The sequence below is a fragment of the Muscardinus avellanarius genome (assembly GCF_963383645.1).
Source record: "Muscardinus avellanarius genome assembly, chromosome: 3".
NCBI lineage: Eukaryota > Metazoa > Chordata > Mammalia > Rodentia > Gliridae > Muscardinus > Muscardinus avellanarius.
Genome location: NC_137788.1, coordinates 4,307,038 through 4,514,592, shown reverse-complemented (window position 1 = coordinate 4,514,592; position 207,555 = coordinate 4,307,038). Strand labels below are relative to the sequence as shown.

The 207,555-nt window shown below is 56.5% G+C and overlaps 8 protein-coding genes across 15 annotated transcripts; 5 read left to right on the top strand and 3 right to left on the bottom strand.

Annotated features, from left to right (window-relative positions):
* Positions 1-8,902: 8,902 nt before the first annotated feature.
* On the top strand, positions 8,903-14,115 carry GPR153 (G protein-coupled receptor 153; the record flags this gene model as incomplete). The annotated part of the gene is made up of 5 exons (XM_080691263.1): positions 8,903-9,258; positions 9,897-10,326; positions 12,388-12,580; positions 13,101-13,285; positions 13,579-14,115. The coding sequence occupies 5 exons, from the start codon at positions 8,903-8,905 to the stop codon at positions 14,113-14,115; spliced, it is 1,701 nt and encodes a 566-aa protein (XP_080547389.1).
* A 3,350-nt stretch (positions 14,116-17,465) lies between these two features.
* On the bottom strand, positions 17,466-18,321 carry HES3 (hes family bHLH transcription factor 3; the record flags this gene model as incomplete). Its single annotated transcript, XM_080692181.1, has 3 exons — positions 18,226-18,321; positions 18,063-18,144; positions 17,466-17,836 (listed from the first exon to the last, which is right to left on the bottom strand). The coding sequence occupies exons 1-3, from the start codon at positions 18,304-18,306 to the stop codon at positions 17,466-17,468; spliced, it is 534 nt and encodes a 177-aa protein (XP_080548307.1). The 5' UTR covers positions 18,307-18,321.
* Positions 18,322-29,671: 11,350 nt separating this feature from the next.
* On the top strand, positions 29,672-42,513 carry ICMT (isoprenylcysteine carboxyl methyltransferase; the record flags this gene model as incomplete). The annotated part of the gene is made up of 5 exons (XM_080692174.1): positions 29,672-29,866; positions 31,255-31,343; positions 35,686-35,855; positions 37,521-37,738; positions 42,331-42,513. 5 exons carry the CDS (start codon positions 29,672-29,674, stop codon positions 42,511-42,513), a joined length of 855 nt encoding a protein of 284 aa, XP_080548300.1.
* Positions 42,514-42,763: 250 nt separating this feature from the next.
* On the bottom strand, positions 42,764-57,584 carry RNF207 (ring finger protein 207; the record flags this gene model as incomplete). Its single annotated transcript, XM_080691262.1, is given in 22 exon segments — positions 42,764-42,885; positions 44,595-44,709; positions 46,944-47,073; positions 47,408-47,495; positions 47,498-47,605; positions 47,730-47,931; positions 48,671-48,746; positions 50,334-50,451; positions 50,727-50,778; positions 51,020-51,205; positions 51,291-51,477; positions 52,304-52,398; positions 52,494-52,562; positions 53,417-53,485; positions 53,574-53,646; positions 54,266-54,312; positions 54,669-54,794; positions 54,871-54,946; positions 55,091-55,172; positions 55,248-55,392; positions 56,385-56,517; positions 57,394-57,584. Coding segments are annotated over 22 exon segments (2,490 nt in total).
* An 830-nt stretch (positions 57,585-58,414) lies between these two features.
* LOC308259921 (interleukin-18-like) lies at positions 58,415-60,261 on the top strand (the record flags this gene model as incomplete). Its single annotated transcript, XM_080691261.1, has 3 exons — positions 58,415-58,421; positions 59,159-59,162; positions 59,602-60,261. The coding sequence occupies 3 exons, from the start codon at positions 58,415-58,417 to the stop codon at positions 60,110-60,112; spliced, it is 522 nt and encodes a 173-aa protein (XP_080547387.1). The 3' UTR covers positions 60,113-60,261.
* A 2,469-nt stretch (positions 60,262-62,730) lies between these two features.
* On the top strand, positions 62,731-73,136 carry RPL22 (ribosomal protein L22; the record flags this gene model as incomplete). The annotated part of the gene is made up of 4 exons (XM_080692180.1): positions 62,731-62,742; positions 64,440-64,544; positions 67,873-67,997; positions 72,871-73,136. 4 exons carry the CDS (start codon positions 62,731-62,733, stop codon positions 73,013-73,015), a joined length of 387 nt encoding a protein of 128 aa, XP_080548306.1. The 3' UTR covers positions 73,016-73,136.
* A 9,990-nt stretch (positions 73,137-83,126) lies between these two features.
* Positions 83,127-144,909, top strand: CHD5 (chromodomain helicase DNA binding protein 5; the record flags this gene model as incomplete). Its single annotated transcript, XM_080691260.1, has 44 exons — positions 83,127-83,205; positions 93,554-93,681; positions 101,177-101,356; positions 104,317-104,435; positions 105,105-105,343; positions 106,644-106,768; positions 108,319-108,442; positions 109,144-109,310; positions 109,384-109,605; positions 111,758-111,964; positions 112,163-112,374; positions 114,627-114,758; positions 114,840-114,948; positions 116,998-117,189; positions 117,273-117,473; positions 119,805-119,942; positions 120,021-120,142; positions 120,862-121,035; positions 121,347-121,488; positions 122,567-122,698; positions 124,026-124,143; positions 125,224-125,348; positions 126,144-126,375; positions 126,586-126,696; positions 126,947-127,119; positions 127,804-127,978; positions 128,623-128,715; positions 128,891-128,979; positions 129,233-129,366; positions 129,761-129,905; positions 130,278-130,437; positions 133,612-133,691; positions 133,902-134,034; positions 137,458-137,547; positions 138,048-138,185; positions 138,439-138,547; positions 139,567-139,699; positions 140,463-140,658; positions 141,891-142,054; positions 142,154-142,265; positions 142,420-142,424; positions 143,133-143,188; positions 143,501-143,676; positions 144,689-144,909. The coding sequence occupies 44 exons, from the start codon at positions 83,127-83,129 to the stop codon at positions 144,907-144,909; spliced, it is 6,312 nt and encodes a 2,103-aa protein (XP_080547386.1).
* Positions 144,910-149,916: 5,007 nt separating this feature from the next.
* On the bottom strand, positions 149,917-206,211 carry KCNAB2 (potassium voltage-gated channel subfamily A regulatory beta subunit 2; the record flags this gene model as incomplete). Of its 8 annotated transcripts, XM_080690558.1 has the most annotated exons (16): positions 149,917-150,006; positions 152,095-152,183; positions 152,749-152,869; positions 153,447-153,541; positions 153,613-153,733; positions 155,450-155,535; positions 158,877-158,921; positions 159,650-159,736; positions 160,646-160,689; positions 162,890-162,934; positions 164,624-164,668; positions 167,196-167,275; positions 176,294-176,331; positions 176,981-177,024; positions 204,557-204,595; positions 206,135-206,211. In XM_080690558.1, 16 exons carry the CDS (start codon positions 206,209-206,211, stop codon positions 149,917-149,919), a joined length of 1,146 nt encoding a protein of 381 aa, XP_080546684.1. The 8 variants fall into 8 exon arrangements, with proteins under 8 accessions (XP_080546684.1, XP_080546685.1, XP_080546680.1 ...); XM_080690559.1 differs by lacking the exon at positions 158,877-158,921; XM_080690554.1 differs by lacking the exons at positions 204,557-204,595; positions 206,135-206,211 and adding an exon at positions 194,582-194,799.
* Positions 206,212-207,555: the final 1,344 nt, after the last annotated feature.

The window sequence follows — 207,555 nt, the reverse complement described above, 5'->3', positions numbered from 1 at the left end:
AAAGCTGCTGTTTGGCTGGACTCGGAAGCCTGGGTGGTCTTTTTGTCTGAGGGTCTGCGCTCCCTTGAGGCCTGGGCGCCCATGTGCAGCCCCCGCCCTCGGTTCCCGTGAGCTCCCGCCTTGCTCCTGGGCCCTGAGCCCCGGGGGCAGCAGTACTGGTGGGTGGTGTCTGGCCGCAGAGAATGGCCACCTCCCCACCCTGCTCCCCGGACCTAAGGGGCAGCCAGGGCCTGGGAGAGGTGACGCCCACCGCACGGCACTGCCCAGTGGGAATCCCAGACCCTGCCCCCAGCATCTGTCCTATGTAGGAACCAGCTGAGCCCTGGGCATCCTGCCTCGTGGTGGCCAGAGCTCCTTGCTCCGCTATTTATTTTTTTACTTTTTATTTATTTATTTAGTTAGTTAGTTAGTTTTTGCTGTCCTGGGGATGGAACCCAGGGGCATTCTACCTCCAAGCAACACCCCCAGTCCTACTTTTATTTTGGTGGTACTGGGGTTCCTGAAAGCCCTTCTACCTCCGGGCTACACTCCCAGACCTATTTTATATTTTTGTATTTATTTATTTATTTATTTATTTATTTATTTATTTATTTTTGGTGGTACTGGGGTTCCTGGAAGCCCTTCTACCTCTGGGCTACACTCCCAGACCTATTTTTACATTTTTATTTGGAAACAGGGTCTGCTAAGCCAGTGCCCGCGGCTGGCTTCGAACCTGCGCGATCCTCCTGTCTCTGCCTCCCAAGCGCAGGGATTACAAGCGTACGCCACCACGCCCGGCCTATTTTATATTTTTGAAATATATTATATTATATTTTTGAAACAGGGTCTCTTACGCCAGCGCGGCTGGCTTCGAACCTGCGCAATCCTCCTGTCTCTGCCTCCCAAGCATGGGGATTACAAACGTGCGCCACCACGCCTGGCTTTCTTCTTTATTTTGAAACCAGGTCTCACTGAGTTGCGGAGGGCCTCACTAAGTAGCTGAGGCTGTCCGCGAACCGCGATCCTCCGGTCTCAGCCTCCCGGATGCCGGGATGACAAGCGTGCGCACCACACCCGGCTCCTCCTTTCCCCTCTTGGTGTTTGGGGACCCACGGTGGTGGCGCGTGGAGAGAGCCCCACCACCTGGCTCCTAAACATACTCACCTGCGGAGCCCTGCCCTGGCCCCTCCTGGGAAAAGCCTCCAAGACACCTCCATAGCTGCTAGAAGGAGCCTCCTGTCTGGGGCCCCGGCCCCTGTGCCTGATGTAGGACCCCAGCCACTTGGGCACAGGGATATTAGTATGGTAAGGGTCCACAGGCTCAGTGAGACTCGCTGCAGGGATGTGTATGTGTGTGTCACCATGACAACATGTGCCTTGTGCCAGTGCTTCGATGTGGGGCGTGGGGCTGTGTGTGAACTTACCTGTTTCACTGTGCATACATATGTGGGGGAGGCTGTGCTCGCACACAGGCGTGGGGGAGGCACCCATGTATCAGGGTTTCTGGGTGCATCTGGCCCAGCACCCTCAGGGTGCAGATAAACTGCTACGGCCTCAGCATGAGCAGGGATCCCCCACCCCCACCCACCAAGCACGCATGCACGCGCGCGCACACACCCCAGGTGGCACCTGGGTTTGTCCCTGAAGCCCAAACATCTGTCCCACCGCCTGGAGGAGACTGGCCTGCCAACAGCTGGAGTCTTGCACAAGGCCCAGCCCGCCTCTGGAGAGAACCGGGCTCCAGATGTGCAGAAACACCCGCCAAGAGCTTTGGAATCTGTCTCGGGGCCCCAGTTCCGGCTGACGGGACTGTTTCCTGCCTGGAAGCCAGGAGAAGAAGCTCCAGCCACATGAAGCCGCCCACCCACCCCACCAGCCCCTAAAGGCAGCCTCAACTCTCGGCTCCACCCAGCACCCAGGGTACTGGGGAAGCACTCGCAGTGAGCAGAAAGCCCAGGCCTGGCCAGCCAAAATCTGCAAAGCAGAGCTGGCCACGCCGTCCCTAGCAGTGCTCGGCTCACTGCGGAGGACAGCTCCCCAAGGCCATTACATCCCTCCTAAAGAAGTAGACCCCAAGCCAGCGTGGGGGCCCACGCTTGTAATCCCAGCATTCCGGAACCTGAGACAGGAGGATCATCGTTTGTGGCCAGCCTCAGCTACTTAGGCCCTTTGCAACTCAGTGAGACCCTGTTTCAAAATAAAGAATAAAAAATAGGGCTGGGGGTGTAGCTCGGAGGTAGAATGCCCCTGGGCTCCATCCCCAGTACCGCAGGAAAAAAAGAAAGTGGGCCTCAAGCCCACTTGGTAGTGCACACTTGTCATCCCAATACTTGGGAGGCTGAGACTGGAGGATCGCAGGTTCAAGGCCAGTAGAGGGTAACTTAGCAAGAAGCTGTTTCAAAATAAAAATGATAAAAGGTGCACCCCAGCATCAGGCTCCATAGCCCCGTCCTGCCTTGGACACTCACCCAAGTGGCTTTGGGCAAGCCAGCTACCTAAAGCCGAGTTGCATGGAGCACTTAGCACAGGGTTCCAGGGCAGCAGCCCGAGGCTCATCTGAGGCGGGGCACAGGTACTGGTGGAAGGGGGCCTGGGGCCTGGGAAAGGCTGCCCTCTGCCCGCCAGCAGCAGCATGGCTCCCTGGCTGAATACCCATGATGATGTGAGACAGCCTTAGGGATGCCACTCGAGCATCTGGCCCCCTCCTGTCATCTCAGTACTTGGGAGCCTGACACAGGAGGATTGTAGGTTTGAGGTCAACCTCAGCAATTGAGTGAGGCCCTCAGCGACTTGGTGACACCCTGTTTCAAAACAAAAATAAAAAGAGTGTGAGGGTGCACACTTGTAATCCCAGCACTTGGGAGGCTGAGACAGGAGGATCGTGGTTCATGGACAGCCTCAGCTACTTAGTGAGGCCCTCTGCAACTCAGTGAGACCCTGTTTCAAAATAAAGAATAAAAAATAGGGCTGGGTGTATAGTTTGGAGGTACAATGCCCCTGGGTTCCATCTCAGTACCACACACAAAAAAATAAAAAGGGCTGGGGGTGTAGCTTAGAGGTGGAATGCCCCTAAATTCAATCCCCAGTAACACACACACACGCACGCACACACACACAGGGAAATGTCACATTTGAGTACAGCTGGCCTGTCCACGGAGGGCCCACTGGGGACACAGGGAGAAGCCCCAGGAGGTGGAGAGGGCACGGCCTGGGCGCCCCACTCCCAGCCCGGCATGATGCTCTGGAGCCTTTCTCTGCAACCACCTCACCCTGGTCTCAGGGGAGTGGCCTTTTGGGGACCCAAAAGGAGGGTTTGGTTGGGTGCAGAACTGAGACCTGCTGGAGCTGGTATGCGTGGAGAGAGGCTGGGGGCTGGTGCTTCAGAGCGGTCATTTTGAGCCGCTAGGGGCAGGGTGGCCCGGGCAGCCCCGGAGCGCAGCATCCCTCCTGGCGCAAGTGGGGGTTCTGATCCAGCTGCTGCTCGGGCTGATGGCGCCACGCCGCGCGGGATCCGATAGAGGCCGGCTCTGGGTGCCCTGGCCGTGCCCTGCACGACTGCTCCCCTTAGACGTGGCTTCTCGTCAGGACGGCCCCCCTGAGCCCCCACCCCGCCCGGTTCGGTTCTCGCCGTCCACTTCCGTCCCGCCCCCTCTGGCCCGCGAGTCCCGGCTCGGGCCTGGGCCTGGGTCTTTCCAGGTCAGGAGTGTGCTCTGACCCCGCGGCGGACGGACGGACGGACGGACGCGGCGAGGCGGGCGGCCCCGGGCGGGGGGCGGGCCGCGGGGCGGCGCGCGCGGAGGCATGCGCCCTGGCCCGCCCCCCGCCCCCGGCCCGCAGCCAGCCGGGGGAGCCGCGCGGCGGCGGGGGCGGCGCCGGGGACGAGGAGGGGCGGGGCGGGGCGGCGCTCCGGCCATCGGGGCCGCCAGGATGCCCGCCCGCGGCCCGTCCGCCGCCGGGGGACGCGGGAGCCGCCGCCGGAGCCGCGGGCGCCGGACGCAGGGTGAGCGCCGCAGCCGGGCCGCGGGCCGGGCGGGGAGGGCGCCGGGGGGGCCGGGAGCCCGCGGCCGGGGGCCTTCGGGGCAACTCCCCGCGGCCGGCCCTCGTCCCGCCCCCCCGAGGCCCGGAGCGCCGCGCGGGGGTCGCGGGGGCCCGGGGTGGCCGGTCCAGGGGCCCTGGCCCCTGCCCCTCGCAGCCCGAGGGCTCGGGGCCGCAGCCCGCCCGCACCCCCTCCGCAGGACGCGCCCTCGGGTGGGGCAGGACGGCCCCGGGGTCTGGCGGCGGGGTGCGGGAGCCCCGAGGGCGGGGATGGCGGGCTGCGCGCCCCGCCCTGGGTGGTGGCCGGCCGAGCTCTGCAGGACGGTCGGGTGGCGGCCGGAGCCCCGCGCAGCCTCGGCCGGCCGCGGCCGGTGGAGCCCGAGCCCGGGAATCCTTTCAAGTTCTGGGTTCTCTTGGTTGCGCAATGGAGCCCCGGGGCCGCGCGGCTTCATTGGCCCGGGGCCGTGACGTCACGCCCGGCCCCACCCGCAGACCCCCCAGGAGAGAGGCTTCGGGGCCTGGAGGGGTCCGGGAGGGTCGCACCTGCCCCCTGCCCCGCGCCGGGGAGGGCGCGCGTCGGGTCCTGGCAGGACGAGGGAGGGAGCCGCCTCCTGGGCGCTTGGGACCTTTGAGCCGGCGCGGGGATCTTGCTCTCGGGGGGACTCACCGCTGGGGCTGCAGCGGGGCTCTGGACCCAGTGGCGCTACTTTCTGTGAAGCAGGAACAGAGAGGGTGTGATCAGAGGAACTGGCCATCAGTGTGAAAGCAGAGGGACGTGCTGTTCCTCTGCACCTGGAGACCTGGCCTCCCGGCCCTGGCACACAGCAAGACCAGACTCCCCATCCCAGACCACAGTGCCCAGGAGTGCAGGGCCCCTACCAGCCCTGCACTTCCTGTCCCTTAACCTGGCCTTGGGACTTTGGAGTCCCCAGACTGGGATCTGCCCTGCCAGGATAGGAGGCTCACAGAAAACCCCACCTGCCTCCGGGGACAGCAGCAGCAACACCAATGCCTCTTTCCAGCTGCACATGGCTGTGTACGCCTGTAATCCCAGTATTTAGGAGGCTGGGACAGGAGGATCACACGTTTTGAGGACAGTCTCAGCAACTTAGTGAAACCCTGTTTCAAAGTTAAAAATGGGCTGGGGGTGTAGCCCAGAGGTAGAATGTCCCTGGGCTCAATATTCAGTAGTACCAAAAGAAAAAAGAAAACAAAATCCTTTTCCCACATTTTAGGGTTTGAAAGGCCAAGACTTCGGTGTGGGCAAACATAGCTTGGTTCCTGGCTCAGGGACACGGATGTGGGCAGATGGTTTAACCTCTCTTCTGGACCACTGTTGAAATGGGGATGGCAAAGCCGGGCGTGGTGGCGCACGCCTGCAGTCCCAGTACTTGGGAGGCTGAGACAGGAGCATCGCAGGTTCCAGGACCACCTCAGCAAGGCGTGAGACTCTCATCAACCTGCGAAAACCCTGTTTCCAAATCAATAAGATTGTGCTTGGGGTACAGCTCAAAAGCAGAATGCCCAGCTGGCGTGGTGGCGCACGCTTATAATCCTAGCATTTAGGAGGCTGAGACAGGAGGATGGCGGTTCTGGGACAGCCTCAGCTACTACTTAGTGAGGCCCTTTGCAACTCAGTGAGACCCTGTTTCAAAATAAAGACTAAGCCGGGCGTGGTGGCACACGCTGGTAATCCCAGCATTTGGGAGGCTGAGACCTGAGGATCGAGGTTCATGGAAGGCCTCGGCTACTTAGTGAGGCCCTCCGCAACTCAGTGGTACCCAGTTTCAAAATAAATAATAAAATATAGGGCAGGGGGTGTAGCCCGGAGGGCAAATGCCCCTGGGTTCCATCCCCAGACACACACACACACAAAAAAAAAATAGGGCTGGGGGTGTAGCTGGGAGGTAGAATGCCCCCCCTGAGTTCCACCCTCAGTACTGAAAAAAAAAAGTAGGGTGCGTCTGGGTTCAGTCCCCAGTACCATAGATGGGTCCTCCCTACCCACAGGGAACATTTCCCTGCCCACAGAGATAGCAGAGCCTTTCCCTGCAGCAAGGCACTGTCAAGCTAGACAAAGGGAAGGACTGACACTGAAGATTTCTCAGTGGCAGTATCTTCCTCACCACCCTGCCCCGAGGTCACGGCGGTCAGTGTTTTGGGGCATCTGAGGCAGGGTCTCCCAGCGCTGATAGAAATGGATGCCAGCCTGCCCCGTGCACGCTGAGTCCTGTTTGATAAAGTAGCGGTCGACGGTGTCTGCGGCCTCTGGCCCACGCCATTCGCCACACCCTGCAGACTGGCAGCCATACCCAACGCAAGAAGCAGCTGTGCCATCCAGGTGCTGGCCTGGGTGGATACGGTCTGCCCAGGTCTGAGCCACAGCCACGCCTCACAGCCCAGTGTCTCGCTCGGCCCTTGGCCAGCATTTTCTGAGCGCCTCCTGTGCGCCCGGCCTTGCTCTCCCCTGGCACCTCCCCAGCAAAGCTCGTGACTGCCAGCCCTCCACACTTCATGGTGGGCACTGTCGTGCCTGGGTGCAGATGGGAAATGCATATGCAGAGGTCAGGCAGTAAGCCGGAGCAGGAGGTGGCCCACAGCCCGGTCCAGTCCACCCTTAAGAACCGGGCTGGTGGTGCACACCTGTGATCCCAGTACTTGGGAGGCTGAGACAGGAGGATCCCTACTTCGAACCCAACTCAGCAACTTGAGACCCTGTTTCAAAATCTTTCTTTTTTCCAGTACTGGGGATTAAAACCAAGGGCATTCTACTTCTGAGCTACACCCCAAGCTCTATTTTTTTTTTAAATTTTGAAACAGGGTCTCACTAAGTTGAGGAAGGACTCACTAAATATCTGACGCTGGCCGCAAACCTGCGATCCTCCTGTCTCAGCCTCCCAGACGTTGTGATTACAAGCATGTGCCACCACACCCAGCTAAAATGCTCTTTAAAAGGGCTGAGGGGCCAGGCGTGATAGTGCACGCTTGTAATCTCAGCATTCAGGAAGCTGACAGCTTCAGCTACTTAGGTCCTTTGTAACTCAGGGAGACCATGTTTCAAAATAAAGAATAAAAATAGGGCTGGGGATGTAGCTCGGAGATAGAATGCCCTGGGTTCCTCCCCAGTACACCTGAGGGAAAAGGGGGGGACTGAGGGTGTAGCTCAGAGGTAAAATGCCTCTGGGTTCAATCCCCAGTACAAAAGAAAAGACCCTGATTTTCCCCTTCCTTACCTGTGGCTTCTGTCTCTGGTTGGGGAGGTTTGCTAGACACGGGGAGCCGCCCTGCCTCCCACGCTGGGTCTGGATGGTGACGGGGAGGCATCCTCTAAGCAGCGACCTAATAAATGTTTGGAAGAAGATTCCCTGGCCCAGGAGGCTGCCAAAGGACACTGGTATCCAGACTAGACCCTTCCGCAAGTCAGGGGTCAGGGACAGGCACAACACGAATGGGAGGCATCCCCCAGGGCTCTGGAGCGTCTTGGGAAGGGATCCTCAGACAGACCAAAAGAACCCCCGGGTGGGTGCCTGCCAGCTGGCCAGGACGGCGGTCCTTTCCCTGCCTGGCAGCCAGGTAGCTTGGCTAACACTGCAGTGCCTTCTCCATCCCCAGATGGAGATGCCCGTCCCCGGGGAGCCCCAGGTTGCCTGGTGGTCGGTGCCCAGGAGTGTAACGCTCAGCAGTGCAGCAGATGAGGTGAACCAGGCTCCCGGGTGAGAAGGGCCAAGGGGGCGTAGACGGAGCACACAGTAGGCCTTCACTTAGCTGTGTCTCTCCTCCTGCCACGTGCTCCAGGCTGCAGCCAGTGCTCAGGAAGGAGAGGAAGGGACTTGTCCCCAGCCCTGCAGCAGGGCCGGGCACCTCCCCAGCACACACCTCCTGCCCTGCATACTCTGTCCCGGACTCAAACCTGAAGGCAGTAGGCAGTCCCCCTGCAGAGTCTGGGCTCAGAACCCTCAGGATACCCAGGCTGCCCGGAGCATAACACTGACCACCACCCCGCAGCACCTGCCCAACCCAGGGCACAGCGCTGACCACCACCCTGCTGTACCCACTGTGTGCGAGACCCGGCCCAGGGCACAGCACTGACCACCACCCACAGCACCCACTATGTGCAAGACCCGGCCCAGGGCTTTGGAGATGTGGCGTCTGTCCCCAGTACTGAAAAAAAAAAGTCCCCGAGGTGTCTGCTGGGGAGCCATGGCACAGGACATGCAAGGATGTGGGTACCTTTTCCGTGTGTGTGTGTGTGTGTGTGTGGTACTGAGGATGGAACCCAGGGGCATTCTGCCTCCAAGCTACACAAGCTACATCCCCAGCCCTATTTTTTTTTTTTTTTTTGGTGCTTTTCTATCTCCAGACTATACTCTCAGACCTATTTTGTACTTTATTTGGAAACAGGGTCTCACTAAGTTGCTGAGAGCCTCACTAAGTAGCTGAGGCTGGCTTCGAACCTGTGCGATCCTCCTGTCTCAGTCTCCCAAATGCTGGAATTACAAGTGTGCGCCACCGCGCCCAGCTAGGACTTGGGAACCTTTGATGGCGAGGGCTTGTCCTGGACAGGGTCAAGGGGCAAGAGTGTCCCCAGGCCCAGCCCAGCCTGAGAACACAGATGACCTAGCAGTTGGGCGCCCCTGTGTACCTCCCCTTGGGCGCCTGGGTGGCGAGCAGGAGGCCATGGTTGGGTAATGAGTCGGATGCCCGAGCCAGACAGGCCCTCCCTGTCTCCGCTTCCTTGGCCCAGAGCTCGGGCCGAGGCCGGGGGTGTCTCTGAGTGCTTGTTGCCCCTCCCCCAGCTGCTCCAGGTCCCTGGAGTCCCAGAACCAGCGCAGGTGAGGCCTGGCCCTGAGGAGGATGCCGCGGCCAGCCGCCAGCTCCCGCCTGCACCATGAGTGAGGAGCGGCGGCTGCCGGGCAGCGCGGTGGGCTGGCTGGCGTGCGGAGGCCTCTCCCTGCTGGCCAACGCCTGGGGCATCCTCAGCGTCGGCGCCAAGCGGAAGAAGTGGAAGCCGCTGGACTTCCTGCTGTGCACCCTCGCTGCCACCCACATGCTCAACGTGGCCGTGCCCATCGCCACCTACGCCGTGGTGCAGCTGCGCCGGCAGCGCCCCGACTACGAGTGGAACGAGGGCCTCTGCAAGGTCTTCGTGTCCACCTTCTACACCCTCACCCTGGCCACCTGCTTCTCCGTCACCTCCCTCTCCTACCACCGCATGTGGATGGTCCGCTGGCCCGTCAACTACCGGTGAGCTCAGGGAGTCGCTGTCCTTCGGGAGGGGCTGTGCGACCTGACACCGAGACACAGCTGGCGTACCTGTGTGCACGCGTGAGGGCCCCATGTGGTTGTGTCACACCTGTGCTGGGCTGCTGGGGCCATGCGTGTATAGGTGTGCACAAGTGTCCAGAACTTGTAATCCCTGCCTGTGGGAGGCTGAGATTGGAGGATCCCAGGTTTGTGGACAGCCTCAGCTACTTAATAAGGCCCTTTGCAACTCAGTGAGACCCTGTTTCAAAAGAAAGAATAAAAAAAATAGGGATGGGGGTGTAGCTTGGAGGTAGGGTGCCCCTGGATTCCATCCTCAGTACTGCAAAAAAAAACAACAATTTTTTTTAAAGAATAAAAAATAGGGCTGGGGCTGTCACTCAGAGGTAGAATGTCCCTGGGTTTAATCCCCAGTACCGTAAAAAGAAAGAAGAAAGAGAGAAAGACAGACAGACCCGGAGAGAGGGCTCTGTGAAAGAATGCACAGATCTCCCACGTGAGGGGTCGCCCCAGCACCCTGGTCATGCATGTCTCGTGTATGGGGAGTGGGGGTCAGAGGTGGTCAGGAGCCTCTTCCGGCCCCGTGGTGACATGGCGTTCCTCTGTCTGCCCCGTGCCAGGCTGAGCAATGCCAAGAAGCAGGCGGTGCACACGGTCATGGGCATCTGGATGGTGTCCTTCATACTGTCGGCCCTGCCTGCCGTCGGCTGGCACGACACGAGCCAGCGCTTCTACACCCACGGCTGCCGCTTCATCGTGGCCGAGATCGGCCTGGGCTTCGGTGTCTGCTTCCTGCTGCTGGTGGGCGGCAGCGTGGCCATGGGTGTGGTGTGCACGGCCATTGCCCTCTTCCAGACGCTGGCCGCGCAGGTGGGACGCCCGGCCAACCGCCGCACTTTCACCGTGCCCACCATTGTGGTGGAGGACGCACAGGGCAAGCGCCGCTCCTCCATCGACGGCTCGGAGCCGGCCAAGACCTCGCTGCAGATCACCGGGCTCGTGGCCACCATCGTGGTCATCTATGACTGCCTGATGGGCTTCCCCGTGCTGGTGGGTGAGGGCATGGGTGGGGGACTGGCCAGGGGCGTGGGCTCTGGGAATTCCGTGGGTGAACCCTCGGACCCCAGGCTTTCAGCTGCACCTTATCATCCCCATTGCAGAGATTTGGAAAATGCATTCAGAGAGGTGTAGGACCTGCTGTAAGTCAAGGCAGTCATGGCAGGGCTTGAACGAGGGTCTTTCCATCCACAGCAGAGGAACTTCCTTCCCTACTCGAGGCCCCTCTGGTGTATGGAAGGTGGGGTAGCTCATGGGCTGCCTGTAGGCCAGGGCCCAGCATGGGGCAGGTAGGTCGAAGGGTGCTAGATGGGGACAGGGAAGGCCAGGTCAGCCCGCGAAGGTTTTCTGGAAAGTTAGGCTTGATCTCCAGGGCCGGGGAGGTCAAGGCGAGGGCGGCTTCGAGGGAGGCCTTGGTAACAAGGGCCCAAGGTCCAGCGTGTCTGCCTCGGTCCTCTGCCCCACAGCCGAGCCTTCCTGCCATGGGGCTGGAGTGGGCCGAGGCCAGCTCGGAAGGTCACGGGGCTCCCAAACAGCAGCTCCAGCATGCTGTCTGTAGCGTGTGCTCTTCCGCTCTGTTGCAGGAACTGTCAGATGTCACTCCAGGCTAGGAGGTAGGCTGAGGCCTCTCCAGGGAGAGGAGAAAACAGGGAGCCCTGGGAGGCCACCTGGCTGGATCTGCTGCCCTCTGAATGTCCTATGGGGTCTGATCCCTGGACCCCAGAGTAGGGGCAGGGCTGCGGAGGCTACTGGCCAAGGAGAAGCCAAAGGGGTATGGAGCAGGTGTTGGCAGAAGGTGCAGCAGGCTGGCTGGGCACAGGGGCAGGTGGCTGTAACCCCAGTACTTGGGAGACTGAGGCAGGAGGATTGTAGGTTTGAGGCCTAGTGTGTACAATAACTCACCGAGACCCTGTCTTTGTTTTGTTTAGTTGTTATTTGGTAGTCGGGATTGAACCCAGGGGCTTTGGAGGCGGGGTTTGGGGATGGGACCCGGGGGCATTTGACCTCTGAGCTACACCCCCTGCCCTATTTTTTATTTTTTATTTTGAAACAGGGTCTCACTAAGTTGCAGAGGGCCTCACTAAGTAGCTGAGGCTGTCCGCGAACCGGGGTCCTCTGGTCGCAGCCTCCCAAATACTGGGATTATAGGCATGCACTCCCATGCCCAGCTCCCAGGGTCTTACTACCTCTGAACTACAAGCCATCCTTTCTTTCTTTCTTTCTTTCTTCTTTTCTTTTCTTTCTTTTTTTTTCTTTCTTTTTTTACTTTTTGTTTGGAAACAAGGTCTCACTAGGTTTGCTGAGTTTTTACTGTGTTGCTGAGGCTGTCCTCAAACCTGCTGCCATCCTCCTGTTTCAGCTTCCCAAGCACTGGGATTATAGGCGTGCACCACCACACCTGAGTATCTTCCACTCACCAGCTACTGAGCAGGCTGGGAATGGAATAGCCTCTGCTAGACTTGATTTTTCTCTTGTTTCTGAAGCTGGCAGAATTCCAGACACCACAGATGCAATCTCAGGAGGTCAAGATACTGTTTCAAAATTAATAAAATAGAGGCTAAGTGTGGTGGTGCACATTCGTAATCCCAGCATTTGGGAGGCTGAGATGGGAGGGTCACAGTTTACGAGCAGCCTCAGCTACTTAGTGAGGCCCTCTGCAACTCAGTGAGACCCTGTTTCAAAATAAAGAATAAAAAATAGAGCTGGGGGTGTCGCTCGGAGGTAGAATGCCCCTGGGTTCCATCCCCAGTACCACCCCCCCAAAAAAGTGCAGGCTAGAAGCCTCGTCCCCAAACCTGTTCCTCGTCTGCAAAGGGACCTGTAATCCACGGCCAGCTCTCCCATGGCAGACCCCAGTGCTGTGGATACACTGCACATCGGGTGCAGGGACAGTGGGCAGTGCCCAGTGGGTGGGGACCCCCACCTCCACACTGGCCCTTTCCTCCCAAAAAGTTGTTTATGGCCACCATGTCCTCTGGCTGGTGGGTTATTGGACCACCAAAAGAGGAGCGGGAGGGGAGGGGCTGCCAGTCAGGCCTGGCCCTGTGCCCACAGGTGGTGGGCTTCAGCAGCCTGCGGGCCGACGCCGCAGCGCCGTGGATGGTACTGTGTGTGCTGTGGTGCTCCGTGGCCCAGGCACTGCTGCTGCCCGTCTTCCTCTGGGCCTGTGACCGCTACCGAGCTGACCTCAAAGCCGTCTGGGAGAAGTGCCTGGCCCTCATGGCCAACGATGAGGACTCGGATGATGGTGAGCGCGGCCCCTGGGGGCAGGCTGCATCTGGGTGAGACCTTGGGGTTAGCAGGACAGCTGGCCCAGAGGCTCCGGGTGACACTTACAGGACCCACTCAAGTGCCGGACACTGCCCGTCGCCCCAACCCAAATGGCCCACGGGGCATGTGCCTCTCCTGCTCAGCCGCCCTGGGTTCCGGTCAACCTTGCTAATTGTGGGCACCAGACTGGGTATGTTCCGCTGAGCTTCCGGGCTCGCCCTGACCTTAGGGGTTCCCAGTGAGCTGTCACAGGGATCGTGTGTCCACAACAGCCAGTCCTGCTAGGCCCAGCCTGGCCATGTAAGCACCTTGGGCCTCCTCTGCGGAGTCAGTCCCACTCCATATCCTGGAGGATTAACCTCCCAGACTCAGGTAAAAGGGGCACACATGGGATTCACCCCAGGATCCCAGCCTTTCCCGGCCCTCTGCTGGGGAAGGGGGCGGCAGGACCCCACCCACCAAGTTTCCAGGGCCCGTGCCTCCGTGTGCCCCTGCAGAGACCAGCCTGGAGGGCAGCATCCCCGCAGACTTGGTGTTGGAACGCTCCCTGGACTACGGCTACGGAGGTGACTTTGTGGCCCTGGACAGGATGACCAAGTTCGCGCTCTCTGCTCTGGACGGGGACCTGCCCCCGCTCTGCCCAGTGCGGCCCTCGCAGGAGGACAGGATGCAATACCTGCAGGTAGGGTGGCCGGGGCGGGAGCCGCCACCTCCGGGGATGGCCGGGACGGTCCTAACACGCCTGCTCTGCCTTTCCAATCTGAGCTCATGTCGCGCCCGTGGCGGCTCAGAACTCCCCTCAAGGAGCCTTCTCCCCAACCGACCCAGGCTGCAGACGACACTGAGGCTGAGAGACGGTTCCTTGCGCCAGATCTCACAGCTCCAAACCAGAGCGCCCCGCTCCCCGGCCCGCGCCCCGCGATGCCCGCAGGCGGGGAGGGCAGCGCCCGGCTAAACCCCGCCACGTCCTCGCAGGTCCCGCCGGCGCGGCGCTTCTCCCACGACGACGCGGAGGTGTGGGCGGCCGTGCCACCGCCCGCCCTCCTGCCGCGCTGGGGCTCCGGCGGGGACCTGGCCGCCCCGGCGCACCTGCTGCTGCCCGCCGGGCCCGGCCTGCTGGCCCTCGCCGAGGACGCGCCCCCCGCCCGCCCGCGCCGCCGCTCGGCCGAGAGCCTGCTGCCGCCGCGCCCCGACGGCGGCCCCGGCCCGCGCTCCGCCTCGGCCTCGCCGCTGCCCGCCGCCCTCGCCCTGGCCGCCTGGGGGCGCCCGCCGCGCCCCTTCCCCGCCGCGCCCGCGGCCCCCGACGGCGCGCCGCCCGGCCAGCCCCGCACGCCCCCTGGCGGCGCGCGGTGGAGCCCAGGCCCGCCCCGGGCCCCGCGCGCACCCCCGCACCCCGGCCTGGGCGCGGCCTGGGGCGAGGCGGGCGGCAGCCTCTGCAGCTTCCTGAGCTCGCCCTCCGAGTCCTCGGGCTACGCCACCCTGCACTCGGACTCGCTGGGCTCGGCGTCCTAGGCGCCCCTCGGGGGCGGGAAGGCAGGCGGGCACCGCGGGGGCGCAGCGCCAGAGATGCCACCTGCGCCCCTGCCGCTCCCTGGGGCGAGGGAGCGGGGGTCCCGCGCCCCTGTCTTCCTGCCAGCACTGCCTCGGGGGATGATGGCTGCTGTGGGAGACTGCGCCGGCCCCCATCTCCGGGCAGAACGAGGCTGGGCTTGATGGTGAGTGGCGTCTGCTCATCTGCCGGGCCTTCCTCAGCCCTCCGCAGCTGGACGGGGACAGAGCCACCATCGGAGAGAACGAAGTCCTGGCCTTGGGAGAGCTGCGGCCAGGAGAACTGGAGCACGGGGCCTTCCACTCTGCCCAACAACTGCCAACCTCAAGCCAGGTTGCAGAGGGTCTCTTTAAGCACAGGGGTCTTCAGAGCCCCAAAATAGGCTCTCCAAGCAGGTCTCCCCGTCTCTGGCCTGTCCTGCCTCAGTTTCCCTATCTGCAAGGAACAGGTGACCATGTTATCTCTCAGGGCCGTTTGAAGAAGTCTCGTGGTGGTTCGTGTGCCCTGGCCGCTGAGTGGCCGGGCGTGAGAGGCACACTAGGGCCCTCTGCCCCCCAGCATGTGGCCCCCCCAGGCCTGAGGCCTTCCACTCCCAGCACCCCTTGCACTCCTGAGGACTCACACTCCGCTAAGCACAACACTTTTGCACCAACACCATGGGAGCACAGCCACCTTGATCACCAGTAGCGTCCAAGCTTGTTACTCCACCATAGATGCCTGTACCCACCGCGTCGGCCACCTCTGCGACCCCACCGTGAAGGTGGTGGCCGTACAGCACAAAGGACTAGGGCAAAGGAAAAGAGGGCTGTGACCCCAGTGCCCAGCACCCTCCCCGTGAAACCTGGGCTCCCGGTAAGGATCCTCCCCGCCCGTGGCCGGGCTTCTCCAGACCCCCTGGCCTGGGCTCTGCCACGGGACATGGGCCAGGTCTCCCCAGGAGCACAGAGGCCCCGGCTGGCTGGGACTTTGAGCTGAAGGGACAGCACGGTGACCTGCAGTCACTCCCCGAAGTGGAGGCCTGGAGCCAGGGTCAAGGTCAGCCCCGGCCCTTGTCCTGTCCTTCCCGCCCCTTACATAGCCAGGCCCATCTCCTGACCCTCCAGGAGAGGCCAGTGGGGTGAGGCTGGCAACTGCCCACTGTGGGCTTCAGAGGCCCATGCAGGCCCTGGCTGGGGCTGGGGGTGACATGCAGGGGCCTGCAGTCCAGCCCCAGGCCACGGGAGAGGCCACCTCTCACCAAAGCTGCCGTGCCTTCAAGGACCCATGATTTACGTGGGGGCAGAGGCCACCCGCTAGCCACTGCCCTGCCCCGGTGGCCCACTCACCTTGAGTTTTCACTCTTTCATATCCAATGGCAATACTTGCAGTGGGGACACAGTCCTCCCTCCCCCAATCACTCCAGCCCTGGTTTTTACAAAAAATTAAGGACCCAAGCGGAGAACCCTGGGGCTCTATCCCAGGGTTCAGCCTCCAGGCTGTTTGCTGCAGTTTCTAAGAAGCCCGACCCTGGACTTGCTGGGGAGGAGCTCTGTCTAGCACCACCACCCGGCCCAGAGCCAGGGCTCCGTTTGTAGTTTTTTGACAACAGCATTTCTCTATACAGGACCCAATAAAATCGTCCTTATGATTTGCACCTGGCATTCCAAAGCTGGTTACACGGAGCCTAACTGCACGTAGAACCTAACTGCAGGGCTGGCCAGCGCTCCGCAGTGCCTCTCGCTCTGGAACCTGAATCCCTCCGATAGCTACAGCTCAGACTAGCGCCTTTTCTCCAGGCAAAAGCTAGAGTGGGGCGGACCTCGAGCAGCAGCCGCACGGCGCAGGAAAGGCCCCGGTAGCGCAGCTAGCAATCTTTCCCGGGTAAGGCGCCAGCCAGGGGCTGCCAGTCAGTGTCGTTTCAGAGAAGGGAGCCGGGCAGGGCGGTTGCCCAGGACCTGTTCTGTCCGGTCCCTGCCCCAGAACGCTGCTGGAATTTGGAAACCAACCCCTTTGGGCCTGCGGTGCGAGGCCGCCACCTGGTGGCCAGCGCGGGGATTTGTCCCGACCCCTCTCCCACTCGGCGGAGAGGGAAGCCGAGGCTCCAGAGAGCCGGCTGGGTGGGTTGGGAGCTGGGCCAAGTCGTCGTGAGTCCTTGCCGCGCCTTCTCCCCGCGACTGGAGCACACCGGAAGGGCAGGACCAACCAGCAACCTCCCCCCAATGCTCCTATAGAAATTTTGTATTTGTGGTTCAAAAAGGCGCACCCAAGTTGGAATTATACAAGAAATTAGAACCTTCGCGGCCTCTTTATACCCGCGTCACAGGTTCACCTGGTCTTTATTCCGAATTACAATCTGGTGGGAGAAGGTGCCGGGATCCCAGACCCCACGCCCAGGCGGCCTCTCTCCAGAGGCCTAGGGGGAAGAAACAGCGGCTTGTCTCCCATCGACAAAGTCCAAGCGCAGAAAAGACCTCAGATGCACCTCGAAAAGACACGGCGCGTCGAGTGGCCGTCGAGGGCCTCGGGTTCCCTGGCGGCGTTACAGCTCAGGAGTTCTGAGCTCCACGGGGCTGGGGCTCGGAGTCTGAGCCAGTGTTCTCTGCCGAGTGGAAGGCGTGCAGCCCCCTCGAGAGGGGCCCGGGTGCGTCCTGCAGCCCCCCAGCGGCCGCCACCAAGCCCTAGGGTCCGCCCAGGACGGGCGCGGGGGGGGGCGGGGCGCCTGGGGGCGGGGCTTCCGAGAAGGGGCGGCCTGGGAGAGCGAGTCCCCGGGTGGGCCCTGCGGCGAGCGGAGGGGTGGGGTGGGTGGGAGCCCGGCGGGTCCGGGCTGGGGGTGGGTTGGGAGCCCGTCGTGGGCGGGGCGGGGCGCAGCGCGCTTTGTGCCGGTGGGAACCGGGCGCCGGGGGCCCGCTGAATGGGCCGGGGCGGGGCAGCGATTCTCCTCGCTGCCAGGGGTCTGCTCCGCGCCGCTGCGAAGGCGACCTTCCCACCGTGGCCGGGCCGTGGGGCGGGGGCGGGCGGGGGCCCGGGGGCCCTGGGAAAGGAGCGCGGCCCAGGACAGCGCCTCCCGGCCCGCCAGAGGGCGGGAGGAGACGGCGGGCTCGTCCTCCGTAGGTGGGCTGGACTGGGGGTGGGTCTCGCCTAGACGCGCTCTGCGCCTGGCGCTCGGTGTAGGGTGCCAGGTTCACCGGGGTGCGGCGCCCACCAAGCCGCCCCCGCCCCAGGGCCTGAACGGGGGCACTGAAGTGTCCCTCGGTCACCAGGGGTACGTCGGAAATAGTCACCACGTCGCCAGGCCAGACGGGGCCCCCCCTGAGCCCAGTCCTCTGCCCAGGCCTTACCAGGGCCGCCACACGCGCAGCCCGGGCCCCGCGCTCTCCGCCCGGTGGCGGGACGCTGGCTGCGGCGCCGGGGCGCTGCTGGAGCAGCCGGGGGGACCTCTAGGAGGGCGGGTCCGGGGCGGCGGGGACGGCGAGCCGCTGGCCGTCGGGGCGGGAGCCCAGACCGCAGGCCCGCAGGAGCCGCACAGAGCCGGCGCCTCGGGGCCCGGGCTGGCGCTGTCCCGGGTGCTGCCGCCCGCGCGCTCGGCCACCAGGGGGCAGCGCAGGCCGCCGCCCTCCTCGCCGCGTCGAAGGAGCTGGCTCACGTCGGGGAGGCCGCCGCGGAAGGCCGACGGGTACTCGGCCCCGCTAGGCACGGGCCAGAGCCCTGCAGGGGGCAGCACACCAGAAAAAATGTGGACAGGAGAGGGGGCGGGATGTAAGGCGACCCGAACCACCCGGGGTGCGGACCTGCGCCCACCCGCCGGCCTCTGCTGCCCACCCCCACCCTGCGGCAGAGCCGGGGACCCCTCCTCCCCTAGCTGGCCTCCTCCACCCACCCCTGCTTCCCTGGCTCCAACCCCGAAAAGCCCTCTTCTGGCTCCCCACTCTACCTTGCAACGAGTTCTGAAGGCTTTTCATGTACTTGACGCTCAGCTCCAAGATGTCAGCCTTTTCCAACTTGCGTTTCCTGATCTGTCGGTCAGTAGGAAGGGCTCAGAGAGGGCGGCCCAGGAGGGGCCGAGGCTGGCCACGCCGTGCTCCTCCCCGCCTCACCTGGTGCGAGTAGTGCCTCTCCAGCAGCGACTTGAGTTGCTCCAGGGACACGTTGATGCGCGCGCGCCTCTTCTTCTCCATGAGCGGCTTGGAAATCTGCGGAGCAGAGCGTTTAGAGCCCAGGCTCGCCCCCCGCGCCGCGCCCGCGGGCCGGGGAAGGGCCCACCCGGCGCCTCGGGCCCGCAGACCTTTCGGAAGCCGCCGGCGGGGCCGCCCCTGGCGGAGGGCTCCGTGCCCATATTGCGGTATTGGCCCGCCGGCGCGGGATGCCGGTTCGCCTTTATAGCGACCCTCGTTTACATGTCAATGAAGCCCTCCGAACTCGGAAAAAACCCGAGGGGGAGGGGACCGCAGAGGGAGGGACGGAGGGGAGGTCTCCAGCTCCTCTCTAAGGGCCCCCTCCTATGGCCTAGGCCCCTCCTTCACTCGCTGAGGACCCTCTTCCCCCACTCTCTTGAAAAGTTTAGGATTGCACCCAGAACCTCGAGTATGCCGGGCAAGTGCCCTACCGCAGAGCGACACCCCCGGATGCCTCCTTACTTTTTATATTTATTTATTTGTTTTGCAGGCGTGGTGGTCAATACTTGGGAGGCCGGAGCAAGAGGGTCACAGGTGTGAGGCCAGCCTCAGCAATTTAGGCCCTCAGCGACGGTGAGACAGTTGTTTCAAAATAAAGATTAAAAAGGCTAACTGGGCAGGCGTGGTGGCTCATACTTGTAATCCCAGCATTTGGGAAGCAAAGACCGGAGGATCTGAGTTCGCAGACAGCCTCAGCTACTTAGTGAGGCCCTTTGCAACTCAGTGAGGCCCTGTTTCAAAAAATAAGACTAAAAAATAGGACTGGGGGTATAGCTCAGAGGTAGAATGCCCCTGGATTGTACCAAAAAAAAAAAAAAAAAAAAAGGCTGGGATGTAGCTCAGGGGTAGTTGTTGTTGTTTTGTTTGTGTTTTGCGGTACTGGGGATGGAACCCAGGGGCATTCTTACCTCTGAGCTGCACGCCCAGCCCTATTTTTTTTATTCTTTATTTTGAAACCGGGTCTCACTGAGTTGCAAAGGGCCTCGCTAAGTAGCTGAGGCTGTCCGCAAACCGCGATCCTCCTGTCTCAGCCTCCCGAATGCTGGAATTACAAGCGTGCGCCACCACGCCCAGCTACCAAAAATATTTATTTTCAAATTTTGAAAAAAGGTCAAAGTTGCCCAGACCGGCCTCAAATTTGAGATCATTTTGCTTTTCAGCTCCTCAAGTAGCTGGGATTAAAAGTGTATGCCACCACGCCCAGCTTGTCTTTTCTTTCTCTCTCTTCTCCTACCACCTCCTGAGACTGGGATTCCTCCCAGATCCATCTCCTCTGGGCAGGGTTGGTTGTCCCTGTCTGTAGAGTCAGGACCTCACTCCTGGGTCTACCTAACAAGTCCTGCCTGCCCTGTAAACGTACCCAAGCACTCTGGGGCCGCCCACTGCGGGAGGGAGGCCCGTGGCTGCAGCCGCCCTCTCTCTATGCTAAAGGCCCTCCTCGGGCCTGATGAAGACTTGGAGACCAGGGATGCTCGCGGCGGCGCCTTTCCGCCTGCTTCACGCTCCTGCCACGCCGCGATGCCGCATTAGTCGCCCTCATGTCAGACAATGCAGCAATTTTCTGCCTGCGGCTGCTCAAAGCCGGGCGCAGGCAGGGCCCGCCAGGGCCACGCAGCAACACGTGTCCCATTAAAGCGTGCAGCCCGCCCGCGGGGCCACAGCAGGCTTCCTCCTGGCTGGGGCTGGACGCCGGGAGGGTGGACCCTGTTGGGACCCAATCTAGGGGCTTCCAGCTGGGAGGTGGGGAGGAGGCGCGCCAGGCTGCCCTCCCGCCCCAGCCCTGGGCTCCCAGGCTGGGCAACTCGGGTGGAGGACCCTTCCCCAACAGGGAAGGGAGGGCTGGGATTCCACGCCAGCGGGACTTCTCTGGTGGGCAGTAGAGAAGACCAGGGATGTTTTGGAGACAGTTCTAGCCTGCACCCCTTTCCTTCATTCAGGATATGGCTCAAGACCCCGGGAGCACGGTGGAGCAGGCAGCCCAGGATAGGCTAGCAGGATCCCGCTTTAGCCCCCCATCTGGCCCCCGGGAGGCTGGGTTCTAGTTAGCTCTGACCTTCAGGCAAGTTGCGGCTTCCAACCTCCCTTTATTGGACTCTCCCGTCCTTCGGTTTGTGGCTTAAAAAGGGGGCTTTCCCACGGAGCTCATCCCCCAGGGCGACTTGGGAGGCTGAGGACAAACCTGCAAAACTTGGGCGCTAAGCCAGGCGTGGTGGCGCGCACTTGTAATCCCAGCACTTGGTCGGCTGCCACAGGAGGACCCCGCGGGTTTGAAGCCAGCCTCAGCCTCTGAGTGAGGCTCTCAGCAACTTAGTGGAACCCTGTTTCCAAATAAATTACAAAATAGGGCTGGGAGGGCAGCCCGGAGGTAGAATGCCCCTGGGTTCCACCCCCAGCGATACACACACACACGCACACACACACACACGCACGCACACACACACACACACAGAGTTAAGCACTAACGTCCCGTGGCCGAGGAGGAATGGACAATCGGCCTTTGCAAGGCCTGGGTGTGGGGCGGGGACAGCGGCCTCCAGTGCCCCCAGCCCTCTGGCCCGGGCACTTCCCGCCCGCCCGGGGCGCGGGCCGTAAACGGGCCTGGCGGGTTCCCAGGCTCGGGGGGGAGCGTGGAGAATCGCGCCCGCCCCCCACTTCCAGGCCCAGAGCCCCCCACGTCCAGGCCCAGCTGCGGCCGCAGCAGTTGGGGGGCTCGGGCGGCGCAGGGCCGGGCTGGGCCGGACCGGGTCGGCGGCGCTGCTGGCACGCGCCGGGCGGCTTTGAAGCTTCAGCCCGGGCGGCGCCCCCTCCGCCGGCCCCTGCGCCCCCGGGCGGCGGGCTACAAAGGCGCCGCGGGGCGGGCGGGCACAAAGGGGGCGGCCGAGTGTTAAAGGCTTTGTGCGGCCGCCCCTCGGGCCTCCAGCTGGGGCCTCTGCACCGAGCCGCGCGCCGCCGGCCGGGCCGCGGCAATTTGTCTTCTAATTGCGGTCGGGCTGTAAGCGCCGCCGGGGCTTCGGCCAGCCGAGGCCGCCATAAGGGGCCCGGCGCCCCCGCCGCCCCAGGGCGCAGGGAGGGGCCGCGCACGTGGGCAGCTTGGGAGGCTGACGCCGGAGGATCGCTGGTGCGTGCGCGGCCCAAGCTACCCGGCCCTCTGCAATACAGTAAGACCCTGTTTCAAAAATAAAATAAATAAAAAAATCTGAAAATAGCCGGGCGTGGTGGTTGGTGCACGCTTGTAATCCCCGCGCTTGGGAGGCTGAGACAGGAGGATCGCACGGGTTCGAAGCCAGCCTCAGCTACTTAGTGAGACCCTGTTTCCAAATAAAGTATAAAATGGGTCTGGGAGTGTAGCCCGGAGGTAGGAGGCCCCTGGGCTCCACCCCCAGTACCACACACACACACACACACACACACACACACACACACACACAACCAGGCTGGGGGTGTTGCCCAGCGGGAAAATGCCTCCTGGGTTCCATCTCCAAGACCACAGAAAAGGAAAGAAAAAAGTTAACTCCTTTTAAAACAACCACAGAGCCAGGTGAGGTGCGGAGCACGCTTTTAACCCCAGTGCTTGGGAGGCTGAGACGGGAGGATCACACTGGTTTGAAACCAGCCTCAGCTACTTAGTGAGACCCTATTTCCAAATAAAATATAAAATAGGTCTGGGAGTGTAGACCAGAGATAGAAGGTTCCATCCCCAGTACCACACACACACACACACACACACACACACACACACACACACATCTCCAAAAATAAAACGGGGCTGGGGGTGTACCCCCAACAGAAAATTGCCTCCTGGGTTCAATCCCCAGTGCCCGCCCCCAAAAGTATGCTTTGATTGTGTGACAGAAAACCTGCTATGGGGTCCGGACGGATTCCCAGTCGGTCCTGCTCAGGCCCCCTCCTCCTCCCAGGCACCTCCCCCTCTGCCTCACTCCCCTGTGCAGCATCTGTATTGCACCTCAGTACTGCAAAAAAAAAAAAAAACAACAAAGAATGAAAGAAAGGAGAGAGAGAGAGAGAGAGAGAGAGAGAGAGAGAATATGCAGGAAGGCATGTTGGAAGCTCAGGGTTCTCTTCCCCGGGGGTCTTTGGTGAAGGGTGGGCTACAGGAGGTGTGTGAGGACAATCTGAGTCCTCAGCCCCGAGCACCTGCTGCTGGTCTTGGTCTCATCAACCTTCGGGTCTTCCGGCCGATCGGGGTCCTCAATAGCTGATTGACAGATAAGCTGGAAAGTGTCTTTTTTTTTGGGGGGGGATTGGCATTGGGGATGGAACCCAGGGGCACTCTACCTCCAAGCTACACCCCCAGCCCTATTTTTTTATTCTATATTTTGAAATAGGGTCTCACTGAGTTGCAAAAGGGCCTCACTAAGTAGTAGCTGAGGCTGTCCTTAAACTGCAATCCTCCCATCTCAGCCTCCCAAATGCTGGGATTAAAAGCATATACCACTATGCCCAGCTTCTGAGTTTTTATATCAAAGTTGTATTTTCCTCTTCTCCCCATCTGTCTCCCTTCTACCTGTTTCTTCTGTCTTACATCACTCTCTCAAGCCGGCTGAGGGTCGTGCAGAATCAAGGCCAGGGGCTCTGAGACAGCTTCTTTCCTGTCACCTCCACTTTAGGACCCAATCCCAGCCCCTTCTGGGATAAATTAAAACCCAGTCTTTAGAGGCGGGACATGGTGGTGCACGCTTATAATCCCAGTGTTTGGGAGGCTGAGACAGAAGGATCGTGGTTCACGAACAGCCTCAGCTACTTAGTGAGGCCCTCTGCAACTCAGTGAGACCCTGTTTCAAAATAAAGAATAAAAAATAGAGATGGGGGGTGGGTCTCGGAGGTAGAATGCCCCTGGGTTCCATCCCCAGCACCGCAAAAAAAAGAAAAAAATAGTCTTTACCTCTAGCAAGGTCACTGGAGAGGCTGGCAGATAGGTTTCTAGGGAGCCTTGTCCTAGAGATCCAGGCTAAGGACTCAGATTCCTCCTCACCACTATGTTTGCGAGTCCTGCTCCTGGTCCTCCTACCTACACCCCCAGGGACCCCCAGCAGACTCCAAAGGAGAGAGGAGACAGGAGAGGTGTTTTGGAGGTGGGGAGCCGAGGCAGCAGCTGTTCTCCCGTCCTCTCTGGGAGCGAGCCAGACACAGCACTCCGGCTGCTGGGAAGGTCATGGACCAACTTAGAAACCGGGCTTACGCAAGTCAGGATGTAGGCCACCGACTCCCTTCCATCTTTAGCACTGGGGTCCCCGAGGTGCCAGGAAAGGAGCACAGGTCCAGGAGGAGTTGGAGGAGAAGCCCAGGCCCCTGCTCATCCAAGGAAGAACGCTCCTCTAGAATTCCCCAGGATTCACCAGACCCCTTGTCTCACCCCCACTTGATTTTCTTGACTTTGGCAAAAGAAAGGCCATTGAGTCAGGTGTGGAGAGAAGGTGGAGTGGGGCTTGCACGCCCAAGACATGAGCCTCACCAGACGTCCCACCTCCCGTACCAGGGGAGAGCCCCTGCAGCCCGTGGCCATGGGTGGGAGACCCTTCCTGCACTTCCAGGTATGGATAGATGGATGGATTGTGGCTCTGGGGATGGAACCCAGAGGCATTCTACCTCCGAGCTACACCTCCAGCCCAATTTTATTTTTTTATTTAAAATAAAGTCTCATGCCAGGCATGGTGGTGTACACTTGTAATCCCAGTATTCGGGAGGCTGAGACCAGAGGATCACAGTTTGTGGATAGCCTCAGCTACTTAGTTAGGCCCTCCACAACTTAGTAGACCCTGTTTCAAAAATAAAGAATTAAAAATAGGGCAGGGGTGTAGATCAGAGGTTGAATGCCACTGGTCCATCCAGAACCACAAAAAAAAAAAAAAAAAAAAAAAAAAAAGAGAGAGAGAGAAATAGGGTCTCACTAAGTTGCTGAGACGGGCCGCAATCTTCCTGTCTCAGCCTCCCAAGTACTGGAATTACAGGTGTGTACCACCACACCTGGTTACTTCCAGATGTTTTTTTTTTTTTTTTTTCTGGTTGTTGTTGGAGTTTTTTGTTTGTTTGTTTCGTTGGCTTTTGGTTGTTTTATTCTTTTTTTTTTTTTTTTTTTTTTTTTACAATAATGGGGATCAAACCGAGGGGCATTCTACCTCTGAGCTATACCCCAGCCCTGTTTTTATCCTTTATTTTGAAACAGGGTCTTTGTGGAGGGCCTCACCACATAGCTGAGGTTGGCCATGAACCTTGTCTCAGCCTGCCAAGTACTGGGATTACAAGGGTGCGCCACCACGCCCGGCAATTTCCAGGTATTTATTTATTTATTATTATTATTTTTTTGGTGGTACTGGGGGTGGAACCCAGAGGCTTTCTACCTCCGGGCTATACTCCCAGACCTTTTTTATATTTTATTTGGAAACAGGGTCTCACTAAGTTTCTGAGAGCCTCACTAAGTAGCTGAGGCTGGCTTCGAACCCGTGCGATCCTCCTGTCTCAGCCTCCCAAGCACGGGGATTACAAGCGTGCGCCACCACGCCCAGCTTCCAGGTATTTAAACAGCAGCAACAGGTGAGTTCTTGCAGGCCACCAGCTACTGTGGGTGCAGGTACCTGGAGAGAGAATCTGCTGTTCTTCACAGATGCACTTCAAAGTATCACGGAGGCATACACCTGTAATCCCCGTACTTGGGAGGCTGAGGAAGGAGAATCACAAGTTTGAGAACAGCCTCAGCAACTTGGGCAGACTCTCAGCTCCCTAGCAAGACCGTGTTTCAAAACAAAAACAAAAGAAATAAAATAAAAAGAGCTGGGGGCGGGCGTGGTGGCGCACGCTTGTAATCCCAGCATTTGGGAGGCTGAGACAGGAGAATCACGGTTCGTGGACAGCCTCATTACTTAGTGAGGCCCTGCACAACTTAGTGAGACCCTGTTTCAAAATAAAGAATAAAAAATAGGGCAGGGGGTGTAGTTTGGAGGTCGAATGTCCCTGGATCTCTAACCCAGAGCCTCAAAAAAATAAAATAAAATAAAATAAAATAAAATAAAATAAAGAACAAGCTGGACGTGGTGGAGAATGCTCGTAATCCCAGCATTCAGAACACTGAGACCGGGATCACGGTTCATAGATAGCCTCAGCTACTTAGCGAGGCCCTTCTCAACTCAGTGAGACCCTGTTTCAAAAATAAAAAGACTAAGCCGGGCGTGGTGGTGCATGCTTATAATCCCAGCATTCGGGAGGCTGAGACCAGAGAGGATCACGGTTCGTGGACAGCCTTAGCTACTTAGTGAGGCCCTCTGCAACTTAGTGAAACCCTGTTTCAAAATAAAGAATAATTAAAAAAAAAAAAAAAAACAGGGCAGGAGGTGTAGCTCGGAGGTCAAATGCCCCTGGGTTCCATCCCCAGAGCTGCAAAATAAATAAATAAATAAATAAATAATAAATAAAATAAAAATAGGTCTGAGGGTGTAGGTTGGAGGTACAATGCCCCTGGGTTCCATCCCTAGTACATCAAAAAAAGGAGACTGGGGTTGTAGCTGGGAGGTAGAATGCCACTGGGTTCAATCCCTAGTACCACAAAAAAAAAAAAAAAAAAAAAAAAAAAAAAAGAAAAGAAAGAAAAGAAAAAGAAAAGAGAATGAAGTGATTGCCCCCATGTAATTAACTTCTGGGACACAGCTAAAGCCCTGAGCTGACTCAGCCCATTGTCCCCAGATGGGCTGGAGAGGCTGCGATTGTTTAACTCTCTCTTGCTGTTATGGGACTCAATAGCCAGCAGCCGAGGGCCCTTCCGGGGACAAAGGCCGGGAGTCCAGAGAGTGCATGGTGCTGACCTGGCTGGCGCTCAGGGACAGTGTGCCCAAAGAGACCCTCATTGTCCCTGCCTTTTGCCCCCCCCCCCCAGCCGGCTCTAATCTTTAAATATTTACCCGGTTCCTTTGTCACCTATGACGGGCACGCACTTCAGGCTGATGTGCTGATAAATCACACCTCATTGCGTTGCTTCCAGACTAGAGACAAGGGGCTTTCAAGCCTCCAGCCTGGAACGGCCAGAGGAGCAGAAAGAAAACTGTTTTGAGAAGCAGGGCTGTCTCCTAGGGAGAGCTGTAGCCACGCTGGACAAGCCCCTCCCGGCTGCCCTCCCGGCCTCCACGTGGACGCCGGACAGTGCAGGGCTCACGAATGACTAGGTGCTAAGGAGACCGGCTCTGTCAAGATGGCTGTCCTGGCCCCATCAGAGGGGGAGGGGAAGGAGAGCTCCTGACCTCGTCTTCCTAGTGGTTTCGGGCTTGAGTAACTCAGGGCAGGAGCAAACTTGCATCCCGGGAGGCTCACGTGTGGGGTGAAGAGCTGAGTGTCCACCTCTGTGCGGCAAGACGGCCTGGCCGCACAAGTGCACCTGCTTCCTGCTCGCTCTGGACCACCCTCCCTCCCTTCCTCTCTCTTGCTCAATAAAACAACCCTGTGTGAAGAAACAGAAGCCTACCAGGGTGTGGTAGTGCATGCCTGTGACCCCAGTACTTGGGAGGCTGAGATGGGACGATCACATATTGGAGGCCAGCACACACTAATTTAGTGAGACCATGTTTCAAAATAAAAAATGAAAAGGGCTGGGGGATGTAGCTAAGGGGTAGAATGACCCTGGGTTCAATGCCTAGTACAAAACAGGAAAAAGAAAAAGGAAAAAAGAAACAGAGGTCTAATTTCATCTCAGCCTGTGGTTTAACAGGAACCATCAAGGTGGTCCTTAGAGCTGTCTAAATCAAGAGGGATCCCCACTTGGGCCCAGGGAAGAAAGCCACCTTAGCTTGTGGCAGGAGGCAGGATTGGGAGGGAGTTGGGGAGGGCTGCAGAGGGCCTCTACTGTTTGAGAATGGGCTCTCTTTGTGCTTGCCTGGGAGCCTTAAGAACAAAACACATTCAAATGCTTATTTGCAAGGAAGGCATCATTCTAGTGCTGCCCCCCCCCCGTTTTTATCTATCATCTATCGTGTATGTATAAATATACACATATATGTATGTATGTATGTATGTATACACACACACATTACAGTACTGGGGATTGAACCTAAGGACCTATAAGCTTTATTTATTTACTATTATTATTATATATATTTTTTTGCAGTACCAGGGATGGAACCCAGGGGGATTCTACCTCCAAGCTACACCCCCAGCCCTATTTTTTTCTTCTTTATTTTCAAACAGTCTCACCGAGTTGCAAAGGGCCTCACTAAGTACCTGAGGCTGGCCATGAACCATGATCCTCCTGTGTCAGCTTCCCCAATGCTGGGATTACAAACATGTGCCACGATGCCCAGCTCCCAGCCCTATCTATCTATCTATCTATCTATCTATCTATCTATCTATCATCTATCTATCTATCTACAGTACTGAGGATGGAACCCAAGGAATTCTACCTCCAAGCTACATCCCCAGCTCTATTTTTAAATTCTTTATTTTGACACAGGGTCTCACTGAGTTGCAAAGAGCCTAAGTAGCTGAGGCTGGCCACGAACCACAGTCCGACTGTCTCAACTCCCAAATGCTGGGATTATAATCTTGTGCCACCACGCCTGGCTCAGCCCTTTTTATTTTGAAACAGGATCTTGCTAAATTGCTGAAGCTAGCCTCAAACCTGCAATCCTTTTTCATCCTCCCAAGTACTAAGATTACAAGCATGCACCACCGGGCCCTGCTTCTTTCTTTCTTCATTTTTGCAGGGCTATCATACCCCCTACAACGGGTTTGTGTAGACCGCTTTGGTGGGAAAGCAGCCCTGCACGTGTTGCTGTTTGTATGTCTGTGTGGATCTGTGTGACAGCTCCTCTGGGTAGATGCTTACCCAGGTGTGCAGAGACTTGCCTTAGTTTTAGCCCTCCTTCATCCCTACCCTGTGAGCCCCTGGTCCTGAAAGATTCAACACTTTCTAAAATGCCCCCTTCCAGCTGGGTGTGATGGCACATGCCTGTAATCTAAGTACTTGGGCAGCTGAAATAGGGGAATTGCAGGTTTAAGGCCAGCCTCAGCAATTTAGTGAGACCCTGCTTCCAAATAAAAAATAAAATGGGGCCGGGCAAGGTGGCGCACACTTGCAATCCCAGCATTCGGGAGGCTGAGACAGGAGGACAGCCTCAGCTACTTAGTAATGCCCTTTTCAACTCAGTGAGACCCTGTTTCAAAATAAAGAATAGAAAATAGGGCAGGGGGTGTAGCTCGGAGGTCCAATGCCCTGGGTTCCATCCCTGGGTAGGGATGTAGGGTCTCAGTGGCTGTGATGGTCGCAGGAGTGTTGTGGTCTCACGTTGTTCTGTGCCCCCAGAATGACAACAGCCAGTCCGAGGGGGAAAATCAGGGCCCCAAGAGCTTGGAAAGCAGATGCCAGAGGAGGCCCCCACCCCAGCCCAGTGGCTTTTCCCAGGGGACCGAGCTCCCTCTCTGGAATGAAGGTGCAGTGAGCACCCCCTAGTGGCCCAGAGGGGAGGTCGTGGGTCTGGAGACACCAGAGAAACTGAGGACGAGGATAGGAGCCCCCACTTTAACCCGGCAGTCACACCAATTCCCAGGCCTCTGCTCTGTGGGGCGCTGCAATTTGACAACCCTGGCTTTCTGGCTTTCTTTTCTTTTTTTCTTTTTTTTTTTTGCGGGTCTGGGGTTGGAACCCAGGGGCATTCGACCTCCGAGCTACACCCCCTACCCTATTTTTTATTCTTTATTTTGGAACAGGGTCTCACTGAGTTGCAGAGGGCCTCACTAAGTAGCTGAGGCTGTCCGCGAACTGCGATCCTCTGGTCTCAGTCTCCCGAATGCCGGGATGACAAGCGTGCGCCACCATGCCCGGCTTAACCCTGGGTCATTATTTATTTATTTATTTATTATGCAATACTGGGGATTGAACCCACTGGCATTCTACCTCCGAGCTACGCCCCCAGGCCTACCTTATTTATTTATTTATTTATTTATTTATTTATTTATTTATTTATTATTTATTTATTTTGCGGTCCTGGGGATGGAGCCCAGGGGCATTCTCCCTCCGAGCTACACCCCCAGCCCTTTTTATTTTTTGTTTCGTAACAGGGTCTCGCTAAGCTGCTGAGGCTGGCCTGGAATCCGTCCTCCTCCCGTCTCAGCCTCCCACGGGCTGGGATTACCGGCAAGCGCACGTGTCCGGCTTCCTTTCTTATCCCAAGTTGTTCCTCCGGAGCCGGGGGCGGGGCGCTCCCGCCAAATTCGGGGCCGGCGGCGATCTCGCGAGATCTCGCGAGCGCTCGCGCGGTCCGGGCACGGCCCTGGCGGCGGCGGCGGCGGCGCAGTGCGCAGGCGCGGCCGCGGGTTTCCCCGGCTACAGTGGCGCCGCCGCCCGTCCCGCCGGCTGCCGGCCGCCTGCGCCATGGCGGGCTGCGCGGCGCGGGCTCCGCCGGGCTCCGAGGCGCGGCTCAGCCTGGCCACCTTCCTGCTGGGCGCCTCGGTGCTCGCGCTGCCGCTGCTCACGCGCGCCGGCCTGCAGGGCCGCACCGGGCTGGCGCTCTACGTGGCCGGGCTCAACGCGCTGCTGCTGCTGCTCTACCGGCCGCCGCGCTACCAGGTGCCCGGCGGGCGGCCAGGCCGGGCGGGCGGGCGGAGGGGTCAGTATGGGCGGGGGGCGGGCTGGGCAGGAGGGGCAGGGCTGGGCGAGTTCCGGTCCGGCTGGGTAAGAAGAGGATCAGGATGGGCCGGGGTCTGGGTCGGGCTGGGCAGGAGGGGTCAGGGCTGGGTAAGAAGAGGATCAGGATGGGCCGGGGTCTGGGTCGGGCTGGGCAGGAGGGGTCAGGGCTGGGTAAGAAGAGGGTCAGGATGGGCCGGGGTCCGGGTCGGGCTGGGCAGGAGGGGTCAGGGCTGGGTAAGAAGAGGGTCAGGATGGGCCGGGGTCCGGGTCGGGCTGGGCAGGAGTGGTCAGGGTTTGGCGAGGTACGGGTCGGGTTGGGCATGCGGGGTCAAGGCTGGGCAGGCAGGGGTCAGAGCTGGGCAGGAGGGGTCAGGGCTGGTTGAGTTCCGGGTCCGGCTGGGTAAGAAGAGGGTCAGTATGGGCGGGGGTCCGGGTCGGGCTGGGCAGGCAGGGTCAAGGCTGGGCAGGAGGGGTCAGGGCTGGTTGAGTTCCGGGTCCGGCTGGGTAAGAAGAGGGTCAGTATGGGCGGGGGTCCGGGTCGGGCTGGGCAGGCAGGGTCAAGGCTGGGCAGGAGGGGTCAGGGCTGGTTGAGTTCCGGGTCCGGCTGGGTAAGAAGAGGGTCAGTATGGGCGGGGGTCCGGGTCGGGCTGGGCAGGAGGGGTCAGGGCTGGGCGGAGGTCCCGGTCGTGACCAGAGGGGCCTGGGGCGGAGTGACTGTGCCTTGGACACCTTCCCGAGGTCAGGGGCTGCCTCTCACGGGCCTGCTCCTGGAGCAGAGAGTCAGGTCTCGGGAGGGACCCCGCCTCTCCGGGCTGTGGGTGTCAGATCGTGGTTCGTGCTGCAGATGCACGTGGGGAGGCGAGTGATGAACCCAGGGGTTTTATGTAAGCTGAGGTGTGGAGCCTTACCTGTTGCCTAGGCTGAGGTCAAAGGCCCCGGCTCTGGCAAAGGGCTCCTGCAGAGTAGCCGGTGTTTGAGCCAGTCATTGAGTTGGGAGCATCGCCGGTGAACTAGGTTTAAACACTTTTCCCACAGCCTTGAACAGTAATAACAATAATAACAGTGGCCAAAATTTGTGTATCAGTTACTCTTGGCTGCTTTACCAGAGGAATCCTCACTGAAGCCCTAAAAGGTGGGCCCTAGTGTTACTCCCACGGTGATGGGGAAACCCAGGGCCAGAGAGCTTCAGTCACTTGCCCCAGGCCACACAGTCAGAGGGGAGCAGGTCCAGGATTGGGATGCCCCAGGCTGCCCTGCTTCACTCTCTTAACCTCCAAACCGCGGGGTCTTGAGAACAGCAGGTGACTGTACTTTGGGATTCGTTTCAGATAGCCATCCGGGCTTGTTTCCTCGGCTTCGTGTTTGGCTGCGGCGTGCTGCTAAGCTTCAGCCAGTCTTCATGGAATCATTTCGGCTGGTAAGGAGTGCTTTGGGGATGTCGGTGAAGTGGGGGTCGGGCAGAGCGGAGGGTCAGTAATTGCATCTCCAGTGTCTCATCTCTGGCAGGAGGCTGTTGAGGGTTCTGTGGGAATGGAGCCTCCTGTCTTCCACCTACATTCCCACATTTCAGACCTGTAAACTCCTGCCTGTGGGTTGATACTGTTGCAGACAAACAGGTGTCCCTGGGCCCCTCCTCAGCAAGACCACCAGCCCTCCCTGGAAGGGGATGTGGTCCTCGATGACAGGGGGAGCAGGGCTCCAGCTGGTCTCCCTGGTCTCCAGTTTCGCTCAGGTCACAGCTAACGCGTCCCCTACAGCTGGTGTAGGGTTTTCCCTGCCCCGGGATTTCAGCCCCTTGAGCGAGGACGTCTCTGACCTGGACATGAACCATGGCTTCAAGGTGAAAAGCTTTATCTCAGATATCAGTATGCTGAGCCATCTAATCCTTCTTTGTGGGGATTTTAGTTTTATTGAATTTCAGTTCCAACATATATCACTTCTCTTTTTATTTTTTATTTTTATTTTTTTTGGTGGTACTGGGGTTCCTGGAAACCCTTCTACCTCTGGGCTACACTCCCAGACCTATTTTTTACTTTTTATTTGGAAACAGGGTCTCCTAAGCCAGCACAGCTGGTTTCCACAAGTGTGCGCCACCACGCCCGGCTCATACATCACTTTTTTTTTTTTTTTTTTGGTGGGTCTGGGGATGGAACCCAGGGGCATTTGACCTCTGAGCTATACCCCCTGCCCTATTTTTTATTCTTTATTTTGAAACCGGGTCTCACTGAGTTGCAAGGGCCTCACTAAGTAGCTGAGGCTGTCCGGGAACCTCTATCCTCCTGTCTCAGCCTCCTGAATGCTGGGATTACAAGCGTGCGCCACCACGCCCAGCTGGCCTTTTTTATTTTGAGACAAGATCTCACTAAGTTGCTCAGGCTGGCCTGGAATCTGCATCCCTCCGACCTCAGCCTCTCTGGTTGGTTGGATTACAGGTGCTACTACCCAGCCTGGGGCCCTTTTTTTCTTTTCCTTTTTCTTTGTGTGATACTAGGAACCCAGGGGCATTCTGTCCCTGAGCTACACCCCAGCCTGTTTTATTTTGAAGCAGGGTCTCACTAGGTAGCTAAGGCTGGCTTCTAATCTGTGTTCCTTCTGCCTCAGCTTCCCGAGCACTGAGATTACAAAGGTGTGCCACCACGCCTGGATCCCCTTTTTCTCTTTTAAAATGTGTATTTTAGTGGCGTGTGGTGGCGCACGCTTGTATTCCCAGCGCTTGGGAGGCAGAGACAGGAGGATCGCGCAGGTTCGAAGCCAGCCACACACGCTGGCTTAGGAGACCCTGTTTCCAAATAAAAATGTAAAAGTAGGTCTGGGAGTGTAGCCCGGAGGTAGAAGGGCTTCCAGGAACCCCAGTGCCACCAAAAGATAATAATAAATAAATAAAATGTGTATTCTCGCCGGGCGTGGTGATGCACGCTTATAATCCCAGCATTCGGGAGGCTGAGACCTGGAGGATCGCGTTTTGCAGCCAGCCTCAGCTACTTAGGCCCTTTGCAACTCAGTGAGACCCGGTTTCAAAATAAAGAATAAAAAATAGTGCAGGGGGTATAGCTCGGAGGTAGAATGCCCCTGGGTTCTGTCCCCAGTACCACACACACAAAAAAAAATGTGTATTCTCAGCCAGGCATGGTGACTACCTGTAATCTTGGTACTTGGGAGGCTGAAATAAAAGATTGCAGGTTCAAGGACATCCCAGGCAATTTAGCAAAACCCTGTTTCAAAATAAAGATATAAAATAGGGCTGGGTTATAGCTCAGGTAGAATGTCCCTGGGTTCAATCCCCAGTACTCCACAACACACACAAAAAAAGCCGAGTGGATAGCACATTCCTGTAGTAATCCCCAATACTTGGGAGGCTAAGAAAGGAGGATCACAGGTTTAAAGCCAGCCTCAGCAATTTAGGGAGACTTTTAGTAACCTAGGGAAACCCTGTTTCAAAATAAAAGGGGCCAAGGGTGTATCTCAGAGGTAGAATGCGCCTGTGTTCAATTCCTAGTACCAGACACATGCAGAAAAACCGCATATTGTTGTTCTGTTTATTTGTTTGTGGTGCTAGGTATTAAACCCAGAAGCATTCTACCTCTGAGCTACACCCCTAGCCCTATTTTATTTTGTTTTTTATATTTTTACTTTTATTTTATTTTATTTTTGCGGTCTGGGGCATTTGACCTCCGAGCTACACCCCCTGCCCTATTTTTTATTTTAAAATTTTTGGTAGTACCTGGGGTGGAACCCAGGGGCTTTTTACCTCTAGGCTATACTCCCAGACCTATTTTGTATTTTATTTGGAAACAGGGTCCCACTAAGTTACTGAGAGCCTCACTCAGTAGCTGAGGCTGGCTTCGAACTTGTGCGATCCTCTTGTCTCAGCCTCTTAAGCATGGGGATTACAAGCATGTGCCACCTCACCCGGCTAGTTTTTTTTTCTTTTCTTTCTTTTTTTTTTTTTTTGGTGGTACTGGGGGTGGAACCCAGAGGCTTTCTACCTCTGGGCTATACTCCCAGACCATCTATATATTTGAAACAGGGTCTCACTAAGTTGCTGAGAGCCTCACTAAGTAGCTGAGGCTGGCTTCGAACCTGCGCGATCCTCCTGTCTCAGCCTCCCAAGCGCGGGGATTACAAGCGTGCGCCACCACGCCCGGCTCTTTTCTTTATTTTGAGACAGGATTTTACTAAGTTGCGGAGGGCCTCATTAAGTAGCTGAGGCTGTCTGTGAACCACAATACTCCAGTCTCAGCCTTTCAAATGCTGGGATTGTAAGCATGCTCTACCACACCCAACTTGTACTTATGTTTTTTATTTTTATTTTTTTGCAGTACTGGGTATGGAACCCAGGAGCATTGTACCTCCGAGCTACACCCCCATTCCTATTTTTTAGTCTTTTTTTATTTTTTGAAACAGGGTCTCACTGAGTTGCAGAGGGCCTCACTAAGTAGCTGAGGCTGTCCTTGCACAGTGATCCACTGGTCTCAGCCTCCTGAATGCTGAGATTACAAGCATGCACCACCACGCCCAGCTCTTATTTTTTATTTTGAAACAGAGTCCCACTAAGTTGCTAAGGGCCTCAATAAGTTGCTGAGGCTGGCTTCAAATGTGTGACCCTCCTATTTCAACCTTTCAAGTACTGGGATTTACAGGTGTGCACCACTACCAGCTTGTATTGTCATTTTAAAAGGACTGAAGAGTGTGGCATGATGGCTCACACTTGTAATCCCAGCATTTGAGAGGCTGACACAGGAGGATCGAGGTTTGCGGCCAGCCTCAGCTACTTAGTGAGGCCCTCTGCAACTCAGTGAGACCCTGTTTCAAAATTAAAAGAGTAAAAAATAGGCCTGGGATGTAGTTTGGAGATAGAATGCCCTTGGGTTCCATCCCCAGTACCTCAAAAAAAAAAAAAAAAAAAAGGACTGAAAGCTTCATAATGCCTTACGTATGGAATTCTTTTTGTCTATGATATTTGAAAATATAACTCTGCTTAAAAACTTCCACTTTCAGCCGGCGTAATCCCAGTTCTTGGGAGGCTGAGACAGGAGTATCCGAGTTCTCATCCAGCCTCAGTTACTTAGTGAGACTCTTTGCAACTCATTGAAACCCTGTTTCAAAATAAAGAGTAAGCCTGGAGTGGTGGCACACAGCTTGTAATCCCCACGCTTGGGAGGCAGAGACAGGAGGATCACACTGATTCGAAGCCAGCCTCCCTGACTGGCTTAAGAGACCCTGTTTCCAAATAAAAATATAAAAAATGGTCTGGGAGTGTAGCCCAGAGGTAGAAGGGTTTCCAGGAACCCCAGTACCACGAAGAAAAAAAAAAAAAGAGTAAAAAATAGGGCTGGGGATGTAGTTTGGAGGTAGAATGCCCCTGGGTTCCATCCCCAGTACCAGAGAGAGAGAGAGAGAGGGAGGGAGAGAGAGAGAGAGAGAGAGAGAGAAGGGGGCAGAGAGGGAGGGAGGGCAGGGGTGTAGCTTGGAGGTAGAAATGCCCCTGGCTTCTCTCTCCACTACTGCAAAAAAGAAAAAAATCAGGCTGGGGGTGTAGCTCAGAGGTAGGATGCCCCTGGGTTCCATCCCCAGCACCACTCACACACAAAAAAAACTCCCACTTTCTACAAACCAGAGGGAATAAATTCTGTTTATTCGGGCAGCAGGACCTCATGAAAGAATTAGGGACAGTTCAGCAGAACCAAATCTGTACATTTCTCATGGCTAACGCGGCTGTCCTGCCCCCAATTTACTTCTTTGTTTTTGTTTTTCAATAGGTACGTGTGCTCACTGTCATTGTTCCATTATTCTGAATACTTAGTGACAGCTGTCAATAATCCCAAGAGCCTGTCACTCGACTCCTTTCTCCTGAATCACAGTCTGGAGTACACAGTGGCTGCTCTCTCTTCTTGGATAGAGTTCACACTTGAAAACATCTTTTGGCCAGGTTCGTGTGCCCTACTTTTCCCCCCGGAGGGGAGAGGGTGGCTTCCACGTGGGCCGAGGACCGTGACATTGGTTCACCTTTCAGGTCTAATCTCCCCGGAGCAGTCCTCCCCAGCCTTCTGTCCTCACTAAGCTATTTATAAAGGGCAATCTCCGCTTGAGAATTCTGCTTCTGGATTTTGAATGGGGACATGTTGACCTTTTGCTTTAAACCTTGCGTAATGGTCTGATCCTAACCTCGCAGTCAGGGAAGCTGTAGGTCTTGTTCGTTGGTGACGTGGGAAATTTCACATGAAGGTTTAATGAGCATAAACCTCTGCATCCGGAGCCCACTCTGAAAGTGAACTTCCTCCAGCCGATGGTGCATGTGGCTCGGGATTCAGACAGGAAACCTGGCCCCTTCTCCGCTTCTGAGCTTTGGTCCCCGCGAGAGGACAGGAGCAGGTGGCGGGGGGCGAGAGCCAGAGGCCGTCCTCCCCGGAAGGGAGGAAGGGAGGCTGGCCTCACAGTCGGCTTGTTGGCTCTCTAAAGGGAAGAGATGAACAGGAGCTTGGGCGAGTGTTGTGTTCTTATCGTTCTTTCTTTACTTACTTACCTGGGCAGTACTGGGGATGGACACCAGTGGCTTGTTGCTTAGCTACATTCCCCAGCCACTGTTTATTTGTTTGTTTGTTTGTTTGTTTTTGGTACTAGGGGTTGAATCCAGAGGCATTCTACCTCCAAGCTGGTGAAACAGGGTTGTGCTAAGTTGCCGAGGCAGGTCTGAAACCTGCTAAGTGATCTTTCAGTCTCTGCCTCCCAGGCACTAGGGCTCTGGGTGTGCACAGCCACACCCAGCTCCCGGCCTCTTTAAAAACCTCACTGGCTCTTGCTCGCCTGCCTTGTTAGTGCTTCCGCCTCCTGAGCAGCCAGGATTACAGATATGTGCTACTGTACCCAGCTTATTCTTTTTTTTTGGTATTGAAGATTGAACCTAGGGGCATTCTACCTCTGCGCTACACTCCCAGACCTTTTTATTTATTACTTATTATTTATTATTTTTTGTGTGTGCAGGTCTGGGGATGGAACCCAGGGGCATTCTACCTCCGAGCTACACCCCCTGCCCTGTTTTTTTTTTTTTTTTTTTTTTTTTAGTGGTACTGGGGTTCCTGGAAGCCCTTCTACCTCCCAGCTAGTGGGCTACACTCCCAGATCTATTTTATATTTTTATTTGAAAACAGGGTCTCTTAAGCCAGCGTGGCTGGCTTCGAACCTGCGCGATCCTCCTGTCTCCGCCCACCACGCCCCGCTTTATCCTTTATTTTGAAACAGGGTCTCATTAAGTTGCAGAGGGCCTCACTTAGTAGCTGAGGCTGTCCATGAACCACGATCCTCCAGTTGACCGGATTACCAGTTGACCGGATTACAAACGTGCACCGTGCACCGCCACTCCTGGCTTTTATTTATTTATTTTTTTTAAACAGAACTTCCCCAAGTTGTGGAGGGCCTGGCTTGGTTGCCGAGGCTGTCCTTAAAACTGGAATGCTCTTGTCTCAGCCTCCCAGGTTCCAGGATTACGGCCTGTGCCACCACACCCGGCTCGGAATAAGTCAGTTTTAAACGGTGAAGGGGAACGCTCAGAAGCCCGGTGTCTTCACCCCCTGTTTCCCGATGTCTCTCTCTGCAGAACTGAAGCAGATTACCTGGGTCAGTGCCACGGGGCTGCTGATGGTGGTCTTTGGCGAGTGCCTGAGGAAGGCCGCCATGTTTACAGCTGGCTCCAATTTCAACCACGTGGTACAGAATGAAAAGTCAGACACTCACACCCTGGTGACCAGCGGCGTATATGCTTGGTTCCGGCACCCTTCGTATGTGGGGTGGTTTTACTGGAGTATTGGAACCCAGGTATAGTTTCAGAGATAAGACTGATTTCCTTTCATGCTTTATTTTCTTTTTATGGTACTGGGATTAAATCCATGAGCACTCTACCTACACCCCCGGACCTTTTTATTTATTTTTTAGTTTTGAAACAGGGTCTCACTAAATTGCAGAGGCTGGCCATGAACTTGCAATCTTCCTGTCCCAGCCTCCCAAGTACAGATCTTACAGGCATGCGCCACCACACCTGGCTTAATTTATTTACATTTGAAAAATTGAAACATGATTGGCATACCATAAAATTTACCATTTGAAAACATAATTCAGCCATGTTCAGGGCATTCATAAGGTTGTTGGTTTCCTTTGACATGTGTGGCATGTTTTAAGTGTTAACTAAATAGAAGTCCAGAGGACTAGGGCGTGGGAGGCTGAGCCTGGAGGATCACCAGTCTCAGCAACTTAGCAAGACCCTGTTTCCAAATAATGGGGCATGGTGGCACACACCTGCAATCCCCTAGTACTTGGGAGGCTGAGACAGCAGGGTCACATGTTCAAGGACAGCCTCAGCAAGTAGCGAGACTCATCAACCTAGCAGGACCCAGGTTCAGAATAAAATAGGGCTGGGAATATTGCTCGCAGGTAGGATTTCCCAGCTTCAATCTCCTGTACGACAAAAAATAGGGATGGGGGTGTAGCTGGGAGGCAGAATGCACCTGGGTTCAATCCCCAGTGCTACAAGAAGGAAAAAAGGTCAAACTAATTTAGTCATTAAGGCTTTTATAGTATGCCTACAATCTGGCCGTTACACACCTGCGTGACTCTGGAGCTGTGCGTCTTCCCTGTGCCCCCCTTTCTGACTTAGCTTGGAGCTCCCTGGTGGGCTAAGGGAGCCCTCAGCTACTCGTGTGGCGGCTTAGTGAGTTTTTATCAGAACTAGGCCTTTTCTCTTTGCTTTTGGCATACTAAGGATTGAACCCAGGGGTGCTCTACCACTGGGCCACGTCCCTGGAGAGTGAACCCAGGGGCATTCTACCTCTGAACTATACCCTCGGCCCTTTTCTTTTTTTTCTTCGGTACTGGGGATGGAACCCAGGGGCATATGACCTCCAAGCTACACCCTCTGCCCTATTTTTTATTCTTTATTTTGAAACAGGGTCTCATGAGTTGCAGAGGGCCTCACTAAGTAGCTGAGGCTGTCCGTGAACCGCGATCCTCCCCAGTCTCAGCCTCCCGAGTGCTGGGATGACAAGCGTGCGCCACCACGCCCCGCTCAGTTTTTGTTTTGAAGCAGGGTCTTGCTAGGCTTGCCGAGAGTCTCCCTAATTGCTGAGGCTGGCCTTGAACTTGCAGTCCTCCTGCCTCAGCCTGAGTCCCTGGGATTAGAGAGAGGCGTGGCTCACTGTACCCAGACAGAAATAGGTTTTAAGGAGGCCAAGGTCCTTTGTTAGGTTAATGAAAGCCATGGAGGTTTGCTCTGTCTCAGGACACAGACCAAATTTCTGTTTCTTGATAGCTGTCTCTTAATTCTGTGTTCTTGGTCCTAGAAAAACTTGGCCAGAGAGTGTGACTATCACTTGGGAAATTTACCATCGTTCAGGAAATCCTTTCGGGGCTCCCAGTCATGCGTTGGGGATACGTTGTCCACAGACCTCTGGTGGGACCCCCCCCTGTCCACAGTATAGGGCAGATAGATGGTCATGCAGAATTTTTTGTAAAACTTTGTATTTCTTTTTTTTTCTTCAGTACTGGGGATGGAACCCAGGGGCGTTCTACCTCCGAGCTACACCCCCTGCCCTATTTTTTATTCTTTATTTTGAAACAGGGTCTCACTGAGTTGCAAAGGGCCTCACTAAGTAGCTGAGGCTGGCCGTGAACCGCGATCCTCTGGTCTCAGCCTCCCGAATGCTGGGATGACAAGCATGCACTACCATGCCCAGCTTTTTTTTCAAACCTTTTAGACTGGATATTTTTACATTGTGCCCAGCACACATATATATGTATATAAACAGAATATGTCTTTCCTGGGACAATACTTACCCCTTCCCCCCCCCCCCCCCCGTACTAGGGATTGATTCCGGGGACACTCTTCCTCTGAGCTACACTCCAGCCCTTTTATTTATTTATTTATTTGTTTTTTTGTGATGCTAGAGATTGAACCTAGAGGCATTCTACCTCCAAGCTACACCCCTAGCCCTTTTTATTTTTTGTTTGGAGATGGGGTCTCACTAGGTTGCTGAGAACCATGCTAAGTTCCTGGGGCTGGATTGAACCTGGGGACTGAGTGCGGAGGCTGTGTCCACACTGAGCTGCGTCCGCGCCCTTTTCGTGTTTGATGTTGAGGGAGTGTCCTGCTGCGTTGCTGAGTTGGCTGCCCACCGGGATCCTCTGCCTTAGCTTCCTGAGCAGCGGGGATTGCGGGTGTGTGCCGAGACTGAGGCTGCAGCTCCGGGGCAGCATGCTTCAGTGGCAGTTTTTTTTCCCCTTTCCTTTCATGCTTATTTTTTTATTTTTGGTATTGGGATTGAACCCAGAGACATTCTACCTCTGAGCTGCACCCAGAGTCCTATTTTATTTTTTTATTTTGAAACAGGGTCTCACTAAGTTGCTAAGGGCCTCCCTGTGTTCCTGAGGCTAGCCATGAACTTGTAATCCTCCTGTCTCAGCTTCCCAAGTACTGGGTTACAGGCGTAGGCCACAGGCTCAGCTCTATTTTCTGTCCTTTTCTCTAGTGGTACTGGGGGTTGAACCCAGGGGCATTTACCTCTGAACTATACCCCCAGCCCTGTTTTTATTTTTTGTGGTACTGTGGATTGAACTGAGAGGCACTCTACCTCTGAGCTATACCCCCAGACCTTACTTTGTTTTGTTTTGAAACAGGATTGCACTGGGTTGCTAAGAATCTTGCTAAGTTGCTGAGGCTGGTCTTGAACTTGTGACCCTTTTGTCTCAGCCTCCCAAGTAGTAGGATTACCCATGCGTGTGCCACCACACCGGCTCTGGCTAACTGTTCTAATATGAAAGTAATGGTTTGATTTCTGTTAATGGTGTCCTGGCTCTCAGTATTTTAAGTCTCCAGGGAGAAACCAGCCATGGTGATGCACACCTGTAATCCCAGTACTTGGGAGGCCGAGATGGAAGGATTGCGGGTTCAAAGACAGCCTCAGCAAATACTGAGACTGTCAACAACCTAGTGAGACCTTATTTCAAAACAAAAAATAAAGGGCTGAGAGTAGTAGCTCGAAGGTGGAATGTTCCTGGGTTCAGTCCTTCAAAAAAAAAAAAAATAGTTCTGAGGAGGGTGGAAAGGTCGGGAGCTGGAACCTGCAGCTCCCCAGTCATCAATAGCTAAGACCACCGTGGCAAGCGGGCCCTACTTAAAAAGGGTCTGTTTCTCTACGTTTGAGCTGTAACACCAGAGTTTTGTCAGCAGGGAGCTGGTTAACATGCCTATCTGGACACAGTAGTGTATACCTGTAATTCCAGCTATTCTAGAAGCCGAGGCAGAAGGATCCCAAGTTTGAAGTCAGCCTGGATAACTTAGTGAGATCCTGTCTCAAAAAGATTAAAAAAAAAAAAAAAGCCAGGCTTGGTGGCGCACACTTGTAATCCCCGCGCTTGGGAGACAGAGACAGGAGGATCGCGCAGGTTTGAAGCCAGTCTCTCTGGCTGAAGAGACCCTGTTTTCAAATAAAAATATAAAATAGGTCTGGGAGTGTAGCCTGGAGGTAGAAGGGTTTCCAAGAACCCCAGTACCACCAAAAAAAAAAGATAAGGCCGGGTGTGGTGGTGCCTGCTTGTTAATCCCAGCATTCGGGAGGTAGGGACCGGAGGTTGTGGTTCACCGACAGCCTCAGCTTCTTAGCGAGACCCTTCACAACTCTGTGTGACCCTGTTTCAAAAAAATTTTTAAAAGACTAAAAAATAAAGCTGGGGGTGTAGCTTGGTGGTGCAGTGCCACTGGGTTTCATCCCCAGTGCTGCAAAAAAAAAAAAAAAAGGGAGCTGGGCATAGTGGTACGCACTTGTAATCCCAGTGCTTGGAAGGCTGAGACAGGAGGAATGCGGGTTCTTGGCCAGCCTCAGCTACTTAGTGAGGCCTTTCACAACTTAGTGAGACCCTGTTTCAAAATAGAGAATAAAAAATAGAAGTCGGTGTGGTGGCGCACGCTTATAATCCCAGCATTTGGGAGGCTGAAACCGGAGGATCGCGGTTCGTGGACAGCCTCAGCTACTTAGTGAGGCCCTCCACAACTTAGTGAGACCCTGTTTCAAAATAAAGAGTTTAAAAAAAAAATAGGACAGGGGACGTAGCTCGGAGGTCAAATGCTTCTGGGTTCCATCCCCAGACCCAAATAAATAAATAAATAAATAAATAAGGCGGGGGATATAGCTCAGAGGTAGAATGCCCCTGGGTTCAATCCCCAGTACTGCCGGGGGTGGGAGGATATATATAATATATATAATCAGCTTTGGGGTAGAGCTCTTGCCTCTAGCGTGTGCCAGACTCTGGGTCCAACCCTCAGGACCACACGCGCACAAATTTCCTGGCCCATGGCAAGAACGCCGTGGCCTCGGGAGAGGCGGGGCAGCCACCCAGCCCTCACTGTGCTCCTGTGCCAGGTGATGCTGTGCAATCCCATCTGCGGAGTTGTCTACGCCTTGACAGTGTGGCGCTTCTTCCGAGACCGGACAGAAGAAGAAGAAATCTCACTGATCCACTTTTTTGGAGAGGAATACCTGGAATACAAGAAGAGGGTGCCCACCGGCCTGCCTTTCATACAGGGAGTCAAGGTGGAGCTATGATGGGCGGGGCCGGGCTGGACCGAGCGTCTCTGGCCCCACTTAGCCCAGGACAGACCTGCTTCCAGTCGGCTGCTGCGGGACGGATTCTCTTAATCATTTTATATGTCACTAACTCCTCCTCTGGAATGTCACCCAAGACCAAATGGTCAGAAGGCCTTAGGACCAAAGGACCGCGGAGCAGTCTGTTCTTGTGCTGAATCAAGGTAGGACTTAGACTTAACGATGGACACGAAGCGAATCACAGCAATATTCAACAGTTCCCCTCCCGGAGTGACCCGGTGAGAGCCAGGCCCGCCCAGTGCCCCGGGCCAGAGTGGATCCCGTCCTGAGCGGGCTCCTCAGGAGAGGTGGACGCTGCTCCCAGCAGCGTTTCTGCCGCAGAAAGGGTGGTGGGTGTCGCTGCATATCAGCATTAAAAATACATTGAAACCTTTAATTTAACTGAAGAGCAGAACAGCACAGCTTTCACCTCTTCATTCTGTTTTAAGTGCATGAATGTCTGTATAATTCTAACGCTCCTTCCTTAGAGGACACCTTGGATCGCCATACATTTACTCATACTTACATACCTATTTTTTAATAGCAGTGCAGATTCCAGGGACTCGCTTGGTGTTTATGCTCCAGCTTTTATTCAGCGGCAGGTAAGCACAGCCCGCGCCGCAGGCCAGGGGAGCGAGGCGCGGGCTCTCCTGGAGTCCTGCTCCTGCTCTCCTCCCTCATCAGTGACACGCAGGTCCAGGATGTGTTCCTTTGTTATCCAAGAAGTGCTCACTGCCTGCCCTGCAGACCCCGCCAGGACACGAGGCACTGCCTTCCACTTGCCGTGCCAGAGTGTGTGTTTGTGTCTCCGTGTGAATCTACCAGGCGTTGCTCTGTGTTCTCTCAAAATCACATCCTTCCTAGTGCTGTTTCAAGCACATTTTTTCCAAAGGGGTTCCAGCCCATACAAGTGCAAATTCAGGCAAATTGACTCAAAAATCATCTTCAGTAGAGCAAATCATTACACCCAAGTTTCAGTCAGCATTTCTGATCTGGTTTGGCGAGAGAACTTGGCGGTGTGTCAAGCACAGAAGCGTCAAGGGCTGGCCAGGAACCTCGTCTCGGTTGAGATCCTTCCTACCCAGCACTTTCGCGGTGGCACTGATGCGGCAGGGATGTGAAGGTGTCCCCGCTAGGAGGCCAGGGCGCTGTTGGCCACCCCGTGCTGCGTGGCCTTTGAGGAGGCAGCGGGCCCTTCCGTGCGCAGACCTCCCCATCCCTAGACAGGGTCTGTACCACCTACCTCACAGGGGTGTTGTGAGGACTCAGATCAGTACCGTTGTATAATGTAAGAGCCACACAGAAATGGGCTGATGCTTGGTTAACTGTGCATAGACCTAAAGTGTATGTTCACAAGAGCATTTTATCAGCTCAGAAATATTACTTGTTTCTAGATTTCATGGCTTAATATTTTGTTGTTATATATACCAAAGAGGCTTATGGGTTTGTTGATGACCAGCATGACACTTGCTGGTCAGAGAAGCTTGGCCCTGGGGACCTCGCGAGCTGCTGGCACGGGCGTTCTGACATGGCCACCGCCCGCACCGAGTGCCTCTGAGTGGACCGGGCCTGGCAGGATGTCAGCGCTTACTCGGTGGGGACGTGAGTCACATCGGCTCCTCCACGCACGCCGACTGAAGCAGGCCCCACTTAGCACGACCGACCGCAGACCGTAAGAGAGTTGGTCGGGTTTTGGGCAGCCGGCTCCGGCTCTTGTATGGAAAGTTCTTTCTCACTGTATTTAAGCAGGACTGGACCCAGCGTCCATTCCCCTTGGGGGCTGTGAGGTTGTCGTTTTGATGGATGGAGGGAGAGCAGCTCGTGATGGCCCTTGGCATGTGGGTGGTAAGGCTGGGTGTTGGCATTTGATGTCAGTCTTCATCTGCCAGAGGCCAGAAAGCCAGTCTTCAAGGCGGCCAGGAGCACGGGCGCCTGGATCCTGGGTTTCAGTGAGATATTGCCTTACCGCCGGAGGGTCGACATTACTGCCTTCTGTTCTGGGAAAGCAGTTCCAGGGGTGTGCGTAGTGAGAACATTCCCACCCTCCTCATAATCCCAGGGCAGGACTCTTAGGGTCAAAGATGAGCGACTGTTGGCTCGATCTGCTGCTGCCATCTTGAGAAGCTCCGGGCTTTGAAATGGAGCGTTGCCAGGCCCCTGGCAGGGTTGGCTCACGAGGTAAAGAACTCAGGTCCGCAGGGTAAAGGCCACACCATGAGTTTCTTCACATTAAAAACTGTCAGATTTCTTCTTGTATTGCAAGTTTAAAGGGGAGATTCTTAAGTGGCCCATGGGTACTGCCTAGAAGAGCTACTTTGAATGGCTTGAAAGGAAACATTCCTGAAGCTCTGCGGCTCGGCAAGGTAGTGGTGCGCCTCCTAGCCGCAGAAGCAGCCTGCAGTGTCCCCACGCCCTGGGAACTGCTGCTTGAGCCTAGAGAGTATTTTCTTAATTCCTCCCGGTCATTTGTCACCCGGGGATTGGTGGACAGGGAAACCGTTCTTAACCCGAGCCGTGAGCCCGTTCTTGACCGCACTTTCTCACTGCCTTAGCGAGCTGCGACCCCTGCCCGTTTGCTTTTGTAGTGGTTCTGCAAGGCTAGAAGACCTCAGCCTCTCTGCGATGGGGAGCGTGGCCGGGCTGCTGTGGAAACTTGCCTCCTCCTGCACTCCAGGACCGGCGCCCGGTGGAGGCAGCACGTCCCATCCCAAGGAGAGGGACTTACGGAGTAATTATTCTACTCTTCTTTTTACACACAGAAATGTTTATTTAAATATTTTAAATTGGATTTCTTTCACAGATGCTGATTATTCTTTCCAGTTCTTAAATAAATGAAACGCCTTGATTTCACCTCGGGCAGTAGCTTGATTGTGTGCGATGCAGACGCTTTAGGCAACAGCGCACCTGTGCTGCCCTGCTGGCTCGGACATCGGGACTGCCAGCCTGAGGCCAGGCTGCTCCGCCTCCTTGCTTCCGCTCCGGTTCCTGCCTCTGGCCTGTGTGTGCGGCTGCAGCCCTTCACCTGGGCCGCTGCCACATCCCAGCAGGCCTGGGGCGCACTGGGGTGTGGAGGTCAGTGCTCGGGAGCTGGAGTGTTGGTGTGACTGGCATTTCCTTTACTGGCATGCAGGCCTTCCTAGGGCATCAAGGCCTTTGCTGTTCAAACCACCACATCAAGCCGGGCATGGGGGCGCACGCTTGTCATCCCAGCATTCGGGAGGCTGAGACCAGAGGATCGGGGTTCGCGGACAGCCTCAGCTACTTAGTGAGGCCCTCTGCAACTCAGTGAGACCCTGTTTCAAAATAAAGAATAAAAAACAGGGCAGGGGATGTAGCTCGGAGGTCGAATGCCCCTAGGTTTCATCCCCAGACTCAAAAAAATAAAAAGTTTAAAAAGTGACTATCTGGGCATTGTTATGCCTTCAAAACTAAAATTTTAGGCCAGGTGTGGTGGCACACACCTGTAGTCCCAGTAGTTGGCAGGCTGAGACAGGAATGTTTGAGGACAGCCTCAGCAGTATAGTAAGACTCAGCAACCTAGGGAGACCCTGTTTCAAAATAAAAATAGTAAAGCCAGGTGTGGTGGCACATGCTTATCATCTCGGTACTTGGGAAGCTGAGACAGGAGGACAGCCTTGGGAAGTAGGGAGGCTCGCATCAACTTAGACCCTTTTTCAAAATAAGCCGAGCGTGGTGCCACAGGCCTGTAATCCTAGCATTTGGGAGGCTGAGACAGGAGGATCACAGTTCATGGTTAACCTTAGTTACTTAAGTGAGGCCCTCTGCAATTCAGTGAGACTCTTTCAAAATAAATAATAAAAAATAGGGTCGGGGGCCTAGCTCGGGGTAGAATACCTCTGGGTTCTATCCCCTGACCCACTAAATAAATAAATAAATAAATAAGTAAAATAGGAATGGGGTGTAAGCTCAGAGGTAGAGTGCCCCCAGGTTCAATCCCCAGTACCACAAAAAGAGAAGGGTGTACTTCGGAGGCAGAATGCTCCCCTGGGTTCAATCCCTAGTACCACAAACAAAAAACAAATTTTGGGTCACACAAGTTAATTTTTTTTAAGCATTTATTAAGCTGCTCTTGATAAAAAAAAAAGAATACTATGCAAAGCCGGGCGTGGTGGCGTACACTTGTAATCCCAGCATTCGGGAGGCTGAGACAAGTGCGGTTCACTGACAGCCTCAGCTACTTAGTGAGGCCCTCCACAACTTAGACCCTGTTTCAAAATAAAGAATCAAAAATAGGGCTGGGGGGGTAGATTGGAGGTAGAATGCCCCTGGGTTCCACTCCCAGTACTGAAAAAAAAAAAAAAAAAACTGCAAAAATGGGAAATTACTGGGGAATAAAACCTATACCACAGGCTGCTGCTGCACGGGCTTGCCTGGCCATGGAGGCGCACAGGGACAGGGCCCCCTTGGCCGCAGGGCTGGCTGGCAGCCTTCCTGGCTGCCCGGGCTCTGCCTTTTTGTGAGTTGCTGCTCAGGTGACAGGGCACAACTTTCCGGTGGCACCTGGGCAACAGTGGGGTTGTGAGTCAGGAGAGGCCGGACGCCTCGGAAGCAGGGCAGGTGCGAGGCATGCGTGGCAGGGTCTGGATGGGCCAGCAGGCCCTCACGCCATCGGGGCACAGGCCCAGCCTGCGTGGTCACAGGTGTGCTGTGTGGAGTGGGGGTCCTCGGAGTGAGCTAGCGCACCACGAGAAGTGCCAGGGCTTCATACCCTCTGCGCCCAGGGAAAGGAAGCAGCCTGGCCGTCGCTGGGCCTTACTGTTGATGGAGCATCATCTCTGAAAGAGATGAGCATGATGGGAGCCACCTTTCCTGAACTGTCTCAGCCCCTGCTCACTGGGAAAGCTCGGCTGCCCGGGACGGGCCCCTGGTGCCCTGCCCCGGCTCTGCGCGTGTGGCTACGTCATCTCCGCTCTCCTGCTTGGTCTGAGATGGTCTCTGTTGAGTGCAGGCTCCTCGGGGAGGCCACTCAGAGCCCAGCGGTTTCCTTTGCCTTCAGATGTCTTCTCTCCTCCACGGCGCCTCCTGGTCACTCCTAAAGGGACAGTTGGACACGAGCGGCTCCTCTCGTGCAGTGTGTCCACTCCAGCCAAGGCTCACAAGGTGAACGTCTCTCTGGAAGGCCCCAGAAGACCCTGGGGCTCCTCAAGGAGGCTCACCTTTTTCTGAGTGAGAACCAGGCCCCAGGAGGTGGTTGTTGTCCAAACACAAAATATCTAGTGAAACACTGGCTCCGTCACGCCACGGAGCCATCCCCATCCTCCCTTCTGGGATCTGAGTGACGTGATGGGAGAACTTGAAGCCGTCGGTGGTGTACGTGAGCACAGGCAGCAGCCAGGCCTTGGTGATTGTAGAGCCGCCCTATGCAAGGCCCGTTTATCACCCAGGGAGCCACTCATTTTACAAATAGCAGCGGCTATGCTGAGCCTCAAGAGCAGTAAAGCCTGGGGGCTTACCATTTTTGTTTTTCTTTGGTGTATGTGAGGGGCAGAGTACTGAGGATTGAACCCAGGGGCATTCTAACCTCTGAGCCACATCCCCAGCCCTATTTTTAATTATTTATTTTTATTTTTTTGTGGTGCTGGGGATGAAATCCAGGGGCCTTCTACTTCCAGGATACACTCCCAGACCTATTTTATATTTTATTTGGAAACAGGGTCTCACTAAGTTGCTGAGAGCCTCACTAAGTAGCTGAGGCTGGCTTCGAGCCTGCGCGATCCTCCTGTCTCAGCCTCCCAAGCACGGGGATTACAAGCGTACGCCACCACGCCTGGCTTATTCTTTATTTTGAAACATGGTCTCACTAAGTTGCGGAAGGCCTCACTAAGTAGCTGAGGCTGGCCACGAACCTGTGGTCCTCCTGTCTCAGCCTCCCAAATGCTGGTATTACAAGCGTGCGCCACCACGCCCGGTTCCCCAGTCCTATTTTATATTTTTGATACAGGGTCTTGCTAGGTTGCTGAGTCTCACTACTTGCTGAGGCTGGCCTCGAGCTGGGATTACAGGTGTGCGCCACCAAGGCCGGCCTTTCCTGGTCCTGGTCCTTGCCCTGAGGTGTAACTCGCCGCCCCTTGGCTTGGAAGGGCTTGCTTTACCTGGCCAGGAGCTCGGGGCGCCTGCCGTCATCGTACGCACTTGGCAGATTCTCTGACTGTTCATCTACCGGCGCCTGAAACCTGGGGAGAGAGAGCCGACCTGAAGGGAGCAGCTCTGCCCACTGGGGGCCTTGAGCCACGCTGCAGGGAAGTCAAACTGAAGTAGACAACGTAGGGCCCCGCCGTGGGGTAAGGATGTCCCAGGCAGAGGCCCACAAGTCCACTGAGACCAGGGTGTGTACAGGCTGCCACAGCAGAGCGCATCCTTAGAAGCCAAGAGATCACCCTTCCCATGCAAGAATGTCAATCTAGATTTTTTTTTGGGGGGGGCAGTACTCAGGATGGAACTCAGGGGCATCTACATCCAAGCTATATACCCCCAGCCTTTTTTTGTGTGTGTGTGTGGGTCTGGGGATGGAACCCAGGGGCAATCAACCTCTGAACTACACCCCTTGCCCTTTTTTTTTTTTTTTTTGAAACAGGGTCTCAAGCCAGGCGTGGTGGTGCACACTTGTAATCCCAGCATTTGGGAGGCTGAGACCGGAGGATCGCAGTTCGCGGACAGCCTCAGCTACTTAGTGAGGCCCTCCGCAACTTAGTGAGACCCTGTTTCAAAATAAAGAATAAAAAATAGGGCAGGACGTGTGGCTCGGAGGTCGAATGCCTCTGGGTTCTATCCCCAGACCTGCAAAAAAACAAAAAAGAAAGAAGGAAGGAAGGAAGGAAGGAAGGAAGGAAGGAAGGAAAGAAAGAAAGAAAGGGTCTCACTAAGTCGCAGAAGGTCTCACTAAGTAGCTGAGGCTGTCCGCGAACCGCGATCCTCCAGTCTCAGCCTCCCGAATGCTGGGATTACAAGCGTGCACCACCATGCTCAACTATTTTATTTTTAAAGAAAATTTGTTTGATAGGGTCTCACTGAGTTGCAGAGGGCCTCACTAAGTAGCTGAGGCTGTCCTCGAACCGCGATCCTCCTGTGTCTCCTAGATGCTGGGATTACAAGCATGAGCCACCATACCCGGCTCATTCTACTATATTTTGAAGCAGGGTCTCACTAAATTATGGAGGGTCTTGCCTTGATAAATTGCTCAACTGGCTGCAAACCTACAATTCTGTCTCAGCCCCCCATGTACTGGGATTACAAGTACGCACCACCGTACCCAGATATATATATAATTTTTTTTTTTGGCAGGTCTGAGAATGGAACCCAGGGGCATTCAACCTCTGAGCTACACCCCCCATCTTATTTTTTAGTCTTTATTTTAAGACAGGGTCTCACTCATTTGCAGAGGCCAGCCTTTCTTTCTCACTAAGTAGCTGAGGCTCTCGGTAAACCATGATCCTCTGGTCTCAGCCTCCCAAATGCTGGGATTATAAGCATGCGCCACCATGCCCGGCTCAGCTATCTATTTTTATTTTGAAACAGGGTCTCACTAAGTTGCTTGAAACGGGCCCGGAGCTTGTGATCCTCCTGTCTCAGCCTCCCAAGTGCTGGGACTGTAGGCATGGGCCACTGCGTCTGGCTCCCGTGAACACTATTTTGCAGATGTCCGGCGCCTGCCTGTCCAGAGCCCTTATGACCTGGCCTCCCCTTCCTGTCTTTCTGAATGAATGGCCCCTTTCCCACACACCTGAAGCGTCTTGGTGGCCCGGGAACACCCTCGGCCTCACCTGGGCTCCAGCCGCTCCTTCACCTTGGCGATGGAGCGGACGTAAGGCGTGATCTGCTTGGTGATGGTGGTCAGATAGGCGTTCTCCTGCTTCAGCTGGACAAGGTCATGCAGCTGGGCTGTGGGCCCAAGGCCAGAGTGTTGGGTCCTGTTGGCATCAGACTGGCAAGTCTGGCGCCGTCTACAGATCCCAGCTGTGTGAGGGTGGGGCGTTGGGCGGGGACTTTCTAGCTGAGTCCTGGCCTCAGGTGATCACTCGGGTCACTGAGCAGGTGGGAGGCCAAGCCGGGCTGTAAGGGAGCGGCATGTGTGCCTGGTTAGTGGTGGGCTGACTTCCTGCCCTGCCAGCATGTGGGTTAGCTCCAGCACAGGGGCTCAGCGAGCTGCCTGGGACCTTCATAAATCTCCTGCTCCTTAGCCACTCGCTGGAAGGACTCCTCCCAAATCTGAAAGAGAAAAGTCGGGCCTTCAGCGTGGCCGGGAGTAGGAATCTCCACCGGTGCCGTTTCTAGGATATAGCTGCTCAGAGTCACATTCTCTGGGCCCGTCATTCCTGCAGCAGAACCCAGGTTCCAGATCCTGCACACGGGGGCCTCCTGGGGCCCCCTGCCAGGCCCCTTCTCCCTTCCGGTCATTGCCCGCCGCCGTGTGCCCCCCAGCAGGCGGGGCTGAGTCTGGGAGGGCTACCTCCTGGAAGACGGCGCGCATAGTCTCCATGGAGGCGTGCTCCAAGGCGATCCGCGAGTCCAGCTGCAGCGACCTGTGCAGGATGTCGCCCATGATCTCCGCCTTGATGAGCGAGTGGTGCTTGGTGAGGTCGCGGTGCAGCTCCTGCACCTGGTCCTTCAGGTTCTGCACCTCCCCCTGCAGGTCCTGCACGCGGAGGCCACAGGAAGGGGTCACTGCCCGGGTCGCACGGCGCACCTTGCGTCCAGGGGCCCCTGGCAGGAGGCCTCACCCGGTAGCAGTCTTCAAAGTGGCGGCAGTGCTCCGTGAAGGGCGTGTCCTCACCCTCAGCCAGCAGCACCTTGGTGCTGATGAACCGGTGCAACGTGGGCTTTGGGACCGGTGACCCTGACACCTTCCCCACCGGGGAGGGGCAGCTGGGCCCCATCAGCACCTTGGGGCCTGGGCCCCCGGCCAGCCTGGGGAGAGAGCCAGTGTGGACGCAGGGGCGGGGGCCAGGCAGGCCTTCCCCTCCCCCAGCCTCCCAGGGCAGCCCCCTTGGGTGCTCAGGGCACCAAGCTACAGCACAGGACCACTGGGCTCTAAAAGGCCAGATGCAAAGCCACCCGGGGAAACCTATATCACATTCATGTTTTGGGTGGCTTGGTTGGGACAGGGTCTTGCCAAGTTGCCCAGGCTGGCCTGGAATATATGATCCTGTCTCAGCCTCCCAAGTATTGGGATTACAGGCATGTGGGCACAATGATGGTTCTTAAAGGTCCTCTGGCCACAGTGGCAATTTTTTATCTTATTTATTTATTTATTTACTTATTTGCAGCACTGGGGAACCCAGGGGCATTCAACCTCTGAACTACACCCCCTACCCTATTTTTTATTCTTTATTTTCTAACAGGATCTCACTAAGTAGCTGAGGCTGTCCACAAACTGTGATCCTCTGGTCTCAGCCTCCCGCATACTGGGATTAAAAGTGTGCACCACCATGCCTGGATCCTAGTCCTATTTTTTTTTTTTTTAGTCCCAGGAAACCCCAGCCCAGGTGGTGGGGCAGCCCCGAGTCTCCCTCCCCCACCCCTGGTGGGGTTTCTTTCTGGTTTCCTCCGGTTTTCCATTTGGGGTGTTTCCAAGGGCCGCTCCCTCCAGGTGGGCGATTATGCCCAGACACCATTAGCACAGAGCCGAGCAAGCTGGGGACAGAGCTGGACTTTCCCAGGCATCCCAGCCCAAGGCGCCCGGGTTGGGGATGCCCTGGCCACCCGCTCCCTCGCCCCCTGGGCTGCGGCTCACGTGTTGGCGCCACCCGTGGCGGTCCCTGCTCGGCGTGGCCCCAGCAGCAGGGGCTCCAGGCAGCGTGCAAACTCTGCGCGGTGGTCGCAGGCGATCTGGGTGGCGGGACAGGGTCGTGAGTCCCACGAGACGGCCTTCTCCACTGCCCCTGGGGTCCCCCGCCCCGGGGCCTAGCAGGGATCGAGCGCACCTTACTGCTCTGCGCGGGCCTCAGGCGATGGGGCCGGGTGACGATGCCCTGTAGCCTTTCCATCAGCTCCTGGGGGGCCGGGAGGTGACAGCCGGAAGGTGGCAGCCGGCAAGCAGGAAGAGGGTGGGGTCGGGAGGCCCTGAGCAAGTCTCTCTCTGGCATTTTGTGGTGTCTCCTAGGCCCCAGGCCTCCCCTGGGACTGGCCCAGGCAGTCCCCCAAATCCATAGGAAAGAAGGTAGTGGGGCTCAGGCAGGTGACAGCCCCTTCCAGGCTTCACTGTTCGTTTTATTATTTATTTTCCGGTACTGGGGATGGAACCCAGGGGCATTTTACCTCCGAGCAACACCCCCAGCCCTATTTTTTATTCTTTATTTTGAAACAGGGGCCCGCTGAGTTGCAAAGGACCTCACTAAGTAATAGCTGAGGCTGGCTGCAAATCAGGATCCTCCTGTCTCAGCCTCCCAAAAGCTGGGATTACAAGTGTGCACCACCACACCTGGCTTCATTGTTTGTTTTATATTTATTTATTTATTTCTTTATTTATTTATTTATTTTTGTGGTACTGGGGGTGGAAACCAGGGGCTTTTCTACCTCCGGGCTATACTCCCAGACTCATTTTATACTTTATTTGGAAACAGGGTCTCACTAAGTTTGCTGAGAGCCTCACTAAGTAACAGGCTGGCTTAGAACCTGTGCGATCCTCCTGTCTCAGCCTCCCGAGTGCTGGGATTACAAGTGTGCGCCACCACACCCGGCTCATCACTGTTTGTTTTAAAGGGGCTCACCAGGCCCCCCAGAGAGTTTGTAGATGTGGGGTGGGGGAGGGGAGAGCAAGCCATTTCCCTGGTCCAGCCTACAGGTGACGGGATGCAGGGCTGGCTCCTGGCGGGGAGGGGGCACTGTAGGATATGGGGACACTCACGTAGCCCAGGTCCAGGAACTCGGCCTTGCTGGCCAAGCTGAGGAAGGAAGAGCAGATGACCAGGTGGACCTGCCGGAGAGATGGCGCTCGGTGCCTGGCCAAGGCAGGGGGCACTCTGGGCCACAGCGTCCAGCCCCGCACCCCCTACTTCCCTTACCTGCAGGGTGGGCAGCAGGGTGGCCAAGTGGGAGAGCTGCTCCTTGAAGGCCTTGTCCTTCTCTTCATATTGGCTGGGGGAGGGGCGCACTGTCCTGTCTCCAAGGGGACGGCTGACTGCCCCACCTCTAGTGTCTCTGGGTACCCAGTCCTCTCTTCCTTACCAGCCCTGTCGGTTCTTCCCTATTACCCCTCCAGCTTTTCTTCTCTCTCTCTCTCTCTCTCTCTCTCTCTCTCTTTCTTTCTTTTTTTTGGTACTGGGGATGGGACCCAGGGGCATTCTACCTCCAAGCAACACACCCAGCCTTATTTTATTTTGAAACAGGGGCTCACTGAGTTGCAGTGGGCCTCACTAAGTAGCTGAGGCTGTTGTGAACCACGGTCCTCCAGTCTCAGCCTCCGGAGTGCTGGGATCACAGGAGTTGTGCTTCACTGAGCCAGGCATCAGATTCTATTCTTTCATTTTGAAACAGTTTCTCACTAAATTGCTGAGGCCAGCTACAAACCTGAGATCATCCTGTCTCAGCCTCCCAAATACTGGGATTACAAGTGTGCTCCACCACACCCACTACCCCTGCTGTCTTTGGCTGCCAGACACCTGGCTGTCTTGCCCACCAGGTGGGACAAACCTGCCTAGACCCAGGCTGCAGGCTGGGTGCATGGAGGCTGAAGGACAGGGGCTGCCCCACTCACCTCTGAACAGCCTGCAGCAGCAGGGCTCTCCTCTCTGCCAGTTTGTCCTGGGGAGAGAGCCCACCTTGAGCAGGCACACTGAGCCCTGCCATCCCCCAGCTCGCTGCCCTGGGGCACACGCCCAGGAAGCATCCAGCCTGCTGGCCCTGCCACGTGTGGCCAGAGGCCTTCCTCCCTCAACCTGCTGCCTGGGCACCCTCATCTTAAATGTCCACCTCCTGGGTACAGTCTTCCTAGATCACCCTCTCCTGCCAGCTGCAGCCCAGGGCGCCTGGCACCCCTCCAGAGCTCTCCTAGGGAGGCAGTCACAAGGGACCCCCAGACCTCTGTGCCTGCGCTGTGGGGGCCTGCTGGGGGCCGGGGAGTTTGCACAGCCTGCTGACTTGTGCAAATACCCACACACCTGCATGCTGCCGAAGAGGGCGTGGATGGCGGCCTCCTCCTCCGCAGCGCTGCGCCCCACCTCCTCCACCATGGCCTGCAGCAGCGCGATGGCCTCCCGGGTGGCCTTCTGCAGGGCCTTCACGGCCTAGGACAGGGTGGCCTCAGCCGGGCCCGGTTCCTACGCCTCCATCCCTGCTCCCGGGCACCGATCCCGCGCTCACCAGCACCGCCTGCTCCAGCCGCTCGCAGCCCTGGACATAGGCGGACTCCAGGTCCACGCAGTGAGCCCGGCTCTCCCTGCAGGAGGCAGCGAATGAGCCGCGCGGGGGGGGGGGGGGGGGAGGCTCCTCTACGCACCCCTGCGAATGAGCCGCGCCAGGGGCCCCCCTCCTCTACGCACCCCTGCGAATGAGCCGCGCCGGCCCCCCACCTTCTACGCACCCCTGCATGTCGCGGAAGCAGCGGATGCACAGCAGAGCCTTCTTCTCGGTGGAGAACATGATGTAGGGCTCGTCGTGCAGCCCTGCGGGCGGGCGGGGCGGGCTGAGAGCGGCCCCCCCCCCGCGCGCCTCCCGGCCCCCAGCCCTCCCCCACTCACTGCACTTGTGGGTCCCGTCGCGGCTGCGCTGCCCCAGGGCCACGATGTCGTGGCGGGCGAACACGCGCGCCCGGTGCGTCTCTTCCCGGCAGCGCGCGCACAGGGGCTGCTCGCACGTGTTGCAGAAGTACGTGGTCTCGGCGTCCTGCGGACGGAGCCGGCTCAGGCCAGTGCCCGAGCGGCCGAGAAGAGCCCCGGCCCCTGCTGTGCACGCCCGCCTCCCCGCCCGCGCCGGCCAATGCAGCCCTGGCTTGAAATCCCGACCAGCAGCTGCCCTCTACTGTCCTCGGCTTGCAGACAGGCCAGGCTCTGAGCTGGGTGAGAGGCAGAGGGGCGAGAGGCCTCGAGGGGCAGCCCACCGGAGGGGTGGGGCTGGCGGGGGGACGAGACAGGAGGATCGCACAGGTTCAAGGCCAGCCTCAGCTACTTGGTGAGGCTCTCAGCAACGCAGACCCTGTTTCCAAAATAAAGTATAAAATAGGGCTGGGAGTATAGTCCGGAGGTAGAAAGGCCTCTGGGTTCAGTTACTCAGCTACTTAGGGAGGCCCTTTGCCCCAGGGAGACCCACTTTCAAAATAAAGAATAAAAAATAGGGCTGGGGTGTGGCTCGGAGGTAGAATGCACCTGGGTTCAATTTCCAGTACCGGAAAAAAGAAAAGAAAGGAAGAAGAAGAAGAAGAAGAAGAAGAAGAAGAAGAAGAAGAAGAAGAAGAAGAAGAAGAAGAAGAAGAAGAAGAAGAATGATGAACCCGGGTCTTGCTAGGCTGTAAGAGTCTCCCCGTGTCGCTGAAACTGGTCTTGTACCCGTACTGCCAAGCACCGCCATTCCAGTCGTGGCCCCCGCGCCGCTCCGGCTTCAATTTTAAGACTCCCCTGGAACCTTGTCGAGCTTCTCACGCTCCCAGACTGGGGGGGGGGCAGGACAGCAATGCCCCTCCCCAAGGCATCCTGTGTTCGTGTTCTCTGAAGCTTCGGCTGCTTGCAAGCGCTTAGGGGGCGGGGGGGTCCTAGCCCCTGAACTGGCCACCCTTCCGTTCCATCTCAGGCCTCCGCTCTGACTGGGGGGGCCCCCCCAGGCAGAGTGCCGCCTCGCGCTCCACCCGGCTCTTCCCTCCGGGCCCGGGCCGCGCTCCTTGCCTGCTCGCGGCACTCGGCGTCGCAGTTGGCACACTGCACGGCCTCGGCGCCCGCGCCCGCGCTGGCCACCAGGAACTGCAGCAGCCGGTCCGCGGGCGGGAGCCCGCTCGGGCCCTTCACCGCCGTCGGGTGCCTGTGGAGAGGCTGCAGCCACGGTCTGGCCCTCACCCCTCGCATTCCAGGCGGGAGCTAAAAACAGCCGGGAGCTGGGGCGCTGCAGGCGCCGGCTGCCAAAAATACCGGGCCGCGGCCGCCCGGCCTGGCCCACCGTGCCCGCGGGGCGGCTGCGGGACCAGGCGGCTGGTGCCCCGCATCACAGGCACCCCCTCAAGGTACCCGGCAAACTTAGGGACACCTCCTAGGAACCTGAACCAACTTCAACTTTTTTTTTTGGGGGGGGGGGGTCTGGGGATGGAACCCGGGGGCATTCGACCTCTGAGCTATACCCCCTGCCCTGTTTTTTTATTCTTTACTTTGAAACAAGGCCTCACTAAGTAGCTGAGGCTGTCTTCAGTCTCAGCCTCCCGAATGCTGGGATTACAAGCCTGCGCCACCACGCCGGGCCAAACATTGTATCTTACTGGTTCTGGGGATTGGAATCAAGGACATTCTCCATCAAGCTACACCCCTCCACACTCTCTGTCTGAAACAGGACCTCGCCAAGATGCCGACTTTGAACCCCAGATTCTCCGGTTCTAGCTTCTCCAATACTGGGATTAGAGACCCATTCCGCTGCAGCCAGCAGAGCCAACGTCCATCTCCTGGGCCTGGGACTTCTGGGGACCCCACAAGAGTGTCTGGGAGCCTTCTGACCCCTTCCATCCCTGCCCTTACCCAGGACTTTTTGCGGGAAGCCTCGGGCTAGAAACAGCTGGATCCCCCCCCCCGCCCCCCCAGCCACGGTTAACCTGACCTCTGAGATGGGCGGGGGCCAGGGGCAGCCTCCCCCCGCTCGCTGCTCCGGCGCCCGGGGCCCCCTCCTGGGTGTCTGCGGGTTGGGGGCACTCACTGGCACAGAGGGCAGGGCAGGCGGCCGTCCACGGCCCGGCCCCGCAGGCAGCTGGCGCACACGTCGTGGAAGCAGTCCAGCAGGCACGGGCGCTCGTACTGCGCGTGGCACAGCGGGCACACGAGCGGGTGGCCGCTGGCGGAGTCCAGGGCGCCCGGGCCCTCCAGGGGCGCGAAGATCGCCCCCGACATCTGCGGGGGCCGCGCGGGGCCGCAGCGGCGGCGCTCGGGTGCGGGCCGGCCCTCCGCGCCCCGCTCCCACCCGCCCGCTGGACCCGGCCGACGCCCAGCCTTTGGGCTGCGGGGCCGGGCGCAGCGAGCGCGGCCAGCAGGGGCTGGCCGGGAGCGTGTCCCCCGCTGTCCCCGGAAGGTCAGGCTGGGGAGCGCCCGCCCCGCCCCCACCCCGGCAATTCTCCGCCCGCGTCCTTCGGGAGCCGCCGGCGACGCCCCTGGCGCGCGGTGCTCGCGTCCACCTCCCCGGGCGGGTCCGCGAGGAGGGGGCCCCGCGAGGGTCCGCGGCTCGGCCGGACCCCGCCCGCGAGGACCGAGCTCAGAGCCCAGGGGGCCGCCCCAGCGGGGAAGAGGACGCCGGGGGTGCGGCCGGGCCCAAAGCCGCATCCCCCGACGGCCAGTCGGGGGCGCCCGAGAGCGGCGGGCGCTGCTCGAATAAAAACTAGGGGAGGGGGTGTAGCTCAGCGGTAGAATGCCCCTCGGCTCCATCCCCAGACCTGCAAAAGAAAAAAATAAAATAAAATAAAAGGGAGCCAGTCGTGGCGGTGCACACGTGTAATCCCAGCCCTTGGGAGGCTGAGACAGCAGGATCGCAGGTCTGTGGCCAGCCTCGGTTACTCAGTCAGGCCCTCCGTCATTTAGTGGGACCTTGTTTCAAAGTAAAAAAATAAAATATCAGGCTGGGGGTTACCCTGGAGGCAGAATGCCCCTGGGTTCCATCCTCAGTACTGCAAATAAAATAAAATAAAATAAAATAAAATAAAATAAAAAGAAGTTAAAAATAGAGCTGGATGTGTGGTAGCATATCAGGGCTCCCAAGGCTGAGACAGGAAGATTGTAGGTTTGAGGCTAGCCTCAGCAACTTAGTGAGAGTCTATTTCAAAATAAAATTAAATGAATAAATAAAAAGGGCGGGGGGGCCGGGTGTGGTGTCGAACGCTTGTAATCCCAGCATTCAGGTGGCACAGAGACGGGAGGATTGTGGTTCTCAGCCAGCCTCTGCTACGACTTAGTGAGGCCCTTTGCAACTCAGCGAGACCCTGTTTCAAAATAAAGAATAAGCCGGGCGTGGTGGTGCACACTTGTAATCCCCGCGCTTGGGAGGCTGAGAGCCTCACTAAGTAGCTGAGGCTGTCCTCGCGATCCTCCTATCTCAGCCTCCCAAATGCTGGGATTACAAATGTGCACCCCCATACCCAGCCCCTATTTTATTTTTTATATTATTAATTATTATTATTATTATTATTATTATTATTATTATTGTACTGGGGGTGGAACCAGGGGTTTTCTACCTTTGGGCTACACTCCCAGACCTATTTTCTCTTTTACTTGGAAACAGGGTCTCACTAAGTTGCTGAGAGCCTCACTCAGTAGCTAAGGCTGGCTTCGAACCTGCGGGATCCTCCTGTCTCAGCCTCCCAAGCGTGGGGATTACAAGTGTGCGCCACCACGCCCGGCTCTTATTTTTCATTTTGAAACATGATCTCACTAAGTTGCTGAGGGTGACTTTGAACAGTTGACTACCCATCCTGCAGGCGGGTGATTTTTGGTTTGGCAATCTCTTTGTTCTGAGGATTGAACCCAGGGACAGTTTACCTCTATGAGCTACACACAAGCTCGTTTTTATTCATTCATTTATTTATTTTCTTTGAGGGGGAAGACTAGGGATTGAACCTGGGAGCATACTACCTCTGAACTACAATCTCAGCCCTTTGTATTTATTTTTTATTTTTTACTTTTTATTTTTTGTTTTGCGGGTCTGGGGATGGAAACCAGGGGCATTCTACCTCCAAGCTACACCCCCTGCCCTATTTTTTATTCTTTATTTTGAAACCGGTCTCACTGAGTTGCAGAGGGCCTCACTAAGTAGCTGAGGCTGTCTGCAAACCACGATCCTCCCGTCTCAGCCTCTTGAATGCTGGGATTACAAGTGTGCGCCACCATGCCTGGCACAGATTTTTAAATTTTGTTTCGGCAGACAGCATCAGCTACTACTTAAAAACCTGGAATCAGACTACTTTGGCAAGATTATTTCCAGCATCTCAATTATACGAAATTTGAAGGATCAAGTTCTCTTCATTAACAGAGGAAAGCAACCTGTGTTTGAGGATATGCCTGATTCAGATTGTACAGATAATGCACCCCAGACCAGATTTATAATATATCTGTATAAAGACGGTGATGCCAGAGGAATGGCTATAGCCATCTCTGTGAAGTGTGAGAAACTTTTTACTCTCTCCTGTGAGAACAAAGTTATTTCCTTTAAGGAAATCAGTCCTCCTAAGGAGATCATAGAAACAAAAAGTGACATCATATTCTTTCAGAGAAGCGTTCCAGGACATGAGGATAAGATGCAATTTGAGTCTTCATTGTATGAAGGATACTTTCTAGCTTGTATAAAAGAGAAAGACCAGTACAAACTTATTTTGAAAAAAAGCGGTGAAAATGGGGATAACTCTGTAATGTTCACTGTTCAAAATCAAGACTAAATATTAAAATTCCACAATTAAAAAAAAATTTTGTTTCTTTTTCTTTTTCTTTCTTTTTTTTTTTTTTTTTTTGATGGTACTGGGGGTGGAACCCAGAGGTTTTCTACCTCCGGGCTATACTCCCAGATCCATTTTATATTTTATTTGGAAACAGGGTCTCACTAAGTTGCTGAGAGCGTCACTAAGTACTTGAAGCTGGCTTTGAACCTGTGTGATCCTCCTGTCTCAGCCTCCCAAGCGCAGGGATTACAAGTGTGCGCCACCACGCCCGGCTGATTTTTTTATTTTGAATCAGGGTCTTGCTAAGTTGCCGACAACCTTCCTAAATTGTTGAGGCCAACTTTGAACCTGCAACCCTCTGTCTCAGTCTCCCAAGAGAGATTACCGGCATGCACCACCACTCCTGGCTTTTTTTTCCTTGTTGAAACAGGGTCTTGCTAGGTTGCTGAACGCCTCATTGCCTTGTGGAGGCCATCCTTGAAACTGCGATCCTCCTGTCTCGGCCTCACAAGGACTGGGGTTGCCGGTGTGTGCCACCATACTGCTGGCTCCCTTTTATTCTTTTTTTTGGTGGTATTGGGGGTGAAACCCAGGAGCTTTCTACCTCCGGGCTATACTCCCAGACCTATTTTATACTTTATTTGGAAACAGGGTCTCACTAAGTTGCTGAGGCTGGCTTCGAACCCGTGCGATCCTCCTGTCTCAGCCTCCCAAGCGCGGGGATTACAAGCGTGCGCCACCATGCCCGGCTCCCTTTTATTCTTTTATTTTGAAACAGAGTCTCCCTAAATTGCTGCATCTGGCCTCAAACCTGAGACCCTCCTGTCTCATCTTCCCAAATAGTGGGATTACTGGCTTGGGCCACTCCAGCCCATTTACTGAATGTTAGTAATAATACGCATTGGCACAAGTGTAATGATTTTTCTTCCTCTGAGTGATACTGTTGTATTAGAAATATATGTCAGAAATGTTGTGAGTATATGTAAGATCTGGAGGTAGTGTAGGAACAGATGGATTAGCTGGATAGGCAAGAGGGACTGGGGCAGAGGAAGGGGATAACTGCCAGGCGTGGTGGCGCACGCTAGTAATCCCCGCGCTTGGGAGGCAGAGACAGGAGGACGCGCAGGTTCGAAGCGCGCGCTGGCTTAGGAGACCCTGTTTCCAAATAAAAATGTAAAAATAGGTCTGGGAGTGTAGCCCGGAGGTAGAAGGGCTTTCAGGAACCCCAGTACCACACAAACAAACAAACAAAAAGATGGGGAGAACTGGGCATAACCAACGGGAAGACGAGATAAGGGCCAGTAATGGACCCACGCCTACAGGAACAGCTGGAAAACGAAATAACAATGGACCCACACCCACAGGACTAAGAATTGGAAGGCCAGATAATGGACAAAGTAGTGGACCCGCATCCACAGGATGGAACGAGATAACCTCGAGTCAGGGTACAACTGGCCTGGCCAGCGGCCCCAGGGTGGCTCTGACCCTCTGTGAGGCTGGCAGGGCCAGGGCACTCCCTGGTAGCTGTCTGACCATTCCTCTAGAGGACGGCGGGCTCAGCCCCGTCCGACTCCCCGGACCTCGAGCACCTGCGCCTCGGCCATCCGCCAGGGCTGTAAGCCATCCTGGACCCAGGTTACCCGCGGGGACCCGTCTTGCCCCAGGTAACCGAATGCCAAATGGCTAGTGGCTTAGTTAGAGAAGGCTGGGAGTGTTACGAGCACTGAGTGGATTAATAAACCGAGCATTCGTGAAAGACATCCAGTGTGGCCACGGTGTCCGGACGACGCACAGCGGCTGCCTTTTCCCCGTGAGTAGACATGCCGGCGAGGGTACAGGCTGACGTCTGCTTGGATAGGACTTCCTCGGCTGGAAACTGCACCAGAAGACTGCGTCCGCGCAGAGCGCACATCGCCAAGCACGCGTTCTTATCGGACGGGGCCAGGCCAGGGCAGACCATATATAAGCCCCAGCCTGGAGCCGCTGGGCGAGGCTCCGAGCTCCGCGGTGCGGGCGGCGAGGCCGAATGGCTGGCGGGGGTCCCTGGTGGCCGCTCGAGACGACGGCCCGACGCTCAGGGGCAGAGCTCTCCCATCGGGAGGGATGCAGTGATGGAAGCCGGCGCCTGGGACCTAAGACGTGACCACGACCCCGCCGCCGCGGCGATCGGTGAGCGACCTGGGACCCCGAGTTCCCTGCAGGTGGCCCCACGGAGGCCCAGGACTCGACCCCCCCCCCACAATTTAAGCAGCAGACCGTGGCCTCGTGCTTGTCCGTGTTTCTGTTGCGAGTCCATCACAACAGTGAATTTATTATTGTTTTTCTTTCCAAGACTTTCAAAGGCCGACTTAACCCCCTTCCTTATCCTTGGACTCGTCCAGCCCGGCTCCCCCCCTCCGGTCATTCGCCGTGGGACGGGCCGCCCCGCCCCTTCCGCTCGCTCGCTTTGCATGCAGGCCAAAGCAATCGAGCCCCGATCGCACCCAGCCTGGCGAGAGGCGGCGATCGAGGGGCGGGCCGGGGCCGTTAGTGCTGCCTGGGCCCTGCGTGCCCTGCGCGCTGCGGGCTCTTTGCGTCTGCGTCGTGCGTCCACCTCCCTTTCTGCCTCGGCTGCCGCCATGGCACCTGTGGTTAGTATGGCTCCGCGTGAGGCCTGGGCTCGGGGAGAGGCACGTGGGCCTCGCCGCGCCGCCTCCCGCCCGGGCTCGCGGGGGACGGCAGTCTGCAGCGTCCGGCCGGGGCGAACTGGCAGGCGGGGCGGCGCGGCGCCCGCACGTTGTGGGCGGAGGAGGCCGCGGTCTGCGGCCCGTGCGGGCTGCCCGGGAGCGCCCGGGGGCGGCGGCTCGGGCTCGGGACCCCGGAGGCTGCGGGCCGGGCCGGCCTCCGACCCCTGGCCTGGCCGCCTGGGCGAGGGGCGGGAAGGGTCCGGAGACCTGCCGCCCTCCGGAGCCGCGCAGTCGGAAGCCCGTGCCCGGGGCTGGAAATGGACCGCGGAAGGGTGGCCGACTTGAGAGAGAAGGCCCGGGCCTGCGGGGCCCTCCAGCGTCCCCCGAGGAAATTAAGTTTAGCAGCGCGCAGCTCTGCAGATCCTCCTGGCTAGGGCGAAGGCCGCCGTATTTCCATTTTCTTTGGGCAGGCTGGGGCCGGGCCCTGCGGGAACCCCCTGCCTGTAGATAGCCCTCTTTACAGCTTGCTTGTAGACAATGGTCTTAGATTCTGCTTTATTCTTTTCTTTAGACCTCCCTGATTTATATTTTCGTTTCTCCATCTTTCTGGCTCGGTGCGCTTTCAGGTGCTTATGTGTATGTGGGTGTTTTTGTATTTAAACCTCGATGGAGGGAGAGATCAAGCGCATGGCGGGTAGGTCTGCTTGCTGGTCCTTAAGTCTCCGGGACCAGATTTTCAAGCAGTCCTCTTATTACTGGGAAGAAACATTGTAAGAATCCTTTTTGTGGTAGCTGAGAATTTTAGCTACCTGATAAAAGTTGGAGTTGTTTCAATCATGAAGGGAGGGAAGGTGTTCTTGGAAAGGTCTATTTAGATTCTGCAGAGCTTTTAAAAGTGGAAATACAGGCAACTGGGTTGTACAGATGGATTTTTAGTGGCATCAAGATTTTACAGAAGAATATTAACGTAAGTTCGCTTGCAGGAGTAAAGCAGAAACCTCATAGGATGTTTTGCCTGGTGGCTTGGAAGTGTTAATTCATAGATTAAACCCATTAAGAGGCCAGAAATTTTTTGATGGTAGTGTCCTAGTGAGATCTTAAGTTTTAGTTTTAACCTTGTCCCAGCTGGAGTAGACAAGCTGCCAGGGCACTGAACAGTTCCTTCCGCTGTTTCTGAGAAGGTGGAGGAGGGAAGATTGGGAGAGGAGCTCTAAGGAGGAGCATCACAGACTGGAAACAGGGACAAGGGTTGCTCTTCCCATTAAAATTGCACTAGGTATACAGGGCATTTGTATGCAGCTGTGCTCTAATTGTGGAGCAAAATAAAGGTGTATTTCTTGAAACTGCTTGGAAATTTTAGGGCAAGCTAAAGACGATGTTCATTTTGTTTTTGTGGTTTCTTGCTTGTAAAGGTTGGGAGACTGGAAAGGTTAAGTGGGGCAAGAGGTCAAGGGTTGCTGGGGTGATTTCCTGGATGAGGCCCTGATCTGATCCCCTGGCAGGCTCCTAGTCTAGGAGAGCAGCCTCTTGCGTGACCCCCTGCCACCACTGGGCAGGACTTAACCCTTGGTGCTTTTACTAGGGGATCCCACGCTGTGGATTTTGCATTTGGGCCTTTTGTTGGGCTGAGATTCATCGCTGTTATTTGTCTACCTCCTTAGAAAAAGCTTGTGGCGAAGGGGGGCAAAAAAAAGAAGCAGGTTCTGAAGTTCACTCTTGACTGCACCCACCCTGTAGAAGATGGAATCATGGATGCTGCCAATTTCGTAAGTCCTGGCCTGTTGCCCCTCTGGTCCCAGGAAGTAATGAGCCTTTTGAGATACTGTTGAGAAGAGCCGCTAGGGTGCATTTCTGTGTTGAGAGCCTTGTAGGCAGCTCCACCATTTATGGCTCTTTCACCTTTGAGAAACATGTGGGCAAGTTACACATTTGTTTCCAAGTCTCTTGTATGCATCTGTTTGATGAGTGAGACTTAGAATAAACAGGATGGACTGTAGCACACAGGTAGGAGTGTTCCTCCTCCCTCCCTAGTTCCTAGGGAGGATTGGCTTTAAAATGAGCCCTTGGGAAATGGTGTGGTGGCACATTTTTAGTTCTCCCTGTACTCAGGAAGCTGAGACTGGAGAATTGCAGGTTTGAGGACAGCTTCAGCAACTTAGTGAGACCCTATTTCAAAGTAAAAAAGGAAAATGGGGCCTGGAGATGTAACTCAGAAGAATAATACCCCTAGGTTCAATTCCCAGCAACATGCACAGCTACCATGGGGGCTCCAATGGGACGGGCACTTAGTAGGTTTAATCACAGATGTGGGTCTTACCCTCTCCTCTGCTGGAGGGCTTGTCCTGGGCCTCCCTGCACCTGGGGGTCTTCAGGTAGATGGCAGCAGCCTCTGAGGTTTCCTGACCTTCAGTGTATTTATTTGTGTATGTATGTCTTTATTTATTGGTGCTGGGATTGAACCCAAGGACATTTGACCTCCAAGCTATACTTCCTGCCTTTTTTTTTTTTAACTGGGTCTCACTAAGTTGTCAAAGCTGACCTTGGACCTGCTATCTTCCCATCTGGAATTTTAGCTGGGTGTGCCACCACTCCTGATGTTTGTTTGTTTGTTTGTTTGTTTGTTTATTGGTACTGGACATGGAACCCAGAGGTTTTCTACCTTTGGGCTACACTCCCAGACCTATTTTCTATTTTATTTGGAAACAGTCTCACTAAGTTGCTGAGGGCCTAAGTAGCTGAGGCTGGCTTCGAACCAGTGCGATCCTCCTGTCTCAGCCTCCCAAGCACTGGGATTACAAGCGTGCGCCACCATGCCCAGCTAGCTTGCAGTTTTTTTTGGCAGGGGGGTCCTGGAAACCCTTCTACCTCCGGGCTACACTCCCAGACCTGTTTTATAGTTTTTATTTGGAAATAGGGTCTTTTAAGCCAGTGAGGCTGGCTTACAAACGTGCGTCACCACACCTGGCTAGTTTTTTATTTTTTTGTGGGTCTGGGATGGAACCCAGGGGCATTTGACCTCCGAGCTACACCCCCTGCCCTATTTTTTATTCTTTATTTTGAAACCGGGTCTCACTGAGTTGCAGAGGGTCTCACTAAGTAGCTGAGGCTGTCTTTGAACCATGATCCTCCAGGTCTCAGCCTCCCGAAAGCTGGGATTACAAGTGTGCGCCACCACGCCCGGCTTTCTTGCAGTTTTTAAAAAGAGAATTATAGAAGGCTTTTTTCTTTGTTTAATTAAGTGGGGTGCTGGGGACAGAACCCAGGGCCTCATTCATACTAAACAAGTGCTACCAGCTGGGTGAGGTGGCATATGCCTGTAATTGCAGTACTTGGGAGGCCTCAGCAATTTAGACTTTGTTTTTAAAAAAAAATTTGGAGATGGGTGTGGTGGTGCACAATTGTAATTTTAATAATTGGGAGGCTGAGACAGGATCACAGGTTCATGGCCAGCCTCAGCAACTTAGTGAGGCCCTCATCAAGTTAGCAAGACCCTGTTTCAAAGTAAAAAGAATAAAATAGGGCAGGGGGTTGTAGCTTAGAAGTTGAATGTCCCTGAGTTCAATCCCTAGTATTGAACTCAACAAAAAGCAAAAAAAAAAAAAAAATTAGGTCTGGGTCTATCTTAGAGCCCCCTGGGTTTGATCCTCAGTACCAAAACAAACAAAAACAAGTGTTTTACCACTGAGTAACAACCTCAGTTTTTAGAGTATAGGAGTTTCAACCGGAAAGAGGGACTTCATCTAATTTCTTGCTACAGCAAGAAAACAAAATTGCAAAGGTGTTTTTGGACCAAGGCTCCTGAACCCCGGGGCTCTGCAGAGAGGCTCTCTGGCCGCCTTAGTGCCGGCCCCTTCTGCTATGCCTTGCACATGGCCCAGGTCTAGAGTGGTTTGGGCCACTGTATGTCTTCTCCTGTTTTTTTTTTTTTTTTTTTTTGTGTGTGTGTGTGTGTGTGTGTGTGTGGTACTAGGGGTGGAACCCAGAGGCTTTCTGCCTTCGGGCTATACTCCCAGACCTTTTTTATATTTTATTTGGAAACAGGGTCTCACTAAGTTGCTGAGAGCCTCACTAAGTAGCTGAGGCTGGCTTCGAACCCTTGTGATCCTCCTATCTCAGCCTCCCAAGCGCAGGGATTACAAGGGTGCACCACCACGCCTGGCCTTTCTGTTGGTTTTGAGACTTTTTTTTTTTTGTAAAACTTTGGCCTTGAAGCCTGGTGTGGTAGCACACGCTGAGACCCTTTGCAACTCAGACCCTGTTTCAAAATACAGAATAAAAAAATAGGGCGCTGGGCGTGGTGGCGCACACTTGTAACCCGAGCTTGGGAGGCAGAGACAGGAGGATTGCCCATTCGAAGCCAGCCTCTTTGGCTTAAGAGACCCTGTTTCCAAATTAAAAAAAATATAAAAATAAGTCTGGGAGCGTAGCCTGGAGGTAGAAGGGTTTCTAGGAACCCCACTACCACCAAAAAAAAATAGGGCTGGTGTAGCTTGGAGGTAGAATGCCCCTCCCTGGGTTCCATCTCCAGTATCGCAAAAAGAAAACTTTGGTCTTGGGGTTCTTGTCTGCTCTGTAACCTTGACCCAAGAGCAGGTGTCCTGCTCAGTCTTCCATGTGAAGACTGACTTGATCTTTATGCGAGCCGTCACGTACAGTCATGCCAGGGTGTGTTCAGAGTACGTAAATACAGGTGAAGGGTGCCATTTTCTACTTGTTCTTCCTGGATTTAAGACTTTATCAATAGCTCAAGATTTGCTGTAAGCTGAGCATAGTGGCACACACCAGTCATCCCAGTACTTGGGAGGCTGAGACAGGAGGGCCTCAAATAGTGAGATGCCGAGCGTGTAGCTCAGGACGCTCCTGGGTTCATCGCCCAGGCACTCACGCGGGCGTTGCTGTAACTCTTTCAAAGACAGTGTTTAAAGATAGGTATGTGGGGCCTTGGGAGGTGGCTCAGTGGTAGAGCTTTGCCATGTGTGAGGCGCTGGGTCCAGTCCCCAGGGCCAAGAAGAAGGGCCGTTATGTGGGAGAACCGATGTGAGATACTGCTGTCCTCGTCTCTTTGCTAATTGGCCAATGCGATGCTCTCTCCAGGAGCAGTTTCTCCAGGAGCGAATCAAAGTGAACGGGAAAGCCGGGAATCTTGGTGGCGGGGTCGTGACCATCGAGAGGAGCAAGAGCAAGATCACCGTGACGTCCGAGGTGCCTTTCTCCAAAAGGTATGGGGGAGAGGAGGTGCGGCCCCAGTGCCGGACCTGCCACCCGTGCTGCTTCTGCTCCTCACCGAGGGGTGCCCGAGCCAGGCGGGAGCGCGTGTGTCAGCATGGTGGCCGGAAGACTCAGCCTGTACTCATTTTAGACTTTGTTTCACAGGCTCAAATATTTTGAGCAGTAGAGGTGTTTAGATTTGCTTATATTATATTCCTGTGTGTGTTATTAGGCATTGAACCCAGGAGCATTCTGCCTGAGCCCACCCTTTTATTTATTTTATTTTATCTTATTTATTTTTTGCTTTGAAATAGGGTTTTGCTCTGTTGCTAAGAGTCTCCCGAGATTGCTGAACCCTTCCTTGAACCTGCCATTCTCCTGTTTCACCCTCCCTAATGATAAAAACAGCAGGCATCTACCACCTTTCCTAAGATTATATTCTTAGAAATGAAGGTCTTGACCAATGGCCCACGCTTGTAATCCTAGTACTTGGGAGGCTGAGACAGGAGGATCTACAACTTCGAACCTGTTTCAAAATAAAAAGTAAAAATAGGGCTGGGGGTGTATGTAGCTCAGGCAGAATGCCCCTGAGTTTAATCCCCAGTACTATAAAAATGGAAAAGAAAAAAAAGAAGTGAAGATCTTAAGCTGGGTGTCATGCCGCATGCTTGTAATCCCAGTGCTTGGGAGGTTGAGACAGGAGGATCCAGGTTCGCAGCCAGCCTCAGCTTAGTGAGGCTCTCCGCAACTTAGACCCTGTTTCAAAATAAAGTATGAAAAATTGGGCTAGGGGTGTAGCTTAGAGGAGAGTGCCCTGGGTTCTGTCCCCAGCACTGCAAAAAAAAGGAATGATGGTCTTCCTTCCTCAGTTTCTTTTTTTCTTTTTTTAAGGTACTGGGGATGGAACCCAGGGGCATTCTACCTCTCAGCTACACCCCCCAGTCCTGTTTTTAATTTTTTTTTGAAGATTTAAAGTTTATTAAAAAGATTGAAATACAGATTCAGCTACACCTCCCAGCCCTGTTTTTAATTTTTTTTGAAGATTTAAAGAAGTTTATTAAAAAGATAGAAATACAGAAAATAGTTATGGCATGAGTGGGGGGAGGGTGGCCCAGGCCATCTGACTACTCCCCCTTAAGTTTTTATTTTGAAACAGGGTCTCACTGAGTTGCAGAGGGCCTCACTAAGTAGCTGAGGCTGTCCATGAACCAGGATCCTCTTGTCTCAGCCTCCCGAATGCTGGGATTACAAGTGTGCGCCACCACGCTCGGCTCCCTCTGTTTCTATATTTCAGTGAAGACCTTTCACTTTGTGTGGGGTTGCTGGGGATTGAACCTCGGGGGTGTTGAACATCTGAGCTACACGCCCAGCCCTGCTTGTGTAGTTTTTTGAAACAGTCTAAGTAAGTTGCTGAGGCTGTCTTCGAACCCTGGTCCTTCTGTTTCAGTTTCCCAAGTACTGAGGTCGTAAACATGCGACACCATACCCAGTTTGGGGCTTTCTTTCTTTCTTTTTTTTGGGGGGGATACTACTTGGGATTGAACCCAGGGGCATTCTACCTCCGAGCTGTACCCCTGGCCCTATGTTTTAGTCTTTTTATATTTGAAAAGAATCTCACTGAATTGCAGAGGGCTAAGTAGAGAGGCTGTCCCTGAACCTGGTCCTCTGGTCTCCGCCTCCCAGATGCTGGGATTACAAGCGTGCGCCATCACACCCGGCCTTTTTATTTTTATTTTTATTTTTATTGTGGTACTGGGGGTGGAACCCAGAGGGTTTCTACCTCCGGGCTATACTCCCAGACCTATCCTCCTGTCTCAGGGATTACAAGTGTGTGCCACCACGCCCTGCTGGAGCTTTCATTTTTAATTCCATTTTTATGCCTTTGCATTGGACGAGGTCTCTGAAGCTCTGTTTGAATGGAAGCTGATCTAGTTGATTTCTGTGGACCTGTCTTTCTTTTCAAGGGGAGAACAACAAAGCTCTTTTGTCCCTGCTGGACACTGGAAGATACAGATCAGAGTCACTGTAGGAGCTGGGTGTGGCAGCTCACACCTGCAGTCCCAGTGCTTCGGAGCCTGACAGGGTTGTGGGTATAGCCCCAGAGGTAGAGTGTGCCTGGCTTCAATCTCCACTACCACCCAAAGAAATCTTTTTTTAGTTTTCACAAACCTTATGTACTTTACCCTATGGAGGAGAGAAGGAAATTAATCTAATATGGCTTCTTTTACTTTTGATGCTGGGCATGGAACCCAGGATTCTAAAAATAGGGCATAGAATGCCCTATTTTTATTCTTTTTTTTTTTTTTTTTCCTTTTTTCTTCTTCTGGGGTTTCTGGGGTTTCTGAAAGCCCTTCTACCTCCAGGCTACACTCCCAGACCTAATTTATGTTTTTATTTGGAAATAGGGTCTCTTAAGCCAGAGCGCCTGGCTCCGAACCTGCACAATCCTCCTGTCTCCGCCTCCCAAGCGCGGGATTACAAGCGTGCGCCACCATGCCCGGCTTTATTCTTTATTTTGAAACGGCTCTGAGGTGCTGGGGCCAGGCTAAATTGCTGAGGCTCATCTGGGCATGGAGGCTCATAGCTGTAATCCCTGTGCTTGAGGCTGAGACAGGAGTATCTCAGGTTTGAGATCAACCTCAGCTGCTTAGTGAGACTTTCAGTAGCCTTTGAGACCTTTTAAAGGGGCTGGTGTAGCTCAGAGGTAGAATGCCCTGGGATACTGTCTCAGTCTCCCAAGTACTGAGATTCCAGGCATGTGCCACCATGCCCCCTGGCTTTTCCTTTAAGCCAGGTGTGGCGACCTAACCCTGTAATCCCAGTACTTAGGAGACTGAGACAGGAGGATCACAGGTTCAAGGACAGCCTCTGCAAGTGAGATCCTTTTTCACATAAAAATAAAGTAGGACTGAGGGTATATCTTGTAGGTAGAATGCCCCTCCCCTGGGTTCAATCCCCAGCGCTATAAAATAATAATTATTATTTTGTTTTCCTGAAATGTTCTAGGGTGTCCCCTAATCTAGAGTTGTGGTTTTGTTTTTCTTAGAGAGACATAGAGGTTTATTTAGAAATGTAGGGAACTGACATTCAAGGGAGAATGTGGCCTCTGCAAAAGTGAGGATCCCTTGGGAGTACGGGGCGCTTTTTTTACCCCCCTGTCATACTGAGGATTGAACCCAGGGGTCTTTTGTTTTTTTTTTTGGGTGGTGGTACTAGGGATGAGATACAGGGGCTTTCTACCTCTGGGCTACACTCCCAGACCTATTTTATACCTTATTTGGAAATAGTCTCACTATGTTGCTGAGAGCCTCACTAAGTAGCTGCGGCTGGCTTCGAACCTGTGAGACCCTCCTGTGTCAGTCTCCCAACAAGCACTGGGATTACAAGTGTGCGCCACCATGACCAGTGCCCTTTTTTTGAAATGGTCTTACTAAGTAGGTGAAGGTGGCTATGAACCTGTGATCCTCCTGTCTTGTCCTCTTAGTACTGGAATTACAGGTATGCCCACTGTATGGTTAAGGCTTTTTTTTTTTAAATAGTGGACTTATGTGAGAGTTGGGTGAAGCTTTTTCCCAAAAAAAATTCTATTATGAAAAATTTCTAACTACTTGAAATTTGAATTAAGCCCTTCATCTGAGCATGTTATGGTAGAATACTTTTAGGTGACCAGCTCGCCCACTTGTACGTAGGGAAGTGGGTGGCAAGGGTGGGCTTGCTGGCTCGTCTCCGCTTGGGTCCTTCCCAGGGGCCAGGGTGGCTTCACGTAGGCTTCGCAGCAGTCTGAGGAGATGGTGAGTATCTTAAGGCCATTTCTAGTGGAGGAATGGTGAGCTGAGGTGAATTTGCCCGGCAGAATCCTGTGGGTCCAGTTCCTCTTGACTTATGTCTCTGGGAAGTTGCAGAGTGGCTGACTCAGCATCTAGGGAACAGACAGCCAGAGCAGAAGCAGTCGCGTGTTTGTGTGATCTTCAGGTAGTTGGGATACTGGAAGCAAAAGCCAGTCGTGGCCAGGCGCCATTGCCCAAGCCTGTAACTCCACTTCTTGGCAGGCTGAGGTGGTAGATGCAAGGCTGGCCAGTCTCAGCAACTTAGACCCTGTTTCAAAGTAAAGAAAAAATAAAAAGGAATAGAAGTACAGCTTAGAGGTTGAATTCCCTGGGTTCAGTCCCAGTACCAAAAAAGAATAAGAAGGGCCAGCTACTGCCTTTACGTAGAGGGCATTTTCCAGTGATGGACCGTCTCATAGAGTCTAAGGCGGCAGCACCCAGGCAGACAGTTGATAAGAGTGCGCAGGGTGAGGGTGGGGCTCGGTGGTGACGTCCTCTCTAGCATGCTAGAGACCCTGGGTTCATCCCTGCAGACACAGCATCCCCAGAAACACCCCTTGAAGCTGTGTGCTCTGGCTACAGTCGGGAGGGTGGCTGGAAGTCGGCATGAGCAACACAGCAGGATCTGTCTCAGAAAACCTGAGCCGTCTGTGGCGCGGGCGTTGGCAGGGAGGCACCGTCCCCTTGAGGTTGACTGGTGCATCGTGGAAGCGGCGGCCTTAAGCGGCCTCGACGCCCCGTGCCACCTGAAGGCCTGCTGTCCTTGGAGCCCATGGAAGCAGCCTAAGGACAGGTATCGACTGCCCAGCAGAGCTCAGCTCACTGCCGTGGCGCCTTTGCCGTGATCGCGACAGTCTTGGCGGTGTTGGCTGCTCAGGCTTCGCTGTTCTCGTTACTACCGTCATTTTAGGTGGCGCGGGGCTAATGCGAGTAGAGCCTTGGCTGGGAAGACATCTTGAGTTGTAATGGTCTGGAGTGTGATTTTGCAGAAGTTAGAATGTCTCAGTGCGCGCAGGCCGTCTGTCCAGTGTGGTTCCTAAGTGTCCTTTCTCTGCAGGTATTTGAAGTATCTCACCAAAAAATATTTGAAGAAGAATAACCTACGTGATTGGTTGCGAGTAGTTGCTAACAGCAAAGAAAGTTATGAATTACGTTACTTCCAGATTAACCAGGATGAAGAAGAAGAGGAAGATGAGGATTAAAACTCATATATCTGGAATATTTTGTATAAGTTCTTGAATAAAACTTGGGAACTAAACCGGTGGCGTATCCTTGTATCTGTGCGGTGTGGATTGGACGGAAACACGGGCTTCCCTGGCTGCCACACGCTCAGTTTTAGACGTTCCTTTTTTCTCTCTTGAAAATTTCGGTTCTCACATTAGTAATATCAAAAGTAGAGAGAGGCCTACCTAGAGGGAGCTAACAGGCACCGCCATTGAGCAGAATAGTTTTGTTTTTAAAGGTGTGGCCGTACCTGGTGGTTTTCTCTCAGATTCAGGAATACAACCTGGGGCTCTTCATTCACTGCTGAACTGGTGATTTTTTTTTCTTTTTTTTTCTTTTTTTTTTTTTTTTTTTTTTTTTGTGGTACTGGATGGAGGTGGAACCCAGAAGCTTTCTACCTCTGGGCTATACTCCCAGACCTATTTTATACTTTATTTGGAAACAGGGTCTCACTGAGTTGCTGAGAGCCTCACTCAGTAGCTGAGGCTGGCTTCGAGCCCGCGCGATCCTCCTGTCTCAGCCTCCCAAGCGCAGGGATTACCACCATGCCCGGCTAAACAGGTGATTTCTTTCTGATGTGGTCTTGTGGGGAAATGGCAGCGTCAATCAAAAGCTGGCTTCTAGGGTCTTTGTCTTTATTTTTAAACTACAAGTGATTCTTGAGGCTTAGTTATATATGCTAGGCCTTTTACTTCCTGTGAACGCAAACGTGATCCTTCAGCATTGCTGCATTCAAGTCCCAGCTTTTGAATTCAGTATGTGCAAAAGTGAGTTTGTAAATACACTGCTTTTCCATTCTTTGCCGCAAACCTCCCTCTGGCCTCCAGCAGAGGGAGCTGCAGACCAGGCTTCCAGATGTGTTCCTGCCGCGGGAGGCCGCCCAGGGCCTGGAGCCAGACAAGTGCTTGGGAGGTTCTTGCCGAGCATTTGAGTTTCCCAGGAGGTAGTGGCTTCCCTGCCACTTGATGCCACGAGTGGACTGCGTGTCACAAGTCCTAACAGCCAGGTGTGGTGACACGCACCTGCAATCCCCGTACTTGGGAGGCCGAGATTGGACTGCAAGGTACACGACAGCCTCAGCTAGTAGTGAGGCACCAACCCAGTGAGACCCTGTTTCAGAATTAAAATAGGGCTGGGGTGTGGCTTGCAGGTGAGTTGCCTCTGGGTTCAGTCCCCAGTACCACAAAGCTCTAAGGGTATAGATGTGCTGTGACTCCTAAGAGCTCTGGCCGCCTAGGCGAGGCCCTGCTCCGTCTCCACCACACATGCACATCTGTAGAGAACCAGGCTTCACGCTGGGGTTGGTGCCAGTGTTGCAGAGGCTGGAGCCCAGCCTTGGTGCTGACTTTGAACAAGCCCCTGATGCCTTTGAAGCCCTGAAATCCAAACACTAGTGCACGAATGTCTGCCTTGTTTTATAATTATGTTATATCAAATTCATGTTTTTAAAGAGCTTTCCTTAAAGCTGATCACACCTGAGATGAATGTGCGCTCCGTGAATTGCGGAGCTGGAAGTGAAATGCTGAGGCCCCACTGAGGCTTCAGTGTAACATTTGGTGCCTGGATTGAATTTAACGCGTGAGGCTTTGCAATTTCACCTGTGGCAAGGTCTCTCAATTCCTATTTCTATGCAAATTTCACGAGGCAGGATCGTCTGCATTCCTTCCCTGCCCTCACCCCACAGAGGGCAGGGTTTCTTTCAGACCTAACCAGGCATCCGTTGCTTTTCTGTGTCCCTTAACCATGATCATTCACCTTAAATTTGTGACGTGGATTTGCAAATTTTACCTGTTTGTTGCATTGATGTTTTCATGTAATTTTTAGTTGGGCTGAAATTAGCATGTACTTTTAAAAAAAAAAAACTGGTCCCAGACCTTAGAACATGTAATAAAATTGAAACACTTGTTTTTCTATGCCTTTGAACTCTGTAATTGAGTTTTGATCACATTTTATATTAAAGTGGCTAGCACATGGCTACTATTATGTGCAAGGCTTTTTTCTTCTAAGAGCGGATGTTAATTTGTTAAATGTCCCTGGTTGAGTGCTGTGCAGAGTTACCTGGGCCTTTACTAGGTGTGGAGGAAAGTGTCTTGACCAGTTTATTAGCCCATCAGTACCATCTTGCCTCAGACTCTGGCCACGGCTATGAGTGTGCTCTCCAAAGAGCGTCCCAGATCTGGAGCCTGGAGAGAAGTCTCGGAAACAAGCTTTCTCATGGGGGGATGTGCAGTGAGAGCCTGAGTTGCATTACGCCCTGGGCGGCTGGGCCCAGGGCGCCCCAGACCCTTCCATTTTCCTTTGTATCTGGCCTTGAGCCTACCTGCCTGATCTAGAAACGCCAGTGTGTAGGGACATCAAGGTCCTAGGGTCTTCAGCTGTAAAGTTTGCCCAGGTCACAAAATCGAACTTTGGTATGAGCTTTAAGCCTGCCATCTCCGGTTGCTGCCAAGGCCCTCCCCTTGTGTGTGTGGGTGCAGCCAAGCCGAGCCGTCCTCAAGTGCTTGCAAGGATGGGATCCTTTGTAAAGGTCTTCAGAAGCCCCCGCGGTCCCCTCTGACTTCAGGGGGAAAGCGTGTTTCTGAGCATAGGATGTGTGGTCTTAAGAGCCAAGTGTCGACACACGGAGCTGACGTTTGCTGAGCCCTGCCTCTGCGCTGCAGAGGTGTCGAGCGATGGGACGTACGGGAGTTTAACCATGGCCACTACCTGTAAGGCAGTTGCTTTCCGGGGATGCCCAGACAGCGTCCCAGACTTCAGCCTTTTAGGTGTGTCGGCAGGTGGGAAGGACCTCGGCGTGGGGATGCTGTCCCTCTGTTAGTGTCTGGTGGTTTTGGACATCTGCTTCCCTTTGTTTGCTAGTGACTTGACCTCCAAGCCGGGTGTGCTGGTGCATGCCTGTGATCTCAGTACTTGGGAGGTTGAGATAGGAGGATCACAGGTTCGTGGCCAGCCTCAGCAACTTGTGAGGCCCTCCACAAATAAGGAATAAAATAGGGCTGGGAGTGTAGCTCAGAGGTAGGATGCCCCTGAGTTCGATCCCTAGAACTGCGCACGTGTATGTACACACACACACACACACACACACACACACAAACCTTCCCAGATTTGGTAAGTGTTGTGAGTAGGGAGGCAGGACGAACCTAGGATGTGAAACTTAAAAGAAGCCTCAGGGCTGGCAGTGCCAAGGAGACAGACCCTCCTTCAGTACCCTTGGATAGTGCTGGTTGGGTCAGAAGCTGCAGGCCAGCTGGGCATTGCCTGTTTTTCCAGTGTTTGTGAGGCTGAGATGGGAGGATTGCAGGCTCAAAGCTAGCCTCAGCTACTTAGTAAGGCCCTCAGCAATTTGTCAAGACCCTGTTTCCAAATTAAAAAAAAAAAAAAAAAAATGGAGCTGGGCGTGGTAATCCCAGCATTTGGGAGGCTGCTATCTCTTGCGGACAGCCTCAGCCACTCAGGCCCTTTGCATCTCAGTGGAACCCTGTTGCAAAATAAATTAAAACTAGGGCTGGGTAGCCAGGCGTGGTGGTGCACGCTTGTAATCCCAGCACTTGGGAGGCTGAGACAGGAGGATCACAGGTTCAAAGCCAGCCTCAGCTACTTAGGCTCTCAGCAACTTAGTGAGACCCTGTTTCCAAAATAAAGTATAAAATAGGGCTGGGAATATAACCTGGAGGTAGAGAAACCCCTGGGTCCCACTCCCAGTACCACCAAAAACAAACACACACACACACACACACACACACACACACACACACACACACACATTAGGGCTGGGGGTGTAGCTGGGTGGGGGGTAAAATTCCCCTGTGTTCCATCCCCAATACTGGGAAAAAAAAATTGGAGCCTGGAGGGGTGGCCCACAGTGTAGCCGTAGTACTTGGGAGGCTGAGACATGATGCCCACAGGTTTGTGGCCAGCCTCCGCAAAGTAGTGAATCCTGCAACTTACTGAGGCCCTGTTTCCAAATAAAGAATAAAATGGAGCTGGGGTGTAGCTCAGGGTGAAATGCCCCTTTTTCAATCCCAGCACTACAAACACGGGAATGCCCATATGTCTCTGAAGGACCTCCACTATGGAGGAGGTCTGGCTGGGTCATGATAACCTGCGTTGGGGATAAACTGGGGTGCTTCTCTGATGGGCGAGGGCGTGAGGGCTTTGCCCTCCCAGCAGGCAGGTTGTGCTGAAAGCTCTAGGTGACCTACAATGGTGCTTGTCTTTAGCAACGAAACCCCACTAGTTCCTAATCTCCCCACTTTCCTGATTTTGCACTGGATTTGAGAACCACATTTAATTCTTTCTTGTTCCTGGGGAGTCAGCCCAGGGCAGTCACCTCTGACATCCACCCCCGCCCTTTTTTAAAATTTGAAACATGGCCTTTCTAAGCTGTTGAGGGTTTCACTAAGTGGCCTAGGCTGGCCTCACATCTGATCCTCCTGTTTCAACCTCCCCAAGTTCTGGAATAATGGGCATGTGCCATCGCCCCAGATTCACGTTCTAAGCTACTTTAGACCAAGCTGGCATTTCAGTCTAAGGCTTCGCTGACCTGCCAGTGAGTTAGCTACTTAATGCCTATCAGGTTCAAGGCTAACACTTTTTTTTTTTGTTTTTTTTTTTGCAGTACTGGGGATGGAATCCCCTGGGGGGAATTCTACCTCTGAGCTATACCCCAGCCCTATTTTTTTTTTTTTTTTTTTTTTTGGTAGCTCAGCTACTTAGTGAGGCCTATTTTTTATTCTTTTTTTTTTTTTTTGTGGGTCTGGGGATGGAACCCAGGGGCATTCGACCTCTGAGCTACACCCCTTGCCCTATTTTTTATTCTTTCTTTTGAAACAGGGTCTCACTAAGTTGCAGAGGGCCTCACTAAGTAGCTGAGGCTGTCCACAAACCGTGATTCTCTGGTCTCAGCCTCCCGAATGCTGGGATTACAAGTGTGCACCACCATGCTGGGCTATTCTTTATTTTGGAACAAGATCTCACTAAATTGCAAAGGGCCTTACTAAGTAGCTGAGGCTGGTTGGGAACCTGCAATCCTTCTGTCTCAGTTTCCCAAATACTGGGGTTACAAGTGTGCACCACCATGCTGGGCTATTCTTTATTTTGGAACAAGATCTCACTAAATTGCAAAGGGCCTTACTAAGTAGCTGAGGCTGGTTGGGAACCTGCAATCCTTCTGTCTCAGTTTCCCAAATACTGGGGTTACAAGTGTGTGCCACCATGCCCAGCATTTTTTTTTTTTTTTTTTTTGCGGTGCTTGGGATTGAACCCAGGGCCCTGTGCATTGCCTGGCAAGCACTCTACTACAGAGCTATGTCCTCAGCCCCCCAAACTTCCCTTTCTGAGAAGCTCCAATCTCCTCCCAGACCCCTAAGGGGTTTGTGCAAGGTCAGAAAAACCCTTCAAGTGGGAGCCTGGTCTTGGTGCTGCTGAGGGATGCAGGCCCGCCCATCTATGGGACCCTGCCGTCCTAATGGCGCACTCTCCCCAGGAGCAGGAGGCTGGATCCCGCAGAAGCCTAGGGTGGTGACGCGTTCATCACGCAGCCTGGGTGCGGAGACCGGTCCCTGCAGGAACCGTGGAGGTCTTGTGTGCCGTGTGACCACTTTACGTGGCCCAGGATTGGAGACCTAGTGCTGACGGTGATTAGCTACTTTAACTCTATTCTTGGAAAAAGAAATTTCCCTTGACACTTCTGCAGCCAATATATTTTAAAAATATTTTGATTTTTTGAATCATCACAGGTGTAATTACAAACCGTGTGATCAGCAAACACCAGATTCTTGTCTCCTGAAACTATAACCCTAACAATAGGCTGTTCTCATAACTGCGGAATGTCTTGAATGTTCAGCCTTTTAGGGATGGCTGTGTGTGTGTGTGTGTGTGTGTGTGTGTGTGTGTGTGTGTTACTGGGAATGGAACTCGGGAGCTTTTCTACCTCCGAGCTACACTTCCAGACTTATTTTATATTTTATTTGGAAACGGGATCTCACTAAGTAGCTGAGGCTGGCTTCAAACCTGAGTGGTCCTCCTGTCTCAGCCTCCCAAATGCTGGGATTACAAGTAGGTGCCACCACGCCCGGTTTAGGGATGGCTTTTATTTTATATTTTTGTGGTGCTGGGGTTCCTGGAAGCCCTACCACCTCCGGGCTACGCTCCCAGATCTATTTTTTTTATATTTTTATTTGGAAATAGGGTCTCTTAAGCCAGCTCAGCTGGCTTCCTCCTGTCTCCGCCTCCCAAGTGCGGGGATTAGAAGCGTGTGCACCACCACGTCCGGCTAGGGATGGCTTTTTTTTTTTTTTTGGCGGTACTGGGGTTCCTGGAAGCCCTTCTACCTCCGGGCTACACTCTCAGACCTATTTTCATTTTTTTGTTTGGAAACAGGGTCTCTTAAGCCAGCGTGGCTGGCTTCGAACCAGCGCGATCCTCCTGTCTCCGCCTCCCTAGCCGGGGGATTACAAGTGTGCGCCACCATGCCCAGCTAGGGATGGCTTTTAACATAAAGCATTTGCAGGTCCCTTGTCATGAAAATACACATCGACTAGTTTAGAGCACTCCTTTAAAAACGACGGGGGTGTGTAGTCAGAGCCCCTCTGGTGTCTTCCAGCGGTGCTGTCTGGCTCAGCCCTTGGCTAGGAGCTGCCGCAGCTGAGCTGCGGGCTGGGGAAGATGAGGCGGGGAGGGCATCTTGAGTGCCGAGCATCTCAGCTCTAATTTGTTGCAAATTAAGCAGTTGGAGCTTTTCCTTCTTGAACGATGTCTTGACTTTCTCAGCCTCGCCTTGGGAACTGGAGCCAAGGTTAATGGTGTGTGCGTGCACACACACACGTGCGTGCACATATGTGGGGGCTTTCTGGTTCTGAGAAATCTAAATTGCAGTTCTCTGCAGAGGGTCAGGGGAACTTTGAAAGGGTCTAATGCCCGTCATTAGGCAGGTGTTGGGGGCTGGCAATGGAGGTAGCCATGTTTGCTGGAGTGTAGGGCTATTTGCCTGGATGATTATCAGTCAGGAAGACCAGTGGTCTGTAAGAAGTCAGGAAGTCCTCCAGGGAAGATGTAGGCCCTGCAAGATGCTGGTCCCAGATCTCTGTCTACAGAGTAATTAAAGATGATCTGAGCTGGGCATGGTGGTGCACGCTTGTAATCTCAGTACTTAGGAGGCTGGGACAGAAGGTTCGTAGGTTCAAAGCCAGCCTCAGCTACTTAGTGAGACTGTCCGCAACCTAGTGAGACCTTGTTTCCAAATAAAAATTAAAAAATAGGTCTGGGAGTGTATCCCGGAGGTAGAAAGCCCCTGGGTTCCATCCGTAATACCAAAAAAAAAAAAAAAAAAAAAAAAGATCTGAGCTGGGCATGGTGGTGCACGCTTGTAATCCCAGTACTTGGGAGGCTGAGACAGGAGGTCCCCAGGTTCCGAGCCAGCCTCAGCAGCTTAGTGAGGCCCTCAGCAACTTAGTGAGACTCTTTCCAAATAAAATATAAAATAGGTTTAGAGGTATAGCTCAGAGGTAGAAGGCCCCCTGGGTTCCATCCCCAGTAACACACACACACACACACACACACACACACACACACACACACACACACAGTAGCCAGGCGTGGTGGCACACACTTGTAATCCCAGCATTTGGGAGGCTGAGACAGGAGGATCGTGGTTCGAGGACAGCCTCAGCTACTTAGTGAGGCTCTTTGCAACTCAGTGAGACCCTGTTTCAAAATAAAGAATAAAAAATAGGACAAGGTAGAATGCTCCTGGGTTCCATACCCACACGGTAAAAAAAAAAAAAAAAAAAAAAAAAAAAGATGTTCTGATACAGCTGAGCACGGTGGCACATGCCTGTGACCCTGTGCTTGGGAGGCTGAGACCGGGATCACAGTTCAAGGCCGAGCTCAGCAATTTAGCAAGATCCTGTGTCAACATAAGAAAGGTGTGGTGGTGTACATCTATAACCCCAATACTTGGGAGGCTGAGACAGGAGAATCACAGGTTTGAGGATAACCTCAGCGATTCAGTGAGATCTTTCAAAAAAAATGAATGAATGAATACATAAATAAAGGGATGGAGTTATAACTCAGAGGTAGAACCCCCCTGGGTTCAGTCCCCAATACAAAATAATAAAGTAGAAGACCTGAGAAATGAGAGGATTCCCCGCACCCTACACTCCATCCCTGAAGGCTGGCTAGACCTGCCAGTTTGCCCAGGAATGAATGAAGAAGAGAGTCCGCTTGGGATTGGCCGCAGTCATTTGGGCGGCAGGAGGGGAGAGCTTTGCTGACATCTTCCGACCCTTCCTGGGCTGGCCATCACCTCCTGGCCAGCGGGTTGGGTTCTGGTGACTTTCCCAAGAGGTCCTGTGCAGGGGGTGGCTGCGGAGGGGTGTGGGGACCTTCAGCCAAGCAGACGTGATTTGCATAGTTCTCCAAAGGTGCCAGGCCCGGGACTGCCCTACTGGCCATGGCTCTGGGCACTGGCCGCTGCCTGCCTGGATGGGGCAGGTGCTGGGCCAAGACCGGAGGGTGTGTGCCAGAGGTCCCTCCTTCCCTGCTAGCGGGCAGCGGAGCAGTCCTCAGCTGGCCCCCAGGGGCCTGGCCACAGGCAGTGACCTCCCCTCCCTGGTCCCTCTGGGATGAGGGGGCCGGTGACCCTGCAGCCACTGAAACTTACGCACATTCCTAAAGTAGCTTTAAGATTTGCTGCAGCAGCCGCGCTTGCTTAAAAGTCCAGCCTTGTTCCCCAGGGCCGGGCCTCCATCTTCACCTCTAACCACCAGAGCCTGCCGGGGAGCGACAGGAGCTGCTTCCGAGTGCGAGTTCTGGTGGCCGCCACCCGGGCCGGGCGTGTGGAGCCCTGAGCAGGGCTGCCAGCAGGGGCGGGCAGAGACCCTCCTGGGCTTCTAGAGGAGTCAGGACCTGTCTCCAGACTGCCCCCCTCCCCAAATGCGGGTCACATTTTTCTTCTAATCCTCATTAGAAAGGGGCTTAGAAGCCGGCCAAGGCCGAACGTAGAGTGGGTGGGGACCTGCGTGGCCACTGGGGAGCTTTTCGCTCGCTGCCTGAGCCCCGGCCGCGCCCTTGGGCTCCTGGGCCTGGCGCCTCCCCGGGGCCGTGTCTCCCCCTCGCCCGCACCTGGGGGTCCTGGGCCTGGCGCCTCCCCGGGGCCGTGTCTCCCCCTCGCCCGCACCTGGGGGTCCTGGGCCTGGCGCCTCCCCGGGGCCGTGTCTCCCCCTCGCCCGCACCTGGGGGGTCCTGGGCCTGGCGCCTCCCCGGGGCCGTGTCTCCCCCTCGCCCGCACCTGGGGGTCCTGGGCCTGGCGCCTCCCCGGGGCCGTGTCTCCCCCTCGCCCGCACCTGGGGGTCCTGGGCCTGGCGCCTCCCCGGGGCCGTGTCTCCCCCTAGCCCGCACCTGGGGGTCCTGGGCCTGGCGCCTCCCCGGGGCCGTGTCTCCCCCTCGCCCGCACCTGGGGGTCCTGGGCCTGGCGCCTCCCCGAGGCCGTGTCTCCCCCTCGCCCGCACCTGGGGGGCCCTGGGCGGGGCGCCTCCCGAGGCCGTTGTCTCCCCCTCGCCCGCACCTGGGGGGTCCTGGGCGGGGCGCCTCCCCGGGGCCGTGTCTCCCCCTCGCCCGCGCCCTGGGGTCCAGGCCCCGCTCCGCCCCGCCGTCGGGTCGGGGGCGCCTCGACGGCTCCCCCTGCCGGAGCGCCCCGTCCCCTGCGCTCGGCCCGCGGCTCGGGACTAGTCCCCAACTTGTTCCGTGCTGTTAACTAGTCCCGCTGCCGGAGCGATGGGATGGGGTTGCCACAGCAACCAGACTGGACGTCACAATCCGGGCATGTGTGCCGCCCCCCCGCCGCGCCGTGCCGCGGGCGCTGCCGCCGCCACCCTCGGCGGGCTGCGGGACTCGGGCTGCGGGCTCGGCGGTGCGGGCGGCGAGGGCGGCCGGAGCGAGGGGCGACACGGGGGCGGGGGGCCGGCGGCCGCCATCTTCTCGCCGAGGCCGCCTCGCCCGCCGCGCGCGCCCGCCCGGCAGCGCGGGGGTTAAGGCTGGCACCGCGCCCGGCGGCGGGGGGGCGCCCACCTCCCCTCCCCCGCGCCGGGCATGCGGGGCCCGCTGGGCGCCGAGGAGGAGCTGCCGCGGCTCTTCGCCGACGCGATGGAGAACGAGGACGAGATGTCAGGTGAGCGGGCGGGGGGCGCGGGCGGGGGGCGCGATGGCCCCGCCGCGGAGCCCAGGCCGCCCCGCTCGCTCCGGCCGCGCGTCGGGCACCTGCAGGCGACCCCGCCGGCCCCGCCGCCCTGCCCGCGTCCAGCACCGCGCGCACGCACTTGTGCGCGGCCCTCCGGACTTGCCGGCGGGGCGGGGGGCGGCGTGAATCCCCCCCCGGGATGGGAGCGTCTGCACCCGGTAACCCGACTCCCGCTCCGCAGCAGAGGCAGGAGCGGCTCCAGGCCGCCGGGGAGCGTGCACGGTGGCCACGCCCCCCGCCCCGCAGTCCCCGCTCGGCTCAGGTGTCTGCCGGGGTCCTGGGGCCGGGGGAGCCTGGCCCTGACCTCACCTAAGAGTCAGGCCAAGTCAGCAACCGGGGGGGCTGGGCCAGGGCAGCGGGGGTGGGGAGGGGTCGCCTGGACAATGCCAGTTCCATTCCCAGGTCGGTAGACTCAACTCCTTCGCCTAGGGGACACTGAGGCCCGCACATGCCAGGAGACCCACCTGCGGCCGATTTCTCCCCGGGAGCTGGGCTCCTCACGGAGACTCCCTATGGGTTTGGGGTGTGGCCCTTTGTGGCACCGACCCGGGGAGTGGGCAGCCACGCTTATAAGCACAGGCCCATTTCTGGACCCTCAGATGGAGTCCCCGGTCCCCAGCCCTGCCTCATCTCTGACTCTCCCCGAGTGTTGGGGTACAGAGCTTGGGGAGGGGAGGAGGCAGGGGTGCCCCCAGGCTGGTGGGCACCCAGCGCACTGCTGGGGTGAGAGGGTTTGGATGCGTTTTCTCCAGGGCAGGGGGGAGGTTGTGCCCAGGGCCTGTGTTGGACCCACTTCCTAGGCTGCCCAGCAGAGGAGACGCCCTGCCCTCTTGCTCCCCTGACCTGGGGATTCGGGCCCCACCCATCTTGAGTGCCAGACTCCTGCGTGCCCCGGTTCCCAGGGCGAGCCTCTATCCCCTCCGGCTGGTGCTTTCCTGCCGGTCCTCACCGACCCCCTCTCCCAAAGCCAGGGTCACCGTGGACACATGGACAGCTTGGACCCCTGGCTGGCCCGTATTTTCCACCAGGGCAACCGCGTGGGCCTCCTGGGCCATGCTGGTCCATTCGCCCTTGGGCCTTGGTGGTGACCTCTGACTCCCTGGCTCATGGCTTTCTCCCGGCCATTTAGGCCTCGGCTCTGCTGCCACCCTGGGAGACCCTCCTCCATCCCTGCGCATGTGAGGCCCCATCGCAGACCCTCTCAGACCCACTTTTATTTTTACTGCAATTATGCAGATTGAACCCAGGGGCATTCTACCTCTGAGCTACACCCCCAGCCCTACTTTTTTATTTTTTTTGGCTGTACTGGGGATGGAAACCAGGGGCATTCTACCTATGAGCTATACCTACAGCCCTATTTTTTATTCTTTATTTTGAAACAAGGTCTCACTGAGTTGCAAAGGGCTTCATTGAGTAGCTGAAGCTGACCGGGAACTGCGATCCTCCTGTCTCAGCCTCCCAAATTCTAGGATTACATGCGTGTGCTACCACACCTGGCTCACATTAATTAATTAATTAATTAATTAGCGGTACTGTGAATTGAACCCAGGGGCATTCTACCTCTGAGCTACACCCCACCCCTTTTAAAAATTTTTTATTTGGAAGCAGGGTCTTACTAAGTTGCAGACGCTCTCACTAAGTAGCTGAGGCTGGCTGCAAACCCTTGGAGCTCCTGTCTCAGCCTCCCAAGTACTGGGAAGAGAAGCATGTACCACCACGCCCGGCTCAGACCCACTTTAATGCTTTATCTTCTTGGCAGCACTTTTTGTTCTCTGGAATATTATTGTCTGTCCATTTCTGTGCCAGAGGGCTCCCCTTTGAGTGGAATTCCCTCGACCACCTGCCATGTTCAGCGCCCGGAGCCAAGGGTGCCCGAGAGGTGGTTGTGGTCTCAGTGGCCGAGGGCAGAGGGACGGAACGGTGGTCGCAGCCCAAGCCTCGTGTCTTTTCTGCAGTGCTGGCCCACCTGCCCTCTTGCTCTGTCGGGGCAGAACCCCTGAGACTGCTGCTTTCAAAACATTTCAGTTGGAGACTGGAGGAGCTCGTATAGCGGGAGCTGTCAAACTAACTTTTAAATCCACTGCGGTAGTCTAGTTAATTGTCAAACCTTTTTATTTTCCCCCCTGTACTCTGCTGTCTCCCATCTTCCCTAGTTGTGGTGGGAGTGGCCCTTGCTGGCTCAGCAGGATTCTTGCTCCCACCCACCCTCAGTCAGCTCTCTGGCTTTGTGGCCGGTGGGTGAGTCTGCTCCCAGGAGGAAGGTGGGGTGGGTACCCACCTCTGTGGCTCAGGGACCAGCAGTTGCCAAATTCTTTGGGGAATGTGGAGGGCCCAAGTGAGAGCTACAGAACTGGACGGAGGCCAGCCCCTGGAAATGGTAAGACAGGAGGACTGCAAGTTTGAGTCTGGACAATTTAGTGAGAAACTGTCTCAAGAAAAAACAAAAACAAACAAACAAAAAAAAAACAGGAGGAGCTGGGTGTGGTGGCGCACACTTGTAATCCCAGTACTTGGGAGGCTGAGACAGTAGGATTGAGGTTCAGGACAGCCTCAGCAACTTAGTGAGGCCCTTTGCAACCTAGTGAGGCCCTGTTTCAAAATAAAGAATAAAAAATAGGGCTGGGAGTGTAGTTTAGAGGTAGAATGCCCTGGGTTCCATCCCCAGTAATGCAAAACAAAACAAAACAAACTAAAACATAGGGCTGGGGTGTAGCTCGAAGGCACAGTGCTCCTGGGTTCCATCCCCAGTACCACACACACACACACACACACACACACACACACACACACACACGAATTAAAAAAATAGGGCTAGGGGTGTAGCTTGGAGGTAGAGTACTCCTGGGTTCAATCTGCGGTACTGCAAGAAAAAAAATGGTGGAGGGATGTGGGCTGAGAATTTAGCGCAGAGGCAGAATGCTCTTGGGGTCAATCTCCAGTAATGTGCTTGCATGTGTGTGTGCACGCCCCACACCACACACGGGTGCGTGTGCACGCAAGCTGTATGGAGAAGGCCCGGACTCTGCTCGCTAGCTGAGGGCTGTGGGCAAGCTCATCTTGGCGTCCCCACTCTAGAATGGGACTTGGCGCTCGCCACCTCACAGAGGGCCATTGTGAGGACTCATGAGACGGCGCGTGCGGAGCGCTGATGTCACAGTGCCCGGCACGTAATAGGCGCCTGATAAACGGGGCTTGGTATGATTAGCCCAGCGCAGGGGGCAGCCGTCCTGCCCTCTCAAGGAGATGCTTTTGAGACTTGCACGCTCATCCCGTAAGCTGTGGGGAGTGGGAACCTGGGCAGGAGGAGGGGCTGGAGGGATGCGGAGAGGTGCCGGCCCCTGAGGTTTTCCTCTGGAGCCGTGGCTCTGAGCCCCCACAGGGCCACTGTGGGCTGGTGAGATTCCTGCTCAGTTGGTCTAGCTCCTTTGCAGTTCCAGCCGAGCTGCCGAGCCCAGGTTGTCCTCTGGCCAGGCAGGGACCCCTCTGACCCCCGGGCCACCGGGCAGCCTGTGTCCTCTGCCCACAGGACTGGAACTGCCTGCATGAACACCTTAGGCTCCTCCGCCTCAGGGCCCAGGAGAGAGTGGCTGTCGTGATTCCAAGGCCTCTCCGCCCCTTCGCCTTGCCTGCTTTCTTAGCTTGCCCTTCTCGAGAAGTGTGTGTGTGTGTGTGTGTGTGTGTGTGTGTGTGTGTGTGTGTGTGTTCCGGGCAGCCCGATTGCATTGCTCTTTTGGGGAGGAGAGAGGCAAGGGGACTGGCACGCTTGGCCCGGTCCCTTGCTTAGTGGTGGTTGATGGAATGATTCTCGTTCCAAGCTGATGAAGGACCAAGATGCACCTGTCATTTCATCATTTTGTTTAGTTATCCACCCAGCTGTCCATCTCCATCCATGTGTCTGCGTGCCCAACCCAGCCGCTACCTCTTCACCTGTAAAACCAGCCAGCTGACCTTTTACTCTCCACCCACCCATCCGCCCACCACTCATACATTCTTTCATCCATCAACCACCTCTCCACCCAGCATCCACCTATGAATCACCCAGCCAGCATCGAACTACCAATCATCCATCCATCCACCATCCATCCATCCATCCATCCACCATCCATCCATCCGTCCATCCATCCAACATCCATCCAGCATCACCCAGTCAGCATCTACCAATCATCTGTCCATCTACCATCCTTCCATCCATCCATCCTTCCATCCATCCATCCATCCATCCTTCCATCCATCCATCCTTCCATCCATCCATCCATCCTTCCATCTATCCAGCATCCACCTACGAATCAGCCAGCCAGCCAGCATGTATCTACCAATCCATCCATCCACCATTCCATTCATACATTCGTCCATCCATCTATCCATCCACCTATCCATCCAGCATCTACCTATGAATTATTGATCCAGCCAGCCAACATCTACCTACCAATCATCCCTGCATCCATCTTCCATCCATTCACCATTCATACCTTCATTACCCATCTACCCATCCACCTATCCATCTACAATCCATCCGTCCATCCGTCCACCACCCATTCCTTCATCCATCCATCCGTTTACCCACCAGCTGTCCACCTGCCATTCACCATCCATCTCTCCCTCCCTCACTGCATCCATCCACGTAAACATCCACATAACAGATTTCCTGCGTGTCTTCCGAGTGAGGTGCTGAGTGAGGTATCTAACTTTCTGGGCTCTTGCAGAGGACACCTTGAGGCTCCCGGCCTCATGTCCATAGCTGTGTCCAGCCTCTCTCACTCCGTCCCCTTTGTCTCCATCCACTCAGTCTCTTGCTCCTCTTCCCGTTTTGCTTTCCCGCCTCCAGACCCACCCCCAGCCCTCTTTCTTGGCTGCCATCATGTCCTGAGCCAGCCTCCCCTGCGGCCCTGGGCCCCATCACGGTGGGGAGAAGCCTGGCCTACTCTCCGCTCCTTCCGTCCCTCTCAGCACAGGCACTTTCTTTTGATGAGACGCCAATGAGGTGATGTCTGGGTTTTGTTAAATGTCATAAATAAATTATTAATCACTTCTTGGGCGGGAGTGCAGCTCTGTCCCCACCCCAACAGCACAGGACCTGTGTCACGGGGGAAAGTCCAAGAAAGAACTAATGGGGATTTTAGTCTCCTTGGCCAGAACTGCTGGCCCTTTAGTGCCCAGAGACTCCCCCACCCCACGCCGCCACTCCCCTCCTGCGCTCGCCTGTGTTGCTGGGCTCCTGGGGATCTGCTTTTGGTGTCTAATTCTTTCATTGCCTGGGAGAAAGGCTGCGGTCTTAGGCCTATTTTATTTATTTATTTATTTATTTATTTATTTATTTACTTATTTATTTTTTGTGGGTCTGGGGATGAAACCCAGAGGCATTTGACCTCCGAGCTATACCCCCTGCCCAATTTTTTATTCTTTATTTTGAAACAGGGTCTCACTGAGTTGCAGAGGGCCTCACTAAGTAGCTGAGGCTGTCCGCGAACCACGATCCTCTGGTCTCAGCCTCTCAAATGTTGGGATTACAAGCGTGCGCCACCTCGCCCGGCTATTAGGCCCATTTTAGAGATGGGAACCAAAGCTGGGAAGGGGTTGTGGTTTGAAGTCCAAATGGTGCCCCGCCCCTCCCTCCTCCTGGCCACCAGGGAGTCTTGTTCCCTTCTTGGAGCTGGGCTGGGGCTGGGGAACAGCATCCCTGTCCCCAAGCCCTGAGGGAACGTGGTGCTGAGCCGATTCCATCACTGTCAGACCGGCAGGCCCAGACCCTGGCTACGGAGCGCTCCTCCCAGCTCCTGGCTCGGCCTCCAAGTCCTTCCACCATCCGGAATGACATGACTTCCCTCCACAAACAGGGGCTTTTCTTTCTTCACATCAGCGCGTGTTTGCAGAGCTCCCTGGCAGCTTCCTTGGCTCTGCCCTCCGCCTCGCCAGAGGAGGCCTGGGCTGGAGCCCTGCAGGGCTTTCCCGGGGTGTGTGTGAGCCCCATCTCTCTGAGGGGCCCTGCCACCTTGCAGACCCCTCAGCGTCCCCAGGGTGCAGCCCCGAGCTTGGCACACCAGACATGCTGTTGAAATGCCGGCTTCTGGGAGGAGCCCCTGCCTGGGGAGAGGGGTCAGGGGACTCAAGGAGGCTCCGGTGCGGCTCTCCCACCTGCCAGCAGCCATGGCGCTGAGATGTGGGCAGGTGATGAGATCCTCCGAGCCGAGCCTTCCGTGTCTGCAAAGCGGGGTGGTGGTTCTTCCCTGGCAGGGAAGTGGGCACTAGTTAATTGCTGCTAGGTGCTTCCAGCTTGGTGCCAGTGGTGTGCAGATGTGGGGCTGCTATATAGTACCATTGCCTTGTGCTACCTGGGAAGGGCTTGCAGGGCCGAGCCAGGGTGTGTAGGGAGCTATCCAGGGGCTGGGCCGAGCTCAGGAAGAGCTGCAGAAGGCCCTGTTTTCACACACACACACACACACACACACACACACACACACACACACACACAGAGCACAGGGGCATTCTACCTCTAAGTTACACTCCCAGTCCTCTTTTGTTTTGAAGCAGGGTCTCACTACTTGCTGAGGCTGTCCTTGAACCTTCAATCCTCCCATCTCAGCCTCCCACGTACCAGGACCAGTATTACGGGCATTCACCACCACGCCCGCCCGGCTCACCCTGCTAGGTAGACTCCATCCTCTGTGCTCCTTGTCTCCGAAGCAGCCTCCCTGCCCCTCCCCAGGCTTGGGCAGCTCAGAGGGTGGGTGACAACCAGGCTAATGGTCCTAATTATAGCTGGGTGGATCGATGGAAGCTCGGGCCCTAGAGGGCAGGGCTGGTGCAGGAGGCCCGGCCAGGAGGGCTAAGGAGATGGGGCGGGTAGCCCCCAGGGCCCAGGAGATAGCCAGAGGAGGAGTCCAGGGCCAGGCCGTTGGATCCCCCTGACCATAGTCTGTTTGTCCCGCCTTTCAGAACCCTCTGCACCTCTGCTCAGTCCCTGCCAGCTGGGGGCAGGGCCGGAGCTGGGCGGGGTCTCAGGGCCTGAGAGGGGCCGAGTGGGTGGGGAGGGCTGGGGCTGTCTCAGAGTGGCAGAAGCCAGGTGGGGACAGAAAGGGCCTGTCAGAGGTGGGGCGTGCAGCGCCAGTCCCCATCCTGTGTGCCAGCTCTGGAACCTTCCTGGAGGGGGATTTTTATCAGGCATGGAGCTGGGCTGTGAGGTCTTCTGAGGGGTGTGACCGTGGGGGAGGGGTCTGGGGCCAGGTGTGCCCATTGGGGTGAGGTCACACCAGGGAAGACCACAGGCTTCCTTTAGAGCCTCCGTGGCCACCTGTGCGCCCCTCTGTCTGTCCTGCTGGTCAGGCAGGGACTGTGTGCTGGGCTGGGCTTCCCAAGGTCCATGTGCGAGGGACCGCCCTGCTGGGTGGGGGCAGGGGACAGCCTGGAGGAGGCAGGAGGGAGAGCCCCCCCTCCGAGATTGCATCAGCCTGCAGCCGTTACATAACCAGTGTTGAACACGGCGAGGGGGTGGGGTGGCTCTGCCCAGGCGGTCTCCCGTGGAGGGGAAGCCGGCAGGTGTGGGTGGCGGCCCCTCGGCCACCCTGGCCCGGGCAGGCTTCCTGCCAGCCCCATGCCTCCACTCCCAGGACCACCCTAGGGGGCCCCGTGCACATTTTCAGCTGGTTTAAAAAATCCTGGCCCTGGCACATCCAAGGCAAAGGAAAAGGATGAGGTCAGCTCCGGCAGCCCCTGGCCTCAGCCTGGCTGCGCTGGGGGTCTGGCCCCTGTCAGTCCAACTTCGGGGTGGCCCCTGTGCCCTGCAGCTGCACCCTCTACATGGGTTCCTCCTCAGCAGCTGCTCTCTGTGCTGGTCAGGACTTTCTTCCCTGGCCCTCCTGGGATGCCCTGTACTCAGAACTCACTCTCATCACCTCTGCTGAGCCACCTCCCTACGCCCTGCCTGGAACCTGTCTCCATCTCTGTGTCTGCCTAGCTGGTTTGTGTGTGTGTGTGTGTGTGTGTGTGTGTGTGTGTGTGTGTGATTCTGGAGAGTGGAATCTAGGGGCTTTTTGCCTCCATGTTACATTCCCAGACCTATTTTCTATTTTAATTGGAAACAGGGTCTCACTAAGTTGCTGAGAGCCTCACAAATTAGCTGAGGCTGGCTTCGAACCTGTGCATCCTCCTGTCTCAGCCTCCCAAGCGCTGGGATTACAAGCGTGAGTCACCACGCTCGGCTTGCCTAGCTGTTTTGCAGTGATCTTATGTTTTAAGCACCCTGGGCTCCTGGGGGCTGTGCTAACAGAGTAGGACTTGCCCCCTGGCTGGGGCAGCCCCACCATGCCCTGGTGGGGGCGTGGCATGTGTCTACCGTCTGCCCTACAGGGCGCAGAAATAGCGGGTCAGCAGCGCCCTCTGAGCCCGGCGTGTGGCTGAAGCTGCGCCACTCTTGGGTCATCAGGACCATGGGTGCCTTCCTGCCCTCCCTTGGGAGGGAATGGGGATGCAAGGGTCCCAGGCAAGCGGCCCAGTGACCTGGGTAGAGCTGCCTCTGTCTGTCCCCACAGTGGGTGGTGCACAGCCTGCTAGTAGGTTGAACAATTACTTTCTGTTTTCTTTTCTTTTCTATCTTTTCTCTCCCTTTCTTTCCTTCTTTCTTTCTTTCTTTCTTTCCTCTTCTTTTTTTGTTTTGCAGTACTGGGGATGGAACCCAGGGGCATTCTACCTCTGAGCAACACCCCCAGCCCTATTTTTTATTCTTTTTTTTTTTTTTTTGCGGTACTGGGAATAAAAAACCAGGGGCATTGTATCTCCGAGCTACACCCCCAACCCTATTTTTTATTTTTATTTTTAAAATTTATACTCCCAGCTCGTAGGTTGGACAATTATGATGGTAGCAAAAGCTTCCCAGGAAGCCAGGCGTGGTGGCGCACGCTTGTAATCCCAGCATTCGGGAGGCTGAGACAGGAGGATCGGTTAGCAGCCTCAGCTACTACTTAGTGAGGGCTTTTGCAACTCAGTGAGACCCTGTTTCAAAATAAAGAATCAAAAATGGACTGGAGGTGTAAGCTCAGAGGTAGAATGGCCCTGGCTTCCATCCCCAGTACCGCCAAAAAAAAAAAAAAAAAAAAAAAGCTTCCCAGGGGTTCTCTCTTGCTGAGCAACCCCCGGGCAGCCTCAGAACCTCTTGCCCTCCTCAGGGTGCCAGGGGCGGGGTCATGTGAGGACCCTGAGCCTCATGACTGTTGGATCTCCTCTTTGCCCCCTCTTCCCCAGCTGTTCACCACAGTGGGGTTGAGGAGGAGCTGGCTGGTGGCATGAGTCCGGGGGCTCTGTTGTGGTTCTTCTTCCAGAATCGCCCTTTGTCCCCTCGTGGGGCTGCGTCTCTACTCTGGGTGATTTGTGTATTGGTGCTGGGTCCCCCAGGAAGACCTGCTTCTCCTACACTTTGGGTCACATTTTTTGAGGTACTGGGGATGGAGCCCAGGGGCATTCTACTTCTGAGCTACACCCTCAGCCCTATTTTTTGTTTTTTCCGGTACTGGGGATGATACCCAGGGGCATTCTACCTCTGAGCTATATACCCAGCCCTATTTTTTTTTTTTATTCTTTATTTTGAAACAGGGTCTCGCTGAGTTGCAGAGGGCCTCACTAAGTAGCTGAGGCTGTCCGCAAACTGCAATTCTCCTGTTTCAGCCTCCCGAATGCTGGGATTACCCGTGTGTGTACCTCTGGCTCCCCAGCTCTATTTTTTATTTATTTATTTTTGGTGGTACTGAGGTTCCTGGAAACCCTTCTACCTCTGGGCTACACTCCCAGAAACCTATTTTGTTTATATTTTTGTTTGGAAACAGGATCTCTTAAGCCAGCGAGCCTGGCTTCGAACCTGTGCGATCCTCCTGTCTCCGCCTCCCAAGCGCGGGGATTACAAGCGTGCGCCACCACGCCCGGCTATACTTTATTTTGAAACAGGGTCTCACTAAGTTGTGGAGGGCCTCACTAAGTAGCTGAGGCTGGCCGCCAGCCAAATCCTCCTGTCTCAGCCTCCCAAGTACTGGGATTACAAGCGTGCGCCACCGTGCACCACTCCACCCGACTGTAATTGTTCTCTTTTGCTCGTGGATTCTGGCTCCTTTACTGACTGTCCTTCCGGCTGAGGGGAAGGAAAGGCCTCTCGGGGGTGGCCTGATGCCCTCTGTGGGAGCTGGCACTCCCCGGTGGCCGTGACCTGGCCTGGGGGTGCCAGTGGGGCAGGGTCTGTCCCTGGGGCTCCGGCCCCAGCCAAGTGGAAGGTAACCGCTCCCTCATCCAATTCTTCCAGAAGAGGAAGATGGTGGCCTTGAAGGCTTTGACGACTTTTTCCCTGTGGAGACCGTGAGCCTTCCCAAGAAGAAGAAATCCAAGAAGCTCAAGGAGAGCAAGTCCAAAGGGAAGCGGAAGAAGAAGGAGGTGAGGGCCGGGCGGAGGGCCGGGAGGGCCGGGCGGAGGGCCGGGCGCAGGGCCGGGCGCAGGGCCGGGCGGAGGGCCGGGCGGAGGGCCGGGCGGAGGGCCGGGCGGAGGGCCGGGCGCAGAGCTGTTTGTCGGGAAACGCCGATCCCAGTCTTCCGAGGGAGTGCTGTGTGCACCGGCCTTTCTGGGGCTAAAGCACACATCCGGCTTCCTAAGAGAACGTGGGAGGTCGTTTCTCCTTCTGTCCCTGCCGTCCTGCACGGGACACCACGACATCGGCCTTTGCTGCCCACCTGCCGTCAAGGCCTCCCTAGCCCTTGGCACGGCCGTGGGCTGCGCGCTCCCCGGGATGGGCCTCTGCCCCTCTCAGCAAAGCCTTTTGGGGGTAAAGAGAGGCAGAGGCGCGGGGGAGGCCTGCGAGGGCCGGGCCGCCTGTCCTGCCATGCGCGCGCCTGGGCCCTGGTGCCCCCGCGGGTCTGGTTCAGGGGAGGAGGGACCTAGGATCGACCTCAGAAATCAGTGGGGCGGGGGAGACAGCGATTGCCCTGGCAGATGGGGAGCCTGAGGCATGGTCCTCAAGGCCCGGCCCACTTGGAATCGGACCCGGGATGTTCCTGCTTTCTCACCACGCGCGGTGAGGCTTTAGGGGGTCATCTCGAGCCCTCCCAGGCAACCCCACGTAGGCAGGGTGGTAGTGTGCACCTCCCTTTCCAGAGGAGGGGGTGGGGACTTGGGGGTGGCCTCCCCCAGGGACTGGCAGAGGCTGTGCTGGGATCTGCCAGGCATGGTCCTCTCCTGGCCTGGCCGTCCCCAGGGGCCCCGCTGCTGGTGCGCTGTCCAGCTTCCCTGCCCAGGGAGACCTGCCTGGGCCACCGGGGGGGGGGCGCTGCTGAAGGGCCTGGGTGGGGGGTAGGAATGTCTTGGAGCCTGGACAGAGCTGGGAGGGAGGAGGCTGCTCCCCCAACCCCTTCCTCTCCCCCGCACCTCCTCTTCCCCTGAGGGGCCCTGGGTCCCCGTCCCTGGGCCTTCCACACCTGCTACCCTCCTCTCTGCCCACCCTCTGGCATGATGTCCAGGATGGGTGAGCGTCTGTCCCCTCCCGGGACCCTGCGGCACTTTCTCCGGGGCTGTAGGCTGCTGTGGAGCGAGGGGACGGCCCAGGGCAGGGGAGCCCCAGAGGGGAGATGGGGTGCAGCGGCTCCTGACGCACGCACAGACTGTGCTTCAAGTCTGGCGTCTTCGGAGGGGTCATGAAGGGGTGAAACTCCCTGTCCCCGTTATCCAGATGGGGACGTGGAGGCAGGAGGAAGGCGGGGAGGACCCCGTTCTTGGAGGCTCCCCTACTGAAGGAGATGCGGGGAACCAGCTCCTTCCACTTGGGAGTCGCCACTCCCTCCGGTACCTGCCTCTGTCTCTGCCTCTGGCCCTGCGGTCTGTCCTTGAACCCGGCAAGGAGGAGATGGTTCTGAACTGTAAGGCCCTGGGACACCTGCCCAGACTTTGTGACTGAGCTGTGAAACCTTCCCATTGCTCCCAAGCTCTTTGGGCCTCGGCTCCCAGTTTTTTCTTGGTGTCTTTTTTTCTCTTTCTTTTTGTGGACTAGGGATTGAACCCCGGGACAGTCTATCTCCCAGCTATACCCCGGCCTTTTTAAAATTTTGATTTGGAACAGGGTCTCGATAGGTTGCTGACAGTCTCACTACATTGATGAGACTGGCCTTGAACCTGTGATCCTCCTATTTCTGCCTCCTAAATATTGGATTTACAGGCATGTGCCTCTCTCTTTATTTAAATTTTTTTTTTGTGTGTGTGGTGCTGAGGATGGAACCCAGGGGCATTCTACCTCTGAGAGACACCCTCAGCCCTATTTTATTCTTTATTTTGAAAAAGGGTCTCACTGAGTTGCAAAGAGCCTCACTAAGTAGCCAAGCCTGTCCATGAATTGCGATCCTCCAGTCACAGCCTCCCAAATGCTGGGATTACAAGTGTGTGCAACCATGCCCGGCTTCTCCTCCTCCTCTTCTTCTTCTTCTTCTTCTTCTTCTTCTTCTTCTTCTTCTTCTTCTTCTTCTTCTTCTTCTTCTTCTTCGGTTATGATGATTGAGCCCAAGGGCATTCTACCTCTGAGCTATATCTCAGCCCTTTTTATTTTGAAACAGAGATCGTTATATTTAAGGGCTCACTAAGTTAATACACACGGGTGTCAAACCATCGATCCTCCTGTTTCAGCCTCCCAAGTGCTGGGGTTGCAAGTGAGCACCGCCCCGCCTGGCTCCCTCTAACAGTTCCATGGGCACTGGCTGGGAGGCTGGGACAGGAGGCAGCATCACCCGGCTCTCTGGTCCAGGCCTTGGGCTGGGTCTGCAGATCCGGTCCCCAGATCCAGCAGGGATACAGTGGACACCTTGGGAGCTCTGGCTCCAGACGGCGCCCAGCTCTTTTCTCCTTCTGGACACAGGGTTCACCCGTGGCCAGAAGGAGGCCAGAAGTGGGCAGTGTCTGGCCAGAGGCCCGGGGCAGGAGGGTGCAGGCGCTGGGTGACCTCCAGGCCTGGGAGTCTCTGCCTCTCTCTCCTCAGGGCCACAGTCTCCCTATTTGCTCAAAGGCCTGGGTCTTTCCTCTCCCCTCTGAGACCTGTTTTTGTTTTGTCTCCGGACGCCTCTCTGGCTCTTGTCTGCCTGTCTCTTCTCTCCCTCTGGCCTGTGCTGGATCTCAGCCTTATTAATCTCTTGCTGTTTCTTGCTCCATCCCCTTGACTTCTCTCTCCCCCTCCCTTTCTCTCTCTTCCCATTTCCTCTTCCCCTTCCCCCCCCCTTTCCCCTCTAGCATCCCCTCCATCCCTTCTTTCCCCTCCCTCTCTACTGAGATGCCATGCCACTTCTTACAGGGTGGAGGGCTGGGATGGACAGCAAGTGCCCAGATGCCGGGCCCCCTGAGGTGGCTTTTGGGCCGGGGCTGCCCCTTCCTCTGCCTTCCTGAGAGCCTGGCTTTGACCGGCTGCTGGGTCAGCAGGGACCTGGAGCATCCTGCCGTACCCTAAAACGAGGATCCCAGGTCCTGTCTGCCGGGCAGGCCCTGGGCCCCAGATCATGGGCAGGGGAATTTCACCCCTTGAATTCACCCGCTTTTCCCCATCTCCAACCAGATGGCCCCAAGATGAGGTGCTGGGGTGGATGGGGTCCCAAGCAGCAGTTTGGGTGGGGGGAAGGCAGCAAGTCCTGGCTTCTAATTTACATGAAATAACCAGGCTGCAGCCGGAACCTGAGCATATGTAGATGAAGCTCCTTGTCAGACCCAGAGCGCAGGAGGGAGAAATGATTTCAACCTGTGCCGTAGCGGTTGCCATAGCAACCAATTATTCAGTGCTAAATTATAACTGTTTATAACACTCGTGAATGGGAAGGCTCATATTTCATTCTTCCCTTTTCCCTCTCTATCTTGAAGGACCCCAAATTGAGAATGACCAAGCCTCCCAGTTTTTCCTTTGAGCATAAATGCTGCTGCTGCTGCTGCTTTTTTTTTCTTTTTTTCCGGGGGTGGGGGGAGATTCGGAGCGTGCTCTGGTTGTAGAGGGAGACGGGAGGCCTCCATCCAGAAGCATCTGCGGAGCTGGGAAGGAGGAAGGGCGGCAGGGGCTGCCCGCTCGGGGTCCCCAGAGCTGTGGCCCGAGCGGGGCCCGCAGCAGAGGGCCTCTGCCTCCTCAGGTGCACAGCCTGGGTGTGGTGTCTCGGGGGCTTTGCAGGTGGACTCCAAGTCCTCCAAGATGCTTCTTCCAGCCTGCGGTGGCGGGGCATCTCTGACTGTCACGTCCGGGGCTCCTGCGCGAGAGGACATGCCAAGGTCAAAGGCCCCGCTGTCATCCTGATTTTCACAGTCTGCAGATGCTCCGGGCGCTCAGGGCCGATGGCTCGAGAGCGGTATTAGGGAGTTATTGGTCGGGGCCTGGGTCTGGTCTCCTCCCCTACCGGGGTTCCTCCTCTCCCACATCGTGCTCATTTCAAGCCATGGAAAGGTCCTTCCGCGGGGTCTCTGCTTGCCGAGTGAGGGTCTGCCCAGGGTCGCTCCTCTGCAAACCATTTCAGGGCTGCTGTGACCCCTCCCCCTTTTCTCTGCAAAGCAAGCTTTTGGGGTGCGGGTTGCAGACGTGTCAGGACAGCTGGGTGCTGAGTTCTTTTGAGGGTAGGGATGTGTTTTGGACCGCACCCTCAGCCAGCCTCTGGAGCGGGGAGCAGGGCTCAGGGGAGATCCAGGTGCCGGTGGGGGTGGCTGGGGCCATGTAGGCTTCATGTGGTGGAGGTAGGAGGCCGGGCAGAGAGGCTGAGGGTAGGGAAGGGGGTCTGGGGACTTGGGGGACCAGAGCCTTCTTCCATGGGTCTTTCCCCGCTGCTAAAAGAGAGGTTGACGTCTCGCCTTAGCCGCAGGTGGGTGACTGTGGCGGAGGACACAGTGGCTCTGGCTCAGTCCCTGCCCTCCTGCTCGCTCAGTGGACACTGGCCAGCCTCCTGTCAGGCCCGGCTATTGGCCCGCAGCCAGGCCTGCTCCCCCGAGGGTGCCCCCGCCGCTGCTCCTGCCAGACAGCGCAATCTGCCGGCGCCTTCCCCTCCCCCGTGCCTCTCCCTGCCAGGCCCTGTGTTCCGAGATGTGCTGGCCACTCCTGGCCTCTCTTACGCTCTGGGACATGGCAGGGCTCGATTCGCATCAGTTGCTTGGACCAGCCGCCCCAGGGCTGTCGCCACGGCAGCCCCTCCTCCTCCCAGTCAGGATGCCTGTCTAGTGTTACTGTGGCCCTGCTGCGGACTTGCCCGGCGCGGTGGCCCTCGCTCAGTTCTGGACTGGGTGTGTGTGGGGGGCTGGTTTGTGCCATCCTGCTCAGTCTGACTGTATCTTTGGCTTCCAGGCGGAGTTGGGATGGTTGTGGGTCATCTGGGACTTTCTGGGCACTGCCAGGGAGAAGGTGCCTCTGGGTGTGGCCATGGGGTGCCGGGGCTGCAGGGCATGGGTGGCTGTGTAGACTTTTGTGGCCTGGCTGAGTTCCCTGCCCGGGGCAGGGTGGCGAGGCCTGGCCCTGGAGACCCCTCCTGTGCTGCTCCTGTGTCTGAGCATGGCTTCTCTGTGCTCAGCTGTTTCCCAGGTCGGAATGGCCCAGGGCTTGACTTAGGTGGTTGGCTTGGCCCCTCTTAGCAGCCTTGGTGGCACCCCCACTGCATAGATGAAGATGCTGACGTCCAGGTTGCTGTGATGACTTGCCCAAGTCCCAAGCTAGCAAGGAGCAGGCTTTCTACAGCTCCAGGACCCACCTTCAGGCCCTCAGTATCATCCCTGGGGCCTCTGGCTCCATCTCTGGGGCCCCCAGGCCAGGCAAGTTCTTCCCCTTGGGCCCGGCCCAAGGTCGCTGTCCACGGTGCTGAACCAACCAACCTCTCACCCCTCTCTCCCTCCCTCCCTCCCCTCCCCCTCTCCCTCCCCCTTTCCCTCTCCCTCTCCTCTCTCTTTCTTCTCTTTTTCTCTTCTCCCCCTTCCTTACCTCTGCTGGGGCAAGGGCTGGGGTGGAGTGTGCTTCTCGGGTCTCTTGAAGGGTGAGCTCTCGAAGTTGGCTGAACTCTAACACTCTTGGGAAAAATGGAAGTCTCTGTCTGACCTCAGCTCCTCCAAGGATCGTGGCAGAGCCCGAGAGCCATGGTCCCAGGGCTCTGCCTCACCGTCAGTCCTGGGAACAGGATCCCGCCCCTCCTGGGCTCAGGCAGCAGCCAGGGCTAGGAGCAGCTTCCCTGGCCCAGCAGAGCTAAGTCAGTTTTCCGAGAAGCGTCAAGTCCCAGAAAGGCAAGGAGGCCCAGCTTCTGCCAACCGCTGGCATTGCTGACTTGGGGACTAATGGATGTGAGAGGCTTGGGAGCAGGCAGCCTGGCGGGGAGAGCTGAGCCTTGCGGGCGGGGTCCTTCCCGGCTGGGTCTCAGGCAGCGCGCAGTGCCTGTGCACCTCAACTACCTAACGGGAAGTGTCTGTCCGAGCCTGTCTCTGGCAAGAGGGTCATGGGCTCTTCACAGTGTGGCCTGGAAGGGCAGACACCTCTCCTCCTCCTCCTCCTCTGCCTCCTTCCCTCCTCTGTTCCCCCTACTGGCCTCTCATTCCTCCCTCTTCCCCGTGGCTGTTTTTGTAGTTCATTTCCTACTTCTCCATTTCGCCATCTCTTCCGGCCTTTCTTTGCTTACCTTAAAACAGTTCATCTCCATCACAAGAGCGACAAGCCCGCAGGCAGGCCTCTCACACAGACCCGGCTGCCTGGGCTGGGAAGGGCCGCTTGCTTTTCTCAAGTCAGGAGAAAAGTGCTTTCTGGGAGGGGATGTTTGCAGCACTGGCACATTCTACTTCTGAGTTACATCTCCAGCTTTTTTCTTTTTTTCTGTACTGGGGATGGAACCCAGGGGCATTCTATCTCCAAGCGACACTATCCAGCCCTACTTTTTAAAAAATTTTTTTTATTGGCAGCCCTACTTTTTTATTCTTTATTTTGAAACATGGTCTCACTGAGTTGCAGAGGGCCTCACTAAGTAGCTGAGGCTGTCCACGAACCGTGATCCTCTTGTCTCAGCCTCCTGAATGCTGGGATTACAAGCGTGCGCCACCACGCCTGGCTCCAGCCCTATTTTTTATTCTTTATTTTGAAACCGGGCCTCACTAATTTGCAGAGGGTCTCACTAAGTAGCTGAGGCTGGCCATGAACCTGTGATCCTCCTGTCTCATCCTCCCAAGTACTATGGTTATAAGCGTGCGCCACCATGCCCGACTGGGATGATACCTTTCTGGTGAGGAGGCTTTGGCTGTAAATACCCTTATCTCCATATACATGGGCCATTTTCTGCCTGTCTCAACAGGAAACTAAATCAAGGAAGCCAGGCTTAGGAGTTGCCTAAATTACCTTGTTTCATCTTGAGGGCAGCGGCCAGCTTTGGGGTGGTGGGGACGGGGGCTGTGCCATGGCAGCCTTTGGAGGGCCGGCCTGGGGATGAGACTGGGATGCTCTCTGTGTTCATTACAGTCTCACTTGATCAGCGTGGTTTCGTGGGGTGCACACAGAAGCAGAGCTTTGGGGCGCCACACCAGGAGCTTTTACGTGGGCCTTTTTCGTGTGCTTTGGTGCTGGGCTCTGGGCATCGCATCCTCTACCATAAGCTCCCGGGTCCCCATGCCGCTGAGTGACACTAGCCGCCATTCCGAAGTCCACAGAGAGAGCCGAAGCTGCCCAAGGGCCACCCGAGCAGCCGCGCTTAGCTTGTCTGGGGAGCTTGGTTGTATGGGGCCTCTGTCATTCACGGAGGAGGAGACACCCCACTTGTGCCAGCTCGGGTGGCCCCTCTGGCTGGCCCTGGGGGCCGGGCTGTGGGCAGTGGGCAGCAATGGTGGGTGGCATGGGCCGGTCGACTTAGCCGGCTCGCTGTCAGGGCCATACTGCTGCCCAGGTTCTCTGATGCCCGCCCTGTTCCTCTTGCCTTTCCAGGGAAGCAATGACGAGTTATCAGAAAATGAAGAGGACCTGGAAGAGAAGTCAGAGAGCGAAGGCAGTGACTACTCCCCTAACAAGAAGAAGAAGAAGAAAGTCAAGGACAAGAAGGAGAAAAAGGCCAAGCGGAAAAAGAAGGAGGAGGACGAGGATGACAATGACGACGGCTGCTTGAAGGTAATCTGGGGCCGGTGGTGCACGCCTGTGAGCCCAGGGCTCGGGAGGCTGAGACTGGAGGCCCACAGGTGGGAGGGCAGCCTCAGCAACTTAATGAGACCCTCAATAACGTAGCGAGACCCTGTTTCAGGATAAAATGTGCCAGGGGTACCGGGGGTATAGCTGGGAGGGAGAATGCCCCTAGGTTTGATACCCTGTACCAAAAAAAAAAAAGAAAAAAGAAAAAAAGTTCCACCAAGATCAAGATGAGGGGGTCTGTGTGCTTTCATAGAAGACACCCCAGTTAAGCCGGGCGTGGTGGCGCACGCTTGTCATCCCAGCATTCGGGAGGCTGAGACAGAAGGATCGCGGTTGGAGGACAGCCTCTGCTACTTAGTGAGGCCCTTTGCAACTCAGTGAGACCCTGTTTCAAAATAAAGAATAAAAAAATAGGGCTGGGGGTACGGATCGGAGGTAGAATGCTCCTGGGTTCCATCCCCAGTACTGCCAAAAAAAAAAATAAATAAAACACCCAGTTCTTTGCCCTTGACCCTGGGAACATGTCAGAGGCTTTTCCCAACCAATGAGCACAGGGGCCACAAGGTGTGTGTGTGTGTGTGTGTGTGTGTGTGTGTGTGTGTGTGTGCGCGCACGTGTGCATGCACATGTCTGCACACGTGGTAGTTTATGAGAAACACCATAGCCAGGAGCCTTGGAGACCTGTTTGAAATAACTGCAGATAAAACTCAGGAGTTTACGGCGGAGGCGACGCTGTGCCTTGCTGGCGTGCGGCCGGCCCGTGCGGGCGTGCAGCTCTTTCTGGGGAGGCTGATAGCGCGAGCACAAGTTCAGTGTCAGGCACCTCTTGCTCGGAGCAACCCAGGAACTAAAACAAGAGTGTTTGCTGCAGGTAGCAGCAGCTGGGCAGCTCCCGCAGGGCGGGCGAGCAGCCTTGTAATCCCAGTGTGGCCCCCTAACCCGGAAGAGCGGCTGCAGAGACGGGCCTGGCCCTCCCCGGGACAAGCATCGCCCCATGAGGGCTGGAAATGACGTGACCGGCCAAGGCCCGGGGTCTCAGGGCCCCTGCCGCGGGGGCTGGGCAGGGCCTGGAGGCCTGGGGAGGACGTTGCTCTCTGAGTGCCATGGTGTGGAGACGATTCTCATCTTTACTAGTATTTATGAGTGTGGATGCCTGGAGGCGTGTGGGAGGCCTGTGGGTGTTCTGACACCAGTGGCTGGGTGTGCTGTGAGGCGTCTGTGACTGGGAGCGGGTGAGGGGCTGGCGATTTGAACGGTTAAGTGCCAGCTGCGCCAGCGTGGCCCACTTGCCGGTTCCTGGGCCCGTGCCGCTCTCCTGGGGCTGGGCTTCGGGGCCCAGGAATCTTCAGGAGTGGCTGGTGTGTGTGGAGGCAGTTTTGCTGCGGGAGGGCCCCCAGGGGAACATCTCTGGGCTGGTCCAGAGCCAGGCGCCTGAGCTTTCCCGCTGTGCTGGGCAGGCAGGCTGGCTCTCGGCTTCCAGGAGTCCTTGGGGCCCTGGCAGACCGGGTCCTTCCACTGCAGGAAAAGCCCAGCTCCCGGGGGCACAGGCAGCAAAGGGTGAATGGGATCAGGGCCCCGAGCATCGGGAGGCCAGGGGGCTTCTGGGTATGGCTGTTCCTTGCCCCTCTGTCTGCCTCTGTGGGGACAGCAGAGTGCCTGGCTCAGGCGAAGCGCTCTCAAGGTTGAGAAGGGGCGCAGAGCCGTTTGGGGCTGCTCGGCCCTCAGAGGCACAGCAGGAAGTCTGCGTCCAGGTGTTCCCCCGTGGGACTGGCGTGTGTCACAGGAGCGCTCGGCCAGGGACCACTGGCCCAGGAGGGTGTGTGTGGCATTGTTAATGGGCCTGGGGGCCTCAGGCTGCTCAGGCTGCCTGGACCAAGTTTGGTGTGGTCAGAGGAGGAAGGGATTCAGGGTAGCTTCCAGCAGTTGCTAACACATTTGACCCGTTCCTGTCCTGAATGCCTGTGCTAAGTGCTGCTGTATCCCCATTCCACAGATGGGGAAACCGAGGCAGAGGAGGTAAAGTAGCTGGTCTGCCCTTCACAGCTGGTGTGTGGCAGCGCCAGGGTTAGAACCAGCCCAAGCCCAGAGCCGGCACCTCCCTGCCTGATCCCGGCCTCCCTGGGGCTGCGTGGCCATCTGGTGGTCTGACCCCTGCGCTGGGTCTTTTAAGAACTTGCTGGGTGTCCCTGGGATGTCTCACTCCTTTCTGGCCTCTGCCCGCCAAGGGGCTCTCTTGGTGTGCCTTCCTGTCATGGGAACCCGGCAGTGGCCTGTCCTTTTGGGGGTCACACATGACGGTAGCAGGGGTACTGGGGAGGCCTCAGTTCTCTCCAGCAAAGCTAGCCCCTTAGCTAGGGACTCTTCCCTCCCCACACCCACCTGCAGGCCCCGTGCTGCCACAGTTACTGGAACGCATTCCTCCCATGGAGCAAGAGCCAGCCCTCCTGCCCCGGGGTCCTGCGGCCAAAGGAGCCGGGGTTGGCCTTGGCCTTGGGCTGTCTCCTGCAGCTATGTTCCTCCCCTATTTTTGGGTACTGGGGATGGAACCCAGTGGCCTTCTACCTCCGAGTAATGCCCCCAGCCCTATTTTTTATTTTGAAACAGGGTCTCACTGAGTTGCAAAGGGCCTCGCTAAGTAGCTGAGGCTGGCCATGAACCTCATCCTCCTGTCTCAGCCTCCCGAATGCTGGGATTACAAGTGTGCGCCACCACGCCCGGCCGAGTTCCCTGTTCGGAGGCCCTGGGATATAGGAGCTTCCCTGACGTCTGTGAACTTGTGTCTGGAGGTGCCTGTGATCAGGGCTGTCAGGGCTGGATTGCTTTAGGGCATCCCTGCGGTGGGTGAGAACTGCTCTAAGTTAAGGTTCACCCCCATTCCCAGGCCTCCTAGGGGGAGTGGGTACAGGGAGGAAGGGCCCCATCTCTGATCCCTGTCTCCCTAGGAACCCAAGTCTTCGGGGCAGCTCATGGCCGAGTGGGGCCTGGACGACGTGGACTACCTGTTCTCGGAGGAGGACTACCACACTCTGACCAACTACAAGGCCTTTAGCCAGTTCCTCCGGTGGGCAGGGGTTCAGGCTGCGGGGGCTGCAGTTGGGCTGGCACTCCCCCTGGAATACCACATCAGGGGAGGGGGACAGCGAGCGGAGCCCCAGGCTTGTGGTGGGGGAGGGGCGGGATCCCTTCAATTTAACCGATGGCTGCCTCTCCTTGCTGGTGCTGTCCTGGGTCCTGGGGTCTCTTCTCCAAGGGAAGGCCTCCTCCAGGCCTATCTCTCATCCCTCAGGTCTTGCAGGGTGGTAGGCCAATTCAAAAGACCCCCACTGTAAGGCGGGCGTGGGGGCGCACGCTTGTAATCCCAGCATTCGGGAGGCTGAGACAGGGGGATCGCGGTTCTTGGACAGCCTCCGCTACTTAGTGAGGCCCTTTGTAACTTCAGTGAGACCCTGTCTCAGAGAATAAAAAGTAGGGCTGGAATGTAGCTCGGAGGTAGAATGCCCCTGGGTTCCATCCCCAGTACTGCACCAAAGAGAAAAAAAAAAAAAAGAAAAAAAGAAAGAAAGAGAAAGAGAAAGAAAAAGAAAAAAAGGAAAGTGTTTGGGGCAGCTCCTGTCTCAGCTGTGCCCTGCTCCCCCCCTTCCCAGCTTACACCTTGGGGGTGTGGGAGGAGGGTGTCCAGTGGGGTCTGGGGGCCTCTGCCCTCACCGCCCAGGCCGCCTCCCCCGCCCAGGCCGCTCATCGCCAAGAAGAACCCGAAGATCCCCATGTCCAAGATGATGACGGTCCTGGGCGCCAAGTGGCGGGAATTCAGCGCCAACAATCCCTTCAAGGGCAGCTCGGCAGCAGCGGCCGCGGCTGCAGTGGCTGCGGCTGTGGAGACCGTCACCATCGCCCCTCCGCTGGCCATCAGCCCCCAGCAGGTGCCCCAGCCTGTGCCCATCCGCAAGGCCAAGACCAAAGAGGGCAAGGGTAAGGCTCGGGGGGCACCAAGCACTGGCAGAGCCCTCCAGACCTGATGGGAGCCGCCGCGGGCAGGCGTGGGCAGCCAGGGTGCCTGGGTGCTTCCCATCACCGACGGGCACCGTCGACGTTCTTTCTTGGGCACAGTGTGCCATCTAAGCTTCTGTCCTGCCTACCTTTGGGGTGGTGTGGCCAGGTTAGGGAGGTTCACACCTGGCCAGAGCAACAGTCCCCCTGTTCTGGGCCCCCAGGAATTGGGAGCAGGAGTGGGTGTGGCCAGGGCCGGTTGTCAGGGAGTCCGGGAAGGAGGCTGAGCCTGACTCACTTGTGGACCCGAGGAGGGCAGCAGGGCCCTCTGGGACTTGAGGCCCTGGGAGGGAGCAACCTGGGGGAGGGCCCTGGCTTCTTGGGGGCTGGGGTCATTGCTCTTCCCAGGGGTCTCCCCGGCGGGTTCGCAGCAGCTCGGCCTCTGGGTGCTGATTTAGGTTTTATGTGGGGTTTGTGGGACAGTGCTGGGGTGCTGATGGGCATGTGGCGTGGGTCAGACCCCGCACCCTGTCCTGTCCCGTCCTGGTCACCAGGACCTCGGGAGGGGCCTGGCCTGCCCCCCACCTGCCCGGCCACCTCACTCTCATTTCCCTCGCGTTCCGGCCGCTGAGCTATTGATTCCTGGAGCTGCCCATTCAGAGCTTGAAAAATTGAAATAGATTTTCTGTGGCTTGGCCGCGGGCGCAGCGGGGCACCCAGCTCATGGCCCTGTGGGTGGTGTGGCCAGAGGAAAGTCTGGGCCAGGCTGCCTCTGCGGGGTGTGAACCTACGACCAGCCCCACCCGCCTCCCTGCTTATCCCTGCCCTGGGGCAGCCTTGGGGATCCTACTCCCAGGTGGCTAGTTGCCCGTGGCTGGCGGCTGGCTCCGTACACACGGCCTCACGCCTGCTGGCCTTCCTCAGGGCGACTGCAAGTTGGGTGGCTGTGGGTGGTGTCCCCTGCCTCGGCCTGGGGCGGCTGGTAGCTGGGAAAGGGCTTTGACCTAGGGCTGTCTCTTTGGGGACCTGGCTATGATGTCCTGCCCGAGGCCTGGCTTTCTCCGGTCGTCGGCTCCTTTCCGGGGGCGGGGGCGGCATGGGGGATCTCAAGGTGGCCGGCGTGGCCGAGGGGGCTGGCCGGGCAGACGGGCTCAGTGGGTCTCTGCCTTCCCCTTTCCCTGCCATGTGACCTGAGCAAGGCCCACCTCCGGCCCTCAGTGGCCGCGAGGGAAGGGGCAGTGTGGAGGTGATGGGAGTGGACAGCCGTGACCCTTGTCCTCAGGCCCCGGAGTGCGGAAGAAGATGAAAGCCTCCAAAGACGGCAAGAAGAAGGGCAAGGGCAAGAGGGCGGCCGGGCTCAAGTTCCGCTTCGGAGGGGTCGGCAGCAAGAGGAAGAAGGGCTCCTCGGTGAGTGTGTGTGTGCGCGCGCGTGCGCACGGTGGAGAGGGGCCTGAGTGTGTGCACACGGTGGGGAGGGGCCTGAGCGTGCACACGGTGGGGAGGGGCCTGAGTGTGCGCACAGTGGGGAGGGGCCTGAGTGTGTGCACACGGTGGGGAGGGGCCTGAGTGTGCACACAGTGGGGAGGGGCCTGAGTGTGTGTGCACATAGTGAGGAGGGGCCTGAGTGTGTGTGCACATGTTGGGGAGGGGCCTGAGTGTGTGTGTGTGTGTGTGTGTGCACGCTGGGGGAGGGACATGGTGACCCAGGCAAGCGGCCGCCAGTTCATTCTCCCAAACCAGCTGCAGCAGGCCTGCCGAGCTGCTCCTCAGCCCAGGTTCCCGGAGTCCACGGCTGTGACTCCATGAAGCACACTGGCCCTCAGAGCCCAGAGAGCCCTGGCCACCTGGTGTGTTGGGAGGGTAGTGCCCAGGGAAGTGGACCAGCCTGGCAAAGCCCCGGTTTCTGTCCCCTCCCCCAGAGCCAGCTCTGGATCCAGGTTCAGAACCTAAACCCAAGCCAGAGGTGGTGGGTGGCGCACGCTTGTAATCCCAGTACTTGGGAGGCTGAGTCAGGGGGATCGCAGGATCGCAGCCAGCCTCAGCTACTTTAGAGAGACCATCTGCAACTTAGTGAGACCCTCCCTGTTTCAAAAATAAAATAGGAGCCGAGTGTGGTGGTGCATGCTTGTAATCCCAGCATTCAGGAGGATCATAGTTCGTGGACAGCCTCAGCTACTTAGGCCATTTGCAACTTAGTGAGACCCTGTTTCAAAAATAAAAAGACTAAAAAATAGGGCTTAGGATGTAGCTTGGAGGTACAATGCCCCTGGGTCCCATTCCCAGTACTGCAAAAAATAAAAATAGGTTTGGGGGGTGTAATTCAGAAGCAGAATGCCCTGGGATTAATTGAAATACCCCTCCCTCCCCCACACACCAGCCTTGAGCCCTCCCTTCTCTGTGCAGTGGGGGCATCCTCCTGCCTCACCCCCATGGGGCGGCCTTTCCCTCCCACCCCAGCCCTGCAGTGGGGCTCAGGGAAGCTGGAAGCCTTTCTCAAGTGCCTGTCTTGAGTTTGTCTGCTCTGAAGGCAGCGTGAAGAGTTAGGCGCCCACCAGACAGGCGGCCCAGCTCTGCTCGGCTAGCACACAGCCGATCCGCTCCTCGATGGCGAGGTCTGCGCTTAGCGCACGCGGTCCGCAGCATGTCCACTCTGAGCACGGCCAGCCCTGGCGCAGTGACCTGCCGTGGGTGCGGCTGGGGCCTCTGGGGAGGTGCTGGGGGCGGGTCCTGGGGTTGCCCCTGGAGGAATGCGTAGGATGGTGTTGTGATGGAGGGCAGGGCCTGGGGAGCAATATAGACGTGGGACCGCGGCGTCTAAGCTGAGAGGGCTCGGAGCGCAGGCCCGGCTGTGGCATGAGGTTGCCGTGTGGGTCACGCCATGGTGGGCTCCAGGAGCCGCATCTGGGGATGAGCCCGGGATGGGGGCAGCCCTGGCTCACTGGCCTCTCTTCCTGCAGAGCGAGGAGGATGAGCGGGAGGAGTCGGACCTGGACAGCGCCAGCATCCACAGCTCCTCTGTGCGCTCGGAGTGCTCCGCGGCCCTGGGCAAGAAGAGCAAGAGGAGGCGGAAGAAAAAGAGGAGTAGGGCTCCCTGTCGGGTGGGGTTGCAGAGCCCCCCTGGGGGGCAGGGGAAGGTATCTCCATGCCTCGGCCGCCTCTGGCCTCAGCCAGGCGGCTGCTCGGCTTCCTCCACCACTCTGGTCTCTACTACCAAAAGGATGTCTGTCCCACTGAGGAAGAAACAGTTATCTTGGGTGCAAGCCACCCCAGGGCCTTTGCACTGGCAGGGTGGGAGGAACTGGAGAAGAAAGTACTTCCTAAGCTCCTCCACAATCCACCCATTCAGCCATCCACCAGCACCCATCTTTCCCCTCACCTTCCAGTCCCATCCCTACCCCAGCTTCCTCCCTTCTGTCCTTTTATTCTTCAATCTGTCCATTATTCTTTCTGTCCCTCCACTCACCCTCCCACCTTCCCCTTTATGTTTCTCCATTCTTTTATTACCTTTATTTCCCCCAAATTTTTCAATTAATAGGTCCATTCACTCACCTACCCATCCATCCATCCATCCGTCCATCCATCCATCCATCCATCTTTCCACCCACCCACTCATCCACCAACCAGTCCATCTACCCCTCACTCATCTGCCCCATCCATCCTCCCCTCCCCCTCATTTATCAAACTCCTGTTAAGCACCTACTGTGTGCCTCTCTGGCCCGGGCGGTGGCTAGGCTGCGCATGGCAGCGGGGACGTCCCTCCATCCCTGCCTCTCCCCACCCAGTGGACGACGGCGATGGCTACGAGACGGACCACCAGGACTACTGCGAGGTGTGCCAGCAGGGCGGGGAGATCATCCTGTGCGACACCTGCCCGCGGGCCTACCACCTGGTGTGCCTGGACCCCGAGCTGGAGAGGGCCCCGGAGGGCAGGTGGAGCTGCCCGCACTGCGTAAGCGCCCACCCCCGGCAGAGGGGAGGGAGAGCGGGCCTGGCAGGGGGCCTCACCTGGCCGCCGCCTGCAGGAGAAGGAGGGCATCCAGTGGGAGCCGAAGGACGAAGACGAGGAAGAGGAGGAGGGCGGCTGCGAGGAGGAGGAGGACGACCACATGGAGTTCTGCCGCGTGTGCAAGGACGGCGGGGAGCTGCTGTGCTGCGACGCCTGCCCCTCCTCCTACCACCTGCACTGCCTCAACCCGCCGCTGCCCGAGATCCCAAACGGTGAATGGCTCTGCCCGCGCTGTACTGTGAGTGTTACGCCGCCGCGCCCGCCGTGCCCGCCCGCCCCGCCCCGCCAGGCCCCGCCCCCGCCAGGCCCCGCCCACCTCCAGGCCCCGCCCCGCCAGCCGAGCAGCCTGCCTGTCAAAGCCTCAGCCTGCCCCTGCGGGTCCAGGCCACGCCCACCAGCAGCCCACCCTCCAGGATGCCGGAGGCCCCGCCCACTTCCCACCCGGCCCGCTCGGCTTCGCCGTCCCCTTCCCACTGCTGCCGCAGCGCCGTTTACTGAGCATTTACTTGGCGCCAAGTGTTTGGCACCATCGCATCCCGTTAGCTGCCCTGAGCGTTCAAGTTTTGGTTATCCCCGGTTTTTAGATGGGAAAACTGAGGTTCCAGGAAGTAAAGTGACTTGCCTAGGGCCGCACAGCCGCAGAACCTTGCGCTCAGACCCTGCTCTCTAGAGCCACCCCTGGAGCCCAGTACTTGGGAGGCTGCGACTTGACGATCACAGGTTCGAGGACAGCCTCAGCAAGTAGTGAGACTCTCTGCAACCTAGCGAGACCCTGTCTCAAAATAAAAACAAAATAGGGCTAGGAGTGTAGCACGGAGGTCTAATGCCCCTGGGTTCAATCCCCAGTGTCGCCCCCCCCCCAAGGGCAGCCGGACCTGGCTCCTATCCCAAGGCTGGAGTCGTGGGAGGGTAGGGGTGTCCAGGAGCTGGAGTGCTGGTTTCTGCAGGAGCTGGGAGTGCCCCCTCCACACTACACGCTCTGAGCGCCCTCCTGCCTCCCCCGGTGCTGGAGCCCCCTGCCCTCCGGTCCTGGCCTGGGCTGAGGCCAGCCCCTGGCCATCGTGTGCACCGGGCCTGTGTGTACCTGTACATGCGTGTGCATGTGTGTTCGTGTCTGTGGAGGGGCCGGGGAGGCCCCCGTGGCAGGGGCAGTGTTCTTTGCTTTCCTGCAGAACCCCCTGGGATGGGGGAGGCTACGCTTAGCTTCTCCCAGGTCCGTCCCTGTGAGTGGGGATGGAGGTGGGTCAGGGTGGGGGCCTGTGACCTAGGAAGGAAGGGTCCCCCACCTACCGGAGTGAATGGAGGAGGCTCTCGGCCGCCTGCCCACCTCTCCGAGTCCCTCTCTGCCCCTTATCTGCTGCTCTCACTGGGCCCAAGCGAGCTTGGCATCTATCCAGAGCACCGTCAGGTTTGATTCACACCCGCAGCAGTCCTGGGAGGTGGAGGAAGGGGTGGCCCATTTTACAGGTGAGAAGGCAGACTCAGGCAGCCGCTGTACAAAGCTACGCGGACAAGCCGGGCGTGGTGGCGCACGCTTGTAATCCCCGCGCTTGGGAGGCTAAGACAGGAGGATCACACGGGTTCGAAGCCAGCCTCAGCTACTCAGTGAGGCTCTCAGCAACTTAGTGAGACCCTGTTTCCAAATAAAGTATAAAATAGGTCTGGGAGTATAGCCCGGAGGTAGAAAGCTTCTGGGTTCCACCCCCAGTACCACCAAAAAAAAAAAAAAAAAGCAACGTGGACAGGCGGTGGCGAGTGGGCTCTGTCCTTCCTGAACTGTGGCCCCTCCCCGGTCCAGCAGTGGCTCTGCTCGGAGCCTCTCGGGGTGGCGTGCGTGCATTTAGGGCTGTAGCAACTCTCACCTCTACCAGCCAGTAGCTCTCCAGGGCCTGGGTATCTACCTGCCAGCCAGCTCAGATGCACCATGCCCGAGTGGGCTGAGGGAGGACAGAGCTGCGGAGCCCGTCAGCGCCGGGCAGGGCTCACGCCACAGAGGCTCGTGGCTCAGGACAGGCTGTGCCATGCTCTGCGGGGTCTGAGCAGGGAATGAAGCCGCTGGAGGACCCACAGAGGAGGGGTCTGGAGTCTTGGGGTCTGCTCCCCCTCTGCCGTCCCTCACTCCCGCTGGCCTCTGTGTGCCGCAGCCACCCACCCTGACTCGGGGTTGCAGGTGTGGGTGAAGTGCAGAGGGCCCCCGCGGACCCACAGGCCCCTGTCGTCCATCTCCCGCGTGCACAGCGTACGCTGGCTCCCGAGGACGGGGGCTGGACACCGCGGAGTCCCCACGGGGCTGCTCTCTCTGGGGGACTGTTGACAGCGTGTGGTGATGGCGCCTCAGGGTGGAGCCTGGTGGCTAAGCCCTGAACCCGGGGATCCTCCTCTGTCCACAGTGTCCCCCGCTGAAGGGCAAAGTCCAGCGGATCCTGCACTGGAGGTGGACGGAGCCCCCGGCCCCCTTCATGGTGGGGCTGCCGGGACCGGATGTGGAGCCAGGCATGCCCCCGCCCAAGCCCCTGGAGGGCATCCCGGAGAGGGAGTTCTTCGTCAAGTGGGCCGGGCTCTCTTACTGGCACTGCTCCTGGGTCAAGGAGCTGCAGGTGAGGCACCCGGCAGGTGTCTGTGTGGGCCCCCTGGGCCCTCCTCCCTTGGCCCAAGTTGCTGGCGCGATGTTCAGCCCCCACCCAGGGAAGGGCCTTGCTGGGAGGAGGGTAGGTCTGCCTGGGCCGGGCTGGAGGTTGGCTTCGGGGCTCAGCTCATCTCCCCCACCCCGTGACATCTGCGCCCTCTGGGAGCAGCTGGAGCTGTACCACACGGTGATGTACCGCAACTACCAAAGAAAAAACGACATGGACGAGCCGCCGCCCTTTGATTATGGCTCTGGCGACGAGGACGGCAAGAGCGAGAAGAGGAAGAACAAGGACCCCCTGTACGCCAAGATGGAGGAGCGCTTCTACCGCTACGGCATCAAGCCCGAGTGGATGATGATCCACCGCATCCTGAACCACAGGTGAGTGCCGGGTGGACAGCCGCGGGGCGTGGTGGGGCGCCGGGCCCTGGGGGCTGCTGCTCAGGGCGTGTGGGGGTGCAGGGGGTGGGGGAGAGGCCTAGGACTCCCTGCTGACTGTCATGTGGAAGGCTTGTCACTGCCCGGCCGCACAGATGCATAGCGTGCATGCTGGAGGGAGGGTGGTGGCAGCCGCATGGGTTAGGAAGGAGCTTGGCCGCAACCAGTGGTCTTTCCAGACCCTGGGGAGCGGCCCTTGAGCGCTCCCAGGCTGCACTGCGCCAGCGCTTGGCACCTGCAGGAGAGTCGGGGACTACAGCAGGGCAGGGTGTGGGGTGTGCACATTTCCCCCGTGTTTATGAGAGCAGCCCAACACCAGTGAGTGCTAACCACCCCAGGAGGCAAATTCAAGAGTAGGGCAGCAGCCGGGCGTGGTGGGGCACGCTTGTAATCCCAGCCTCCGGGAGGCTGAGACAGGAGGATCAAAGTTCACAGCCAACCTCAGCTACTTAGTGAAGCCCTTTGCAACTCAGTGAGACCTTGTTTCCAAATAAAGAATAAAAATAGGGCAGGGGGTGTAGCTCGAAGGTAGAATGTCCCTGGGTTCCATCCCCAGAACCGCAAGGGTAGGCACAGCAAAGCTGTCCTTGGTCAAAGCCCGTGGCTGAGGGGCTGAGGTGGTGGAGCCGGGCTTTGGGTCCCGCGCTTTCTGCCACCGTTCTGAACCTGAACTCCCCCCACCCCAGCAACTTTATTGAGCCATCTGGAGATGAGTGAGGCCCTTCTCAACTTAGTGAGACCCTGTTTCAAAATAAGGAATGAAAACATGGCTGGGGGGACTCCGGGGTAGAACACCCTGGGTTCAATCCCCACTGTCGCAAAACAAAACAACAACTTCATGCTAAAAGCACAAGGGCCAATTTTTCTCTGTCGTCCAGAGTGGGCCAGACGACTGCCCTAAACTTGTTCTCTAGAGTCCTTTAAGAATGAATTATTTACTAAAATAATAATTAAAAAAAAAAAAACCCAGCTGGGTGTGGTGGCCCATGCTTGTAATCCCAGCATTCAGGAGGCTGAGACCTGGAGGATCGCGGTTCACGGACAGCCTCGGCTACTTAGTGAGGCCCTCTGCAACTCAGTGAGACCCGGTTTCAAAATAAAGAATAAAAAATAGGGCAGGGGGTGTAGCTCGGAGGTTGAATGCCCCTGGGTTCTATCCCCAGACCCCCAGACCCCCCCACAAAAAACCCCACTAGTTTCCATGGTGATTGGGGATTGGTGTTGCCCAGGCCAGCTGCAGCCACTGCTCCCCGATCTGTTTCCCTTGCCCTTTGGGGATGGACGGGTGAGCGTTCCTGCAGGCCTGCCCTGTAGCCAGAATCGAGCTGTGTGCTGCTGAGCTCGCTATCAGGTCTCTGTGTCCCCGGGAGCCTTTGGCAGCGGGCATTCCAACTGCGGGGACTGCATCTTTACCTACGTTGAAGAGATGGGTCCGCTACCCAGGATGAGCACTGCTCAAGTCTGTTGGGTTTTTTTTTCTTGCAGTACTGGGGATGGAACCCAGGGGCATTCTACCTCCGAGCTACACCCCCAGCACTATTTTTTATTCTTTATTTTGAAACAGGGTCTCGCTGAGTTGCAAAGGGCCTCACTAAGTGGCTGAGGCTGTCTTCCGACTGCAATCCTCCTGTCTCAGCCTCCCAAGTACTGGGATGACAAGCGTGCGCCACCCACCACGCCCCGCTCTGTTGAACTTTTGAAGTTAGAAAGCCAGGGCCCTGGGCAGGGGAGAGAACTATTCAACACAGAGATTCGGAATTCCCCTGTCCAACCCACTGGGCCTCACCCGTGCAGCAGAGGCAGGGACCGAGGCTGGGCACTGCTCCTCTCTGCCACTCGGCCACCCCGCATGGACCTTTATCTCCTCCCTTGCTGTGTGGCCCTGCACCTCTCTGGAGCCGCTGACCCAGCACCCTCCTCGCGGCTGGTGCAGGATTTATACTTTATTTGGAAACAGGGTCTCACTGAGTTGCTGAGAGCCTCTCTAAGTAGCTGAGGCCGGCTTCGAACCCGTGCGATCCTCCTGTCTCAGCCTCCCGAGCGCGGGGATTACAAACATGCGCCACCACGCCCGGCTAGGATCCCAGGGTCTGCGTCACGTGCCTGCTGCACCCCAAATCAGACCTCTGCTGCGGCCACCACTGCCCAGAGTGGCCCGCCCCTCCCTCCCCCACCGCCCGCTCCCTGTGTTACAGCTTCGACAAAAAGGGGGACGTCCACTACCTGATCAAGTGGAGGGACCTGCCCTATGACCAGTGCACCTGGGAGATGGACGACATCGACATCCCCTACTATGACAACCTGAAGCAGGCCTACTGGGGCCACAGGTGGGCGGGATCCGGCGCCTTGCGGGGAGGGCCCTCTTGGCCGCTGCTTGCTCACCGGTGCCCCCCTGCCCTCACCCCCAGGGAGCTGATGCTGGGGGAGGATGCCAGGATGCCGAAGCGGCTGATCAAGAAGGCCAAGAAGCCGAAAGATGACAAACAGGAGAAGCCTCCAGACACGCCCATCGTGGACGTGAGTGGGGCGGGACTGTGGTCGAGGGCACGAGGCCCAGGACGCTTCCCGGTCCCTCCGGCCTGTGTGCTTAGAGTCCACGAGCCACACTAGGTCGGGGCCCACGCAGGGTGGAACTCACACTAATGACACACTGTTCTTACCTGCAAGGAGACCCCGAGTCACTTAGCAAAGCTCCCTGGGGTGTCTGCCAGTGCCTGGCCCTGCAGTGGCACTGGGGGGACATGACTTAAAGGGCCACAGCTCTGTTGCAAGAAGCGCATCTTACCGCTGGGCGTGGTGGCGCACACTTGTAATCCCAGGGTTTGAGAGGCTGAGACAGGAGGATCGCAGTTCGTGGACAGCCTCAGCTACTTAGTGAGGCCCTCTGCAACTCTGAGACTCTGTTTCAAAATAAAGAATAAAAAATAGGGCTTCAAAAATAAAGAATAGCCGGGCGTGGTGGCGCACGCTTGTAATCCCAGCATTAAGGAGGCCGAGACCTGAGGATCGTGGTTCGTGAACAGCCTCAGCTACTTAGTGAAGCCCTTTGCAACTCAGTGAGATTCGGTTTCAAAATAAAGAAGAAAAAATAGGAGCCGGGCGTGGTGGCGCAAGCTTGTAATCACCGCGCTTGGGGGGCTGAGACAGGAAGATCACATGGGTTCGAAGCCAGCCTCAGCTACTTAGTGAGGCTCTCAGCAACTTAGTGAGACCCTGTTTCCAAATAAAATATAAAATAAGTCTGGGAGTATAGCCCGGAGGTAGAAAGCCTCTGGGTTCCACCCCCAGTGCCGCCAAAAAAAAAAAAAAAAAAAAAAAAGTGCATTTTAGCTGGTTGTAGTGGCCCATGCCTGTAATCCCAGTATTTGGGAGGCTGAGACAGGTGGATCACAGGCTTGAGGCCAGCCTTGGCAACTTAGTAACCCTCAGAAATTTAGGGAGACTCTGTTTCAAAATAAAAAATATGTGTACACTTGTAATAACCGTGGTAGTGCACACTACTGGGAGAGAACAATCACAGATTTTCAGCCAGCCTCAGCTACTTAGTGTGGTCCTTGGCAACTTAGACCCTGCTTCAAAATAAAGAATAAGCACCGGGCGTGGTGGCGCACGCTTGTAATCCCCGAGCTTGGGAGGTAGAGACAGGATCGCGCAGGTTTGAAGCCAGCCTTGCTGGCTTAAGAGACCCTGTTTCCAAATTTAAAAAAGTATAAAAATAGGTCTGGGAGTGTAGCCCAGAGGCAGAAGGTTTCCAGGAACCCCAGGACCACCCAAAAAATAGATAAATAAATAAATAAAGAAAGAAAGAAAGAAAGAGCTGGGCGTGGTGGCGCACGCTTGTAATCCCAGCATTCGGGAGACTGAGACCGGAAGATCACAGTTCTCAGACAGCCTCAGCTACTTAGTGAGGCCCTCTGCAACTTAGACCCTGTTTCAATTAAAGAATAAAAAGTAGGGCAGGGGGTGTAGCTCGGAGGTCGAATGCCCCTGGGCTCCATCCCCAGACCCGCACACACAAGAAGTATCTTCTCCCAGGACCCATGGCAGGGACAGCCAGGGCATGGGGTGTCAGCGCTAGTGAAGGGGGAATGGGTCCTGTCCGTCGGGAAGGCTTCTTCAGGGCAGTGGCCTGTATCTGCAGGACAGCGGGCACAGGGTCAAGCGGAGACAGCCGTCCTGGCAGGCACCGGGGCCGCCCCAGATACACAATCGTCCTGCCCTTCACCCAACAATGCTGAACAAGCTCCTTGGTGTCCCAGGCACCGTGTGGGACTCGGGGAAGCAGGGACCAGGGCGCTCCTGACATTCTGAGCTCAGAGGCAGAGTTCAGCAGTCGGGAAGTTTCCCTGGTAGAAGTACAGAGCTGTCAGGGAAGGACACTGCAGGAGCCAGGCTGGGAGCCGGGGCCTCCTGGAGGAAGAGGCATCTAGTGGAGACCGGAAGAGCTAGGCAGGCGGGCGGGGGCGGGAGAGCTGCAGGCAGAGGAATCGCACGCACTGTGGAGGCCTGGAGGGTGGACCCTGGTGGCCCAGGTCCGGAGCGCCTGAGCCTCTGCCTCCCCCACAGCCCACGGTCAAGTTCGACAAGCAGCCGTGGTACATCGACTCCACGGGTGGCACACTGCACCCGTACCAGCTGGAGGGCCTCAACTGGCTGCGCTTCTCCTGGGCCCAGGGCACCGACACCATCCTGGCCGACGAGATGGGCCTGGGCAAGACGGTGCAGACCATCGTGTTCCTCTACTCGCTGTACAAGGAGGTGAGTGGTGGCGGGCGGGAGGGCGGGCGGGGGTGGCGCCACCTCCAGGACGACGGCCTCACCGCCTCAGTCTCCCTCCGCAGGGCCACTCCAAGGGGCCGTACCTGGTCAGCGCGCCCCTGTCCACCATCATCAACTGGGAGCGGGAGTTTGAGATGTGGGCGCCTGACTTCTACGTGGTCACCTACACGGGGGACAAGGAGAGCCGCTCCGTGATCCGGGAGAACGAGTTTTCCTTTGAGGATAACGCCATTCGGAGCGGGAAGAAGGTGTTCCGCATGAAGGTGAGGGCCCCTCATCCCTGGGGAGTGGCCGGCCGGCCATGCAGTCTGTGGAGCCCGCACCCCCAGGGTCCCATGGAGGTGAGGCTGGCGGACTGATGAAGGTGTGCTGCGGCGGCAGTCATGGCAGTATCAGCTTCCTGTGGCTGCTGTGACAAACAGCAACCACTGCAGGCGTAACACAGCAGAGACCTCTCCTCTCCCGGTCTGGCGGCCAGCGCCTGGTGAGGAGGTGTTGACTGGACCGTGCTCCCTGTGAAGGCTCTAGGGGAGGACCCAGCCTTCCTGCTTCTTCCAGTTCCGGGGGCTACAGGCATTCCCTGCCTTCCAGCTGCCCTCCTGTCCTCTGCTCTCTGCCTGTCCTTTGGGCTTGCTTCTCATTTTCCTTTAAGGACATCACTAATTCAGCACAAACTTATCATACCCAGCTATATTTGGGGAGACTCTCTTTACAAGAAAGTTCCTAGGTGACCTTGAGTTTTGAGCCCTGGGGGTGGGGTGGGGAACACTCTTCAACCCAGAACACCAGCTGTGTGACCTCCGGGAAGCTCCCGGGCCTCTCAGGGCCTCAAAGCCTTCTCAGAAAAATGGATCTACCAGACCCACCTCACAGAGCTGTCAGGAGGGAGGTCGGGAGTTAGTAAGTGCTGGGCAGGGCCTCTCGACTCCCTTGTGCTGTGAAACCCTAGGGGCTCTTGTCTGAGGGCTGGCTCTGGGAGCAGGGACTGAGAGTCTGCATTTGAAACAGTCACAGCAGATGCGGATGGATTTCTGGTACCCAGACTGCGCCGTGAGAAGAATGCTGGGCTGGGCATCAGGAGGCCCTTAGTAAATATTAGTGCTCATGCCAGCCACCCTGCAGGGGCCTGCGGAGTCGCCCAGGCCTCCAGAGTGTGTTATCTTGGCTTTGTTTGTGGCCTCTGAGCAGCGGGGGCTCCCAGGAGAGGCTCAGAAGCCGCGGAAGGAATGGATGGATCCGTGATCGCAGCGGTGGCTCTGCACACAGATGGGCGAATGGGCCATTCGGTCACTAAAAGAACTTTGCCGGAGCTCACCATGGGGCCTTGCTATGGCTAGGCGCTTCATTCTCCTACTTATTTAATTAAAAAAACTGTGGTAAGCCGGGCGTAGAATGCCCTGGGTTCAACCCTCAGGAACACACACACCAAAAACAAACAAAAAACAAACCAATACACAAAATAAAAAATATAACAGAGCTGGGAGTGTAGCTCAGAGGTAAAATGCCCCCGAATTCAATCCCCAGTGCCACAAACAAAACAAAACAAAAACAAATTCTAATATGGACTTCCCTTTTCCACTTTAACCCTGGCTGCCCTTTATTAGCATGGCAGCATGAGGGAGTGCTCCAGCCTGGGGGCCCGTGAGCATCAAATGCGGAAGATGCTACGTTAGCTCAAGATTAGATTACCCTAGATTAGAGGTAAAGGAGGTGCTAAGCACCGGGTGCACCCCAGATGCCTGACCATAAGCAGCAGCCTGGGACTGGTTCTGTGATCCCTGGGACACCAAGATCTTCAGATGCCCCAAGTCCCTTATGTAACATATAGCCCATGCCCAGCCTTGCACAGTGTCCAATCATGTCTAGATTGTTTACAATCCTAACTTACAATTATACTTATGTTATTATAGCGGTTACACTGTATATATATTTTCAGTACTGGGTATTGAACCCAGAGGCATTCTACCACTGAGCTACACACCCAGCCCTATTTTTTATTTTTTATTCTTTTTTTTTTTTTTTTTTTTTTGCGGGTATGGGATTGGAACCCAGGGGCATTTGACCTCCGAGCTACACCCCCTGCCCTATTTTTTATTCTTTATTTTGAAACCGGGTCTCACTGAGTTGCAGAGGGCCTCACTAAGTAGCTGAGGCTGTCCGTGAACCGCGATCCTCTTTTCTCAGCCTCCCGAATGCTGGGATGACAAGCGTGCGCCACCATGCCTGGCTCTGTTACACTGTATTATTTAGGGAATACCTACAAGGAAAAAAGTCTATATCTATTGAGTACAGTTGCATTTTTCCCCCAGATATGTTCTTTCCAGGGATGGTTGAGTCTGCGGGGTCTGGAACCCGGGGATACAGAGGCCTGCTGTGTTTCTTTTCCAGGGTCTGTAGCACCGCCCTCTCTAGGGCACTGTGCCCTGGGCCTCAGCTGGCCCCTCTCCCAGGTGGCCGGTGTCTCTCCTTCCCAGCCCAGGCTGGCCAGGCTTCAGGGGTCCCGGGTCTTTGTGGTGTTCACATTCCGGACTCTCCTGAGACTTTGGAGGGCTTGGCCCTAGCTGCTTCCTCCCAAACGCTCCTCTCTCCCCCAGAAAGAAGTGCAGATGAAGTTCCACGTGCTGCTCACCTCCTACGAGCTCATCACCATCGACCAGGCCATCCTGGGCTCCATCGAGTGGGCCTGCCTTGTGGTGGACGAGGCCCACCGGCTCAAGAACAACCAGTCCAAGGTAGGTGGTGCCGGCCGTGGCGGGGTCGCCCTGCGCGAGGCTCCCTCCGCGCCTGACGGGCCCCTCGCTCCCTCAAAGTTCTTTAGGGTCCTGAACAGCTACAAGATCGACTACAAGCTGCTGCTGACGGGGACCCCCCTTCAGAACAACCTGGAGGAACTCTTCCATCTCCTCAACTTCCTGACTCCAGAGAGGTTCAAGTGCGTGCCGGGGCCGGCGGGTGGGTGGGGCTGGGGGTGCAGGTGGGGCTGGGGGCTTGCTGGGCCTCGGTGTCCTTGTCAGTCAGGTGGGGCAAGAGTATTGACCCCCTCCAGTGCCCTCATGGGGCTGGAGGGGGTGGCGCTGGGTGCCTCTCAGACACTGCCCATCCTGTGGTTTCTGTGGGTACCTGTCCCTATGCCCCTGGCTCCTCCTTTCCCTCCAGGGACTCAAGTTGGCCATGTTGACCAGCAGTGATGGGAGTCAGAGGCCCAGGGGAGGCTGGGGATGGGGAGGACAATGGAGCCTCACTTCTTCAGCCTCCTCCTCACCCACCCGTCTTCCCGCTCAGAATGGGGGTTCGGGTGAAATCGGCGCCACTTTTGGCATGGGGGGAGGCTGCTCTGAGGGCAGGTTTTGGCTCGGCTAGACCGCATTCCCTTGGGCACCCCTTAGCCTCAGTTTCCCTGCTTGTGATCTGGGCGATAGTCCTGGAGAGCTCACACGGAGGCGGCTTTGCGGACGGGAGGTACCCCGTGTGGCAGAGGGAGGGCTGTGCTGTGTGGCCGACGCAGGCTTAGACCAAGAGGCTGCTCTGGGCAGTGCCAGGCTCCACCAGCCGCTGCACCCAGCTCCCTCGCCTCAATCCCGGTCCCCTCCGCTGAGGCCTGTGCCTGCTCTGGTCTTCCGCTCCTGGCTCTAAGGCCTGTCTTTGTTGCAGCAACCTGGAGGGCTTCCTGGAGGAGTTTGCCGACATCTCCAAGGAGGACCAGATCAAGAAGCTGCATGACCTGCTGGGGCCGCACATGCTCAGGCGGCTGAAGGCGGACGTGTTCAAAAACATGCCGGCCAAGACCGAGCTGATCGTCCGCGTGGAGCTGAGCCAGATGCAGAAGTAAGCACCAGGGGCAGCCTGCCCCGTCCCCGGGGCTGGTCTCCAGGGCTGCCTGAGCCCAGCGGCGCTTCCCAATCGCTGGCCAGGCGATGCCTACCCCGTGACCTTACCTCTTGGGGCTCCTGGGGTCTCTCCGTAAGTGCTGTCTGGCGGCTACGGCTCCAGCCTCCCTGAAGGCCAGAGGGGCCCTCGGGGCTGTCAGGCCCAGGTGCACACGCCCGCTCTGGCGGCTACGGCTCCAGCCTCCCTAAGGCCAGAGGGGCCCTCGGAGCTGTCAGGCCCAGGTGCACACGCCGCTCTCCGCGCCGCAGGAAGTACTACAAGTTCATCCTCACCCGGAACTTCGAGGCGCTCAACTCCAAGGGCGGCGGGAACCAAGTGTCTCTGCTCAACATCATGATGGACCTGAAGAAGTGTTGCAACCACCCCTACCTCTTCCCGGTGGCCGCCGTGGTAGGTTCCTGGAGGCCGTCATGGGGCTTCCTGCAGGCCTCTGTGGCGGGTCCCCGAGACTAGGTCCAAAGGCTCCCGGCCCCTCGGTCTGCCCTGAGAATGAGGACCTGGGTCCCCATCATGCCAGGAGTTTCTGAAACTTCTTCCTGTCCATCCCCCAGCCAGGTCCTCTCTTGGCCCTTCCCTGTGACCCACTAAGGGCACAATGAGCTACCCCAAGACCCCTTCAGCCTCAGCACTGGGCCAGGGCAGGGTTCAGGGCTGGCATGGCTGCCCCCAACCCCCAAGGTCAGATTGTCACCAGCAACCGGGGTGCGTCTGCAGAGCAGCTATGGGTGAGACGCTGGACTCTGGACCCCGACACCCCGCCCCAGCTCTGTGATCTCAGAAAAGCTAATGCTCCTCTCTGAGCCTTGGTGTTTTACTCTGTAAAATGGGGACAGAAACATCAACTACCCAGAGGGGTTTTGGTGAGAGAGAGAACGTGTATGTTGAATGCCCTGGGAGAGAGTTCGGGGCTGGGGTCCACAGAGGACGTCAGCTGCCGCCCGCTGGTGTTGCCGCTTTCTGAGTCCTCTGCAGCTGGTGTTGTCACGTTCTGAGTCCTCTACAGCTCCTCTCCCGACACTGCAGAGCCCAGCGGGGAGTCTGACCTCGGGGTGACTCGGGCTCGGGCAACCCTGGGTCTCTTGTGATTCTCTGGGACTTGCCTTCTGCCTGGTGGGGGTCAGAGGGCTGGCCCCGCCTGGATGGCCCCCTCCAGTGACCACAGCGACCAGGCCGAACGCCTGCTGGGAAGGCTGACTGGACCTTGTCATCTTCTGTTCACGGGTTTCTCGGGTCTCAGGTGCCAGCCAGGGAGCAAGGCCAGGGGCAGAGCTGGCGGGCCTGCACCCTGCGGGCTCGTGGTGCCTGGACCCGTGTATCCCACGCTGTGGAACCTGCTCGGATTTGGGCTTCATGCTCAGCAGAGCAGACAGGCAGTCAGCCCGCGGCGGGGCTGCGGTCCGTCCCGGCAGCCGCTCGGTGCCACGCCAGGGAGGGGAGCGTACCAGGGCTCCACTTCTCCTGTCCACAGGAGGCGCCCGTCTTGCCCAACGGCTCCTACGATGGCAGCTCCCTGGTGAAGTCTTCGGGGAAGCTCATGCTGCTGCAGAAGATGCTCAAGAAACTGCGGGACGAAGGGCACCGCGTGCTCATCTTCTCCCAGGTGGGCCGCTGCCTCCCGCGGAGAGCACCCCCGGGGCTGAGGGTGCAGCTTGCCTTTCCTGTGCACCCCTGGGGCCTGATGTGGCTGGGAGATGGATCCACAATTCCCCCAACACCACTGCCAACCGGAGACATGAGCCTGAGCGGAGGCCTCCGGGGACCAAGTAGAGCGAATTGCATACATGCTAGAAATGTGTGCGGAGAGAGCGTGATGGGGCCAGCCCCCTCCCGTCCAAATTAACTAGCAAACCCAGATTCCCAAGCTCAAGATGGAACCGGATGCTAAGACATTCACAGAATGATAATTAGAGTCCAAATTGAAACAATAATACGTTAGCCTGAAGGACTCGAAGTAACCACGTGTAGGGTCCTCGCAAGTGAAGGGAGTAGCTAACACCCATCAATGATGAAGACTTAATTAGGCAAAAGCAGGAGGTGATGAGACAAGAATAAACAGATAGGCCTGTAGAGGAATTTAGTCATTGAAGTAAAACATCTCATCAGACCGGAGGAACTCCACACTGTAGAAGAGAACGCCGACGCACTGGAATCCAGTACTGAGGGATATTCTAGAAATGTGGCACAGAGAAAGATGAGAAATGACGCAGGGGTTTCAGGAGGTCCCAACGATCTGCTAGGAGCTACAGGATCAAAACTAGAACATGGTGAATCGTAAGATTTGAAGGGTTTGTAGACCTGGAGAAAGACACAGGCCTCAGATCTGAAGTGCGCTGCCGAGCGCCAAGCAGGGTCAGTACCAGTCAACCAGCCCCTAGCACCTGGAGGGAAACCAGGACTTACGAAGGGCAGATGGCCAGACTGTCCTCGGACTTCTCATCACGGCCACAGATACGGAGATGATGGCAAAACCGCCACGTCCTGCGGGGAGGTGTCTGCGGACAGTTTTATACATAGCTAAACTATCTCAAGAAGGGAAGTAGGGTAAGGGGCTCAGAAAGGACTGTCTTTGTGGACATCAGGGAAGATATCACAGGAGATGATGTTTGAATGAGTCTGGTTGGGGACAGCTGGTGGAAGGGGCACCTTGGCCTGCAGAAGTTTGAATGCAGGCTGAGGAGCTGGGGCTCCATTCCAGAAGGTATGAACGGGGAGGCTGCTGCGTGTTTGGGGCTGATGTGGAGGACGCACTGGCTGCCAGCGGGTGAGACTGGAGGCTGTGTTCTCTAGAGTCCCGCCTCAGGCCTATCTGGGTCCCGCTCGTCTCCTGACTTGTGGGCTGATCTCTCCTCACCTGTGCTGGGATCCCACCCATGTTCCTATGGGGCTCCTGGCTCTGTGGCGGCACCTCAGGCATCCCTCCCATGCAGATGACCAAGATGCTGGATCTTCTGGAAGATTTCCTGGAGTACGAGGGATACAAGTATGAGCGGATCGATGGTGGCATCACTGGGGGTCTCCGGCAAGAGGCAATCGACAGATTCAATGGTACCGCACCTCACCCAAGGGTTCTGGCTGGGACCCCATTTCAGTCTCTCTTCTTAGCTGGACCACCCAACCAATATTCCATGAGCCGCACCACAGTGGAGAAGAAAGCAGACCAGTCTTTAGGTCCCAGCGGGTGTCCCCTTAAGTATTTTTGTTTGTTTCTAGTACTTGGCATGGAACCCAGAGCCTCACACATGCCGGGCAAACGCTCTACCTCTGAGCCACACCCTGGACCCCTTGACTTTTTTATTTAGAGACAAAGTCTTGCTAAGTTTCCCTATCTGGCCTTGAACTCATGATTTTCCTGCCTCAGCCTTCAGAATAGCTGGGATTAGCCGAGTGTGGTGGCACATGTTTGTAATCCCAGCATTTGGGAGTCTGAGACAGGAGGATTGGGGTTCGCGGATAGCCTTAGCTACTTAGTGAGGCCCTTTGCAACTCAGTGAGACCGTTTCAAAATAAAAAATAAAAAATAAATTGGGCTGAGGGTGTAGCTCGGAGGTATACTCTCCCTGGGTTCCATCCCCAGTACTGAAAAACAAACAAAACAACAACAACAACAAAAAGAATAGTCTTTAGGATTAATACCTGCTCTGTACTGAGTTAGGAATGGACAGAGATAACGGCAGAAAAATGTCACCATATGAAGAAGTTGGTGCCGAGAGTCTGGCTGACACCCTGGGCCTCTAGACACCAGAGAGGCCCCTGGTCTTATGAGTGCTGGGCAGAGCCCACCATGATGGACCCCAGCTGAGCTCTCCGGGGCCTCCCGGGGGCCCTGCCTGAATTTGCTGGTTGTTTGCAGTTTGGTCTTTCCCCATCCAGGCTTTGAACGTGGGCCTCCTTCTCATTCCGGCTTTCTCTCCCTTGGACCAGGGCTCAGAGTACTGTCCAGAACTACCTGGGCCCAGGTGTGGCCCTCCTCTGAGATGGGGCCACAGTCTTGGTCCAGCTTCTCTGCCAGGAGCCTGTTGCTCTGTAGGCCCATGGCCTCCCTCTGCCCTTGCCCATCTCATCTGTAGCCTGCCCGGGTGCCCTGCTAAGCCACCCACCCCATCTGCCCACCTCCTCTCTTCCCAGCCCCCGGAGCCCAGCAGTTCTGCTTCCTCCTCTCCACCCGGGCGGGTGGCCTGGGCATCAACCTAGCCACGGCCGACACGGTCATCATCTACGACTCGGACTGGAACCCGCACAACGACATCCAGGTGTGTGGCCTTCCTGCCTGCCTACCGGTGCCCTCGCGGCTGGCGCCCCCACTCCGCATCCTCTGGCCCTGCCTCTCCCCTCCCCAGACCTGTGGCCTTCCTCTGCCATGGAGTCCCAGCCCCAGGAGGGGGCCTGAGAAGGGGATGAAGGCAGGATGAGGGAGTCCTGGGACCCAGAGGGTTCCAGCTGTAGCAGAGATAGGAAGCCTGGAGTCGAGCTTGTTGGAAGAAGGAATTATGTGGGAGGGTTCAGGGGCTGTGGGAATAGAGCTACCTGGTGTCCCTCGGTTACCTTATTCTGGGTCAGGGACACGTGCGTTTAACAGTTAACACTGTTGGGGCACATGCAGACCCCTGTCTCAGGCACACGCGTGACTCACGTGAATACACAATGGTCGTGTCACCCAGGGATCTGATGCAAGACTCGAGTATCTCCTTAGACCCGTTTCAGGGCCTCGCTGGTCTGGAAGGGGCTGAACATTCCGGCCCATGGTCCTGCAGTCCCGTTAGTGAGTCACTCATGGGTGCAGCCCCCGCCGCTCCATGGCCCGCTGCTGGAGCTCCGTGGGGCTTGTTAACCCTGCTCACAGGCTGCGCTGACCCTCAGCACCCTGCCCACCCACAGCCACGCCTAGTTCCACCTGTCCAGACACATTTTCATTGCAAACCTACCTGGCCGCCAGGCCCTGGTGAGGCTGGGGGGTCAGGTTCGCCCCTTCCATTCCACGGCCCCCAGCTCTGTGCCTGGAGCCCTCGGTCAAGCCCTGGGTGCTGAGGGGCTGGTCTCTCCCCCAGGCCTTCAGCCGCGCCCACCGCATCGGGCAGAACAAGAAGGTAATGATATACCGCTTCGTGACCCGGGCCTCCGTGGAGGAGCGCATCACGCAGGTGGCCAAGCGCAAGATGATGTTGACCCACCTGGTGGTGCGGCCCGGGCTGGGCTCCAAGTCCGGCTCCATGACCAAGCAGGAGCTGGATGACATCCTCAAGTTCGGCACAGAGGAACTCTTCAAAGACGACGTGGAGGGTGGGGCTCCCGGGGACAGGAGTGTGGTGGGGTTCAGGGTGGCCCTGCGTGAGATGTACGCATCCAGGGTCCCTGCCAGCCCCACTGCGCTCAGCCCCGTCTCCTCTGCCCGGGCCTGTGTCTCCATCTATGGCGGGCCAAGGTGGGGTTTCTGCCCACCGTCCCCGCAGCCTCTGTGCACTACACCAGCACGCCTCCTCTGTCTTCCAGGGATGATGTCCCAGGGCCAGCGGCCTGCAACGCCCATCCCTGATGTGCATTCCTCCAGGGGGGGCGCCCTGGCTGCCAGCACAAAGAAGAAGCATGGTAGCACCCCGCCAGGTAGGGAGCCCGCCGAGCCCTGCCCCGGCTCCTCCTAGGTGCAGGCGCTCCTGGAAAGGGGCTCCCTGCTGCCCACCAGCTCATCCCTGGGGTGTCGCTGGGGGCTGCAGGTGGGGAGGCCCAGAAAGTTTAGAGTCGGGCTTGTCAGGTGCCCCCCAGCCCAGCTTGGAAGCGATGGGAAGGGCCATTGCTGGGGGTTGGCCAAGCTTGAGCCCGGGTAGTCCCCGATGGTGTCCCCGTCTGCCACCAGGCGACAACAAGGACGTGGAAGACAGCAGCGTGATCCACTATGACGATGCGGCCATCTCTAAGCTGCTGGACCGGAACCAGGACGCCACGGACGACACGGAGCTGCAGAACATGAACGAGTACCTCAGCTCCTTCAAGGTGGCGCAGTACGTGGTGCGCGAAGAGGACGGCGTGGTAAGGCCCCCGCCTGCGCGCTGCGCTGTGCCCTCGGGACCCGGGCTCCTCCCGCTCCAGGAGCCCGGTCCTCCGCCCCAAGAGCCTCCGGGCCATGGCCACGCCCCCAGCAGCATGCCCCGCCCTACCACAGCCCCACCCTCTAGCCACTCCTCCCCTGCTGTAGCCCCGCCCCTCAGGCACCACGCCCCGCAGGATGCCGCGCCCCCGGCTAAGATGGTGACCTCCACTCTTGTCCTATACTGCCTTTGTGGACATCAGCCACCATCGGGGCACCAACTTCTCTCCTGCATCGCCACCTGCGCATCTTCCTCATTCTGCAACTCCTAGTTCTCCCCCAAGACCTTCTCTGAGTCTCCCGCGCCCCCTCCTCTTCCCCCTGAGCGCCCAGCCTCTGGTAGACCCTATGTGCTCATTACCCTTGCTTTGAATCCAGAGCCCCTTGAGGGCTGGCTTTGCACAGGCCAGGAGAGACGGGGTGCATTAGTGAGCAGCGGGGCAGCGGGGGCAGGGAGAGGAGGGCAGCAGGGGCGGGCGAGGGGATAGCTCCCGGCAGTATAGGCCTCCCGGGGCTCCTGGAACCCCAGCAGAGCAGGCAGGTGCGGTGCAGGCGGCAGGAGGCTGCCCAGAGGACAGGACGCCTGCCCTGCCAGTGCCCGCCAGCCCCTGCGCCTGTGTCCCCAGGAGGAGGTGGAGCGGGAGGTGATTAAGCAGGAGGAGAACGTGGACCCCGACTACTGGGAGAAGCTGCTGCGGCACCACTACGAACAGCAGCAGGAGGACCTGGCCCGCAACCTGGGCAAGGGCAAGCGCATCCGCAAGCAGGTCAACTACAACGACGCCTCCCAGGAGGACCAGGGTGCGTGCTGCGCCCGCCCGAGACCCCAGGGGCTGTGCAGGAGCCCTGGGAGGTGCAGGGGGTGACTTCTGGGAGGAAGTCGGAGGAAGGGGGGTGTCCAGGTTTGGGGGAGCGAGAGGGAGATCCGGCTGAGCGTTGTGGCACACGTTTGTCATCCCAGTACTGGGGAGGCTGAGACAGGAAGATCCCGTGGGTTCGAAGCGAGCCTCAGCTACTTAGTGAGGCTCTCAGCACCTTAGTGAGACCCTGTTTCCAAATAAAAATATAAAAAATAGGTCTGGAAGTGTAGCCCAGAGGTAGAAGGCACCTGGGTTCCATCCCCAGAACCACACAAACAAAAAAACAAGAAAAACAAGAAAAATAAAAAAGACAGGGATCCGTCCAGTGACTTCCTTGCGGGTGGTGTGCACTGGGCCAACCAGTTTGAGCCTCAGTTTCCCTGTCTGTAGCACTGGGATGGGAGCAGCGTATTTCTTGGTGTATCAGGTAGTGTCCTGGTTACTGAGCAAGGTCGCAGGAAGTACCTGGGGTCATTGTCTACTCAGTGGGGGTGTCGGGCTGGGCCTGGTCCCGGGCATGCAAGGGTTGGGAGGTTGCTTCTGTGCACACGGCCCCTCCACGCCCCTCTGCCCGGTCCCCTGCAGAGTGGCAGGATGAGCTCTCGGATAACCAGTCTGAGTACTCCATCGGCTCCGAGGATGAGGACGAGGACTTTGAGGAGAGGCCTGAAGGGCAGGGTGAGTGTCAGTGCTGGTGGCCTGGGCTGCCCGGGGCTGGGTGTCGGGAGCTGAAGGGGGGTCAGGCCGAGTTGCCTTGGGGCTGCTGTGGGAGGATGTCCGGAGGGGTCCTGCTGGTGGGTGGGCAGGGGGAGCCCCGGGGCCCCCACCTAAGGGTGTGTGGGCTGCTCCCCAGGTGGACGCCGGCAATCCAGGAGGCAGCTGAAGAGTGACAGGGACAAGCCCCTGCCTCCTCTTCTTGCCCGAGTTGGCGGCAACATTGAGGTGGGGCCCGCCTGCACCCCGACTCTCCCAGACCCCTTCCTGCCACCCCTGGGGTATGGAGGAGGGGCTGGGGGCTTGCCCAGGGTCACATACCAAGTACAAGTGAGGCTGGTGTGGATGTTCTGGGTCCTGCGTCGGGTCCCCGAGCACCCAACCACACACATACATCCTTTCTCCCCATCTCTGAACTCTGCACCTGCTCCAACTCTGACCCGGGCTCACACACCTGACACCTGCTGTCTGCCCTGCCCAGGTTCTGGGCTTCAACGCCCGGCAGCGGAAGGCCTTTCTGAACGCCATCATGCGCTGGGGCATGCCCCCCCAGGACGCCTTCAACTCTCACTGGCTGGTGCGAGATCTCCGGGGAAAGAGCGAGAAAGAATTTAGGTAAAGGGGCCCGGTGAGGCGACGCCCCACGAGGCCCTCCAGTCCCCGTGGGGGGGCTCCAGAGGGGCAGGCGCTTCCTACACACAGGGTCAGCCCTTGCCACGCCAAGGGGCATCAGAGAGCTCACCAACTGCTGGCCTTTGGGTGGTGGGCGCAGGGCAGGGTGGATTTGCAGAAGCCCTGGCCTGCCGGGCCCAGCTGCATCAACCACAGCCAGGGGGGTCTGGGTCCTGCAGGGTGAGGGGTCCCCCACTAGGGAGGCTCCCCCTTCCTCTTCCGGGGCCTGGCCCAGCGGTCCTGGTTTAGGTCAGTGGTGGCTGATGTTTCCGGCCAAGAGGTCCCCTGGGGTCCTGCTGGCCCCCCACTCCCTGAGCCCCAGTCCCCCCAACCCCAGAGCCTATGTGTCCCTCTTCATGCGGCACCTGTGTGAGCCTGGGGCGGACGGCGCGGAGACTTTTGCGGACGGCGTGCCCCGGGAAGGCCTTTCCAGACAGCACGTACTCACGCGCATTGGGGTCATGTCACTGGTTAGGAAGAAGGTGGGTGAGTGAGCCCCGACGGGCCCTTCCTGGGGACCACCCGGGACCCTGGCACTGCCTCGGGGGTCCACGCTCAGAGGGCGGGCCCAGCGTCTGGCTTAGGTCACACCGCTGGCTGCCCTGGGTCTGAGCCAGGCTGAGGGACCCCGGGAGCCTTCTTGGGTGAGGGGCCTGGGGGTGGAGGTCACAGGGCAGAGGACATGCATGTGTGGGGTGCAGGGGCACTGGCCTGGGAGGTGGTGGTCAGGAGTATATTCACCATGGCCAGCTTAGGCAGCACCCACCCGGAGCCGCTCCTGGGCCATTGGGGCCGAGCTGCGACCACCCCCGTCCCTGTGACCACCCCCTCCCTGTTTCTCTCTGCTGCCCCAGGTCCAGGAGTTTGAGCACGTCAACGGGAAGTACAGCACCCCGGACTTGGTCCCCGAGGGGCCTGAAGGCAAGAAGCCAGGCGAGGTCGTCTCCTCCGACCCGAACACGCCGGTGCCCGCCAGCCCTGCCCACCTCCCGCCAGCCCCGCTGAGCCTGCCAGGTCTGGGCTCCGGGAGATCAGGGGAGGGAGCCGTGTCATGGCAGGCAGCAAGGCAGGGTAGCCCCGAGACCTCTGTGCACTCCAGAGACCTCTGTGCACTCCACCAAGGACAGCCTCCGCTCCAGGAGCATGTGCCTGCGGAAGGGCCTCTCCCCAGAGGGGTTTGCTTTGCTTTTCTCTCTATCTCTGCACTGAGGATTGAAGCCAGTTGCGTGCCACCATTGAGTTATACCCTCAGCACTGTTTTTTTTTTTTATTTTGAGACAGGATCTTGCCAAGTTGCAAGGCTGGCCTCAAAATTGTGACTTCTAACTCCAGCTCCCTAGTCCCTGGGACGACAGCCCTGCGCCACGCCTGTGCGCCGGCCTGAGACGCTTTTTCCCCCTTTGTGCTGATTGGATCTAGGAGCATTCTACCATTGAGCTACACTCCCACCCCTTTTCTTATTTTATTTTGAAACAGGATTCTGTTGTTGAAGCTGGCCTTGAATTTGTGATCATTCTGTCTCAGCCTCCCAAATACTGGGATTACAGGTGTTATAGCACTATACTCAGCTGTATTTGGTTTTTCTTTTTCTTTTCTTTTTGTGTGTGTGTGTGTGGTGCTAGGGATTAAACCCAGGGCATTCTATCTCCAAGACCTTTTTTTTACTTTTTATTTATTTTATTTTATTTTTTGCAGTACTGGGAATTGAGCCCAGGGCATTCTACCTGAGAGCTACACACTTAGCCCTGATTTATTCCCTCCCTCCCTCCCTCCTTCCCTCCCTCCCTCCCTTCCTTCCTTCCTTCTCTCCTTTCTCTCTTTTTGCAGGACTTGGGATGAAACCCAGGGGCATTCTACCTCTGAGTTACACCCCCAGCCCTATTTTTTTTATTCTTTTTTTTTTTTTTTGGTGGTACTGGGGTTCCTGGAAGCCCTTCTACCTCTGGGCTACACTCTCAGACCTATTTTATGCTTTTTTATTTTTGGAAACAGGGTCTCTTAAGCCAGCGCGGGTGGCTTCAAACCTGCACGATCCTCCTGTCTCCATCTCCCAAGCGCGGGGATTACAAGCGTGCGCCACCACGCCTGGCTATTCTTTATTTTTTGAAACAAGATCTCACTGAGTTGCAAAGGGCCTAGGTAGCTGAGGCTGTCGGTGAATCGCGATCCTCCTGTCTCAGCCTTCCAAATGCTGGGATTACAAGCGTGCACCACCACGCCTGGTTTATTTTTTATTTTCAAAACTTTATTTTTTTTTGGTGGTACTGGGGATGGAACCCTTCTACCTCCGAGCTCCGGGCTACACTCTCAGACCTATTTTATATTTTATTTGGAAACGGTCTCTTAAGCCAGCAAGGCTGGCTTCGAACCTGCGCGATCCTCCTGTCTCCGCCTCCCAAGCGCGGGGATGACAAGCGTGCGCCACCACGCCCGGCTTTCAAAACTTTTATTTGCAAAAACAAAAACAAAAACAAAAACAAAAAACCACAAACTTTTATTTGCCCAACTCGTGAGGTTGCCCAACTCGTGAGAGTGTTGCTAAGGTGCTCAGGCTGTCCTCAGACCTTCCGTCCTCCTGTCTCAACCTCCCAAGTACTGGGATTACAGGTGTGTGTCATCACGCCCAGCTTGGGTTTTCTTTTTAACAACAGCCTTGAGGTTGAACTCTTATGTATGGGTATTACACAATTCGCCCGTCTGCATGTGCTGTGAGCGGCTTCTGTTGTATTCATCGGGCTCTGCAGCCATCGCTGTTTTCAAAGGCAGAAGACTTCATCGCTTCAAAACGAAGCCCTGAGTTGGGCGGGGAGGCACACACCTGTAATCCCAGTACTTGGGGAAGCTGAAACAGGAGGGTTGCAGACCTGAGGCCAGTCTCAACAGCTTAGCTAGAGCCTATTTCAAAAATATAAGTGAAAATTAAAAGGGGCTGGAGGTGTTTCTCAGAGGTAGATTCCCTAATACCAAAATAAATAAATAAAAAGAAAGAAAATTCATCATCAGATACCTCCCGATGCCCTTCCCCCAGCCCTAGGCAGCACTCCCCTGCTTCTGTCCCTCAGGATTTGTCTTGGGACATGTCTCTAAGGGCATTTCCCACCCAGTAGTCATACACGGTCAGCCTCTGGGGTCTGGCTCCTTTCCCTGAGCAACATGTTACAAGATTCATCCACATTGTAAGATGGTTCAGTTACTCACGCTCCCTCGTGGCCAAATAGCATTCCCGTGAATGGGCTGACCGCAGGCTTTTTCTTTTAATCCACAAATCCGCTGATAGACATCTGGGTTTCGTCTGTTTTTTGGCTATGGTAAACAGTGCTGCAGGGAGCATTTGCACGTGGGATTTCGCATGGGCGTGGATTTTCAGATCTCCTGGGTATCTCCCCAAGAGTGGACTGCTGGATCTCGGTGTGGTGGTGCATGCCTGTAATCCTGTACTTGGGAGGCTAAGATTGGAGAATTGCAGGTTTGAGGACAGCCTCAGCAACTTAGCAAGATTCTCAGCAACCTGGCGAGATCTTATTTCAAAACAAGAAAAAAGGGCTAGAGGAGGTAGAATGCCCCTGGGTTTGATCCTCAGTACAGAAAATATGGAATGGATTTATGGATCATAGTGTAACTCTGTTTAAGCTCTTTGGCTGCCAGACTGTTTTTCAAAGCAGCCCTTTCAAAGGTGCCCTTTGGAGGGAGGACACGTTGGGGCTGGCTTCTGACTCTGCCCCGAACTCTGTGTGTGACCTTGGACAGGCTACTTAAACCCCATGAACTTCCATTTTCTCACCCATGGTCTCCAACACCTTGCATGATGCCAGGAAACTCACACTTGTCCAGAGGCACACAGCTAGTCGGCCAGCCTGCAAGCCGAACGGAACCCACACATCCTGGCTCTAATCCAGAGGAACGGTTCCCCTGTGGCCCAGCTGTCCACTCTTGGGTGGACACGCAGAAGTGAAAACCTAGTCACTCTGCTCGCTGCCTCCTTGCAGAGGGATCCCTGCCCTGACGGCCTCTGCGTTGGCCTCATGGGCCTGAGGTCCTACGAGGTCTCAGTCAGAGCCTGCCCTGGGCCCTCTGTGTACTGGGAACCCTGCCCCTCTCTCCCAGAGGTGCTGTCCGGCACCCCATTCAATGCCCTCTGCCTCTTCTTCACCCAAGCCCATCTGTCTCATCTCCTCTTAAATCTTCCAGACAAAATGGAAGCCCAGCTGGGCTACGTGGATGAGAAGGAGCCGGTGGTGCAGAAACCAAAGAGGCCCTTGGAGATCCAGGTACAGAGGTTCCTGCTGTCTGGGCCCGCGGTGAGCGCTGGGTCTGGGGGCTTCCTGGGCCTCTTGGCTCCCAGATTGGCCCTCTAGTCAGGGGGACTGGCTGGGAGCCATGGCCGGAGCTAGGACTGTGGGCGCCAGGTCAGGGCCTGCGCCTGCCTTCCATTCCGATTTGGTCTCAGGCCCTACAGCCCACCGACCTGTCCTTCCTAGGCCCTACCAGCTACTCTAGACAGAGCAGAGGGTGAGGAAAAGCACAAGAGCTCGGACAGCAAGGAGAGGGCCCGCGAGGAACGGCCGGAGGAGATGGAGAAGGCCCAGCCCTCCCCGGAGCAGCTGAGCAAAGGTAGGCTTCAGCACCCTGGGGCGGAGAAGGGCCGCTGGGTGGGTGCTCTTCCTGGCTGAGGGGCAGGCTTGGCTCCCGACTTGCTGGCCGCACGACAGGGGGCAGGGGCTCAGGTATCTACACGGGGGCTTGAACTCTGCCCACCGCACAGAGACCGAGGGTTCCTGGGCTGTGTTTTGGTTGGCGATTTGGTTTGAACACAGGAGCCTTCTTGATAGTAGGGAAGAGATTGTTGTCAGCCTGTCACGTGTGCTTGAAAAGCGTGTCTTCTAGTAGGGGGATGCAAGGTTGTAAACACACACGTTAGCAGCGTACGTGTTGCAGCCTTACCAGTATTCAGTTTGATTAGGTGGGTCACCCCTGGGAGACTTTGTCACTCTCTCCCTGGGATTGCGGAGTCGTTTCCTTCTCCCTGTAACGCCCGATTCCGCTCCTTGGCGTTGGAGGCTGTGCTGTTAGCTCTGTGTTTGTTCAAGTGTTTTTAACTTTTCGGGTGAGCGTGCCCCTCTTCTGTAATAATGAGCATCCTTCCTGGTACATTTTGCTTTAAAGTTTATTTTGTCTGATTTGTGTTAATCTTTTAAAATTATATATGATATACTTTTCTCTCCATATATACATATATATATAGTGTGTATATATATAGTGTGTATATATATATATATATATATATATATATATATAGTATATATATACCTACCTATAGTGTGTGTGTGTGTGTGTGTGTGTGTGTGTTTTACTGGGAATTGAACCCAGAGGCATTCTATCTCTGAGCTATAACCCTAACCATTTTTATTTATTTATTTTTTGTTTTGAAACAGAGTCTCTCTAGGTTGCCGAGGCTGGCCTCAAACCTGTGATCCTCCTGTCTCCGCCTCCCAAGCGCGGGAATTACAAGCGTGTGCCACCATGCCCGGCTTCCTTCTTATATTTTATTATGAGACAGGGTTTTGCTAAGTTGCCCAGGCTGGCCTCGAACTTGGGACCCTCCTGCCTCAGCCTCCTGAGTTGCTGGGTTACGGGCATGTGCCACTATGGCTGGCCTGGTTCTATTTAGCTATTATAAATAATACCAACGTGAACATTTAAGTACACATTTCTGTGTGAACGTAGATTTTCATTTCTTGAGTATGAGGAGGGGAGCGGCTGAGTTGTATGGTGACTGTCTGATGTTGCGGGCGGTGGGGCTCTCCCCTGTGCTGCCCGGGTTCTCCTGCCCCCCGGCGGGGCGAGGGTCTCAGCTCCTCCAGCTCCTCCACGGCCGTCATTATCACCAGTCTTTGACTGTAGCCATGCTGGGGGCTGAGAAGTAGAGTGCTGTCTCATTGTGAGTCTGATTTGCGTTTCCATTGTTCAAAAAGCTGTTAAGTACCATTTCATGGCTTATTTGTACCCTATATGTATAAATATTGAAGAAGTATCTTTTTAGATCCTTTGACCATTTTTATTTAATTATTTTTAATTTTTAATTTTTGCGGTACTGGGGATGGGACCCAGGGGCAATTCTACCTCCGAGCTACACCCCCTGCCCTATTTTTTATTCTTTATTTGGAAACAGGAGCTCACTAAGCTGAGGAGGGCCTCACTAAGTAACAGGTTGGCTGCGAACCTACGATCCTCCTGTCTCAGCTTCCCAAGTACTGGGATTAAAAGTGTGCACCACCACGCCTGGCAATGATTGTGTATTTCACTTCCAGAAGTTCTCTCTAACATTTCCCATTTTTCTTTCTTTCTTTCTTTCTTTCTTTCTTTTTTTTTTTTTTTTGACTTACTCTTTCACTCTTTCCCCATTCCTTCTTTTTTTTTTTTTTTTTTCCAGCACTGGGGATGGAACCCAGCGGCGTTCTACCTCCGGGCTATACCTCCATCCCTATTTTATACTTTATTTACAAACAGGTCTCACTAAGTTGCTGAGGGCCTCACTCAGTAGCTGAGGCTGGCTTCGAACTTACCATCCTCCTGTCTCAGCCTCCCAAGGGCTGGGGTGACAAGCGTGCGCCACCACACCCGACATTCCTTCTGTTTTTAATTTCCCCTCTCCTCCACCATCCCACACGTCCTTGTTTCAGAGTCTCTCTGGCCTTGCTGTAGAATCTCGAGACGCTTTCCACTCCTCATGTGTACGCTGGGATGAGGCGGATGTCCTTGTCTTCTTGTATATGATTGGTTGCATCTCTGGGGAAGGCCCTGTCACCTGGGTGGTACCTTGTGCTCCCCCGTCCTTTATTTCCAGAAGCGCAGGGCCCAGCGGTCCCACTAGTAGACTTGCTGCTCCAGAACCAGTTCCTACGATGCTCTTTCTGGAGGTGCCAGAGTGCAGATCCACGGCCCATGAGTTTGGGCTTCTTCCTGGGGGCCTTCTTCCCCTGGGTCCTATGCTGGAGCAGCCTTCCTCTGTGTGGCCACAGTCGGAGAGGGGGCTTTTCTCATTCACAGAGAGCACCTGGTCACTCAGTGCTGGGGCGTCCTTCTGTTGAGTCCTAGCCCCAGGTCCAACCTCCATTCCTGGCATTCAGGAACCCCTGCCAGGGCCACCAAACACCAGCTTATGTGTCCCTGGTTTTAATTTTCAATTTCTGGCACCTGATGATTTTCTTTTCTTAGCTTTATTCTATTCTTTTGAGATGGAGTCTTGCTATGTTGCCCAGGCTGGCCCCGAACTCCTGGGCTCAAGTGATCCTCCTGCCTCAGCCTCCCTAGTAGCTGGAACTACACGTCACACCACTGTGTCTTGTGTGATTTTCTTTTTCTTTCTTTCTTTCTTTTTTTCCCCAGTACTGGGGATGGAACCCAGGGGCATTCTACCTCCGAGCTACACCCCCAGCCCTATTTTTTTATTCTTTATTTTGAAATAGGGTCTCACTGAGTTGCAAAGGGCCTCGCTAAGTAGTAGCTGAGGCTGTCTGCGAACCGTGATCCTCCTGTCTCAGCGTTCTGAATGCTGGGGTTACAAGTTTACACCGCCATGCCCTGTGTCTGTATGTATACGTGTGTGTGTGTGTGTGTGTGTGTGTGTGTGTGTGTGTGTGTGTGAGAGAGAGAGAGAGAGAGAGAGAGAGAGAGAGAGAGAGAGAGAGAGAGAGAGATGTTGAGGATTGAAGTTCGTGCCAGGCAAGTGCACCATTACTGACATACACCCCTAGTCCCATAAGTACAATGTATTTTGCTCAGTATTTGAGGATGTTTTAAGAGGGGTTTCTGGGTAACAAGGCCCGCCCCATTGACTGGAACTTTCCATCCTCTGGTTATGGGCCCAGTGGCAGGATAGGCGGCCCTGTGAGGAGTGGGGACGGGGAGGCCCCGGCCTCGCCTCCTAGAGGAGCACCCTTGGGTGCACCTCCCGGGCGCAGAGAAGCGTTGTGTATGCTCAGGGTCCCTGTCTTCCTCGATGCCTCCTTACCTATGAGCCTCCTTGCCTTGCAGAGGAAGCGCCTCTGGAGAAGGAGAAAGCCCAGGACAAACTGGAGTTGGGCCTGGGTCACAGCAGAGCGGACGGTGGCGACTTCAGGCCAGGTCTGGGGTTTTCTTTTCTGCACTCTGCCCTGTGCCCGGGCTCTCTCGAGGGTGCTACCTGGTCACCCTGGTCAGCCTCCTGGACACTGTCACCGCGGTGACCCAAGCTGGGGGATGGGATCCAGGATGCTTCTCTCTCCTGCTGGGAACGGACTCCCTCTTCTCCCGACCCTTCCCGGGGCCCCCGCCATCTCGAGGGCGGGGAGCTGGCCATGCAGCCTGGCCGGAAGGATTTGAGGCTCAGCTTTGCCTGCCTGCCAGTTGCCCTCGAGTCAGACCCCTGGGGCAGCTCTGCCGTCTTTGAATTTGAGCTGTCTCTTCACGGTGCTTTGCTGTCCTGTCCCTGGGCGGTCCTGGTGTGGGGAGGGGTCCCAGGGCCTGGAAGCAGCCTCTCTGCTCAGGATAGAGAGGGGGTGCTGCTTTGCTTTGGGCTGAGCAGAAAGAGGCCTCTGTGCAGTGCCTCGGGGATGGAGAATCAGTCTGACCTGTGCCCCCCACAGATGACCCCAAGACCGAGGAGAAGGAGTGCATCGAAACACAGCAGAACGGCGACAGAGAGGAAGACGAGGAGGGAAAGAAGGAGGATAAGAGCGGGAAATTCAAATTCATGTTCAATATCGCGGATGGCGGCTTCACAGGTGTCGGGGCCGGGGTGGGAGGCGGGGAGCGGGCTGTTGGTGGCCCCCACTTGCTGGCTGTGGGTCCCGGGAGTCTGGGCAGATGGCTATTTCATACTAGAGTGTGACTGGTTGGTAAGAGGCCACTCATAACCTTCCTTTGCACCTGGAGCGGTGACCGTCCAGGCCGGGGTGGTGGGCACTTCCCAGGCCAGGCTCCGTGGGAGCCAGGCTGGGGGCACCTTTCGTCCCGTTGACCTTGGTCTCTCCTCAGAGCTGCACACTCTGTGGCAGAATGAGGAACGGGCTGCTGTGTCCTCGGGGAAAATCTACGACATTTGGCACCGGCGCCACGATTACTGGCTGCTGGCTGGCATTGTGACGTATCCTTGGTCGGAGCCGCCCGGCCGGCTCCGGGCTGTCCCTCTCTGGGCGTTAGACGAGCCCGTGGGAGGCTCTGGGGACCCTCCCTTGCCTGGTCCTGGCTCAGTGGCTGCCGGAAGCCCTGGGCGCTCCTGGGCCCGCCCGTCAATCCACGGTGCCTGCATTATCACCTGCCTCTCCTGTATCTGTGTCTGAAATTTCCCCCTCTTTTTTTTTTTTTTTCTTTGCAGTACTGGGAGTGGAACCCAGGGGAATTGTACCTCTGAGTTATACACCCAGCCCTATATTATAGTGTTTTATTTTTATATTTATTTATTTATATTTATTTATATTCTTTATTATTATTATTTTTTGTGGGTCTGGGGATGGAACCCAGGAGCATTCTACCTCTAAGCTACACCCCCAGCCCTATTTTTTATTCTTTATTTTGAAATAGGGTCTCACCGAGTTGCAAAGGGCCTCACTAAGTAGCTGAGGCTGTCCACGAACTGCGATCCTCCTGTCTCAGCCTCCCAAATGCTGGGATTACAAGTGTGCGCCACCACGCCCGGCTTAGTGTTTTTATTTTTGAAACAGGGTCTCACTGAGTTGCAAAGGGCCTCGCTAAGTAGCTGAGGCTGTCCAAGAACGGTGATCCTCTAGTCTCAGACTCCCAAATGCTGGGATTACGAGCATGTGTCACCATGCCCGGCTCTGAAATTTCCTCTTCTTAACTTAGACACAGCCACTGGATTTGGGGTGCATTTAACCCAGTAGGACCCTTGGTCGTGCCTGCAAGGTGCTATTCCCAGGTGGGGTCCCACTCACAGCCCAGAGTGCGGGATTGAGTGTGCCCACCCTGAGCGCTGGGAGGGAGGGCCCGGCCGAGGAAGCCTGTGCCGCACCGCACCGCGCTGCAGCGGGAACCCAGGCACCTGTCGTTACCCACTGAGGCTGGCTTCCTCGTCATCACCAGCCCCTGCCGAGCCCAGGCCGCGCCCCTCCCTGTCCCCAGCTTTGCCCTTAACGGTGGCCCCAGGCACGGCTACGCCCGCTGGCAGGACATCCAGAATGACCCCAGGTACATGATCCTCAACGAGCCCTTCAAGTCTGAGATCCACAAGGGGAACTACCTGGAGATGAAGAACAAGTTCCTGGCCCGCAGGTTCAAGGTCGGTCCTTGGGGGCCGTGGGAGGAAGGGACAGCTTTCACAGGGCGGGGACAAAGGCCCAGAGAGTGGCAGCCCCCTTCCTGGAATTTCCCTCCCCATATATCTAGACCTGCGCAGGTCTGTCCTCAGAAGGGAGACAGTGAGCCCGGCATGGCGATTCATGCTTATACTTGAGAGGCTGAGACAGGAGGATCTCAGGTTCATGGCCAGCCTCAGCAACTTGTGAGGCCCTCCCCAACTTAGCGAGACCCTGTTTCAAAATAAAGAATAAAAAGCCGGGCGTGGTGGCGCACGCTTGTAATCCCAGCATTCGGGAGGCTGAGACAGGAGGATCGCGGTTCACAGACAGCCTCGGCTACTTAGCGAGGCCCTCCGCAACTCAGTGAGACCCAGTTCCAAAATAAAGAATAAAAAATATGGCTTGGGGATGTGGCTCGGAGGTAGAATGCCCCTGGGTTCCATCCCTGGTATTGAAGAAAAGATTAAAAAAAGTACTGGGGGTATAGCTTGGAGGTAGAATGCCCCTGAGTTTGATTCCCAGTTAAAAAAAAAAAAAAAAGAAAAGAAGAAGGAAAGAAAGAAAGAAGCTAACCAATCAGCTAGCAGAGAGATGAGCTCCCTGCCCCGGGGTGATGGAGCTCGGAGGACCCAGCTTGGTGAAAGCTGGGGTAGCCGGTGGGAGGATATCCTCCCCCTTGCCCTCGGCCTGGTGGAGGAGGGCGCCGGCTGCCCAGGACGAGGGCCGACACTCTGCCGCCCCCAGCTGCTGGAGCAGGCGCTGGTCATCGAGGAGCAGCTTAGGAGGGCCGCGTACCTCAACATGACCCAGGACCCCAACCACCCAGCCATGGCCCTCAACGCCCGCCTGGCCGAGGTGGAGTGCCTTGCCGAAAGCCACCAGCACCTGTCCAAGGAGTCCCTGGCGGGGAACAAGCCTGCCAATGCCGTCCTGCACAAGGGTGAGCCGGCCCGCTCCCTGCCCGCCTTCCTCTTGGCTCTAGAGGGTGCTGGGTGGGGTGGGGTTGCCCAGGGGGCCTCACCTCCTGCGTCAGGATGGGACAGTCATGGGTCTAGTTCCTTGTCTTATCTGCAGGGAAACTGAGGCTCCTTCCTTCTCAGGCTGTTTCTTTTTTTTTTTTTTTTGCGGTACTGGGGATGGAACTCAGGAACATTGTACCTCTGAGCTACACCCTCAGCCTTGCTTTTTTTATTTTTGGTCTTTTAAAAATTTTTTTAAATTTTTATTTTTTTGCAATACTGGGGATGGAACCCAGGGGCATTGTACCTCCAATGCTATATACCCTAGCCCAATTTTTTAGTCTTTTATTTTTGAAACAGGGTCTCACTGAGTCGCGAAAGGCCTCGCTGAGTAGCTGAGGCTGTCCTGGAATCGCGATCCTCCGGTCTCAGCCTCCTCAATGCTGGGATTACAAGTGTGTGCCACCACGCCCAGTTTCAGGCTGTTTCTTGAAGGCCTGTGAGCAGGCCCTGGGCTCCGGCGGGCAACAGGAACATGATATTGTTGTAAAGGCTCCTGTTTACTGAGCCTGGTGATGTATCTCTTCAGCGGTCATGAGTTCTCCATCCAAAGCTGAGTCCCCTCGTGCCCCTATTTTCAAGGCAAAGACATGGAAGCCCAGGAAGGTGAAGTGATTTTGCTTCTGGAATTTAGACCTTTGACCCCTTTTTTTTTTTTTTTGTGGTACTGGGGATGGAACCCGGGGACATTCTACCTCGGAGCTGCACCCCTTGCTCTATACCTCTGAAACCCTTGGGTGCCTTTCTGCCCTCAGGGAGCTCCCAGGCTAGTTGTGGGCAGGGGGCAGCTCAGAGCAGAGAGGAAGGAGCCTAGGCCTCAGCCATTCACGAGTGGCTGGGCGCGCAGACCCCATGCGTTGTATGCCCGCTCTGTGGTCCCAGCGGTGGGCCAGGGCGGCTGCCTTCCAGGGCGGCTTCTAGGAGGGAAAGCCGCGGTGGGGCCGGGGTTTCTGGCTCTCTTCTTTGCCAGAAGGGGCTCCTGGGGGAAGTTCTGTGGAAACCCCCTGGAAGGGGCTGTTTGTGGGCCTGGAGGACCTGGTGTGCAGCGCCCCCTGGTGGCGGCCTGGGGCGTACGGTACGGCACCCTTGCAGTTAAGGGCCAGCCCGGCTGGCTGCCCGGCGCTCCTCCATCCCCGGGCCTTCTGCCTTGTAGTCTTGAACCAGCTGGAGGAGCTGCTGAGCGACATGAAGGCGGACGTGACCCGCTTGCCCTCCATGTTGTCCCGCATTCCTCCCGTGGCTGCCCGCCTGCAGATGTCAGAGCGCAGCATCCTGAGCCGCCTGACCAACCGAGCCGGGGACCCCACCATCCAGCAGGTAGGCTCCTGGGCCCGTGTGCCCCTGCGCGCCCAGGCGCCCGCGGTTGGGCCTGGTGGGGTGCAGGACTGCCCCCGTAAAGCTGAGTCCTTCCTCTAGGGTGCTTTCGGCTCCTCCCAGATGTACAGCAATTTTGGGCCCAACTTCCGGGGCCCTGGACCGGGAGGGATTGTCAACTACAACCAGATGCCCCTGGGGCCCTATGTGACCGGTAGGTGCCCGTCGCTTCCGGGCAGCATGCACACAGGTGCCCGCGGGTCTGGCCTGCCCGTGCCGCGGATGCCAGGCGAGCCCGCCCTGTTCTTTCTCTTTGGCAGACATCTAGCGGTCCTCGCGACTCCCCCTGTTGCCGCGCTCATTTCCAGCTGAGGTGAGGCCACCGCCGGCCGCTCTGCCATCCTGCGCCCACCCCGCCCGTCCGTGTGCTCGGTCCCCGTCCCCAAGCCTCGGAGATTTAGTGCCTCCGAGGGCCAGAGAGTTGGCCCTGGCCTGGAGCCCCTCCACCCCAACACCTTTGTCCAGGGGCTGGGCGGGGTGTGTGCTCACCGGCAGGCTGGGCAGGACATGCAGGGGCCAGAGGGTTGGGCCAGGCCCCACGTGTATGAGTGTGCATCTGTGTGCACGTGTGTTCTTGGTGTGAGTCAGGGGCCATTGCTCCAGCCCAGAACTCTGACCTGCTCTCCTCTGTCTTGCTTGCTGCAGGACACCCCAGGGAGTTTTATCTGGTCTCTCCCTGTCCAGGCCTGAGCCGTGGCTGAGGGTTTAGGGGCCAGGAGAGGGCTGTTCCAGAGAAACTGCCAGTTCTCCCTAATCTCCTTTGCCAGGGCCTCCATATCTGCCATCTCCTGTCTGCCCCCCAAGAACTGTTGGCTGAGGGTGGAGGAGATATAAAGGGCTTCTAGGCCGGCTGCCCCGCAGGGTGCTGGGAGTTCTCCAGCCTTCAGGGTGGAGCGCACAGCCTGGCCGTGGCCCGGGGCTGGGAGGTTTTGGGTGGGGAGCCCACAGTGCTCACGGTTGAGTGGTCAGCCACAGCTCCAGGCGCCTCCCGGCTGCGTAGCCCACCGCCCACCTCTTGCAGACACGCTCGCCGGGCTACCGGCCCGACCCCCACGGGAGAGAAAAGCTGCCGCCTTTGTAGGAACTGGTGCCATCTTGGGACAAAAAGGGAAACTGAGTAACGCCATCACATGGAGGACGAGGCCCAGCGCCCAGCGGTGCACCTCAGCGTGGTCCAAGTGTTCTTCCACACAGCGCCACACCCACCGCCACGCCGGACACGCCCCTCACCACCCTTTCCAGACGGCTTCTCAGAAGAGATTTCATTTATCTGTTCATCTTTTGCATTTTCCTATTGAAGACTCCAACGCGTTAGTCTTGATAAAAGTTGGATGACCTATGGAGGATTCTGACCCGTGGCACTCACGTGTCTTTACCACCTGGTTCCAGACCGGAGGGGAAGCTTCCTGGAGGTCCCGGCAGTGCCACCCTTGCAGACCCCTCCCAGCCGGGGAGGATGCGGCGCCCTGTGTCCCGGGAGCCCTCAGTGTGTCCCCTCTCCCGCCCCACCTGCACCTGTGTGACTGCCCTGCTCTGGCCCCTGCCTGCCTGGGACCCCAGCACAGGTGGGTCAGGTAGAGGAATGGCCGCCCCACCGGATGGAGGAGACTCTGGCTGATGCCTGGATCAGGGCAGGGTACACCCAGCTCCTTCCTGCCAGGTCTGGGACCCCTAGGTAGATACTGTCTTCTCGGGGGGTGGGGCCGAGGCACACGTCCCTGGTCTAGCCTGTGTCGAAGGCTCTGGCTTCTTGGCTATCAGCAGAGGGGCAGCAGCCCCAGTGATAACGGGGCAGGATGCAGTGTGTGTGCACGGGGAGGGGGCTGCTGCAGGAAGAAGTTGAGGGCTTCTGTGTGCCAGGGGTATAGTTATGGGCAGTGATATCCATGCCCCAAGAGCAAGCAAGAAGGCTGTGGACACTGGGTGGCCCAGGAGACCTTGGCCCTGCTCTGTGCCCGGGGGCTGCCCACCCACCTCTGGTACAGATGGCCCTGGGTGCAGGTGCAGAGGAACCAGGCTGGATGTGTGCCTGTTCTCCTGTTTCTGGAATGGCCTTGGACAGGGCCCTTGCTGTGCTGGGCAGGGGCCGTGGCTTCCCTTGCTGGGTTCTTGGGAGGTGTGGAGAGAGCTCTGCTGGGAGGCAGGGGGCTGGCCTCAATGGCTCATTTTCCTGCAGGAGTCCTAGGACTGTCTTCTCATGTGTCGCTGTGAGAATCTGGCCCTTGGGAGTGGTAGTGGCCCAACTTGGGCTTGGGGGCAGTGGGAGCCGGCCAGACCTGGGCCCGTTGTATCTGGCAAGCCTGAGGGATTCCAAATCTGGATCTGGGGGCTTCCCTGGGTGGAAGTGCCCAGGGGTACAGAATCCTTTGTGAGGAGGGGCTGAGACCCCCACTCCTTGGGACACACAGTGTCTCTGGGGCGAGAGGGAGGCCAGGGCGGTGGCGGGTCTCAGTGGCTCACATCATGGATATGGCCAGATGCCTGGCCCTCTCTGTAACCTGGATCTTTTCCTGACACCCTCCCCACTGAGGGCTGGACCCCCAAGGTCCCTTTCATCCGGGCATTCCCTTCTTCCAGTCTCGATTCAAATATCCAAGGCCAGCCTGACACTGGCCTTCAGCAGGGCAGAGTGGGGAGGGCCCCGAGAGGACAGGGTGTCAGTGGCACCTGCCTCCCAGGAAGGGCTGCCCTCGCACCAGAGCGGGGGCGCTCCTGGCCGTTACGGTTCGTCTAGCACCGTGTGTACTGTGTCCTTGGGCCAGCACCCCTTCAAAGTCTCTGGCCTCGGGCTGAGATGACCCTCCATGAGCCCACTCCTGACCCCGGGCAGTCTTGCCATCATCCCCAAATGTGCGGCTGGCCCAGCAGTGCCCACTACGCCGGCCATGGTGGACAGTCCTGAGAGGCCTGGGGCCACGTGTCAGGCAGACACGTGTCAGGCAGATGGGGTCTGTCTCCATGGCTGGTCTGTCCCCTGCAATACTCCCTTCCTGGAAGTCTCACTTTGTCCCTCCTGCTCCACTTCCCCCTCCTCCGTCCTCTGCCAGGCTGGGGCAGCACCCATGGCCAGCCTGGCAGAGCCCCTCCTGGCCCTAGGAAGAGCCGTGTTCCCCACGACTAGCTCCCATAAGGCCCCGGGAAAGTGAGCTGCTGTGAACGGGTTTCTGGTTGGCCGGCTTGGGAGAGGAGAGGTTTTCCAGAATGTTCTTGCCCTGGCTCCTCCTCTGTGGAGAAGGTGGGGCAAGGCCCGTCTTTGGCATCTTTTGGAGCTGACTTTGGTTTCGTTGCTGGCAGGGTCAGCAGGGCCCTTGTGCATGAGCTGAAGGCCAGCGGGCGGCCTGCTCTCTGGCTTTTCCGTTCAGTGCGTGTAGGGTTTCTCTTGAACCATCTCTGGCTGAAGGACTCCAAGGGCTGTCAGGTGACACTGGTGTTTGAGCTGGAGAGGCCATGTCTGGGGGTGGAGACACCCTAAAAGCCCCCTTTGGAGGTTCTTTTATTCCTGCACATTGGCTTTTTCCAGAGGCTGACCTCGATTCCCTTGCCCCACATGTCCAAGATTCTCTTGCAAATGGGGCTCCCTTCCCAGAGTGCTCTGGGCACTCCCCCTCCCAGGTCCGGGTCAGCCGGGGCCTGGCCTGGGACATCCTCACTCCTGAGTCTCGGGGGCTGGGCTTTCAAGGGCCTGAGGAGGGTCTGAGGGTGGGCTCGGGGACTGGGAGCCCCGGGGTTGGCAAACGTCGGTTACTTGGCACCGCCAGTGTGGGTGAGCGTGGCGGGCAGGCAGGGCTCGGAGGGGGCTGCGGCTGAGCGTGGACAGCGCCCCCGTGCACCTGCAGGAGCCGCCGCCCTGCCCACTCGTCCGGAGCTTGCAGGTGGCAGTTGTGTTTATGGATTCTCCCCCCTTGATTTTCTGATTTTTTTTAAACAAAGTATTTTTTTAGGTGCGATAACCCAGAAAGGGCCCATTGGGTGTGTGTGTGTGTGTGTGCGTGCGTGTGTGTGTGTATGTGTGTGTGTGTGCGTGCATGGGTGTGTGTTGAACTCTTTATGTAGGGGGTGGTTCTCCAGCAGTATGGCTCCTCCTCCCTGGGCCTGGGGCATCTCACCAGCTGAGGGGCCACCTTGGTACAGTCCCAGGTAGGCAAAGGAGGGGCCTGGCACTTTGGGCAAGGAGGGAGGGTGTCAGCCAGGGGTCCCGGCAGGGGCAGGTGGAGCTCTGGACAGCTCCCCGGGAGCTGACCTGCTCCGCCTTCTCCGTAGGAGGCTGGGCAGAGACTCTAGCCAGCAGTCACCTTTAATTTGTACTCTGTGTATGTTTTGATTTCTGTGTTTTAATAAATCCTTTGGGAAGGGATTGCGTGTTTTTTTTTAAAATAATCTTACTGATTGCCGGGCGTGGTGGCACACACTTGTAATCCTTGAGCTTGGGAGGTGGAGACAGGAGGATTGCGCAGGTTCGAAGCCAGCCGCGCTGGCGTAAGAGACCCTGTTCCAAAAATATAAAATAGGTCTGGGAGTGTAGCCAGGAGGTAGAAGGGCTTCCAGGAACCCCAGTACCACCAAAAAAAAATAATAAATAAATAAAAAATAAAAAAATAACCTTACTGATTTAGAACGGGGCTGGGGGTCGGTTGCGTGGGGAGGGGGCGATGGGGTATCACCCAAAGCCTTATCCCACCTGAGACGTGAAGCTTCCTCAAGGCTCAGGGGCTCACCAAAAATGGGAACCCTGGAAGCAGCAGTGTGATGGGATGCTGTCCCCCTGCCTGCACCTCAAATTCCCTCAGCATGGTGTCCCAGGCCCCAACCCAGCAATCAGCACTGGGCCATCAAGGTGTCCACAGCGAGCTCTATGTTGGGGTGCAGGGGAGGCCCCCCACTCCTTTGGGCCCTTTGGGTCTGCTGACCTTCCCACCCACCCGTGGCTACGGGGTCAGATTTCGGGGCGGCCCCGGTCCGTGGGTCCCTGCAGTTGGTGGTTCTGTCTGCTTCTCTGATGCTGCCCCAGGCCCAGCCCCGACCCCGAGGGGACGCGAGGACAGCAGGCACAGAGATGGAGGGGTTGGATTTTATTTGTCATTCCATAAATACGCGCTGGGTCCCGGTCTGAGTCTCACTGGGAATTGCGGCAGAGCCCGGTGGGCGGGGACGCGGTTAGCTGAGGGACCACGGTCATTAGAAAAGGGGGAGGGGGCATGTTACTTACAGGACTGGAGCGGAGAGAGGGGTGCCCCTGCCATTGCTTTGGCCCTTGGATGACCATGGCTGTGGGATGTAAAGTGGTAGCGGGGCTCCGTGTGTCCCCCAGGAAGACTGATTTCCCCCAGACAGCACTCCTGGCAGGGGCCCCAGCCTGGGCAAGTTGCTGCTAGAAGGCCAGGGTTGGCCCGCAGGCAGCTGGGTTCTAGAGGGGAGACCCCGGGGGCTCTACGCCTGTGCTGTGCCTGAGGACCAGGGGCTGGCTCTGCTAGGCTCGTCTGCCCTGGGTCTTCTATCCCTTCTCTCCTGCCCACCCCCTTCCTCCATTGGGGGACCTGCCCCCAGGAAGCAGAGTCCCACCGTCCTGCAGGGGATGTGGAAGAAAAGCTACAGTGTCACCGGGAGGTGCCAGGGTCCTGAGGCCTCCGCAGGGCCGCGGCTCCCTTCTTTGGTAAACGCAGGGTCAACCAACAGGGGCTCAGCTTTCCTAGGCATGGCTCGAGTGAAGTGGCAGCCCCCCACCGTGGGTGGCACTACACACCGTGGCCCCCCAGCAGTGGGCAGGGTGGTGGACCGGGCCGGCCAGCAAGGGATGAGCCCTCTGGTCCCATGCCAGCCCCAGCTCAGAGGGGAGGGGCAGCAGCCCAGTGGCCTCGGCTGGAGAGACAGGGCCCCCTCCCTACACCCACAGGGCTGCTTCTGGTGGAGCGTGAGGCCAGTCTTGGGGGAGAAGACCCCCCTCCCCAGAGCCTGGACTGTGAACTGGGTAGAAAGAAGCTTCTAGATTCCAAGGTGAGCAGGAGGGTCAGTGGTAGCCACGCGCCCTGCTCCCCTCTCCCTTCCCCGCCTCCTCATGGGTCTTCATGGCTTGCTCACAGCTGGTGTTCCCGGCCATTCCCAGCTGGGACAGGACAGTGGCCCTTCTGGGAATTGCATCCCCTCTAAAGGGTGACTCAGGACAGATGTGCCTGTGCTGGGAGGGCATGGGGCCAGCTAGGGGCCGCCACTGCCCGCCGGGGCAGGAGCCAGCTGACGCGAATGGGTTCTGCAGAGCCCGGCTCCTGCGTAGCCAGCAGAGGCTGGGTGCCCCTTGGGACTAATGGACCACAGGACCGGGTCTCCAGGAGGCATGGCCCCGGGCCCCAGGCTTCCTGCTACTGCCTTTCCTCCAGGCCCCCTGCCTGTCCTGCCTCTTCCCTCTGGCCAGCCTGTCCTAGGCTGGGGCGGGGCGTGTGGGAGGGAATAACCAGCCCTGCGGTCTGGCCAGGGAGAGGGTCCCTGGATCTTTCCCACAGCAAGGGAACCCCAGGGACTTTCTCACTAAAAGGGTCTGAGATGCTCCCTGGCCAGAGTCCAAGCCGCCGCCCTGGTGAGGGCCAGTGGTGCTGGAGAAGGGCTCCTGTGGGCAGAGCAGGGCGCACCTGTGTACACGGGCCCTGCTGCTCCCCCTGCCTATCGCGCACCTGTGTACACGGGCCCTGCTACTTCCCCTGCCTATCGCGCACCTGTGTACACGGGCCCTGCTGCTCCCCCTGCCTATCGCGCACCTGTGTACACGGGCCCTGCTGCTCCCCCTGCCTATTGCGCACCTGTGTACACGGGCCCCGCTGCTCCCCCTGCCTATTGTGCACCTGTGTACACGGGCCCTGCTGCTCCCCCTGCCTATTGCGCACCTGTGTACATGGGCCCCGCTGCTCCCCTGCCTATTGTGCACCTGTGTACACGGGCCCTGCTGCTCCCCCTGCCTACTGCACACCTGTGTACACGGGCCCTGCTGCTCCCCCTGCCTATTGTGCACCTGTGTACACGGGCCCTGCTGCTCCCCCTGCCTACTGCACACCTGTGTACACGGGCCCTGCTGCTCCCCCTGCCTATTGCGCACCTGTGTACATGGGCCCTGCTGCTCCCCTGCCTATTGTGTGCAGGGTTGGGTTTAGAAATCAGACCTTTCAAACTTTTGTGCGTTCCAAACCACAAAGCCAACTCTCCTGGGGTCCCTGCCCCTGCCAGCAAGGGTAGGGGTGGGGGCCGAGGGCCAGCCAGGCAGGCATGGCCTCTGCTGCGGGCCAGCGGGCACCCAGGGTCAGGGTCAGAGGGTGCTGGAGGGATCTGAGGTCAGGCCCAGCACCAAGTACCAGGGGGCCCAGGGGAAGAGGGGGCCGAAGGAGACCCCCAACTGCCAGGGCCTGGCAGGGGGTAGCCCAGGAAGCGCCAGCCCCCTCTTCCTGGGTGGGGGTGCGTGGCAGAGAGGCCAGCCCTGCCTGCCCCGAGGACTTAGCCCGGGCTCCACCTGGCTTGGACTCTTGGGGATCTCCACGGAGGGCCGTGGCTGGGCGGAAACTCGGGTTCTTCTCGGAGGATGGTGGTGGCGTGGGCCTGGTGGGACTGCTCGGATGTCCTTCTTCGTGGATGCCGTCTCCCGGGCACGCGTCCCACCTCCTCAGGCGAAGCAGCGGGCGGCATCTGGCAGAGACCGTTTCCCGGTGATGTCTGGTTGTGGTGTTTTCTCTTGGATGTGAACCCACTCTGGACTTGGCGTGGAAGCAGCGGAAGCGAGCAAACAGACGGGGAGGGAACGGAAGCCGTCCGAGTGGGCGGCGGGCAGCCTAGGACCTGTAGTCCTTTTTGCTGTAGGGTTTATTGCCCAAGATACTATCGACCTCGTGGACAATGGAAGACGACAGTTTTGGAAGGACCTGCAGGCAAGGAGACAGGCTGGTCAGAACCCCGCGAGCCGGGCCGGCCTGTGGGGGAGGCGGGTGACCCTTGCTGGAGTTACGGTGGAATGGCCTGGCTGTGCCCCATCACATCTGGACTCCATCTGAAGCAGACGGAGGCCATGCTGCTTTCATGCTGTGGATGGTTGGGGGCAGGGAAGCGGCATGCCTGGGTCTGATTCTCCCCCTCTGAATTCTAGAAGGCATTGGAACCTTCTGGAAGGCCACCAGTGGAGGAGAGCCCAAATGCCTGCCTTCCATGCCCTCAGCTGCTCTCCCAGCTGTCTCTGCCTCGGGACAGTAACCCAGCCTTCCAGGTGATGAAGTCCCTGGCTGCCAAGGCTCTCATAGGCAGTCTGCAAGCCAGTCCATCGGGCCCCTTCCCAAGCAACGGGGTCTGACCACTGCTCCCATCTCCCGCCCATGCTGGCAGAGGCTTTTAAAAGCTGCACCAGCAGGACGTGGTGGCACATGCTTGTAATCCCCGCACTTGGGAGGCGGAGACAGGAGGATCGCGCAGGTTCGAAGCCAGCCTCGCTGGCTTAAGAGACCCTGTTTCCAAATGAAAAGGTTAAAAAATAGGTCTGGGAGTGTAGCCCATGGGAGTGTATCCTGGAGGTAAAAGGGTTTCCAGGAACCCCAGTACCACCAAAAAAACAAAAAAAAAAAACAAAAAAAAAACAAAAAAACTGCACCAGCCAGGCGTGGCAGTGCATGGTGCATGCTTGTAATCCCCGTGCTTGGGAGGCAGAGACAGGAGGATTGTACAGGGCTTAAGAGACCCTGTTTCCAAATAAAAATATAAAATAGGTCTGGGAGTATAGCCTGAAGGTTTCCAGGAACCCCAGTACCACTAAAAAAAAAAAAAAAAAAGCTGCACTAGCCGGGTGTGGCAGTACACGCTTGTAATCCTAGCATTTGGGAGGCTGAGACAGGAGGATCATGGTTCTCAGACAGCTACTAAGTGAGGCCCTCTGCAACTTAATGAGATCTGGTTTCAAAGAATAAAGAATAAAAAAAAATAGGGCCGAGGGCGTAGCTTGGAGGTAGAATGCCCTTGGGTTCCACCCCCAGTACTGAAAAAAAAAAGTCCATCAGGGCTTCCGTCTCAGTTTACTCCCTGTTGGGGGCAAGTAGCGCCTGGCGAGGCTGCCCCTCTGCCCACTGGCCTCCTTGTGGGGTTGCTTCTGCTGCCTGGAAGGGTCTCTGCACAGCACGGCTTTTTCAACACCTCGATGTATTTTTTTAAGGTACTGCGAATCGAACCCGGGGGCATTCTGCCTCTGAACATGACCAGCCCTTTAGTGTACCGCCACACCCAGCTATCTTCCCTCTGACCCCTTGGCATGGGGACTGAACTCAGGGGCACTCTGCCACTGAGCGACATCTCCAGCAATTTTTATTTTTTATTTTGAGACAGGGTCTCGCTTAATTGCTGAGGTTGGCTTCCAACTTGCGATCTTCCTGCCTCAGTTTCCTGAGTTGCTGGGATTGCAGGCGTACACTGCGGCACCCGGCCTCACCCACACCTCTTTATTTACTTTTATTTATTTATTTTTGCATAACTAGGGATTGAACCCGGCGGCATTCTACCTCCGAGCTACACCCCCAGCCCTAGTTTTTAGTCTTTTTATTTTTGAAACAGGGTCTCACTGAGTTGCAAAGGGCCTCAGCTACTTAGTGAACTGTCCATGAACTGTGATCCTCTGGTCTCAGCCTCCTGAATGATGGGATTACAAGTGTGCGCCACCATGCTGGGCTACTCACACCTCCTTAAAACTTTACTCCAAAACCCCTTTCTTCACAAGGCCCCTGCCCCCTCAACCCTGGGATTGGGGGTGCCCCCAATCCCCCACCACAGCTGACTGCCTTCTAAGCCCATTATGACTCCCTTCCTTCTGGCTTTTGGAGTTTATGGCTGCACCTGTCGGAGCTTCTTGGGAGCGGGGCCTAGGCCCAGATGCAGCCTGCACACCTCTGCAGGTGCTAGGCCTGCTGTTGGCACGTGGGAGACCTGTCCTGGGTGAGGGCTGGCTGCTGAGTGGCGCCGGGCGGGGCCACACTCACCTGGATTGCACCAATGTTCTCCATGAACTGTTCCGCGTTGGAAGCGCCCAGCAGCACAGAGCTGACCCCCTCGTTCCTCAGGCACCAGGCTGCGGGCAGCAAGACCCACGGTGAGGGACCAGCCTCTTGGCCTGGGTGGGGCCAGGGGTGTCCAGGAAGCTCCACCATGCCAGGTGGGTGTTGGGGGAGCCCTGACCCCACTGCCTCCTGGTGGGGAGCTCAGGGATCCCCCACTCTCTGAGACCTATGGCTTGATGATGGGGGTGGGGTGGCCCAGGCTCCAAAGGACCCCTGCCATATTCCCAGGAACACAGACCTTAACCCCACCTCTCAGAGCCCTGTTCCCTATAGCCATCTGGGGGATGCTGTCTAGGGGTCCCTCACCTTTCTCTCCAGGAACCCCAGCCCCACTGTGGCTCTGAGCTCTGTTACTCATGGCCAGCTGGGGCAGGGTGCAGCCCAGGCGCTCAGGGGCCCTGCCATCATCCCATGCCAGAGCCCCTTACCTATGGCTAGCTGGGGCAGGGTGCAGGCCAGGCACTCAGGGCCCTGCCGTCTCCCTGTGCCAGAGCCCCCTTACCTATGGCCAGCTGGGGCAGGGTGCAGGCCAGGCACTCAGGGCCCTGCCATCATCCCATGCCAGAGCCCCCTTACCTATGGCCAGCTGGGGCAGGGTGCAGCCCAGGCGCTCGGCGATGGCCTGGAGCTCCTTCAGCTTGGCCTGCTGGCGCCGGCCCTCCTCGCTCAGGACCTTGTCTTTCAGCCACTGGTAGCCCTGGGGGGTGGGCACAGCTATGGTGAGGGCGGTGGCAGGCAGCCGAGGCTTGTGCTCCTTCCAGAGCCTTCTCCCTGGCCGGTGGCTCTCAGCTCCCTGCCCGGCCTTCCAGTAGGGCACTTGCTGTGGGCCAGACTTAGGCAGGTGGAAGCTGGGACTTGAGCACGCCCTGAAGGGTTAGTGTGCTCTGGGGGAGCCAACTGACCACAGCCAGGTGGACAAGGCCGGGGCTGAGGATGGAGGAAGCTGGGGGAAGACCAGAGAGGCTGGCCCCAGTCCTGAGCTGGGTCTCAGCGATGGTACAGAGACTAGGTGCTGTGAGGGAGGGGAGCCCTTATCGACCTCAGTGGACCCAGCCCCTTGTGTACCTTGAAGCACGGTGGGGGCAGAGGTGGGAGGTGAAGGGCCTCCTCACCTGGGCTGTCCCATGGTGCGGGGGCCTTCTAGACGTGTGTCAGGTGGAAAACCCCTCCCATGCTTGGCAGCTGGGGCAGGGACTGCCCAGGGAGCCTGCCCATTGCCAAGTCCTCTGCCCGAGGCCTTGCAAACGTCCCCCCAACCTTGGGCCACCCCTCACCTTCAGGGAGGCCCTGGAGTAGGGCGGGATGCCGCTGTCGTACTTTCCGGAGACGATGCCACAGGCCAGCGGGGACCAGGTCATGGCGCCCACTCCTGAGGGAGGAGGAGCAGGTGAGGCGGGCGGGCGCGGGCGGGCGGGCAGGTGAGGCAGGGCAGGCACCCACCTATCTTGTGGAACAGCTCGGGCAGCTGTACCTCCACCTTCTCGCGCTGGAACATGTGGTACTCGGCCTGCTCGCAGATGGGCGGGATCAGATTGAACTGCCTGGCTACGGAGTAGGCCTCCTGTGGGTATGAGACGGGGGCTGTGCTGCGGGCGGGGGCTGCCAGGCAGCAGGGAGCGGGCACACAGACATCCCCGGGCATTGGCTGCCGCCCCCACTCCCTGGCTTTCCTGCTGAGGGCCCGGGAGGGTCCTGGGAGTTGGGTCCTGGCTTCAAGTTTGAAAAGTCTTGGGAGAAAGCGCTGTGCTGCAGTGCGACTGGGCTCTGGTACTTATTGGCCTTGGCAAGTGGCTTTCCTCCTTGCCTCAGTTTCCCCATCTGTTGTGAGAGTCCAGCGAGCCAAGGGCATTTGTGGCCCTCACCCGTGATGGTGCCCAGGGCCTGCCAGCTGTGCTGGGACCGTGCTTACCACGGCCGTGACCCTGGGGGCCTGGACCCGGAATGATGGCGGTGGCGGCCAATGCACCACCATGAGGGCCAATGGCCACATCTTCCCAGTGCTGGGACGGAGCTCGGGCATCACTTGTGGGCTCCCCATTCACTGCGATGGGCTGGGTCCTGGCTGAGGCCGCCACATAGACTGAGCAGCCCTGTCCCTCTTTGTAGGACTCAGCTTGTTCATCTGGAAAATGGTGGCCAGGACACACCTCCTGGAGCCCAGTGCCAGCTTCAGGCAGAGGTGGGAAAATGTTCATTAGTGCCACAAACACCAAAGCTGAGTTTTGTTGAACTTGGAATAGGAATCCTGCTGGATTTCTTTCATGATGCAGTAATCTGTGACTCATTAGAGTGAAACTGGAAGTTGGGGATTCTGGGAGGCCGGGGGTCCGATGAGGCTGGGGATCTGGGGGTCTGATGAGGCTGGGGATTCTGGGAGGCCGGGGGTCCAATGAGGCTGGGGATCCTGGGGTTGGGGGCCGGGAATCCTGGGAGCTTGGGCACGGGAAGGTTAAGGCTGGAAGAAGGGCTGAGGGCTGAGGAGGGATGTCAGCCTCAGTGATGACGCAGCTCCCAGGCCCCTGTCCTCACTCTGCCAGAACGGAGGCAGCCTCTCCCTCCTAGGCCTCTCTCCTGGAGAACAGGGCTCCCTGCTGCCCCTTCCTATCTGCTGCCCTGGGCCTGTGATGGTTCTCATAGAGGGAAGGGGCGAAGAGAAACATCATGGCTTATTCAGGTGAATGCCCAGGGTCCCCACCAGCCACACCGCATTCTCAGCGGCCCAGGGCTGAGCCACATGGCCGGGCATCGACTCAGCCTGGACTGTGTGCCTCGAGCATGTGACAACCGCTCTGTGCCTTGATTTACACCTCTGGGGAGCGGGACGGCAGTGGCACTCGGCATTGTGAGGATTAAGTGCAGGTCGGTCCCCACGAGGCTCTGAAATCTGACAGCACCTGGAGCATTGTCTGGGCCCACGCAAGAGGCTAGAGTGCCCCGCTGAGGAGCCGCCGGGCTCCAGACATCTGCCGAGGCCACTTTCCCAGAACATCTGCAGAACAGGCCCACGAGGGGTAGCTAGGTCATGCTAACAGCCTTGTCCTACAGGTGGGGAAACCGAGGCACAGGCAGCACAAGCCTCTGCCCAGGGCCTTGTATGTTGTCATTCAAGCTGAGACCCTTTCCTGCAAGGGCTGCAGGCATACCCACCCCCACCTTAATACGGTATCTTTTCTCAGTAATCGGGACCAAAGACAGAACGTGCCAGAACGTCCAGATGCCCTTCCACGGCAGGGGCCGGCAGCCCGCGCCCACGGACATGCTCCGCGCGCCCCCATACCATGATCTCCATGGAACTCCAGCGTGACGTCCCCCAGTACATGGCCATCCCCTGGTTGATGACGTGGGTCATGGCCCGCACCGTCTCTGTCGGGAGAGAAATGAAGAACGCAGCTGGGGCGGCTGGGGGCTCAGGCCCGGCCCGGGAACTTTCGGCTCATACAGGCAGGGCCGGGAGGAGGGGCAGGGCCGCAGAGACGGCTTGCAAGCAGTGTACTTCCTGGCTCCGGAGTTAGGGGTGTGTGGGGTTGCAGGAAGGGAGGCAAAGGAAATCGCCACCCACAAGTTCCTCCTGAGGACAATTTCTCCAACTGGTTTCAGGTCTCACGATTTATTTGAGAAATGGGTTATGGGTGGATGGTGATGTCTCAGAGGGGAGGGGAAGGGAGCTCAAAGGACATGATTCTAGGCTCTAGAAAGGGGGGGTCTCTAGCTTGGGGAAGAGCTGGGGACCCTAATCACTCAGGGGGACCAGATGAATGGCTTAAGGTCGTAATCGGATTGGCCAAGGCCACAGGGAGCAAACACGCTTTTCTTCCCGGTGTTTCTGGCTGAGAACTAATCCACATTCCTTTTGGAGTCTAGAGGATTATTGGTGGAGGGGAATGATGGTCTCTGCAGGGACAGAGAGTAAGGTTTGGGGACCTGTGTGACCCCAGGATGGGGCGGTGGGGCTGAGCTCCTCATGTGCCCAGGGGAGCCTGGCTTGGGCCATGTCCCAGGCTCTGGAACCAGGCCAGGGGCTCCCACAGCTCGGGATGGCCCCAGGGCAATGGGGGTCCGGGTGCCCCTCCTGTGAGGAGCCCAGGCTTGGGGCGCGATAGGTATCAAACTCTGTGAGCTGTGGGCGTGAACTCCATCCTGGAGACCTGGACTCATGGTATTTTAAGGAGCGGATCGCTGAAAAGCCACACCACCTTCTAAGTAAGAATTTTTTTTTTTTTTTTTTTTTTTTTGTGGTGCTGGGGATTGACCCCAGGGGCATTCTACCTCCGAGCTATGCCCCCTGTCCAATTTTTTATTCTTGACTTAGAAACAGGGTCTCACTAAGTAGCAGAGGGCTTCACTAAGCAGCGGGGGGGGGGAGGGGGGGCTGGCTGCGAACCCGGATCTTCCTGTCTCAGCCTCCCAAGTACTGGAATTACAAGTGTGTGTTGCCACGCCCAGCCAAAAGGGTTTTCAAGATGGAACAATCTGCCAGTCCAAGGTCCCCCTCAGCTGCCTCAGCCTTGTGGGGTGTTGTAGATTTAAAGGGAAAAAAAAATCTTGGCCTCAAGTTTTCCAATTTCAAGGGCCCCTGGGTTTTGGGGCGCGAGGGGCCCACCGCTGGATGTCTCACAGGTTGGATACAGTGCTTGCAAGTTCGACCGCCAGAGGCAGTGCGGGAAACAGAAGAAGTGTTTCTAAAAACAGAGCAATAACATCCCCTGGAAAAGCCCATCTCTCCCCGAGGACCTGGCTCCTCGGATGCTGCCAAGATCAGAAAGCTGAGGTCCCTGGAAATGGCTGGGGGCATGAGAGATGGATGGATGGATGGATGGATGGATGGATGGAAGGAAGGAGAGAGGGAGGGAGGGAGGCAGGGGAAGGAAGGAAGGGAAGGAAGGAGGGGCAGTGCTAGGCTGGTTCCGACAGCTCCGCCTCGGGCCAGCCCTGGGCCCACAGGCTCCTGTCCAGATCAGAGAGGTGCTGCGCTCCTGTCCACCTTTATGGGACACCACTTCCGGCCATCCTGGGGCCCTGAGCACCCTTTGGCAGAGGTCCACCCTGGGTGGAGCCGAGGGCATCCCCAGGGTTGGCACTAGGGTAGCTGAGGCCCCTGGTGGGCCAGCTGGGAAGCCCCCTGCCAGCCCAGCCCTACCTTCTCCTTCCTTGCAGGGGACCATGGCTCCTGGGAATCCTCTCTGCCCTGTCGGGGCAGGAGGTCTGGGAGGAGAGGCTGGACCTCCCTGGGTCCTGCTGGGTGCCTGCTTGAACTGCTGACATATTACAAGTATGGAAGACAGTGGCCAGTTGGGGCTTTCAGAGAGATCCAGACAGCCCTAGGGCACCTTCCCCTTGGAGCCCAGGCTGCGGGCGTGGCTGCCCTTGGTGAGTTTTTTAGAAACACTCTTGGGGTAGTGTCTGTGACCATGCAGCATGACTCCCCAACTTTTTCCAGCCAAGGCCTTGGTCCACATGCCAAAGGGAGGGAAGCCAAGGAGCCCCAATGCCAGCCTCAATCTCCTGCCCTCCTCTGTCCCCCATAGGTCCCTCCGACCACGAAGACCCCAACCAATAAGACGGCACAACCCCCGTGCGGAGGCCCTTTCCATGCGAGGACACCAGGGTTGAGGCTGGCGGATGGGGCAGGAGCCCGCCTGGGACCGGCAGCCTCAGAGGCAGGGGCCTGGCATCGGTCCCTGGCTTCCCCAAGAGTCTAGGCAGAGGTAGGCTGGAGCCCAGACACAGGAGCCGGGCATGCCAGCCATGATGTCAGTGGCCCAGAAACAGGGGCAATTAGGGGCAACTGTCCTTCACCTCAATATTTAATGCTGTTGGACAGAGCAAGGGCACCAAATCCTTCCAGCTGCTGCCAAAACCCAGGGCATCTCTGCCGCAGCACAAATAATACATGGGATGGGTCAGGTGGCAGCGCCAGGTGGCAGGCAGGAGCCCTTCCAGTGGGGAACGCTGCCCAGTTCCCAGGGAGGCCGAGGCCCGTGCGAAGTCCTGGGGCCCTGGGCAGAGGCAGGGCAGAGACCGAGCATGCCCGAGGATGCCCCGGCCTCAGAACCCACTGCTCACATAGGTACTCAAGGAGGAAAGGGAGGCCGGCCATGGAGAGGTCTGGCCACAAGGCGAGAGGGCAAGAGCCCAGGTGGTCCAGCCTGCCCAGGGGACACCAGTATCCCCAGGCACTGTGAAAGGAGCAGCAGCTCTGGGCGGTGGCTTGTGAGCTGGAGTCCTTTGCCTCTGGTGGAGGCCGGAGCTTCGCAAACAAGAGCTGCGGAGAGCCGACATTGGGGGTTGCATGTTCTGGGGTCTCTGATGGGTACGCTCCTTGTGGACACCTGGTGCTTCCCCGACCCTTCCCCGTGCACCATCCAAGGTCAAGTTTCCAGGCGCGGGGGGCGGGGGTTGCAGCATCCTCTGATCAAGGGGGGGGTCCTAGCGGAAGACCGGGGCCACAGCAGTGCAAGCGCAGGGGCCGGGGGCCATGCACGGGAGGAAGGCGGGATGAAGTGGCCGTGTGGATGGGCAGGCGCTCCAACAGCGCTGTTCCTTCACTTGCAAGGGGTCCTCAAAGGGCACTTCCCCCCTATGCATTTTATGGAGAAGTCTGTCATGGGGGACAGAGAGTTGTATAAATAAAATAAATAAACACGCTGTCTCATAAAATGCAGCTCGGACACGGAAGTCAATAGTCGGCTGAGGGTACCGTGTACCTTCTATGATGAATGTCCTTGACTTGGAGGAACTAAGTGGGTCCCCTGGTGATAAAAGAAAGGTTTAAAGAGACCAGAGTTTATAGCTGCGGGAACTGGGGGTACGGGATGGCAGAGGGTGCGGGAGGGAGTCACAAATCATTTTGTGCTGAAAAGTTCTGTTAAAAAGAAAAAAAATTGTATATATATATACACACACACACACACACGTGCGAGGTATATATATTTATGTATATATACACACAAATGAAGAAAAAGAGCTTGAACACAATTTTCTTAATCCCCAAAGCAGCGAAGCCTAAATGAGAAGATGACCCTGGAAGGAAGTGGGGAGATGGAGGGGCGAGAGTGGGGGGGCCTGGAGAAGAGATAAAGACCAAAGAAACCAACACTGCTTTGCAAAGCACCTCACGGTTTTTCTCCTCTCCGTAATTATAGTTTATTCCCCAGAGCAAAAGAGCCCTAAGACCTCCCAGCAGAAAGGATGGGAGAGGACGCAGCAGTTGCTGAGAGTCTGAGGGAACACCCCACCTGCTTTAAAACGCAGCCAGGTGGGGACCCAGAACGGGGAACTCAGCCTGGAGGCCGCAGGCTGCACCTAGGTGGCCGGGAAGGCCTGCTCACGCCCCCATGGGCCTGGCCTCCTCTGACCTGGGTGCCCAGCGGGGCTGTGCCGGTGGCCCCCAAACGCTCAGGTCAGACCCCTGGACAGCTGGCTCTGTCCCTGGGGAACCCGCCTGGGTGCCACCTGCCGGTGTCTGGGGAGTACTTACCTTCCATGGGCGTATTAGGGTCCGGGCGGTTAGCAAACACCACGTCGACATATTCCAACTGCAGCCGCTCCAGGGAGGCTTTCAGACCTGGGGAAGACCAGCAGGGTGGCCAGGGCTGCTAGAGCAGCCTCCAAACGCTTTCAGCCTCCCTGCCTCCACTCAGGGAACAAGAGGCGGAAGAGGAGAAGCCCTGGCACCTGGGAGCTTTTGGGAGGCCAGCAGAGGTTGAGAAGAGTCGCCATAGAAGTGGGGGCACATCCCAAGGGGGGTAGGGGTCCTGCTGTTGGGGAGTGCGGGGTGGGACATTTCACAGGTCAAATGTCCCGTGAATGAGTGCACACAGGCTCCCCTGGGCCTCGTGCTGGGGCCGGCGGGGTCCGTGTTGAAGCTGCTGTGCTAACACACGAGGAGGGACCGTACCTGTCATCTGTCTGACTTGAACCCACACAGCTGATGGGTGAGCTTGTCACCTGGGGCCGGTGGGGCCACGAGGGCCCCTGATTCGGATTCTTAATCAAGGGAGACTATTACCTTGACAAAAATAAATGGTGCGGGGGAGAGGGATGAGGATACCAATCCCATCGCCCTCCCGCTGGTGCTCCCCCAGGGCGCTCCCGCGTGCTAAGCCTGGGCTGCCTACATCGCTTCTGGGTTCCCCTGGGTGCCCAGCAGTGCTCTCCCGAGCCCTGCTGTGACAGAGGCTCGGGCAGGCTGTGGGCCCTGCTCAAGGCCACTCAGCCAGGGGAGGGCCTCGCCTGGACTGAGACCCGGGCCTGTCTGTGCCAGCCCCAGTGCGGCCCTCATTCCACAGAGGCGCCACCCCGGGCCAGCCTGGGATGGAAGGAGCGAGTCATCTTGGAGCTCCTGCCCCCCCCCCCCCCCCCCGGCTGGACCACTGGGGGGGGTGTGTGGGGGGCAAGGGTGCTGTGGTCTTTGCTTTTTCTGGGTGGGAAAACCTCATGGGCTTGGGGCCCCGGGGCCAGAGCCCCTCCTCACCTTCTATTATGTGTTTCCTGGAAAGGCCCCTCTCTGTCTCCGCTCTGAAAAACAGATCAACAGCTGTAGGAGGTTGCAAGCCATTTTGGGGGAAATGTTTATGATAAAATGTTAGTTAAAAAAAGCAGGTCAGCAAAGGCTCTATGCGCTGGACTCCAAGACATGGCTGGTCACAACTGGAGGCCGCAGGGCTGAGCTCCCGGAGGCTCAGTGGGGAGCCTGCCCTGGGGAGGCCTGGGGGAGGGGGAGGGCACAGTGGGGGTGGGGAATGAGAGCTTTGGTTTTCAGTTTTATTCTTTCTGTTTGGCTTGGATTTATTTTTTTGCGGGTCTGAGGATGGAACCCAGGGGCATTCGACCTCTGAACTACACCCCCCGCCCCGTCCTATTTTTTTTTTATTCTTTATTTGAAACAGGGTCTCAAGTTGCGGAGGGTCTCACTAAGTAGCTGAGGCTGTACAAGAACTGCGATCCTCCGGTCTCCGCCTCCAGAATGCTGGGATTACAAGTGTGCGCCACCACGCCCGGCTCAAATTTTTTAAAAATTAAGAATGAAGCATATTTATTTCCTCTGTGATCAAGTTTTTCCAACTCCAGAGAGGTTACACCACGCCCGGCTCAAATTTTTTAAAAATTAAGAATGAAGCATATTTATTTCCTCTGTGATCAAGTTTTTCCAACTCCAGAGAGGTTATAGGGCCGGACACCTGGGAGATGGCGGGGGTAACTGGTGGCTCAGGGAATTTGGGGTGATGTGGACAGTTCACAGCGTTTCTGTGTTTTCCAGGAATTTTAGGGCATCGCCTTTGTAATCAGAGACGGAAAACACACAAAAGGCCCTGTAAGTAAAAATAAAAATCAAACAGGCTTCAGTAAAAGATGACTTGGGCTGGGTGTAGTGGCACACGCCTGTGATCCAGGACTTGGGAGGCTGAGACAGAAGAATCACAGGTTCAAGGCCAGCCTCAGCCACTTCACAAGACTCTCAGCAACTCAGTAATACCCAATTAAAAAGAAAAAGCTGGGTGTGGTGGCACATGCTTGTAATCCCAGGATCTGGGAGGCTGAGACAGGAGGATCGTGGTTCACCAACAGCCTTGGCTATTATTTTGTGAGGCCTTTTGCAACTCAGTGAGACCCTGTTTCAAAATAAAGAATAAAAAAAAAAAATAGGGCTGGGGGTATAGCGTGGAGGTAGAATGCCTCTGGGTTCCAAGTCCAGTACCTCAAAAAAAAAAAAAAAAGATAAAAGAGCTGAGGGTGTAATTTGGAGGTAGAGTACCACTGGGTTTAGCTCCCAGTATTAATAATAATAATAATAATAATAATAATAATAATAATAACAACAACAATAATATAAAATAGGGCTAGGGGTGTAGTTCAGAGGTAGTGTACCCCGGGGTTTAACCCCCAGTAGCAATAATAATAATAATAATAATAATAATGCCGGGCGTGGTGGTGCACGCTTGTAATCCCCGTGCTTGGGAGGCAGAGACAGGAGGATTGCACAGGTTCGAAGCCAGCCTCGTGCACTGGCTTAGGAGACCCTGTTTCCAAATAAAAATGTAAAAATGGGTCTGGGAGTATAGCCCAGAGGTAGGAGGGCTTCCAGGAACCCCAGTACCACCAAAAAAAAAAAAATATATATATATATATATAAAATAGGGCTGGGGTGTAGTTCAGAGGTAGAGTACCCCGGGGTTTAACCCCCAGTAGCAATAATTAATAATAATAATAATATATAAAATAGGGCTGGGGTGTAGTTCAGAGGTAGAGTACCCCGGGGTTTAACCCCCAGTAGCAATAATAACAATTAGTAATAATAATAATAATAATAATAATAATAATAATAATAATAAATGTATAAAATAGGGCTGGGGTGTAGTTCAGAGGTAGAGTGCCCCTGGGTTTAATTCCCAGTAGCAATAATAATAATAATAATAATGATATAAAATAGGGCTGTGTACTTCAATCCTCAGTACCACCACCACCACAGCAAAAGAAGACAAGCTGGACTAAAGCTGCGTTTCTGGGTGTCCCTCCCCGGGGTGGGCAGGTAGCCGTACATGTTAGCCGGCCTGGCCGTCGGGCACAGGGGACAGGAGCCTGCACTGGGCGTGGCAGATCTCCCTTCTTGAGGCTGACTGTCCCCTGCCCCCAGAGCTTCCTAACTCGGGGTTCCCACAGAGAGCACTGCCCAGCTGCTGGACCCCTGGCTGGGAGCCTCGCGTGCCCGTGTACCTACTTTCCACCCCAGAAGATCTTGGTGGTGATGACGAGGCTGGACCGTCTGTGGGACAGAAAGAGGAAGTGGCATTACTGGACCTAGCCCCTGGAGGGTTTGTCTTTACCCCCGCCACCCTCGGGTCTCAGGCAGGGATCCCCTAAAGCCTTCCCACCTGGGGGCTTGGGTATGATAAAACAAGCATTTCCCCATCCTAGATACCCATCCTGTGCCACGCCTGGGGTCTCTGGCCAGCCTTCAGTGCAATGACCACCCTTGGAAGTGAGCTTGGCAGAGGGGGCTGGATAGCAGGAGTCCCCAGTGTGACCGAAGCTGGGAGGAGGGGGGCGGACAGTTGGGCAGGGATCCCTTTCCAAGGCAGGACATAATCCCTGGGGCGGGGTGCTGCTGACCTCCCAGGCCCCTGGCTGTGCTGCCCTCCCTGGTGGGAGCTGTGGAGGCAGGCAGAGCCTCAAAGCTGGAGGCCTCCTCTGAGGCCACTCAGTGCTGGCACGCAGGCCAGAGGGGTGACCAGCCCCCCACCCTGCGTGTGTTCACCCAGAATTTGCTAAAACGTGCGGTTTCCTTGAACTGCCAAGGGAGGTGGAATTGATCTGGGATCAGTCAGACCGAGGGGAAACAGCTGGACAGGGTCGGGGGAGGGTTGTGAGGGACCCGTGCGGATAGGGAGGGGTCTGCCAGGCAAGTGGTCCTGAGACTCTGAGTAGCATGGGGAGGGGGAGGGAGGGCGGGAGGGGAGACCCGGCTTTATTAGTGTTTCTGTTATTTCTGAAAATAAAGCCATGCTGCTGAGGCCCGAGGCCTGCGGAGGCCCCAAGTGTGGCCCAGCGCTCAGCCTGGCCTGACAGAGGATGGGGGGACCTGTCCCAGGAGCCGCCTCTGGGACACGGCCCAGAGGCTCCATCACCTCTGGGGGGGGGGCAGGCCCCGAGGGCAATGGAGCAGCTGGGGACTGGAATGAAGGTCTGCTGCTTTTTGGGTGAGCGTGGCTGACTTCCAGGTTGGGTGGTGACTTCTAGGCTCAAGTCAGCCTGCATGGGAGATCTGACACAGGTGTCTTTCTAGGTGGGGACAGTGGGCTCCAGAATGGCTATTTTCTAGGGTCCTGTGGATTGGGTGACATCTAGCCTCTTTTCTCGACTTCACTTGATACCCAGACTCCTCTGACTCTGAATACTCTGGCCAAAAGGTGGAAGGCCTCTGCACCCCGACCCTCTGCGGTACCCAGGTCACCCTGGCAGCTGTCACTTGTAGCTCTTTTTGCCTCAAGACTTTGTCTGGGGACCGCCTCCCCCCAGTCCCTCCAGGTGGCGGGAAGGAGGTTTGAGGGCAAGGGCTGGGGCAGGCGGCCAGGACAGTCTGCCGCCATTCCACTGTTCCCAGGCAGAGTTGCCTCTACCTTGATTTTGCAGACACTTGGAGCCTTGGCAGACCCTTGAATGTCCATGATGTGAGTATTTGCTCCTGTGGAGGAGCATGGGCTACCACCATTCTGGGTGTCCCTCCCTTCCCAAAAAAAAAAAAACCCAAAACAACAAAAAACCCGGGGTACTTGCAGACCTTGGGCACTCTACTGGTAAACGAGGAAGAACACCCTCTAAGCCCTCATTCTTCCCACCGCGATGGCCGGCCCACCCGGCCAGGGGCCCCAGAGCACATGGCCTCTCCCGTGCCCCTCCCCTTTCCTTCCCCATGTGTGTGCCCTGGGACGGACCGCAGAGAGCGAGTATTTACCTCCACCCTTTCTTTTTAATGATGTTTCCTAGTACCACTTCGGCCCTGCAAAGCAAGAGAGACAGATCTCATCCCTGCAGAAGGAAAATCAACCCCAGTCTCACCGTGACAGCCAGCCGCTGGGTCTCTTCTGTGAAAACACCACTGGGCCCAGAGAGCCAGGCTGAAACAGTGCAGCTGGACTCAGCAGCTGATCCAGAGGGAGGCGAGGCCAGGGCTGCTCAGGCCCCGCGGGAGCAGAAACAGCAGCAGTGCTGTTTCTCCACTAAGGTGGGTCTGTGCCCCTTGTCAAAGCGGCAGCAGCCCTGGCTCTCACAGAGCGGGAGGAAGCCATGTCCAGCTCCCCCAGGCCAGCATCCCCCTCCCCTGGCTGGCTGCAGACCCAGTAGGGAAAATGCCTGGCCACGTTATATTTTTAATGGGTAAATTATTTATCAAGTGCTTCCTCTGCTTTCAGCGGTGGTGGTGGGATTTCCAGTGTGTGTGTGTGTGTGTGTGTGTGTGTGTGTGTCTGTGTGTGTGTGTGCATGCATGCACATGCACCTGTGGGGGGAGAGAAAGAGAGAGAGCGGGCGAGAGCCAACCGCTGTACGTTTTGCTGGTGTCACTCCGGGTCCTGCCTCGGTCTGGGGCCAGCTGGGGTCATGAGTGGGTTGTTCCTGCCTCACTTGGCACAACTGTGCTGGATTAACTTTTAAGAACTTTCTGCTTGTTGCAAAATGTTTCTGAGCAAAAACAACAGACGGAGAATGATCCACACCCCGTGCTACATTCCGGTTATAAAACCGCCTGAGTCATCCGCTCAGAAATAATGGGCTCTAATTTGCAAGCTGCTTAGCATCCATGCCGAGCGCTCCTCGTTTATGGTCGGGCTGCGCAGAGAATTCGCTCAGCCCTGGGCCTTTTCCTTTTATTCCTTGGAGCCGGAATTGTTGGACAAAGGATTGGGAAAGGGAAGAAATGGCGTGGGGCTCGGCTACAGACTGGGATCTAACCAGAGCCTGTTGCTTGGGGTCCTGGCTGTCCACTGTAAATGTAGGAAGATTGGCCTCTGTCCAGGGGGGACATGGAAATCCTGCAGTTCTCTGGGACTAGCCCGAATTAGTGTCAGCACAGAAAGCAGCGTGTGTAGGGAGGTCCTACTCAGGTGGTTCAGGGTCATCACCTGTCCCTAGCCCTTTCCCAGAGCAGTTTCTCTTGGCCCATCCTGGAACACAGTGCTCAGCTTCCCGGGGAGGGTGGCGGCTGGCACAAAGGCGCTGAGGAGGGGTCCCGATGGCTAGTGGAGACATCCAGGGCAGGGGCTCTAGGAGCAATGGGACCCCCACCCCCTGCCCCGTGGAAGCTGCCCCCCAAGCCCTTGGCTTCCAGAAGGCTGTAGGCCTGCCCTGGACTCAGCGTGCTTGGACTGGCATGCCTGGCAGGGACAGAGTGTAGCTGCTGAGAGATGGAGGGTGCTGGGCCCATGCTCAGGAGCTGGAGGAGGCTGCACAGAGCTGCCTCCCACCCACTCTTGTGGGCAGCCAAACCCAGGCTGCAGCCAGGGCAGAGGCTCAGGGCTGGGATGCCTCTGGGCCGGGCCTCTGCACTGGGCTTCTTGACCTCTGACCCCTTCAGCTGAGCTCTTCTCTCTGTCTGGAAAGCACTGCACTTAGTTGGGAAGCTGCCAGTTTGGAGAGGGTAGAGGTGGGGGACTGTGGCACCGGAGAGGGAGGAGGGCTGCTGACGGGGAGGAGAGGAGGCGTAGGGCCCCAGCTGGCAGCTCCACGGGCCTTGGGTCAGGACCGAAGCCAAGCCCAGCTGAGCCCCCTGACATTGGTGCCGAGGGCCCCATCGCGGGCAGCAGGTAACAGTCAGGTGCCGGCCCCGGGGCCGCGGTGCGCAGCCGGCCGGAGCAGCAGCTGGCTCAGCTGATGGGAACTTGGCTGGCCCCAGGCATGAGGGGGCCAGAGGGAGGGCTGGGAAAGAGAGAGAGCGCCAAGGAATGATTTCACAAACAAAAGCTGACTTTTGGAAACCTGATGCAGGGGAGTGGATGATTTGATTACAGCCAGCCTTTAAAGCCGCAGCCAACAGCTCTGGCTGAAGAGGGCTGAGCTTTTACATAATTGAGTAGGAAAGTTCTCTGCCAAGAAGCCAAGCGCTCCCTCCCGCCCTGGGCTGGCGCCGCTCCCTCCAGCTCAGAGAGGCCAGCCTTCCCCGCAGCCTAATTGCATCATTAAGCCATGCAAATGCCAGGCATTTGGCGCTGGCTGCAGGTCACCCTGCAGGTCAAGAGTGCCCGGACAACAGCTTAATCACAGCCCTGGCCCCGCACAGCGTCTTGGCAGCTGTGGGCCTGTGGTCACCTTGGTGCTCAGACACACAGGGAAGTTCAGGAAGCGAACAGCGCCCGAGTGTTCTGGGGCTCTGGCCCCATAAAATACCCCCGGAGGCCATTTAGAGCCTGCCAAAGAAGACAGAGCGGGAGGCTTGCTGGCAGACGCTCTTGGGAAGGAGGGCAGCAGGGACACGGAGCCCTGGCTCCGCCGGGGCCTCTCGCTCCTTCTCTCCCATGTGGAAAGACACGTACTTGCCGGCCGCGTACACTTCGGCCGTGTCGAACAGGTTGATGCCGTTGTCGTAGGCCAGGGTCATTAGCTGCTCTGCCATCTGAAATGAGAAAACGGAGCTGCCGCTGGCCAGCACTGACTTGGTGGCCCAGCTGGAAGGCCCAGCAGCTCTGGAGCACGGAGCTCGGGGTGTGACCCCGAGGACCCCTGGAGCCCGCGGACCCGGGGCCTCACTGGACAGGGTACTCTCTCGGCTCTCCCCCGTCCTCCTCTCCACAGCACAGGAAGGCAGCTCTCAGTTACACACCCTTCCAGAACAAAGAAGGCAAAGCAGATGAAGAAACGGCCTGTGGACCGTGACTTCTTGAGAGCAAGGGACCCATCTAGTGGGGTCATCGCAGGGTGGCGACCCTGTGATGAGTGGAATAGTGTTCCCCCGAAATACACCTGTGCCCAGAAACTCAGCCTGGAAATAGAGTCTTTGTGAGTGCAGTCAGTTAAGATGAGCTCACACTGCTTCAGGCTGGCCCCCAGATCCAGTATGACTGGTATCCTTATAAGAATAGAAGATGTAAAGCCGGGCGTGGTGGCGCACACTTGTAATCCCAGCATTCAGGAGGCAGAGACCGGAGGATCGCAGTTCGTGGACAGCCTCAGCTACTCAGTGAGGCCCTCTGCAACTTAGTGAGACCCTGTTTCAAAAATAAAGAATCAAAAATAGGGCAGGAGGTGTAGCTCGGAGATCAAATGCCCCTGGGTTTCATCCCCAAACCCACAAAAAAAAAAAAAAAAAAAAAGGAACAGAAGATGTAAAGCCAGGCGTGGTGGCACACGCTTGTAATCCTAGCATGTGGGAGGCTGAGACAGGAGGATCGCGGTTTACAGACAGCCTCAGCCACTTAGTGAGGCCCATTGCAACTCAGTGAGACCCTGTTTCAAAATAAAGAATAAAAAATAGGGCTGGGGATGGAGCTCGGAGGTAGAATACCCCTGGGTTCTATCCCCAGTATTGAAAAAAAAAAAAAAAAAAAAGATGTAGCCAGGCACAATGGTACATGGATGCCTATAATCCCAGTGATTGGAATTATAGGAGGAGTGCAAGTAGGCCCTTGAGATAGGAGGAGTGCAAGTAGGCCCTGGCCATCACTTTGTAGCACCCAGCAGAAGCTTGCTAGATCCTGGTGAGAGGAATTAATTTTGTTTAAAGCTCTGGTTGTATACTCAGCTGTCTCTTGTGGAAGGAATCTTTCTCAGCAATTGCATGAAAACTATTGTCTTCTGCAGACAGAGAAACAGAAGTCCTACAGCTACTTCGTGGAGGGCCCGAGAGCCGCGGGGCCATGTCTGTGTCTCCCAAAACCACACACCGCCAACCTTGGTGACGAGTAGCTGCCCAGCCCAACCCTGCTGTCTCTAGACCTCGCTCCTTGGCTGGGATCAAGGGGCCCAGGAGCTCACCCATAAATGACAGGCCTCTGGTATGCAGCAGCGAAGGTGTCCCCTGAACCCTGCTGCCCCTCTGGACAGTGCTGCTGCCCCTCTGAGGGGTCACACTTCTCTAAGCTTAGGTCAGACTGCTGGGGAAGCCTACAGTGGGGTGAATTATTCCTAGTTACTCTCCGCCACTGTAGGACAGAAAGCTGGCCATGGGTGTCTTTGTGAGGCTTAGTTAATGCTGAGCTCAATGCCCCAGAGGCCAGGCAAGTGTGGGGGTAAAGAGAGGGGTACTTGAGGGGCCACGGGGCAGCACCCCTCTTGAAGGAACACCAGGGGGAAGGCCCATGCCCAGTGCTGCCCATAGGAAGGTGGGCTCAATGCCATCAGACCCTCTGATTTTTAAGGGATGCCAGAAATTCAGGATATTTCAGGAGTAGGGGTCAGATCGACTAGTTTTCAAATGTTGGCATTGAGCCCCAGCCATTTCAGAGCCTGTCAGCCAGCCACTGGGTCTGAGTCCAAAAGCCCAGGGGCAGTGTGGCCATTGGCGGGGTTCTCTGGACCCACCTGTGGGGCTGATCTGCTGTCCCCTTTCCATAACTCAAGTGCATGCAATGAATGCATCTTCCATGCTGCCACTTCCTGGGGGCCAATGGCGCCCCCTCTGAGCCTCTGCATCTTGGATGCACAGGCTGAGGAGCCCACACCTCTGCACGCTGTCTGCCCGCGACACCAGGGCATCTCCTGAACCTTCCTGAACACGTTCCACAGCCAGCCCGAGCCAGGCTCCGTTTGCCGTGACCTGATTATTAGGGGACCCGAGAACTCCAGGAGGGCTCTGGAAGGAGGTATTTATTTTGTTAATCTTTTGATTTTTAAAAAGTATGTATTTAAGTCGGGCGTGGGGGCGCATGCTTGTGATCCCAGCATTTGGGAGGCTGAGACCCGAGGATCGCATTTCGCGGACAGCCTCAGCTACTTAGTGAGGCCCTCTGCAACTCAGTGAGACCCGGTTTCAAAATAAAGAGTAAAAAATAGGGCAGGGGGTGTAGTTTGGAGGTCAAATGCCCCTGGGTTCCACCCCCAGACCCGCAAAAAAAAAAAAAAAGAAAGAAAGAAAAAAGAAAGAAAGAAAGATGTATTTCAGAGCTGGGTGTGGGGGCGCACGCTTGTGATCCCAGCATTTGGGAGGCTAAGACTCGAGGATTGCAGTTTGTGGCCAATCACAGCTACTACTTAGTGAGGCCCTTTGCAACTCAGTGAGACCCTGTTTTAAAAAATAAAGAATAAAGCTGGGCGTGGTGGCGCACGCTTGTAATCCCCGCGCTTGGGAGGCAGAGACAGGAGGATCATGTAGGTTCGAAGCCAGCCGCACATGATGGCTTAGGAGGAGACCCTGTTTCCAAATAAAAATGTAAAAATAGGTCTGGGAGTGTAGCCCGGAGGTAGAAGGGCTTCCAGGAACCCCAGTACCACCAAAAAAAAAAAAAAAAGAATAAAAAATAGAGCTGGGGTGTAGCTTGGTGGTAGAATACCCTGGGCTCCATCTCTAGCATTGAAAAGAAAGTATTTCAGACATATGCATATTTGCTTATTGTATTAGCATCTTTTTTTTTGTGGTACTAGGAATTGGACTCGGGCGTTCTACCTCTGAGCTACAACTCCAGCCCTATTCCTTAAATTTGAAGTAGGGTCTCTTTAAGTTGCCGAGGCTGGTCTTGAACCTGCGGCCCTCCTGTCTCAGCCTCCCAAGTCCTGGGAATACAAGCGTGCCGACCTCGCCCGGCTGGTCTTGCATCTTTCTTATAGGAAGTTTGCCGTGCTACAGAGAATTCTGTGCTTGGCTTTCTTCACTTACAGCACCTCCTGGAAACCAGTTTATATCAGCTCACAGGGGTCCCTTTCATTCCTTCCTTTGTTTTTAAAAAAATTAAGACGATTTACGAAAATTCTTTTTAAGTTGTGGCAAAATACAATGACAAGATCTGCCGTCCTCCCCACCTTTGCGTGGACGGCTCAGTGGCATGAATCCGAGCACAGCGCCGCTCCACCTTCCCCGCCAGCTCCACAGCCTCCACACCCGTGCAGCCGAGGCCTGGCCCCACGCGATGCCCCTCCAGCCCCTGGCACTCTCCCTCCCACTTTTTGTCTCTATGAGTGTGACTACTCCACATCCTAGGGTGAAGCGGGGGCACCAACCCTCATTTCACCTGTCCCCGAGCAAAAGGAAAGACAGTACGACTGTAAAGATGACTGAGGGCCCCTGGGTGACTATCGTCCAGGAGGAGGGGGAGGAAGAGGAGGGAGGGAGAGAGGGGGAGGAGGGGAGGAGAGGAAGGGAGAGAGGAGAGGAGGAGGGGGAGGGGAGGAGGAGGAGGGGAGGAGGGGAGAAGAAGAGGAGGGAGAGTGGGGAGGAGGAGGAGGAAAAATAAGGGATTTTTCAGGCAGTGCTATAATAATATTAAAATAATAATGATAATAATAATTATTATTACTATATCTAGTACTATAGATTGAACCCAGGGGCATTCTACCTCCAAGCTACTTTTTTCTCTAGTTCTTTTTTAAAATAATTTTTTTAAAATTTTGAAACAGGGCCTCACCAAGTTGCTGATGTTCTAAGTGGCGGAGTCTGGCCTTGGGCCTGTGATCCTCTTGTCTTGCCTCAGCCTCCCAAGTATTGGGATTACAGGCATGTGCCACCACACCTGGCGTTGTTTTTTTTTTTTTTTTTTTTTTTTTAGGTACTGGGGATGGAACCCAGGGGCATTCTACCTCCGAGCTACACCCCCAGCCCTATTTTTTATTCTTTATTTTGAAACAGGGTCTCACTGAGTTGCAAAGGGCTTCACTAAGTAGCTGAGGCTGGCCACAAACAGCGATTCTCCTGTCTCAGCCTCCCCAGTGCTGGGATTACAAGCGTGCCCACCACGCCCAGCTTTTTTTTTTTTTTTTTTTTTTTTTTACACTGCTGTGACTGGGAGTAATTCTTCTCCAAGGTTTCCTATATTAATACAAGCTTTTCCCTACAGAACCGCAGCGCTGCTGTAGGCACCGTGTATCTTGATTTCTTATGGATCCTGGATCCTAGCTTATTTAACAGAACTTCTTCTTCTTCTTTTTTTTTTAACTATTTGCATCTTTCCACTGTCAGAGTGCCAGAAACTGATGTTGGAAGGAACCTGGGCGACACATAGGCTACCTCCCCGTCATCCCCACTCGGGACAAGGAATCATGCCCACCACTGGACACCCCAGAGCTGGTGCTGACCTTTGAGGCCGAGCCCGGTGTGACTGGCACCTGCTCACATCTGGGCTTCTGTAAGGTGGGAATGTTAACACCTCCCGAGCCCATAAAGCGGTGAGCGAGGTAATAACCATGCAGTTCTCGGCCACCACGCTTAGTGATTCTTTTCTTTTCTTTTCTTTTCTTTTCTTTTCTTTTCTTTTCTTTTCTTTTTTTTTTTTTGCGGTCCTGGGGATGGAACCCAGGGGCATTCTACCTCCGAGCTACACCCCCGGTCCTACTTTTTTTTTTTTTATTCTTTATTTTGAAACAGGGTCTCACTGAGTTGCAAAGGGCCTCACTCAGTAGCTGAGGCTGTCCGAGAACCGCGATCCTCCAGTCTCAGCCTCCCAAATGCTAGGATTACAAGCGTGCCCACCACGCCCGGCCCATGCTTAGTGAATTCTTACTGCCCTGCCTGTCTTGAACCCTTGCTCCTCATGGGAGGAGCAGAATGAGGTCACAGAACAGGAAGGCTCCCTTCCTGACTCCTTGAGATAAGTCACCAAGAATGGGCGATGGGAGCGTGGTTGTTACTCCTGCCCGTGGTGCGGGCCAAAGCTTGCGCTGTGTTGGTGCCGAGCTTCCAGCTGTGTGACAGCCCTGCAAATACTGGTAGACAGGTGCTGTGACCTCGCAGAAGGAGGGACAGCAAGCCTTCTCTGCAAAGGGCCGGAGAGAGGAAATGATTCAGGCTTTGGGGCCAGACGGTCTCTGTTGAAACTACTCAGTTTTGCCCTGGAAGCCAGAAAGCAGCCCTGACAGTTGGCAAACAAGTGAGTGGGACCATGTGCTAATAAAACCTTATTTACAAGCTGGGCGTGGTGGGCACGCTTGTCATCCCAGCATTCGGGAGGCTGAGACTGGAGGATCGCGGTTCGCAGGCAGCCTCAGCTACTTAGTGAGACCTCTGCAACTCAGTGAGACCCGGTTTCAAAATAAAAAATAAAAAATAGGGCAGGGGGTGTAGCTTGGAGGTCAAATGCCCCGGGGTTCCATCCCCAGACCCGCAAAAAAAAAAAAAAAAAAAAAAAAACCCTTATTTACAGCCATATGGGTGTGGTGGCGCGCATTTGGGAGGCTGAGACCAGAGGATCGCTGTTCACGGCCAGCCTTAGCTATTGAGCAAGGCCCTTTGCAACTCAGTGAGACCCTGTTTCGAAAATAAAAAAAAGAACTGCCGGGCGTGGTGGCGCACACTTGTAATCCCCGCACTTGGGAGGTGGAGACAGGAGGATCGCGCAGGTTAGAAGCCAGCCGCGCTGGCTTAAGAGACCCTGTTTCCAAATAAATTATAAAAAATAGGTCTGGGAGTATAGCCCAGAGGTAGAAGGGCTTCCAGGAACCCCAGTACCACCAAAAAAAAAAAAAAAAAAAAAAAAAAAAAAGCTGGGTGTGGTGGCGCACGCTTGTAAAACCAGCATTTGGGAGGCTGAGACAGGAGGATCGTGGTTCTTGGGCAGCCTCTGCTACTACTTAGTGAGGCCCTTTGCAACTCAGTGAGACCCTGTTTCAAAATAAAGAATAATAAATAGGGCTGGGGTATAGCTCAGAGGTAGAATGCCCCTGGATTCCATCCCTAGTACTAGAAAAATAAAATAAAATAAAAAAGACTAAAATTAGGGCTAGGAGTGTAACTTGGAAGTTCCATGTCCCTGGGTTCCATCCCCAGTACTGCAAAAAAAAAAACACCCACCAAACCTGTATTTACACACACACACACACACACACACACACACACACAACTGGCTGAGAAACTCCCAGAGGCGGGAAGTAGTCTGAGAGGTGAGTGGGGGCTGGAGAGTAATTGCTTAAAGGCACAGAGTTTCTGTCTGGGGTAATGACGTTTGGGGCCTGGGTAGGGGTGATAGCCGCACAGCAAAGTGAATGTACTTAACGCCACTGCACTATGCACCCTCAAAAATGGCCAAAATGTAAAATTTTATGTTTTCATGTATTTAATAAAAAATTATAGCCGGGTGTGGTGGTGCACGCTTGAAATCCCAGTACTTGGGAGGCTGAGACAGGAGGATCTCAGGTTCAAGGTCAGCCTCAGCTACTTAGTGAGGCCCTCCACAACTCAGTGAGACCCTGTTTCAAAATAAAAATAAAAAAATAGGGCTGGGTGTGTGTGGCTCAGAGGTAGAATGCCCCTGGGTTCCATCCCTAGTACCAAAAAAAAAAAAAACCCAAAATTTTTTTACAAGCAAGGACACTAACAACACTCCCCAAACAAACAACACTTCTCAGTCCAGGAGGCTTCTCTCCCAGGGGCAGGCTCTGACTAGCAGATAGTGACCCAGAAAATAAAGACCCTGCCTTCCTCATCTGGACCACAGCCGGGGGGTCCCTCACTCCTGACGCATTGATTTTCTTTTTCTTTTTTTCCTTCTGGTGACACTCACCGTAGGATCTGACATAAAGATTTTTCTTGCTCTCTGACGCAGCGATTTCCATCTGTCGCAACCGTCCAGAGCCCTGACTGTCACTTGTCATACCCTCTGCCTTCCCACTTGGTCATCTAGGGATGACCTCCAATGGCTCCATCCATGTCACCGTGTCCCTGATGGAGACGAGGTGGCCAGAGCGGCGCCGATCACTCGTCAGTTTCCCCATCATTTGTCAGTACTCTCCACTGTGACTGATCCGTTGGTAAGAAAGTCACCTAGCGGGATAATTCTCGTCCGTCTGCGAGCACGCCGCACGCCGCGTAGCTGGTGTTGTCTGGGGTGAGTCACGCGCCCCACAGAATTCCTCTATCTCCTGTTTGCATAAGCACACTGAAAGGGGCTCCAGGCCTAAGCAGGCTTCACTCATTTTGAGCAAACCTGCCCAGCCCCACGGCTCTGCTTTCTACTCTGAGCTCTGGGAACCGGTCCGGTGGGCCTGGGCCGGGCCTTCGCCTTAGCAGCGCCTGACTTTACCCTGAGGCCACCTGTGTCCAGAACCTCAGCTCACGGGAGAAAAGGTCCATGTCCAGCTACTGTCAGCAAAAGAAGGAGGAACGGGAGCACACAGTCTACGTATTCAAAGGATGGGAGCCAAGGTCTACTGAGAGCCGAGCAATGGCTGCGAACAGGGATTCAAATCAACTCGCTTTTTTCATGGTACTGGGAATTGAACCTGGGATGAACTTAAGCTAGGCTCCCAGCTTTTTTTTTTTTTTTTTTTTTTGGTACTGGGGATTGAACCCAGAAGCATTCTACCTCTGAGCTATACCCCCAGCCCTTTTTATTTATTTTTTATTTTGAAACAGCGTCTTGCTAAGTTGCTGAGCCTAGCCTTGAACCTACAATCCTCCTCTCTCAGCCTCCCAAGTACTGGGATTACGGACATGTACCACCACACCCAGCTATATAATTTTAATTTTGAAATAGGGTCTTACTAAATTACCATGTGCTGGCCTAACACTTTGCCATCCTCCTGTCTTAGCTTCTCAAGTACAGGGACTACAGACTTGTGGCACCTGCCTGGTTCCAACTCACTACTTTTTTCCCCCCCCTGTGGTGCTGGAGGTGGAGCCCAGAGGCTTTCTACCTTTGGGCTACACTCCCAGACCTATTTTCTATTTTATTTGGAAACAGGGTCTCACTAAGTTGCTGAGAGCCTCATTAAGTAGCTGAGGCTGGCTTTGAACCTGTGCGATCCTCCTGTCTCAGCATCCCAAGTACTGGGATTACAAGTGTGGGCCACCACGCCGGGCCTGCAACTCACTAATTTTTAAATGCAGCCGTTCCCACAGTGAGAAGGGCGAAGGTGGTAAGTGCATCGGGTGCAGGTGCTGCCCAGAGCTCTTGAGTAAGTGCCACCGTTCTCCTTTCTAGATATCCCCAATGTCCAGAAGTGCGCCCTCATCTGGGGATGTGTCTCTCTTCTCCCGAGGAACCTTGTAATGCCGGGCAGCATATGGACAGCTCCTTCTTAATGCTACCCCTGTCTCCCAGTTGTGGCGGGATTAGCCCCAGCAGACCCGTTTGCTAGGGTACTGATGAAGGTCCCTCTCCTCAGCTCCCTCTGCTTGCAGGGAAGCTGCATTCCATATGACTGCGGCAGATGTGAGCAGATGTTTTAGATGCAGGTGGGCGCACTCTGAATGTGCGGCTCAGATCTGTATCTGGCTTTGTAACTTGGAACACGTGCCGTCTCTAAATTCTTAGGGTTAACTGGGGAGCGAACGCCGTGCACTTGGGGACCCTGAGTCCCAGGAGCTAGGCGGTAGCCCAGATGCAGCATCTTGCTTGGCTGCTCTGTCTGGCTCACCTTTCCACCATCCCATGAGCAGGGCATCCTTGACCAACAGTGAGAGGCCGCCGTGCTGGCTTCCAAGACCTAGCCACATGCCTGCGGAGGAGGGAGACCTTGCTGGGTACCTGGGACCCAGGCAGCCCCGTCTTACCTCGTCGGTGATCTGGCCTCCGAAGGTCACCCATGTTCCTAGAAGGAGACACACAAGCCTGGGTTAGAGACCTGCAAGGGTGCCAGGCTCTGCCCTGTGTGGGGACGGCCACAGGCAGCCGCGCTGCCCTGCGGTGAATGTGTCCTCTGTGTGTGTGGACGTCCGGCCTCCAGGGCAGGCGTCCAGGTTGTGGGGACAGCTGCTGTGAACCAGGAGGCCTGGGGCGTTGAGTGCTCATCTGGGGCTGGAACCTGAGGGGCTTGAGCAGGGGACCGGACACCGTAGGGAGCGGAATGAGCAGCCAAGGGTTGGGTGCTTTTGCTGGTGGGAAAGGGAGGGAGGGGATGTGTCCTGCAGTGTGGAGCTGGAGGACCCTTTGTGAAGGCCTTTCTATGAAGCTGAGCCCCGTGCCTAGGCCAGGAGCCTTTCCAATTTCCTTGTGTGTGTGTGTGTGTGTGTGTGTGTGTGTGTGTGCGCGTGCGTGCGTGTGTCCTGGTTCTTTCCTGGTCTCTTCCGCTTAGGCCCCTCTCCTCTGCCCCCTCCCTCTTTCTGCCTGCTCCTGGTTACCACGGCAACTGAACCCTCTGAATCCTGGGCTCTGGGTGTAGCTCCCCCTCCAGAAGGGGTGGGCGGCTGGCCTCCCCTCAGCCCACACATCCTCTGTTGTGAGGGGTCCCTCACACTCACCGAGTCCCAGGCAGGAGACCCGCAGGCCGGACTTGCCCAGGTTCCTGAAAAACAAACATGGGGTGGTCCCTTAGCACCAGGGCAGGTGCCACCAGCGGGCTGCCCACCAGCGCCGGCTCCTGCCACTGCCAGCCCCGGTCCATGGACTCCTCCGCCATGCCACTGTGGCCGTGCTGGGGACCAGGGGACGGGCTGTGGAGCCATAGCAGGGGCCGATGGCGATAGTGCCAGGGCAGGCCTCATTTATGGGTGTGAGTGTTTCGGGCCTGGGATGCAACCTGGGGTCCCCTCCTGAGAAGTTGTCCACATTTGTGACTTTGGGCCACTCTGAGGACAGGGATCAGGGATGTTGGTCCTCCTTCCCTGGGCCACACAGATGGTGGTTTGGGGAGAGAGCTAGCAGGGCCAGCTCCAGCCTCTGTCTCTACCACAGCCTGCCCCACAGAGCCCGGCAGCGCACGTCCTACCCAGGCCAGGCTGCTGGGGCTCTGTCACTGGCCACCGAGGCACCACGGGACAGAGTGTACCCAGAGTCTACAAGAACGGGCCTCGGGCTGACATTAAGATCCTTAGGAGGAGATGGCGGGTGGCAGCCTCTGCCAAGGACAGGTGCGCCCGTTGGTCATGGCGCAGGCTGCCTGGGGATGTGTGTGGCGTTTTTATGGGTGGTCTCAGGTGTCCTGTGCCTGGGGTCGCCTGACAGCTCCCTGTGGCAGGCGCCTTGCTCGGGGGTATCACGACCCCACCCTCACCCCACACGCACACCGTTCAGGTCACATCACATCAAGACCCGTCCCCCCCAGCTGGACAGCTCTGGGCTCACGCTCTCCAGCACGGTGCCACGTGGCTCCTGTAAACAGGAGCCACGGGGCATGAGCTGCACAGATGGCGAAGCTGACAGAGGGTGCCGCGGCCCCCGGTGGCTTTGATCCATCTGGGGCTGGACTCTGCTTCTCCTGTGGATTCTGTTGCTATTAGCACAGGACCAGCCAGGATGCCCCAAGGCGACGGGGCACCAGAGAGCTGGGATTGACACCACAGGCGCAGCCCACCTGCGTCCCTAAGGGGCCCTGCCGAGAGGCCACCCAGCTTCTCCTTTTTTTTTTGAACTGGGGCTTGAACCCAGGGATGTTCTACCTCCAAGATACACCCTCAGCCCTATTATTTTGTTACTGTTGTTTATTTTTATTTTAGTTATTAATTTTTTTTTTTGCAGTACTGGGGATGGAACCCAGGGGCATTCTACCTCCAAGCTACATCCCCAGCCCTATTTTTTATTCTGTATTTTGAAATAGGGTCTCACTGAGTTACAAAGGGCTCAAGTAGCTAAGGCTGTCCCCGAACCATGATCCTCCTGTCTCAGACTCCCTAATGCTGGGATTGTTGTGTTTTATTTCAAAACAGGCTCTTACTAAGTTGCTGAGGGCCTCATTAAATTGCCAAGGCTGGCCTTGAACCTGTAATCCTCCTGTCTCAGTCTCCCATGTACTGGGATTACAGGCAGGCAGCTACCCCACTTTTTTTCTTTGTTTTTGTGGTATTGAGGATTGAACTCAGGGGCATTCTACCTCTGAATTACACCCTCAGCCTTATTTTTTTTGTACTTTATTTTGAAAGAGGGTCTCACTAAGTTGTGGAGGGCCTCACTCAGTAGCTGAGGTTGGCCACAAACCTGCGATCCTCCTGCCTCAGCCTCCCAAGAACTGAGATTACAAGCATGCGCCACCACGCCCGGCTCAGATACTCTACTTCTAACTTTAGTGGAGTCTGTGTCCATCCTCATTTTGTTCCCCTTAAATATAAGCCTCGCCCCCTGGGAGGGCACTGTGGGGCTTGAGCCCGACTCTGGCCAACCCCTCTCTGTCTCAGGTCCACTCTGACCTTCTACTGCCTTAATTTCACCGGTTACAAGAGCCCTGGACTTCACCCACATCACGCGCGGCTGCAGTAGGTGCGTATGAGACCTATAAACAGTTTGAAAATAGGTCCCCATGTCCCCAGTTTGAAGGTAGTTCGAAACAGCCCGGCTTTTTTTCTAAACTTTTCCATTAAGGGCCGGGGAGGGGGTGGCTCAATGGTACTACCCTGGCCTGGCATGCACGAGGCTCTGGGTTTCATTCCCCACACAAAAAGAAGGAAAAGGCTCAAGCTGCCTTCCAATTTAAACTAGTGCAGCTGCTGGCCGATTCCGCCCACAGCGGGAGCTGGGATTTTCCCCAAAAGGAGAATTTGGGAGTGTGCTGGGCGCGGGCTGGGCAGGGCTCCAGCCTCGGGTCTGCCCTTCTGGTGGCAGGGCCTGGGTGTGTCCTGACTGCTCCATGTCCCCCGGTTCCCACCTGCAGCAGCGGCTCACAGGCTGCCTCTCTCCCGGGGATACCAAGAGGATGCAATGAGGGGAGGGTCACTAATTCATACAGCTCATTTCTCCAAGGGGCAGGTGCCCAAGAGACAGCACAGGACACGAGGCGGGTGGTGGTGCTGGTGGAGGAGGAAGGAGAATGGCTTTTATCTTGTACAAAACTGACAACAGAAAGGTCAAATGGGAAGTTGGTCATGGTGAGGCATGCTATAATCCCAGCACTTGAGGGCTGAGACAGGAGGATCGCAGGTTCGAGGATAGCCTCAGCAAGCAGTGAGACTCTCATCAACCTAGTGAGACACTGTTTCAAAATAAAAATACAAAAATTGGACTGGGGGTAGGTAGCTTGAAGATAGAATGCCCCTGGATTCAATCATCAGTACCCCCCCCCCAAAAAAAAAAAAAAGGAAAGGACTGGGGGAATAGTTCAAAGGGAGAGTGAGTGCCCTTGGGTTCAATCATCAGTACCAAATAAATAAATAAAATAAAAAGATCAAATGGGCTTAGTAGTATTTAACTGCATTAAAAAGAGAAATGAGAGGCGGGCGTGGTGGTGCACGCTTGTCATCCCAGCACTCGGGAGGTTGAGACCGGAGGATTGTGGTTCGCGGACAGCCTCAGCTACTTAGTGAGGCCCTCTGCAACTCAGTGAGACCCTGTTTCAAAATAAAGAACAAAAAATGGGGCAGGGGGTATAGCTTGGAGGTCGAATGCCCCTGGGTTCAGTCCCCAGACACACACACACACACACACACACACACACACACACACACAGAAATGAAAGTGAGTATGGGGGCGAATGCCTGTAATCCCAGAACTTGGGAGGCTGAGACAGGAGACCCTTAGTGAGGGTCTGTTGCAAAATAAAAAAATAGAGGGTCTAGCTTAGAGGTAGAATGCCCCTGGGTTCAGTCCCAATACCCCCCTCAAAAAAATCTCCCCCTTATAAATCGGTGAACTTGTCTAACGGTCTAGCTGTGCAGGAGCCGACGCAGAGAGCGTGTCTAGGGCTAGAAAGGAAGGCTCGGCCACACGGCTCGGGCACTCTGCAGTGCCCGTCAACCGACCCGTCAACGCGCTGACTTCCCCGCACCAGTTGGCTGTGTCTGTGCTGGGAAAGGACAAAGCTGCTTCGAAAGGGTGTAGTGACCATGCACAAGGGCTGCCTCGTGGCTCCTGTTTAGGGGTCACAGACCCCCTTGAGAAATGGGTAAAGGCTGCAGACTTCTTCCTTGGAAATAGGCGCAGAAACAAATACCCCCCAGAGCACCGTTGGGGCGTTCAGAGGGCTCTGCACCCCACCGGGGCCTGGCCTAGCTAAACCCAGACACCCAGAAGGGAGGCTGGGCCCCATCTCTGCAAACCCTCCTGCACAGGTGACCATGGGCAGCAATTTCCTGCTGAGACTCAGCCGGAGGCCAGGTTTTTTAGTTTGCAAGAAGTCCTCTTGCAAACGTCCCTTTTTATGGCGTGGGCCTTGGGCTGGGATTCGAACCCAGGTCCTCAATGCCAGAACAGGCTGCACGTTCAGAAGGCCGGAGCAGCTTGAGCAGAAGATGGGTGAAGACGGGACAGGAGGCTGAGCCCACCTGTGCGTGTGACTGAAGAATAAAGTCACCCATTGCCTGCCGTTGGGGGCGGTGCGGCTGAAGCCGTTCCTGCTCCCCAGGTCCGTTTTATCCTGGTTCTTGGTTTGTCAGGCCTGAAGGCCCCCCGATTCCCAGAAAGGACTCTGAGTTTCCCCCCATGCCGGGGTGGGGACCAGAGAGTTTGTCTGTTGAGCCGACTCTCCACCCACTGCCCACAGGAACAATTTAACAAAAGTAGGACACCACACCATGTCACAATTACCCGGATCAACTTGTTCCCTGTTCAGATGATGGTATTAGTTCTGCCATCCGTGGCCCGGCCTCCAGAGGAGGAATGAGAAGGGTCAAGGTCCCCCCGGGCTGCGGCTTTACATCCACAGCTGCTCCGTGGGGCGGGGGACGCCTGGCACACTCGAGCCTGGACAGGGGCTGTCGCCATGCCCACGCGCACCCGGAGACAGGAAAACCATCTCTGCAGGTTGTTTTCCCCCAGTTACAACTTGATGTGATGAGAAAATTGTTGGTCAAAATCTCTGAACCCTAATACTGCTGGTCTTCATTAATTTGCCTCCTGTCTCTCCCAAGATCTGGAAGAACAGCTAATGAGGGCTGAGAGACGGAACTCCGGCCAGAGGAGAGAATCACGGGGCCACGGATTGCCTCCCAGCCCCGAGCCCCGTGACTCCGCAGACTCCGCGGCACTTGCAGACTTCCCTTTGCAAGGCGCTCAGGGCCTTCTGTCTTAGCATCTGCCTGGAGGATGAAGTCTGATCAGGTGAGAGGCAGGCAAGGTGCCCGGATGAGCTGGATTGAGGAGTAAGGGAGACAGGTCCTCCCCCACCCCCCATTAGCAGCTCGCTCGCCTGTCAGGCATAATGTGCCGCACCCAGAGGTATGATCTGCTTCTGGAATCTGCACCCAGATTCCAGGCTCCCTTAGGACAGAAGTGGACCTTTAATTTCCAACTGGAGCTGGCAGTCGTGGGGTGCCAGGGAGTGCTGTTGTTGGTGAAATTTGGGGGTGGGAAGACTAGGGTCTGGGCGAGACCCCCAGGGCAGAATGGCCCCTCCCCTGACTCTGGCCTTGGCCTCCGTCAACTTCAACTGAGCACCTCTTGGGCTCTTGGGCATGAGTGCGGCACCTGGTGCCGGTCACCAAGAACACCTGTGGGCTGTGCTGCCACACTGAGCGGGTGCCTGGAGTGGCCGTGGGGGGCAGCTTCCAGGGAGCTGGTGGGGCACTGGGATTGAGCCTGGCCTCAGGCCCTGCAGCCCCCCTGCTCCTTGGCTGTGGCCGGGGACAGTCACTGTGGGGCAACTCACGAGGCAGTGAACGCTGAGACTGGGTAGAAGGGGGCTCAGCAAGGGCGGATGGGGCCATGGCCGGGGCTCCCGGGCCCATTACAGCCGCTGAGAAGCCACATCATCCTACTTCCCTCCAGCGACAGCACTGAGAAAAGCGCACTGGGCCGGGCCACGTGTGAGGCTGCGTGGCCCTCCGCTGAAGACCCGGGGCCCGCAGCCAGGAAACAGTAGATCGGAACCCGGGCCCTCAGATTGCAAACCCTGCACTGCCCTGTCCTGCTGTCCCTGCCTCTGGCATGCACACCCGTGTATGGAGCCTCACTTCTGTGGACACACATGTGCTTGTACACGCATGTACACACATGTACACGGGTCACCTGGAGCACTTGGGCCATTGGAGATCCACTCCTCAATGACAGTAGGTGGGAGTCATGCTAACAGAGAGCTTTCTATGTGCAAAATAATGTCACTTGTATGAACTTGTTTGCTGGTCCCCAGATCAGCTTAAAAGTCCCATCAGGTAGCGGGGCGTGGTGATGCACGCTTGTAATCCCCATGCTTGGGAGGGGGAGACAGGAGGATCGTGCAGGTTCGAAGCCAGCCTTGCTGGCTTAAGAGACCCTGTTTCCAAATAAAAATATAAAAATAGGTCTGAGAGTGTAGCTCGGAGGTAGAAGGGCTTCCAGGAACCCCAGTACCACCAAAAAAAAAAAAAAAGTCTCTCTCTCTCTCTCTCTCTCTCTCTCTCTCTCTCTCTCTCCTTCCTCATATTGTTTTCCTGACACTGGGGATTGAACCCAGGGGTATTCCACCTTTGAGCGATGTTACCAGTCCTATTTCACTTTTAAATTTTAAAACAAGGTCTCAAGTCAGGCATGGTGGTGCACACTTGTAATCCCAGTGCTTGGGAGGCTGACAGGAGGATTGAATAGGTTTGAAGCCAGCCTCAGGTACTTAGTGAGGCTCTTAGCAACTTATGAGACCCTGTTTCCAAATCAATTATAAAATAGGGGTGGAGTGTAGCCTGGAGGTAGAAAGCACCTGGGTTCCACCCCCCGCAGTACTACACACACACACAAATAAATAAAACAGGTATCACGAAGTGATCACAGGCTGGGCTCCAACTTGCAATCCTCCTGTCTTAGCCTTTGGAGTTCTGGGGTGACAAGTGTGCGCCACTGCTCCCGTCTCGATCCCCACGTATATAAAAAGATATAAACCCCAGCGTTTCTACAGTAGAGAATTCCATTCTGGGTTGTCCTAAGCTCAGAGTATGAGAACGGAAGTCCTTTGCTGAGGGGTTCAGTAAAGAACCCCACACTCCTCAAGACCAGGGAGGGTGGGGTACAAGCTCAGACAGGACTCACCCCGAGTGTGTGGTGGGCTCGGGCGACTGGCTTCCCTTATGTGGGGTCCACCCAAGAGTACTGGAGGAGCTCTCCAGGTTGGCATAGTGCCGGCTGTGAGCCTGCCTATCCTTCCCTACGACGGGAACCCTTATACCATGACTGTTTCAGGTCCCTAAGAAGACGACTGACCCTGGCTCCTGTCTTGGAAAATATCTCCAGGAGGCCTGGGAACCAGAGCACGGGTGGAGGCCTTGCCCCGGGGGTACCTGCTCCAGGCACTAAGGGCCCTGCATGCAGAGTCTCACCCAGGGAGTCAGGAGAGCCAGACCCCAGCAGTGTGCCCCCACCCCGCCCCCAGGGGCCCTTCCTACAAGATTGAAACCCTCTCTTTCCATCCTGGGGCCAAAGCCCCTGGGCTGGGCGAGGGGGACTGAGGGAGGGAGGGAAGTCCGGTCCACATACAGACCTATCCACGTGCGAGCCAAGACAGCACTGGGGGCCTAGCGGGGGGCTGAGCCCAGAAGGAGGGAGACGGGACAGCCTGGGCTGATCCTCATGGGGAAGCTGGGAGTTCAGCTCAGCTGCCCTGCACTCCCTGACCAAACATCCTGTGAGAGGAAGCCAGGAGGCGTAGGGGCCATGGAATTGGCCACAGGTGCTTGATGATTGAAAATCCCCCCCCCCACAAGGAAACAAAGGCAGAAGAAACTTGGGGCTGCTGGAGCTTCACTCTTCTCCACATCCACCAAGTGCCAAGCACCCCCGAGCCTCAGCACAAACCGAGACAGAGGAGGAGGTGCCAGGGGAGGGCCAGCCCCCACCCCACACAGCCATCCACACCTCGTACCTATATTTCATGCCCGGCTGCTTCACGCTGGTGTCGCTGGTGCTCGGGACGCTCTGCACCGACAGCTGTCCCAGGCTCCGGGCCACCATGGCCACGGCGCGGAAGCGGCCGTGGGTGCCAGGGCTGGGGCTGCCGGCCGCCGACCGGCCCAGCCGCTCCTCGGGGCCCCGGGCCTTGAGGTTGTGCTCGGAGCACACGAAAGACACCTGCATGCTGAGGCCGGCTCAGCTCCTGGCCGCCTGGCCCGTCCTGCCCGGCTCAGGACTCATCTGTCCCTCAGGAGCCCTCCTGCCGGGGACAAGACTTTACCCCAGATGGCACGGGAGTAGCGAGGCGTCTTCAGGGGCGAGGGCTTCTGAAGGTATTGAGGACGGAGGAAACGGCGTCTGCGGAGGGCATCGGATTTCCAGACGGTGCTAGAAAGACCTCTTCCGAGGGGGGTCTGAGATGGCAGCAGGGGGGGCCATGTCTGCTGTCCTCTCACATCTCCCAGTCCTGGCCGGTTTTCCTGGTCCTCACGGTCTCTGGCTCAAGTCCCCAGCCGCCTCCAGACGTGCGCGGCAGGGCTGGGCTGCCAGGGACTCTGGCCGATGAGCTGAGCGCGAGCAATCGCCTTCCCCCGACAGCGGGAGGGAGTCAACCCCGCGTCAGCCTGCGGCTCCCGCTCCCGGAGCTCTGGAGTGGTGGCCTGGGGCTGAGCTGGCCACAGAGGCTGCCTTGCTGGGGCGGTAGCGGGCGGCTCAGGGGGTCTCAGGGAGCAGCTGCTCCTCGGGGCTTCCCTGGCTCTGCACACGGGGCTGCTGAAGCTCCCGCAGAGTCCACAAGGAGGTGGCGGGTGCGAGGCGCAGCCACTGGAGGTTCATTATTAATGACGCAGGATGCACAGACGCCTGCCCTGGTGGTCCCCGGAGGCAGGCACTGGCTGCTGGGGCCGAGCTGGGACAGGAGAGGCTGGCTCAGGCAGAGCCTCCCTGGCTCACCCGGGGAGGGGACATCCACCAGGGCTGGGCACAGGGAGAGTCTGGTGACAAATGACACAGATGGCCAAGGACAGAGACCCAGGTTACAGTGACCAAGGCACAGGGACGCCCGGCCTTGGAGCAGTACTTATCGCACCGGTCCGTAAGGATTTCTGGAATGGATGAACGCGCCCCTTCCTCACACACAGATCTCTCTCCTGCCCTGCAGGGTGAGCCCTGGACAAAGCTGCTTTTGGGTTTGCCCCTTTCACTGCCAGGAGGGGCTGCGCACGAGCACAGGAAGGGGCAGGTCACCAGGGTCTAGCTCAGGCTCTGCTGCTAATCCGCTGAACAAGAGGCAGGAGTCTGGCCTTCTCGGGCCACCACTGAAAAACTGAGGGGAGTGGCTGGAGCTCCAACTGAGCCCTGCAGGGACGCCCCACACCTGCCTGCTGTCCACCTTTGCTCCCGACAGGACTCAGAAAAGAATCTATCCCAGGAGGCCCTGCCTTTTGGATACAGAAGAATGAAATGTCGTTCCAGTCCTGGTCTCCCTGCTCGGGAGCTGGCTTCACTGCTTCTCCCAGGATTCACTGCTGTCGAGCGTAAGACGCCAAGCACAGGTCAGGTTGAGTGGCACACATCTGTAATCCCAGCACTCGGGAGGCTGAGACAGGAGGATTACTGATTTGTGCCCAGGTTCAACAACTTAGTGAGACCCTGTTTTTTTTTTTTTTTTTTTTTTTGTGTGTGTGGTACTGGGGTGGAACCCAGGGGCTTTTCTACCCCCAGGGTATACTCCCAGACCTATTTTGTACTTTATTTGAAAACAGGGTCTTACTAAGTTGCTGAGAACCTCACTTAGTAGCTGAGGCTGACTTCGAACCTGTGCGATCCTCCTGTCTCAGCCTCCCAAGCATGGGGATTACAAGTGTGCGCCACCACGCCCGGCTTGAAACTGTTTTAAAATAAAAAAATAAGCCGGGGGTGGTGGCGCACACTTGTAATTCCAGCATTCGGGAGGCTGAGACCGGAGGATCGCTCCCTGACCCATGTGACTGCCCCGGGGAGTCCTCCCGGGAGCCTGGGCCTGATGGACTTGGACCTGGACACAGAGGTCTGGGAAGGCAGAGCTTGTGTCTTTGCCAGGGATGCCCTGGCAGTTTCTGGGTGCCACGCACAGAGGTGAACGGCCTCTTGGGACTCCCTGAAGGCTCAGCTTCACCGTCTTCTTGATGGCTGCTCGCTCTGAGCAGGATTTGGCGGGCAGGGACCCTGTGCTCCAGGCAGGCTGGAGACCTTTCCGAGCCCCTAGGGTGGGGAGGGCGGCCTGCAGCACTGCCCCCACACACTGCTGAGCCCCCTCCCGAGGCTGGACCCCGGGGCTCCGAGACAAGGGGCTCCGGACTCTCGGGATCTCAAGCCTGCCCGAAAGGCCACATATGGCCACGATTCTGCTTTTGGTCTCTTCCCAGTCTCCGTCATCACCTCCCACTCTCCTCCCCAACTTGGGGGCTCTTTATATGGTACAAACAGGGCCAGAGCTTAGAATCCCAGCCTTCCCTAACTATGCAGAGCTTGAACCAAAATGGAACTTGCTCAGGCTAATAGCTCATGGGATCTTTAAATATCTGTCCCCTTCCCTATATAAAAAAGATTCTATTTGTTCATTCCGAGAGCATTTGGGTGCCTTCTGTGTGCCAGGTGTCCGGGCGCCCGCCCTCCTGGCGCTCCCGATCCAGGGAAGGACATTCGGGGAGCCTGAACAAACGCAGAGGCCTGAGCCCTTCCCTGGGCTGCTGAGCCCCGAGGCTGTGACTTCACAAAGGCTTTCCAGTGACGCGGTGACGCGGCACACTGAAATGTCCTCTTCCTTTTCCCCTTAGACATCTCTGTGCACTGGCGGACCACAGGAGCTCACAAGAGCTGGAATCTCACTAATCCCCCAAGGCGGCTCTTAATCAGACGATTAACAACGCGTCAGATGTCTGTCGCCTGTGTCATCGTACCACACCACCAGCAATCCCACCCCTAGGTACATACCCAGAGCACAGAAAACACACACCCGCACAAAGACGTGAAGCCAGATGTCCATAACAGCGCTCTTACCTATGGCCTAAAAGCGCAAACAGCCCAGAGGCTCATCAGCTGATAAATGGATAAACGTGTGGTCTATCCGTACAATGGAATATTATACAGCCATCAGAGGAAATGAGGCTGTCATACATGCTACAGCACAGAGAGACCTGGAAAACCTCATGCCTAGGGAAAGAGCCAAAGACCACGTCACACGACTTCGTTCATACGAAATATCAAGAATAGTAAACCCGCCGGGCGTGGTGGTACACGCTTGTAATCCCGCTACGTGGGAGGCTGAGACAGAAGGCCAGCCTCAGCTACTTAGTGAGGCCCTCCGCAGCTTAGTGAGACTTTGTTTCAAAATAAGGAATAAATAAAAAGCCGGGCGTGGTGGCGCAGGCTTGTAATCCCCGCGCTTGGGAGGCAGAGACAGGAGGATCGCGCAGGTTCGAAGCCAGCCGCGCTGGCGTAAGAGACCCTGTTTCAAAAATATAAAATAGGTCTGGGAGTGTAGCCCGGAGGTAGAAGGGCTTCCAGGAACCCCAGTACCACCAAAAAAAAAAAAAAAAAAAAAAAAAAAGAAGGAATAAAATCGGGCTGTGTGCCACAGTGATTCCATCTCAATAAGGCTGTCCCCCCATGTGGCCCCGAAAGCCTTTGGGCTTTGCTTCTGCTGTTCCTTAGGGATACCCTGCCTGGATCAGACGTTCAACTCACAGACGTCTGTGGCATCGGCTCAGCGTCTTGGTGTGAGGCCAGCCCCAAGCTCAACCCTCCCTTCTCTGAGTGTCCCCAACTCCCTCTCCCCAGAGACCCGAGGAGGTTTGGAATCATTGGCTGGTGGCCACCTTGGTGTCCCAGGGGTGTTCTGCCTTTAAGTTATACCCCACCCTTATTTTACTCTGCAATCTGAAACAAGGTCTCACTAAGTCTCTGAAGGTCTAAGTAGCTGAGGCTGGTCTCAAACAGTGCAAGGTTTCTGTCTCAGCTTCCCAAATACTGGGATTACAAGTGTGTGCCACCACACCCAGTTTGGGAGACTTCTACTTCTCTGGACATTCTGGAATGTATATTTCTTTTATACTCAGGGGAAAAGTACTCAGTTTTCCTTTGAACTATTTAACAATGGGCAATCAATTAGGATAAAATAATGGCTTTAAAAAACACAGAAAAAGAGGAAAGGACCAGGAGCCCTCTGTGTGTGCCCACCCGCGCAGCACCATGGCCGGGTGGACAAGACATTGAATTTGCCAGCCACGACTGCTGGTGTCAGAACTGACTGCGGGCTCCAGCCACGAGCTCTTCCCCAGGGCCCACTTAAGATGCCGGGATGACTTCACCCTGAGAGGGGTTCTCTCCCATGCGTGGAACCCCGGATGCCAGCCTCTTGCTCAACCTGGCTTCCTGAGGCCAAGGGTCACCAGGGATTTGGGCAGCTCCCAGACGAGAGAGAGAGAGAGAGAGAGAGAGAAAAGAAGAAGGAGGAGGAGAGGAGAGGAGAGGAGAGGAGAGAAGAGAAGAGAAGAGAGAAGTGAGGAGAGAGGTCCCGGAGACACCCGGGTTTGGGATATCTGACTTCCCCAACTATGAGAGGGAAGATTCCTGTCGCTCTAGGCTACCCAGTTTGTTACAGCAGTTCTAGAAATATGAGGATTTCTCTCAAGGCAGCCCCCACCTAGTCCGAGACAGGCCCACCCATCATTTTTCTCCCCTCTCTTCAGCCACAGAGCACCCTTCTCCTGTCCTTAACACACACTTGGATTGTCTCCTCCTCCAGGAATCCTCTCCTGGCTGCAGGTGATCTGTGGTCAATGAGAAGCTGGAGTCTGTCCACTGAACCAACTCCATACTTCCTAGAGGGTCTCCCTGGCTCGTGGTAACTGCCCCGGATGTGCGGTCAGTAAGTGCAGGACTCGGGACGCCTGCGCTCTCAGGAAGGTCACATGACCAAAGGCCACAGTCCGGGGCTGCCAGGGCTCCAGCCACCATGTCTGGGCTGCAGAGGAGGCTCAGGCCCAGCTTCCAGGTCGGGGAGGAGCAGGAGTGAGGCGCACTTTGGGAAAATGTTTTGGAAAATGGATTAAGACTGAGACCACTCAACTAAGAGGCTCAGAATGTCTTAGGTGCTGGGCACAGACCAAGGCTTGGCTTTTAGTGGGGTGCAGGGGGGCAAAACCAGGACCTCAGAGATGGTGGGGAACGTGGGAGACAGAGAGAGAGAGAGAGAGAGAGAGAGAGAGAGAGAGAGACAGCCAGCCAGCCAGCCAGCCAGGAGCTTGAGCTCAGGAAGGAACCAAGAAGAGTTTGTTTAGACCGGGCGCTTGGCTTTGGGGACCAAGCCAGGATATGAAGGAGTTCACCATGAAGATCCTGGAGGAACACATTCCAGGTCAAGGGAGAGGAAAGAGCGAGGGCCGAGACCAGAGGAGCAGGGGTGCACCGTGAGGCCGGGGCCTCTTGGGCAGGAGGGAAGGGGCCCAAGTTGAAGGCAGAGTGGCAGACAGGGCCATGTGGGGCTGCCGGAGAGTTTGGGTTTGCTCCCGGCACCCAGTGGAGAGCAGAGAAGAAACAAAGACTAGGGTTTCTCCTGCCCAAGGACACACCTCTGTACCCTCCCCAGGCTGTAGCCAGGCAGGCATGGAAGGCGCGCTGGAGGGGATCTTCACCTGCCCTCATGCTCACCCAGGGACCGTGAGCATTGGAGGGTTTAAAAAAATTATTTTTTCAGTACTAGGGACTGAACCCAAGGGCATTCTACCTCTGAGCTACACCCCCAGCCCTTTTTCTTTTTTATTTTGAAACAGGGTGTCGCTAAGTTGCTAAGGCTGGCCTTGAACCTGTGATCACCCTGTCTCAGCCTCCCAAGAACTGGGATTGCAAGTGCACGGCTTATGGCTTACATTTTTTCTTTTATTTTACTTATTTTTTGCAGTACTAGGGATGGAATCTACTTCTGAGCTACACTCCCAGCCCTACTTTCTATTTATTTATTTATTTATTTATTTATTTATTTATTTTTATTGGTGGTACTGGGGTGGAACCCAGAGGCTTTCTACTTTCGGGCTATACTCCCAGACCCATTTTATATTTTATTTGGAAACAGGGTCTCACTAAGTTGCTGAGAGCCTAAGTAGCTGAGGCTGGCTTCGAACCTGCGCGATCCTCCTGTCTCAGCCTCCCAAGCGCGGGGATTACAAGCGTGCACCACCACGCCCGGCTTTATTCTTTATTTTGAAACAGGGTCTCACTGAGTTGTAAAGGACCTCACTAAGTAGCTGAGGCTATCTGCGAACCGCAATCCTCCTGCCTCTGCCTCCCAAGTGCTGGGATTACAGGCGTGTGCCATCACACCTGGCCATTTTTTCTTTTAAACAGCAAGAGCTGAGGGGAGTTTTTAAAAGTGGGGAAGCCGCCGGGTGTGGTGGTGTACGCTTGTAATCCAGTACTTGGGAGGTTGAGTCAGGAGGATCACAAGTTCGTGGCCAGTCTCAGCTGCTTAGGGAGGCCCTCCACAACTTAGTGACATCCCAGGGTTGTAGCTTGGAGGTAGGATCTCCCTGGGTTTAATTCCCAGTACCACAAAAACAAACAAAACAAAAATGGGGAAGCTAACAGGAAAGTCTCCCCTGACATACATGTAACTACAGGCTAATAAGCTGATCACCCCAGCAACACTTATCCTCTTTTTTATATTAATATTTAAGACCATTTTTTGTGATACTGGGAATGGAACCCAGGGACCTCCTACCTCTGAGCTATATTCCCAGACCTATTTTACTTATTTATTTATTTATTTAATTTTTTTGGTGGTACTGGGGACGGAACCCTTCTACGTCGGGCTACACTCCCAGACCTATTTTATATTTTATTTGGCAACAGGGTCTCTTAAGCCAGCGAGGCTGGCTTTGAACCTGCGTGATCCTCCTGTCTTCGCCTCCCAAGAGCGGGGATTACGAGCGTGCACCACCACGCCCGGCTTATTTTTTATTTGAAAACAGTGCCTTGATAAGTTGCTGAGAACTTAACTAGGTTGCTGAAGCTGACTTTGAATTTTTGATCCTCTTGTCTCAGCCTCCCTGGTACCAGGATATCACAAGTGCACGCCATCACACTTGGCTTTTTTTTTTTGCTTTGTGATACTGGGGATGGAACCCAGGGGACCGCTACCTCAGAGCTACGCCCTCTTTGGAAACAGGGTCTTACTAAGTTTCTGGCAGCCTCGTTAAATTGCTGAGGCTGGCTTCAAACCTCTGGTATTTCTGTCTCAGCCTCCCAGGTACTGGGATTATAGGCATGTGCCACTGTACTCGGTTTGAGACAAAGTTCCACCAGGTCCTGTCCCAGTTACCAATGGGGAAGACTTGACTGCGGAACAATATTCATCTAGACCGTCAATAACTGGTGTCATGAAGCTTTGAGGCAGCAAGACAGAATTGACCAGCTAGAGCAGGACCCTCCTGGGCGGGACAACCATCCTCTCCTCTGCTCCTCACGTGGCCTTGAACCTTCAACCTTTCTGTCTCAGCCTCCCAAGTACTAGGACGGCAGGTGTGTGCCACCGCAAGGAGCCTATCCTAGTCCTTTCTAATTTTATCTGCAAAGATTCTACTTCCAGATAAGGTCACATTCTGAGGTTGTGGGTGGAGAGAGCGTTGAGGGATACAGTGCAACACACTACACCCACAGTCACAAGGCCTGTCAGCACCGGCGGGAGCTGAGGCCTTCGCAGGACTCGGAGGACAAGGCCTGGCCTCCCCCGCTCATCACCGGATGCCGTCCACCTTGCTCTGTCTAGCCCAGCATCTGAGCCCTCCTGATCTCCTTCAGCACATCGGAAAGGTCCACCCACGCCTTCCAATGACTCCTCTCAGATGGTCCAGGAGGCCTTGGTTCTCGTGTCCACTCCTCCGGCCAGCCTCCCTGTCCCCAGGGTCACCACCACACGCTCCTGCTTTCCTGCCTTGGGACAGTGGTGCCACCTGAACTTGCTTATGTGTGGGCCTGCTCTGTCTCCCCGCGCCCATGAGCAGGGGCTCTGAGAGTGGGACCTTGCTGGTGTCGTTCCTGCGGCCCCTCCAGGACCTCGCCCACTGCCTGGTGCCAAGTAGCGTCTCAATAAACCTTTGTGGAAGCCGGGCGTGGTGGCGCACGCTTGTAATCCCTGCATTCAGGAGGCTGAGACCAGAGGATTGCGGTTCGCGGACAGCCTCAGCTACTTAGTGAGGCCCTCTGTAACTCCGTGAGACCCTGTTTCAAAATAAAGAATAAAAAATAGGGCAGGGGGTGTAGCTCGGAGGTTGAATGCCCTGGGGTTCCATCCCCAGACCCGCAAAAAACAAAAACAAACAAACAAACAAACAAAAAACAACTTTGTGGAATAGTGCAAGGTGCTAATAACAAGCCCAAACCAAACAAAATAATGCACAATCTCCCTCTTGAGAAATTGCCATCAGAATTAGGCGTTCCATGGTGGCCAAGCCAGATGACCGTGCATCCTTCCCTTATGGCTGGATTTAGAATACAAAGCCTTAAACAAACTTAAATGCCATTAGTCCATTATTTTGTGGTACTGGGGATTGAACCCAGGGGCATTCTGCCTCCAAATTACACCCCTAGCCTGATTCTTATTCTTTATTTGAAAACATGGACTCACTAAGTTGTGGAGGGCCTAAGTAGCTGAGGCTGTCCACGAACCACAATCCTCCTGTATCAGCCTCCCAAGCACTGGGATTACAAGCGTGCGCCACCACGCCCAGTTCTTCAATGCCATTAATGGAATTCCAGAAGAAGCATTTTGTTTCCTTAAAACTACAACCACGTGTTCAAACAACGGGCAGGAGGATCAGAAAGAAACATCGTCCGTAGAAACACAACGGTGAAGGGACAGTACTGACTCTATGTACTCTCTAGCAAACAGCCGGACAATCCCCAGGCCCTGCGTCCTGGACCACAGATAGGCTGCCTGGCTAAACTTGAGCTTCAGATAAATGAGTAACTTTGTAGTATAAGTATGTCCCCAATACTGCATGGGACCTATTTATATGAAAATGATTATTTGCTGTTTCCCTGAAATTCCAATCTAACCGTTTTTTCATTTGCTGTATTGGGCAATCCTAGAAGGACTGACTGGGGACGGTTCCCTCTGACCACCTGGCTCTGATCAGGGCTTTCCCCCAGAGGCTCAGGAAGCTAAGCTGCATATATATATGTGGTACTGGGGTTCCTGGAAGCCCTTCTACCTCCAGGCTACACTCCCAGACCTATTTTTTATTTTTTTTAAATTTGGAAACAGGGTCTCTTAAGCCAGAGAGCCTGGCTCCGAACCAGAGCGATCCTCCTGTCTCCGCCTCCCAAGCGCGGGGATTACAAGCGTGCGCCGCCACACCAGGCTGAGCTGCATATTGTAAACAAGGACTTATAAGCCAGTGAGCTCTCAGGAGAAAGCCGGCAGGCGGGAGAGCTGTCCCAGGTGCTGAATGCAAAGATGACTGAATTCAATGGCGAGTCCTTCTGTGTTTCCAGGAAAAGTCAGGCCCACACGCCTACTGCGTAGACACACAGGACGATCAGTTCACAGCCTTTGCTATCCTAGTTACAGTTATATGCTGCCAATTCAGAGCCCACCTGCTAAAAACACTTCCCAGAGGGACAGACCAATTAAAGGGCACAAAGGAAAAAACCATTTTTGTCCCCAGAATCCAACCTGGGTTTCTGTTGCCAGAACAGGTATGTCCTCAGAGATGGCCAGTCGGCATGTCTGGCTCATCCCGAGCGACTAATTTGCCCTAATGCAGGTGTGAGAGACAAAATAGTGCGCCGCCTCTTCTACAAAGGTTTTTTTTCCTTTTCTCTCCCAAGAAGCCGTGTCCTTTTTCCGTGCAGAATATACCAAAGAGTATGTATTTTTGGATAGCTAGGGCTATAGCAGGCTCTCAGTTTCTTCTTTGATGTATTTTTATATGGTTAGAATTCTCAAAACAGGAAATATCTACCCCCATATACAATAACACTGTCGTTAGCGTTTCCGGGGCTGTGTCTCTTGTTCCTGCAGCACCTGCCCTAGGACCTCCACATCCTGGGGCCTCCCTGCCCTCTCCCCGCCGCCCAGCCCTTACCGATATTTCATGCCCGTGCGCTGGGCGGTGCAGCCGTCCAGGGAGAGGCCGTGCGTGCGGAGGAAACTCTCCATGTTCCTGGCCTGGGCAGCCGCCCGCACCTCCCGTAGCCGCTGCAGCTCCAGCGTGTCCGTCTGGCGGACGGGGTGCAGGGCCCAGTCCGAGTGGTACCTGCTGCTCACGCTCCGCAGACTCTCGCTGTACGTCATGGACAACATGGTGCTGCCCGACCTGGACGCTGCCACTGTCCAGACGGGAAACGCCAGGCGGCGGTGGGTTAGAGAGCACGTCGATGCCCCCGGTGCCCCAGGCTGGCCGGGTGGCCCTGGGGCAGGGGACAGCTACAGCGAACAACCTCCAGCCAGAGCTGCCACCAAGAAGTCTTGGTGCCCAGGGATGGGGCCTGGCCCCTGGATGAAAACCGCCCCTTGGTGTGACAGTCTCCATCCTCAAATCAGCACTCGCCAGGGACCGAGCCATCCTCCTCTACCTTGCATCCGTGGGATTAGCACAGGCCAAGCTGCATTCCAGGTGCGGGTGTGCATTACGAAGGTTCTGGAGGAAAGGGGTGCAGGGAGCATGCAGAGCCCAAGCCCCCCGCTGAGGACCTTGTTGCTGCCCCGCCAGAGACTCCACTGCTGCGTCATGGTGCTCTCTGGACGTGGCTCACAGGGCTAAGACCCCGGGGAGGGCTGTCCTTGCGGAGTAGCACAAGGCACATCTGCCCTGAAGCAAGCATCCTATTGGGAGCGGCCCCACGAAGGGGCAGGATGTACGCTAAGCTCATTCCTTGCTGTGGAGGGCACCGCTGCATCCAGAGGGCTCTCGGGACTCCAGGCTCCCTGATACCAAGGGTGTCATGGTCCACGGAGTTTTGCAACAGAAAGACCAAGCACAATGGCCGTAGGAGTGAGGTGTGGGCGGCCTGGGAAGTAGGTCTGGTTGGGGTAGGGGAACTTCAGAGCTGACAAGTTAAGGAACGTTGTCAAATCGTCACCCAAAACCAAACCCCAAACCCAAAACGCCATACAGATCCATCTATCTGGAATGATTACGTAATTGGCAGACCATCCACAGAATGAAAGTTTGTGTAGCCATCAGACACGGTGTCCTGATAGGAACTAACACGCAGTGAACCTAAGGGTTATGAATAAAAAAAAAAAAAAACGGGTGGGGAGCGGGGAGTGGTGGCACATGCTTGTCATCCTAGTACTTGGGAGGCTGAGACAGGAGGATCACAAGTTCGAGGCCACCTCAGAAATTTTGTGAGATCCTTAGCAATATAGCAAGACCCTGTTTCAAAGTTTAAAAAAACAAAATAAGGCTGCAGCTTGGAAGTAGAATGCCCCTGGGTTCAATCTCCAGTTCTACAAACACACAGGCACGAGGAGAAACTACTGTTGGTGTCAGTTCACAGACATCGATGTGAGTTGGCCAATGAGGGGCTGCATCATGGCTGGGTGTCCACATACTGATGATCGGCCAGGACACAGAGGCTGGCGTGGGACAGAGGTGTGGGCACAGGGCATGTGCAGTCCAAGCCCCTCAACCCCGCCTGACCGGAGCCCCAGCCGCTGCCCACACACCTGCATGCCGGCCCTGCGTGGTCACCTGGAGCTAGCCACAGAATCCAGTTTCAGCTGTGCCAGGGGCGAGTGGGAGGGGCAGGCTGGAGCCTGGGCACGGGGGCTGGAAGAAAACCAGCGCTGACCAGCGGCAGGGGCTCTGCTGGGGTCCGTGGGGACAGGGGAGAGTTGCCCCGGGGTTGCTCTGGGCTGTGCTTTCCGTGGGTGAGTTCACAGGGTCAGCGTGCTGGCTTCTCCAGGGGCCTGACCAAGGGCCCACAAAGCCCCAGCTGCGTGCTGATCCTTTCTGAAAGGGTGACCGGCCTGGCTGACCTTGAGGTGCTCGGCCGAGTGCACATCCAGGGAGCGGCCGTCTCCAGGAGCCCCGCGGCTGCTCCGCTGCAGTCTCACAGAGACTCTATCTGCTCTGCCCATGCCCAGCATGGAGCCGGCCTCAGAGCAGGAGCCAGAACTGCTTAGTGAACATGCAGGAGAGGCCGGGAAAGTGCCCAGAGGGGAGCTAGAGAGACCACGGGGGAAGGGGGCCCCGGGCCTACCCGGAGGAGGGAAGGTCACCCTCTTGGGCGAGGGGTGTGTTGTTCGCCATAGCTAATTTCCTTAGGGAAGGGGTCTGCATAACAGCCCTTTCTAAGAGTTAATCTGGAGCTGGGCGTGGTGGCGCACGCTTGTAATCCCAGCATTCTGGAGGCTGAGACCGGAGGATCGCGGTTCGCGGACAGCCTCAGCTACTTAGCGAGGCCCTGTGCAACTCAGTGAGACCCTGTTTCAAAAATAAAAAAGACTAAAAAATAGTGCTGGGGATGTAGCTCAGAGGTAGAATGCCCCTGGGTTCCATTCCCAGTACTGAAAAAAAAAAAAAAAAAAAAAAAAAAAAAAAAGGGCTCAGGGTAAGGCTCATCCTAGAAGTGGGGCTCAGAAACCCAGCTCCCTCTTCCTACTGGCCGGCTGGCCGGCCCCACTAACCAGCACATCCAGAGGGCCTCGTGGCTGGCCGCCAGCCCTGTGTGGGTGCGTGGAGGCCAACCCTCACTTCCCCGGGGCCCCATTCAGAGAGCAGGCCCGCCTGGCAGGTTGCAGCTGCCGCCGGCTCTTCCCGAAAAAGCAGGGCCTATCTCAGACAGGCCGAGTTCGATCGATAGCCATTAGCTTTCAAGACATTCCCCGCAGAGAGCAGGCTGGGTCTGGTTGGGCCCTGGACACACAGCTGAGGCTGTCGTGGGGTGACAGTGGGGCCAAGCTTTCAGGTTCAGGACAGGTTCAGCCCTGGCTGTCACCCACCCATGGCCCCCAGGCACCCCCAGCCGCCCAGGCCTCGGTCTTCCTGTCTGTAGGATGGGACTAGCGCAGGCCTATCAGCAGGCCGCACGAGAGGAGGACTGGCCACGGGGACAGGAGCTGGGAGGGGTGACAAGAGGTGCCACCCGTGGGCTGTGACACCAGTCACATGCAGTACTGGGGAGAGAGAGGATTCTAGAATCCAGCCGGCAGGCAGGGCGGGTCTGAAAGTGGGTCCATGACCAGAGGTTGAAAGGAGCCAGGCACCCACCAAACATCTCCAGGAATTGTCCCTTGTGGCGCGTTCCACAGCCGTGACGTGGGTCAGCTCAGAGCCACCCGCTGTAAGTGGCCACCAGGGACTTGTGGGCAGAGACGTAGACACGGCAGCCCTGGTGCGGGGAGCAGAGACCTGTGTTCACCAACCGGCCCTTGGCCAGGAGGAGGCCTCTGGGAGGAAGCTGGGGCACTGCCGGGGGACGTTTGGGTGTTGGGGACACAGTCCATCTCCTGGACTCTCTCACACTGGGCTCTGTTCTGGGCTTTTTCTGGAAGTTTCTTTCTAGCAGACTGTGGTCCCTGCACAAAGGGCCTCAGGTGAGACATTGCCAGGGAAGATGGGGGGAGGGAGCCCATTGCTGGGGCCCCGGCCTCAGGCCCTCCATCTCCTGAGCTCAAAATTCAGTGACCCCCGACCTCCTTTGACTCACAGCACCCCAGCTGCCTTCTACGGTGCGGCTGATGCTTCGCCCAGGGAAAACAAGCCCCCTCCTGAAAGCCGCTGCTAATTACTCCACGCGGACAGTTCTTTCCTGCGCTGGGGCCTGCCTTCTGCGAATCTATTCTTGTCGGCTGGGGGGCTCGGGGGAATTCACGTGAATTCACACCCGTGACACCAAAAAACCTAACCTCATTAAGCCGGCGGGAGTCACCGCCTCCCCCCCTGAGCCTTCCTTCTATCTGGAATTTCTGAATCGGGGTCTGTTTACTGACAGCCACCAAAGCTTGACAGGAGTGATGGAGCAGGCAGACTGAGACCCCCCCGCCCCCCGCCCCCGTCGAATGATGACAACTGTCTAGAAATCAGAGCCACCAGCCGGCGTTCTCCAAAGCGGAACAAGCGGTTAGCGTTCCATGGGCCCGGCTCCGCGACACAGGACGCCACATCAGCGCAGAAACAAAAAACCATCTTGCTAAGAACGCTCAGCGAACCCAGGCCCCCGACAAGCAGCCCGCGGCGGCGCCCTCCTGGACAGACCTCCCAGACGGCACAGACCTCCCCGGCAGCGTTCCCGGCCAAGTGCGAAAATGCTGAATCTGAAAGGGTGAGCGAGGCGCAGAGTCTCCGGCAGACGGGAGGACAGTCCACGCCGGGCAGGGCGGGCGGCAAGCAGGCTCAAGCGAGGGGACATCAGGGCCGTGGGTGCTGCCAGGCGGGGGCCCGTCCACCCTCCTCCGTCCAGCGCGGTCATCTCAGTTTACCCTGGGCCGGCTCTTTCTTTGAGGTCGTCTGCTTCGAAAAAACGTAGAGGGTCTAATTTCGGATCAGCCCTAAGCATCCTAAAATACCATCCCGTCCGTTATTTTCATTCCCGGGGACGCCTCCTAAGGAGGTGGCCGCAGCGTCCATTCCCGGGGCCCCCAGAAAGGGACGACTCACCTGCCTCCGTGGGCGGCTGCTCGTTAAGAGGGCCACAGCCTGGTTATTAGGATCTAAGGATCTGGCGCAGCGGTGTTTCATTAGGGAGTGTCACTGCGGAACGTCAGAAGCGTTCCACGAGCGAGCAGAGTCCCACAAGGGTCGGCTCTGGAGGCAGCCGGTCCATTAGTCCTATTAGGGCGTCTCATCTCTGGTGAAGAGGCTGAATTATTAAGCAGCGCCGCTTCCCCTAAAAGCTCGGAAAGTGAGTTCCGCGGTGCAGCCTGGCACGGCCGGTGGCTGGCAGGCAGGGCTGGGGTGCAGCCCGAGGTGGGGTCCTGCCCTGCCTGCAGCACCCTTGCACCAGGGCCCCCGTGTGCCAGAGGCACGGACTCTCGGAGCCACAGGTAGCTGGGGGCGGGCCGTGCTGTCTGCTCTTTGAGTGCGGGGCTCAGCGTGTCTACCCCACCTGATTTAATGGTGCCTGCAGAAGGAAGCCAGGGTCCCCACAGCACGTGACCACCCTTCACTGGCGAAGGGGTCGAGAGGCACGCTTTCTCTCCACCCGGATGTGCCACGCATTGGTATGTCTATACTGCCGCTACCTGCAGATGCCAGGAGGTGCTGCAGATCTGCTCTCTGGACACCCCGCTGCCACTCCCTCCAGGTAGGGTGCAGCTCTTCTTCACAGCACATTCCCTGAGCTTCGAGACTGCTCCGGGTGAGGTTAAATGCTGAGACCTCTGCCCAGAATCACGCCCCCCCCCCCGGCACCGTGTGTCGTCTGTGTGTGGGATTTTGGGTGGAGGCTGATCTGTCTCTCCCGTGACAAATGAACAAATAATGCTAGCTGCCACTGCGGGGAGAAGGACAGAGCGGGAAATCAATTCCCAGATGTGGACGGTAAGGTAAGTAAACCCAGCCAGGCACGGTGGCTCGCGCCTGTAATCCCACTACTTGGGAGGCTGAGACAGGAGGACGGCAGGTTCGAGGTCAGCCTCTGCAACTGAGTGAGACTCTGTTTCAAAATAAATAGGGTTCAGAGGTAGAATGCCCCTGGGTTCAATCCCAAGTATCAAAAAAGAGTTAATAAGCCGGGCGTGGTGGCACACGCTTGTAATCCCCGTGCTTGGGAGGCTGAGACAGGAGGATCGCACAGGTTCAAAGCTAGCCTCAGCTACTTAGTGAGGCTCTCAGCAACTTAGTGAGACTCTGTTTCCAAATAAAGTATAAAAAAGGTCTGGGAGTATAGCCCGGAGGTAGAAAGCCTCTGGGTTCCACCCCCAATACCACCAAAAAAAAAAAAAAAAGAGTTAATAAATTGGGTGATCGGCACGGTATCTGGAAAGATCTCAGTGACGGAATTGGGATGTATTTCCTCCGAAGGCCAAGCCCACTGCTATGGTATGGAAATGGTTTGAGTAGAGCTTTGATGTGTTGGCGGTGGTGCAGCCTTAAGGGGCGGGGCCTAATGGCAGGTCCTTCGGCCATTGGGGGTGTGCCCGTGGGAGGCATGGAGGCAGTTCTCAGGAACCTGGCTTCTTGCAAGAGGAACTTTAAGGAATCAGCTTGATCCACGACGTACTCTCTGGCTCCCGCTGGTGCTGCGATCTCCCCTTCCTCCCAGTTGGTCCTGCCATCCGACAGCCAACAGGGCCAGCGCCCGCGCCGTGCCCGCCCTTGAACCTCAACTGGGGGCTCAATGCTCCTTTCTGTTACTGTCAGCCCACCTGGGTGATGAAAAGTGGACTCGTTCTCTGCCGTGACAGCCCCTCCTCACCGCCTGGCCTCGTTGCTGCGTGGTTACCAGCCTACTGTGCTCCGGGCTACCTCTTTTCTTGTCTCTGTGGGCGTCTCGGTGCCTGCCCGTCAGTGGCCGGCCCCGCAGATGTGGGCCCTGACATCTCTGCCTCTGCCCCGTACCCTTCGCTCTCTCGCGCGGTCCCTGGGGGCCGCCCTCCTCCACCCTCCTGGATGGACGCCAGGTCTCCCCGTGTTCAGCCTCTCCGCTCATCTTTCCCCCTCTCCTGGGCTTCCTTCCCACACGGGGCTCTGATTCCTACCTGCGCAGACAGCGCAGCGGCTCCCCGTGCTGTGGTAACACGCATGTCGGGCCCCAGCCTCCTTCTGCAGTCTGGTCCCTGGTGGCCCGGCTGGTGCGGCAGCAGCTCCTGCCTCTGCGCACACCTTCACCTCGCGGCCGTATCACCTACCGGAATGTTCTTCCCAGCCTTCGAGGTCCAGCTCAAAGGCCCTGAGTTGCCCTCCCTACAAGGCTGTGCTGGCGCTGGGCTGCGGGACCACGCCCTTATGGCGCTCAACAGCTCTGTGGATGTGTGAGCGTGTGTGTGTGTGTGTGTGAGCGTGTGTGTGCGTGTGTGATTAAACCTGGGGGCAGCTACCTCCAAGCTATATTCCCGGCCCTGTTTTATTTTTTTTATTTGAAATGGAGTCTCACTAAGTTATAAAGGGCCTCACTAAATTATTGAGGCTGGTCTCAAACCCGTGATCCTCCTGTCTCAGCTCCCAACTACTGGGATTACAGGTGTGTGCCAATGCACCTGGCTAGCTCTGTGGACTTCTCCCGCACACGAGTTGCCTCCTAGACACCCCCAAGTTTTGGGATGGATTGCACCCCTGTTCCCAACCCTTCCCCCTCTTCCTGTATCCATGACCTTTGCTGTGTGACTTTTTTGTGTGTGTGTGGTACTAGGGATTGAACCCAGGGGCATTCTACCTTCGAGCTACACCCCTAGCCCTATTTTATTATTTATTTTATTTTATTTTTTGGTGGTACTGGGGTTCCTGGAAGCCCTTCTACCTCCGGGCTACACTCCCAGACCTATTTTATACTTTTTTATTTTTGGAAACAGGGTCTCTTAAGCCAGTGCGGCTGGCTTCGAACCTGCGCGATCCTCCTGTCTCCGCCTCCCAAGTGCGGGGATTACAAGCGTGTGCCACCACGCCCGGCTTATTATTCTTTATTTTGAAACATGGTTGGTCTTACTAAATTTCGGAGGGCCTAAGTTTCTGAGGCTGGCCTCAAGCCTGTCATCCTCCTGACTCAGCCTCCCAAGCACTGGGATTACGTGTGTGCCACCACACGTGGCTGCCATGTGACTGTACTTCCTCCTGCCAGCGAGCTGGCTTTGGAGCATGGGCATGAGTCTTGCTTTGGCCAAAAGAACACGAGCAGAAGTGACAGCGTTCCCATTCACCCACAGGCCCCCAAACAGGCATGTCTCTACCTTCTTCTGGCACTTCAGCCACGGGAAGAACAGGCCTGGGCCAGGCTTTGGTGAAAAAGGACAGGATGGAGAACGCTTGGACCCCCCTGCAGCTTGGGGACAAACCTGGCCCAGCTCAGCCCAGGGGAGTTGACTCTAGTCAACTTCCAAGACATAGGAACAGGAAAGAAATGATATTGCCACCCGGCGCTAAGGTTGGGGCTACTTGTTACGGGGCCGTCTGAGCAGTGCTGGCTGATACAGGTCTTCCTCCCTTACTATTGCGGGAGCTTCCCAAAGGCAAGTTCTTGTTTTGAGCACCTCTGCCAAGCAGAGGCCAGCCCGAAATAACTCAGATAGCGTTCCTATAGCCAGGCTTAGTGTCATGTGGCGGGGGTTTACTACAGGGAGCGGCATCCAGTCTCTTAAACGCACAAAGATCCCAGCCGTGTGACAGCATCACCAAAGGACCCAGCTGACTGTTCATGAGAAGAAACCACGCTGGTGGGCTAAGGCCCAGGACGCCCAGAGCCTGCACGCACCGGGATATGGACTGAGAGGCCAGCTACGAAGGACTTCAGAGCTTGCCCGTGGGGAAGGGAAGGCCCCTGCAGATGAGGGTGTTCGCAGGGCGTGGACGAAGGGAGGAGCCTGCTTCCCAGGGCTAGGGAGCGAGGTAGTCGATCCTGTCACAACTCCGTTACACCTGCATGGACTTGGCCCCTGACCTGGCAGGTGCAGCTGCTGACTCCTCCCCTTCCCTGCTGGCCTGCAGCGGGCCAGGCTCCCCGAGGGTGCGGCTCAGGTGTGAAGTAGGTGGTCTCGTCAGACCCTCTGGGATGAACGCCACAGGTCCATTACGCTATATTATGCCCCCCCCACAAACGTGAGTTCTGACACATGCCCTTCCTCCAGTAAAAGCATTCACAAGCTCAAGTTCAGACACAATTATTGCAGGACTAAAACTCTTATCTAGCCATCTCCTTGGAGCTCGATGTAAAGAGGCGCTGATACAGAGGCATGAATTAGCCTGTGTGCCCAGGTCCACCCTCACAATCCGAGGAAGCAAAAGCCCCCGTGGAGCCCGCGCCCACCCCAGCACCCACTGCCCCAGGTCCCCTGCGCACCTGCCACGCTGCCCCACAGCGCCACCTCTGGTGGGCGCGTGCAACGCCGGGGAGCTGGATCTGGATGGAGACCTGCCAGGCTTGAAGGCTAAGACGCCGCAAAGTTCCCTGGGACCAGCCAGCAACTGCCGTGCTCAGTCCCAAGGCTGGCGGAGCTCGCTGACCTGCACGGTCAGCGCGGCCCTGACACCTCCGCTCCCGGACCTGGAGACATCCCAGGAATTACGTATCTCTGTGTTGCGTCCCCACGATGCATCCTCGGGCATGGCGGCCCTAAGGAATGGATGGCCTTGCCAGACAGGACCCTGCTGGGCTGAACACCTGAACCTCTTTTTTCTTTTGCATGGTACTGAGGATTGAACCCAGTGGGGTTCTACCATTGAGCTACACCCCCCAGGCCTTTTTATTTATTTTATACCGAAACGGGGGCTCACTAAGTCACCGTGGGTTTTGCCAACTTGCTGAGGCTTGCCTTGAACCTGCCATCCTCCCGTCTTAGCCTCCCAAGTACTGGATTACAGGCATGCAACACTGTGCCCACGCCTGGACCTCTTCACACCACGTCCTTCTGGGGCGCAGTCTCTCACCAGGTAAACACCCGATTTCTAATTTCCCCACAGGAAGCACAATAGAAGAGCGATACTGTCCACTCTGACCCTGATCCGAGTCTCACCGCACCGCCACTCCAAGGAGGCTTTACCTTTCCGTGAACCCAAGGCTCAGTAGGCTACAAGTCAGCCTGAACCCACAGGCAAGCGGGGGAAGCGCCGGCTCTCCGCGGAGGCTTTATCCTGGTAACACAATCACAGACTCATGGCCACATGCGGGCTCCCAGCGCCGCCGGTGCCACAGGAGGGAAGTGTTAATGGAAGGTTTGGCAGAGAGCTGAGCAGGCAGAAGAGAAGAAGCCCATATGCTCAGGTCGAAGCAAACTTCCAGGGCACAGACACACGCAATCAACCCGGCCGCACATTCTGCACCCGGACCCCTTACGGACAATCTGTGGGTGGGGACCGGGAGAGGCAGGCAGAGCCCGGGTGTCTTCAGAGAGAGGGGCACCCCCAACCCCCTTCCCTGGCTTTCAGCCTGCTGGGTTTGAGGGAAAACGGGGGACTCATTACCTGTAAAACTGGAGCTGCCTTTTGGGACTCCCATACCGACTGGGAAGGGAGAGAAGAGAAACACAGGAGGAATTGATGATCTCGTCCAGAACTGGCATAACCACAGGTAGGTTCCCACTCAGAATGCGTGCACCAGCAACATGCCGCAGGCCCCGCACCCCCGCCCTCTGCCCACCGGCCGCCGCCACTGAGGATGCGCGGCCGGGTACCAAAAGCTCGGCAGCAGTGCCACCCAGTGGCCACGGAGGCGAGGGCCCAGAGACCCATCTGGCCACTGAGGGGATCTTCTGCGCCTGGCCTGGTTTCCCACGGTAAACCTCTGGGGTGAGACTCTGGGTTCTGATAGATATTCTTTCTTATTAATTAATAAATTAATTTATTTTTGGTGGTGGTCGTACTGGGGATTGCACCCAGGGGTGTTCTATCTCTGAGCTACACGCAAAGCCCTCTTTCTTTCTTTCTTTCTTTCTTTCTTTCTTTCTTTCTTTCTTTCTTTCTTTGCAGTACTGGGGATAAAACCCAGGGGCAGTCTACCTCTGAGCTACATCCCAGCCCTATTTTTTAGTCCTTTTTTATTTTTAAAACAGGGTCTCACTGAGTTGCGATGTGCCTCGCTAGGTAGCTGAGGCTGTCCACGAACCTGGATCTTCTAGAATCTGTTTCCCAAATGCTGAGATTACAAGCATGCGCCACCACGCCCGCCCCCCTTTTTATTTTTTGAAACAGGGCCCCGCTAAGTTGCCGAGGTTGGCCTCAAACCTGCGATCCTCTTGTCTCAGCCTTCCAGGCCCTGGGATTACAGACGTGCACCACCATGCCTGGCCCACGTGCTTCGGAACATGCTATGTAACATGCTGTAGAACATGCAAAAACATCCCGTCGAGAGGTGCGGGTCCGCTGTACCCTGGAGTGACTGTGACGCTTAGGACCCTTCTCAGGACAGACGCTCCTTTGATCTAGAAAGTTCCCACTGCCTAAGGGCTCAGGGCCCCCAGTGCTTCAGGACAGCGACTCTGGCCTGGAGAGTCCGTGCTATCTAGCGCCCTCTGCTGTTCAGGGCAACACATGATAACACAGGAGGGTCTGTGCTATCTAGCGCCCTCTGCTGTCTAGAGCTGCCTGCCATGCAAACTGGTACCCCAGAGCTGGACTTGGAGACGGCCTCTGTGAGCATCTGCATGCACCCCCCCCCCACTGCAGCACCGGCAAACAGGTAGCCATGGCTCCCCAAACCCCCTGGAGGCTGAGTGCTGGGGACCCCGGGGGCCACCGAGGCCATGAAGGGTAGTGTGAGCAATGGAAGCCCGGAGCACCCTCCACTCTGGGCGGGCTTCTCTGTTACCCTCAAATAAAATATTCTGGAAGCATCAGGGACCAGAAAGGAATCTGTTGTGGCTCAAGGCCACCTGGAGAATTATTGGTTCTGTTTTTCCACTTTGGTTTCTAGAAACGTCTCTTCCTTTCTTGGAGAAAATGCTCACCAGCGTGTACCCCAGCTCTGTGGGCCCTGCTCCCTCCTCCTGGGGTGGGGAGGCCTCGGCTCTGGGGGGCCCTGCGGGGGGCGGGCAGGCAGGTCACCTGTGCATCATTCCGGGGGAGTTGGTCTGCCGCAGGGAGGGCCGCGCCGGGGAGCCCGTGGTCGATTCTGGATACATGGAGATGGTCTCACTCGTGCAGACCCACTCGCTTTTTCACAGAGGGAAAGCTCTGGAAGAAATGCAAGGTAGGGTGAGAGTAGGGTGGTGGTTAAAGAAGACCCACCAGGTTTGGCCGGGGGGTCCTGTGGTCTGTGGGGCTTGGAGGCCGGGTGAGCTCTCAGGGCATGTGCACATCCTGTGTCAGACAGACAGTCCGACTCCCGGGCTCAAACGGGCTGGATCCCATCCCTCCATCCCACGTCCCACTCGATGCATGACAGGTGCTGGGCGCCGGCGGGGGGTGGCGGCATGGGACCCGTCTCTTGGAAACGGAGCAAGCTCTAATGCCCCACACGGTGCAGGATGGTCTGTGCGCTTAGCCTGCTCACTGCTTCCTTGGAAGTGGTACGGCTGTCACCCAGAGCCATCTGCACCCTTCCCTGGCCCTGGGCCGCCCTGGGCTTCTAAGAAGCTTGTCAGGTGCCCCCAGTGACCTCGGCTCCTGGGAATCCCTCCTGGCGCAGTGGCCTCCCTGGAGTGTGGCTGGACCTCGCCACCCTGCTGACCAGCACAAGGTAGCAGAGGTGACAGGGTGGGCTGTGAATTCTGAGACTGGACGACACAGATAGTAACGTGTCTTGCCAACAGACCCTCCCTCGCTGACGCTGATGAAGCCAGCTGTCATAGGGAGAGGCCCCCATGGCAGGAAGTGAGGGCGCCTCTCACCAACAGCCGGAGAGGAGCCGAGACCTCAGGGCAACGGCCCATGAAGAAGGGACCCCTGCAGATGACCCTGGGAGCCTGACGCAGACCCTTCCTAGCTGAGTCTTCCCATGAGAGCCCAGCTCCGGCTGACACCTCTCCTGAAGGACTGTAGCCTTGGCTGCACCCCTCTGACCTCTGGACCCACAGAAACCCCGAGATAATAAACACATGCTGTTGTAAGTTGCTACAGTTGTGGTCATTTGTTATAGCAGCAGTAGATAAGGAAAGCAGTTGCCAACATCCACCCATCCATCCATCCATTCACCCATCCACCCATCCATCCATCCATCCATCCACCCATCCATCCATCCATCCATCATCCATGTCTCCCGCTGCTAACCTTGGGTGGAGCTGCCACAGTCCTCCCCCATGAAGGCTGACTATCCCCTCTTTCCTCTCAGCCAACCCTCCTGGCTCCACCCAGCAGCCAGGACATCTATTTCAAAGTGAATCTGGTCATGTGGTCTCTTCTTCCTCCATCCCAGGAACATGCTTGCCCTCCTGGCTCTCGCCTGCACCCCTCCCCCATGCATACAGCCATCTGGTCCTCCTCCAACAGGCCACCCCACGCACACACAGGGCCCTTGCACTAAGGGT